Source organism: Oncorhynchus clarkii, chromosome 21, assembly GCF_045791955.1.
Source record: "Oncorhynchus clarkii lewisi isolate Uvic-CL-2024 chromosome 21, UVic_Ocla_1.0, whole genome shotgun sequence".
NCBI lineage: Eukaryota > Metazoa > Chordata > Actinopteri > Salmoniformes > Salmonidae > Oncorhynchus > Oncorhynchus clarkii.
The window spans coordinates 18,065,391-18,314,037 of record NC_092167.1 but is presented as its reverse complement, the minus strand read 5'-3'; the positions used below and the strand labels follow the sequence as shown (position 1 = coordinate 18,314,037).

Sequence of the window (248,647 nt, the reverse complement as noted above, 5' to 3'; positions counted from 1 at the left end):
ACTGTCATCACTGATAAATCCACTATAATTCAGAATTTCAATAAGCATTTTTTACGGCTGGCCATGCTTTCCACCTGGCTACCCCTACCCCGGTCAACAGCACTGCACCCCCCACAGCAACTCGCCCAAGCCTTCCCCATTTCTCCTCCCAAATCCAGTCAGCTGATGTTCTGAAACAGCTGCAAAATCTGGACCCCTACAAATCAGCCGGGCTAGACAATCTGGACCCTTTCTACAATTATCTGCCGAAATTGTTGCCACCCCTATTACTAGCCTGTTCAACCTCTCTTTTGTGTCATCTGAGATTCCCAAAGATTGGAAAGCAGCTGCGGTCATCCCCCTCTTCAAAGGGGGGGACACTCTTGACCCAAACTGCTACAGACCTATATCTATCCTACCCTGCCATTTAAGGTCTTCGAAAGCCAAGTCAACAAACAGATTACCGACCATTTCGAATCTCACCATACCCTCTCTGCTATGCAATCTGGTTTCAGAGCTGGTCATGGGTGCACCTCAGCCACGATCAAGGACCTAAACGATATCTTAACCGCCATCGATAAGAAAGATTACTGTGCAGCCGTATTCATTGATCTGGCCAAGGCTTTCGACTCTGTCAATCACCACATCCTCATCAGCAGACTTGACAGCCTTGGTTTCTCAAATGATTAACTTGCCTGGTTCACCAACTACTTCTCTGATATAATTCAGTGTGTCAAATCGGAGGGTCTGTTGTCCGGACCTCTGGCAGTCTCTATGGGGGTGCCTCAGGGTTAAATTCTTGGACCGACTCTCTTCTCTGTATACATCAATGATGTCGCTCTTGCTGCTGGTGAGTCTCTGATCCACCTCTACGCAGATGACACCATTCTGTATACTTCTGGCCCTTCTTTGGATACTGTGTTAACAACCCTCCAGGCAAGCTTCAATGCTATACAACTCTCCTTCCGTGGCCTCCAATTGCTCTTAAATACAAGTCAAACTAAATGCATGCTCTTCAACCGATCGCTGCCTGCACCTGCCCGCCTGTCCAACATCACTACTCTGGACGGCTCTGACTTAGAATATGTGGACAACTACAAATACCTAGGTGTCTGGTTAGACTAAACTCTCCTTCCAGACCCACATCAAACGTCTCCAATCCAAAGTTAAATCTATAATTGGCTTCCTATTTCGCAAAAAAGCATCCTTCACTCATGCTGCCAAACATACCCTTGTAAAACTGACCATCCTACCAATCCTCGACTTCGGCGATGTCATTTACAAAATAGCCTCCAATACCCTACTCAACAAATAGGATGCAGTCTATCACAGTGCCATCCGTTTTGTCACCAAAGCCCCATATACTACACACTATTGCGACCTGTACCCTCTCATTGGCTGGCCCTCGCTTCATACTCGTCGCCAAACCCACTGGCTCCATGTAATCTACAAGACCCTGCTAGGTAAAGTCCCCCCTTATCTCAGCTCCCTGGTCACCATAGCATCACCCACCTGTAGCATGCGCTCCAGCAGGTATACAGTGGGGCAAAAAAGTATTTAGTCAGCCACCAATTGTGCAAGTTCTCCCACTTAAAAAGATGAGGCCTGTAATTTTCATCATAAGTACACTTCAACTATGAGAGACAAAATGAAAAAGAAAAATCCAGAAATTCACATTGTAGATTTTTAATGAATTTATTTGCAAATTATGGTGGAAAATAAGTATTTGGTCACCTACAAACAAGCAAGATTTCTGGCTCTCACAGACCTGTAACTTCATCTTTAAGAGGCTCCTCTGTCCTGTATTAATGGCACCTGTTTGAACTTGTTATCAGTATAAAAGACACCTGTCCACAACCTCAAACAGTCACACTCCAAACTCCACTATGGCCAAGACCAAAGAGCTGTCAAAGGACACCGGAAACACAATTGTAGACCTGCACCAGGCTGGGAAGACTGAATCTACAATAGGTAAGCAGCTTGGTTTGAAGAAATCAACTGTGGGAGCAATTATTAGGAAATGGAAGACATACAAGATGCAAGATCTCACCCCGTGGGGTCAAAATGATCACAAGAACGGTGAGCAAAAATCTCAGAACCACACGGGGGGACCTAGTGAATGACCTGCAGAGAGCTGGGACCAAAGTAACAAAGCCTACCATCAGTAACACACTACGCCGCCAGGGACTCAATTCCTGCAGTGCCAGACGTGTCCCCCTGCTTAATCCAGTACATGTCCAGGCCCGTCTGAAGTTTGCTAGATGTTTGCTAGATGATCCAGAAGAAGATTGGGAGAATGTCATATGGTCAGATGAAACCAAAATATAACTTTTTGGTAAAAACTCAACTCATTGTGTTTGGAGGACAAAGAATGCTGAGTTGCATCCAAAGAACACCATACCTACTGTGAAGCATGGGCGTGGAAACATCATGCTTTGGGCTGTTTTTCTGCAAAGGGACCAGGACAACTGATCCGTGTGAAGGAAAGAATGAATGGGGCCATGTATCGTGAGATTTTGAGTGAAAACCTCCTTCCATCAGCAAGGTCTTTCAGCATGACAATGATCCCAAACACACCGCCCGGGCAACGAAGGAGTGGCTTCGTAAGAACCATTTCAAGGTCCTGGAGTGGCCTAGCCAGTCTCCAGATCTCAACCCCATAGAACATCTTTGGAGGGAGTTGAAAGTCTGTGTTGCCCAGCAACAGCCCCAAAACATCACTGCTCTAGAGGAGATCTGCATGGAGGAGTGGGCGAAAATACCAGCAACAGTGTGTGAAAATCTTGTGAAGACTTACAGAAAACATTTGACCTCTGTCATTGCCAACAAAGGGTATATAACAAAGTATTGAGATAAACTTTTGTTATTGACCAAATATTTATTTTCCACCATAATTTGCAAATAAATTCATTAAAAGTCCTACAATGTGATTTTCAGGATTTTTTTCTCATTTTGTCTGTCATAGTTGAAGTGTACCTATGATGAATTAATTACAGGCCTCTCATCTTTTTAAGTGGGAGAACTTGCACAATTGGTGGCTGACTAAATACTTTTTTGCCCCACTCTACCTCTTTCCCTACTGTATTTATTTTATTTTATTTATTTATTTTGCTCCTTTTGCACCCCATTATTTTTATTTCTACTTTGCACTTTCTTCCACTGCAAATCTACCATCCCAGTGTTTTACTTGCTATATTGTATTTACTTTGCCACCTTGGCCTTTTTTTGCCTGTTTGTTTTACTCCATGTGTAACTCTGTGTTGTTGTATGTGTCGAACTGCTTTGCTTTATCTTGGCCAGGTCGCAATTGTAAATGAGAACTTGTTCTCAACTTGCCTACCTGGTTAAATAAAGGTGAAAAATTCACAGTTCCAGGCCCCCAGCATTGTATGGGAATTATACCTGAGCAGTGAGCTGGGCACCCTTGGTGACAATACACTGGGAACAGAGCATGGACATATAGCAACAAGGGGATTTACTGTAGCACAGGTGGCATGGGAACAACACTGCTTAATGTGAACATGTGGACATATGCCAAAAGTCCACCACAGCCACTAAATCTGAGTACATTCATGTTTGTTGGAGGCCTGTAGAAGCGTGATGGGAGGGTTGGACCAAGTAGTGGGAAAAGACAGTATTAACAGCTGTTAACGTGGTTTCAGTGTGGCCTATGGCCCCATTTGTCTCTCAGTTCCCAGTACTCATCATGTTGGCTAAAACCACACGTGAAACTTCTAAATCGGACCGCGTCCACATGACATAACTCGTGGATTATTTGTAGTGTGTATGTAGAAGAGATTAAGCTGGAATGATTGGATAGAAGGATGGAAACAGAGTGAATGCTTTTGTTTTTGTTTTAAATTAATGAGAATACAGTTTGCCGGGCAGTGGGATTAGAAAAATAACTCCAATGACCTTTCGGTAGACACTTTCTTAAGTTATTTTACACCCTGTCATTGGCTGTGTTTACACAATCTGTACACATCTTTTTTTCTGACTATCCACACAGTTTTATATGTTACCCATGTCAGATTTGCACATTCACACTGATATGCAAAGCCTCTGAAGTAGCATACAGATGCCGTGCTCATTTCCTGGCACTAGCTAGATTTCCATCCAATTGGCGAGATATTTTCATGCGAATATTTAAAAAAAATCAGCGTAAACACAAATTATGAATTTTCCATCAAATAGACTTGTTGTGGATAAAAATCCTTGCGTGATGACATTGTGCACACAAAATGTACTCTAGCCAACAGCTCGCAGATACAATACGTGTAGACTAGTCTACATTATGGATTATAGGTAAAAACTAGAATATTTGTCAAACGGAAGTCATTCATAAATCATCATGTCACCAGAATAAGACCCTCGATTTTTATTGGAAAGGAGCATCAAGATCACCGTGCGTGCACTTTCTCCACCCTGTGAATTGTATCATAAATTATTTCATCTGTAGCCTATAACCTGCATGGTTTTGGAAATCGTAGTGAGAGGACCACACTCCATATCATCGCGTGACTCCAAGTTTATCTCGATATGATGGTTATTATATCACTATTCTTGCGCGTATAGGCTTTTCCACCGCCATTTATTTCACAATACATTTTCCCGACACAAATATCTGCATTTTATAAAATTGTACCAAAACGTCATGCTTCCATCACACCTATTGTGATTTTTTTTTAATATGGTATGACTTTACTCTCACAAAAACTGTGGATGGAAACAAGTGTTCCTGGGTAGTTTTGTGGTAACGGCTGGTCGTGTAAAAAAACAAAAACACTTCAGAGGCAAAAGAATCTGAGTCCAAACCATCGAGATCCCATTAAATTATTCTAATTCTAATTCTAATTCCAATAACCTGAGGTCGCATATGGAGCACTACAATTTTATCAGGATTGAGATCCACATATGGATGTGGTCATATCTGAACTCAAAATATCAGATTCCATGTGTTTTTTTCTTCCAGTTTACACATTAGGGAAATATACAGTACCTGATAATAATACCTGATAATACCGAAAACTGCTGAAGCTCGTTGGCTAGTGCCAGTGTTGTCTAAGTGGTGAATATTGTTTCTCTCCAAGTCAGTTCTTTAGTGGAACTGAGGTAAACCGTGTTTTTGCAGTGTTTGATGTCCTTTCCAATCCCATGTGGGAAGCTAGAATGGTTAGTCAAGGACAGTTGGTGCTGCTGCCAAAAGCATTTCAGTGTTGTGTTTGCTTTTAACAGATGTGGGGTGGATTTAGGACCATACCAGAGAACTCTTCCAAGACACACAAATGCACAGGGGAAGTATTAAGTGTTCCTCTGCTACATACACAGAGTATAAAAAAACATTAAGAACATCTGCTCTTTCAGTGACAGACTGACCAGCTGAATCCAGGTGAAAGCTTTGATCCCTTATTGATGTCACCTGTTAAATCCACTTCAGTCAGTGTAGATGAAGGGGAGGAGACAGGTTAAAGATTGATTTTTAAGAGAGACAATTGAGATGGGTTGTGTATGGTCTACCACCCAAAGGACATCCATCCAACTTGACACAACAGTGGAAAGCATCTGGGTCAACAAGGGCCAGCATCCCTGTGGAACGCTTTCGACCTTGTAGAGTCCATCCCAACGAATTGAGGCTGTTCTGAGGGCAAATGGAGGCCCTCAGAACCTTTTATACAAAAGCCTTAGGACAGTAACTTTTGAACATTACATTTTGAAGAGAATTCTTTGGACAGTCACAATACCTTTTGGACAGTAACATGGTTTAAGCAGTAATAAAACACCATCAAACTTAATTGTGTTGTTGCTTTTATCTTCATGTTTAATTCATACAGTATATTCCTCACACACCAAATACAATATTTACAATTATACAAAGGTTACCTCAGTAAACAATTTAGACAACAATTTATACATTAATCATCCCAAAAATGTAGACAACCAAATGCCTTTCTGCAAAGCATACACCGTAACTACATTTAAAATAACATGAATTTCAGATTTTCTTTACTCCAAAAGTAAAGGTGCTATTACAGTGTTAATTTCCAGTATCCTCTCTGAGGAAATTCCAGTTCAATCTGAATGTATTGTTTATGTGTCCTCAGTAGTCTCAGGGTGTTCCCTGTGTCTTCAGATCAGCTAGTCTCTTCATCAGGGACAAAGACAAACTTCCTCTGAGGAACTTCCACCTGCAATTAAAAAAAACAACACCGATTTCTGTTAAATAAAACAGGACTTTTCTTATGCTAGGTTCCTCGAAAACAAAAGACTCCATTTTGTGATTCTGCGATTGCCACATTGTTTGCAAAATCAACAACACCCTACATATTACGCAAGGGCTTGCAAATTTGATCAATCACCGTACTATTACCGCATATATCAGTCAAATCGCCTAATATTACTGCATGAAACTGTCCGATCACCACACTACAAAAAAAGGTCTCACAAAAAATTCAACCAATCACCACACTTTTACAGCATAAAGTTAAGCCACATGTCAACAAATGTTTTCCCCGTCAGTGCATTTTCGTGATAAATTGGCCAAAACTCATCACAAAATGTCAGAAATGCAGCAGCAGTAGCAAACATTTTTGCCCACAAATATCACAAAAATGACTCTGCACTTTCCTTATTTACTCTTTGTTGTCAGAGTTCGTTCTGGCACGGTGAGGCCTCTCCCGTGTCCGTTATCGTAGCAGCCGTCCAACAGTCCTATTTATAACTCTAGTTAAGTGGCAGGCATCCACAGACTCTAGACCCTAGCCTTCTGAGGGCAACCAGGATTTGCCACAGTAACAACATAACAACATAACAAGCAGCTACCACACATTAATGGGCCCACAGAAACATTAGAGACTAGACTACTCTCCCGCTCCTTTCTCCTTCTTTCTTTCTTTCTCTCTCTCTCTCTCTCTCTCTCTCTCTCTCTCTCTCTCTCTCAGCCTGTGTTAGGGACTTCAACCATGGCTTGTGTTGTGTTTGGCTTTGTTCAGACATAACACAGCGCTTGATGATGGAAAGGTGTCATATGATCAGCGTCCATCGTAAAATAACATGTCAACCACAGGAGATGACTCAGATAGCGATGTTCCTCTGTCACCTGTCTAAATCAGACTGACCTCGGCGGTATGTGTTCCCTTTGACGGTAAGAACGCACCCCAAGGTTCTCAAAGCACAACCTTATTTATCTTTGACTGTTTAGACCAGATTCTTTCTCTCAGCCATTTTATATGAGTTGTCTTTGACATTTTCCAAGATGACATAGTGTCTCAGTCTGCTGGCTATGTCACAGAAAGGAACACTTTTCCAGATGGATACATGTTAATTAGTTTCCAGGGCTATTAGGCTGGTGGTGAAGAATTGGAGCATACAGTGTCGGTCCAGGAATACCCAGCCCCGGATACAGCTGGAATAGACTCCACGTTGGTAAGGGCCAATTGTTCTCCCTGCTTCTACACCTGCATTGCTTGCTGTTTGGGGTTTTAGGCTGGGTTTCTGTACAGCACTTTGAGATATCAGCTGATGTACGAAGGGCTATATAAATACATTTGATTTGATTTGATTTGATTTGTTTTTCCTAGCCATGTGACCTGACCAGAAAATAACTCTGGGCCCAATTGATGATGTATCAGACTATTAACACTCATAGGTGGTGTCTCACCAGCTGACCATCTTTAACCCTTAAACTCTTGTTAACTCTCATTGGCTGTGCATGTACATGCACGCACATGCACACACACACAATCTCACCTTTCTGAGGGAGCGGACAGTAGCGTTGCGGATGGAGTCCATGAGCTGGTCGTGTGAGGAGCGCAGTGGAGTGGGTGGCCTGCTGTGCTCCTGGTCTCTGTTCTCTGCCACTGGCCGCAGAGCGTTCTTCAGCTCCTTCAAGATACTGTTGGTCTCTTTCAATCCTTTCTTCCCCTTCTTCCCCTTCCCTTTCCCTTGCTTCTTAACGACCTCCTCGTGGAGCCTGATCACCTCCGCTATCTTCCTAGTCGGCTTCTTCTTCTCTGCCGGGGATTGGCAGGGCAGTGGGGGGGGTGGAGGAGGAGGTGGAGGAGGCGGCGGGGGAGCAGGAGGGGTCTGTTTCTTGGGGAGTTTGGGGGATTGCCAAGGAGACACCCGCGGGGAACCATAGGGCGAAGAACCCGGAGTGGCCTTCAAGAGAGCGGTCGTACGGGGGTTAACGGCCCCCTCTGGCCCCGCCTGCTGGTTCTGTCTCTGCTCCTGCAGGCGTTTCTGTCTCTGACGGTCCATGTTACGGGTCAGGATGCCTGTCATGCTCATCCGGGGGCCTGGCAGGTGGAACTGGTAACCCAGCTTGATCAGGGTGTGGTTCTCCCTCAGAACCTTCACCATCTCCATCTCCACCTGAGAGACAGAGAGAGAAAGAGAGGGGGGGGGGGGATCGTGAGGTTGTGCTTTTACCATTGCCTGAAAATGTGTGTCGAGCAGCAGCATCAAGACTGAATACCAAGTCCAAACTGACTGACCTGTCCTCCACACATGTGTCTCTGGTTGTGGAAGCGTAGCTCAGTCAAGGTGCTATTGCTAGGCAGAGCCTGGACCATAGCCAGAACCCCTTTCCCTGTCACATAGTTGGACTCGATGTTCAGGCTGATGATGGAGGTGTTTTCGCACAGCGTCTTGGCAATGGCCAGCGCCACGGGGTCGTCGGCATGCGTGTTGGCCAGGCTAAAGACACGCACGTGTGTGTTGGAGCGCAGTGCCTCAGCGAACTGGATTAGAGTTTCCTGTGAGATGTCCTCAATGTTGTTGAGGTTGATCTCTTTGAGCTCAGGGTCGTTATTAAGGACTCTTTCCAGGGCCTCGTCGACAACTATTGGGTTACTGTCGGCGTTGGGGTCAAGTGGAGGTGGGGGCGGGGTTAGTCTCATAGGCTCCACCCTTGGGGGTCTCAGGAGGCTAGGGGAGGAGATGGCGACTGACAGCGGTGATGGAGGACCAGAATCCTTTGGGGTCGCTGCTTTAAGCCTCTTCTCTTCTGGCTCCTCTTCATCCTCCTCTTCATCCTCCTCATTCTCTGTTTCAGCTTCCTCTTCCTCACTCTCCTCCTCCTCCTCTTCTTCTTCCTCCTCTTCCTCTTCATAATCTTTATTTTCTTTCTTGTTCTCGTCATCCTTCTCCTCTGCTTCGCTGTTGGTTTCTGTCACGCATTCTTCCTCACTCTTTTCGGCATCATCATCGTCATCCTGTTTAGACATAAGGTGTAAATCTCTCATTAATCTGACTCCGACACCATGGCCATGTTCTCTTTTAACAGTATTATGTCTAAAGTTAGACCTAAACGGGATGTAAGATTTGTATTGTTTTTGTGTGAAGGTCCTAACTGGTTCTCCATTATACCAGAAAGTGATCATTATTGAATAATTAAGCTTATTAATTGGTCAAACGTAATTTAAGGTTATCCATAAAGATCTGAGAGTAGCAAGCTAGCTGAGTTCAGACTCTCTCCTGATCACTGACCTGCTTGGGGCTGCTGGCTTCCCCTCTCTCATCCTCCAGTATCCTCTTGGTCTCCTTCTCCCAGTACTTCAACAGAGAGTCTCTACTGAAGGTGCCAGTGGGGGTCTTCTCCGTCTGGTCTCTCTGTCTCAGGCCGATGGGCACGTTGGCATCAGGGTCTATGTCTGCCAGCTCCATCTCCAGCTCTGCTAGCTCCTCTGGGCTGAGAGAAGCCAGTAGTTCATCCTCATCCACATCCTCATACTTACTCAACTCCCGACGGTACCCAAAACTGTTCATTGCTGAAAATGTTGGCCTCTGGGCTGGGCTCCAGGTAGATGGGGCTATGCGTGCCGTACGAGTCCGATCAGGGTGGGATCTTTCTGGGATAGGTTTCCGGTCAGAATGGAGTCTTTCTGGAGGTGTGGGTCCTGTCAAGTTCAGTCTCGGCCTGATCTGTTTGTCCTCTACTGCTTCAGTGAGAACAGTACCAGTGGTGTGTGCAAGGGGCCAAGCTGGGGTGTCTGTGTCGGTGGTGTGTGTGTGTGAGTGTGTGTCCTGTTCTCCTCTCTTCTAATCTCTCCAGCTGCTGCAGAGGCCTTAAGAGGGGGATCAGTGGAGTGCAACAAAGCGTTGGACCATGATGCACAGTCCTTTTTTTGGGAGGCGCTGCTCAGAGAGATAGACTAGAGCCACAAAAAGCATGTGAGCTCAGAGAGCAGAGCGGCCCTGGTCAGGCCTGTCAGCGGATCCCAGCAGCGGCCACATTGTTCGTGGCCAAAAAAAAGCCCAACCGGACCCAAGAGAGACAGAGAGCGAGTCATAGAGGCACATAACAAGAAGCAGAAACACAGCGGCCAACATACAGAGACACATAGCAACATTAAACACGTATTTACACACAGAGGGACATCACATCACACACAGAGAAACACACAGACATAGAAAGACATTCAGACTCAGAGACACACACCATGACATAAATGTTGTCTCAAATAGTACACTTTTCCCTAGGTGGCTCTGTTCAAATGTGGTGCACTGCATAAGGAATAGGGTGTCATTTCAGATATGCCTCTAGTAAGGACCAGAGTGGTTGTTTATCTGATAGGCGACAGCGTGAAGTAGGCCGTATTGAAATAGTCACTTTTCAAGTGTCTATCACCACTCAACATTGCTGTGTGACACCACTGGCCATCCCGTGGGATTAACTACTAAAGATAACATGGTTTCTATGGTAACGTGTTTCTTTGGAGCAGACTAATATAGCAATAATGTGGAAGTAGAGCTGTATCTTTTAGTGGGCTTTCATTTAGTACAATGGTTCCTGAAATACTGGGAATAACAATAGACGATTGCGACCGTGGGCTTATTTAAAAGAGGGTTATGTTATCATTTTAGGCTTGTCAGGGTAGAGTGGAGGAGCTTTTCTGAGAGCTGGCAGACTAGGCAGTGGGGATGTTCTCTATCTCTCTCTGCTATACACTGCTGGCTTTGGGCTTTTAATCAGACCTCTTTATACATCACCACTCTGTCTGACTGAATGAAAATGTGTACTTAGTTGGGGAACAAAAACGGTCTGTTTATCTACGGAGCTTTATAGAAGCTCTTCCGTTCTGTCAGTCTAAATCTTCTAATGAGCCTGAGTGATAACAGTCTGGCTAACACCTAACTCTCAAAGTCCTCCTGACTTCAAAGTCAGGAATGGCTCTTTGAAGTTGTGGGCACAATGCGCCGATAATGAAGGGGGCTGTGCTTTTACTGGTTGGCTCACCTCTGTGTCATTCTCACTCAAACAACCATAGGCACAGCCACACACAGGCCCAGAGCGCCGTCCCCCTCCCATTACAACGGTTGGGTTTTCCAATCCAAACAAAGGGGTCTCAATCCCAGAGGAAAAAAACATCATTTGAGCGAACCAATCAAACCCGTCGCTCAATTTCTGAGCGAATACTGCATTGACAAACGGCCTCCTTTGCAGACTAGCATGTCACAGCTCTCCCTGCTCTGGTCACGTGGGTTGCGTCAGCCAGGCTAGGGTGATAACTCTCTTTGGGTAAAGGGCTTGTTGTTGTAGGTGGCTAATTCCAGATATCCAAAATGGGTTTGACGTGTGTAGATGCATGATGTGTGCATACTGTTTCAGACAATGGGCAGTTATGTGGAGCCTACGATACCTTTCTGTGGATCTATTTCTATATACAGCAGAATTGTGTGGTCAATGCATTTTTTTGCATTGAATTGTGTAATGACACACAGAGAGGGGCTACTGTGAGTGAGGAGGATGGAGGATGGGCTTTAGGTCAAAGTGGTGTCAGGGAAATTCATATTATTCTGTATGTAAATATGTGACACTCTGTTTAGTATGATGTGTTACGTAACATTAGGTTACAGACCATTATGAATGGAGTAGTGGTCGTACAAATCTTACAAATTAGAGGACGTATAGTGTCATCCCACTGGACACACAATGTCATTTCTGCGTGGACAATTGGGTAATATTTGATTGAGACGTTGATCAATGAGATTACAATTTATATTCACCCAATCAAAAAGACAGCCAATGTCTCCCGAGTGGTGCAGTGGTCTAAGGCAGTGCTAGCTGTGCCACTAGAGATCCTGGTTCGAGTCCAGGCTCTGTCGCAGCCGGCCGCGACCTGGAGACTCATTGGGAGACGCACAATTGACCCAGCATCGTCCGGGTTAGGGGAGGGTTTGGCCAGCAGGGATGTTCATGTCCCATTGCGCTCTAGCGGCTCCTGTGGTCAGCTGGGTGCAATGCACGCTTACAAGGTCACCAGGTGTACGGTGTTTCCTCCTGTTTCTTTTGGGTAAGCGGGCAATGTGTCAAGAAGCAGTTATAGCCCCAGACCCATTGATCGCTCTGTTTGGTACAGTTGATGGGAATAACCAGGAGGGGAAGGCTGTCTCTCGTTGTACTCTATTAGCCAAAAGACTCATATTGCAATTTTGGAAATTGGAGACTGTACCTACCTTTGAAATGTGGTTACGGGATTTAGGGAATGTAATACACATGGAAAAGATTCTATACAATACCTCCAATAGAAGTCCAATGTTTTACAAAATATGGCAGCTGATACTGGATAAATGGTCTAGTCCCGCTTCATAACTGGGTTGATGATCTGCTGCTACTCTGTGCTGTACTCCACTCAATATTTATTTTTGGCTGAACTACACTGCTTGTAATGACTATATGCTGTCTTCTTATACTGTACATGTACCACCTAATAGGATTTAGTTTGATTTTGTGTATGTGTGAGTTTTGTTTTGTCCTCTAAATGTTCCATCCCATTCAACAGTACAATGGATGTCAATGTTTGTATCGCTGTCTTTTTTTAAATGTATTTTTTATTGGAAAATAATAAACATATTATAAAATAAAAAATAAAAAAAAGAATCAGTGCGGATCGGCTGGGTTGTGTTTCGGAGGACGCGCGGCTCTCGACCTTCGCCTCTCCTGAGTCCGTACGGGAGTACAGCAGCAATGGGACAAGACTGTAACTACCAATTGGATACCACAAAATTGGAGAGACAAAAAAAAAAAGACAGCCAAAAGACAGTTTCCAATGTGTTACCACTACGCTCTCAACTGTATAAAAACACAACCAAATTCCAATGGAAAAACAATGATTGACTTTTGGTTTGGTTGTCATCCAAATGTCTATTGCTTTAAACTATTTATAAGAACAGCATAGCTCAAATGGGAATATAATGTCAGATATTTTGTTGAATTATACAACATATTAATGTGTTATCACTGTACAACATCTAATAGCAGAACCAAATGACCTGGATTGCAGTTGAAATTACATTAAAAGTACATGGTGCAAGTAATAAATGCCGCTCGAGATTCTGCACCGATTATTACAGCAGTTTTGAAGATCTTCACAGTCCTGCGACAACCTATTCATGCTACTGTATCTTGAACATGCATGCTCTTTATGATTACATAAGTAGACATTTGTAGTAACAGTAACCTCAAAATGTGGCCATGGATGTGTTACTCATTTTAAGGTTGAATGTTAGATTAGTTTGTAAGATAGTCTTAACTTTGGCTATTTACTGTATTAAAAGTAATATTGAATTGTGTTTGGTTGGCAACGCAACCAAATATCAACATTTGAAAGAGATGTTTCTGCTTGGATAGTTCCATCTGTACAACTGAAACACTGTATCAATATGGCACCGGAGAAGAAGGCAGACGTTTTACGTGCCCCCAACCGATTGTGTTTTTTGTTTGTTTATTTGCATTGTTCGTAACTTTTTTTTTAAACTTAAAACTCATTTTGTTCATAATGTTGCCGCTACCGTCTCATATGACCGAAAATAACTTCTGGACATCAGGACTGCGATTACTCACCACGGACTGGCAGAATCCTTTTTTTCCTTTAAGGAGTCTGATGAGCCCAATGTGAACGATATACTGCTTTCATGGGAACAGGCCCAGATCCCCGTGATTTGCATGAAGAGGAAGCAGAGAAAAAGGTGACCGAGGGCGGGCTGCCTTCTGAGAATTCGTAGGCGATTGAATAAACCTCCACTTCCTTCCATTCTGCTAGCAAATGTGCTATCTTTGGACAATAAAATAGATGACCTGCGTGGAAGATTAAACTTCCGATGAGACATTCAAAACTGTTATCTTGTGCTTCACGGAGTCGTGGCTGAACGACAACACTATCAACGTACAGCTGGCCGGTCAAACACTGCACCGCAGGCTAGAACAGCAGCGTTTGGTAAGACAACGGGCAGGGGACTATCTATTTTTGTAAATAACAGCTGGTGCAAGACATTTAAGGATGTCTCAAGCTATTTCTCGCCTGAGGTAGAGTATCTCATGATAAACTGCAGACCACACTATCTACCTAGAGAGTTTTAATCTGTATTTTTCGTAGCTGTTCACATACCACCACAGTCAGAAGCTGGGACTAAGACAGCATTGAATGAGCTGTCATAAGCAATAAGCAAACAAGAAAACTCTCCCCCAGAGGTGACCTTTAAACAGGGCAAAATTCATAAGGCCTCAGTGCCAGATGGATTACCAGGACTTGCACTGTGAGCATGCGCTGACCAACTGGCAAGTGTCTTCACTGACATTTTCAACCTCTCCCTGTCCGAGTGTAATACCAACATGTTTTAAGCAGACCACCATAGTGCCTGTGCCCAAGAACACTAAGGTAACCTGCCTAAATGACTACCGAACCGTAGCACTCACGTCTGTAGCCATGAAGTGCTTTGAAAGGCTGGTCATGGCTCACATCAACACCATTATCCCAGACCCACTCCAATTTGCATACCGCCCCGACAGATCCACAGATGATGCAATCTCTATTGCACTATACACTGCCCTTTCCCACCTGGACAAAAGGAACACATATGTGAGAATGCTATTCATTGACTACAGCTCAGCTTTCAACACCATGATGCCCTCAAAGCTCATCAATAAGCTAAGGACCCTGGGACTAAACACCTCCCTCTGCAACTGGATCCTGGACTTCCTGACAGGCCGCCCCCAGGTGGTAAGGGTAGGTAACAACACATCTGCCATGCTGATCATCATACAGGGGCATTGCACCTGTTGTATTCGGCGCATGTGACTAATAACACTTGATTTGACTCTGGCTTTAATTCCAGTTTGTCTACAAACTAATAAGATACATTTTGGATTCACGTCTCCACCTCAACCAAAAATCACATTTAAAGAATAGGACTAAATCAAATCATATCATGCTTTAAATGCACATTAAATATGGATTTAGTGCTATTGTTTTAGACGTGAGTCCAACATATCAATTAGTCATTTGTAAACAAACTGGAATTAAAGCCTGACTAATTTAGTGGCACAGATGAAACTATCCAATCAAAAAATACATCTCCTTCGAATGTTGATATTTGGTTGCGTTGACAGCCAAACACAATTCAATATCACTACATTTCAAATCAACCAGAGTTTGAAATGCTAGGCCTATTGAATTGTCTATTTGTTGTTGAAGTCTGGGTTGAATTGAAACAATAGCTGTTGATGACTGCAAATGCTATATAGGCCTAAATAGCTGCTAGCTACCGTTTTCTATTAGAATGTTATTTTTAAGTAACACTGCATAATCCATAATCCTTTGAAAGAAAAGTAGGGGGAAAAAACAGAATGGACTGTCTAGTTATCCTACTGTTTTGACCGAACAAATGTCAATGAAAAGCATCACTGATCTATGAGTGATAAAGTATGGTTACATTTCATTTGCTCTGTTAAACCTACCCTTTGGAATGACTTCGATAGCAGCAGTGAATCTACAGTATTTCCTTTTTAAGTGGAGCTCTTTCTACAATCACTCTCACGATAGCGCATTGGTAATAGTCAGTGACAAATAGCTACGCAGGGATCGGCTTGGTTAAAACCCTGGATGGGAGACCAAAAAGTAGCTGTAGATAGATCAATTCTCCAGTAGGAGGTGCTACCCAGCTTGTTTTTTTCTTTCTGATAGTGGATATTACATTGAAGATCTGACGTTGTTATAAAGGTACATATCAAATTCAACATATTTTATAAAAGACTATGTTGAAATTTGGTTACCATGATGGCATAATCCTGTGGTTGAAATTTCAACCCTCAAAACAACAATTGACGTTGATTACTCTTTTCAAATCCAATGTATTGTCCACGACATTCCACGTCACAATACGTCTACTATTACATTGAAACGACATTGAGTAAACCAGTTTGGGAAGTGGGATATGTCTTACCCAGTCGTACAATAATATATGAATTGGATGATAATCATTAAAGTATTATACTTCTTTCTCTGAGACCAGGTTGCTGGTTGCATCTTGTCAACAGAGGAGAATTATGGGGAGGATTTAAGTTGGTGGTTAAGTGAATTAATGACAAAGGTTAGGCAAATTTAAGTAGAAGGTTAGGTGAATTGGGTTAAGTTTAGGATAAGGGTTAGGGGAATAATTAGCTAAAATCCTACAGTTGTCTCCCCATTAGCTCGAACGCTCAACCTTTGGAATGCTAGATGGTTGCAGATTACTCTCACCTTGAACAAATTCCCTACTTTTGTTTCTGTCTCAAGTAACGAGACCATTAGTAAGTATCATACGTCTTGGAGGTGCTAAAAAATGCGTAAGTATGTTTCATATGGTTCTGAGGCCAGACTGTTTAGGTAGATGACCAAAGACTTGTAGTACTCATAGTACTCATAGTATTCTCTTTGGTGTGACCAGGGAAAATGTCTATGGCAGGGTTCTCCAACCCTGTTCCTGTTCACTTCAACCCTAATCTAGATGGCTTATTCATCACAAAACCATTTGATGTTGCCAATTATTTTAATGAGTACTTTATTGGCAAAGTGGGAAAACTTTGGCAGGAAATACCAACAACGAACAGTGAAACATCAAATTCATGCATCAAATAACGAAAGAAAATTGTAAATTAGAATTTTGTCAAGTCAGTGTGGGAGAGGTGGAAAATGTTATTTTTTTTAATGACAAACCTCCTGGCATTGACAACATAGATGGAAAGCTCCTGAGGATGATAGCTGACTCTATCGCCACTCCTATCTGTCATATCTTTCATCTGAGTCTAGAGGAAGGTGTTTGTCCTCAGGACTGGAGGAAAGCCAAGTTCATTCTGCTACCCAAGAGTGGTAACGCAGCCTTTACTGGTTCTAACAGCAGACGTATCAGCTTGATGACAGCTCTTAGCAAACAGTGTGAAAAAATGGTGTTTGACCAAATACAAGGCTATTTCTTAGTAAACAAATTTGACAACAGACTTTCAGCATATAGAGAAGAGCACTCAACATGTACTGCACTGACACAAATGACTGATGAATGGTTGAAAGAAATTAAGAAGAAGATTGTGGGAGCTGTACTGTTAGATTTCAGTGCAGCCTTTGATATTATTGACCATGAACTGTTGTTGACAAAACTGATGTTTTATGGCTTTTCAACCCCTGACATATGTTTTATTCCGAGCTATCTATCGAATAGAACTCAGAAGGTTTTCTTTAATGGAAATCTCTCTAATGTCAAACATGTAGGGTGTGGTGTACCGCAGGGCAGCTCTTTAGGCCCTCTACTGTTTTCTATTTTTACCCATGGCCTGCCACTGACATTAAACAAAGCCTGTGTGTCCGTATATGCTGATGATTCAACCATATACGTGTCAGCAACCACAGCTAATGAAGTCACTTAAAACCTTAACAAGGAGTTGCAGTCAGTTTTGGAATGGGTGGCCAGTAATAAACTGGTCCTGAACATCTTTAAAACTAAGAGCATTGTATTTGGTACAAATCAATCCCTAAGCTCTAGACCTCAGCTGGATCTGGTAATGAATTGTGTGGCTGTTGAACAAGTTGAGGAGACTAAATTACTTGGTGTTACCTTAGATTGTAAACTGTCATGGTCAAAACATATAGATTCAATGGTTGTAAAGATGGGGAGAGGTCTGTCCATAATAAAGTGCTGCTCTGCTTTTTTTGACACCACACTCCAAAAAGCAAGTCCTGCAGACTCTAGTTTTGTCTTATCTTGATTATTGTCCAGTCATGTGGTCAAATGCTGCAAAAGACCTAGTGAAGCTGTAGCTGGCCCAGAACAGAGTGGCACATCTTGCTCTTCATTGTAATCAGAGGGCTGATATAAATAGTATGTATGCCAGTCTCTATTGGCTAAGAGATGAAGAGAGACTGACTGCATCACTTATTTTTATAAGAAACATTACAGTGTTGAAACTTCAAAATTGTTTGCGTAGTCAACTTACACACATGGGTCTTTTCACAGTCCCCAAATCCATAACAAATTCAAGAAAGCGTACAATATTATATAGAACCGTTATTGCACGGAACTCCTTTCTATCTCATAGTGCTCAAATGAACAGCAAACTTAGTTTCAAAAAACAGATAAAGCAACACCTCTCCCTTATTTGACGTAGATATTTGTGTGTATGTTATGATATCTAGGCTTCAGTATGTGTGCCTTTTATTTTTTTTTTATGTAGTTCTGTCTTTGAGCTGTTTATTAATGTTCTGTATTATGTCAAGTTTTCATGTTTTGTGTGGACCCCAGGAGGAGTCGCTGCTAATGGGGATCCTAACAAAATACCAAATAACAAATCTAGCTCACATGATTCTAATAATTAGCTGGTTGATAAACTGAATCAGGTTAGATAAAACTGGGATTAGAGCAAAAGCCTACAAGAGGTCAGCTCTCCAGAAACAGGGTTGGAGATCCCTGGTGTATTGTATGACTAGTGGGTAGGAACACAGTTTCCACTCCACTGTGTCTCTGAGCGGCAGGCTGGTGTTGACAGGGCAGGAATGCTGCTGTTCAGATAACAACAATAGTCTGGCAATGCTAGAACTCTCTCAACGTAATTCTACATTGGACCATGCTACTCTTGTCTATCCTCCACTAGCTGTGCCTTCACAACAACAGAACCCACGTTTGGTTCAGTGAGTTACCTGGGGTGTTCTTCACTTGAAACATTTCACTGGGGCGGCAGATAGCCTAGTGGTTAGCGCGAGGTTGCAAGATCAAATTCCTGAGCTGACAAGGTAAAAAATATGTCATTCTGCACCTGAACAAGGCAGTTTAACCCACTGTTCCTAGGCCATCATTGAAAATAAGAATTTTTTATTAACTGACTTGCCTAGTTAAATAAAGAAACGCTATGATTTCTGAATACAGCAACTGTAAAGGCCTAAGGCTTGGTTGGAGTGGAGGATACCAGGCACTGCATAGGACTATAGTCATGTGTGTGGATGCTGATTGTAACATTACCACCAAATGGTATTTTAGGGTTACTCGACTTTGCTTTGGGAAAACGGCCAAAATCCTAACATGTATTTGGGGAATGTTACGAGATCTGGCTCATACACTCTCTGTGTGCCAGGGAGAGTTGAGCTGAGGGTTGCACTACACAGCAGGATCATTGAGTTAGCCAGCTAACTCCTAAATATTCTTAAATAACTTCTTATTTGTTTCAGAAAGATACGCTTGGAATGGTCTAATTGATTCAACTTCCTAAAACACATACAGTATCTAAGTTAAGCTTTCATAATAAACCCGAAAATGTATAGTTATTTCTGGTTGTTTATCAAAGTTAGCTGGCTAACTCATTGATTCTGCTTTGTAGTACACCCAACAGGCCTCCGTAGCCTTGTTTCTACCTGGTTCAAACATGCATCCAGTCCTGATCTTGTCAATATTCACATTTTCAGACATTCTTTCAAAATAATATGTATTTACTTATTTTAAGACTCATATTGAGTCACTTGTCAAGGATTTTAGAGTGTTGGATAATGATGATTTAAATTGTTTCACTGTCCAGATCTGTCTACACTTGCACGCCTGACTACCTCCGGAGGTTGTCAGGGAAATCTGATCACAATCGGATCACAATGCATCTTTTAATCGTCTACACATGTCTACAAATGTGGGCACAATCAGAATGTGGACAAGATCAGGACAAATAATCCATGTTAGCACCAGGTATAAACAGGGCTAGTGACAACACAGTCTCAGATCCAGAGCTCCTCAACTAACTCCCAGAACCTCGAGGGTATAATATGGATGTCTAGATCTCTCTAGATTTAAGCCCTGGTCTAATGAGTCAGGTAGGTGTCAGGGTCACTGTAAAAGTCAAGAGTCCATTGCAGCAGAGTCATTCAGACCAGTGTCCAGTGAGTGTTTAGCTCTATGTATAAACTGAATGAGCTCTGAGAGTTATTTTTAGTCCTGACCTGCTTTTCCCATGGGGAGATCTTGAGGAGTAGATCACACTACATGCACTGTACCATGATGCACAGCTGTGCTGTCTAATGTATGCAGTCTAGTAGAAGTAGATGTACTATGGTAAGGACTATTCAGACTATTCAGAGAGCATATATCAGTGTGACAATAAATGTAGTTATTACAAACATTACACAACAAGTACACTTGCCATACTTCATATAAGCATAAGTATATGAGCTAAAGCATTATGTGATAGATCAGTTATGTACAGAACAAGATAATTTTTTCTTCTAAATATGTTTTCATTGATATAGTCCTCTTATGAGTGTGTGGCTGCCAACCCACCATACTCGTCGTTCTCCCTGTAGGTGAGGTAGTGTTTGAGTGACGGGGGGAACGGTACGGCAGCCATGACCTGAGGGTCATTCAGTCTTCTAGGGGTCATCTGTCTCCTAATGACCAAACGACACTGGTGCTGCAGGGACCGCGGGTTGTCTGGGGATACACACACATGGACGGGTACACACACACACACACACACACACACACACACACACACACACACACACACACACACACACACACACACACACACACACACACACACACACACACACACACACACACACACACACACACACACACACACACACACAAAAAAAAGTATGTTTATTAAGTCTGTTAATTCTGTTCATGATGGCGAGTTGATCTGTAAGATAATTCAGTATTTGCATTCCCACAGTTTTCCCACAGTTTTTTGTCCACAATTATTGTATTTGTGATTAAAAGAGGACGTGGATTACGCTTATTAGCAATGATGCTGCCTTACCCAGAATGTCACAGATGTCTGGCCACTCTTTCTGTTTCTCCAGGACCCGTAGGAGGTTGGGGCAGATACGTGGGTGTCTGATGTAGTCCAGAAGCATCCGTACCACACTCCCCGCCAGGTTGACCACCGACGACAGGGAGATGATTTCACAGAACTGGAGCAGAGAGCGAACAGGACAGCGAGACTGACATTAGAGGGACAAACACTGGAACTGGACTTGCTGTTATGTTCTAAGTTAGACCAACACATTCTACATCAGTGGCGGCCAACCCAGGTCATAGAGGACCACATTGTGTGCAGGCTTTTGTTCCAGCCCAGAACAAAAATACAGAACCTGCCTCTCTCCAGAACCAGGACTTGTCTACTTCCTGTATTCTAAATCAAAGTTTGGGGGCCTACTCCTGTTGTACTGGAAGAGACCAGGAATAGGCCTACATGACTTACCGGAGCTCTGCAGTCCTGGTTATAAAATAAAGTTCTTCTATGGTTATTTCGGTAGTCGACCCAGGAGTCGCAGTCCATATCCTGCCCGTTGCCATGGTTACACATGAAGCACTTGTCTACGTCGTAGCCGTTGTTGAGCAGCAGACGCAGAATCATGTGATCTCTGAGACAGTACTGCAACGCGGTGGGAAACAGTGTATCACTGATCATTCTGAAGTAGCAGTTGACCTCGGCACCCCTGGACAATAGCAGATGCACCAGCTCATACCTGGGGTCGGATGGGATAGGGTTAGAAAGGTGATGTCATAGAAGAGAGACCAGGAAGTAGGCAATACATGGGAGCTAGGTTGAAGATAAAAGGTTAAGACAACATCATAATTACAAGCGGAAGCAGATTTTTTTTTTCTCATGGGACCTAGCATGGGAGCCAACAAACTGTTCCAATAGATAGAAGTTGGTGACGTCACTCCTGTGTTCCATTCAGTTTCATTTAAACAGTGCATTCGGAAAGTATTCAGACTCCTTGACTTTTTCCACATTTTGCTATGGATTAAAATTGATTAAAAAAAAAAATCCACATCAATCTACATACAATATGTGGGGATGTTTTTCAGCGGCAGGGACTAGGAAACCGGTCAGGATCGAGGGAAAGATGAATGGAGCAAAGTACAGAGAGATTCTTGATGAAAACCTGCTCCAGAACGCTCAGGACCTCAGACTGGGGAGAAGGTTCGCCTTCCAACAGGACAATGGCCCTAAGCACACAGCCAAGACAACACAGAAGTGGCTTAAGGACAAGTCTCTGAATGTCCTTGAGTGGTCCAGCCAGAGCCCGGACTTGAACCCAATCTAACATCTCTGGAGAGACCTGAAAATAGTTGTGCAGCGACGCTCCCCATTCAACCTGACAGAGCTTGAGAGGATCTGCAGAGAAGAATGGGAGAAACTCCCCAAATACAGGTGTGCCAAGCTTGTAGCATCATACCCAAGAAGACCCGAGGCTGTAATTCGCTGCCAAAGGTGCTTCAACAAAGTACTGAGTAAAGGGTCTGAATATTTATGTCAATGTCATATTTCAGTTTTTTATTTTTAATACATTTCCAGAAAAAAATCTAAAAACAAGTTTTTGATTTGTCATTATCTGGTATAGTGTGTAGATGGAGGGGGGGGGGGGAAACAATTTAATCAATTTTAGAATAAGGTTGTAACATACAAAATGTGGAAAAAGTCAAGGGGTCTGAATACTTTCCAAATACACTGTAGCTACAATGCCTTGCAAAAGTATTCATCCCCCTTGGCGTTTTTCCTATTTTGATGCATTTCAGACTATAATTTAAATAGAAAGAGAGAGGCAGAGAGGGCATTAATGAGAGAGGCAACAAAGAGACCAAAGATAACCCTGAAGGAGTTGCGATGCTCCACAGTGGAGATTGGAGTGTCTGTTCCTTAGGACCACTTTAAGCCGTACATTCCACAGAGCTGGGCTTTACAGAAGAGTGGCTAGAAAAAAAACATTGCGTAAAGAAAAAAATAAGCAAACACATTTGCTGTTCGCCAAAAGGCATGTGGGAGACTACCCAAACATATGGAAGAAGGTACTCTGGACAGATTTTTTTTTTTGGCCATCAAGGAAAATGCTCTTTCTGGTGAAAACCCAACACCTCTCATCACCCCGAGAATACCATCCACACAGTGAAGCATGGTGGTGGCAGCATCATGCCGTGGGAATGTTTTTCATTGTTCAGAAACTGGTCAGATTTGAAGGAATGATGGATGGCACTAAATACAGGGAAATTCTTGAGTCTTCCAGAGATTTGAAACTGGGACGGAGGTTCACCTTCCAACAGGACAATGTCCCTAAGCATACTGCTAAAGCAACACTTGAATGGTTTAAGGGGAAAACATTTAAATGTCTTGGAATTGCCCAGTCAAAGCCCAGGCCTCAATCCAATTGAGAATCTGTGGTATGACTTCAAGATTGCTGTTCCCCCACAGAACTCATCCAACTCGAAGGAGCTGGAGCAGTTCTGCCTTGAAAAATGGGCAAAAATCCCAGTGGCTAGATGTGCCAAGCTTATAGAGACATACCCCAAGAGACGTGCAGCTGTAATTGCTGCAACAGGTGGCTCTACAAAGTATTGACTTTGGGGGGGGTGAATAGTTATGCACTCTCAAGATTTCATTTTTTTGTCTTATTTCTTGTTTGTTTAACAATAAAAAGCATTTTGCATCTTCAAAGTGGTAGGCATGTTGTGTACATCAATTGATATGAACCCCACAAAAAATCTATTTTCATTCCAGGTTGTAAGTCAACAAATAGGAAAAATGCCAAGGGGAGTGAATACTTCCGCAAGCCACTGTATTGCAGAGGTTGTTTGTGAAACATATTAAGTAAGGAATAACTCTCAAGCAAGGAATAACTTTTCCTAAGGGAGACATAAAGACTTGCGTTATCCCAAAGTTAACACCTGCTGTAGGCTTAGTTCTAACACAGTCTTGAGGTCTTAACACGGTCTTGAGTTACCCATACAAACACGGCCTCATACCTCCCAGCGCGTACAGCCACCAGGAAGCAGCGTAGCGGGTCCAGGTCAGTTTTGGCGCCGGCAGCCAGCAGCATCTCTGTGCAGGTGAGATCACTGTTGGATACGGCGAAGTAGAGCGGACTCCGCCTCATGTCCCCGTAGTTCTCTGGTAACACAGTATTAACAACACGCTCAACTTATCCATTTCATTTCATTCTTATCCACAACATTTTACAGTTAAAACATGTATAATCAGAAGCCTGTATGCAGGTTTGGCCTCAGGCATAAGCGACATAAGCGGTTTCTTAGGGCCCCCTGCCACTAGGAACTCAGTCGGGGATGAGCATTAGAATAGTAGAATACACAATGTGCCATTTTGAAATGTGTTTGTGCATCGGCAGTTTTTCTCTTGTTATGTCAGTCACTGTCAGTCATTCAATTAGCCCATGTCAGCTAACATTTTTTAGATTGGTAAATTAGTCTAGACAGCATGAAGGGAACGTACCCAGGGGCCTTGACCTCCAGGGGGGCCCCCATTGGCCCACACAGGAATCAACCTCACAACTCTGGAGTTACAAGCACCTTCCTCTTGGACAGGTCTCCCTTATAAAAGAGATTGTGTGTCCATGTGTGTGCCCAATTGTACAACCTGGTTTGTGTGTGTCCATGGATTGTACCTGAGATGTGTGTGTCCAGCTGAGCATTGACATCGAAGCCTTTCTCTATGAGCAGCTCCAGACAGTCAACATGGCCTCCATCTGCTGCCGAGTGGACTGGGCTCTGGCCAGACAGACGGATGGCTCTCTTAGTTGTGATGGGGATGAAGGTCCTCAGAGCACTGGGACAAACCAAAACATCATAGATCAGATTGTTGATTATACCAGCACTGTTGATTATGTTGTTGAAATAAGGTCTGGACTATGAACTGAACAACTGCTTCTAGACCCAGGGATGGATCATTCCTCAGGGACAATGCTTTCTAAGAACTGGATAATCAGATAACTCTCTAGCCAAATACATATCTTGATCAATTGATTTCCACAAAGACCGGCATGCTTTCCAGTAGTTGTTCTCAACATTCTTGTTCTAGACTGTTAGTAATATATGCCATTTAGCAGACACTTTCATACAAAGCAATTTACAGTCGTATGTGAATACATTTTTACATACGGGATAGTTTACATCCTGGGAATCGAAACCCACATGCTCTACCAGCTGAGCTACAGAGGACCGCGTAGTAAGAGTCGGCCACTCACAGGATGTGTCCCTCATAGGCAGCTCTGTGTATGGGCAGCTGGCAGGCCAGACTGGCTATGTTAGGGTTGGCTCCAGCTTGCAGGAGGAGGTATATGCAGTCCAGGTTCCCTGAGCCGGCTGCATCGTACAGAACACTGTCTCCGTTATACGCCTGGGCGTTCACGTCGCCACCTGGTGGGAAAGGAGGACGATTAACCCTACTCTAGTCCTGTGTAGACTTCTGTTCAAGCCAACCATTTTTGAATGGAACGGATATTTACATTCAACTATTTTTCAGTTCCTTGTAATTGTATTTTTGGTTATTCTTCGACAATGTTAATTTTCCTTTCGGTATGACAATGAATGTAAAATGTTTACATTATTCATCAAGGAAAATCTAAGGCCTCTGATTGGCTCGTACCGTTCTTTATGAGTATATCCAGGACCTCCACGTGGGCGTACTCTGCTGCGATGCCCAGCGGGGTGACATTGTGCCCATCTACAGCTGTCACCTTGGCCCCATGTCTCAGCAGAAGCACCAGGATGGCACTGCAGCCCACCTGGCAAGATAACCCACACTTTATAAGGAGTATATAAAAAATATTGTTAATATTGTTTTTTTTAATGGCATTCCAGCACCTGGATGATAGGAGAGATGGCTGAAGAAGAAATATAAACAAGACTACAGGCGTAACTTGATCTCACCTTGGCTGCCTCGTGAATGGCCATCCACTTCTTCAGACACACCTGTTCCACGAAGGCCCCACAAATGATCAGAGTGGACACCATGTCATATGATCCCTGTCTCACCGCTAACACACATCAACACAGGACAACACATAACAAAACAGCACATGCATGCTTGATTGACAACACAGAACAGTGCTTGAATACAGTACTGTGTGTGTGTGTGTGTGTGTGTGTGTGTGTGTGTGTGTGTGTGTGTGTGTGTGTGTGTGTGTGTGTGTGTGTGTGTGTGTGTGTGTTACCGAGCAGCAGTGGGGACTCGTTCAGGCTGTTGGTTTTGTGTGGAGACGCTCCATGCTGCAGTAGAGTCCTGACGTTCTCCAGCAGACCCTCCTGAGCAGCCAGAATCAACGCTGTGTCACCGTCTGCAGTCACATCATCCACAGTCACATCACAGGAAGCTGCAGGGTCACACACACACAAAAGTAATGGGAATTAAACACATGTCTTAGGTGCTTCATTAGTATATCCCAGTAGCAGAGTGTTATAGAAGCAGTACTGTAAGTGGCTACTGATATTTAAGGTACTAGTTGTGAGGTACTGCTGGTGGTATGTGGTCCTCTCACCCAGCAGGACCTGATCCAAGACCTCTCCCTGGGACTGCACAGCGGCTCTGTGTAGGGGAAGCCACCCTCTGCTGTCCCTCTCTGTGAAAGCCTGCAACCCAGACAGCTCCTGCAGGGTACACACATCACCTAGGGAGAGACACAACACAGAACCCTACATTAGGGTTATGGCTAGCGTTATGGCTAGGGTTAGGTTTGAACCCTGATGTGGACATAAAGCTAGGGTTAGGGTTAATGGCTTAAGAGCAAGAGTTGGGCTAAGGCAGTTTGAAAGGCACGGTCGGTGAGGGGTAGTCCTACCTTGCTCGATGGCAGTCACTATCCTCAGATAGTCACCACTGACTGTTGGTATGCTGTTGAGATATGGGTAAACTAAGTCAGGGAGAGGTGACAAACTTTTTGCGGGATGTGCGAATAATACATTCATGTAAATCCTCTCCATTTTCTGAATACCTGTCTATTGATACATCTCGAATACTCTCTCGAATGGCATACTCAATAAGCTCCTCCTCACATCTATCGACGTCCTCCATTCCTACAGAGAAATAAAATAGAAACACCATGGACCTCAATACTCATGTCACTGCAGTCCGCATAGATCAACAGACACATTCCTAAACTATAGGCATACAGACAGGAATGACATTGCAATGACAAATTGAGAGGTTTTAAAGCACCTTCGTCACTATCAAATATCCCAATGAATGGGCAACTCCAGTCTTATCTGTAAAATCTTCAGTGAAAGTCCCAGTCTCCGGAGGTTTGTTGGCAGCCAAATAAATTTTACATTGGTGTTTGCAGGAGTAATGGGATATTTTTAGACCTGCTTGTAATATCAGCCCCACACGCTCTGAGAATGCCTGTCACGCTGTCACATGCAGTGCTTCACTATCACACTAAACACAGTTTATCATAATATGATTGAATTTACTATAGGATCCATACAGTATAGACAGGCTGTCTGGCTTAATGCATTATTTTTTTGATATTGCTAGTATGTGTAGTGTACCCACTTCATTTGCAATACTTATTTTTCCAATCTAATCATTGAACTTGTATTGTAGGAGACGTTAGTTAATAACATGCATTTAGGCTACTGAATAAGAGGACTCATGTCCACTTACTATCAAACATGTTGAGCTTTTATTTTGAAAAAAACGAGGACTTGTTGACGTCATTTTTATTCGACAGAAGTGACCCAGAATCCATTGCGCCCCAAATCATGGCTGGTGTTCTGAAAAAGGTACGAGTGGAGGTCATGTTATGATTATGATTTTGTGAAAATGTAATGTGCTTCGGCTAATTCAGTTAGTGCCCTTTCATTTTACAATTGATATGAGCGTTGTCGCTTTCTATTGACAAGCAACTTACATGGCTGACACGATGCGATCTCAAAGCTACACGGCGTTGTATCCATACGTTCTGTAATGTTCCGCCTTCCTTCTGAATGCCGTATGACTATTTTACTCAGGAGGTTACTAGCTAACTTGCTAGCTCATTGTGTGTAATATTTTCCCCAGACCACAGGCTTGGTGGGACTGGCCGTGTCTCACAACCCTCATGAGGTGAGTCCCCAGTAATGGCCATAATATACAGCTTTAGTAGTTGTGTAGCTGCTGTAATGACCATAAACGGCAGTACTTTTGTCTTTAAATGTAACTGTGTGTGTGTGTGTGTGTGTGTGTGTGTGTGTGTGTGTGTGTGTGTGTGTGCCCTCAGCGCCTGAGGATCCTGTACAGTAAGATCCTGGCGTCTCTCCAGATCATCCCTCAGGACGCAGCCTACAGAAAGTACACAGAACAGCTTGTCAACGACCGCTTTGAACTTATCAAAGCTGTAAGTTACACTCCAACCATGGTCATGTTCACAGCTAGACCAGGGTCAGGTTAAGTTTAACACAGTAGAAAACCCTTCCTACCAGCCCTCATTGTGACTGATTTCATGTATTAGCTTAAACTTGTATGAACCTCTGTGAGGTTATCCCCTTGTTGACTTTTATATTTGATATCATGTTACGAGATATTGTTTGGGATGGCATCTGTGTGTTTAAATCCATATAGATCATTTTATTTTCTGTCTTCATTTCAATGGAAAGGAGCCTGATGTGGAGAAACTAGAGAAGAAAATCAACTCTGGTCAGATCGAGGAGGTCATTCACCAGGTACAGAGAGGAGCCTCACACTATTTTTATTGCTTTGTATCTTCCTCCTAGAGTTGCTTTTTCTAGCCCTGTTTATACCTGGTTTCAACATGCGTCCGTTGTCCTGATCGTGTCCAAATTCGGGTTGGGCCCACATTTGTTGACAGGTGTAGACAATCAAAAGACACATTGTGATCTGATTGTGATAATTTCTTACTGACCACCTCTGGAGGTAGTCGATGATACATCTTGTGCGGATATCCTTGAAGTGGATACCTAAAAATGGTCATTAAAGATCGCATGGCACCTACTCGTAAGAGTAGGGCTGTTAACCCCCGGTGTCCTGGCTAAATTCCCAATCTGTCCCTCGGGTACCTAATCATCCCCAGTTTACAATTGTCACATTCATCCCTCCTCCTCTCCCCTGTAACTATTCCCCAGGTCGTTGCTGTAAATGAGAATATGTTCTCTGTCAACTTACCTGGTAAAATAAAAAGTGTAAACAAATCCGGACAACGAAAGCGTATAAATTTGGCTAACTAAGGTTGTCCCGGCCTCTCAAAAAAAAAAGAAAGCAAACCGACCAGTTGAATTAAGATCATGGTCTTTAGAAACCAAGTGCCAACTGGCACTGTGCGTCCAGCGCTGATTAAAATTGGAATATAGAAAAATATGTTTGACATATTGTCCCGAATGAAAGAAGAAAGGGTTCTCCCGTTCTCACATCCAATGCCAGCGCAAAATCAGATGTTTGAAAACATCATAGGCTACAGACAGGCCAAGGACTGTAATACCAAAATGTAAACGGAAGTAAAAATGTATCGGCAGGGTGGTGAATAGTCTTTCAGTTGCTATATCAGATATGAAAATAAGTCATATTATAATGCAATCCTTTTCAGATATCAATAAAGTGCAGAAGATGTTCAAACTGATGCGTAAAGGCGCATAGCTTTTTGTAGCCTAAGTATGAGCGAGGCTACTGTCCAATAGGCCAATGTAGGCTTAAATTACGATGGACTCTTCAGGCTACTGTCCAATAGGCCAATGTAGTCTTAAATTACGATGGACTCTTCAGGCTACTGTCCAATAGGCTAATGTAGGCTTAAATTACGATGGACTCTTCAGGCTACTGTCCAATAGGCTAATGTAGGCTTAAATTACGATGGACTCTTCAGGCTACTGTCCAATAGGCTAATGTAGGCTTAAATTACGATGGACTCTTCAGGCTACTGTCCAATAGGCCAATGTAGGCTTAAATTACGATGGACTCTTCAGGCTACTGTCCAATAGGCTAATGTAGGCTTAAATTACGATGGACTCTTCAGGCTACTGTCCAATAGGCTAATGTAGGCTTAAATTACGATGGACTCTTCAGGCTACTGTCCAATAGGCTAATGTAGGCTTAAATTACGATGGACTCTTCAGGCTACTGTCCAATAGGCTAATGTAGGCTTAAATTACGATGGACTCTTCAGGCTACTGTCCAATAGGCTAATGTAGGCTTAAATTACGATGGACTCTTCAGGCTACTGTCCAATAGGCTAATGTAGGCTTAAATTACGATGGACTCTTCAGGCTACTGTCCAATAGGCTAATGTAGGCTTAAATTACGATGGACTCTTCAGCTTACTTTTAGATTGACACTTTGTTCCTTTATAAAGCCATTGCTTTACATGCTTGTTCCTTTGCACTTCTTATAGATTGCTGCTTTTATCCATGCATTTTCATAATTTGACCACGCGTCTTGCTATCAAATCAATGTTATTAGTCACATGGGCCGAATACAACAACCCACAACCTTACAGTGAAATGCTTACAAGCCCCTAACCAACAATGCAGTTAAAAAAAAAAAAAAAAAATGGATAAGAAATAAGTGTAAAATAACAATAGCGAGACTATATACAGGGGGGTACCGGTTAGTTGAAGTAATATGTACATGTAGGTAGAGTTATTAAAGTGATGATAGTAGATAACAGTGTTAAAGGGGGGTGCAGGCAATGCAAATAGTCAGGAGTCTTATTGCTTGGGGGTAGACGCTGTTTAGAAGCCTCTTAGACCTAGACTTGGCGCTCTGGTACCGCTTGCTGTGCAGTAGCAGAGAGAACCGTCTATGACTAGGGTGGCTGGAGTCTAGGACACTTTTTAGAGCCTTCCTCTGACCCCGCCTGGTATAGAGGTCCTGGATGGCAGGGATCTTGGCCCCAGTGACGTAATGGGCCGTTCGCACTACCCTCTGTAGTCCCTTGCGGTCAGGATGCTCTCGATGGTGCAGCTGTAGAAACTTTTGAGGATCTGAGGACCCATGCTAAATCTTTTCAGTATCTGGAGGAGGAATAGGTTTTGTCGTGCCCTCTTCACGACTGTCTTGGTTTGCTTGCACCATGTTAGTTTGTTGGTGATGTGGACATCAAGGAACTTCAACCTGCTTCACTGCAGCCCCATCGATGAGAATGGGGGCGTGCTCGGTCCTCTTTTTCATGTAGTCTACAATCATCTCCTTTGTCTTGATCTCGTTGAGGGAGCGGTTGTTGTCCTGGCACCACATGGCCAGGTCTCTGACCTCCTCCCTATAGGCTGTCTCGTCGTTGTTGGTGATCAGGCCTACCACTGTTGTGTCATCGCCAAACTTAATGATGGTGTTGGAGTCATGCCTGGCCGTGCAGTCGTGAGTGAACAGGGAGTACAGGAGGGGACTGAACACGCAACCCTGAGGGGCCCGTGTTGAGGATCAGCGTGGCGGATGTATTGCTACCTACCCTTATCACCAGGGGGCGGCCCGTCAGGAAGTCCAGGATCCTGTTGCAGAGGGAGGTGTTTAGTCCCATGGTCCTTAGCTAATTGATGAGTTTTGAGGGCACTATAGTGTTGAACGCTGAGCTGTAGTCAATGAATAGCATTCTCAAATAGGTGTTGCTTTTGTCCAGGTGGGAAATGGCAGTTTGGAGTGCGATAGAGATTGCATCGTCTGTGGATCTGTTGTTGCGGTATGCAAATTGGAGTGGGTCTAGGATATCTGGGATAATGGAGTTGATGTGAGCCATGACCAGCCTTTCAAAGCACTTCATGGCTACAGACGTGAGTGCTACGGTTCGGTAGTCATTTAGGCAGGTTACCTTAGTGTTCTTGGGCACAGGCACTATGGTGGTCTGCTTAAAACAAACTCGGACAGGGAGGTTAAATGTCGGTGAAGACACTTGCCAGTTGGTCAGCGCATGCTCACAGTACACGTCCTGGTAATCCATCTGGCTCTGTGGCCTTGTGACCTGTTTAAAGGTCTTACTCACATCGGCTGTGGAGAGTGTGATCACACATTCTACCCGGAACATGTTGAGGTACCGTTAGTGAATTATCAGTGATTGATCAAACTAAACCATGGTAATTCTCCCAACATGTCACTTTTTTGTATTCCTTTGGTACCGTTTAGGCCTATACTAAAGGTTATTTACAATAATATAAAGATAATGGATGTAAACAATGATGCGTAAAGAACAAACCTATCCAGACCTGTTTGGATAATGCGTTGCGCCATTCAGAGATGGACTTTGTAGCCGACTCTAACTTAACCTGTTTGTTTTTACTGTGTGCATTAGGGCTTAGTCATATTTGTATTCATACTGTGCAATAATTGTATTTTGTATACGCATCCAGATTGTTTGTGGGGTGACGTTTTTAGGGATGGGAGAGATTCTCTTAATATTTATTTGTATGGCTGCTGGACAAGTCGAGGTTATCGGCACAGTAGTCCGTTACGCCCAGTCTTTAAATCGTTGGATAATAAAAGTAGGCTCTAATGATGAGTTTAAAACTATTGATTATAAAAGCGTGCTGTTTTCTGTCTTTTATACAGCTTGTGTCATAATGGGAGGTCGGATTAATATGCATACAGGAAGGGACCAGGGAATCTGGTCACAATAAGGTCGAAGTGGGCAGATAAGAATCACATTTTATTACCGTGTGTAGACAGACGCATGTCGATCTGATCACGTCAGCCATGTTAATGCAAGGTGTAACCAAGGCTACTGAGACATTGTTTTGTTTCTTAAACGATTTTGAAGCATTCAAAAACCTCCCGCATACTGTATCTCTCTTCCCCATTTATCCTACATCCCTTGCCTTATCTGACCCACTAGTTTCCTCTTCCCTCCAGGCGGAGTGTGAGTTGGCACTATCCAGGAAGATGGCGGAGTGGAAACCATGGGAACCACTGATTGAAGAGCCCCCTGTCAACCAATGGAAGTGGCCTGTTTAAAGACTACTTCCTGTATTTATCATATGTCTGTTTGTGTCAATGTGTAAGTTCTTCATGCTCCATTCACAATGAAGCATGTACAAATAAAGCAGTGGAAATATTTTCCCTATCCTTGTAAAAACTAATCTTTGACATTTTGCCTTGTGGGTGATACATTTAAAAAATGAAAATTCAGACAGTTTACACAACTCAGCCAAACCAAGGAGAATGAATGGAAGTTAAAAAGTAAGATACTATTTATTGAAAAACATGCCAGTCCTGATCTTGTCGTGATTGTGCTCATTTGTTGCAAAACGATTAGCTAACCGCATTTAATATACCTCCTTTGAGAAAGGGTGTCGTTCTATCCTAATGTACCCCATATATTTAAAGCTGTTCAGTCAAAGTTAACTTAGAAATATAATTGGGTAAGATTGGATAACAGAAGTCACAACTGGGATTCAAACTGACAACCATGTGGGTCGCAACCTGTGTGTAATGCCCCTGTGGACAAGATCAGGACACATGCTGCATATTACGAGGTATAAACGGGGCTCAAGATTACAAGCCTTCCTCGGGGAGCCCTCTTATCAGGCACAACAACTTGTTTTACTTCTCGTTTTATTATAACCACAACCATAGAGCTTTAGACCCACAGTACAGCATTAAAGACAGAACATATGAACAGTTCGACAGGGCTCTAATCAATCCATATCGCTGAAGTGTTATATTTAGCGAGCTATTAATCTAAAGGTAGTTTACGGCAAACCCAGCAGGAACATTGCATTTCAATTACGTAGAATTTCCACCATATAGATTGAATAGAGCACTTAGGTTAACTATTATTAAAGTCCTACCATCAATCATTCCTTATGATAATTATTGTTAACCAGTAAAGCCCCTACCAGTAACTAGCAAGCATTTATTTCCCCGTTCAATAGTATGAAGCACAGGTAACTTCCCCCTTGTGCTGCCCTCTGTGGCATAGTTATAGAAGTAGCAGAACAGAAATGTGTGGCGTTCCATTTGGAATGTTTGAATTGCTCCTTAACACATCCACAGAAATGGAGCAACCCTTAAGTCATATCAATAATGGAAACTCCTGTTGGGTGGACCATTAAAAAGGCTTAAGGATGTTCATAGCCATGTCTGTTCTACAAATTCTAATTCTATAGTCATAACATTCATAATATCTGGATGTGTTCTTCACGGAGCCGTTCTCCATGCCCATGTGAAACGCACAGTTGCATCATGGGAGCGGTAGTTCCCTCAGGTCCTGGAGTCCTGGGCTCCGCTGGTGGCCCTCTGCAGCAGCTGAACCATGATGGGGTAGACGGGGGCGAACTCCTTCCCCTGACGAGCCCTCACACTCTGCATGTAGGCTTCCAGAGCACCCCTAGTACACACAGAAGGAGATGGCGTTGCTAAAGACACACTAACCAATAGAACTGATGGGAATTTCATCATTTTACCACAAGAGGGTGCTCACTCACTCCTCAGTGATACCAAACAACCCCCCAGTGGTCTCAAAGGCTGTAAGGCTGTCGTTCTCCTGCAGTTACCTAATGAGTGTGAGGCGGTCTCTCTCTGAAGGGTGGTCATCTAGCCACTGGGAGTAGCGAGCGATAGACCACTCTGCTCTCTGGAAGAGGGAGAATTTGTACAAAGTTAAGATAAAGATGACAGTTGGAACCAGTACAGATAAGTGTGTATATAGCAGTTTGTAGGTACACTTTAAGACCAAAAATATGTGGACACCTGCCAGTCGAACATCTCATTCCAAAATCATGGGCATTAATATGGAGTTGGTCCCCCTTTGCTGCTATAACAGCCTCCACTCTTCTGAGAAGGCTTTCTACTAGATGTTAGAACATTGCTGCGAGGCCTTGCTTCCATTCAGCCACAAGAGCATTAGTGAGGTCGAGCCCTGATGTTGGGTGATTAGGCCTGGTTCGTGTTCCAATTCATCCTAAACGTGTTCGATGGGGTTGAGGTCACGGCTCTGTGCAGGCCAGTCAAGTTCTTTCACACCGATCTCGACAAACCATTTCTGTATGGACCTCGCTTTGTGCACGGAAGCATTGTAATGCTGAAACAGGAAAGGTCCTTCTCCAAACTGTTGCTACAAAATTGGAAGCACAGAATCGTCTAGAATGTCATTGTATGCTGTAGCGTTAATATTTCCCTTCACTGGAACTAAGGGGCCTAGCCCGAACCATGAAAAACAGCCTTGGACCACTATTCCTCCTCCACCAAACGTTCTCCTGGCATTCGCCAAACCCAGATTCGTCCGTCGGACTGCAAGATGGTGAAGAGTGATTCATCACTCCAGAGAATGTGTTTCCACTTCTCCAGAGTCCAATGGCGGCGAGCTTTACACCACTCCAGCCGACGCTTGCCATTGCACATGGTGATCTTAGGCTTGTGTGCTGCTGCTCGGCCATGGAAACCCATTTTCTAAAGCTTCAGACGAACAGGTCTTGTGCTTCAGCACTCAGCGGTCCCGTTCTGTGAGCTTGTGTGTCCTACCACTTAGCGGCTGAGCCGTTGTTGCTCCTAGACATTTCCACTTCACAATAACAGCACTTACAGTTGACCGGGACAGCTCTAGCAGGGCAGAAATTTGACAAACTGACTTGTTGGAAAGGTGGCACATTGAAAGTCACTGAGCTCTTCAGTAAGGACATTGTTTGTCTATGGAGATTGCATGGTGGTGTGCTCGATTTTATACACTTGTCAGCAATGGGTATGGCTGAAATAGCCGAATCCACAAATTTGAAGGGGTGACTAAATACTTTTGTATATATAGTGTGTCTATACCTGGTGAGGCGATTTGAGCTCAGACGGTGCTCTGGTGAACAGGAAGTGTAGCAGGGTGCTGTATGGAATCAGATCCCCCACTGCTGGACTGCTGGCTATCAGCTCACTGTTCTGGAACAGCAGGGGCCTACAAAACAAACAAACAAACACACACACACACACACAAACACACACACACACACACACACACACACACACACACACACACACACCAGCTACATTGAGGTGTCTAGCCTAAATAACGTGTTCATTGTGTTACACCATTAGCCTTTACCCATGATCTTTAAACCATTACCCTAGCGTCTAAGTAGAGGCAGACGGCAGGGAGACCGAGAGAATTACAGCTCTCTAACCCTCCAATAATGACTAACATCTTCATTAAGAGCCACTCTCACTCTGGAAACTACCGCTGCTATTGAGGCGTTCCCCATCTCATCAAAGGTTTAACAGGAATAGGTTGTGCATAATAACTGATGTAATAACTATGCATAACTAATGCGTCATACATGTGTAACAAGCAGTGATGTAATAACATACCTGAAAGATCTCAGCAGGCGGTAGGGTTTCCCCAGCTCAGACACTCTCCTACAGAGAGGGGCGACGGCCAGCTCCATCTAAAAACACAGAAGAAATAGCACAGTGAGAACACAAATATAGAGTTACTTGGTGAACTTCAAGATGCACAGAAAAACCCGAGAGACAGACAAACAGCGAAGGAGAGCTGACAGGCAGGTACGGCGAGAGATACCGATCATACCCTCACATACAACCCTCACATACAGCCCTTCTCCTCACCTGAGCGAAGTCAGCCGCCAATCTCATCTTGCCTCCCTCGCCTAGGGGGCGCAGCAGGCTGGCGTGGCGGATGAACAGTGTGATGCAGCGCTGGGCGATGCTCTCCGTGTTGTCGTATATGAAGTCGACACACTGGAAGTGGCGGAAGTAGTCCGCCATCACGCGGCCCACGAAGCCCTGTAGCTCCCGCATGTACAGAGAGCAGGGCACGTCCGGCTTCCCCGGGGTGGACATAGACCTGGACACAGAGACATATATAGAAATATCTGTCTGTGATTGCTTAGATAAGACCGCACCACAACAAACAGGGCAAATCCTTCAACGCTTATGCACACGCACACACACAGGTTAGTATAGGTCACTGACTAAAGGTCTGACTCATAACCTTGAACCTCAGGCCATTATACACTATACCTATGTGTGTGTGTGTGTGTGTATGCGTGTGCTGCGAGTCGGCTAAGTCCCAGCAGGGCCTTGTCTGTGTAAGTTCAGAGAGCGGAAAGCAGTCTAGTCTGTATTCAGAGTGCTGAATGTCAATCTGAGCTCTCGGTCTCTGTATGTATGGCCGTGACAGAATAACCAGCGGGTGCCAGGGGCCGATAACATTTAGCCAGCGGCAGGAGGCTACAGTACTGACGCAGGGACCCTTTGTGTGGCTCTGTCTAACGGGACCCTGCTAGCTGGGTGTGTGTGTGAGTCTGTGTCGTGACTGTAAAGCCCCAAGACTAACTGAGTCTACAGGTCCATTGGGAGCCTCTCAATTGTACAGAGACGAGTCTGGGTAATATGAATGGACCACGGCATGAATGGAGGGAGAATATCTGAATGCAACTGTAGAGGGTCTAGAGACGAAGGGTCCCTAAACTTTTTCACTCAGGCCCCCCTTCCAGCACTGGGAAACACCCCCCCCCCCCCCCCACCCCCCACCCCACACTGCGCGCACCACAAACTGTTCACATCCCTCTTGTTGGCCAAGAGAACACTTTGCAGGTTTAAAGCTTATTTCCTGCAATTCTACACATTTTGCCGTATCTAATATGTATTCGTGTGATATTTGAGTGACTCGAACACTACTACAAAATCTATGGGCTAGAAAACCTAGCTAGAAAACGTTAGCTGACATGGGCTAGTTGATCTGTGCACTTCTGACCAAGTTGTAAATCGCTCTCTAAGGTATGACTGACATGACAAGACGTATAGTGATGATGCACTACCCAATGGAGAAATGTCACCTTGTGCACCTAAGAGGGTGCACCCCACAGTTTGGGAACCACTGGTCTAGACCATAAAGACCCTATTCAATTAATTCCTAATTCTATGGTCTAGACTGGTTCTACCTGTGTGCGCACACATTGACAAGTGAGCTGCTGGTCTCACAGCTAGGTTCCACAGGGCATCCATGGATGCTTGCTGATTCAGACTTGACCTTCTTACAAAATGAAACCTCCCAGACTTTTTTAACACGTCAATATCGCCGCTGTGCCTCGAATCCTGCAACAGCTACTCTGCCACTGTGTCCCTATGGCTATCTGGGAGACGGTCAGTGGGGTCAATGGCTCAGGGAGACTTGGATGTAGCGTGACTAAGAGTTCACTCAGAGGACGTGTGTGTGTGAGGAACAAGGTGTGTGTGTTAGAACTAGTTTTTACGATGGTCACTGCACGGAGCTCCCTCTGCACAACACAAGAGCAAGTGTGTGTGTGTGTGTGTGTGTAAGTGTATTTGTTGGGGAGAAAGGGGGCAGGGGTGAGTTCAGCCACTTAGCCACATTGTGTTTATCTGACCATGAAAAGGTCATTTGGACAGGGGGCTGAAGAGACAACGCACACACACACAGGATTCTATATGAGAGCAGAGCGGTGTGTGTAGAACAGTAGATAGGATGTGTGTATGAGTGTGTAAATGTCAAGCTCAGGGGAAAGAGAGAAACATTTTGTAAATGTAAATTAGCAACAGATGCTGTTTGGTGCCTGGTGAAACAGAGAGACAATCAGATAATAGTATCACAGACAACGTATTGTCACATATAAAGCTCTGTAGCACTATGTCACCAAGGCCACCTGTAAACATGACCCTTTAAACAACTTAAACCCCAACCTTACTCCTAGAACGTTGCAACTAGCTTGAGGAGTGTGGTGTCTTGAAGTGTGTGTGTGTGTGTGTGTGTGTGTACTAACCCAGAGAAGTCTTCCTGATGCATAGTGATGATGATGGCTTCTATGGAGTCACTGACCGACAGCAGCAGAGGCTGTACTGCACTGGCCATCAGAGCCTGTACTCCCTACACGCACGCACACGCAAGAGAGTGCATCATTTAACAAGGCATAAGACGGGTTGTGTGTCACAACTCTGAAACAGCTCAGTCAGACAATGACATCTCAAATATCAGTGGACACACAATGATGAACTGAACAAACATGACCATAACTTTTTGCATCTGCAGGCCAGGTACATAGCTGAAGGACACAGTGCCCGCAGGGACACACCTGATTCACTTAAGTCTGCCATTGCCTAGCAACCCAAACAGTCTGGTGGTCTTGGCTGCATGAATGCGATTTGCTGATAAGTGGACGTTTGCAGTGAGCTTTAGGATAGGAGCTCTGTGCACGTGACATGTCAGACGAGAGAGGAAGAGCGTGTGTGTATGTGTGATGTTCGTATTTGTGTGTGAGACTGTGTGTGTGTTTGGGCATGTGTGTGTGTGTCGGTCACGGGGTTCGGAGTGGGGCCGCCAGTTTATCGTTCGCTCCATCTTTAGATCAATCTAAACTCAATAGACCTGACCCAGTGTGTTTGTGCGCGTTTGTGTTTGTGCCCGTCAGCTAAGCCCCTGCCAACGATAGATAACCAGATCTCTGTTCAGATCTCCTCTCTAAACTCCTTCACAACAAAGTTAACAATGTCCCCTCCGCTGTGTGTGGCGTGGGGGGATTGGCAGAACGCAGAGAGAAACAAGCCTCCGACCATTTTCCCGGTTACAACAAAATACCTTTGTGAGAAAAAGCGAGTGATTGCCAAAGAAGAGTCTACACACTCCACTCAGTGTTTACCGTTTTATCTTCCAGAATGCGATGCATCAGAAATAGCAATGTTTTGTTTGGTTTCCATAACTCAGTTCCAAGTTCCAAAAGTGCCCATTCAAACCCCATAATGAAAAACCAACAGCATAATCCACCACCAGCTGCACATCAGATAGAATGGAGAGAAAAAGAAGAGGGGAAGACTAGAGAGGAGAGGAGGAGGAAATCAGCAGAGAAGAACGATAGAGGAGGAGGAGTAGAGAGGAGAAAACTGTAGAGAGAAGTATGGGAGGAAACGAGTGTCTGTCTTACCTCTAGTGAAGCAGTGAGAGCATGTTCAGCAGCCGGAGGACATGACCCCAATCCTGATATCACCTGAGCACGCACGCACACGCACACACACACACACACACACACACACACACAAAAGGTCAAAGGTTAGGTTACAGTGAAACCTGACAAACACTATTAGTCTTTTTTCCCACATATCCCTCCCATATTCTTCTAACGGTTATTACAGCATTTATCCTCCCTCCTTGCTCTCCAATCCTCCACGTCCCTCCTTCCATTCCATCTTTCTCCCACCCTCCCTCCCTCCTAAAATAACCAGCCGTTCTTGCTGAAACGGCCTCACTGCTTTCAAATGGTTACATTTTGACAACCTCCCAGGCCACTAAATATTTGATGGCAGAGTAATCTCCTTTTATGCCACTATTAATCACACAGGCCCCAGCACCAGGACACATCATACATCTTTAATGGGCCATATGAAGGAATACGTTTCCCCATCTCTCCCTCTAACTCGCTCTATGGTTCCCACTTCCTTGCTCTCTCTTTCTCTGCCTCGCTCGACATCTGACTCCCTTCCTTATCATCCCTCTCTCTCTCTCTCTTCACTCTTCTCTCCGCTCCTCTCGTCTCTCCCTCGCTGCTCCTCTCTCCCATCCTCTCTCGCCGCTCCCCTCTCCCATCCTCTCTCGCCGCTCCCCTCTCCCACTCACTTACTGCATCTCTCTCTCCCCTTCTCTCCCTCTCTCCCCTTCTCTCCCTCCCCTGCAGCTAGTTTACTTTGGGTGATGAGATACATTAACTCTAGAAATAATTGGTTGTCAGCATTTTCCCATCAAACCCCTGTGACATCAGATGACCAGCACACACACACACACGCACGCACACACACACAGACTCTTCTGCGTGAACTCTTAGTCACGCTACCATCCCAGTCTCCCTATAATATGTAATACAACACACGTGTCAATGTCTGATAAAGATGTCATGTAAAACATAACGTAGCCGTGTAAAACATAATGTAGCCATGTAAAACATAATGTAGACATGTAAAACATAATGTAGCCATGTAAAACATAATGTAGACATGTAAAACATAATGTAGACATGTAAAACATAATGTAGCCATGTTAAACATAATGTAGACATGTAAAACACAATGTAGACGTGTAAAACATAATGTAGACATGTAAAACATAACGTAGACGTGTAAAACATAATGTAGACATGTAAAACATAATGTAGACATGTAAAACATAATGTAGACATGTAAAACATAATGTAGACATGTTAAACATAATGTAGACATGTTAAACATAATGTAGCAGTGTAAAACATAATGTAGACATGTAAAACATAACGTAGCAGTGTAAAACATAATGTAGACATGTAAAACATAATGTAGACATGTAAAACATAATGTAGCAGTGTAAAACATAATGCAGCAGTGTAAAACATAATGTAGACATGTAAAACATAATGTAGACATGTAAAACATAATGTAGACATGTAAAATAATGTAGACATGTTAAACATAATGTAGACATGTAAAACACAATGTAGACGTGTAAAACATAATGTAGACATGTAAAACATAACGTAGACGTGTAAAACATAATGTAGACATGTAAAACATAATGTAGACATGTAAAACATAATGTAGACATGTAAAACATAATGTAGACATGTTAAACATAATGTAGCAGTGTAAAACATAATGTAGACATGTAAAACATAACGTAGCAGTGTAAAACATAATGTAGACATGTAAAACATAATGTAGACATGTAAAACATAATGTAGCAGTGTAAAACATAATGCAGCAGTGTAAAACATAATGTAGACATGTAAAACATAATGTAGACATGTAAAATAATGTAGACATGTAAAACATAATGTAGACATGTAAAACATAATGTAGACATGTAAAACATAATGTAGACATGTAAAACATAATGTAGACACGTAAAACATAATGTAGACATGTAAAGCAATGTAGACATGTAAAACATAACGTAGCCATGTAAAACATAATGTAGACATGTAAAACATAATGTAGACATGTAAAACATAATGTAGAAATGTAAAACATAATGTAGAAATGTAAAACATAATGTAGACATGTAAAACATAATGTAGACATGTAAAACATAATGTAGACATGTAAAACATAATGTAGAAATGTAAAACATAATGTAGACATGTAAAACATAATGTAGACATGTAAAACACAATGTAGACACGTAAAACATAACGTAGACATGTAAAACATAATGTAGCCGTGTAAAACACAATGTAGCCGTGTAAAACACAATGTAGCCGTGTAAAACACAATGTAGACGTGTAAAACATAATGAGACGTGTAAAACATAACGTAGACATGTAAAACATAACGTAGCCGTGTAAAACACAATGTAGACGTGTAAAACATAATAAGACGTGTAAAACATAATGTAGACATGTAAAACATAATGTAGACATGTAAAACATAATGTAGCAGTGTAAAACATAATGTAGACATGTAAAACATAATGTAGACATGTAAAAAGAACACAAGTGTAATGTGGTGTGTGTGTGTGAACGTTTTAGTGTGTGTGTATGACCGTGTGTGTGTTACTTTAGCAACAGCCTGGTGTAGTCTGTAGAGGGAGTTGACCACTGCCATGTTCCTCCTCTGACCTTCTGTTAGAGGCCCTATCACCTGACTGGCATCCCCCTGGGTAGATAGCTGGAGAGAAAGAGAGAGTGAGAGAAGAAGGGAAGGATGGAGGGAGAGAAATAGAGGAAGAGAGAGAGAGAGAGAGAAATAGGTGGAGAGAAGAGAGAGAGAAAAAGTCAGGACACCTGTAGTACTCAGCAGACACACAGCAGCAGTGAGAGCAAGGGCACACCGGATCCAGCTCCCACTGCTATAGCAGAGCAAGGAGGGGCCCGGGAACAACACATACAAATGGGACAGGAGCCAGGATCCAGCTGTAGTAGCAGTTTGGGCTGCTGTCTCCTGGCCATGTTCCACAGACGGATAGGGACACCTCACCACCTCTCACCTCAGAGGTGATAACAAGCAGGTCACACACACACCTGGGGAAATTAGAGGCTCCCTATCTGAGATGGCCATCTCAGGAAGACGAATAGAGAGGAATTGGGGCCATCTCAGTAAGACGAAGAGAGAGGAATTGGGGCCATCTCAGGAAGACAGAGAGAGAGGAATTGGGGCCATCTCAGGAAGACAGAGCACGAGAAAAAGCGAGACAACATGTGCAAAGGGGTGCCATAGCAACGGTCTAAAAATGGCAAAGCAACAGTTAACTATAGCTTTAGAGTGTAGTTGTGTGGATGGCAAACACGCACACACAGAGGCGCACACACATTGACATTCATGACACATGCACGTGCCCACATACATGCACAGAGAGGTGTCAGGATACCAGCACCGAAGTAGCTTCCTGTTCACACCTGAGTATGTCTGTGTTTGTGTGAGTGAGTGTGTGAGAGTGACTGTAGATCAGGCCTGTGTATGTCGCATCTCAGTGCGTGTGTGCGTGTGTGTCCGAGTGTATATTTAGAGCTTGGGGTGTCTGTGGAGGAGGCTACAACCTACTAATAAAACTTCTAAGTTAGTCACTGTTAACTTAGAAGCATGTTTTTGTACCCTTCCCATTGATGAGTATTTTTATTTATTTAATACATTTAGAATAAGGCTGTAACATAACAAAATGTGGAAAAGGGGAAGGGGTCTGAATACTTTCCGAATGCACTGCAATTAGAGGGTTGTAGGCATAAAACAAATAATAATAATATTGAAGTAAAAAAAAAAAAGTAACCAATTCAGACCTTTACAATTAAGTTAGCAGACTTCATGAGTAAGGGTGGATGATGAAGAAAAATAAAGAAAATTAAAACAAAGATGATATGATCGCTGTAGGACCAATAGCACTTAATCCATTATCTTAATTCATTATTAGCAATATACTTTAAAAGACCTTAAACCAAAATGTGCCATCCTTTAAGTGCTCTATACTCTTTCCCAAAAAACAAGAAGAGGGCATGTGCAAAAAGCCTATACTCTTATATAATAATTCATCACTGCCTGTAGGGAAAGTCCTCCCTGGGAGATACATTCAGTAGCCTAAGCTGAGGGAGACAGGAATCAACAGGAAGAAAAACAAGCAAAAGCTAAAAAAGTTATTGTGTAGTAGCCCAAACTGGGATAGCTAACCCATATGTGTAGTTGTCCAAACTGGGATAGCTAACCCATATGTGTAGTTGTCCAAACTGGGATAGCTAACCCATATGTGTAGTTGTCCAAACTGGGATAGCTAACCCATATGTGTAGTTGTCCAAACTGGGATAGCTAACCCATATGTGTAGTTGTCCAAACTGGGATAGCTAACCCATATGTGTAGTTGTCCAAACTGGGATAGCTAACCCATATGTGTAGTTGTCCAAACTGGGATAGCTAACCCATATGTGTAGTTGTCCAAATAGATTCAATCTTTTTTTACCTCCCTTTTTCTCCATCATTTCGTCATATCCAATTACGATCTTGTCTCGTCGCTGAAACTCTCCAATGGGCTCGGCACAGGCGAAGGTCGAGTCATGTGTCCTCCGAAACATGACCCACCAAACCGCGCTCCTTCACACCTGCCCGCTTAAACCGGAAGCCAGCCGGACCAATTTGTCGGAGGAAACAGTGTTTAACTGACGACCGAAGTCATCCTGCAGGTGCCTGGCCCGCCACAAGGAGTCGCTAGAGCGTGATGAACCAAGTAAAGTCAAGCCAAGTCTTTTGGGGTATGCCTGTGTGTCCGCCAGTAGTTGAAACTGACAGCTCTGGGGCATTCAACATGTCAACCTCTCACAAATACAAGCAGTGATGAAGTCAATTGACATGCATATTATTAATGTTAGCTCTCTGTGTACATCCAAGGGCCAGCCGTGCTGCCCTGTTCGGAGACAAAACTAGGGCCTGTAGGACCTGCCTTGTTGATAGTGCTATTAAGAAGTTAGAGCTGTGCTTTATTATGGACAGACTTCTCCCCATTTTAGCTGCTGTTGTATAAATATGTTTTGACCATGGAAGTTTACAATCCAGGGTTACTCCAAGCAGCTCAATTTACACATGAGTTATTACGTAAGTAAGGTTAAGGGTTTAGTGAATGACTTGTCCCAAATACAATGTTTTTAGTAAAAAAATAAACTTATTCCTTGCCACCCACTCTGAAACTAACTGCAGATCTTAGTTAAGTGTTGCAGTCATTTCAGTCGCTGTGGTACAGTTGCTGACTTGTATAGTGTTGAGTCATCCACATACATAGACACATCTTAGTTTGGATCTGGATACTGCTTCAAGCTAATTTCTGCAGCATTAGTAAAGATGTGAATAATAAATGTTGATGATTTCATTCCTGTGCAGTTTGTAACTACCCTGGTAGGTTGACTGATAGCCTGATCCAGGTTGCTGGCACTGGTTACAGTTTGAAGCTTTTTCTTAAGTGGTCAGTTTGATGATAGCCAGTCAATATTTAAAATCACCCAGAAAATATACCTCTCTGTTTATATCACATACATTATTAAGCATTTCACACATTATCCAGATACTGACTGTTAGCACTTGGTGGTCTATAGCAGCTTCCCTCAAGAATGGGCTTTAGGTGAGGCAGATGAACCTGTAGCCATATTACTTCAACAGTATTTAACATGAGATCCTCTATAAGCTTTACAGGAATGTGGTTCTGAATATAAACAGGAACACCTCCACCACTGGCATTTCTGTATTTTCTGTAAATGTTCTAACCTTGTATTGCTACCTCTGTATCATCAAATGTATTAACTGAGTGAGTTTCAGAGTCAAAACATGAATGTCATCTTTTAACAGCAAATTATTGATTTCAGCAACCTTGCTCTTTAAAAGTGCTTTCTTCGCCATCTTAAATAAGCATGCCCCATTAACATTTTTTAGAACTAACAACAGATATAGCCCTTGGTTCACCCCAGATTTGACTGCCCTTGACCAGCACAAAAACATCCTGTGGGGTTCTGCATTAGCATCGAATAGCCCCCGCGATATGCAACTTTTCAGGGAAGCCAGGAACCAATATACTCAAGTCATAAATTTGCATCCTGTAGCACTGATTCCAAAAATGTTTTGGGACACTGTAAAGTCCATGGAGACTAAGAGCACCTCCTCCCAGCTGCCCACTGCACTGAAGCTAGGAAACACTGTCACCACTGATAAATGGGTGAGAGCCAGGGTGGACAGATGTGTCTCTACACATCTTTTATTTGTTCATGTTCAGGTCAACTCTACATTTTGAAGACTACAGTAGTAGGCAGGAGGAACCACTCACAGACACTGTGGCTGTGTCCCAAAAGACACCATATTCCCCATATATAGTACACTACTTTTGACCAGAGCCCTATGGGTCACTAACCCAGCCACTAGCCTCTTCAGTAACCCTCCTCATCTGACTAGCCAAGCAGCCCACTGATGATGACCATTGATTCATAGCAGGGAAATTCTGAATGAACATTGACGACTATGGGCTGAGAGAGACATGCTCTGACCGGTCTGTACTATTCTGCCCCCCTCGATTCTCTTCTCCTCCTCCCCTCTCATCAAATCAAGTCAAATCAAACTTTATTTGTGACATGCGCCGAATACAACAGGTGTAGACTTTACCGGGATATGCTTATTTACAAACCCTTAACCAACAAGAAGAGTTTAGGAAATATTTACCAAATAAATTAAAGTTAAGAAAATTATAAAAATCTCCCCTCATATCCTTCTCCTTGCGCCCAATGACACTCACTGCCATACAGGGCTGCCACTTAGCCACAGAACAGGGTTTGACTGATGAACAATTGGATGTTGTGGTGACCTACCAGCTGCTCAGACTTGACACAGAAGAGCTGGACGGTCTTGGCAGCGTTCTTGGCCACTGCCAGAGTCAGACTGGTGTCTACCGACGCCACGTTCAGCTCACTGAGGACACACACATAATAATATAACATGTAGGACAATGGAAAGAACAGGATCAGGGCAGGATCAGCAAAAAAAGTGAGAGGACCAACAGATGTAAGAAATAATATTTCTGCTTTTTTTCTGAGAATTTTGTCTGAGTAGGGAACAGTGTTTGTGTAGGTGTGTACCTGGTGATGGTCTTGATGATGCTGTCCAGTTCGTCGTGGGAGGGGGGGTTGCGTCCCCCCATGGGGAACACCAGGTTGATGGGGTCAAACAGACGAGACAGAGACTTGGAGAGGTACGCTGCCTCGTAGGGCTGCAGAGAGTCCTTCAAAGCCTTCTCTGGACTACAGACAGACACATGTTATTTATCTCATGAATGTGTTTACAAACTATATACAGCGATGGTTCATTATTTTCCTGGTTTTAAACAAAATTCTACATTTGGGAACATGCCTAGAGGCCAGATTCTCGGTCTATTTACACATCTCACACACACTGATCTAGACCCACAGCGAGCACACAGTGGACTGGTCTGTGGCGCTGGAGCGAGATGAAGACATCAGTAGTGACAGGCTCTGGCAGGCCTACCCTCTCTTCCAACTCTCTCTCGTTTCTCTCACACTGATGAAATGGGGAAGAGGTAGAGAAACCCAAGCTAACAGCAGCCTGTAGGGCCCTCAAGCTTGCTTGCACACACACACACACACACACACACACACACACACACACACACACACACACACACACACACACACACACACACACACACACACACACACACACACACACACACACACACACACACACACACACACACACACACACACACACACACACACAGCTGTATGCACTTCTTCAGCAGCGCTCCAATCTTTAGTTCATCTGGCCAGTCATTTTATGCACCACAATTCATCAGACAGGGCGCTTATTGATTAATGGTGCTCTCTCGTTAACTGAAATGTAGCTCAATGAGAACAATGACGACAAGTGCTTTTCGCACACGAGCAAATGTGCATTCAATGTTTGTTCTCCATCTCATCACCACTCCTCTGAATGATTTTGCTCCCTCTTATACCTCCCTGTGTCAACCAGCCGATTCATCCATCTCTTCCCACCCCGTCACTTCTCCGTCTGGGCTTCTTCACACCACCTCTATTCATCCTATTCCCTCACTTTATCCATTCGTGCAGCTGTCTATCAGCTTGTTAGTGTACCCTCTTTCCATGCACCTCTCTCCCTCCGTCCGTCCGCCCGTCCATCCATCCCCTCTCCCTCCCTTCATCCCCCTCTCTGCCCAACCACAGCAACAGACACCTTGAGTAACAGAGGCAATTTGGCCCACAGCAGCGCCCGTAATTACAAGTTTAAACACTGAGACGACACACAACACACAGGCTGACAGCTCTACATCAGAGAGCAAACAGAGAGACGAAGCGAGAAAGAGGGTATGGGGTAGAGCGAGACAGGCAGAGCAAGGAAATGAAAGAGGTAGAGAGCGGGACGGAGAGAGGGACCCAAGAGAGAAGAGAATAATAGAGAGAGGGAGAGAAAGAGATTTAATGGAGTCAGGGAGATAACCTGGGCCTGCTCCCAGTGGCTTTCATGTACCCATGGTTAATCAACACTGACTCAAATTGACTGAGTGCCAGGGGGATAACCAGCAGGGCCAGGCGCTGTAGCCTGGCACAGGATCTCCTACTGGGAAACAGGGAGCAGCAAGGGCCCCTGGCTGGGCCTGGAGCTTCACACCATTAGGTTAATGTGTGACTCATATCAGGCTCCAGCAGTTACAGACATACGCTATAGTGTACAGGAGCCATTTCCACCTGTCTGGTCACCTAGCCATCACAACGCAATTTAAACACTCAAGTTGTTGCATCTGTCCAGACATCTACCGGCAGGATAGGGATATGTCAGGCCTGAAGTTCACCCAGTAGAGAGGGCCTACGTCCCAAATAGAACCCTATTCTACGGCTGTCCCTGACAAAAAAATATATATATTGGTCGACGAGAGTAGTCTGTTCTTTAGAACCAATCGATTGTTCGAAATTTGAAAATGTGTATTTTACCATATATAAAAATCAAATCAAATGTTATTTGTCACATGCGCCGAATACAACAGGTGAAGGTAGACCTTACCATGAAATGCTTACTAACAAAGCCCTTAACCAACCATGCAGTGAAAAAAAGATTTACTAAATAAACTAGAGTAAAAAAAAAAAGAAAAAAGTAACACAATAGGGCCTCCCAAGTGGTGCAGTGGTTTAAGGCACTACATTGCAGTTGCTAGCTGTGCCACTAGAGATCTTGGTTAGAGTCCAGGCTCTGTCGCAGCCGGCACAATTAGCCCAGCGTCGTCCGGGTTAGGGGAGGGTTTGACCGGCAGGGATGTCCTTGTCCCATCGCGCTCTAGCGACTCCTGTGACAGGCCAGACGCATGCATGCTGACACGCTGAGTTGCAGCGATGAGACAAGATTGTAACTACTACCAATTGGATACTACAAAATTGGGGAGAAAAAGGGGTAAAAGTAAATAAATATTTTACCCCTTTTTCTCCCCAATTTCGTAGTATCCAATTGGTAGTAGTTACAATCTTGTCTCATCGCTGCAACTCCCGTACGGACTCGGGAAAGGCAAAGGATGAGAGCTATGCGTCCTCAGAAATATATATATAAAAAGTAACACAAAATATTGAGGCTATATACAGGGGGCACCGGTACCCACTCAATGTGCAGGGGTGCAGGTTAGTCAAGGTAATTTGTACATGTAGGTAGGGGTAATGTTACTATGCATGGACAATAAACAACGAGCAGCAGCAGTGTAAGAACAAAGGAGGCAAATAGTCCGGGTGGCCATTTGATTAATTGTTCAGCAGTCTTATGGCTTAGGGGTAGAAGCTGTTGAGGAGCTTTTTGGACTTAGACTTGGCGCTCCGGTACCACTTGTCGTGCGGTAGCAGAGACTGTTGGAAAATGACTTGGGTGACTGGAGTCTTTGACAATTTCTTTGGCTTTCCTCTGACACCACCAAGTATATAGGTCCTGGATGGCAGGAAGCTTGGCCCCAGGTATGCACTACCCTCTGTAACGCCTTATGGTCGGATGCCGAGCAGTTGGTGATGCAACTAGACGGTGATGCAACCGGTCAGGATGCTCTCGATGGTGCAGCTGTATAACTTTTTGAGGATCACGGGACCCATGCAAAATCTTTTCAGTCTCCTGAGGGGGAAAAGACATTGTCATGCCCTCTTCACAACTTTCTTAGTGTGTTTGGACCATGATAGTTTGTTGGTGGACACCAAGGAACTTGAAACTCTCGTCCCGCTCCACACAGCCCCTCGATGTAAATGGGGGTGTGTTCGGCCCTCCTTTTCCTGTAGTCCACGATAAACTCCTTTGTCTTGCTCACATTGACAGAGAGCTTGTTGTCCTGGAACCACACTGCCAGGTCTGTGACCTCCTCTCTATAGGCGGTCTCACTTGTCGGTGATCAGGCCTACCGCCGTTGTGTCGTCAGCAAACGTAATGATGGCGCTGGAGTCATACTTGGCCACACAGTCGTGAGTCAAAAGGGAGTACAGGAGGGGACTAAGCACGCACCCCTGAGGGGCTCCTGTGTTGAGGATCAGCGTGGCAGTTGTGTTGTTGCCTACCTGTCAGGAAGTCAAGGATCCAGTTGCAGAGGGAGGTGTTTGGTCCTAGGGTTCTTAGCTTAGCGATGAGCTTTGTGGGCACTATGGTGTTGAACACTGAGCTGTAGTCAATTAACAGCATTTTCATATACACTACCGGTCAAAAGTTTGAACACTTACTCATTGAAGGGTTTTTGTTTATTTGTACTATTTTATACATTGTAGAATAATAGCGAAGACATCAAAACCAAAAAATATATTTTAGATTCTTCAAAGTAGCCATCCTTTGCCTTGATGACAGCTTTGGACACTCATGGCATTCTCTCAATCAGCTTCACCTGGAATGCTTTTCCAACAGTCTTGAAGTTCCCACATATGCTGAGCACGGCTTTTTCTTCAGTCTGCGGTCCAACTCATCCCAAACCATCTCAATTAGGTTGAGGTTGGGTGATTGTGGAGGCCAGGTCACTCTCCTTCTTGGTCAAATAGCCCTTACACAGCCTGGAGGTGTGTTGGGTCATTGTCCTGTTGGCAGAAAAAAAATTATAGTCCCACTAAGTGCAAACTAGATGGGATGGCGTATCGCTGCAGAATGCATTGGTTAAGTGTGCCTTGAATTCTAAATAAATCACAGACAGGGTCACCAGCAAACCACCCCCACACCTCCTCCTCCATGCTTCATGGTGGGAACCACACATGCAGAGATCATCTGTTCACCTTCTCCATATCTCATAAAGAAACGGTGGTTGGAACCAAAAATCTCAAATTTGGACTCGGACGAAAGGACAGATTTTAGCCGGTCTAATGTCCATTGCCGTGTTTCTTGGCCCAAGCAAGTTCTTTCCTTTTATTTGTGTCCTTTAGTAGTGGTTTCTTTGCAGAAATATGACCATGAAGGCCTGATTCACACAGTCTCCTCGGAGCAGTTGATGTTGAGATGTGTCTGTTACTTGAACTCTGTGAAGCATTAATTTGGGCTGCAATCTGAGGCTGGTAACTCTAGTGAATTTATCCTCTGCAGCAGAGGTAACTCTGGGTCTTCCTTTCCTGTGGCGGTCCTCATGAGAGCCAGTTTCATCATAGTGCTTAATGGTTTTTACAACTGCACTTGAAGAAACGTTCAAAGTTCTTGAAATCTTCCAGATTGACCGACCTTCATGTCTTAAAGTAATGATGGACTGTTGTTTCTCTTTGCTTATTTGAGCTGTTCTTTCCATAATATGGACTTGGTATTTTACCAAATAGGGCTATCTTCTGTATAGCACACCTACCTTGTCACAACACAACTGATTGGCTCAAATGCATTAAGGAAAGAAATCCCACAAACAAACTTTTAACAAGGCACACCTGTTAATTGAAATCCATTCCATACCTCATGAAGCTGGTTGACAGAATGCCAAGAGTGTGCAAAGCTGTCATCAAGGCAAAGGAGAAGAATCTAAAATCTAAAATCTATTTTGATTTGTTTAACACGTTTTTGGTTATTTCATAGTTTTTATGTCTTCACTATTATTGTATAATGTATAAAATAGTAAATATAAAGAAAAACACTTGAATGAGTAGGTGTGTCCAAACTCTTGACCGGTACTGTAGGTGTAATATGTTTGAATAAAACCAACTATACTGTATGTAGGATACTTTGCCTGATGCTTTAGGCACTGAAATTAAAAATCAACACACAGAAATGACTAAAGAGTGAACAAGAGATCAATATAGCCTAACCAGAAGAAAAAAACCTCTTCCCAACCCGACCCTCTTCCTCCCTCTGGCCTTCTCAGATTCTGCCATTATGCTCCTGAAGTTGCTGATAATAGGCTACACCAGCGGTCGGAAAGTTATCATACCATTTCTACTGATCTGCGTGCCAGTTCTGATTTTCAAATGCACATGTGGTTAATCAAAATTATATCTAAATGAAAATTATACAAATTAAACTTCTATTGCCATAGCCTACATAAAGCCAACAAATAAAAACACTGTAGGCCGTAGGTAGAAAATATCCTGATAAAAATAAATATCCTATAAACCACATTTGCTATTGCATGGCCTGTCTGCAAGGAACTTGAAACATGGTATCAACTTAACTTAGGTCCAGCCTGAAGCTCACACTAGCAATCTTGTAACATTGTATAAAATACAGTTGAAGTCGGAAGTTTACATACACCTTTGCCAAACACATTTAAACTCACGTTTTTCACAATTCCTGACATTTAATTCTAGTAAAAACTCCCTGTCTTAGGTCAGTTAGGATCACCACTTTCTTTTGAGAATGTGACATGTCAGAATAATAGTAGAGAGAATGATTTATTTCAGCTTTTATTTATTTCATCACATTCCCAGTGGGTCCGAAGTTTACATACACTCAATTAGTATTTGGTAGCATTGCCTTTAAATTGTTGAACTTGGGTCAAATGTTCCGGGTAGCCTTCCACAAGCATCCCACAATAAGTTGGGTGAATTTTGGCCCATTCCTCCTGACAGAGCTGGTGTAACTGAGTCAGGTTTGTAGGCCTCCTTGCTCGCACACGCTTTTTCAGTTCTGCCCACAAATTGTCTATGGGATTGAGGTCAGGGCTTTGTGATGGCCACTCCAATACCTCGACTTTGTTGTCCTTAAGCCATTTTGCCACAACTTTGGAAGTATGCTTGGGGTCATTGTCCATTTGGAAGACCCATTTGCAACCAAGCTTTAACTTCCTGACTGATGTCTTGAGAAGTTGGTTCAATATATCCACATAATTCTCTTTCCTCATGATGCCATCGATTTTGTGAAGTGCACCAGTTCCTCTTGCAGCAAAGTACTTTTGTACTCGTTTCCTCCAGCATCTTCACAAGGTCCTTTGCTATTGTTCTGGGATTGAGTTGCACTTTTCGCAACAAAGTACTTTTATCTCTAGGAGACAGAACGTGTCTCCTTCCTGAGCGGTATGACGGCTGCGTGGTCCCATGGTGTTTATACTTGCGTAATATTGTTTGTACAGATAAACGTGGTACCTTCAGGCATTTGGAAATTGCTCCTAAGGATGAACCAGACTTGTGGAGGTCTACAATTTTTTTTCTGAGGTCTTGGCTGATTTCTTTTGATTTTCCCATGATGCCAAGCAAAGAGGCACTGAGTTTGTAGGTAGGCCTTGAAATACATCCACAGGTACACCTCCAATTGACTAAAATGGCATCAACTAGCCTATCAGAAGCTTCTAAAGCCATGACATAATTTCCTGGAATTTCCAGAGCTGTTTAAAGGCACAGTCAACTTAGTGTATGTAAATGTCTGACCCACTGGAATTGTGATAGAGTAAATTATAAGTGAAATAATCTGTCTGTAAACAATTGTTGGAAAACTTACTTGTGTCATGCACAAAGCAGATGTCCTAACTGACTTGCCAGAACTATAGTTTGTTAACAAGACATTTGTGGAGTGGTTGAAAAACGATTTTTAATGATTCCAACCTAAGTGTATGTAAACTTCCGACTTCAACTGTATGTGAGCTCTGGACAGACAGACAAAGCTGTAGGATATTTGCGCAAGGGATAAGAAGTAATCAGGTAGGTATTTTTTTTACACATTTCCACCGGATCAGAGCATGAGATTTTTTCCCCTTTCATGCTGAGTGGTTATCGAAAGAGAGAGAGAGCTGGAAATATTTTTCAAATAGGCTACGTTGAGGAACTATTGTCATTCACAACGGATGTAAAAACAGACTTTGTTTACTTGCTTTTTGAGACGAAGAAAAAAATGACTTTCAGATGTACTATTTCCAATTGTCTTAACTCATCATCACTCTGGAGATTTTCCCTCACAAGTGTAGCCTAGATTGTGCACTCCTAAAAAGACAACGGTAAGACTAATATTAATAATATATTGAATCTATTAACAGAAATGACCATAACAAAACAAACATTGTAGATTAGAAATTATAGGAATTAACTGTAAATGTACTACTGGTGTGCCATCCCCGCGGCCTCTGCAATGGATTAGTCCAATCAGACAGGTGTGAATCATACCAGTGTCTCATGTGCCATAACAGTTTTTGTTTATATTTGCCAATGCTCAACAACAAAAAAAACAGCCTATCAACCAAACAATCGACTAAATGGGGTCAGCCCTACCCTATTCCCTATTTAGTGCACTACTTTTGACCAGGGCAATGGGAGGGTGAGTCTGGTCCAGCAGGATTCTATAAAACTCTGATGTTGACGTTTCTTTATCGAATCGTTTTCTTCAACTGTCCTTCGATCGTTCTCTGTTCTCTCCACTACAAAGCCCTGTCTCTCCTCAGAGAGGTGCCATATAGCTTGCTCCCGTCAGATAGCTACTGCCCTCCGTGACTTCATTCAACTACTTCTTATACACTCACACTGGAAGCCTTTGGAAAAGCTTTATCTCTCCCCCTTCTTTCACTCTTTCTGGCACTCTGCCCACACACATACACACTTTATCTCTAACTCGCCCCCTCCTCCCCCATCACTGAGCACTCTAAAATATAGTAGGTTTAATGGACGTTTACTTTCTGATCCATCCATGCATACCAATCAGTGTGCTGGCTGTGACCGGTTCTGTGGTTTGTTTTAATTGCTAGTGGTCTCCCATATTTAAACTCTCCTACAGCTTTAGTACTCTGTATAAAGAGATAGAGACTTTACATTCTGAGATTCACCACGTATCACGGAATGTGTGTGTGAGAGAGAATCTTCATATTGAAATTATTTCTGTCAATCACAGCAAGCTGGGTCAAATCCCACACTGGTTAGTCAAGGTAAGGCTGTGTGTGTGTGTGTGTGTGTGTGTGTGTGTGTGTGTGTGTGTGTGTGTGTGAGAGAGAGAGAGAGACTCATCCCGAACCGGTCGATCATTGAGTAGGATGTGAAGAGGCAGACTGCATACTGTAACAAAGCCGAGAGTGTGCGTGTGTGTGTGTGTGTATATATGTTCACTTCAGACTCACTCGTAGTCGTGTTTGGTTTGTGTGAAAAGGTCCTGGTTGTCCATCTCTGTGGTGGGCAGGTCCATGGCGGTGTCCAGCCCTGCGCTGCTCGATATCACCCCCTGGATGCTGGAGCTGTACTGCTGCAGCCGACGCCACAGGTCGTTATAGAGACGGAGAAGCTTAGGGTACTCTCCCTCTAATGCCTGCTTGAGGAAGGATGAGGCTGGAGAGGGATAGAGAGAACGAGAGAGAGAGAGAACGGGGTAGGGGTGAGGAGGAGGTCACAAAAAGATAAGGATTGGAAGGCAGACGAGAAGAAGAGTAGAGCCGTAAAATGTCACCTTCTATGTTTTAATGACTGCAAAGGTAAACATCTGCTTTGATGCACACTAACAGTCTTTCTGCTCCCGTGAACTAGAAACATCACATTATCCCTGATTACCAGACTAGAACATGGATGAAGGGATGAGACTGAAACAGAAAGACTATCCTGATAAAAATAAAGCAAAATAAAATAAATGGTGACATTTTCCCGCTCATTATTATGTTAATTACCTGACTTTGCGAGTGATTTGTTGCTCGTTAAGGGATGATATGCAGATTGTTTTAATGTTGATTGATTTGGTGAATGCATAATATAGTGTTTTATAATGATTCATACAGGTTTGAACTGAAGTACTTTCAGGCTCTTGTATATTTCCATATGCTAATTGAACCAAAAGGTTATTTCACCATAAGAGAAAGAATAAGAGAAAAAAATGGAAAACATATTTGGAGGAGTGCGGGGCACTGGTACAGAGACAGATGGATAGAGAGAGCCAGCGAGACAAAGACAGAGAGAGAGCGAGGAAGGAGAGATATACTGGGCCTGTGCGGATTAACTCCGTATTGACCAGTGAGAGTGAATGAGGAGCATCATTAACAGGTGATAACACTGTACTGTGTTAGAGCAGGGATCAATAGACACGGATTCGTCCAAGGCAGGCTGCTGTGGGCTTCACGACATGGCAAAGACGCACGTAATGATTAGGGTGATGGTGACTGGATCATAGCTTGACTTCGCTCTTTCTTTACCCTGCCAAGAGAACACTTTGTATAGGTTGTGTTGTGGACATTTTCCCTTCGTATCCTTTTCATGTCATCCGCTATCAGTCAATGTTCTCGAGTCTCTCTCACCACCAGGGCATTAGATACAGATCTCGGCAGGAGAAACGGCAACGGCGTCTATAAGAGTTTTTAGAAACAGCTCCATACGCAGTCAACAGATCCTGTAGGTAGGCAGCCGACAGATCGTTGTGTGAAAATAGAGTTAACAGCACCACAGGAACCAAACGCGCCGCTCTTTTACTCACATCTAAATCTACTGACATTTATCCCTTCTGCTGAAATGGCACACTTACTGTATGATAAGGAGGGGGCGGAAACTTTTCTCTGCGGTGTGTGTGGATGGATGCTGTTGGGTTGTCTCTCCACCTTTTATAGGGCCTGTCCCATGGCGGGGTATAAATGAAAGAAGGGGTGTGCGAGTGTGTCTGTATGTGTTTATAGACCCTGTCCCGTCTGAAAAGGGGGTATATATCACCAGAGAGGTGTAATCATACCCCACAGTGGTTGGGACGGGACATGGAGGGGCATTTAGGGTTTATAGGCGAAGGGAAGAGTGATGGCCCACTGTTTGTGCTGTACCGCTGACACACACACCACACAAATGCAGGGAAACGCAGGTACAGCATTATTTGCAGGTGGCATAACGCTATGGCTAACAGAGAGAAAATGAAGAGAAACGTAAGAGGGAGAGAGAGAGAGAGAGTGAGACGCAGAGAGAGAGTAAGCACACACACACACACTGCTACTAGGGTGCATCAGCGTTACTCTGTGAAACAGACATTGCTCTGTAGCCTCACCAGCCGTAGCTCTCTGGAACTCCACCGAGAGAGTGTGTGTGACATCACTCCAAAACGTGTAGAGGATATCAGGCTGGCCGTCCTGCCGAGAGAAGAGAGAAACAACTGAACAGAGAGTCACACAAGGAGACACACACGCACAGGGCTGTGATGAGTGTAGTCTGCGCCCAACAGGCAGAAGGGCAGGGTGACTTCCATTATCATCATTATCTACCAGTGTGATCCTCAGCCACACCAGATGCTGCTATCGCCGCACACATTTATCACACTACAAATCAGCTAGAAACACACACACACACGCGACCACCGTGCTGTGCCATAACCATCACCGTGGACAACAATGACAGCTCATCACCATAATGACAAGTCATAGCAGGGCGTCTTACGATGGGCTGAGGAGGTTTGTCCACTAATGAGGGTCCACTCCTCTGAAGCATGCAGAGCTAGTACACACATCTGACTCAAATAAGAGTCTTTTAACACAGGGAATACACACTGACTAGATAGGGTGGTGAGGACAGAGGAGTGCCATTTTTAAACACACACACAAACGTAAATGCAAACACTGACACACACACACGCATGAACACTCAAAAACACACACACACACAGTTTACTAAACACACACATACACACGACAGAAGTGAAAGTAGAGAGGGAGGGGAAAGTCTAATCAAAACAAAGACATATGAAGGGGGAGTGTGTGTCACCACATCCCTCCATCAACGTGGCCCTCCTCGCCTCCTAATATAATCACTGCTAATCAGTGGAGAAGGACACACAGGCATGCACACACACACACATACGGTGTTTCCTCCGACACATTGGTGCGGCTGGGTACCGGTTTAAGTGGGCATTGTGTCAAGAAGCAGTGTGGGGCCTGGCTGGGTCGTGTTTCGGAGGATGCACGGCTCTCGACCTTCGCCTCTCCTGAGTCCGTACGGGAGTTGAAGTGATGGAACAAGACTAACTACCAATTGGGTATCACAAAATTGGGGAGAAACCCCCCCTGTTTTACGCTGTCCTGTGGCCCAACACAAAGAGAATGGATACACACAGTCCATCAATGTTACCCTGCTAATGTTCAACACAAAACAGACCAGACCATGTGTATGTCCTACTTCTAAACATACGCACACAGGCATGCGCACACACACTAGATCTTAATTGGTGCAAGCTGCTAATAGGTCGACTGCTGTCCTGAATATAAAAGGACAATTATAGGACTGTGGACTATTATAGAGGACAAAGAGAGATGGAGAGACAGATGGAGAGAGCGTGACAACGGCGGGAACGAGAGGGTGAGGGAATAGAAGCAGAGCGAGGGAGGAAGGGAGAGAAAGCGAGGAGCGGGAGCAAATTAAGAGGTCTATGCTCCTGTAAGAAAGAAAATCGGCACAGCTGAATCTCTTTCAGCTTGCATTAGATAACTAAGCTGTTCTGCTTAACAGCCCAGCATTCTGCTGATGCAAGCAAGAGTCAATAAAGCCTGGGTAGGTCTGGTTCAGGACAGGCCCAAGTAACAGACCGATCAGGATGGAGAGAAGGGAATGGGAGAGGGACAGAGGAGGGGAAAGAGGTAGGCAAAAGAGAAGAGAATGATATGCCAAGAGTTTTTTTTAATTGATTTTACCTTTATTTAACTAGGCAAGTCAGTTAAGAACATATTCTTATTTTCAAATGACGGCCTAGGAACAGTGAGTTAACTGCCTTGTTCAGTGGCAGAATGACAGATTTTTACCTTGTCAGCTCGGGGATTCGATCTTGCAACCTTTCAGTTACAAGTCCAACGCTCTAACCACTAGGCGACCTGCCGCCCCGGTAGTAGAGGAATAGATGTTGTGGAAGGGTGTGCTGATGACAGTTCAGGGGCAAGAACACACAGGCCTTTTATGAGGACATGGCGTCTCACCTTAATGATCTCACTGATGAAGCAGACGTGAGTGACAGGGTCTCTCTTCTTCGTCAGGACCTTCTGGAGGTGTTGCACCTAAACACAGAGAGATTACAGGTTAACTCCGTACTCCCTGACTAGGTACATTACTCTACTTCAGCAGGTAAAAATGTGCACATTTACTTTTAAAATATATGCAAAGGTAAAGGCATACCTGTCCGCAAGCGGCACAGATCTGGTCCATGAGTTTCTCTAGGTTGGTCCAGAGAGCAGCTCGGAACGCTGCCGTGTTACCTGGGGTTGGCATCACCGCTCTGCCTGGCGCACCTGACACACACACACAAATGAAATGACACGGGTGAAAAAGTTACACAGGACAAGAGTTCCAAAACTGAAACACTATTTTCCTCACCCCCTAACTCTCACCCCCGCCTACCTCTGTTGCCAGTGGGCTGGGTGAGTCCCTTGATGTCCAGGGCAGTGGTGACGTTGTCCTGTATGGTGGTCCGGTAGCCCTCCACCACCCCACTGATGGTCTCCCTCAGACTGCCCAGGTTATAGAACACCTGGAGGGCCGTGCCCACCTGGGTCGGGTTCTACATGGGGACACAGTGGAGAGGAGACAGTTGGTGTGTGCGTGTGTGTCAGGTTCAGTCATTCAACTCCAACCCTATCTAGTCTGAGACAGTCAGTCTTGGAGCACAGTGGAGTCCAAACAACCAACTAAATATATGTCAGACATACTTCTACTGACTGGACAGACACACAGAATGGAGTGTACCTCACACTCTGGAAAAGCAGAGAAACACACGTACCGACACACACCGACACACACACACACACACCGACACACACCGACACACACACACACACACACATCTCCAAGTTCAGACGATTGACGTCACTATACGCAAGGGAGGGGGTGGTCTAAAAAATGGGTCATATTCAACAATTCTCCTCAGCTAACGGGAAAAGATCAGGATACGCAAGTACTCGGACATTTCTCGGTGTGAGTGTGTGTGCGTGCATGGTTGTGTGTGAGTAATTACTAGTAGGGTCTGATAGCAGCTCTTATTAAGGAACCAGCACTCAGGACTAATAGGAGCTTTGTTCACCATCATCCAGAAACCGCTCACACCCTCCCCATCTCTCCCTCCCCTCTCTCCTCGCTGTTGCACACATGAAACAGAGATTGAGGTCAGACCCCAGTCTTCTAGCTCCCTCCCTCTCCATCTCATTTCTCTGGCCTAACGAGTTCTTGGAAACACAGTTTCAACTCTCTCCATTCCTAACTCAGGGCCATTTAGGAAACTGCCCCTAAAGTCAGCTCCAGCTGGGTCATAATCAGGAAGCCAGCGCCAGAGCTCACGGCCCAGTGAGGTGTCAGCTGGTGGATGTGATAATGTCAAGACCCTGTCATAGAGCCTCGACCCCAGCCGTCTGGAAGGCGTGACACTATATGTCTCATGTCTGCAGTCCATGGATTGGTCAATAGGGTGACACAGGTGTTGAGTAAACCATGCTGTTATCATGTCCAAAGCCATGACGCAGTATTTGTAATGCCAAAGAGTTTGCTGTGGATAAAAAGGATGCGTCCGTGCATGACACACACAGAAATACACTAACTGACGAGGGGCGATATTTGATCAGTTCTTTGTGAGCTTGAGCTCTGCAGTGTCCGTCCGGGTCAGGTGGGTAGGTGTGTGTGTGTGTGTATATATATATACAGGGCTCTGTGCAGGCCAGTCAAGTTATTCCACACCGATCTCAACAAACCATTTCCATATGGACCTCGCTTTGTGCATGGGGGGCATTGTCATGCTGAAACAGGAAAGGGCCTTCTCAAAACTATTGGAAGTTGGAAGCACAGAAACGTCTACAATGTCATTGTGTGCTGTTGCGTTAAGATTTCCCTTCACTGGAACTAAGGGGACTAGCCCGAACCATGAAAAACAGCCCCAGAGCATTATTCCTCCTCCACCAACCTTCACAGTTTACACTATGCATTGATGCAGGTAGCCTTCTCCTGGCATCCACCAAAGCCAGATTCGTCCATCTGACTGCCAGAAGGTGAAGTGCGATTCATCACTCCAGAGAACGAGTTTTCACTGCTATAGAGTCCAATGGTGGCAAGCTTTACACCACTCCAGCCAACGGTTGGCGTTGCGCATGGTAATCTTAGGCTTGTGTGCTCAGCCATGGAAACGCTTGGCTGCTCGGCCATGGAAACCCATTTAACGAAGCTCCCGACAAACAGTTATTGTGCTGAAGTTGCTTCCAGAGGCAGTTTGGAACCCAGTAGTGAGTGTTGCAACCAAGGACAGATCATTTTTAGCACGTCAGCACTCGGCAGTGCCGTTCTGTGAGCTTGTGTAGCCTGCCACTGAGCGGCTGAGCCGTTGTTGCGCCTAGATGTTTCCACTTCACAATAACAGCAGCTCTGTCCGCAAACGGGTGTGGCTGAAATAGCCAAATTCACAAATTAGAAGGCATGCCCACATACTTTTGGCCATGATGGATACACATAAATATATATATATCAGTGCTGTGAAAAAGTATTTGCCCCCTTCCTGATTTCTTATTTTTTTGCACATTTGTCACACCTAAATGTTTCAAATCATCAAACAAATTTAAATATTACACAAAGATAACCAAAGTAAACACAAAATGCAGTTTTTAAGTGATGATTATAAGGTAAAAAAGCTATCCGAACCTTCATGGCCCTATGTGAAAAGGTAATTGCCCCCTAAACCTAATAACTGGTTGTGCCACCCTCAGCAGCAACAACTGCAATCAAGCGTTTGCGATAACTGGCAATGAGTCTTTCACATCGCTGTGGAGGAATTTTGGCCCACTCTTCTTTGCAGAATTGTTTTAATTCAGCCACATTGGAGGGTTTTTGAGCATGAACCGCCTTTTAAGGTCACGCCACAGCATCTCAATCGGCCACTCCAAAAGGCCACTCCAAAACCTTCATTTTCTTTTTAAGCCATTCAGAGCTCGACTTGCTGGTGTGTTTTGGATCATTGTCCTGCTGCAGAACCCAAGGGCGCTTCAGCTTGAGGTCATGAACTGGTGGCCGCAAATTCTCCTTCAGGATTTTTTGGTAGAGAGCAGAATGGTTCATGGTTCCATCAATCACATCAAGTGGTCCAGGTCCTGAAGCAGCAAAGCAGCCCCAGACCATCACACTGCCACCACCATATTTGACTGTTGGTATGATGTTCTTTTTCTGAAATGCTGTGTTACTTTTACGCCAGATGTAACGGGACGCACACCTTCCAAAAAGTTCAACTTTTGTCTCGTCAGTCCACAGAATATTTTCCCAAAAGTCTTGGGGATCATCAAGATGTTTTGCAAAGGTGGGACAAGCCTTTATGTTATTTTGGGTCAGCAGTGGTTTTCGCCTTGGAACTCTGCCATGGATGCCATTTTTCCCAGTCTCTTACTTATGGTTGGGTCATGAACACTGACCTTAACTGAGGCAAGTGAGGCCTGCAGTTCTTTAGATGTTGTTGTGGGTTCTTTTGTGACCTCTTGGATGAGTCGTCGTTGCGCTCTTGGGGTAATATTGGTAGGCCGGCCACTCCTGGGAAGGTTCACCACTGTTCCAAATTTTCTCCATTTGTGGATATAGGCTCTCACCATGGTTCGCTGGAGTCCCAAAGCTTAAGAAATGGCTTTGTCACCCTTTCAAGACTGATAGATGTCAATTACTTTGATACTTTGATAATTACTTTGTCTTGCTTTTTGAGATCTTTTGGCCTACTTCACTTTGTCAGACAGGTTCTATTTAAGTGATTTCTTGATTCAACAGATCTGGCAGGAATCAGGCCTGGTGGTGGCTAGTGAAAATAAACTCAGCTTTCCCCAAAAAATGTGATTAACCACAGTATATTCATGATTTAACAAGGGGGGGGGGGGCAATTACTTTGTCACATAGGGCCATGAAGGTTCAGATCATTTTATTTATTAAGGGATAAAAGCTATCACTTAAAATCTGCATTTTGTGTTTACCTGGGTTATCTTTGTGTAATATAAACATTTGTTTGAAGAACCGAAACATTTAAGTGTGACAAATGTGCAAAAAAATAAGAAATCAGGAATATATATTATGCTGTGAGAAAGTATTTGCCCCCTTCCTGATTTTTTAAATGTTTTATATATGTGTGTGTATACACATATATACATATATATACACACACACACACACACACACACACACACACACACACACACACACACACACACACACACACACACACACACACACACACACACACACACACACACACACACACACACACACACACACACACACACACACACACGAAAGTTTACATACACCTTAGCCAACTACATTTAAACTCACTTTTTCACAATTCTTGACATTTATTCCTAGTAAATAACTCCCTGTCTTAGGTCAGTTAGGATCACCACATTATTTTAAGAAGGTAAAATGTCAGAATAATAGCTGAGATAATTATTTATTTCAGCTTTTATTTCTTTCATCACATTCCCAGTGGGTCAGAAGTTTACATATACTCGATTAGTATTGGTAGCATTGCCTTTAAATTGTTGAACTTGGGTCAAATGTTTTGGGTAGCCTTCCACAAGCTTCCCACAATAAGTTGGGTGAATTTTGGCCCATTCCTCCGGACAGAGTCAGGTTTGTAGGCATCCTTGCTCGCACACACTTTTTCAGTTCTGCCCACACATTTTCTATAGGCTTGAGGTCAGGGCTTTGTGATGGCCACTCTAATACCTTGACTTTGTTGTCCTTAAGCCATTTTGCCACAACTTTGGAAGTATGCTTGGGGTAATTGTCCATTTGTGACCAAGCTTTATAAGTCTTGAGAGGTTTCCTCAATATAATTATCTTTCCTCATGATGCAATCTATTTTGTGAAGTGCACCAGTCCCTCCTGCAGCAAAGCACCCCTACAACATCATGCTGCCACCCCCGTGCTTCACGGTTGGGATGGTGTTCTTCGGCTTGCAAGCCTCCCCCTTTTTCCTCCAAACATAATGATGGTCATTATGGCCAAACAGTTCTATTTTTGTTTCATCAGACCAGAGGACATTTCTCCAAAAAGTACGATCTTTGTCCCCATGTGCAGTTGCAAACCGTAGTATGGCTTTTTTATGGCGGTTTTGGAGCAGTGGCATCTTCCTTGCTGAGCCGCCTTTCAGGTTATGTTTCAGGTTATGTCGATATAGGACTCGTTTTACTGTGGATATAGATAATTTTGTACCCGTTTCCTCCAGCATCTTTACAAGGTCCTTTGCTGTTGTTCTGGGATTAAGTTGCACTTTTTGCACCAAAGTACGTTCATCTCTAGGAGACAGAACACGTCTCCTTCCTGAGCGGTATGACGGCTGTGTGGTCCCATGGTGTTTATACTTGCGACTATTGTTTGTACAGATGAGCGTGGTACCTTCAGGCGTTTGGAAATTGCTCCCAAGGATGAACCAGACTTGAGGAGGTCTTGGCTGATTTCTTTTGATTTTCCCATGATGTCAAGCAAAGAGGTACTGAGTTTGAATGTAGACCTTGAAATACATCCACAGGTACACCTCCAAAACTATGAAATAACACATATGGAATCACGTAGTAACCAAAAAAGTGTTAAACAAATGCAAATATATTTGAGATTTTGTAAAGTAGCCACCCTTTGCCTTGATGACAGCTTTGCACACTCTTGGCATTCTCTCAACCAGCTTCATGAGGTAGTCACCTGGAATGCATTTCAGGTGAGCCTTGTTAAAAGTTAATTTGTGAAATTTGTCCTTCTTAATGCGTTTGAGCCAATCAGTTGTGTTGTGACAAGGTAGGCGTGGTATACAATATCTCCAAGATGGCATAGCCGTCAGACGTCCTTTGTCCTCGTCTTGTCGTGTCCCGTATATATATATATATATATTTACATGTTTCTTCGCATATCTTTTCTGTATTTTCTTATCCAAAAACTCAACTTCAAAACACTCTCCTGCAACCCGCCTCATCAATTAAAAAAAATATATAATTTACTTCAAATCTGAAATCCACAATAGAAGCTAGCCAGAAGCTAGCCAGAAGCTAACCAGAAGCTAGCCAGAAGCTAACCAGAAGCTAGCCAGTTTACTGGCTAATGTTAGTATTCAGCTAACCACGGTTGATGGTCATCAGCTATCCTTTAGCTCGAAAAGCTATCGCCAGTTTTGTACAACGCGACTCAGACCAGAACATACCGGACCTATTTTTCTCTCCATATCCCCGGATTTCAACCGAAAGCTCTGGACATTTACACCTGGATCTCGCAGCTAGCTAGCTGCTATCTGTGTGACTATTGGCTTACGTCCATCCCGGAGCAAACATCAATTATTCCGGAGCTAGCCAGCTGAAGAGTTCCATCAGCCACTCCTGGGTCACAATCCCCTATCCGGACCCGTTTTACTGCCGACGCGGCGCCCCCCCGGGCCTTCACGACTGGACTACCGATGTTATCTGCCGAGGGAGTTATCCAACTGGCCCGTCCGTCGAGACGTTACCTGAACGCCCATCTGCGGCCCGCTAATCGTTAGCTGTCTTATCAGCTGCTATCTGAATAGATCTATCAAACAATTTTTCTTGGGCCACTATAACTATATCTATTTTGCCAATTGGATTGATCCCCTCTACCACACAGAACCCCACTAATTGACCGACGGAAACGCACGAGGTGGTTAAAAACAGACCTCCATCCTATGCTAGCTTGCTACCGATGGCCCGGCTAGCTGTCTGAATCGCCGTTACACCAACCAACCTTACTACTAACTGGACCCTTATGACAACTCGACTAAGCATGCCTCTCCTTAATGTATATGTGCCTTGTCCATTACTTTTCTGGTTAGTGTTTATTGGCTTAATTCACTGTAGAGACTCTAGCCCTGCTCATTATACCTTATCCAACCTTTCAGTTCCACCACCCATACATGTGATGACATCACCTGGTTTCAATGATGTTTCTAGAGACAATATCTCTCTCATCATCACTCAATACCTAGGTTTACCTCCACTGTATTCACATCCTACCATACCTTTGTCTGTACATTATACCTTTAAGCTATTTTATCGCCCCCAGAAACCTCCTTTTACTCTCTGTTCTCATAGCTTTTAGCCGTACCCTTATCCTACTCCTCCTCTGTTCCTTTGGTGATGTAGAGGTGAATCCAGGCCCTGCAGTGCCTAGCTCCACTCCTATTCCTCAGGCGCTCTCTTTTGATAACTTCTGTAACCGTAAAAGCCTTCGTTTCATGCATGTTAACATTAGAAGCCTCCTCCCTAAGTTTGTTTTATTCACTGCTTTAGCACACTCTGCCAAACCGGATGTTCTAGCCATGTCTGAATCCAGGCTTAGGAAGACCACCAAAAATTCTGAAATCTTCATCCCTAACTACAACATTTTCAGACAAAATAGAACGGCCAAAGGGGGCGGTGTTGCAATCTACTGCAGAGATAGCCTGCAGAGTTCTGTCCTACTATCCAGGTCTGTACCCAAACAATTTGAACTTCTACTTTTAAAAATCCACCTCTCTAAAAACAAGTCTCTCACCGTTGCCGCCTGCTATAGACCACCCTCTGCCCCCAGCTGTGCTCTGGACACCATATGTGAACTGATTTCCCCCCATCTATCTTCAGATCTCGTGCTGCTAGGCGACCTAAACTGGAACATGCTTAACACCCCAGCCATCCTACAATCTAAGCTTGATGCCCTCAATCTCACTCAAATGATCAATTAACCTACCAGGTACCACCCCAAAGCCGTAAACACGGGCACCCTCATAGATATCATCCTAACCAACTTGCCCTCTAAATACACCTCTGCTGTTTTCAAACAAGATCTCAGCGATCAATGCCTCATTGCCTGCATCCGTAATGGGTCAGCGGTCAAACGACCTCCACTCATCACTATCAAACGCTCCCTGAAACACTTCAGCGAGCAGGCCTTTCTAATCGACCTGGCCGGGGTATCCTGGAAGGATATTGACCTCATCTCGTCAGTAGAGGATGCCTGGTTATTTAAAAAAAATGCCTTCCTCACCATCTTAAATAAGCATGCCCCATTCAAGAAATTTAGAACCAGGAACAGATATAGCCCTTGGTTCTCCCCAGACCTGACTTCCCTTAACCAACACAAAAAACATCCTATGACGTTCTGCATTAGCATCGAACAGCCCCCGTGATATGCAACTTTTCAGGGAAGCTAGAAACCAATATACACAGGCAGTTAGAAAAGCCAAGGCTAGCTTTTTCAAGCAGAAATTTGCTTCCTGCAACACAAACTCAAAAAAGTTCTGGGACACTGTAAAGTCCATGGAGAATAAGAACACCTCCTCCCAGCTGCCCACTGCACTGAGGATAGGAAACACTGTCACCACCAATAAATCCACTATAATTGAGATTTTCAATAATCTTTTTTCTACGGCTGGCCATGCTTTCCACCTGGCTACCCCTACCCCAGTCAACAGCACTGCACCCTCCACAGCAACTCGCCCAAGCCTTCCTCATTTCTCTTTCTCCAAAATCCAGTCAGCTGATTTTCTGAAAGAGCTGCAAAATCTGGACCCCTACAAATCAGCCGGGCTAGACAATCTGGACCCTTTCTTTCTAAAATGATCTGCCCAAATTGTTGCAACCCATATTACTAGCCTGTTCAACCTCTCTTTCGTGTCGTCTGAGATTCCCAAAGATTGGAAAGCAGCTGCGGTCATCCCCCTCTTTAAAGGGGGGGACACTCTTGACCCAAACTGCTACAGACCTATATCGATCTTACCCTGCCTTTCTAAGGTCTTTGAAAGCCAAGTCAACAAACAGATTACCAACCTTTTCGAATCCCACCATACCTTCTCCGCTATACAATCTGGTTTTAGTGTTGGTCATGGGTGCACCTCAGCCACGCTCAAGGTCCTAAACGATATCTTAACCGCCATCGATAAGAAACAATACTGTGCAGCCGTATTCATTGATCTGGCCAAGGCTTTCGACTCTGTCAACCACCACATCCTCATCGGCAGACTCGATAGCCTTGGTTTCTCAAATGATTGCCTCGCCTGGTTCACCAACTACTTCTCTGATAGAGTTCAGTGTGTCAAATCGGAGGGCCACTACTCTGGACGGTTCTGACTTAGAATATAAGGACAACGACAAATACCAAGGTGTCTGACTCACATCAAACATCTCCAAACCAAAGTTAAATCTAGAATTGGTTTCCTATTTCGCAACAAAGCATCCTTCACTCATGCTGCCAAACATACCCTTGTAAAACTGACCATCCTACCGATCCTCGACTTCGGCGATGTCATTTACAAAATAGCCTCCAATACCCTACTCAATAAATTGGATGCAGTCTTCACAGTGCCATCCGTTTTGTCACCAAAGCCAAAATATACTACCCACCACTGCGACCTGTACGCTCTCGTTGGCTGGCCCTCACTTCATACTCGTCGCCAAACCCACTGGCTCCATGTCATCTACAAGACCCTGCTAGGTAAAGTCCCCCCTTATCTCAGCTTGCTGGTCACCATAGCAGCACCCACCTGTAGCACGGGCTCCAGCAGGTATATCTCTCTGGTCATGCCCAAAACCAATTCTTCCTTTGGCCGCCTCTCCTTCCAGTTCTCTGCTGCCAATGACTGGAACGAACTACAAAAATCTCTGAAACTGGAAACACCTATCTCCCTCATTAGCTTTAAGCACCAGCTGTCAGAGCAGCTCACAGATTACTGCACCTGTACATAGCCCATCTATAATTTAGCCCAAACAACTACCTCTCCCCCTGCTGTATTTATTTATTTTGCTCCTTTGCACCCCATTATTAATCTCTCTACTTTGCACATTCTTCAACTGCAAATCTACCATTCCAGTGTTTTACTTGCTATATTGTATTTACTTCGACACCATGGCCTTTTTTTGCCTTTACCTCCCTTATCTCACCTCATTTGCTCACATTGTATATAGACTTATTTTTCTACTGTATTATTGACTGTATGTTTATTTTACTCCATGTGTAACTCTGTGTTGTTGTATGTGTCGAACTGCTTTGCTTTATCTTGGCCAGGTTGCAATTGTAAATGAGAACTTGTTCTCAACTTGCCTACCTGGTTAAATAAAGGTGAAATTAAAAACAATATTTAAAAAAAAACAGAAGAAAGCCATATTTGGTAAAATACCAAACCCATATTATGGCAAGAACAGCTCCAATAAGCAAAGAGAAATGACAGTCCATCATTCCTTTAATATGACATGAAGGTCAGTCAATCCGGAAAATGTCAACAACTTCAACTTCAAGTGCTGTCGCAAAAACCATCAAGAGCTATGATGAAACTGGCTCTCATGAGGACCGCCACAGGAAAGGAAGACCCAGAGTTACCTCTGCTGTAGAGGATAAGCTCATTAGAGTTAACTGCAACTCAGGTTGCAGCATAAATAAATGCTTCACAGAGTTCAAGTAACAGACACATCTCAAAGTCAACTGTTTAGAGGATATTGTGTGAATCAGGCATTTGTGGGCGAATTGCTGCAAAGAAACCACTACTAAAGGACACCAATAAGAAGAAGAGACATGCTTGAGACAAGAAGCACGAGCAATGGACATTAGACAGGTGGAAATCTGTCCTTTGTTCTGATGAGTCCAATTTGAGATTTTTGGTTCCAAGGGCCATGTCTTTGCGACACGTATGATCTCTGCATGTGTGGTTCCCACCGTGAAGCAAGGAGGAGGAGGTGTAATGGTGCTTTGCTGGTGATTTATTTAGAATTCAAGGCACACTTAACCAGCACGGCTACCACAGCATTCTGCAGCGATACACCATCCCACCTGGTTTGCGCTTTGTGGGACTATCATTTCTTTTTTAAAAGGACAATGACCCAAAACACACCTCCAGGCTGTGTAAGGGCTATTTGACCAAGAAGTAGAGTGATGGTACTGCATCAGATGACCTGGCCTCCACAATTACCTAACCTCAACCCAATTGAGATGGTTTGGGTTAAATTGAACAGCAGATTGAAGGAAAAATATGCCAACAAATGCTCAGCATATGTGGGAACTCCTTCAAGGCTGTTGGAAAAGCATTCCTCGTGATACTGGTTGAGAGAATGGCAAAATATATTTTGATTTGTAGAACACTTTTGGATTACTATATGATTCCATATGTTATTTCACAGTTTTGATGTCTTCACTGAAATTCTACAATGTAGAAAATAGTAAATAATGTAGAAAAACCATTGAATAAGTAGGTATATATATATATATATATATATACACAGTGCCTTGCGAAAGTATTCGGCCCCCTTGAACTTTGCAACCTTTTGCCACATTTCAGGCTTCAAACATGAAGATATATAACTGTATTTTTTTGTGAAGAATCAACAACAAGTGGGACACAATCATGAAGTGGAACGACATTTATTGGATATTTCAAACTTTTTTAACAAATCAAAAACTGAACAATTGGGCGTGCAAAATTATTCAGCCCCTTTACTTTCAGTGCAGCAAACTCTCTCCAGAAGTTCAGTGAGGATCTCTGAATGATCCAATGTTGACCTAAATGCCTAATGATGATAAATACAATCCACCTGTGTGTAATCAAGTCTCCGTATAAATGCACCTGCACTGTGATAGTCTCAGAGGTCCGTTAAAAGCGCAGAGAGCATCATGAAGAACAAGGAACACACCAGGCAGGTCCGAGATACTGTTGTGAAGAAGTTTAAAGCCGGATTTGGATACAAAAAGATTTCCCAAGCTTTAAACATCCCAAGGAGCACTGTGCAAGCGATAATATTGAAATGGAAGGAGTATCAGACCACTGCAAATCTACCAAGACCTGGCCGTCACTCTAAACTTTCAGCTCATACAAGGAGAAGACTGATCAGAGATGCAGCCAAGAGGCCCATGATCACTCTGGATGAACTGCAGAGATCTACAGCTGAGGGGGGAGACTCTGTCCATAGGACAACAATCAGTTGTATATTGCACAAATCTGGCCTTTATGGAAGAGTGGCAAGAAGAAAGCCATTTCTTAAAGATATCCATAAAAAGTGTTGTTTAAAGTTTGCCACAAGCCACCTGGGAGACACACCAAACATGTGGAAGAAGGTGCTCTGGTCAGATGAAACCAAAATTGAACTTTTTGGCAACAATGCAAAACGTTATGTTTGGCGTAAAAGCAACACAGCTGAACACACCATCCCCACTGTCAAACATGGTGGTGGCAGCATCATGGTTTGGGCCTGCTTTTCTTCAGCAGGGACAGGGAAGATGGTTCAAATTGATGGGAAGATGGATGGAGCCAAATACAGGACCATTCTGGAAGAAAACCTGATGGAGTCTGCAAAAGACCTGAGACTGGGACGGAGATTTGTCTTCCAACAAGACAATGATCCAAAACATAAAGCAAAATCTACAATGGAATGGTTCAAAAATAAACATATCCAGGTGTTAGAATGGCCAAGTCAAAGTCCAGACCTGAATCCAATTGAGAATCTGTGGAAAGAACTGAAAACTGCTGTTCACAAATGCTCTTCATCCAACCTCACTGAGCTCGAGCTGTTTTGCAAGGAGGAATGGGAAAAAATTTCAGTCTCTCGATGTGCAAAACTGATAGACATACCCCAAGCGACTTACAGCTGTAATCGCAGCAAAAGGTGGCGCTACAAAGTATTAACTTAAGGGGGCTGAATAATTTTGCACGCCCAATTTTTCAGTTTTTGATTTGTTAAAAAAGTTTGAAATATCCAATAAATGTCGTTCCACTTCATGATTGTGTCCAACTTGTTGTTGATTCTTCACAAAAAAATACAGTTTTATATATTTATGTTTGAAGCCTGAAATGTGGCAAAAGGTCGCAAAGTTCAAGGGGGCCGAATACTTTCGCAAGCCACTGTATGTATGTATGTGTGTATATATATATATATATATATATATATATATATATATATATATATATATACACCTAGGTAAGGAGTGGAGAACAGGGCTTCTCAAAGAAAAACTAACAGGTCTGTGAGAGCCGGAATTCTTACTGGTTGGTAGGTGATCAAATACTTATGTCATGCAATAAAATGCAAAATAATTACTTAAAAATCATACACATGTGATTTTCTGGATTTTTGTTTTAGATTCCGTCTCTCACAGTTGAAGTGTACCTATGATAAAAATTACAGACCTCTACATGCTTTGTAAGTAGGAAAACCTGCAAAATCGGCAGTGTATCAAATACTTGTTCTCCCCACTGTATATATAAATAAATACATAGTATATGCCCTGTTGGGGCTCTGTGGCAGCTCAGTGCCAGTGTGAGATGTTTTCACGTTGCCTCGCCCCAGGGTAATACACAAACACCTTTTGTTCCCAGTGTAGCAGGTGCCGAGGGGGATCTTTCTCTTTCGGCATAACAAAAATCAGGCTAATTGGTTTGGCTTGATTGGGCGCACGCACGCACGCGCACACACACACACACACACACACACACACACACACACACACACACACACACACACACACACACACACACACACACACACACACACACACACACACACACACACACACACACCAGGAGTAGTGAGACCTTCGCTGTCGACCGGGAGGTGAGAGGAGCAGGCTAAAAATAGCCCCACTCAGTCTTAATGAGCATGTGGCAGCATACACGGGCTGCTTCCCAAATGGCACCTTATTTTCTACATAGTGCACTACGGGCCCTGGTCAAAAGTAGTGATCTATGTAGGGAGTAGTGTGCCGTTTTTGGAATTTACATGAACCCCCCATTCCATTTGGTTTGTACACTGCTGCTACTCACTGTGTATTATCTATGCAGTCACTTCACCCCTACCTACATGTACAAATGACCTCTACTAACTTGTACCCCCGTACATAGACTCGGTACTGGTACCCCCTGTATATAGCCTCGTTATTGTTATTTTATTGTGTTACTTTTTATTTTGGTTTATTTGGTAAATATTTTCTTAACTCTCTTGAACTGCACTGTTGGTTAAGGGCTTGCAAGTAGGCATTTCACGGTAAGGTCTACACTTGTATTCATCGCATGTGACAAATAAAGTTTGATTTGATTTGAGACACAGCCACACAGTACAGGGGAAGAACCCACCCTTCACAGACCATTACTGTATTGTTGTCGTCAGGCAGGCAGCTGCATCCTTATAGACACCATGTCAGATAACATCATTAAACCAGACAGGGACTGTAATATTCACAGTGCTGAGTAAACACAAACACCTGGCTAGGTTATTGGCTTCCTCCACTGCTAGGCCTACTCCTTGACATGAAAGTGATGCACTGACCGTGAGGCTGCTGTCATGGCTTCGACATTTCTCATTTCAAGAGACATCCCGGTAAAATAAAAAATTATTCTGAACATATGAACGTAGCCAAGGTCATAGTGTTACATATTCAGCCGGCAGAGCCTGCCTCTTTACAGATGGCCTGGGTCCGCAGTATTAAATTATATATCTCTATGGCTGAGCCTGCTGCTAGTACAAGGTTGGTGTGAACTGGATCCCACACACTCAGGGAAGACATCCAAAAAGGTACATCATCACACAGAAAACAACCATTTCTCATTATAAGTGAGGAGGATAGCAGGCCATATGTGCAGGCATATTCACATTCACAGGAGTGAGAAAGGCTTATTTTGGTGGTTACAAGATTAGATGCGTTTCTCTAGAAGAAGGTGGGCAACCATGGAGAAGAGGCTTTGCATGCTGTGTCTCGATTTTGTTTCGGAGAGAGGCATGCTTTAATGTTTGTGGTTTTGTTCTTTCTAAAACATTACAGGCAGGTTTAATGTTTGTTTTTTGGTGTGCACGCGCGTGTGTGTGTGTGTGTGTTGTGGAGGAGGGTCTCTAAAAATCATTGAAATTTCTCTAATAAAGACACATTTCATGTTTGGTGGGTTGTGTGTGTTTGATGGTGGACTGGGGGGGTGTCACTTCCTGATAGGAAGGTTTACTGTTTGACTGGTATTTGAGTGAAAGCAGCTTACAGGAGCTGTAATGTGAGCTACAGGGGGCCTAGCCATCAACAGTATGAAGCATTGTAACCAGACACATACATTCACACACACAGCTTTTCTTTGAATAAGGAATTCATTATACAGAATGCATACCAAGGACGACGACTGACTCAACCTCAGAAACATTCCTCTTTCATTTACCTCTGCTAGAATGAATAATTGAATGCAAGTCATCTCTTGTGATCTCGTTTATTTTCCCCAGAGGATTTGAGGTCAGTGGTGTTAAGGCACTTCTGGGAGTAGTTGCAGCCAGCTTCGAGGTAGCTCCCCCTGTTAGAGAGACTGAGGCAGTGATGTGAATGACAACCCTCTGCTTTGCACTTCCTTCCTAGAGACACCTGTTGGCCTGAATCATTACCCACTGTCCATACACCCTATTAGCTTTTACCACTGAGTGGACATTCACTTTCACTCATTCACACACACTCACTCACACTCAGAGGGTATGACAAGAAATTGGTCAAACAAACCAATCGCTGATAAGAGGATGGGTGAGATGGTTTCCACACATGCTGGTGGGTTATGTACCATCTGACGTTTGCTTTCCTGTGTGTGTGTCTCTCTCTCTCAGTTTTATGACAAATATGTGTTTTGAGGTAACAATATCAAACAACGCCTATGACAAATATTTATGCCATGACTGGGCATATGTCTGTCTGGGGTAGACGTCCACCCATGGAGTAGGTGTCTGTCCTGAATGGGGTTCATGACTGGGCATATGTCTGTTTTAGGGTCATCTATAAAAATGCTGGGCAGGCCCAGTTGCCCATTATTTTGCCTACCATGACTATGTCCCCATAGAATGACAATGCTCCCATTCACAGGGCACGAGTGGTCACTGAATGGTTTGATGAGCATTAAAACGATGTAAACCATATGCCGTGGCCGTCTCAGTCACCAGATCTCAACTCAATTTAACACTTATGGGAGGTTCTGGAGCGGCGACTGAGACACCACCATCAACAAAACACCAAGTGATGGAATTTCTTGTGGAAGAACGGTGTAGAATCCCTCCAATAGAGTTCCAGTCATTTGTAGAATATATCCCACAGTGCATTGAAGCTGTTTGGCTGTGGTGGCCCAAAGCCCCTTTAAGAAACTTTATATTGGTGTTTCCTATATTTTGTCAATTACCTGTATGTTGGACATTTTCACTTAGGTGTGTACTCACTTTTGTTGCCAGCGGTTTAGACATTAATGGCTGTGTGTTGAGTTATTTTGAGGGGACAGCAAATTTACACTGTTATACAAGCTGTACACTCACTACTTTACATTGTAGCAAAGTGTCATTTCTTCAGTGTTGTCACATGAAAAGATATACTCAAATATTTACAAAAATGTGAGGGTTGTACTATCTTTTGTGATATACTGTATGTATATACAGTGGGTCAAAAAAGTATTTAGTCAGCCACCAATTGTGCAAGTCCTCCCACTTAAAAAGATGAGGCCTGTAATTTTCATCATAGGTACACTTCAACCATGACAGACAAAATGAGAAAAGAAATCCAGAAAATCACATTGTATGATTTTTAATGAATTTATTTGCAAATTATGGTGGAAAATAAACTTTTGTTATTGACCAAATACTTATCTCAATACTTTGTTAAATACCCTTTGTGTGGTGTGTTTGGGATCATTGTCATGCTGAAAGACCCAGCCACGTTTCATCTTCAATGCCCTTGCTGATGGAAGGAGGTTTTCACTCAAAATCTCACGATACATGACCCCATTCATTCTTTCCTTTACACGGATCAGTCGTCCTGGTCTCTTTGCAGAAAAACAGCCCCAAAGCATGATGTTTACACCCCCATGCTTCACAGTAGGTATGGTGTTCTTTGGATGCAACTCAGCATTCTTTGTCCTCCAAACACGACGAGTTGAGTTTTTACCAAAAAGTTATATTTTGGTTTCATCTGAACATATGACATTCTCCCAATCTTCTTCTGGATCATCCAAATGCTCTCTAGCAAACTTCAGACGGACCTGGACATGTACTGGCTTAAGCAGGGGGACACTTCTGGCACTGCAGGATTTGAGTCCCTGGCGGCGTAGTGTGTTACTGATGGCAGGCTTTGTTACTTTGGTCCCAGCTCTCTGCAGTTTATTCACTAGGTCCCCCCCGTGTGGTTCTGGGATTTTTGCTCACCGTTCTTGTGATCATTTTGACCCTACTGGGTGAGATCTTGTGTGGAGCCCCAGATCGAGGGAGATTATCAGTGGTCTTGTATGTCTTCCATTTCCTAATAATTGCTCCCACAGTTGATTTCTTCAAACCAAGCTGCTTACCTATTGCAGATTCAGTCTTCCCAGCCTGGTGCAGGTCTACAATTTAGTTTCTGGTGTCCTTTGACAGCTCTTTGGTCTTGGCCATAGTGGAGTTTGGAGTGTGACTGTTTGAGGTTGTGGACAGGTGTCTTTTATACTGATAACAAGTTCAAACAGGTGCCATTAATACAAGTAACGAGTGGAGGACAGAGGAGCCTCTTAAAGAAGAAGTTACAGGTCTGTGAGAGCCAGAAATCTTGCTTGTTTGTAGGTGACCAAATACTTATTTTCCACCATAATTTTTAAATAAATTCATTAAAAATCCTACAATGTGATTTTCTGGATTTTTTTCCCCTCATTTTGTCTGTCATAGTTGAAGTGTACCTATGATGAAAATTACAGGCCTCTCTCATCTTTTTAAATGGGAGAACTTGCACAATTGGTGGCTGACTAACTACTTTTTTGCCCCATTGTGTGTGTGTGTGTGTATATGTGTGTGTATATATATATACATACACACACACACACACACACACACACAATGGGGCAAAAAAGTAGTTAGTCAGCCACCAATTGTGCAAGTTCTATATATATATATATATATATATATATATATATATATATATATATATATATATATATATACACACACACACATACACACACTGCTCAAAAAAATAAAGGGAACACTAAAATAACACATCCTAGATCTGAATGAATGAAATATTCTTATTAAATACTTTTTTCTTTACATAGTTGAATGTGCTGACAACAAAATCACACAAAAATTATCAATGGAAATCAAATTTATCAACCCATGGATGTCTGGATTTGGAGTCACACTCAAAATTAAAGTGGAAAACCACACTACAGGCTGATCCAACTTTGATGTAATGTCCTTAAAACAAGTCAAAATGAGGCTCAGTAGTGTGTGTGGCCTCCACGTGCCTGTATGACCTCCCTACAACGCCTGGGCATGCTCCTGATTAGGTGGTGGATGGTCTCTTGAGGGATCTCCTCCCAGACCTGGACTAAAGCATCCGCCAACTCCTGGACAGTCTGTGGTGCAACGTGGTGGATGGAGTGAGACATGATGTCCCAGATGTGCTCAATTGCATTCAGGTCTGGGGAACAGGCGGGCCAGTCCATAGCATCAATGCCTTCCTCTTGCAGGAACTGCTGACACACTCCAGCCACATGAGGTCTAGCATTGTCTTGCTTTAGGAGGAACCCAGGGCCAACCGCACCAGCATATGGTCTCACAGGGGGTCTGAGGATCTCATCTCAGTACCTAATGGCAGTCAGGCTACCTCTGGCGAGCACATGGAGGGCTGTGCGGCCCCCCAAAGAAATGCCAACCCACACCATGACTGACCCACCGCCAAACCGGTCATGCTGGAGGATGTTGCAGGCAGCAGTACGTTCTCCACGGCGTCTCCAGACTGTCACGTCTGTCACATGTGCTCAGTGTGAACCTGCTTTCATCTGTGAAGAGCACAGGGCGCCAGTGGCGAATTTGCCAATCTTGGGTTCTCTGCCAAATGCCAAACGTCCTGCACGGTGTTGGGCTGTAAGCACAACCCCCACCTGTGGACGTCGGGCCCTCATACCACCCTCATGGAGTCTGTTTCTGACCGTTTGAGCAAACACATGCACATTTGTGGCCTGCTGGAGGTCATTTTGCAGGGCTCTGGCAGTGCTCCTCCTGCTCCTCCTTGCACAAAGGCGGAGGTAGCGGTCCTGCTGCTGGGTTGTTGCCCTCCTACGGCCTCCTCCACGTCTCCTGATGTACTGGCCTGTCTCCTGGTAGCGCCTCTATGCTCTGGACACTACGCTGACAGACACAGCAAACCTTCTTGCCACAGCTCGCATTGATGTTCCATCCTGGATGAGCTGCACTACCTGAGCCACTTGTGTGGGTTGTAGACTCCGTCTCATGCTACCACTAGAGTGAAAGCACCGCCAGCATTCAAAAGTGACCAAAACATCAGCCAGGAAGCATAGGAACTGAGAAGTGGTCTGTGGTTATCACCTGCTGAACCACTCCTTTATTGGGGGTGTCTCGCTAATTGCCTATAATTTCCACCTGTTGTCTATTCCATTTGCACAACAGCATGTGAAATTTATTGTCAATCAGTGTTGCTTCCTAAGTGGACAGTTTGATTTCACAGAAGTGTGATTGACTTGGAGTTACATTGTGTTGTTTAAGTGTTCCCTTTATTTTTAGAGCAGTATATATATATATATATGTATATATATATATATATATATATATATATATATATATATATATATATATATATATATATATATATATATGCGGGTGTGTCTATGTGTGTTCTGGGAGTAGTTCCAGCTACAGCAGCTTCCAGGTAACGAGACTGGTCAAAGAGACTGAGGCAGCGATGCAAATGATAACCCTCTGCTTTCCACTTCATTGGTTCCTTCCTACAGACACCTGTTGGCCTGAACCATTACCCACTGTCCATAACTTTTACCAGGGAGTGGACATTTACACACACACATGCACACACTCGGTGTGTATTTGTCAAACAAACCAATCGCTGATAAGAGGATGGGTGAGAATGTTCAGACACATGTAGGTGGGTTATGTACACTCTGACATTTGCTTTCCTGTAAGTTTGTGTGTGTGTGTCTGTTTGATGACAAAGGTCCAATCTGCTTTGATGTAACAATATCAAACAACACAATAACGAGCTTATGATTTTACTTGACTTAATCTACAGCTGTCGGAGTTCCTCACAAAGTTGTATTCCTAAATTGCTGAGATTGAGGTTAGTTAAAACAGAGGTTAAATGCGCTAAATCATTCAGGAGGAAAGGAGATTAAAAAAAAAGGTATGAAAGTACAGCTTTTAAAAGAGATAATAGAGAAAATAGAGGGTGTGTTAAGCAGAAGAGCCAGAAATAAGTGAGAAATAATGTCTGCTGCATAACCAAGGCAACCCCATAACAAACATCAGGAAGGCCTACTCAAGTCTTTTAGGGCTGGTTGTGTACAATTAAGACAGATACAAAATGCACACACGACAAACGACCAGGAGACAGAATGCGCTTTTTAGGAGAGGAGGATGGGAAGAAGACAGAGGGTGGGAAAATGACAGAGGAGTGAAAAGCTGACAAACAAGCGCATGTAGAGAGGCATCACAAGTGAGTCAATGAGAGAGGAAATGTTGGAGAAGTGTAAGAAACAAAAATCACTTGACAAACAATCCATGTGGTATCTATTTGGACATCACAGTACAGGATCAAACTCTACTCAGAAGACTTAGATAATTGGCTCATTTCTTCAAGGCTGGGGGGAGACGTGGTATCGTCAAATATTAATATAAAATGAGGACTTCATCAATGTGCACGCACGCACGCACGCACGCACGCACACTCCTGCTGGAGTAATTAATAGCAAATAAATAGACTAATGAATATGAGGAGACGATAGCACAGTACTGTCATATTCATGGTATCGTAAACTGCTTCAATTGTTGTTCGATGACAAACCTCTTGCCGTCTGCTAATGACTTGAGCATAAGATGACTTATGTTTCCCCCAACATCACTGGCAATTAGTTTCCCTTGATTTGACATTCAAACTAAAAAAAGGTCAACGTTTGAATAGATGCTAAAACGCTATTCAATATTCAAGACGTGTACAATAGCAAATTATGCCCATTAATTATCATACATTTACCACCAAACAGACACAAATCAGTGTCTTTCTGCTAGATGAACCAGAACCAAAATAACAGGAAGTGGTCTTGTGCTGCTCAGTTGGAAGAGCATGGTGCTTGCAACACCAAGATCGTGAGTCGATTCCCACTGGGGCCACCCATATGAAAATTAACGCACATATGACTAAGTTGCTTTGGATAAAAGCACCTGCTAAATAGCATATATCATATTCTGTGTCATAGGAGGAAGAAGTGTCCGACTCAGTACATCTGACCACAAAACAAGTGTAAAGTGGTAGAAAAATCCCACATTTTCTTGTGGACCAGTATATATCTCCATAGAGAAATCACCAGGTAGGCACAATGATTTGTTCTGCTCTCTTTCCACCCAGAGCTCTAACTATAAACACATTTTAACTAGTGGGCCTGGTAATGTAAAACAGCGAGGGAAAGTGTTTTTTCCAGCACAGAGCACTCACCTCCCTGCTGGTACACAGAATAAACACATGCTGAAAAATTGGTCTTCACAGAACACTGAGCTACACTGAGGACACAATATCACTTTGTTTAAGCCAACTCCTCTCTCTCCTCATTTACTGACAGGCCACACCAGGAGCTGTGGACAGCTCTGCTCTGTCTCTGTATGTATGAGGAACAATCCCAAAGTCTCAACAATTAAAATGAAGGGACTGTAGCATGTTGGTAGGAGGACGGACTCCTCAACTTTCTGAACACTAGCGAAGAGACTACAGTATGTAGTAATACCTTGGCAACATGTTCCATAAACAAATAAACAGATCCTCCCTGATCAGCCCTGCTGAGGCAATCGTTATTAACACATACACCGCCAGTCTCTCCTTTGTGGTACCTCAAAGGTCAGCTCACAATAATAATGAAACCGTCACTACCATGCCATAAATAACCTGTCAAATGAAGTGTGATAAAGATTATTCCCATCCATACGCGATTATCGTCACTCACGTTTTCATTGTTGTCGTTTCGATCAGTGACAAGGCTATACTTTCGACCTGAACTTTCTCTCGCGTGTTCTTTGTGCCTTCAAACAATACAAAGTAGGCCTAATACAGACATTATCTCTTGTCCTGTCTCTACTTAACCAATCAGCTGGGTGTAGCACCCAATCAGATTGAGCAACTTGTCACCTAAACACCATCAGATATAATTCATAGCAAGCAGTGTACGGGAATGACATTCAGATGAACTGGAATGACATTCAGACGAACTGGAATGACATTCCCTCTCATGGGATGCAAGAAAAAAAAAAAAAAAAAAAAACTAACTGAAAGCCACACTTCCATTGTTACCACATAGAGGCATATGTCACTGTGCTTCTATGGCGCTATATATATATATATATATATATATATATATATATACACACACCCACACACACACACACACGACAGCTCATAATCCAGTATCGTTATCACAGTCAACACACCTATATTTGAGGTTTAATTAGATTTAAAAATGAAAACATCGCTCTCAGTATCACGGCAAAATATGTTGAATAGCATCAGATTCGCTAAAAAAACGGTAATTTTGCTCCACGGCTAAGGCCTGTATCCAGGCACTCTGCGTTGCGTCGTGCTTAATAACAGCCCTTAGCCGTGGTATATTAACCATATACCACACCCCCCTCGTGCCTTATTGCTTAAATATATCCTGGTTGTGATTGCAGGACGGGGTGTTAGGTGAGTGTTCTGTTGATCTAGCTGTAGGACAATCAGAGCGGTGTATGTGACCAATAAAATGTGATTTGATTTGATTTTTGCTATTAGAGAGGAGAACGTTGTACCATCACAGAACAGTTCTCCTGTTCATCCATCCAGATATATGAGAGAGAGAGAGAGAGAGAGAGAGAGAGAGAGAGGACATAGTTGCAAAAGAAGGAGGTAATTATGCAGAGTGAGTGAGGGAAGGAACAAGAGAGATTGTGTGAAAATAAGAGAGAGAGAGAAAGATACAGACAGCGTGCACTGTAGAAAACCACCTTTTCACACATTCTGTCTGTTCCTCTCAACTTTTCTAACCCTCCCTCCCTGCCTTGCTCCCTCATTCTCTCTCTCTGCATGTCCTCATGTCTCCTGTGGTTCTCATGACACACACAGACACAGGTGGTCAGACAGACTCGCACAGACTGACACACAGGCACACACTCACTCCCAGGCTGAGGGGCCATCTGCTCCTGAGTCACCTCTGATCTGGTCTATCCCACTCTCCATCCTTTATTTTCTCCATCGATTCCCTTCTCATCTTCCCTCCATCCTCCTCTCGTGTCTCCAGATCCTCTCATCTGCTCTCTCTATCTCTCTCTCTCAGAGTTCAGATCAGTCAGAGACAGGTCTAGGAATGATGCTAGTAATGGCTGGCTGACATTTCATGACTGTGATTCTAGATGACTAATAGGCTCTGGGTGTGGATATAAGCTCATTAACTTCTTCGGTATCGGTGCCCCGTCCGCGGGACGGTTGAGCTAACGTAGGCTAATGCAATTAGTATGAGGCTGTAAGTAACAAGAAAACTTCCCAGGACATAGACATGTCTGATATTGGCAGAAACCTTAAATTCTTGTTAATCTAACTGCACTGTCCAATTTACAGTAGATATTAAAGTGAAATAAAACCATGCTATGGTTTCAGGAGAGTGCACAATTTTGAACATGATAGGTTATTAATAAACAAATTAGGCACATGTGGGCAGTCTTGATAAAAAGTTTTGAACAGAAATCCAATGGTTCATTGGATCAGGCTAAAACTTTGCACATACACTGCTGACATCTAGTGGTCACAATCTAAATTGCATCTGGGCTGGATTAATACATTATGGCCTTTCTCTTGCATTTCAAAGATGATGGTACAAAAAAATATATTTGTATTATCTTTTACCAGACTACACTTGTGTTAGATTCTCCTACATGCCTTTCACATTTCCACAAACTTCAAAGTGTTTCCTTTCAAATGGTACCAAGAATATGCATATCATTGCTTCATGTCCTGAGCTACAGGCAGTTAGATTTGGGTATGTCATTTTAGGTGAAAATTTAAAAAACGGGGTGGATCCTTAGGTTTTAAGTGACAATTTCTTGATTGTGTTGATGAACTCCGATGAAGATACAACTGTATCTACAGGGACTACGGAAGAGGGCTGCAAGCACATTTCTTCCTGATGTGCTGACAGTGTACTTTTTTATGCCTTTTAATACAGAGACAAGGTGCCTTTTAATACAGAGACAAGGTTCCTTTTAATACAGAGACAAGGTGCCTTTTAATACAGAGACAAGGTGCCTTTTAATACAGAGACAAGGTGCCTTTTAATACAGAGACAAGGTGCCTTTTAATACAAAGACAAGATGCCTTTTAATACAGAGACAAGGTGCCTTTTAATACAAAGACAAGGTGCCTTTTAATACAAAGACAAGGTGCCTTTTAATACAGAGACAAGGTGCCTTTTAATACAGAGACATGGTGCCTTTTAATACAGAGACATGGTGCCTTTTAATACAAAGACAAGGTGCCTTTTAATACAGAGAAAAGGTGCCTTTTAATACAGAGACATTGTGCCTTTTAATACAGAGACAAGGTGCCGTCAGCGTGAAACTAGCTTTCATCTTCTCCAATCTTCTCTGTTTCTGGTGATAATATAACAACTATAAATAAGTCTAGTGTGCAGAGACACAGGCAATTAAACAGACTCATAATAATAAATGTGGAGGGATGACTGAAAATAAACGGTTCTTCCAACCTATTTCCCTCCATGTTTACCCATGGCAACAGAGGCACAATAGCACTTTCTTAGCATTTTCTGAGTAAGAGCTAAGTGAGAAAAACAAGTTGACACTGATTTCCTTCTGTTTAGCTGGAGGGATACACAGTCAAAGCCCATTTGTAGCAGCAGACACAACACTTAAGTAACATCAGAATCGATTTAGATTAGGGCTATTCAACTGGGCCTCCAGGACCACAGCTCTGCTGTTTTTCAACTGGCCCCTGTAATCAGGGACTGATTCAGACCTGGGAAACCAGGTGAGTTGGCCTCTCTGGGCAATCAATGATAACACATCTATGGGGATTTAACAATAATACATCTATATAATAGCATGTAGGATGATTAGGCTAGACAATACACTACTAAATGCGTACGTAGGTAATCGTGTGCGGGAGATATCTTTCATAAGGAATTGAACTCTGGGTCCTGTATTTCCCCGTTCCGCAAATGAGACTCGGCGTGGTGGTGTTCATGCCAGGAGTCATGCACACAGCCACACACAGCCACACACACATACCACTAATCAAGGGGAATTACAACCTACACAGATACATGCTAACATGGAAAACATGCATGACCTGGAAAGTGCACATCAGTAGTCTAGGCCAGATGAGCTCTAATGAAGGAGAGGTGGTTACTCGTCTATACAGATTAGCCTTTATAGAGACCTGAGATAATGTGTATAGCCTCAACCTACACACCCACACATCTATCTTTATCATCACAGTGAGCTGAACAGAATGTGGCCCATTACAGACTATGGAGAACAGACACAGGCCCAGATTATCCTGTTCTGTTCTCACCAGAGTTCTTTTTATGGTCAAAATCATTCCATTATGGTCCCAGGGTGAGACTGAGCAGGCTGCCTGTATGCATCCCTCCTCATCTCTTCTCTCCTGACCTCCTCCCATCCCGCTCTCCCCTCCCCCCAGAGTCTCTGAAACAGGACACTGTCCCCCTGAGAATACAGCTTTCTGGGTCACGGTGACAACGGCCAGGGTTTACACACTCTCCTGTGTGTGTGTGTGTGTGTGTGTGTGTCTGTATGCGCGCGTGCGTGAGAGAGAGAGGGGAAGAGAGAGTGAGCGAGAGAATGAGGTAGTGAGACACACTAATGCTCAGAGAAACAGAGCAGTTTGTAATGAAGAAGAAACACTTCAGATTAAAAAATGAGATTAAGCATTTACCTCTCTCCCTCCCTCCCTCCCTCCCTCCCTCCCTCCCTCCCTCCCTCCCTCCCTCCCTCCCTCCCTCCCTCTCCTTCCCGCCCACACTTTCGCCGTCTCTCCTCCTCTCCCTTTCGGCCTCTTTCTCTCTGCCCGTCTCCCTCTCTTGTCTGAGTTGCAGTTTTGAGAAGTCTGTCTGTCAGCCTGCCTGTCTGCTGAGCTGCATAAGTGAATATCTCACGGAGGGAGAACGGGAGGCATGCTGCTTGTCTGATAGCAATTAGACCTTGACACGTTCACCTTGAATCCCCCTCTCAAAAAAAACCTCCGCCCTCCCGTGAGCTACTCTTCCCTCTCATCTGGTGCATAACAAGTAGATAACGTCACTACATTCCCAACATCAAACCACAATAAGGCTTGATGAATTTAACAAATCACCATGTGCAGGGAATGTAAACTAAAAACTGGAAGACGAGTTTGACTGTTTCAAGGGCACCCACACACTGCACACGCACGTTCCTAACTTCCTACTCCTTCAGAATAATACCTCTGTAGATGTATATCAGACACCTACACACAGGTACAGGTACTCAAGCAGTAGACAGTTGGAGGTGTGGCCGTTCTCCATTCCTGTCAGCATCGGCCTACTGTAACCGCTATATAGTGCACTACTTTTGACCATATATAGGGAATAGAGTGACATTTGGGATGCAGGATTAGTCTTTCATCTGAGCTGCCTGATAAGAAGCAGGGACTACACACTATAGCGTGCCACAGTGATGCTCTGACCAAGCCCTGAGTATACAGACACACATCTGTGTGCATCACTCTCCAATTGCCAAGCCAGGCCTGAAATCGCAGTCAATAATAAATACTAGATGATTTATTAAGCAGTAGAAACAAAAAGACAAACAGAAAGTCCTTGAGGGTTTGACTATTCTCCAGAAGAGTTTTCATCTCTAGTGCAGTCAAGAGGGACGGAGGGATGAATGGATGGGTGGAGGAACAGGGTCAACATTTATCAGGCAAAAAGCGGTGTCCCCTTCGGGAGGTATAGTGGAATAAAAATGAAAAGAACAAACCTTTTTACATTTCCATATGTACTAGGAAGCTAAGTGTTTGTTTCTTGGGCTTCAGGAATGTGACTGAAAAAGTTCCACAGGTCTTCATTTTTGTTCACTGATTGAAAGTATAAGGGGGACAACGAACAAATGCCACAGTCAAGGCTACGACGGTGCCAGTGCAATGACTGGAGCTTACGGAGGTGCTCAAAAGCGCATGTAGTTCTTTATGAGTTTTAGTTTAGAAAACGATCTCTTTGCAGATGTGACAGTTACAGGGATGGTAAAAACAGCTTAATTTCCGTAGCAACATCAGGGAAACTGGGCAGAAGGGAGGAGTGCTTCAAATACAGCAGTTCTGCAACATCATTCATTTTAGCCTCTCAATTCTCCTTAATTGCCAGCCCCAACACATTACGGAAAGAGATGAACTGTATAGGAAGCTCTGGGGACAGGTCTTCTGGATACTGGACAGTCAATAAATTGGCAGATGCAAACAGATGATCATCTTTAGGAGACAACAGTTCTTGAGGGCTTGAACAGAAAAAGAAAAAGTGGTTTGCGATTTTCGTTCATACTGGTGAAACCGGTGTTTGAGTTGTGTGGTTGCAATATCAACAGTCCCCAATCTCTGGAATATCTTGGCATGCATCAAAATGTGTTTAAATTGTGTGAAGCGCAATGGACATGTAAAGCACAATGTCTCAGGAAAGACTGTCTGAGTTGGCAACTCAGTAATAGTATGGACCTACAGGCCGCGGTGAAAACATTTGCACACAAAATAGGAGGACTTCAGGAGACCTGGGGAGTCTCTCAAGTTGGATTTCATTTGATTTAGGCCTAAATTAATTTACCTCGAATATTACAGCACATTTGTGTAGGGTATTAGCCAGACAAAACCCGCTGAGCAAAACCCGCTCAACAATACCGTCTGAATTTATCCTCAAGCTAACTACTTTTTTTCTTCATTGTTAGGCTATCTGATGTGTCATTTTCATAAAAGGTTTATAAATAGCACCTAAATCGCAGCAAAAAAACAAACAGTATACAGCTATAGATAGTACACTTCATAATGAAACAATCTCTAGTGAGTTAGCGTTGAGGGTGGATGGACTATTATTGGCATTAATGCAGAGAAACTGCGTTTACCGCCAGTGTTTCAGGTATGATAGAAATACAGGGCTGAGGCCAATCGAGGTCGGACCAGGCGAGGACAGTGTTACTTTAGCTGCCGAGCGGTGCTGTGAGGGTCAGTATCAGAGATATATTACATTCAGAGCCTTGACCGGCTGCAGGGCGTGTTTCCCCGATAGCCGTACAGGGGGGTGGACCCTGGCCTCCAACTCAAGGCTTCCTGTCTAATATACTGTGAGTTTCTTATTAATAGTACTGTAGCCAACCTGCTCGCTGGGGTATGGGGCTGACAAATTATACACTTAACCTTGGAGAACTCCTAACATTTCCAGTAAACATTTTCAATAGAAGGTTCATATTGATTCAGCTCTATTTAAAAAAGCATTCTCTCCAGTATCCGTTCAGTGAATCTAAAAGTAGATTTTAAATCTGAAACTGTACACTGACCAACGGAATGAGAGAAGTACAGATACATAGAGAGGTAGAGAGAGAGAAGGGGTAGAGAGAGGTAGAGAGAGAGTGGGAAGAGAGGTAGAGAGAGGGAAGAGAGATTGAGAGAGAGGAGAAGAGAGAGAGAGAGAGGGAAGAGAGAGAGAGGTAGAGACAGATCAGTGATGACCATCTGGTCCTCACAGTGAGGTATGCTGAAGGCAAAGCCATCTCAGTGGGCGTCGGTGCCGGAACTCAGCGTCAGCTGGGCCCCACCGGGTCATATATTACCTGACTGAAACCCATCTCTGGCCTGCTTGTTTGAGCCTACAGTGAATTCTCGGTTTGGCCAAATTGCAAAAAAAATGTGTGAGTCACCTTTCAGGAAATGTGTACGAGTGATAACTAGGAACAAACTTTTCCACATTTTCTTTGTAGACTGTGTGTGTGTGTCCTACCTGTATCTCCATGCCCTGCTCCAGCAGTCTCTTGGCCTGGTTCTCCACCTCCAGTCTGGCTCTGCTGATCAGCAGCAGGTCATTCTCTATCACGTCTATACCAGACAGATCCACCCCCTGGGACAGATAGTCTGGAGAGAGGGAGAAGAGGGTGTTAGAGAGTGTGTGTGTGTGTGTGTTTGCATATGTTCACCTTCAGATATTTTCCTGAGATCTAGAAAGACACCCTCCAACATTTGACAATATAACATTTGGCATTCAGTGTGATTTATTTTCATTTCGATAGAAAACCAGACTCCCACAATACAGACTCCGAACAATACAGCCTCCTACAATACAGCCTCCTACAACACAGCCTCCTACAACACAGCCTCCTACAGTATTGGAGAGTGAAGGTTAAAGGGAAAACGTGACAAGCACACAGCTGTAGACATAGAAAACAGGTGGAACTGCAGTCAATAGGAAAGGTAGCAGTATATGTTGACTTTTAAACTGCGTGTGTGTGTGTGTGTGTGTGTGTGTGTGTCAGCCAGATGTTCTATGCAGATGGGTTGATCCAATTAACCCCTTGCTAACATTCATTAAGACCTTCCCATGACTCACTCACTCACACACACAATCTTCAGTCCCCTCTACAACCTATTGTGTTAAAAACAATACATAGTTGAATCTTTAAAAACCCTGTCACAAAAAGAAATGTGAACCAGCGACACAGGTAGGGAAAGCTAAGCTACCATTTCAGCGCAATCCAAAGGAGAGAGCAGGCAGGCAGATAAATAATCTGAAATAGCTTTAATGTCTTTGTCTAGACTCCCTGCTCTGCGCAGAGCGCTGTGCTCCCCAGTGAGAGAAGTCAATCAGCAGACTGGCCAGGGAGAAGAGATTGGACAGCAGAATATCTAATCCAAAGACAATCCACTCACAGACAACTAAAATTCACATCCCTAGTATGCTGTTCCCTGTGTGTGTGTGTGTGTGTGTGTGTGTGTGTGTGTGTGTGTGTGTGTGTGTGTGTGTGTGTGTGTGTGTGTGTGTGTGTGGGGCAGCCCCCAGGGACGGCCCTGGGCATTAGTATATTTTTGGGGGGGTGGCTAAGTCAAGGTTTCAATTTACTGTTGAGCATTAGAATAATAGAATACACAAGGTGCAATTTCGAAATTTGGTTGTGCATCAGCGATTTCTCTCTTGTTATGTCAGTCACTAAATTAGCTGGGTAGACAAACTTCCCAAAGGACTTGTTTATTTTGGTACTGTCCATATGCAGCTTGTTTTTGGTCCCAGGTCCAGGAATGACTGAAGAATTGCAACATTTACCTAGAGCTACCTCTGCAGATAGCACTACTGGGTGATTTGAAAAGTCTTAGTCAATTGATCAATAATATAATAAAACTTTTAGCAACAATAAAACATTTCACAATCTGTAGAAACTATGGGAATAGAACGTTTCAGAACGTTTGTGAAACATCACAGCACAGTTGAAAAATATATGGCAAATAGAAATCCAATATGGATGGTGTTGAGAGACAGATGGGAGGGGTTGAATGGAGCTGAAGGGTGGGACCAATAACAACAAGATAACAAGATAAATATACTGAGTCTGTAAAATGTATATAGGTTCAGAACTTTTGTGAAACATCACAAAAAAAAAGATATGGCAAATGAAATAAAACTGGATGGACAGAATCAGAAATAGAGGGGAGAGGTTGAGGGTAGAAGGAGGACAGGACCAAAAACAAACTAAATATAACTATTGTAAAATATACTGTGTCCGTAAAATGTATATAGTAGGTATAATCTGGAAGTAGAAGCCTAGGTGTTGTTGTCCATTAGTTTACTCCAATTAAGGGAAGTAGGGTTAGTAGAAAATAATAAAGGAAAATATCTTTTTTTTAAGATGTATGTATGTATTTTTCCTATGCTCTACATTGTAGAATAATAGTGAAGATATCAAAACTATGAAATAACATATATGGAATCATGTAGTAACCAAAAAAAAGTGTTAAACAAATCAAAATATATTTTATATTTGAGGTTCTTCAAAGTAGCTACCCTTTGTCTTGACAGTTTTGCACACACTTGGCATTCTCTCAACAGCTCAAATAAGCAAAGAGAAACGACAGTCCATCATTACTTTAAAACCATGAAGGTCAGTCAATCCGGAAAATGTAAAGAACTTTGAAAGTTTCTTCAAGTGCAGTTGCAAAAACCACCAAGCGCTATGATGAAACTGGCTCTCATGAGGACCGTCAGAGGAAAGGAAGGATGGGGGGGGAACCTCACTGGCAAAACATTTATGTATGCCAACCCCCCCACCCCACAACCAAATATCGCCTAGGGCCCCCAAAATGCTAGGGTCGGCCCAGGCAGCCCCTCAGATAACCATACCCTTCCGAGGGGCTAAGGGTATGGTTAAGAATTCTCATTTGTTGTAGAGAAATGCTGGTTAGAAAAACACTGTACTTCAATCCTTTCTAGCTTGGCCACTGGCCAGGTAGTGACGGCTAGCAAGGTCCTCTTTGGCATTGGCATGGCACTGCTGGCACCATGATGTGCATGTTGGTGGCTTCTTGCGGTGCCTCTACACTGGGCCCTCGGTCTGTGTTGTGCCATTGCGCTGGGAATCGGTTACTGATTCAACATCAATCAGCCTGCCTCATCGTCGGCCATATTTATCTGCACTGAGCAGACCCGTCTAAACCACAGCCTGGGAAACGGGAGGCATTACACTGAAAACAACTCCAACTGTGACCTTGGAAACACAATTTAGTCATTACAAGGTACAAGGGAAGAAAGGGACTTCTGATGAGAAACATTAGCCATGACTCAATATGGGCGACTGGAAGCTCTCTAGGACGGGAGAGGACGCTGAAATTATTTCACAAAACATGCAATTCACTTCACAGCTGATAAGGAGGAGGAGGCAACAAATAGAGAGAGAGATTGTTATTGTCCAGAGGGCCAAGCCTCCGTCTTAAAATTAGAAAGGAGAGATGAGAACGAGAGAAAGCGAGAGAGAGAGGGGGGGGGGGGGGGCAATTTCTTGGGATAGCCTTCCAAATAAGCTTTCTAAATTCCCTATATGTGCCTCAGCTCTCTGGCTCCATCAATATGTGAACCTCTTAAAAGGTCTTCACAGGAACACAATACAGCTAGAGCCATGGTGAATCCGCGTTTCACTTTCAAAAGGAGAAAGGTGAAAGCCTGCGAGTAACATCCATCGCAACGACGGCGAATTCTGCAGAGATTGTGTGAAATTACATTTGAACGGTCCACATTTCCAGAGTAAATGCAACCATCTAGGACACCATAGTGTCACAGTGAATGTATAAGCTACTACTAAAGTACTACAGGTGTGAAAGCCATTTAGAGAGTCAATGTTACGATAAAGCATCCAGTAAAATGTTAGTGTGGATGGCCGGTAAAGACAATCACAGCACACAGTTTTTAGTGAGTACATAAAGCTGAAGAGAATCGCTCGAACCCTGGCGCAGTCAGAGTCATTATTGTGACAATGACATACCTCACTCAGACAGGAGCACTATTGAATAAAAAAACAACATTTTTCCTTATGTAACCCAGAGGCGGGGTTAAAACTAGTGCACTGTTCAGGGACCAGAGACGTATTATCATTGTTGTCTCAGCCTGCGATTGGACAGACTGTAACAACTGTACCATGAGTTCTCATTGGTTCCATACACCGAGCTTCCCTTCTATTGTCTGTCTGTCAGATGGACGAGAGGATAGAGAATGTGTTTGTAAGTCATTGGGCCGGGAGCGCCAAAAATCCACACACAAGGGGACACGAGGATTAGCGGAGAGAATGAGCAGAGAGAGACTAGACAGGGACTGGGTACAGTAGGAGTCAGCCTCTCTCCTAATGTTTATTTTTTTAACCCATGTTTCTGAGAACCAGTTTCAGAGTGGAGGGCTAAAATAGCTCTGTAGTCATTATATCTGGACACCAGGGACACAGGGGCGACATAGGACCCGTTTCCACACTTGTTTGTGTGTAACTGCTAATATAAACCTGTGAATTTGCTGCCAAAGTCGAGATGTGAAATAAACAAAGAGGAATCAGATAAGCTCGAGAGATGTTAAAATGTTTATTTGCCAAGCAGAGCACGTGTTTGTTTGTGTGTGTGTGTGTACAGTGTGTGTGTGTAACCTCCGCGCTGCTTGAAGGTCACCCCTAGTGTTTATTGGCACTCAGTCCTTTCCCAGGCCTTTCCAACGCCTCTCATACAGCAACACATAAGCATATGCTCCTTCCACAGCAACAAGGAGTGTGTGTGTGTGTGTGTGTGTGTGTGTGTGTGTGTGTGTGTGTGTGTGTGTGTGTGTGTGTGTGTGTGTGAGAGAGAGAGTGAGAGAGGGGTGGCTTGCACACCCTCCCAGTGGGACAGTGAACAACAGAAAGAGACGAGCTCCAGCTCCATGGTCCACAGAGGGGCCTAGTGCACAAAATACAACCCCAGGAGAGAACACTGTATGGGGGAGACAGGGCTGACCTTCCTCCCTAGAGACTAGATGGTGTTTACATTAATGATGGCTCTGGAATTATCATCAAATCTCATCAGCCAGTTTATCACACTGTCCCCATGTTTTATTAAGAGGGAAATAAACAGCTATGTTTCATAGGTCTTTCAGTGAAGAAACGTCAACTGTGTTCACCTTGGCCAAATATATGCACGTACGGAGACATAGCCAGCCAGCTGCAGTTCTTCCTGGGTTGCACTCAGCCTGCTACAGGATGATCCCTGACCGCACGCAGAATACACTAAAATCATCTCTCTCAGTATAGGGCTATGAGTGAGGGGGAGAAGAGAGGGATGAAATGGAGGAGAGAAAAGACACTCAAGAGGTCAAAGGGACATGAGGTACTGTGATTAACACATAGTGACATAATCTAAGAACACTCTGCTATCCTGTCTGTCATCACTAAACAGGCAGACTGGGTGAGGTCATCAAAGAGGGTCAGTCAATGATGTCATCACAGAGAGCCCAGAAGGTCATCCGTGTTGTTATCAGTGATGTGACCTCAGTGAGGTTTAATGATTCAGAATGGAGTAACGCTGGTGTGTGTGTGTGTGTGTGTGTGTGTGTGTGTCTGTCAAAAAGGAAGGCGTAGCAGGTGGCGTGGTGGTAATGGGGTGGTTTTTAAGCCAATTTCCTGCAATTCCACAAATTTGAGCTGAGAGACATTTCTGCAGTTTCAGAGCAAATTTCCTGCAATTCTACACATTTTGTCATGGCCCTGAGATAAATATATTCTGCCATGGAGCTGAGAGAAAATGTTGCCGTTTTAAAACAAATTATCCTACAATACTATGTATTTTGCCATGGCTAATGTGTTATTTTTCTCAAACATTATAACAAAATCAATACTGCTGAATTCATTGTTTTTGGAATTTTAAATGATCCCAGATTGCCTAGCCTAGCTTGTATTTTGGTGATTGTTAGTTCTCAAAGATTATACTATTAAAAAAAGATATATAGGTCAATTATCTTTTCTACATACATTTTATCTGCTTTTAGTTGTTGAAGTTTACACTGAAAGCATTTTGATTATGATAATTGTTTTACCGTTTGTTCCCGCCCAAGTATTTTCTATGCAGAAAAATCCCTGACTGTCTGAAATCTTGTGTCAGTTACAGGAGTTTGATCAGGTTCCAGCCACTGTCTGCTCAGTCACCTCATCCCTCCCTCGCTCTCTCTTTCTCCTCCAGTTGCAGACTACACAATCAGCCCTGACAGGCTGTTTCTGCCCCATTAGCTCTTGCCATGGGGCACTGATCTACAGCCACAACACAGATAGTCAATATGGCTGGAGCTGGGCAGACACCCACAGCGAGTGCAGTGGACTCGTCAGCAGTGACAGGCTCTGGCACGGCGACTCTTTCATCCCACTCGCTCTCTCTTCCCTCTCGCTCTTCCCACTCGCTCTCTCTTCCCTCTCCCTTTCCAACGCACGCACACTCTTCGCACACACACACACACACAAAGTTGAAATGGGGAAAAGGTAGAGAAACCCAAGCAAACAGCAACCTGTAGGGGCATCAGGGGACAGGGTTGGATATGGGATTGCAATATTAATACCAGCATCAAACATTTATGGGCATTCTCTCCTCCAAGCAGAGAAGTAGAAAATGATTTGTGTGTGCGCGTGTGTGTGTGTTAGGGCTGCACAATTAATCGAATTCACATAAAGATCGCAAGAGATCCATGATGCATGTTATATTTTGAAACGTCACTCAGAACACTCATGCAATGTCCGCTTTTATAGTTTACTCCGTTTGTCAGTTTGCATGCTGCTCTGTTAGGACAAATGCAGTCAACAGATTGTACCAAACAGGAACGATGCTGCTTTTCACTTTGTTTCTTAATATACACTTAGAAATGTCATTGTTGTTTTTTAAAATTTTGTCCATTAAAATAACATCAAATTGATCAGAAATACAGTGTAGACACTGTTAATGTCACTCCTGTGTTCCAATGATCATTGAGCCTTTTAAAATTATAAACTTGGATTAGATAACACAACGTGCCATTGGAACACAGGAGTGATGTTTGCTTATAATGGGCCTCTGTACGCCTATGTAGATATTCCATTAAAAATCAGCCGTTTCCAGCAACAATAGTCATTTACAACATTAACATTGTCTATACTGTATTTCTGATCAATTTGATGTTATTTTAATGAACCAAAAAAACATGTTTTTCTTTTAAAAAATAACGACATTTCTAAGTGACCTCAAACTTTTGAACAGTAATTTTTTATGATTCCAACAGTTGTCCAAGTGTTTTGATCTATATTGCAAAAACAATATTTGGCAAAAAAACTATTTGCAATTAGATTTTTTTGCGCATATCGTGCAGCTCTAGCGTGTGTGTTTGCATTGTACAGTTTACCAGTTCTACAGGAATGACTATGACTCCCTCTAAAGCAAAGCATAGCAACAAAATATGCCTATTGAGAACTGCTCTGTATTTACAGTGCATTCGGAAAGCATTCAACTCCTGAACTCTTTCCACATTTTGTTATTCTAAAATTGATTATATTAAATTGTCAAACACAATGACAAAGCAAAAACAGTTTTTTAGAAATGTTTGCTAATTAATATATATATATTTTTAAACGCAAATATCACAAGTATTCAGACCCTTTACTCTACTTTGTTGAAGCACCATTGGCAGCGATTACAGCCTCGAGTCTTCTTGGGTATGACGCTACAAGCTTGGCACACCTGTATTTGGGGAGTTTCTCCCATTCTTCTCTGCAGATCCTCTCAAGCTCTATCAGGTTGGATGGGGAGCGTCGCTGCACAGCTATTTTCAGGTCTCTGATGTTAGATCAGGTTCAAGTCCGGGCTCTAGCTGGGCCACTGAAGGACATTCAGAGACTTGTCCCGAAGCCACTCTTGTGTTGTCCTGGCTGTGTGCTTAGGGTCGTTTTCTTGTTGAAAGGTGAACCGGAGGTCCTGAGCGCTCTGGAGCAGGTTTTCATCAAGGATCTCTCTGTACTTTGCTCTGTTCATCTTTCCCTCGATCCTGACTAGTCTCCTAGTCCCTGCCACTGAAAAACATCCCCACAGCATGCTGCTGCTGTCACCACGCTTCACCGTAGGGATGACGGCAGGTTTCTTCCAGATGTGACATCGGCTGTTACTGTGACCGTATTACCGCCAGACCAGCAGTCACTAGTCATGATGGCAGTCAAATTCCACGTGACCGTTTATTCACTGTAATTAGGCTTCTATCAAGCTCTGATGCTGCTGATGGTCATTAGTAACCTACAAAACTTGCTAATTGCCTGGTACTCAACACTATATTGTCCCTCTAATCACTCTGACATTAATGCGCAAATGTAATCAGAAATCTAATCAAACACTTCATGAGAGCCCATGAGCTCATGTTGCTAGAGGTTGTATTAATTTGGGATCTATCCCATCCCAGAACTGTCCCAGACTATGTTTGGAATATTTCCTTCTCGCACAGAATATAATAGGTTGACTTTTATACTATGGGGGATAGTAGATTGACAAAGGCTAGAGCTTTTGCTGTTCGTTAGGCAAACACATCTTGTTGGCTGATGAAAAGTAAAATGTGGACAGTTCTTCCAATATCTTCCATATGCACCTCGGAATTGGATAAGGCGCGTGCAGATGCGTCCCCGATGTGTCTGTCTTCACTTGTAGCCTGTAAGAAAGACCAGATCACGTGACGGAGAGCCATTTCAGTGAGAGGTGTCGTGTCTTTGGCTATGCCGGATTAAGTGATATGACATGCTATTCTATAAAATAATTTCTCTTTAATTAATATTACCTGATTAAGCTAATCAGGTAAATGTAATTAACTAGAAAGTCGGGGCGCCACAAAATAATGTTTATAGAGCTGTTATCTTCCAAATAAACTCAAAGACCTGGTAATCTTTTACCTCAATAGCAGTCAATTTTTAATCGTCACTTTATTTAGTCTCATCTGAAAGTTGTAAATTCTTGGTTCACAAACCCTGGCTAACAAGTTGAATCAGCAATACAAAATTTGGTTTAATTATTTATTTACTAAATAATCACACAGATTTACATCTACACAGAATGGATCATACATTGATTATAAAATGTCAAATGAAAACGTCCCTAGCGGACGGAACAGATGCTACTTAATATAATGTTTACATACCCTACATTATCCATCTCATATGGATATGTATATACTGTACTCTATATCATCAACTGCATCTTTATGTAATACGTGTATCACTAGCCACTTTAAACTATGCCACTTTGTTTACATACCCTACACTACTCATCTCATATGCATATACTGTACTCGATACCATCTACTGCATCTTGCCGATGCCATTCTGTACCATCACTCATTCATATCTTTATGTACATATTCTTTATCCCTTTACACTTGTGTGTACAAGGTAGTAGTTTTGGAATTGTTAGGTTAGATTACTCATTGGTTATTACTGCATTGTCGGAAATAGAAGCACAAGCATTTCGCTACACTCGCATTAACATCTGCTAACCATGTGTATGTGACAAATACATTTGATTTGATTTGACGGCTGGTTACACAAAGAAAGGGGGTTGGGTTTTGAATGAAAGAGCAGGAAGACTGAGGAACAAAAATATTTTGTCTATCTATCGGGCCGTAGGCAGCTATGCTATCGTAAATACAGTATCTTATGCAGTCTAAATAACCGCCCATTTAAAAAAGGAAAATGCAATAAATATTTACTCTGAAGAATGTCTAGTGGTGAACTGGAGCGTGGTAGAATGGATACTCTGTCCGTCCTCTCCTAGCCCACGTTTAGCGGGTGGAGAGGGTATCACTTCTTTAGTGAATAAAAGTTCAAAGTTCATACCAAGTTGCCATACTTTTATGCTCATGCTATATTCTGGTTGGTATCGGCGAAATTCATCCTGCCAGCGTGTAGGTTGTCACCTTCACGTTGCGATTCAATGCTAATTCGGTTGCGATTCATTTAAGAAGCTAAAATTACATTGAATCTTCACAGTTTCATATTTAAACATTTAAATTGCTCAACAATTCCATGTGAATCTGATAACTAGAATGAGTCGACTTTCCAAGATACTACTAATGACAGGATGACAAACTGTAATGTCTCAGACAACAACTGATCTGAGATCATATTCATTAAGTACCCATGCATATATTCAACTGGTGGATTACCAAAATATGGTTCCGTTTCCCACCTTTCGATGTTACCAGACTCTCTATGTTACAAAAGGCTTTACAAGAGTCAACTCCATAAAGTAGAGAGAGAAACGGGGAAAGGTATTTATGGGGGTCATAAATCTCCCCCAACAGGCCAACATCATGACAGTGGTGCTTTGGGGCATGCAGCCGGGAGAGTAGAATAGTAATGATAATATTCAGCCCAAGGGCACAACGGTCACTGGCCGCAAGAGGCATGGTTTTTTTTAGGGGGGCATTACGGCCACACAAAGGGATGCCGCGGGGAAATTGGAAGCATTATCAAGTGCTTGTCAAATTGCGATTGAGAAACTAATGCAGTGTGTACAGCCTGCGCAAAAAAAACTAAGCAGAGCTCACACCTTTCATGCAACTTTTTTCAAATCATCATTAGAGTCACATCAAGCAGCCTTACAATGTATTAAAAATCAAAACATATATCCGAACTTTTTTTTTAGAACAACTAAAGCTACTTTAATAACTCTAAATTAAGAATATAGGAATAGCTATTTTTTTGTTAACTGCTCAACACAGATATGGATGTATGTATGTGCGCACTCAAATCTTTTGGAGAAAATATCCTTCCTATTTTATTCAGCTATGTTCAATTATATTCTTCATACTATAAAATAATGTCATGAAATAGTTAAGCAAATCTTGTCTGCAAAATTAACTAGTGTAGCCCACAGCCAGATGGCATAGCCAGATCAGGACCTAACATAAGGACAACTCAGAGTATGCTATTCTGTTCTTCTGAAATAGACCATATTTTCTTCATATAATGTTTCTTAGGACCTGTCTAAAATAAATCATGGATTTATTGTGATGGTGTAAGCTATACTAAATGGATTTATTAGACTTTTTAAAATGTAGATGTTCCAAAGGTCTGCATCAGTGGCTTGTAGGCTATGTGTGGAAGCCAGGAGATGCTACATGTGTTTGTTAATTAACAGTCAATTACCATGACAGTTATTTGCTTGACAATCACCGGCTGACTACATTTCATGACCACCACAGCCCTAGATGTGATGCTTGGCATTCAGGCCAAAGAGTTTAATCTTGGTTTCATCAGACCATCAGAGAATCTTGTTTCTCATGGTCTGAGAGTCTTTTTGGAAGCCTTTTGGCAAACTCTGTCATGTGCCTTGTGGCATCCCTCTGGCCACTCTACCATAAAGGCCTGATTGGTGGAGTGCTGCAGAGATGGTTGTCCTTCTAGAGGGTTCTCCCATCTCCACAGAAGAACTCTGGAGCTCTGTCAGAGTCACCATCAGGTTCTTGGTCACCTCCCTGACCAAGGCTCTTCTGCCCCAATTGCTCAGTTTGTTATTTAATACTTTTTGGAATAAGGCTGTAACGTGGCAAAATGTGGAAAAAGTCAAGGGGTCTGAATACTTTGTGAATGCACTGTAAATTCCCTACAGGCTGCATCTAAACTAACCTGGTCATGTTGCCAGATATTCTTCATAAATGAGCAAACTCTTTTGTCATTCAAAGTGTCATTAAAATCAACAAAAGATAAAACAAGCAAATCTGGCAACCAGGCTAGTGTGACTAATGAATTGAAGGCAATTATGTCTGTCCTATCAGACAGGTGTATAATACCTGATGATTGGCCAAAATCCCCAAGGGTTCACCTACCATTACCATAGGCACAGTTGCGGAGCCCGGTCTTCAAGAGAGTGCAAACACACAGACTGGCATGGTGACAAAGAGAGGGAGAAATACACAAAAAGGGAGAGTGTGTGTGTGAGTGAGAGAGAGGGCAACAGAGAGAATTTTGAATTTAAAAATCGACCTTTGGCACAATTCCGAGATGTCTTCCATCAATGCAGTGACACTGGCACCAGCGGAAAACACCCTCCGAAGAAAACCATATGTGCTCTGATGCCTCGGAGTTGAGAGAGACAGCTCCTCTTTCATTTTGCCATTTCCTGGCAAAATATAACATCATTATCCTCTGCCTGACATTGACATCCCAATTTCAGTACTGAAATCTAGCCAATCTGTGGAATGTGAATCCTAATGACTGTGTTCCAGAGCTTATGTGGAGGAAATAGGAAATAGCCATTACTGAACACAGGCTTGAAAGCTGCATCTTGATGGTGTCATGTCGATCTGTGGAGCTAGTGCCACTTAGGCTACAGACACACTAGAGCAGTGGGCTACAGGCCTACCAAAACCGGCCCGCGAGTGATTTTTGGGGGGGTAAAAAAAAAAGAAAGAAAATACTGCAAAATCACCAGGAATTCAGCAAAAAAAATAAAAAATACTGAAAGAATAAACATTTTGTTTTCGAAATTATAGTTTCCGGATTTGACCATATTAATGACCCAAGGCTCGTATTTCTGTGTGTTATTATAATTAAGTCTATGATTTGATAGAGCAGTCTGACTGAGCGGTGGTAGGCAGCAGCAGGCTCGTAAGCATTCATTCAAACAGCACTTTACTGCGTTTGCCAGCAGCTCTTCGCAATGCTTCAAGCATTGCGCTGTTTATGACTTCAAACCTATCAACTCTCCTCTCGAGATTAGGCTGGCAATACTAAAGTATCTATTAGAACATCCAATAGTCAAAGGTATATGAAATACAAATGGTATAGCGAGAAATAGTCTTCTTACCTGGAAATATTGAAGACTCATGTTAAAAGGAACCACCAGCTTTCAAATGTTATCATGTTCTGAGCAAGGAACTGAAACGTTAGCTTTCTTACATGGCACATATTGCACTTTTACTTTCTTCTCCAACACTTTGTTTTTGCATTATTTAAACCAAATTGAACATGTTTCATTATTTATTTGAGCCAAATTTGATTTTATTGATGTATTATATTAAGTTAAAATAAAAGTGTTCATTGTTCATTCAGTATTGTTGTAATTGGCATTATTACAAATATATATATATATATATAAAAATCTGCCGATTAATTGGTATTGGCTTTTTTTGGTCCTCCAATAATTGGTATCGGTGTCGGAAAATCTTAATCGGTCAACCTCTAAAAGAGAGGGGTTGATAGAGAGAATGTTGAGAGAGAAAGGTGGATACAGAGAGAAATAGAAAGTGTTAGAGCCATGCAGCCAGAGAAGAGGGAGGGAGGGTGGGCGAGGTGAGTAGGAAGGGCTATTAGTGCTCAGAGACGGAGCGAGTGAGAGTGGGAGAGGGAAAGAGGCGAGAGAGCGCAGCACAGCCAGAGAGCAGAACAGTGGTCTCTCTACTCCAGCCTGGATCCTTACACACTTCTCATTGAGACCAGTCCCGGGAAACAGACCCTGAGGACTTAACTACACCATCTTACCCATCACACACAGCCAGAGACCGACTCAGCAGCTTCTGGTCCTTTCCTCTCTCTATCTCTTCCTCCGTCACTCTACCTGGGAGAGAGTGTTCCACCTGGCTATCTATGCTGACAGTGCTATGAGGTAGAGGACGGACACACGACTACCTCAGAGGACAAGGTAAACATCTATCACTGCACTGATTCCTCCATTCTCTGTTACAATTGCACGCTTGATATCGAATGTCAGTCTGTACACTGACGCAAATAAATGCATTTCAGATGCGTTCAAAAACAAACTCAAAATGACAACAGTAATGACTTAATTTCTTGACAAAACCACTCTCATTTTCTACCTCTGCTTAACCGTGAGGAACGGCTGTCAAAACGCCACCATACTGTACAGTATGTGCACACTAATCAGCAGAGTTCAAAAGAACAACTGGAGCAAAAAGCCTGCAGTCTTCTCACTTGCATTGTACCAACAGACAAAGAACCACCAGCCGTGTGCGCTCACTGCATGTACAGTTCCATAGCGCTCTAGCACAGTCTCTGCCTGTCTGCTCCTCCAGCCTACAGTCACACAGTAGAGAGATAACTTGACCAACAGAGCACAGTCTCATCCAAAGGGATTATATTTCCGCTCCCTCTCCTGCCTGCCCACTTACTCAACGCTCTGCTGCTAATGTTAAGCATCACTTATGAGCGCGGCGTCTCTGAAGCCTTGCTCTTAGCGCGGTGCAAACACACCGCTCTCATAACAGCCTGAGCCTTCCACTCATCTCCCACACGTAGAGAGACACACACGTAGACACACACACCAAATACACCTTCTCAGAGTGCTCTGTGAGCTGTCATGCGTGCAAGTGAATAACTGAAAGCCAGGGGCTTAACCTCTGTGTGCAGTGCCACGGTGTGAAATTACAGAAACCAAACCACATGCTCGGTGTCATACGGATCCCACACTGTCGTGTTCCGTGTCATACGGATCCCACACTGTCATGTTCCGTGTCATAACGATCCTACACTGTCATGTTCCGTGTCATAACGATCACACACTGTCATGTTCCGTGTCATACGGATCCCACACTGTCATGTTCCGTGTCATAACGATCCTACACTGTCATGTTCCGTGTCATACGGCTCATGCAGTGTTATATAGCACTACCACACTCTGGCCCTCTCGAGCTTCTGTTCACACACAGCCAAACAGCCACAGCAAGAGATGAAGACAGAGATGAAGACAGAGAGATGAAGAGCAAGAGGGAGAGAGCGAGCAAGAGGGAGAGAGCGAGCAAGAGGGAGAGAGCGAGCAAGAGGGAGAGAGCGAGCAAGAGGGAGAGAGCGAGCAAGAGAGAGAGAGCGAGCAAGAGAGAGAGAGCAGGCAAGTGAGTGAGATGACAGAAGAGGGAGGGAGCCTGCACAAAGGACCAGTTCAAAGACTGAGGGCTCATTTGTCAAACAAACGCATGACAGAGACTTCAGTATCAAGAACAGCAGATGGCCTTGAATAGCCAACGGTATAATAAGTAAGACATCCACTATGAATCAAACAAGAGATAGAACACCTCTCTCTTTATGTCTCTTCATCCCTCTCCATCCCCTTTTCTTGGGGGGAGGATAATTTATTCAATAAAAACCTGATTAGAAGTTATTAACAAAACACACTATAACAGACAGGCAGATCTATCACTGGGTTAACTTAACGTACAGTTACTGTTACTGATACAGCTCAACAGACTGTCTGGATAATGATCATTTGGGTCTGATATGTCATGACACACTTTCTTCTCATTCATTATCCTCCTATCATTTACGTCTCTTCCTCTCTCCATCTTTTCTTTTTGTTCTCCAGGGCGACGATTGAGGGAGGAAAAATAAACAGAAGGATGATGACGTCGTCCCCTGATTTGTCCCCCTCTCTGACTATGATAGAAAGAGAGAGAGAACGCACCAAATGCCACATAGGTGGCGGCCCAGTGTTCTAATATATTCTCCTCTCTCTCTCCAAAGTAGCTAATGACCTTCCTCCCAGCCTGGTCTGAATTTGTACAAGGTGCCACAGCACTGAGGTGATCCTGCCTCACTCCAGTGGAATTACAAGGTGTGAGGAGAAGGAAAAGGCCATTGACCTTTGCTCCGCTCTCTGGAAGGTGATGGAGGGGTGTTTCTGAAGGGTGGGGGGGATACGTACAGAAGGAAAAGGGGAGGACAGTTGAGTATCAGCCAGGCACTGCTCTGGCTCTGTTAAGATCCAAGGAGGACTACAGATCAAATAACAAAGAACAACGAGCAGCTGCCTAAAAGAAACCATTCATTTAGTAAAACACGTGGATGGACACTACAATGCACATCCTCTCCCTACCCACTGCGGACGATCAGTGAATGTGTTTCTGCGTTTAATGAATCCTCAGTGCTTCTCTCTAACCGGAATACAGTGTTTTTATTGGATGTACGAGAGCACAGACCAGTCCTCTGTGATCCATCACTGTTGTTTGCAGCCTCTGGGGTAAAACAAAATCGAGAAATGTTTTGAAGGTGGACTGCTTTTTCTCTCTCATGGTGGAGCTGAATTTGAAATAGAAAAAGGAAGGATTCAAGAAACACAGTTTCAGCTTGCTCCAACTGCACTCATCGGCACCATAATCTCTCCGTTATTTTGACAAAGGGCTGCATCGTTAGGATTAAACCTGTGCCAAGTGGAGATTCCTGCTGCTACTACATAGGTATTATGATTACCACTACAGAACTATGGTTGGAGCTTTATGATTTCCTATTGAGGCCTCAGCAAGTCGGCTCTGGCTGGTTCATTGACTCTTGAAGGGGAGACGGCACACGAGGGAGGGGTGAGTACAGTGCGTCTGCAATATGATTGCTTACGGAGCCACAAAAGGACAGTCTTTTTCGACAGTCCTTCTCTGGACAGAAAACGGTTATATCTAGACATAAAAGCAAAGCAAGGACATGAATTACTGAAATACCTAAGGACATGGACACATTTGATCAAAGTAGCCACAAAACACAACTCTAAACCTAATGTAACAACAAAACACTGACATGACTATTAGTTCCAGTCAGCAAAGAATTTAACACTTGATAAAGGTGTCAGCAATGAAGGAATAAAGGCAGAATAAAGAGTACTCATTTGTCATTCTCTTTCCACAAAGAGAAAAACTTATCATGCACAGCAGAAAAACATTTTTTTTAAAAGCACAACGGAAAGCTGCGGAAGTTGGCTCTTTGACTTATAATTGACACCTTTTGAAAGATTCCATCAAGATGACAAAACGAGTTTGTGATTGAAACTTCCACACTCGAAAAGGTTCACACGTCGGCCACATTTCACACTGAATGGAATCGCAGTGAGGTAAAAATACACTCAGACGAAGTCCCAGACACCAAAACAGACAGACAGATGGACAGTTAAAAAGAATAGAAATAGCCTATTCTTCACTGTTGTATGCTCCCATATAACCTAGTTTCAACTTCCTGAAGATACAGGAGATGACAATGAGACACATAAGACATAGATGAGAGGAAGTCAAGAGTCATGTATGCTATACACTTTTGTGGTGAAACACAACACCTTTATCCCCCCCATATATATGTTAATGCAATCAGTCCCGGTTCTGATCTCTCTCCTTTCCCTCCTCTCTCTGTGTCACCACGTCTCTCTAGGATAATGCATACCCCTCCTGTGCTGAACTCAGAAGCCGCCATGAGCAACGTTACTGTCCTCGACACCTCGGAACCCTCTGACCTTGATATGACCCAGTCTGCCGCCCCCTACCCCGTCAGCTTCCAGGTACACGCTCACATCACGTCTATTTTCTTTACAACTTAGTTCCACGTCAGTTATCGTGATTAAAGCAGTTAACACAGAAAATCTATTTTCACGATAAAAGCAGATTTCACGATTAAAGCCTACAGTTGAAGTGGGAAGTTTACATACACCTTAGCCAAATACATTTAATCTCAGTTTCACAATTCCTGACATATAATCCTAGTAAAAATTCAATTTTAGGTAAGTTAGGATCACCACTTTATTTTAAGAATGTGAAATGTCAGAATAATAGTAGAGAGAATGATTTATTTCAGCTTGTATTTCTTTCATCACATTCCCAGTGGGTCAGAAGTTTACATACACTCAATTAGTATTTGGTAGCATTGCCTTTATATTGTTTAACTTCAAACTTTTCAGGTAGCCTTCCACAAGCTTCCCACAATAAATTGGGTGAATTTTGGCCCATTCCTCCTGACAGAGCTGGTGTAACCGAGTCAGGTTTGTAGGCCTCCTTGCTTGCACACACTTTTTCCAGTTCTGCCCACAAATTATCTATGGGATTGAGGTCAGGGCTTTGTGATGGCCACTCCAATACCTCGACTTTGTTGTCCTTAAGCCATTTTGCCACAACTTTGGAAGTATGCTTGGGGCTATTGTCCATTTGGAAGACCCATTTGAGACCAAGCTTTAACTTCCTGACTGATGTCTTGAGATGTTGTTCAATATATCCACATAATTCTCTTTCCTCATGATGCCATCTATTTTGTGAAGTGTTCCAGTCCCTCTTGCAGCAAAGCACCCCCACAACATGATGCTGCCACCCCCGTGCTTCACGGTTCGGATGGTGTTCTTCAGCTTGCAAATTCTTCCTTCAAACATAACGATGGTCATAATGGCCAAACAGTTCTATTTTTGTTTCATCAGAGGACATTTCTCCAAAAAGTACCATCTTTGTCACCATGTGCAGTTGCAAACCGTAGTCTGGCTTTTTTTATGGCGGTTTTGGAGCAGTGGCTTCTTCCTTGCTGAGCGGCCTTTCAGGTTATGTCGGTATAGGACTTGTTTTACTGTGGATATAGATACTTTTGTACCTGTTTCCTCCAGCATCTTCACAAGGTCCTTTGCTGTTGTTCTGGGATTAAGTTGCACTTTTCGCAACAAAGTACGTTAATCTCGAAGAGACAGAATGCGTTTTCTTTTTGAGAGGTATGACAGCTGCGTGGTCCCATGGTGTTTATACTTGCGTAATATTGTTTGTACAGATGAACGTGGTATCTTCAGGCGCTTGGAAATTGCTCCCAAGGATGAACCAGACTAGTGGAGGTCTACAATTGTTTTTCTGAGGTCTTGGCTGATTTCTTTTGATTTTCCCATGATGTCAAGCCAAGAGGCACTGAGTTTGAAGGTAAGCCTTGAAATACATCCACAGGTACACCTCCAATTTACTCAAATGATGTCAATAAGCCTATCAGAAGCTTCTAAAGCCATTACATCATTTTCTGGAATTTTCCAAGCTGTTTAAAGGCACAGTCAACTTAGCGTATGTAAACCCCTGACACACTGAAATTATAAGTGAAATAATCGGTCTGTAAACAATTGTTGGAAAAATGACTTTTGTCATTCAAAGTAGATGTCCTAACCGACTTGCCAAAACTCTAGTTTGTTAACAAGAAATTTGTGGAGTGGTTGAAAAACGAGTTTCAATGACTCCAACTTAAGTGTATGTAAACTTCCGACTTAACCAATTTCATTGCGATATACAGTTTATCATGATACAAGCAGATATTACAATACTATTATTGTGATAGCATTTAGTTTTACGATAATGATACTATTATCCTCCAGGTGTCGCTGACAGGGTTCCTGCTGCTGGAGATCGTGCTGGGCCTAAGCAGTAACCTGACAGTGCTGGTCCTCTACTGCATGAAGCAGAACCTCATCACCTCCGTGTCCAACATCGTCACCATGAATCTCCACGTCCTAGACGTACTAGTGAGTGTCAGTATTTGATGTTTCCATTAGGCACGGGCCTCGGATCAGTGAAAATACAAACTTTAACCATTGGGAGGGAGAACACAAAACTGACCTGAGATCAATGGGTGGGGAAAATTCCAGTGAGTGTCTAAGATGAGATGATTGCAGTGCAATTGGTCTGTGACAAATTTCAAGATCATTCAGGAAGCAGGCCACTATATCTTCTGTAGAAGGAGACAAATTGAACTAATAATAATAATAATCTTTATCCGTATTTATCTCTCTGGTTCCAGGTGTGTGTGTCTTGCATCCCTCTGACTGCCGTGGTAATACTCCTCCCCCTAGAGGCTGATACAGCGCTGGTCTGCTGCTTCCACGAGGCCTGTGTCTCCTTCGCTAGCGTAGCCACTGCCTCGAACGTGCTAGCCATCACTGTCGACCGCTACGACATCTCAGTGCGTCCAGCCAACCGCATGCTAACCATGGGCCGCGCCGTGGCTCTGCTGGGCTTCATTTGGGCTATGTCCTTCTTCAGTTTCCTGGTCCCCTTCATGGAGGTGGGCTTCTTCAGCGATTTTGGCTCCGAGTTCGTCAACCAGACTGCAGTTGCCTCTGTGGTCCATACTAATGAGTACTACACAGAGCTGGGGCTGTACTATCACCTCTTGGCTCAGATCCCCATCTTCTTCTTCACAGCCGTAGTCATGCTGGTGACCTACTACAAGATACTCCAGGCACTGAACATCCGCATCGGGACGCGCTTCCAACACAACCAGCCCAAGAAGAAGCAGCGCAAGAAGAAGACCATCTCCTTGACCACCGCAACGCAGGTGGAATCTACAGATGCGTCCCAGGGCAGCGGGGCGGTCAGAGGGGGCGGAAACCCACCTGCTGTCCTGTCCATGCGGACCTCCGTCTCTGTCCTCATGGCTCTGCGCAGGGCCGTTAAACGCCACCGGGAACGGCGGGAGAGGCAGAAACGCGTCTTCAGGATGTCCCTACTCATCATCTCCACCTTCCTGCTCTGCTGGACTCCCATCACAGTCCTCAACACGGTCATCCTCAGCGCAGGGCCCTCAGACTTCACGGTCAAGTTGCGGTTGGGTTTCCTGGTCATGGCCTACGGGACGACCATCTTCCACCCGCTGCTCTACGCCTTCACCAGGCAGAAGTTCCAGAAGGTGTTGAAGAGCAAGATGAAGAGGGTGGTGTCCGTGGTGGAGGCTGAGCCCATGCCCAACAACGTGGTCATTCACAACTCCTGGATCGACCCCAAGAGGAACAACAAGAAAGTCACCTTCGAGGAGACTGAGGTCAGGCAGAAGTGTCTATCTTCCCAGGATCTGGAATCAAACAACATCGTCTGTCTTCCATGATAAGGCTATAGTGCATCGTGAAGATTGGCGCGGCTAGGGGGCAGTTAAGTCGAAAGACATACCTCTCAACAGAGGTGGCAGAGTGGGATAACTTGGAATAAGCTATTGTCCATCTTCAGAGAAAGTGGAATAAAGAGAACTTCTGAGAAGCCATTGAATATCTGCATGGCTAGAGGGAGTTGGTAGACATGAGTCTGAGCCAAGGTCAAGATAGAAAAGCTTCGGTTCAGAAGATGCAGAATAAGACAATGTGGATTATGAGGACGTGAAATAAGAATAAAATGGAATAAGCAACGGACACATACAGGGTGACAAAACATTATCAGGAACCGACTCATTTTAAAAAGGGAAACCACTTATCCAAAGCAGCAATGTAAATGAAAGTGTTTCACCTGTATAGTTACCCTAAAGGGGATAATTTATTACTATTTATTGGAAGAGGTTGATGCGGTGTCAAGGACAATTTAAACAAAGTACTGTACCTACTGCATGGTGTTGTTATAGCCCGTAACATAATTATTGTGTATAGTCATGTACAGTGTATAGAATAAATATATGTTTACAACACAAAGGAAAGATTCACCCATTTTGAATGTTATATCGTATTGTGCATCTCTGAGCTATGAACAATGATGCAAAATGCGTCATACTGTATTTCTGCCTGCTTGAATAGCCTTTTAGCTCAGATACACATGAAAACACATGACCCCTGGAATCGATAGAACATAGCTCAGAGATAGACAAATATGATATAACATTTAAAATAGGTGACTTTTTCTTTTAAGCACTAAGTATTTGTCCTTTTATAATAAATAACGTGAAAAAAAGTTTAGAGGCCATTCTGTTGGGTATTCTGGTTAAAGGGCCTTCTGTCACATATTCCCCACTTCACTATGCTTTTGTAAACTTGGCCACTAAGGCACAGATGACATGAAGTCAGTGTAGCGCCACAAATATTTACAGGTGAAATTCCACTTCCCCCTTTCCTGTCCTCTGAGAGTCTCTTTCCATGTGCCTGTTATATGTGTGATTTAGTGGAAGATGGAGGGATAGAAACAGAGGCAAGCAGCACTTTACAACCTAAGCGAGAGGCTGCAATCTGAATCACAATCACAGCATTACTAAGACATGACCTTATGATTTCAACACATAATCAGCGCCTGTAGCCTAACCATCCTGAGATGACTCCAGCTGCTCTACCGGCCGTAACACAGCTGTTATGCTACTTCTCTTATTATCTAGCCACAGGCCGGGGTGAAGAGAACAGCATGGCTGCCAAAACTGAAGCCTGCTTCCTTTCATAATCACACTGAGGCCAACTGGCAAATCAATCTGTATTTTCTGGTTGGAGTTGGAGGACACAGAGTGAGCGAGTGACTGAGGACTCGGACCTACTGCAGTCCATAGCGCTTAGCAAGGCTGGGGCAAGTGGGCGGGGAGAATTCTGAAGTGGTCTAGTCACGGGCTATGTGGTGTTGATACAACACTCGCCACAACACTTGCCCTTGCCTCTCTCCCACGCTTGATGCCTTGTGATTACCAAGGCTAGGACTGCTAGCTAGATCATAAAGGCTGACTGTGGCAGGCGATGCATCACAATCAATCTCCCTCCCCGCCGCCATCATGACACGGGAAGGTCAAGGTGGTTTACCCTATTCTATTCTGTGTCAGAGATACGGTCACGCACGCACGCACACACACGCACGCACACACACAATACCAATGCACTGTACCTAGCAATCTGTTCAGCTGAGAGAGGGCATCTAGATGCTAGGAAGGCGAGGGGATGTGAGCGAGGGGAGAAATGTCTGGACACTTAAAGAATGACTCATATTCTGTAATGCATTCAAGGTTAAAAACATTTAGTCTAAACTGCCATTCAAGATGTCCTTGCAATGTTTGTATTGGGCAAGTGTGTGTAAAATGTACATCCCTCTCATATCTCTCGGCCGATGAGATAATAGGGTACATTTCCTTTGAGGAATTATTTTTTTGACCTACAGTGTGTGGGGTGTGGTCATATGCCATATCAGTCAAGGCACCATGTGAGGTCAGGAAGAGAAAGGCGTAAAAAAAACTTTTAAAAAATAATTTTAAAAACTCTGTGGAACATTTTGGCTGGGCGTCAACCGCCCCACTCTGTAGAGGTCAGAGTGGCTCTATGCTTTGGGTATGTTATGCAGCCAAGCTTTCTGTTTTAGAACCCTCATCGAATGGCCCTCTGAGTCTCCTAAAAATCACTGTCTCCATGAGCATTTTAAGAGCTGGGGCACTTTGCTGGCTGTTTGCCAGCAAGCAGCACTAAAGACAGGTTGGCGAAGTTGATTGAAGATCCATCTAACTGTTCATTACAGGTTGGCTCGCTCTTCAGGCGCCATTACCAAATGAACGCAAGAACCACTTGTCTACATGAAGTAAATGAGTAATGCATAGACAAACCAACACTTTAACACAATCTTCACAACTTGACTGATTGACTATGCCTACATAGAGGATGTGCACACTGCACAGGTTCACGAAAGTTAGATTCCAGGCTACATTTCATTGGTCGAAAACATCAAGCCTATTCTTTATATAGGCCTCGGCTATCGGTCTCTACATGAGTAGAGTGCCGAGGAGGATACATTGAACCGCTGTCCTCTCTGAAGTAGCAGAGTAATCTCGCCTGTCTAAGCGTTCAGTCTCACAGAACTCTGAGTCATCAGACCGGAGTGGAGCAGAAATCTATTCTAGAACGAAATGAAGAAAGATGAGCCTAGACAGAGGATGTCAAAACCACCAAACATTCTTCAGGAAATATAGACCTATCAGCATTGCCAGCTGGGGAGCCAAATGGAACTTACTGATAAGATTGGAACAGTTGGTTCAACCTCTCATGAATACTTCCTAGGGTGTTTGGTGACATCATCTTAATCCTGTATGTCATCCCGGGCGCTACCTGGAAAACTACTCAGAGTAGGCCTATCTGACTGAAATATCCGCCTCTGGTCCTCTGGACCACACCATTCCCCACCCTCTTAGCTCACTTACTGCACACCAGGCCCCCCTCTCTCTCTTCCATCTCTCACTCTCTCTCCTTACCTTTCCATCTATACAGTATCTCTCTCCTCTGTTCCCTCTAACAACACTCAGCCCAGGGTCGCACGTGGCTGATAAGAGGAGTGCTTTTGATCCCGGAGGCCCTGCGTTTTCTAGTGTTCTGGAGTGTTCTGTGTGACAGGGTTGTTATGTAAAAGGTTGTTGTGCATTTGTTATGTATGACCAAAAAAGGTCTAGCTCATATGAGGAGAGGTGTTTTGTGGTGCTGGGCCTCTCAATGGCTTAGCCAACTGCCAACTATACTTTGTCAATAAATTGAACACAATGAATTGCATTTCCATCCTTGTCCCCCTTTCTTCAATCTTCCCTCTCTTCTCTGTTATCCCTCCTTCCTTTCCTCCACTCCCATGTGAGTAGCCTCTGTCTGACTGACAGTCAGGACCATTGTGTCATTATAGCTGGTCTCTGGGGCTGGCTGCTGTGACTGACGGTTACCACAGTGACTGACACTTCATCCGCTCTGACTGACAGCCAGGGCTGTGGTCCCACAGCAGCGGAAACCAATAAAGCCGAGATATTAGAGGAAGACGACAGACACGACTGGATTAAAATTTGCCAAAGATAGAGTCAAATGAGACAATGCAATACCACCAAATTATTGCTCGATGACGTCATATGCAGTCACACTGAAAATACAATGAACACACATATAAACACAACATGTAAAGTGTTGGTCCCATGTTTCATGAGCTGAAATAAAAGATCCCTGAAATGTTTCATACGCACAAAAAGCTTTTCTCTCAAATGTTGTGCAAACATTTGTTTACATCCCTGTTGGTGAGCATGTCTCCTTTGCCAAGATAATTAATCCACCTGACAGGTGTGGCATATCAAGAAGCTGACTAAACAGCATGATCACTACACATGTGCACCTTGTGCTGGGGACAATAAAAGGCCACTCTAAAATGGTCAGTTTTGTCACACAACACAATGCCATAGATGTCTTAAGTTTTGAGGGGGCGTGCAATAGGCATGCTGACAGCAGGAATGTCCACCAGAGCTGTTGCCAGATAATTTAATGTTAATTTCTCTACCATAAGCAACCTCAAACTTCGTTTTTAGAATTTGGCAGTACGTCCAACCGGCCTCACAACCGCAGACCACATGTATAACGTCGTGTGGGCCAGCAGTTTGCTGATGTCAACGTTGGTGGCGGTGGGGTTATGGTATGGGCAGGCATAAGCTACGGACAACAAACACAACTGCATTTTATCGATGGCAATTTGAATGCACAGAGATACCTTGACAGAAACCTTGAGGTCCATTCATCTGCCACCATCACTTAATGCTTCAGCATGATAATGCACGGCCAAATGTCGCAAGGATCTGTACACAATTCCTGGAAGCTGAAAATGTCCCAGTTCTTCCATGGCCTGCATACTCACCAGACACGTCACCCATTGAGCATGTTTGGGATGCTCTGGATCGACATGTATGACAGAGTGTCCAGTTCCTGCCAATATCCAGCAACTTCGCACAGCCATTGAAGAGGATTAGGACAACATTCCACAGGCCACAATCAATAGCCTGATCAACTCGAAGCGAAGGAGATGTGTCATACTGCATGAGGCAAAAGGTGGTCACACCAGATACTGACTGGTTGTCTGATCCACACCCCTACTTTTTTTTTAAAGGTATCTGTGACTAATAGATGAATATCTGTATTCCCAGTCGTGAAATCCATAGAATTGGCGCTAATTCATTTATTTCAATTTATTGACTTCCTTCCTTATAGGATCTGTAACTCAGCCAAATCTTTGAAATTGTTGCATGTTGCGTTTACATTTTTGTTCAGTATAGTTTGTTTTCTATTATAAGTAGCAGATATCGAACGTTGTAGTAAATTTGGTCCAAGCCAAAGCCAATCCTACAACAGACGGCTACGCTACGCAGTCCAACATCAGTGCAAATAAAGGGAATAGGGATGTGGCTTTTGATTCCCTCCTCAACAACAGCAGGCTGCTCTCTCTGTGTCCCCTCCATCCAGCCACAGCATCCACTTCAATCACTTTATTACATTCGGCAGGTGGCTCTCCCCCCAGTCACCCCCCTTCTGCAGCCATCCATCCCTTGTTTACTCACTCTTGTTCTTTCTCCACCACCCATCCCCCATCGGATCACCTCGCCCTCTCCTCCTATTCAGTCTCTCCCTCTCCTCCCTCTCTCCTACCTGTTCAGTGTTCTCATCCCTGCCCAATGCTACAGGCTGACAGAAGAAAGCACTCCAAATCACATTAGGCTGGCTGTGCTGTGTGATTGTATTAGGCCAGCAGCAGTATCAAGCCTGTAATTCAGGCCTATTATAATGTCCTGGCAGTTGAAGAAAGGGGGCTGAGAGTGGATTGAAGACCGAACGGCCGGTGCGGAAAATTACTGGCTTGGAGATTGATTTCTGGCTCCGTTGAAAAGCTTGCTAAAAACAGGGAAAACAACCAGGGAGGTGTCTTGAGAGTCAAGAAAGAGAGGGAGAGGAGGAGGTTGAGAGGAGGAGAGACAGCATTATGCCAACGAGAGAGCTTTCGTGTTCCATTCAGGCGGCAGTTCGAGCCGAGGTGGCCATTCGTTGTGTTTTGCCAGTCTCATTGTACCTACAGTAGATAATTGTCTAGTTCAACAGGTAGGCCTAAAGTTAGCCTACCGCCATCTCTCACCCTTAAAAACAATTGTATAGTTGTAACCAGATTGGACAGGATTGGTCCTGAAACTCTCCACAATAACAATTTCTGGTATTGGCGGAGTTGGGAAATTCACACCAACATGATCATGTGAAACCCCACATGAAGTGAACTCAACACTGAACACACTGTGTGTGTGTGTGTGTGTGTGTGTGTGTGTGTGTGTGTGTGTGTGTGTGTGTGTGCTGGCACAATTACCGTATAAGTGAGGGTGATAGATGAAGACCATCATGAAAATTAAAAACCTGTCATAACCGTAAAAATAAACACAAATAATCTGGAACGAACAGCTGACTGAAGACAGGACAGCCGTGCATTCGTAACATGACAAAACTTTGTTGCTCCTTGCTGGAAAAAACAATGGGTTGTAGCAAACAAGGCAACACCCCTGACAATGCAGCAGTATCACCTCTAACCTTGGCAATTTGACTGGTATACTCATGGGTACACTCGCAATGGCTGCCTGTTATTGTGATGCAATCAGTTCCATGGTAATGTAGAATGCTAATGCAAATTATGTTAACTGATGTGGTTCATACAATGGAATGTATATTTTGTGTGTCCAAAAAAAATCACAGCACATATTGATGGTTAGACTCCTTGATTTGGCTTCCTGCTTCGCTCCTAAGGGTACACTCACAATGTTGTTGTTTTGTTGTTGCTGTCATTTAGCAGACACTCTTATCCAGAGTGACTTACAGTTGTGAGCATAAGTTTTCATACTTTTTTCACTCATATTGGTCCCCCGTCGTAATCAAACTCACAACCCATGCAGTCATGGGTGGAGGAGAGGAGAAAATGGGCATAAAATGAACTTTTTATTTATTTTTGCTATTCAAAAAGTTTTACAGAGACCGCGGTCATTTGGCTGACCAATTACCGTCAGCCAAAATTCCATGACCGTCACAGCCCTAGTGTGTGTGTGTGTACTAGCTCTTATAAAAGCCACATGATCCACATGCATGGAGAAACAGGATAAACTAATAAAAAACGAATAAATATGTACAAAGTGATTTCTGAAGAGGACATTGATTTTCTCTACCACCTCTCTTTCCCTGCATTGGTTAAATGCAAAATGCAATGAGACTCTTTCTGAGAAATTCACTGGAACCCCTGTCATGGTACTGCAGTATAATGAAGACTACTGTTAATGTTAAAAGTCCCTCCAAACACAGCATATAAATACATTTGCATCATACTTTTCTCTGCACTTGGCAGACAGAGTACTAGATTCAGCGTTCAGTCACCAGCACAGAGTGCAGAAAACAGGGACCGAATGCATCATTGTTCTCTGTTAGCCTACTTGGCTTGCGTTTGGTACAATCTGTGAGGAATGATAATGGAGGCTACATTCCAAATGGCACCCTATTCCCTATGTAGTGCACAACTTTTGACAAGGGCCCATAGGGAGCTGGTCAAATGTGGTGTGCTATAGGGAATAGGGTGCCATTTGGGAGACGGACAGAGATCATCACACTGCTCAACATTAAAAAACAAGATCTTATTTTGTGGTTCATTGCATACCATTCAATAGCAATCTATACATAGACTATACAATGGCCTGGTGTTCCTACTATACACAATCCCTTATCCATACATTGAATGGTAAATTGCATCCCTGAATGACTTTATAGCTCACTAGCTAAATGTAGAATATTGAGCACAACAACATCAACCCTAAGCTCTCGAAAACCCTTCTTCTCCGTATGTAAGGTTTTCAGCCATTACATTTGTCCGCATTTGAAATATCCAATAAATGTCGTTCCACTTCATGATTGTGTCCCACTTGTTGTTGATTCTTCACAAAAAAATACAGTTTTATATCTTTATGTTTGAAGCCTGAAATGTGGCAAAAGGTTGCAAAGTTCAAGGGGGCCGAATACTTTCGCAAGGCACTGTATTACCTCAACTAACCAGTGCCCCCGCACATTGACTCTGTACTGGTACCCCCCCTTATATAGTGTCACTATTGTTACTTTACTGCTGCTCTTTAATTACTTGTTACTTTCATTTATTATCCATATTTTTTTAATTATTTTTTTTAACTGCATTGTTGGTTAGGGGCTCGTAAGTAAGCATTTCACTGTAACGTCTACACCTGTTGTATTCGGCGCATGTGACTAATACAATTTGATTTGATTATTAGTAGTTAAAATGTGCTGTTTCTTTATATAATCAAGGACATTTGATTTGAACTCTGTCTGCCAATCATTGGTTTGATTGAAGCCAAATCCAACCGGAGTGACCTTACATACAGTGACCTTCAAGTGACTACACCAATCAGTGAAGAGTACGCCAGCATTTACCAACCTAGCGTGTTAGCAGAGGCTATAGTGGGACGTAAGCAGTGTCCGAGTCAAATCAGACAGTTCTCAAAAAACAAGGACGACCCAGGCACTATTCATATAATTAAAATGCCTTTATTACAAAACAACATGTTCAATAGAACAAAATCTTTCCAAAAATATCAAGATAAAGGCATTTTAATTATATGAAGAGCACTAATTTTTTGATTACCCTTAACCAAAAAGCTCTTTCCACCTACAGAACAAACATCTACTCACTAGTGTGTCCTTGCAGTGCTTCCTACTCTCCCTTTTCTTCTATAAGTCACTCACCCAGCTCTTTGAGGCTCTGAGTGATCTCAACACAACCTACACCTTCTACAGTAGGCCTAAATGAGGGGAGTTTCACCTTAGTGGCAGTAGAATTATAGTGAATGAGCAGGGTCACTCACCCAGTTTGTTGAGGCTGATCTGGGCAGCCTTGGGGATCTCATCACCATCGACACCAGGGGTAGGCAACCCTGTTCCTGGAGTGCCGCATGTACTGGAGGATTTTGTTCCAACTACCCCTGATCAACTGAGCGAACTGATCAGTTCAATGATTGCCTAAATACAACACACCTGGCCTTCCAGGTCAGCTAAATCAAAAACATGAAGTGCCTGCGGCACTCCAGGACCAGCGTTGCCTATCCCTGATCTACACTCTCTTTACAGTAGGCCCAAATGAGGGGAGTTAACCATGTCAGTGCTACAGTACCCAGTTCGTTGAGGCTTTGAGCAGCCTTGTCAGTAGTACAGTGTATAGGTGAACAGGCAGTGGTCACTCACCCAGTTCGTTGAGGCTCTGTGCAGCCTTGGTGATCTCCCTGCTTCCTCCCTGGAGCTGGCCCTGCAGACGCTTGGACAGGTACAGGATCCTGATGATCCTTCGCAGCAGATCACACGCCACCTGGGAAAAATAGGAAAATATATAACCAAACAAAATATAACCCCATCTGAACCAGTCTTTCTGAATCTCTATGAGAAGATGTGAGTGAACGTCAAAACTAATATGGAAGGACCCTCTTTTTTCGTCATAATTGATTGAAGATCACTTATTGAAAATGATCTCGAATCAATCACTGTCGACATTTCCAAGTATTTATTTTCCTATTGTAGCCTATACTGTAACAATAACACCAACCATGGGCATATCAATAGTGGTAATAATAACAGTGTGTCTAGCAGCATTGTGGAGCTGTGTCTGGGGCTGAAGGACACAGAGGTCAGCAGTGTGTTTGGGCTTAGTAGTGTGTTGGATGCAGCTGAGAGCTGGGGGTCTGTCCCTTCAGCCTCTGTGTGTCTGTGTCTGTGATGTCTGTGTGTCCATCCCAAGTGTCTGTGTGTCAGACTGATTGCTTTATCTGTGGGTGGCTGAGAAGCTTCCATTTTGTGAGCGAACACTAGACTAAAAGATAAACAAAGCACTCTCCTATTCCCCCTGGATTTATAGTCTGATCATTACCGGTCTCCTTCAGACCCACCTCACCCCAGTCCCACAGAGACGGACAGAATATACACACACACACCCTAACACCAAGGACATGACAGTCCCTGGGAGTGAAAAGTGAAAAAAGAGGAGGCTCAGATATTGGTCCCACAGCACCACTGTCTGTCTGTCTGTATAAAATAATCTAAAACATTGCAACTATTCTATTCAGAAATCACAGCACCCTCTCCTTTCACAAACCAGGCCCGTGTTAAGATCCTACCAGCCTGGCATGCCTGCCTGCTAGTAGTATCTTCTCTGCAGGATGAATGTCTGAGGTGTAGTTAACAACAATAACACTCCACACACACACGACAAAGCTGAGACAGACAGGGCATCAGAAGACAGACAGAGCGAACAAAGAGACAGAGCCATGTCAGAGGAAAGAGCCAGTTAGAATCACAGTAACCTTTCTGACTGAAGCCATATTCCATCAATATTTAATAAGCCTTCCCCTCGATTCCACAGACAACGGAGCTGCAGTGTGTGGGCAGTGTGCGTAAGTTGACAGAGCCTGTAAACGCAGAGAGTCTCTATTTCGCTCTCTAATCAGGCCACGGTTACCCAGCCTCGGACAGGACTGGGTCAGGTTGATCACAAGAACAGGTCTTATTTTAAATCACCTGGTTGCTTTTTACTGATTAAAAACCACAACAGTGATGTCACGGGTTAAGATAGCATCTGCAAATCGGAGAACAGGATCAAAGTAATGCTGTTTGAAAGGTTGAGATAACGTTGTAAACCTTTAACATGGCCTTTATGTATTAAAATAGTGGAGGATTTACCAAGAAAAACAGATGAATTTTACATAACAGCTAGGATTCCTGGTTTGAAGATCGCTCAGCCTCCATAAGCACAGTTCTATAAATCATCTATATAAATATACCTTTCTCCAAAGTGGTGGCGAGTGATTCCATAATGGCAGGCATGTGCAACAAGAGTAAAAGGGGTCATATACAGTGCCTTGCAAAAGTATTCACCCCCTTCGCTACGAAGCCCCTAAATAAGATATTGTGCAACCAATTACCTTCAGAAGTCAAATAATTACTGAAATAAAATCCAACAAAATATATATATATATATATATATATATGGACTTTCAACTCCCTCCAAATACTTTTTTTCCCACATAATTTGCAAATAAATTCATTAAAAAAGCTACAATGTGATTTTCTGGATTTTTCCCCCCTCATTTTGTCTGTCATAGTTGAAGTGTACCTATGATGAAAATTACAGGCCTCTCATCTTTTTAAGTGGGAGAACTTGCACAATTGGTGGCTGACTAAATACTTTTTTGCCCCACTGTATGTATGTATGTATGTATGTATGTATGTATGTATGTATGTATGTATGTATGTATGTATGTATGTATATATACACATACATACATACATACATGCCTATACACATTCCCATATAAAAATAAAATAAACAAAAAAATTAAAGAATATGGCACCACAACAAACCTGCCAAGAGAGGGCAACCCACAAAAACTCACAGACCAGGCAAGGAGGGCATTAATCAGAGAGGCAACAAAGAGACCAAAGATAACCCTGGAGGAGCTGCAATGCTCCACAGTGGAGGTTGGAGTATCTGTCCATAGAACCACTAAGCCATACACTCCACAGAGCTGGGCTTTACAGAAGAGTGGCCAGAAAAAAGCCATTGCTTAAAGAAAAAAATAAGCAAACATGTTTGGTGTTCGCCAAAAGGCATGTGGGAGACTCCCCAAACATATGGAAGAAGGCATCTGACCAGATGAGACTAACATTTAGCTGTTTTGGCCATCAAGGAAAACGCTACGTCTGGCACAAACCCAACCACTCTCACATGACCCCGAGAACACCATCCCCACAGTGAAGCATGGTGGTGGCAGCATCATGCTATGGGGGTGTTTTTCATCTGCAAGGACTGGGAAACTGATCAGAATTGAAGGAATGATGGATGGCGCTAAATACAGGGAAATTCTTGAGAGAAACCTGTTTCAGTCTTCCAGAGATTTGAGACTGGGATGGAGGTTCACCTTCCAGCAGGACAATGACCCAAGCATACTGCTAAAGCAACACTCGAGTGGTTTAAGGGGAAACATGTAAATGTCTTGGAATGGCCTAGTCAAAGCCAAGACCTCAATCAAATTGAGAATCTGTGGTGTGACTTAAAGATTGCTGTAAACCAGCAGAACCCATCCAACTTGAAGGAGCTGGAGCAGGTTTTCCTTGAAGAATGGGCAAAAATCCCAGTGGCTAAATGTGCCAAGCTTATAGAGACATACCCCAAGAGACTTGCAGCTGTAATTGTTGCAAAGGTGGCTCTACAAAGTATTGACTTGGGGGGGTGAATAGTTATGCACGTTTTAGTTTTCTGTTTTTTTGTCTTAGTTCTTGTTTGTTTCACAATAAAAAATGTGTTGCATCTTCAAAGTGGTATGTTGTGTAAATCAAATGATACAAACCCCACAAAAACCCATTTTATTTCCAGGTTGCAAGGCAACAAAATAGGAAAAATGCCCAAGGGGGTGAATACTTTCGCAAGCCACTGTAATATTTGTGGTATTTAACGGTCAAATAAATGTCAATGGGTAGATCGATGCTTGCATAAAAACATATCATTGTTGTAAACCATTGAGTACAGGGCACTCATATCATTACAGCATGATAGACACTGACACCGGCTATAGCTACATTGTATTGACAGGTTAGAAGAGGACATCCCCAGAGCCATATACAGCTATATAGATCTCTATATGGCTCTGGGTTATTGTCATCTTTACAATTTAAAACAGGAGGATCCTGGAAACTGTCCAAGATGCATTAGGCGACCTTGACAATATGTACAGCACCTAACTTGACGTACCTATCTTGAAAATGGGGAGTGAGACAATAAAAACCCAAGCAAATACTGTCTATACATTTCACTACCTCAGAAACATGGAAATCAAGTCCAGTGCAGAAGTAGAGATAATGCCAGAGTGCTGATAACAATAGAGAGGAAATCTTCCCCCTGCTATTGAGCCTCAGTCCACAGCCATACAACAATACAAAACCCATCAACACAACAGATAGTATTATGCCTCTCAAACACAAGGAGAAGGATGGATACCTGCAATCTGGCGAGCTGGGCAGTCCTGGCTACAATCTTATTGTAGGGGTCAACGATCTTTGTCCTTATCCTACGAGAGAAAACAAATAGAAGGTTGAGTGCTGTTATTAGAGGTCTGATTTTTGAGGGTCTCTGAACACAAGGGTCATATTTTGCCTTGATCATTCCCTGTGATGATGTGTTATGGTCTGTTATAGGCTTGGAGTAGGTAGATAATGCACCTAACCACTAGGTAAAATGTTGCTTCATCACCATAATGGTTGAGATTGGGGTTATGTTAATCTGGTCCGAGATCAGTTGTTAACCTACCTGTCCACAGCACCCTGCAGAGCAGCAATCCTGGTCTGCATCATCTGCAGGACCCCTGAGAAACAACACACAAACATCTCACTCAATTTATTGACATAAAAATTATATGATTGGCTTTTATGTAATGATGGAAGAGTATAAGATGCTTTGTGAACTTTCTAAATGTATGCACTCAGCTGACTGTATCCTTGGTATTAAACACTTGAAACTTCTCTTGAGCTTTTGGTCTCAATTCCTTATTGCAAAGAGGTTGCAATAGCATTTTTCTTTTTAACAATAATACAACATTATTCTCTGTTCAAATAAAACACAATCACTTCAAAACTGAGACACTCGCTGACATTTTTTACAATCGTGTGACAGCAGCGCCCCTTATGGAATGTCAACAGCACTACAATGACAGCATATATTCCAGCATAGGGGTTCTCAAACCTTTTGGGGCTGGGGACCCCTTTTGTGATAGCAAATTGATCAGGAACCCCCTCATAATCAGAAAACAAAAAAATGGTCTACACGGAGTTTAACTGTGACATCTGCAGTGCATAGCCAGACTAATCTAGTCTTGTGCCAGGGGAAAGAACATTTAAAAGGGCCGCCATGGGGCAGATATTTTTTGTTGCAGCTTTCAAGCTAAATACTGCAATTCTACACATTATGCCACAAACTTTAAATTACATTTTCGTAAAAAATCTATATACAGTACCAGTCAAAAGTTAGGGTTTTCTTTACTTTAACTATTTTCTACATTGTAGAACAACAGTGAAGACATCAAAACTATGAAATAACACATATGGAATCATGTATTAACCAAATAAGTGTTAAGCAAATCAAAATATATTTTATATTTCATATTCTTCAAATTAGCGACCCATTGCATTGATGGCAGCTTTGCACACTCTTGGCATTCTCTCAACCAGCTTCATGAGGTAGTCACCTGGAATGGTTTTCAATTAACAGGTGTGCCTTATTAAAAGTTTGTTTGTGGAATTTCTTTCCTTAATGCGTTTGAGCCAATCAGTTGTTTTGTGACAAGGATAGACCACAATCAGAAGATAGCCCTAATTTGGTAAAAGGCCAAGTCCATATTATGGCAAGAACAGCTCAAATAAGAGAAACGACAGCTCATCATTACTTTAAGACATGGAGGTCAGTCAATACGAAAAATGTCAGGAACTTTGAACGTTTCTTGAAGTGCAGTTGCAAAAACCATCAAGCGCTATGATGAAACTGGCTCTCACAAGGACCGCCACAGGAAAGGAAGACCCAGAGTTACATCTGCTGCAGAGGATACATTAATTAGAGTTACCAGCCTCAGAAATTGCAGCCCAAATAAATGCTTCACAGAGTTCAAGTAACAGACACATCTCAACATCAACTGTTCAGAGGAGACTGTGTGAATCAGGCCTTCATGGTTGAATTTCTGCAAAGAAACCACTACTAAAGGACACCATTAAGAAGAAGAGACTTGCTTGGGCCAAGAAGCATGAGCAATGGACATTAGACTGATGGAAATCTGTCCTTTGGTCTGATAAGTCAAAATTTGAGATTTTTGGTTCCAACCGCTGTGGCTTTGTGAAACACAGAGTAGGTGAAAGGATGATCTCCGCATGTGTGGTTCGCACCGTGAAGCATGCTGGAGGTGTTTTGCTGGTGACACTGTCTGTGATTTATTTAGAGTTCAAGGTATTACTTAACAAGCATGGCTACCACAGCATTCCGAAGCGATACGCCATCCCATCTGGTTTGCTCTTAGTGGGACTATCATTTGTTTTTCAACAGGACAATAATCCAGCTATTTGAACAAGAAGGAGAGTGATGGAGTGCTGCATCAGATGACCTGGCCTTCACAATCACCCAACCTCAACCTAATTGAGATGGTTTGGGATGAGTTGGACCGCAGAGTGAAGGAAAAGCAGCCAACAAGTGCTCAGCATATGTGGGAACTCCTTCAAGACTGTTGGAAAAGCATTCCAGGTGAAGCTGGTTGAGAGAATGGTTCAGAGAATGCCAAAGCTGCCATCAAGGCAGCATACCACCCTGCATCCCACTGCTGGCTTACTTCTGAAGATAAGCAGGGTTGGTCCTGGGCAGTCCCTGGATGGGAGACCAGATGTTGTTGGAAGTGGTGTTGGAGGGCCAGTAGGAGGCACCCTTTCCTCTGGGCTAAAAAAATATGGCAGTGATTGGGGACATAACCCTGTGTAGGGTGCTGTCTTTCAGATGGGACGTTAAACGAGTGTCCTGACTCTCTGTGGTCACTAAAGATTCCCAATCTGTCCCTCGTATGGTTACCTAATCATCCCTAGTTTACAATTGGCTCATTCCTCTCCCCAGGTCGTTGCTGTAAATGAGAATGTGTTCTCAGTCAACTTACCTGGTAAAATAAGGGTTAATAAATAAAAGACAAAGGGTGGCTTCTTTGATGAATATAAAATATATTTTGATTTGTTTAACACTTTTTTGTTACTACACGATTCCATGTGTTATTTCATTGTTTTGATGTTTTCACTATTATTCTACAATGTAGTAAATCTTTTTTTTTATAAAAAAAATTGAATGAGTAGGTTTGTCCAAACTTTTGACTGGTACTGTATATACTTGGTGGAGTACTGTGGATATCAATATCCCTGTGAGCCTCCCAGGCCCATGTTGTCCAGGATTACATTTTAGATGAATAATATTATATTTTATCCACAGTACTTGTATTGTATTACACAGGGATCCGTGGCTTTTGGACATGGATCCCTTGGCCAAAAGCCCCTAGGGGCCCGCAGACCCCAGTTGAAAACCCCTGTTCCAAAAAGTCAGAAGTGCCATGATGATGACAAAAACAAATATGTGCTAAAGGTGTGTTACCTTCCAAAGACTCAATCCCAGTAGCTTGAGCAAGTAACTCCTCATGCCTGGCTACAACCTGACAGGAGAAATAAATACCACAGTCAGGAAGTCATTCAACACATAAAGGAAAAGTGTCTTTCCTACAGAAAATGTATACATACCAGCCATCAGTATATAACAAACTGACTGGCTGATTAAACTAATAATCTATATAGATATGTCACTATGGGTCTCACATGTGTGAGATACAGTTGTGTGTGACAGATGATAGGTGTCACGTATACCTGGCTGTGGAGCTCCTTGTCCAGCTGACTGATGCCCTGAGCCAGCTTGGCCAGCTGTTCTGCGATGACAGCATGGTGGATGGCCTGGGCTGTGTACGTCTTCACGTCAAAGTCCTCTATGAGAAAATCAGCATAGCATTCTGGAGAAGAGGTGGATAAAAAGGAACAATTTATTAGCCATCCACTTCCTGGATTATGTATTACCCATGGTAAAGCAATAATATGGCCACACACATTAAACTCCAAACGTATTTCCAAAGACACTTTTGTTTTTTATCACAAGTAAAGAATATTGAAAAACATAAACGATTATGACGCCTTGATGTCAGTCAATGATGGACTGCCCCGTCAACTCGGTAGCTCTCATTCCTAAATGACTACGGAGCTGATACACCTAGCTGAATAAAACAAAACATACACCTACGTGACGTAGAACTGATTGACAGAAAAGTATTGAAAATAAATGTTAAAATACAGAATTTTACCATCACTTAGCAGCAAATTCGTTGAAGCTCCTCCACTACCCTCCATGTTTTCCACGTCATCACACGATGACGTATAATTTCAGCGACAGGAAATTAACCAAACCAAACATTTTATTCTTCACAAGAAAATATAAAACGATCTGTATTTGGTACCAACGTTCATTGTGATAACGTTATTTATTTATACTTATTAGGTTCAAAGTTCAAAAATGAAAAGTTGTTCGGTGGACACGCCCACTAACGATACTGCGTGTTATTGTTTGCATTCGGGTGTTTGTGAACTTTATCTTGCTATCTTAATTACATAAAATATGAACGTTATCGAGTCACATCAACGTTAGAATAGGCCATGAACTGTATGCACCAAACTATTTCGACTGTGGAAAGAAAAGCATTGCCATGGCTAACAAGCTAGCCAACTGGTTAGCTAACTTCAGTGATTAAAAACATATGGTCTATGAAAAGGATGACCACCAACATGATGGACATGTTTGAGTAAGGGAAGTTCTGAAAATCTGTGCTCCTATGGTCCGGTAATCAAAGTAAGATGATCTGATCTTTGGACATTTTCAATTACTTGTTCAGCGGTTGGGATTTGTGCGGATAGCTGAAGTAGGTTGAGCAATAGCTATATCTCATCGTTTATTTTCCTGCTTTTCCAGGTTGGCATTCTGGTCACTGGTGAGGAAATTTGACTGTGACATTTGCTTCACTCCAATGATAGTTGCTCTTGACTTTATGTGTTCTGTCAAAGCCAGAGACAGTGAATTTACAAACAATGAAGGTAATATGAGATCACTTTTTTTCTAAAAGGAAATATTAGATGCCTCTCAAAATATAGGGACTTGGTGTCTGCAGTCATTGGATGTGTGAAGACTGTCAATTTGGCGTCAATTAAATCCAACTGTATTGCTCAATGTATCTCTCAGCTGACCATCCTATGATCGTGCAGTTTGCTGCCAGTGGTGCCCAGACCCTGGCTGATGCAGCCTGTGTGGTCTCACCCTTCTCTGATGGAGTGGACCTCAACTGTGGCTGTCCCCAGCGGTGGGCCATGTCGGAAGGCTACGGTGCATGCCTTCTCAACAAACCTGAGCCTGTCAAAGACATGGTTTGACATGTCAGGAACCAAGTAGACAATCCTAACTACACAGCCTCCATCAAAATAAGGTAAGAGTGATCATATCACCAAATATAATTGTTTCACTTTTGCTTCCAAGACAAAAGAGCCTGTAACAGCTGTATTTTGCAAGCAACCTAAGTGTCATCAGAAGTTCCTTTTCCAGTCGTTGTTTCCGCTCTCTTTTCCCAGAATTCACAAGGACCTGTGATGTACGGTGGACCTGTGTCAGAAGGCAGAGGCGGCAGGGGTGTCCTGGATAACGGTCCATAGCCTGTCAGTCCCTGTCATCGCCAACAGAGATATAAAGACCCACTGAGATGTGGAGACCACACATCAGTTCACTTGAGTTGATGGTCAGTTCAATTAGTGCAAATTTCAATTGATCCCTATTCCCAATGTTGTGCACTACTTTTGACCAGACTCCAAAGGCAGTCACACAGGGCTCTGGTCAAAAGTAGTGCACTGTGTATGGGAATAGGGTGTCATATGAGAGTTATTTCCTTGGGAAAGATGCTCTTGAAATGGCTTCATATTAAATCCATTTATATAGGCCAAAGTGATCCACAATGACAGGCTGTGCAGTTCTATGAAAATAAACCACAACATGGGGGGGGGGGGGGGGGGGGGGGGGGGGGGGGGGGGGGTTCTGGGAGGCACTATCATGGCTTATTTTTATAGAACTGCATAGCCCACTGTTTACTCCTTATCATAAACACTATCTTCTTTTCATCTGCATTTATTATGTAACCTCTCATTCCCTCCAGGGAAATCATTCTCTGTTGTGTCATCTTAACAGATATTAATGGTAAATAATTAGAAGGGTAGCTAGAGGTTCCATGCAAATAAATAATTAGAGAAAATATAGAATATCTCTATACAGGATCTGTATAGTTATATGGCTCACTCAAGGCACTTCCCCTCCCACCCCACATGTCCTGTCTTGTAGGTGTGATGGCAGGCAGGGGGGTTGTTGTCCAACCCGGCCATGTTCACTGGCTACAATGAGACCCCTCTTGAGTGTGTGTGGGACTGGGTGGACCTCACCACAAACCAGGGGACCCCCTTCACCTGCTTCCACCAGCACCTCATCTACATGCTGGAGAGGGTCAGCTCCCAGCCCGAGAGGAAGGTGATCAACTCCCTGCAAAGCAGCGCCGCAGTCATAGACTACCTCCACAACACATATGGCTCCAAAGACAGAAGGCCTATCATAAACACAGGCTAGGTATATTTTAATGTGTATGTTATTAATTTTATTTTCTATGGAATAAAATATTTTATTTACTATATTACCTTTTTTTTATTTTTTTTATTCTGATAGTCCAGGTGTGCAGTGTGCATGCACATAATGTGTCCCTCTACCTGCAAAAAAAAAATGAAGGTCACATCAGATTCACTTCAACATGTCCAGTCAGACACGACTAGAAGGTACAAACAAAACCAAACACATTACACCTAATTTCATCATATTTGAACTGTCCATGATGTGTACAGTATGGTATTTACAACATATGGCAGAACCTTATTGGTTCTCCTCAGTAGAGAATAAGCCAGTAAGCGAACAGATAAAACCTTCTGTATAACGTCATTCAAATGGGACCCAAAAAAAGTGACAGCAAAAAAAGAAGCGTAAAACAACTGTCTCCAAATTTAAGTTTGCCTTTCATCCTCCAGTTTCTTTGTTCGGGTGCCGTAAAGTAAGTTACATACTTTGCATAATTATTAAGAGACTGAACTTGGCTCCTCGTATGTGTAGTTACTTACTATGTATTTCACAAAAGTGCTAACGTTAGCTAGTAACGTTACCAGTTAACGTTAGCTAAATAGCTATCGTGTCCTGCCTTAAAATATTGCCAGCTACCTGGCTGATGTCACCGCATGAGGCAAAGTCTTTAGCAATACCGTTAAACTTAGCTAGCTACTATTTCTATGATATAAGGACATGTTACACACTGAATGGAACAGCATACACTTAGTACTGCTGGGTGTTATTAACCAAGCATGTGAACATAGTAACGTTACGTATCTTGCTAGGATAAGAGGCTTATCACTGAAACAGGAACTACATTGTTGTTCTTAATACATTTGCATTGGTGGTTTCACAGTTAGCTGAAATATGTCCAGAGGAAACTAGCTAGCTACGTAGCAAGTTTAATCTTTCTCTTGTTGACATCAACAATTACACCAGTCCTTTTCCATTCTGGCAAAACAACCTAACGTTACTGCCAGACTGTGAAAAGAACCTTCGTTGCTTAAAATGTTTCATATTTTACAGACTGTATTGTTAGAGATGACGTTGCAATGGACTGCAGTTGCCCTCTTCCTCTATGTGGAAATAGGTGTACTCCTCATCCTCTGTCTACCCTTCGTCTCAGCCACCAGGTAGGAATGAGCCCTAACCAATCCTGATACTGCAACAACCCAGTAAGATAAATTATGTTGAAATTTTGTCTAAAATACGTATTTTCCAGACATTGAAGTCGGGTTGATTTTCAGTTCTGAATGAAAGTTGAAAATAAGTAATTTGCAGATGTTAAAAATACATGTTTTTTGGTCACGGTCGGATTCATACTCGGAGCATGCGCTGACCAGCTGGCAAGTGTCAAACTGACATTTTCAACCATACCCACATGTTTCAAGCAGACCACCATAGTCCCTGTGCCCATGAACGCCAAGGTAACCTGCCTAAATGACTTCCACCACAGTAGCACTCACATCTGTAGCCAATGTTAGGTTCTAGTTATTAGAGTAAGAACCAGACGGACACTGTGAAAGCTTAAACCAAGTTTATTCCTGCCAAAGGATCTAACAGCTGAATTGACAGAAACATGTTTACAATAGTGGTGATATTTGTACAACCGTTTGGGTGGAGTCTCCTTCTCGCAAAACATAGTTTCCTGCCTAGCAATAAAGATACAAAGTGAAATGGGCAATAAATGGTTCCTCTTCCCTTAACATGACCTGACCCCCTTCACCACTAATCCATGGCTCGCTCCCCTTATTAATGTTGCCACATGTGATCGTTTTCCCTGCACTCAGCACATTCCAAGCTTAATTGCACACACCATACACCTTCCTCCTACAGATAACCATTAACTTCTGGTGTAGACCCTCTAAACCTAAGCACTCGATATTTCAATAGGATACCTGATAATTAACCCTATCCCAAGTTAAGGAGTTAGAAGCCAGAATCCATCACCATGAAAATCTTGAAAAAGCTGGTCATGGCTCAAATCAACACCATCATCCCAGAAACCTTGGACCCACTCTAATTTGCATACCGCCCCAACAGATCCACAGGTGATGCAATCTCTATTGAACTCCACACTGCCCTTTCCCACCTGGACAAAAGGAACACCTAGGTGAGAATACAACAGGTGTAAACCTTACAGTGTAATGCTTATTTACGAGCCCCTGACCAACAGTTCAGTTTTAAAAAATACGGATAAGAATAAGAGAAGTTTAAAAATAAAAAAAGTAATTAAAGAACAGCAGTAAAAAATAACAATATATACAGGAGTGCCAGTACAGAGTCAATGTGCAAGGACACCGGTTAGTTGAGGTAGTTTGTACATGTAGGTAGAGTTAATTAAAGTGACTATGCATAGATGACAACAGAGAGTGGCCGAGGGGGGGGGGGGGCAATGCAAATAGTCTGGCTAGCTATTTGACTAGATGTTCAGGAGTCTTATGGCTTGGGGGTAGAAGCTGTTTAGAAGCCTCTTGGACCTAGACTTAGCGCTCCGGTACTGCTTGCCGTGTGGTAGCAGAGAGAACCGTCTACGACTAGGGTGTCTGGAGTCTTTGACAATTTTTAGGGCCTTCCTCTGACACCGCCTGGTATAAAGGTCCTGGATGGCAGGGAGCTTGGCCCCAGTGATGTACTGCGCCGTACGCACTACCCTCTATAGTGTCTTGCGGTCGGATCCGAGCAGTTGCCATACCAGGCAGTGAGATAACCAGTGCTCTCATGCTCTCGATGGCGCAGCTGTAGAACCTTTTGAGGATCTGAGGACCCATGCCAAATCTTTTCAGTCTCCTGAGGGGGAATAGGTTTTGTCGTGCCTGCTTCACGACTCTCATGGTGTGCTTGGATCATGTTAGTTCGTTGGCGATGTGGACACCAAGGAAGTTGAAGTTTTCAACCTTCTCCACTGCAGCCCTGTCGATGAGAATGGGGGCGTGCTCGCTCATCTTGATCACGTTGAGGGAGAGGTCGTTGTCCTGGCACCACACGGCCAGGTCTCTGACCACCTCCCTATAAGCTGTCTTGTTGTCGGTGATCAGGCCGACCGACCAGTGCTATGGGTCGGTAGTCATTTAGGCAGGTTACCTTAGTGTTCTTGGGCACAGGCACTATGCTAGTCTGCTTATTACAGACTCGGACAGGGAGATGTTGTAAATGTCAGTGAAGATACTTGCTAGTTGGTCAGCACATTCTCGCCGTACACGTCCTGGTAATCTGTCTGGCCCTGCGGCCTTGTGAATGTATTTTATTACCCCTTTTTTTTCTCCTCAATTTCGTGGTATCCAAGCTTCCGGGCTAGTAGTTGGAGTCTTGTCTCATCGCTGCAACTTCCATACGGACTCGGGAGAGGCGACGGTTAAGAGCCTACAAAACACAACCAAGCCTAGCTGCCAGTACACCGTACACCTTCTTGACACAACGCACATCCAACCCAGAAGCCAGCCGCACCAATGTGTCGGAGGAAACACCGTACACCTGGCGACCTGGTCAGTGTGCACTGCGCCCAGCCCGCCACAGAAGTCGCTAGTGCGCGATGAGACAAGGATATCCCTGCCGGCCAAACCCTCCCTAACCCGGAAGATGCTGGGCCAATTGTGCGTCGCTGGCTGTGACAGAGCCTGGGCTCGAACCCAGAGTCTCTGGTGGCACAGCTAGCACTGCGATGCAGTGCCTTAGACCACTGCGCCACCCAGGAGGCATTGTTCTTGTGAATGTTGACCTGTTAAAGGGTCTTACATCGGCTGCGGAGAGCGTGATCAGACAGTCTTCCGGTACAGCTGGTGCTCTCATGCATGTTTCAGTGTTATTTGCCTCAAAGTGAGCATAGAAGTAGTTTAGCTCATCTGGTAGGCTCGTGTCACTGGGCAGCTCTCGGCTGTGCTTCCCTTTGTAGTCTGTAATGGTTTGCAGGCCCTGCCACATCCGACGAGCGTCAGAGCCGGTGTAGTACATCTTGATCTTAGTCCTGTATTGACGCTTTGCCTGTTTGACGGTTTGTAGGGATTTCTTATAAGCTTCCGGGCTAGAGTCCCGCTCCTTGAAAGCGGCAGCTCTAGCCTTTAGTTCAGTGTGGATGCTGCCTGTAAGCCATGGTTTCTGGCTGGGGTATGGTCACTGTGGGGACGACGTCATCGATGCACTTATTGATGAAGCCAATGACAGATGTGGTGTACTCCTCAATGCCATTGGAGGAATCCCGGAACATAGTCCAGTCTGTGCTAGCAAAACATTCCTGTAGTTTAGCATCTGCTTCATCTGACTACTTTTTTATTGATCTAGTCACTGGTGCTTCCTGCTTTAGTTTTTGCTTCTAAGCAGGAATCAGGAGGATGGATTTATGGTCAGATTTGCCAAATGGAGGGCGAGGGAGATTTTTGTATGCGTGTCTGTGTGTGGAGTATAGGTGGTCCAGAGTTCTTTTCCCTCTGGTTGCACATTTAACATGCTGATAGAAATTTGGTAAAACTAATTTAAATTTCCCTGCATTAAAGTCCCCGGCTACTAGGAGCGCCACCTCTGGGTGAGCGTTTTCTTGTTTGCTTATGGCGGAATACAGCTCATTCAATGCTATCTTAGTGCTAGCCTCTGACTGTGGTGGTATGTAAACGGCTACAAATAATACAGATAAAAACTCTCTCTGTAGGTAGTGTGGTCTACAGCTTATCATGAGAAACTCTACCTCAGGCGAGCAATAGCTCGAGACTTCCTTAGATATTGTGCACCAGCTGTTGTTTACAAAAATACAAAGGCCGCTGTTCTATCCTGCTGGTACATCGTATAACTAGCCAGCTGTATGTTGACGTTGTTCAGCCACAACTCTGTGAAGTATAAGATGTGACAGTTTTTAATGTCCCGTTGGTAGTTTAATTTTAAGCGTAACTTGTTGATTATATTGTCCAAAGATTGCACATTTGCTAGCAGAATTGAGGAAAATGGGGGTTTATTCGATCGCCATCGACTTCTCAGCAGGCAGCTCGCTCTCTGGCTTCTCTTTCTCAGCCTCCTCTTCACGCATATCACGGGGCTCGGGCCTGTTCCCCAGGGAGCTGTATATCCTCGGGCTCATCAGAGTCGTGAAAGGAAAAAAAGGATTCTGCTAGTCTGTGGTGAGTAATCGCAGTCCTGATGTCTAGAAGTAATTTTCGGTCATAAGAGACGGTAGCGGCAACATTATGTACCCTCTGCAACTGGATCCTGGACTTCTTGACGGGCTGCCCCTCAACACAGGGGCCCCTCAGGAGTGTGTGCTTATTCCCCTCCTGTACTCCCTGTTAACCTACAACTGCGTGGCCACGACTCCGACATCGAGTTTGCAGACGGCACGACGGTGGTAGGCCTGATCAACAACGACAATGAGACCACCTATAGGGAGGAGGTCAGAGACCTGGCAGTGTGTTGCCAGGACAACAACCTCTTCCTCAAGGTGAGCAAGACAAAGGAGATGATCGTGGACTATAGGATAATGAGGGCCAAGCACGCCCCCATTCAACGCTGTAGTGGAACGGGTCGAGAACTTCAAGTTCCTTGGTATCTACAACACTTAAGAACCTATCATGGTCCAAACACACCAACACAGTCGTGAAGAAGGTACGACAACATCTCTTCCCCCTCAGGAGGCTGAAAAGATTTGGCATGGGTCCCTCAGATCCTCAAAGTTCTACAGCTGCACCATTGAGAGCATCCTGACTTGTTGCATCACCGCTTGGTATGGCAACAGCTCTGCATCCGACCGCAAGGTGCTACAAAAGGTAGTGCGTACAGCACTTCACTGGGGCCAAGCTTTCTGCCATCCAGGACCTATATACCAGGTGGTGTCGGAGGAAGGCCCTAAAAATTGTTAAAGACGCCAGCCACCCAAGTCAGACTGTCCTCTATGCTACCGCACGGCAAGTGGTACGGTAAGTCTGGGACCAAAAGGCTCCTTAACAGGTTCTACCCCAAAGCCACAAGACTGCTGAACAGTTAATCAAATGCCAACCTGACTATTTGCACTGACCCCCGTATTTTATTCTTATTTGTGCTTTTTGCTAGGACTCTCTTGCACAGGCTCAATGCACACTCACTGGACTCTAACCACACACTCACACATGCTACACTGACACCCCAACACGGACACACAGACAAAACATACACATGCATATTACAACACACACACACACATTCATATTCCTTCACACTCTTCACATACGCTGCTGCTACTCTCTGTTTATTATCTATGCATAGTCACTTTACCCCTACCTACATGTACATATTACTTCGACTAATCCGTACCCCTGCACATTGACTCGGTACCGGTACCCCTTGTATTTAGCCTCGTTATTGTTATTTTGTTACTTTTTTTCATTTAGTTTATTTAGCAAATGTCTTACTTTTTAAAACTCTGCATTGTTGGTTAAGCATTTCACGGTAAGGTCTACCTACACCTGTTCATCCCAAATGTGTTTGATGGGGTTGAGGTCAGGGCTCTGCGCAGGCCAGTCAAATTATTCCACACCAATCGCGACAAACAATTTATGTTTGTACCTCGCTTTGTGCATTGGGGCATTGTCATGCTGAAACAGGAAAGGGCCTTCCCCAAACTGTTGCCACAGAGTTGGAAGCACAGATTGTCATTGTATGCTGTAGCGTTAAGATTTAACAAGAATAGACTGACGAGTTTCAGGAGGAAGGTCTTTGTTTCTGGCCATTTTGAGCCAGTAATCGAACTCACAAATACTGATGCTCCAGATACTCAACTAGTCTAAAGAGGGACAGTTTTATTGCTTCTTTAATTAGAACACAGTTTTTAGCTGTGCTAACATAATTGCAAAAGGGTTTTCTAATGATCAATTAGACTTTTAAAATGATAAACTTGGATTAGCTAACACAACGTGCCATTGGAACACAGTGATGGTTGCTGATAATGGGCCTCTGTAGAAATTCCATAAAAAACCTGCCACAATAGTCATTTACAACATTAGCAATGTCTACACTGTATTTCTGATCAATTTGATGATATTTTAATGGACAAAAAATGTCCTTTAAAAAAAACAAGGACATTTCGAAGTGACCCCAAACTTTTGAACGGTAGTGTAGAACATTTACTGTTAATTCCTATCATTTCTAATCTATAATGTTTGTTTGGTAATGGTAATTTCTGTTAATTCATTCAATCTATTATTGTTCTAGTTTTACCGTTCTCACTGTCAAAGTGGACACGTTTGCAGAGCGCACAACCTATGCTACTATTGTGATAACTCATAATAAACTCATTTGTTTTTGTCAATTTAAGGCGTTGTCTTTTGTTTGGAGTGCTACTGTCAATGTTGAGTAAGGACGGTCACGCGTCATGAAGGCAGTCAAATTCCACTTGACCATTTAGTCACGGTAATTAGGCTACTCCAAGCTCTGATGCTGCTGATGGTCATTCGTAGTCTAACAAACTTGCGAACTGTTTCAAAACAGGTGCATAATAATGTTTCACTCTAAATGAAAACAAATTGCACACATTATTTTGTATATGTAAAGACAAGATTAAATAAAAAATACTACAATTTTAGCTGCTTATCACTTGTGAATTATAAATGATCACTTGTGAATGATGCCCAACAGGTTAAGGCAAGAAAAAAATACCTTTTTTATTTATTTTTTTATCATAGTTGCAAATCTCATGTAGCCTTGGCCATAGCACTATATGTTCGGATAAGGTTTGTATCACAACTAAAGGGGCCAAATAATTTTAAATCAAGCACATTAATCTGCTTCACAAGGGGTGCAGAGTCTAACTGCCATACATAAGCAGCGCTTGAGTTTCAAGTTTGGGGAAGATAATTTCCACCATAAAAAAACAACAACTACCCAAACCCGTACAACGCTAGACAAATTGTGCGCCGCCCTATGGGACTCCCGGTCACGGCCGGTTGTGATAAAGCCCGGGATTGAACCTGGGTCTGTAGTAATGCTCCTAACACTGCAATGCAGTGCCTTAGACCGCTGCACCACTCGGGAGCCAATGCCACAGAGTTCTTAGCAAATCTTGTCTGCTAAATGAACTAGTGTCAGGACCTAACATAAGGACAAGTATGCTATTCTTTTCTTCTGAAAGACTGCATTTTCTTCATATCATCTTTCTTTAGATCTGTCTAAAATAAATAATGTATTTATTGGAGTCTATATTACATGGATTTATTATAAAAAAATTTAAATGTAGATGTTCCAAAATTCTGCATCAGTGGCTTGTAGGCTGTGTGTGGAAGCCAGGAGATGCTAAATGTGTTTGTTAATTAACGGCCAATTACCGTGAGACAGACAGTTATTTGCTTGACAATTCCATGACCGCCACAGCGCTAGTAAGGAGCACGTGCACCTGATTACACATAGAAGTAGGCCTAAAGGTTACCTGGCCTGCTCGCAAATGTAGGCATATAAATATGCCCATTTGGGGATCTGATAGTATTTGTGAATGGCTTAACACACCACCACTAATGAACTGTGGAGCATCTCAAAGTAATGTTTTCTTCACCTCAAACACAAAGAAAACAAAGTCTGTTTTACATCCATTGAGATTTTGAGAATGATAATGGTTCCCCAATGTATTTGAAAAATCTTTCCAGCTCTCTCCCTTTTGATAACCACGCAGCGTGAAGGGAAAATGTCATGCTTTGATCGAGTGGAAACGTCATAAAGTAGGCCTACCTGGTGAGCTCTTATCCTTTGCTCAAATAGTCTACAGATGTCTGTCACGAGCTCACTGGCGTGGCGAACTCTAAGAATATTTTAGTTTGCTAGTGTGAGAACTTCTGGTTGAACCCACAAATTGATAGTTGATATAATGTTTCAAGTTCGTTGCAGACAGGCCATGTGTAGCCAATGTGATTTATAGGATATTTATTTTTGTCAGGATATTTTCTACCTACAGGCTGCCATGTTTTATTTTTGGAGGCTAATTTTACAAAGTTGGCAATGGCAATAAAGTTACTTTTTAGGTTTGTATCATTTTCGTTTAGATTTTGATCGAATTTTGATTCACCACATGTCAATGATTGCGATACGAAGACATTATTATAAATTAAATAAAACCGTTCAACTAAAATGTGCGGATTAAAACCACAACCGGCACACAGATCAGTTCCACTCGTGTAGCATATTACCGGCAACTTCAGGAAAGTAGAAAGCCAGCAGGAGCAGGAGGAGGATGGTCGGGTCACGTTAATAAGTTTTAGTTATCTTGATCTCTGGCTCCCTCTTGAGTCATTTGTGTCTTATTTAATTAAATAGTTTGCTTGAAGCGTCAGACAAGCATCTAGATTATTTTATTAAAACACATAGGGTGTGTCTATAAATGGAAAATACAGGTTTTAAAATTTCTACCAATTGATTGGTAGAAAGAACAGAGGACTTTCGGTGGGTGGACAAGTTGTTTTCATTTTTGTCGGGGACAGCCCTAAACTGCATCCAGGGATTTTTTATTAGACATTGATTTGCTTTTGCAGTGTTCTGAGTCTCAGCATTATGTTTTTGTGCTCTTTTGCAGATGGCAGAGTATCTTCCAGCTGAGAATATGGAACAAAATGGCCAGGTTTTGGAATAAATTCTTCCTCGCCATGATCATAATCCTTATAGTCCTCTTCCTCGGTAAGCTGATGCCAGAAAGTGTCATGGTATCATAGTCACTCACAATAATGACAATCTCATACAATGCTTTTGCAATCTCCATGTCTTACCATGTTTAATCATGTCGTACCACACCCTCCTGTCCTCCTATAGATGCTGTGCGTGAGGTGAGGAAGTATTCGGGGGCGGGAAACAGCAAGGATGCTAATCTGCATCCCAACATGTTTGACAACCTCCACATGAAGCTGTTCAGAGCCCAGAGGAACCTCTACATCTCTGGCTTTTCCCTCTTTCTCTGGCTGTAAGTCCTGGATCTGTCTGTCCATAACTCACCCATTGACATACTGAATCTTCACTGTGTCGTCTTCACATTGGGATGGATACTGGTGAAAACCAGCCAGTGCATGGATTGTCATAATCTTAGAGATTTCTTTATTCATTACAATGACCATAACACCCTGGTCGTATTCAGGAGGGCACATCGTAGCAAAATGTTTAAGCAACGGAAATCAAAAAAATATATTGATGGACAAGTTCAGGTGGCAGCTCTGTTGAATTTATTTTTTTTTAATCAGTATTGAACACAATCTGTCTGTTGTTTCCCTACAGAGTGCTGAGGCGGGTGATCACTCTGATCAACCAGCTGGCGATGGCGTCAAGCACCACGGCCTCTCTGCAGACCAAGGCAGAGAGTGATAACCAAACTGCCAAGAAATACATGGAGGACAACGAGCTACTGAAACAGGTGAAGTCATACCCAGTATCACTGCCCTTTCTGCACCTGAGCCCATATTTAAAAGGGTCTCAAAAAGAAGAGGAGCGCTGATCTAGGATAAGGCTCCCCTTGTCCACAGAAACAAATTCATTTAGATGTAAGGCGAAATGGATGTTATATCAGAACTACTACTCAGAGATATGAGTCTTCATCCACACTAACAGTAACTAAAATAATTGTGGTATTACATAAGGTTGAGAGGTGTGATTAATGGTTAATGTGTTTTCTTTCAGACTCTAATGGATGGGAAGGGGAACAAGGCCACAGCAGAGGGAAACGAGCTGCTGAAAAAAGAGATGGAGAAACTGAGAGGAGAACTGAAGGGCTCAGGGGAAGGTGAGGAAGATACACAGACAATACTTTTGTGACAGACTGAATAATAGAATCAAAAATCCAATAATACTGAAATCAATTGAAAATGTACAACTACAATACAATAACCAACCAAATGAAATCAGACCATAATGACAGTAAAACAAACATGGGCTTCAATTACTGTTCAAGAATGTGCACTTTGACCCATAGCATGTCACCGTTTAGAGAGATTGGATGATATGCATGGGAATTGGATGATAATGGGAATGCTTTGGGGTTAATGTTTTACCTAGCCTTGAAAAAGTCCCAATCCGAGATGGAAGCTATGAAGAAACAATCCGATGGACTGACCAAAGAATACGACCGACTGCTGAAAGAACACCAGGTAACCCCAGACCAGCTCACATACAGTATCTACAATTAGCCTACAGTGCCTTCAGAAAGTATTCACACCCCTTGACTTTTTCCAAATGTTGTTGTGTTACATTTTGCCAATGGCCTACACACAATATCCCATAATGTCAAAGTGGAAACATGTTTTTTTGAAATTTGTACAAATTAATGAAAAATAAAAAGCTGAAATGTCTTGCGTCAATATGTATTCAACCCCTAATAAGTTCAGGCATGAACATTTGCTTAACAAATCGCATAATAAGTTGCATGGACTCTGTGCAATAAGTGTTTAACATGATTTTGAAGGACTACCTCCTCCCTGTACCGCACAAATACAAATAATTGTAAGATCCCTCCGTTGAGCAGTGAATTTCTAACACAGATTCAACCACAAAAACCAGGAAGGTTTTCCAATGCCTTGCAAAGAAGGGCACCTATTGGTAGATAGGTAAAATTACAATAAAAAAAGCAGACATTGAATATCCCTTTGAGCATGGTGAAGTTATTAATTACACTTTGGATGGTTTATCAATACACCGTCACTACAAAGGTTCAGGCGTCCTTCCTAGCTCCGTTGCCAGAGAGTGAGGAAACTGCTCTGGGACCGCCATGAGGCCAATAGTGACTTTAAAACAGTTTAAGTTTAATGGCTGTGACAGGGTAACTGAGGATGGATCATTAACATTCTAGTTACTCCACAATATTAACCTAATTGACATAGTGAAAAGATGGAAGCATGAACATATTTTTTTTTCAATATCCCAAAACATGCATCCTGTTTGCAATAAGGCACTAAAGTAATACTGCAAAAAATGTGGCAAAGCAAATATATTTTTGTCCTGGATGCAAAGTGTTATGTTTGGGGGAAATCCAATGCAACACATGACTGAGTACCACTCTCCATATTTTTGGGCATTGTGGTGGCTGCATGTTATGGGTATGCTGGTAGTTTTTAAAGACTGGAGTTTTTCATCATAAAAAATAAATGGGATGGAGCTAAGCACTGGCAAAATATTACAGGAAAACCTAGTTCAGTCTCCTTTCCACCAGATACTGGGAGAATTCACCTTTCAGCAGGACAATAACCTAAAACAAAAGGCCACATCTTCACTGGAGTTGTTTACCAAGACGATAGTGAATGTTCCTAAGTGGCCGAGTTACAGTTTTGACTTAAATCTACTTGAAAATCTATGGCAAGACCTGAAAATTGTCTAGCAATGATCAACAAAATTTGACAGAGCTTTAAGAGTTTTGAAAAGCATAATGGGCAAATACTTCTCAATCCAGGTGTGGAAAGCTCTTAGATTCACCCATAGACTCACAGCTGTAATCTCTACCAAAGGCTCTTACTGTATTTCATTTTGTGCAATTTTTTTTTTTTTATTATTATAAATTTTAATTGTGCAAAAAAAATCTAAAAACACGTTTTCACTTTGTCGGAATCGTGTATAGATAAGTGAGACTTTTATTTAATCCATTTTGAATTCAGGCTGTGACAACATGTAGAATAAATCAAGAGGGATGAATAATTTCTGAAGACACTGTACATGTTTGATTTGATATTACTGCTCACCCTGCCTTGTTCAAAGCTGTCAGCACTTAGATACTGTATATTACTACCCTGCTCAAATGTAGACGAAATATTTCAGCTCTGACTTTAGTACTACTACTGTACATTTAACTCTACCACTTCACATATATACTGTATATATTATACTGTATATATTGTTTTTTCCAGAATCTTCAAGAGTGTGGAGACAAAAAGGATGATTGATCGGGGTTATGACTACAGCGGTCAGAACGTTTACAGATTGTACCAAGAAACCAGAAAAAAAACACTGTCATGCACGCTATCATTTTCCTTTGACATACTGAAGCACTCTGCATGACGTCACCAAAATACTCCTCCAAAGCACCACTGAGCTAGATAGATAAAAAGCACCTGAGCACGTTTGTAATAGAATAGCTACTACACCAGCATAGAAATAGTATTTGCTGACATTTGGAGAATTTCACAGTTGTGAATGAATGCCTGCATGCATGGCTGTACAAGCTTCAGATTACAGTGGTCTTCTACTGTGAATGTATTTTTGATGTAATGGGCTTGCTATGCTGTTTTTTCCCTGTATATGGCAAGAGTACCACCGTTGCGTTCATATCCATTTTTTTCACCTTAGCAGTTAGGCGTATTACAGATTGAGTTGTATGTGTTTTGTAAAACAAAATTAGCATTGAATTAGTGGTAGAGAAGCTATTTTGAGTTATTTTTGTTATTGAATATTTGATATCAATGGTGATGTTCTGTTTTCATTCCTCTTAGATGTGAAGGGTTTGTGAATATTACACAGGGTCATGATTTTCTGTTTTGTAATAAGGATACTGAAACGGAAAAGTCTGAGCAAATTCGTCTTTCCTCTTCTCACTCAGACTCTCTGTATTGACTGTCCCAGCCCAGGGGTTGGGTTGGGTAGACCGGGTCAGCACTTGGAGTGGGTAATTGACCAACAAACTTCCTCCAGCCCCCATCCCCTAAGTACTTATCTCCTATAGGGTCCCAGTACTGTATATCCCCCTGTACTGACTGAAAAAGTGCCTTTCAGACCACTGTAGAGATTTTCTCATTGCGAGTACAAAAATCTGCTTTGAGTAAGAAAGTGTTGCAATATTCCAGTATTGCTCACTATTAGTTGTTTTTGTTGCGAAATACATTTTTTTAGTTTGGAAAAATTGTCTCCACATACCAACATGTTATCCCATATTAAAAATGTTTTACTGTTGTGTTACATTTACAAGTTATTCTCTGTTTAATCGAAGAAATGCAACTATTTTTTTAAGCGAGTGAGAAATGCCATCCATTTCATTAGCTTCACAAAACAAAGTGATTCATATACGTTTTTTCCTTGGTATCGCTTGCAAAATCAACAAACTCAGCAAAAAAAGAAACGTCCTCTTTGTCAACTGTTTATATTTTCAGCAAACTTAACATGTGTAAGTACTTGAATGAACAAAAAGATTCAACAACTGAGACATAAACTGAACAAGTTCCACAGACATGTGACTAACGGAAATTGAATAATGTGTCCCTGAACAAAGGGGGGGTCAAAATCAAAGGTTAGTCCGTATCGGGTGTGGCCACCAGCTGCATTAAGTACTGCAGTGCATCTCCTCATGGACTGCACCAGATTTGCCAGTTCTTGCTGTGAGATGTTACCCTACTCTTCCACCAAGACGTCTGCAAGTTCCCGGACATTTCTTGGGGGGAATGGGCCTAGCCCACCCTCTGATCCAACAGGTCCCAGACGTGCTCAATGGGATTGAGATCCGGGCTCTTCGCTGGCCATGGCAGAACACTGACATTCCTGTCTTGCAGGAAATCACGGACAGAATGAGCAGTATGGCTGGTGGCATTGTCATGCTGGAGGGTCATGTCAGGATGAGCTTGCAGGAAGGGAACCACATGAGGGAGGAGGATGTCTTCCCTGTAACGCACAGGGTTGAGATTGCCTGCAATGACAACAAGCTCAGTCTGATGATGCTGTGAAACATCGCCCCAGACCATGATAGACCCTCCAAATCAATCCCGCTCCAGAGTACAGTTCTCGGTGTAACACTCATTCGACGATAAACGCAAAACCGACGATCTCCCCTGGTGAGACAAAACCACAACTCTCCAGTGAAGAGCACTTTTTAACCAGTTCTGTCTGGTCCAGCGACGGTGGGTTTGTGGCCATAGGTGACGTTGTTGCCAGTGAGGTTCTGCCTTACAACAGGCCTACAAGCCCTCAGTCCATCCTCTCAGCCTATTGCGGACAGTCTGAGTACTGATGGAGGGATTGTGCGTTCCTAGTGTAACTCAGGCAGTTGTTGCCATCCTGTACCTGTCCTTCGGATGTACCGATCCTGTGCAGGTGTTACACGTGGTCTGCCGCTGCGAGGACGATCAGCTGTCCGTCCTGTCTTCCCTGTAGCGCTGTCTTAGGCGTCTCACAGTACGGCCATTGCAATTTATTGTCCTGGCCACATCTGCAGACCTCATGCCTCCTTGCAGCATGCCTAAAGCACGTTCACGCAGATAAGCAGGGACCCTGGGCATCTTTCTTTTGGTGTCAGTAGAAAGGCCTCTTTAGTGTCCTGAGTTTTCATAACTGTGAACTTAATTGCCTTCAGGTGCATATTCATGAATTGTTTATGGTTCATTGAACACGCATGAGAAACAGTGTTTAAACCCTTTACAATGATCTGTGAAGTTATTTAGATTTTTATGAATTATATTTGAAAGACGGTCGTGAAAAATATGTTTCTTTTTTTGCTGAGTTTATAAATTTGGCCCACCAACCCCAGTGATTGAAATTGGATTTATTACCAGTATGCAATACTGCCACCTATTGGATTTGATCAGAACTGAAATAAGAAAGCTCCTGCTACACTCCAAAGGCAGAGAACAGCTATGATAAGCTGGCACAGTGGCATCTCCTGTGGCACAACAGTCACACAGACATGAACAGTAGCCCCGTTTATACCTGCTGCCAACATGTCCTTTGCCCTGATCTTATTCTGATTGTGCCCTTAGTTTTAGACAGGTTTAAGCGATTAAAAGGCGCATTATGATCAGATCTTACACAGCGAATTCTCCAGTGTTAAATCAACACAGTGTTAACTGTAACAATGGACAAATCAAATTGTATTTGTCACATGCACCGAATACAACAGGTGTAGTAGACCTTACCGTGAAATGCTTACTTACAAGCCCTTAACCAACAATGCAGTTCAAGAAATAGTTAAGAAAATATTGACTAAATAAATTAAAGTAAAAAATAAAATCAAAGTTAACACAATAACGAGGCTATATACTGGGGGTACCAGTACTGAGTCAATGTACAGGGGTGCAGGTTAGTCAAGGTCATTTGTACATGTAGGTAGGGATAAAGTGACAATGCATAGATAATAACCGCAAGTAGCAGCAGTGTAAAAACAGAGGGAGGTTGGCCATTTGTAGTCCATGTGGCCATTTGATTAATTGTTCAGCACTCTTATGGCTTGGAGTAGAAGCTGTTAAGGAGCCTTTTGGACCTAGACTTGGTGCTCCGATACCGCTTACAGTGCGGTCGCAGAGAGAACAGTATGACTTGGGTGACTGGAGTCTTTGACAATTTTTCGGGCATTCCTGACACCGTCTAGTATATAGGTCCTGGATGGCAGGAAGCTTGGTCCCAGTAATGTACTGAGCCGTACACACTACTAGAGGTCGACCGATTCTGATTTTTCAACGCCGATACAGGTTATTGGAGGACCAAAAAAAGCTGATACCGATTAATCGGCCGATTTTCTCTTATTTTTTTCCCCTTTTTTTTTTGTTGTAATAGTGACAATTACAACAATACTGAATGAACACTTATTTTAACTTAATATAATACATCAATAAAATCAATTTAGCCTCAAATAAATAATGAAACATGTTCAATTTGGTTTAAATAATGCAAAAACAAAGTGTTGGAGAAGAAAGTAAAAGTGCAATGTGTGCCATGTAAGAAAGCTAAAGTCTAAGTTCCTTGCTCAGAACATGAGAAAGCTGGTGGTTCCTTTTAACATGAGTCTTCAATATTCCCAGGTAAGAAGTTTTAGGCTGTAGTTATTATAGGAATTGTAGGACTATTTCTCTCTACCATTTGTATTTCATTAACCTTTGACTATTGGATGTTCTTATAGGCACTTTAGTATTGCCAGTGTAAGTATAGCTTCCGTCCCTCTCCTCGCTCCTACCTGGGCTCGAACCAGGAACACAATGACAACAGCCACCCTCGAAGCAGCATTACCCATGTAGAGCAAGGGGAACAACTACTCCAAGTCTCAGAGCGAGTGATTATGAGTCTGCTGCTGCCTACCATTGCTCAGTTAGACTGCTCTATCAAATCATAGACTTAGTTATAACATGATAACACACAGAAATACGAGCCTTAGGTCATTAATATGGTCAGATCTGGAAACTATCATCTCGAAAACAAGACGTTTATTCTTTCAGTGAAATACCGAACCGTTCCGTATTTTAACTAACAGGTGGCATCCATAAGTCTAAATATTCCTGTTACATTGCAGAACCTTCAATGTTATGACATAATTACGTAAAATTCTGGCAAATTAGGCGGCCCAAACTGTTGCATATACACTGACTCTGCGTGCTATGAACGCAAGAGAAGTGACACAATTTCACCTGGTTAAGATTGCCTGCTAACCTGGATTTATTTTAGCGATTAATCGGTCGACCTCCGCCTTACGGTTGGATGCCGAGCGATTTCCATACCAGGCGGTGATGCAACCGGTCAGAATGCTCTCGCTGGTGCAGCTGTTGAACTTTTTGAGGATCTGGGGGACCCATGCCAAATCTTTTCAGTCTCCTCTTCACAATTGTCTTGGTGTGTTTGGACCATGATAGTTTGTTGGTGATGTGGAAACCAAGGAACTTGAATCTCTCGACCCGCTCCGCTGCAGCCCCATCGATGTTAATGGGGGCCTGTTTGGCCCTCCTTTTCCTGTAGTCCACGATCAGCTCCTTTGTCTTGCTAACATTGAGGGAGAGGTTGTTGTCCTGGCACCATACTGCTAGGTCTCTGACCTCCTCCCTATAGGCTATCTCATCGTTGCCGCTGATCAGGCCTACCACTGTCAAACTTAATGAGAGTGTTGGAGTCGTGCTTGGCCACACAGTCGTGGATGAACAGAAAGTATAGGAGAGGACTAAGCATGCACCCCTGAGTGGCCCCAGTGTTCAGCGTGGCAGATGTGTTGTTGCCTACCCTTACCACCTGGGGGGGCGGCCCGTTAGGAAGTCCAGGCTCCAGTTGCAGAGGGAGGTGTTTAGACCCAGGGTCCTTAGCTTAGTGATGAGCTTTGTGGGCACTATGGTGTTGAACGCTGAGCTGTAGTCAATGAACAGCATTCTCACATAGGTGTTCCTTTTGTCCAGGTGGGAAAGGGCAGTGTGGAGTGCAATAGAGATTGCATCATCTGTGGATCTGTTGGGGCGGTATGCGAATTGGAATGGGTCTAGGGTTTCTGGGATGATGGTGTTGATATGAGCCATGACCACCCTTTCAAAGCACTTCATGGCTACCGACGTGAGTGCTACGGAGTGGTAGTCATTTAGGAAGGTTACCTTCGCTTTCTTGGGCACAGGGACTATGGTGATCTGATTGAAACATGTAGGTATTACAGACTCGGTCAGAGAAAGGTTGAAAATGTCAGTGAAGACACTTGCCAGTTGATCAGCGCATGCTCTGAGTACACATCCTGGTAATCCGTCTGGCCCCGCGGCCTTGTGAATGTTGACCTGTTTAGTCTTGCTTACATCGGCTACGGAGAGCGTGACCACACAGTCGTCCGGAACAGCTGGTGCTCTAATGCATGCTTCATTGTTGTTTGCCTCGAAGCGAGCATGAAATGCATTTAGCTTGTCTGGTAGGCTCTTGTCACTGGGCAGCTCGCGGCTTGGTTTCCCTTTGTAGTCTAATGGTTTGCAAGCCCTGCCGCATCTGACGAACTATACGGGTCCACACTTTTCAATGTTAAATTAACACACTGCTTAGTGTAAAGCCTTATTTGCATATTTCCCAGAGTGCCTTGCCTTGAGTGAATTGTAGCGTTACCACCCATGACTGTATTTGTTAGTGACAGAGATGTGGTTGTTGTATTCGTCCATTTTCAGTCCTGTAGTCTTTCAAAGTGAGATCCTAAGTGTATAAAAGTTAGGACAGTACAAGACAATTCTTAAGGCTTTATTTTGGGGGCCTAGTTTTAACCCTAATACAATGGCTGGGACTCATGGTTTAAAGGCAAAATCAGGCCCGCAGGTCACATTATGCTGGCTTGCAAAATTCTGTGTAATTCCAATTGGAATCTAGCCAGGTGATAACGGTCCATGGTCGGACTGCAGAAGAGCGCCACCAGCCGATCATTGCCAACTGAGACATAAAGACCATCCGAGATGTGGAAACCACTCACCAGCTCACTGGAGTTAATTTTCAGTTACATTTGTGCAAATCACAATTGATTCCTTTTCCCAATATTGTGTACGGCTTGTGACCACAGACTCCAAAGGCAGTCACACAGGACTCAAAAATAGTGCACTCTGTATGGGAATAGGGTGTCATATGAGACAGATAATTAGTAACTAGAGATGTGTAGTTATTTCCTTGGGAAAGATGCTCTTGAAATGGCTTCATATTTAATTCCTTTATATAGGCCAAAGTGATCAACAATGACCAGCTGTGCAGTTCTATGAAAATAAACTACAACATGGGGGGTTTCCTGGGAGCCACTGTCATTATTCATTTTCACAGAACTTCATAGCCGTCTTTATTATAAACACTTCTGCATTTAGTCTGTAACCTCTCATTCCCTCCAGGGAACTCATTCTGTTTGTGTAATCTTAACAGATATGAATTGTAAATACTTAAAAGGGTAGCTAGAGGTTCCATGCGCATGAATAATTTGAGAAAATATAGAATATACAGGATCTTTATTGTTAAATGGCTCACTTAAGGCACTTCCTCTCCCACCTCACATGCCCTGTCTTGTAGGTGTGATGGCAGGCCGGGGGCTGTTGTCCAACCCGGCCATGTTAAGCTGGCTACAATGAGACCCCTCTTGAGTGTGTGTGGGATTGGGTGGACCTCGCCACAAACCAGGGGACCCCCTTCACCTGCTTCCACCAGCACCTCATCTACATGCTGGAGAGGGTCAGCTCCCAGCCCGAGAGGAAGGTGATCAACTCCCTGCAAAGCAGCGCCGCAGTCATAGACTACCTCCACAACACATATGGCTCCCCAGACAGATTGTATTTTTAAAACCAAATACTTCTACTCAAGTAGTATTTTACTGGGTGGCTTTCATTTTTACTTCAGTCATTTTCTATTGTATCTTTACTTTTACTCATGTCACGAACCGGCTCAAAGTTAGTAACAAAAAGGGACACATGGAGATAAGGAATAACAAAATATATTTATTAATTAAAGTAAACTAAATATAATTAACAATGGTGTGTGTAGTCAGTGGCAAGGTGCTCCATCATGCTGGAAAAGGCATTGTTCGTCACCAAACTGTTCCTGGATGGTTGGGAGAAGTTGCTCTTGGAGGATGTGTTGGTACCATTCTTTATTCATGGCTGTGATCTTAGGCAAAATTGTGAGTGAGCCACTCCCTTGGCTGAGAAGCAACTTCACACATGAATGGTCTCAGGATGCTTTACTGTTGCCATGACATAGGACTGATGGTAGCGCTCACCTTGTCTTCACCAGACAAGCATTTTTCCGGATGCCCCAAACAATCGGAAAGGGGATTCATCAGAGAAAATTACTTTACCCCAGTACTCAACAGTCCAATCCCTGTACCCTTTGCAGAATATAAGTCTGTCCCTGATGTTTTTCCTGGAGAGAAGTGGCTTCGTTGCTGCCCTTCTTGACACCAGGCCATCCTCCAAAAGTATTCGCCTCACTGTGCGTACACCTGCCTGCTGCCATTCCTGAGCAAGCTCTGTACTGGTGGTGCCCTGATCCCGCAGCTGAATCAACTTTAGGAGATGGTCCTGGCGCTTGCTGGACTTTCTTGGGCGCCCTGAAGCCTTCTTCACAACAATTGAACCGCTCTCCTTGAAGTTCTTCATGATCCGATAAATGGTTGATTTACAGTGCCTTGCGAAAGTATTCGGCCCCCTTGAACTTTGCGACCTTTTGCCACATTTCAAATTATTCAGCCCCCTTAAGTTAATACTTTGTAGCGCCACCTTTTGCTGCGATTACAGCTGTAAGTCGCTTGGGGTATGTCTCTATCAGTTTTGCACATCGAGAGACTGACATTTTTTCCATTCCTCCTTGCAAAACAGCTCGAGCTCAGTGAAGTTGGATGGAGAGCATTTGTGAACAGCAGTTTTCAGTTCTTTCCACAGATTCTCGATTGGATTCAGGTCTGGACTTTGACTTGGCCATTCTAACACCTGGATATGTTTATTTTTGAACCATTCCATTGTAGATTTTGCTTTATGTTTTGGATCATTGTCTTGTTGGAAGACAAATCTCCGTCCCAGTCTCAGGTCTTTTGCAGACTCCATCAGGTTTTCTTCCAGAATGGTCCTGTATTTGGCTCCATCCATCTTCCCATCAATTTGAACCATCTTCCCTGTCCCTGCTGAAGAAAAGCAGGCCCAAACCATGATGCTGCCACCACCATGTTTGACAGTGGAGATTGTGTGTTCAGGGTGATGAGCTGTGTTGCTTTTACGCCAAACATAACGTTTTGCATTGTTGCCAAAAAGTTCAATTTTGGTTTCATCTGACCAGAGCACCTTCTTCCACATGTTTGGTGTGTCTCCCAGGTGGCTTGTGGCAAACTTTAAACGACACTTTTTATGGATATCTTTAAGAAATGGCTTTCTTCTTGCCACTCTTCCATAAAGGCCAGATTTGTGCAATATACGACTGATTGTTGTCCTATGGACAGAGTCTCCCACCTCAGCTGTAGATCTCTGCAGTTCATCCAGAGTGATCATGGGCCTCTTGGCTGCATCTCTGATCAGTCTACTCCTTGTATGAGCTGAAAGTTTAGCATCTAGCTGGCTTTAAACTTCTTCACAACAGTATCTCGGACCTGCCTGGTGTGTTCCTTGTTCTTCATGATGCTCTCTGCACTTTTAACGGACCTCTGAGACTATCACAGTGCAGGTGCATTTATACGGAGACTTGATTACACACAGGTGGATTGTATTTATCATCATTAGTCATTTAGGTCAACATTGGATCATTCAGAGATCCTCACTGAACTTCTGGAGAGTTTGCTGCACTGAAAGTAAAGGGGCTGAATAATTTTGCACGCCCAATTTTTCAGTTTTTGATTTGTTAAAAAAGTTTGAAATATCCAATAAATGTCGTTCCACTTGATGATTGTGTCCCACTTGTTGTTGATTCTTCACAAAAAAATACAGTTTTATATCTTTATGTTTGAAGCCTGAAATGTGGCAAAACGTCGCAAAGTTCAAGGGGGCCGAATACTTTCGCAAGGCACTGTGTATACATATATACACACACACAGCAGAAAAATAAATATCCCTTTTTCAGAACCCTGTCTTTCAAAGATGATTTGTAAAATTCCAAATAACTTCACAGACTTTAATTGTAAAGGGTTTAAACACTGTTTCCCATGCTTGTTCAATGAACCATAAACAATTAATGAACATGCACCTGCGGAACGGTCGTTAAGACACTAACAGCTTACAGACGGTAGGCAATTAAGGTCACAGTTATGAAAACCTAGGACACTAAAGAGGCCTTTCTACTGACTCTGAAAAACACCAAAAGAAAGACGCCCAGGGTCCCTGCCCATGAACGTGCCTTAGGCATGCTGCAAGGAGGCATGGAGACTGCAGATGTGGCCAGGGCAATAAATTGCAATGTCCGTACTGTGAGAAGCCTAAGACAGCACTACAGGGAGACAGGACGGACAGCTGATCGGCCTCGCAGTGGCAGACCACGTGTAACAACACCTGTACAAGATCGGTACATCCGAACATCACACCTGCAGGACAGGTACAGGATGGCAACAACAACTGCCCGAGTTACACCAGGAACGTACAATCTCTCCACCAGTGTTCAGACTGCCCGCAATAGGCTGAGAGAGGCTGGAAATAGTAGGCCTGTTGTAAGGCAGTTCCTCACCAGACATCACTGGCAACAAAGTCACCTATGGCCACAAATCCACCGTCGCTGGACCAGACAGGACTGGCAAAAAGTGCTCTTCACTGACGAGTTGCGGTTTTGTCTCACCGGGGGTGATCATCGGATTTGCGTTTATCGTCGAAGGAATGAGCGTTACACCGAGGCCTGTACTCTGGAGCAGGATCGATTTGGAGGTGGAGGGTCCGTCATGGTCTGGGGCAGTGTGTCACAGCATCATCGGACTGAGCTTGTTGTCATTGTAGGCAATCTCAATGCTGTGCGTTACAGGGAAGACATCCTCCTCCCTCATGTGGTACCCGTCCTGCAGGCTCATCCTGACATTACCCTCCAGCATGACAATGCCACAAGCCATACTGCTCCTTCTGTGCGTGATTTCCTGCAAGACAGGAATGTCCGCGTTCTGCCATGGCCAGCGAAGAGCCCGGATCTCAATCCCATTGAGCACGTCTGGGACCTGTTGGATCGGAGGGTGAGGGCTAGGGCCATTCACCCAAGAAATGTCTGGGAACTTGCACGGTGCCTTGGTGGAATAGTGGGGTAACATCTCACAGCAAGAACAGGAAAATCTGGTGCAGTCCATGAGGAGATGCACTTCAATGCTTAATGCAGCTGGTGGCCACACCAGATGCTGACTGTTACTTTCGATTTTGAACCTCCCCTTTGTTCAAGGACACATTATTCAATTTCTGTTAGTCACATGTCTGTGGAACTTCTTCAGTTTATGTCTCAGTTTTTCAATCTTGTTATATTTATACAAATATTAAACATATGTTAACTTTGCTGAAAATAAACGCAGTTGACAGTGAGAGGACGTTTCTTTTTTTGCAGAGTTTATATATTCTATGACTGATGTAAAAGTCACCCAGTAAAATACTACTTCAGTAAAACTATTTGATTTTAAAGATATTTTTAGTATCAATAGTATGGGCTCCCGAGTGGTGCAGCGGTCTAACACCGTACACAAACAGGCTGTGCGCATGCGCCATCGAGCGCAAATTGATCTTGTCCACCAACACCAAACTTGATCACAACACACAGTTTGAAATATCAAAACAAACTCTGAACCAATTATATTAATTTGGGAACAGGTCGAAAAGCATTAAACATTTAGCGCAATATAGCTAGCTAGCTTGCTGTTGCTAGCTAATTTGTCCTGGGATATAAACGTTGGGTTGTTATTTTACCTGAAATGCACAAGGTCCTCTACTCCGACAATTAATCCACACATAAAACGGTCAACCGAATCGTTTCTAGTCATCTCTCCTCCTTCCAGGCTTTTTCTTCTTTGGACTTTATATGGCGATTGTCATAGTTACCACTACGGCCGACTGAACTCAACTCAATCACCCATGTGGGTATAACCAATGAGGAGATGGCACGTGGATATCTGCTTCTATAAACCAATGAGGAGATGGGATAGGCAGGACTTGCACAGCGTTCAGTTTCACAAATAGAACAGACTTCTATTTTAGCACTTGGCAATGCAGACGCTTGTTGGCGCGCGCGAGCAGTGTGGGTGCAATAATTGAATAACATCTATGTTTACATTTATTTTGCAACTGTGTGGTCAGCATGTTAGGCACTGCATCTCAGTGCAAGATACTTTATCATATGGGTACCAAATTCGAATCCAGGCTGTATCACATCCGGCCGTGATTGGGAGTCCCATAGGGCGGGGCACAATTGGCCCAGCGTCGTCCGTCATTGTAAATAAGAATTTGTTCTTAACTGATTTGCCTAGTTAAATAAAAGGCTAAAAATGATAATATGCACATGCACATCTGAGCTATCTTTGTTGCAGGTGCATGGTAACAGTTGAATAAGATGATAAAAAAAACAACTAAAGAGCGGTACACTGCTCTTTAGTAAACCTTATGTGTCGGCCTCAAGGCCTTCGTCAGAGTTTTTGTGAATGTCTATAATTTGCACCCTTATGTAGATTTTGCTCCACCCACATCCACTCAATGCATCGAATGGGGTTGGAGTCAAGGTAAAAATAAGCAAGTGTTACCAAATATAACAATGTGTATTTCATAAGTATTCTAATAAAGAGTGTACAAAACACGTATTAAACACGTCTGTAAAACCACAATGAGGACATCGACCGATCAAGTCAGTTTTCATAAATCATTGGGTATAGTGCAAGAACAAACGTCAGAGTAATCTGAAGTGGTGGCATTCAGTAATGTTCACATTTACAACATAACGTGCATGGGCATTTCATCATTAAGACCTTTTGGGAATAATGTCTGGAGGGTGAAAATCCCAAAACATTCTCTTTTGCTCAGAATATTATTTATATCACCTCCCCTGTCTGATATCTTAACTTTCGCTATGCCACAAAATCTAAAAAGGTAGAAATGTCATGTTTTTGGTCATTACAATGTACTGCGACTGGATAATCCCTGTCGTTTCTCCTGATTTAATTTATGTTCACTAATTCTCTGTTTGAGAGAAACGAGACGTTTTACCTACAGCCCACATGGAATTTAATCATGTCGATCACTGGTTCTCAACGCTGGTCCTGAGAACCCAAAAGGGGTGCACATTTCTGTTTTTGCCCTAGCACTACACAGCTGATTCAAATCATCAATTCACCAAAAGGCTTTGATGATTTGAATCAGGTGTGTAGTGCTAAGGCAAAAACATAAATGTGCACCGCTTTGGGTCCCCAGGACCAGGATTGAGAACCACTGATAGATAACATGGGTGGTGGAGCATTATTTGGAACCGTTTTCCTGTGTGGGGTGGCAGAAATATTCACAATTCATCATATTGTTGCACTGTGCGGAAACTCTGCATTTATAGCTACCATTCGGAAGAGGGCGTAAAAGAGCCTGGCAAAAGAAAATTGTGGCTGGTAGTTGGCATGGACCAATTTGTCACGTAAATTGCAACCTCTCCTATATAAAATAAGTGGTGGGTTCTTAAATTAAGCTGGCACGGCTGGGTCCGATAATATGAAAATAAAAGAGAGCCGCACACTCTAGGAGCTCAGAAGCAAAAATGTAATTACCAACGTTTCGACAGCCAAGCTGTCTTCATCAGGGTATGGTTTGGCTGTCGAAACGTTGGTAATTACATTTTTGCTTCTGAGCTCCTAGAGTGTGCGGCTCTCTATTATTTTCAAGTTTTCCACTCCGCTAGCCAGCACCTCGCCTAAATAGGTGTGCGTTTCTTTTTCTTCTAGATGGGTCCGATAATATAACATCTCCCACAGCATCTCCCACTTTGCACGAGTTCGAAGTATATGTGGCAGTGAACATTAGTGTTCTTTAACTCTAGTGGGTCTTTTTTGTAGCAGTTCACCTCGTGTTTTCCCTAATGCCAAATTTAGAACTCTATCCACACATTGTGGAGAGTAGTCTCTTAGAAACCTATTGCTTTTTCACGATAGTCCTCTGTGGAGTGGCATATACGGTGCAGTCTGAAACACTGGCTTCTTAGAAGTCCTGTTTTAATGGCTCAGGGAGGAAGCTGTCCCCCTGTAATAGGATATTCCTGTCTGTTTCTTTTCTGTACAGAGTTATAAACAGGGTTCCATTTTGATTGCTCAATCCACATAGATGTAATGAACACGTTTAGTGTGACATTCAATAGTGAATTTGAGATTGGGGTATATGTCATTGAGTAATGCCATAAAGTCTGATGGCTCTTCTCCTGTTCCTCCCCCTCCTCTCCTTCCGTGGCCTACAACTGCTCTTAAATGCAAGTAAAACCAAATGCATGCTCTTTAACGGATCGCTGCCTGCACCTGCCCGCCCGTCCAGCATCACTACTCTGGACGGTTCTGACTTAGAATATGTGGACAACTACAAATACCTAGGTGTCTGGTTAGACTGTAAACTCTCCTTCCAGACCCACATTAAGCATCTCCAATCCAAAATTAAATCTAGAATTGGCTTTCTATTTCGCAAACAAAGCATCCTTCACTCATGCTGCCAAACATACCCTTGTAAAACTGACCATCCTACCGATCCTCGACTTCTGCGATGTAATTTACAAAATAGCCTCCAATACCCTGCTCAATAAATTGGATGCAGTCTATCACAGTGCCATCCGTTTTGTCACCAAAGCCCCATATTACTACCCACCACTGCGACCTGTACACTCTCGTTGGCTGACCCATGCTTCATACTCATTGCCAAACCCACTGGTTCCAGGTCATCTGCAAGACCCTGCTAGGTAAAGTCCCCCCTTATCTCAGCTTGCTGGTCACCATAGCAGCACCCACCTGTAGCACACACTCCAGCAGGTGTGTGGTCATCCCCAAAACCAATTCTTCCTTTGGCCGCCCCTCCTTCCAGTTCTCTGCTGCCAATGACTGGAACGAACTACAAAAATCTCTGAAACTGGAAACACGTATCTCCCTCACTAGCTTTAAGCACCAGCTGTCAGAGCAGCTCACAGATTACTGCACCTGTACATAGCCCATCTATAATTTAGCCCAAACAACTACCTCTCCCCCTACTGTATTTATTTATTTTGCTCCTTTGCATCCCATTATTTCTCTCTCTACTTTGCACATTCTTCCACTTCAAATCTACCATTCCATGTTTTACTTGCTATATTGTATTTACTTCGCCACCATGGCCTTTGTTTTTTGCCTTTACCTCCCTTATCTCACCTCATTTGCTCACATTGTATATAGACTTATTTTCTACTGTGTTATTGACTGTATGTTTATTTTACTCCATGTGTAACTCTGTGTTGTTGTATGTGTCGAACTGCTTTGCTTTATCTTGGCCAGGTTGCAATTGTAAATGAGAACTTGTTCTCAACTTGCCTACCTGGTTAAATAAATAAAGGTGAAATTAAAAACAATATTTAAAAAAATAGGTGATTCTTTTTTAAAATTTGTATAAATACAGAAGAAAGCCATATTTGGTAAAATACCAAACCCATATTATGGCAAGAACAGCTCCAATAAGCAAAGAGAAATGACAGTCCATCATTCCTTTAATATGACATGAAGGTCAGTCAATCCGGAAAATGTCAAGAACTTTGAAAGTTTCTTCAAGTGCTGTCGCAAAAACCATCAAGCGCTATGATGAAACTGGCTCTCATGAAGACCGCCACAGGAAAGGAAGACCCAGAGTTACCTCTGCTGTAGAGGATAAGCTCATTAGAATTAACTGCAACTCAGATTGCAGCATAAATAAATGCTTCACAGAGTTCAAGTAACAGACACATCTCAAAGTCAACTGTTCGGAGGATATTGTGTGAATCAGGCATTCGTGGGCGAATTGCTGCAAAGAAACCACTACTAAAGGACACCAATAAGAAGAAGAGACTTGCTTGGGACAAGAAGCACGAGCAATGGACATTAGACAGGTGGAAATCTGTCCTTTGGTCTGATGAGTCCAATTTGAGATTTTTGGTTCCAAGGGCCATGTCTTTGTGACACGGATGATCTCTGCATGTGTGGTTCCCACCGTGAAGCAAGGAAGAGGAGGTGTAATGGTGCTTTGCTGGTGACACTGTTGGTGATTTATTTAGAATTCAAGGCACACTTAACCAGCACGGCTACCACAGCATTCTGCAGCGATACACCATCCCATCTGGTTTGCGCTTTGTGAGGCTATCATTTGGTTTTTAAAGGACAATGACCCAAAACACACCTCCAGGCTGTGTAAGGGCTATTTGACCAAGAAGGAGAGTGATGGTACTGCATCAGATGACCTGGCCTCCACAATCACCCAACCTCAACCCAATTGAGATGGTTTGGGTTAAGTTGGACAGCAGATTGAAGGAAAAATATGCCAACAAATGCTCAGCATATGTGGGAACTCCTTCAAGACTGTTGGAAAAGCATTCCTCGTGAAGCTGGTTGAGAGAATGCCAAAATATATTTTGATTTGTATAACACTTTTTGGATTACTATGTGATTTCACAGTTTTGATGTCTTCACTGAAATTCTACAATGTAGAAAATTGTAAATAATGTAGAAAAACCATTGAATAAGTAGGTATATATCTGGGTAATGAGTGGAGAACAGGAGGGCTTCTTAAAGAAAAACTAACAGGTCTGTGAGAGCCGGAATTCTTACTGGTTGGTAGGTGATCAAATACTTATGTCATGCAAAAAAATGCAAATTAATTACTTAAAAATCATACAATGTGATTTTCTGGATTTTTGTTTTAGATTCCGTCTCTCACAGTTGATAAAAATTACAGACCTCTACATGCTTTGTAAGTAGGAAAACCTGCAAAATCGGCAGTGTATCAAATACTTGTTCTCCCCACTGTATATATTTTACCTTAGCAGCTAGGCATATTACAGATTTGAGTTTTTCATGTTTTGTTAAACAAAATTAGAATTGAGTTGATATGGGTAGAGAAGCTATATTGAGTGATTTTTGTTGTTGAATATTTGATATCAATGCCGATGTTCTGTTTTCAGTCCTCTGAAGATATTCTATGTATTTAGATGTTAAGGGATTTGTGAATATTACACAGGGTCGGTCTAGGTTGAAAATCCAATGTGGGGTCATGATTTTCTGTTTTGTAATAAGGCTCCCGAGTGGCGCACCGGTCTATGGTACTGCATCTCAGTGCTTGAGGCGTCACTACAGACCCTGGTTTGAATCCAGGCTGTATCACAACCAGCCGTGATTGGGAGTACCATAGGGCGGCGCATAATTGCCCTGCGTCGTCTGGGTCTGGCCGGTGTAGGCCGTCATTGTAAATAAGAATTTGTTCTTAACTGACTTGCCTAGTTATATAAAGTTTAAATTAATAAAATAAGGATTTTCAAACAGTTACAAGTGGGAGAAGATTCCTATTCCCTCTTCTCACTCTCAGACCCCCTGTAGTGTGTCACATACAACTGTGAAGATTGTATAGACTAATACAACCAGAGAGTATGACTGTCTCAGCCCTGGGGTTTGGTTGGGTGGACTGGGTCTGCACTTGAAGTGGGATTGACCAACAAGTCTTACTCTAGCCCCCATGCCTTAAGCACTTATCTCCCCCAAGTACTGTACATTCAATTCCAATACTAGGGGACAGAAGCTTCCCTGACAGTATAAGTGCCTTTCAGACAACTGTAGATACATTTTCTCATTGCGAGTACAAAAATATGCTTTGAGTAAGAAAGTGTTGCAATATTTCAGTATGGCTCACTATTAATGTAATTATTATTATTTATTTATTTTTGTCGGGGGGGTTCTCCACCTTCAATCATGTTATCCCATATTAAAAATGTTTTATTATTGTATAACATTTACAAGATATTCTCTTTGTTTAATCGAAGAAATACCCCCCAAAAAATTAAGCGAGTGAGAAATGACATCCATTTAATTTAATTTGCTTCACAAAACAAAGCGATTGAAAATAAAAGTTTCTTGGTATCTCTTGCCAAATCAACATATATTTGGTCCACCAACCCAAGTGATTGAAATATTCACCGGTATAATATAAAGACATGTTTATTCACTAATTTAGGAACAACCTGAGAATTGACCATGGTGTTTTTGTTCAGAGATTTTGGCACATTAAGGGCTCTATTCAATCAGTATTGCGGAAATTCAGCGTCAGTGTGTTTAAAATATAAAGGCAATATTCCAACTGTAGTGGCGACTGCATACATGGTAAACGCTGCTCAATCGGAAATGACCTTTACATTTCTCTCGCGCAATTGTAAAGCTTCAGCGCTACCGATTAAATAGAGCCCTAAAACTTTCAAACATACGTACACAACTTATACACACTCAGACAGACTGACCAATAAATTATGCAAATGTGCTTAACTTCTCATAATGAATATGGCACCTACAGTGGATAGTCACTGATGGTAGACAGTGTAGTGGTCCAGTGGATGTGCATTTTATATCTATAATGATCTTTGAGTTGTTAATTGTATCACAATTCATTGTAATAATACTGACATTTTCAAGTCCGATATGGATTTACTACCAGTATGCAATACTGCCACCTAGTGGATTTGATCAGAACTGAAATAGGAACACTCCTGCTACACATCTTAGGCAGAGAACAGCTACGGTAAACTGGCACAGTGGCATCTCCTGTAGCATAACAGTCACACAGACATGATGAACAGTAGCCCTGTTTATACCTGGTGCTAATGTGTCCTTTGTCCTGATTTTGTCGACATTCTGATGGTGCCCACATTTTTAGACCGGTGTAGACAATTAAAAGGTGTATTGTGTTCAGATCTTACACAGCAAATTCTCCAGTGTTAAATCAACACTGAGAATGTTACATTTAACACTGGTGCAATGTCTATACCGGTCCACACTTTTCAGTGTTAAATTAACACACTGCTGATGTGTAAAGCATTATTTGCATATTTCCCAGAGTGCCTTGCCTTTCAAGTGAATTGCAGAGATACCAACTATGACTATTTCTTAGTGACAGAGAGATGGTTGTTGCATCTGTTTTCAGTCCTGTAGCCTTCACAAAGTGAGATCTTAAATTAATTATGTTATCATTTAAATTTAATTATTTAACCATAAATCAAATGCCATACACTTGTGATTTACACAGAAAATCAGGCCTGCAGGTCACATAATGCTGTGATGTGTAATTCCTATTGGCTATCCCCACTCTGGCTGGATTACAACATTTTTTGTTCACCGATTACTGGTTTGGGAAGGATAAGAGATGAGACAACCTAAAGAATTGAAACTGGAACAACCATTTCAGTGCCGGGTACAATAAGTCCAAGTAACATATTTGATTAGTTTAGAAAAATGCATGTTATATTTGAGTTGAATAAAACTATTTAATCAATAAATGTACATGCAAAAACAGAGATATCGAAACAAACAATTCCAACAAATCTACCTGCAGTAGAGCATGCTGGGAAATATGATACTGATGGGTGTGGTTTTGGTTTACCACTGGTTATTAATTAATACCAACAGCGGGTTTCTTTTAAACCACTGAGTGTTAATTTACCACCTGAATCAACACTACAAATGTTAAACAGAAATATCAACACTAGGTAACACTAACCAATTTGCTTTGTATAAGTGTAAACAGACAAGATCAGGACAATATCAGCACGAAGGGTGCATGTTAGAACCAGGTATAAACAGGGCTATTGAGATCACAATTTGGCAATGTTACAGTAGAGAAACGCAGAATGTCTGACATTCTCTTTCAACAGATTGAAGCTGTCTAACAATATTATAATGTAGACTACCTTGAGAGTTGTTACAAAAATACTCAGTGACTGAAACTGGACTCCTGCTGCAGTAAAAACAATTAACCAATGGTTAACAAATCCAATGAAATACTTTCTTTGTACCAACAACAAAGATGACATTCTATGTAATTACATTTGTGGTTTTGTAAAATACAGCAGGTACATCTATGAAATACTTCAGTTATATCAAAAACATATACAGCTGAAGTCAGAAGTTTACATACACTTAGGTCGGAGTCATTAAAACTAGTTTTTCAACCAATCCACAAATTTCTTGTTAACAAACTATAGGTTTGGCAAGTCGTTTAGAACATCTGCTTTGTGCATGACACAAATAATCTTTCCAGCAATTGTTTACAGACAGATTATTTCACTTTTAATTCACTGTGTCACAATTCCAGTGGGTCAGAAGTGTACATACACTAAGTTGACTGTGCCTTTAAACAGCTCGGGAAATTCCAGAAAATGATGTCATGGTTTTAGAAGCTTCTGATAGGCTAATTGGCATCATTTGAGTCAATTGGAGGTGTACCTGTGGATGTATTTCAAGGCCTACCTTCAAACTCAGTGCCTCTTGGCTTGACATCATGGGAAAATCAAAAGAAATCAGCCAAGACCTCAGAAAAACAATTGTAGACCTCCACAAGTCTGGTTCATCCTTGGGAGCAATTTCCAAACGCCTAATCCAAAACCACCATAAGAAGCCACTGCTCCAAAACCACCTTAAAAAAGCCAGACTATGGTTTACAACTGCACATGGGGACAAAGATCATACTTTTCGGTCTGATGAAACAAAAATAGAACTGTTTGGCCATAGTGACCATCGTTATGTTTGGAGGAAAAAGGGGGAGGCTTGGAAGCCGGAGAACACCATCCCAACCGTGAAGCACGGGGGTGGCAGCATCATGTTGTGGGGGTGCTTTGCTGCAGGAAGGACTGGTGCACTTCACAAAATAGATGGAAAATGATGTGTCTGGAAAAATGTGGATATATTGAAGCAACATCTCAAGACATCATACAGGAAGTTAAAGCTTGGTCGCAAATGGGTCTTCCAAGTGGACAATGACCCCAAGCATACTTACAAAGTTGTGGCAAAATGGCTTAAGGACAACAAAGTCAAGGTACTGGAGTGGCCATCACAAAGCCCTGACCTCAATCCTATAGAAAAGTTGTGGGCAGAACCTGACTCAGTTACACCAGCTCTGTCAGGAGGAATGGGACAAAGTTCACTCAACTTATTGTGGGAAGCTTGTGGAAGGCTACCCAAAATGTTTGACCCAAGTTAAACAATTTAAAGGCAATGCTACCAAATAATAATTGAGTGTATGTAAACTTCTGACCCACTAGGAATGTGATGAAATAAATAAAAGCTGAAATAAATCATTCTACTATTATTCTGACATTTCACATTCTTAAAATAAAGTGCTGACCTAAGACAGGGAATTTTTACTAGGATTACATGTCAGGAATTGTGAAAAACTGAGTTTAAATGTATTTGGCTAAGGTGTATGTAAACTTCCGACTTCAACTGTATATTTTAAAATATACATAACCTAGACAGGTCCAGTACAAATACATAATTTATGTTCTATGAGATGAGATGGTCAGGCACAGCCCGTTGTTGGTTCCTGCAAATCTAGTGTTTGTGTGTGTCTGTGTGTAACGTGAGGGATCAGGGGAGATTGTCTCAAACTGTCACAGCCGTGTCTCTCTCTCTGTGTTGATGTAGTCTGTTGTGGAAGTCTGTAGCGATTGGTCCGAGTTGGAGGCTAGGACCTCCTCTTTCCTGAGTGCCTCCAGTTCTGCTCCGCCATTGGCCACTTGGTGGGCGCGGCATTCCTCTCTCCGCAGGTGTTGTTTGAGCAGTACGAATCCCAGTATACACAGCAGAAAAGAAACTGTCCTCAGGCCCATAGTCAGACCCAGGTAAGCAATCCTGAGGAGAGAGAGACCAAGGGATACACACACTCAGAGACTTGACATTACACTGGTGCTTCCAAATGGCAAGTCTACTGGGTTGCCTTCAATATTGGCTTGAAAATCAATGTTCAGCATCTGATGTTATAGAGGGTACGCCTCTCCAACATTATCACTTTGAAGTAAGTGTGTTTGTTGTCTGTGTGCATTTGTGTTGTGTATCAGGCTTGACCAGGGCCCTGTTTCAGAAAGCAGGTTTAGTGAAAACTCAGTTAGTTGACTCAGAGTTGAAGGAAACTCTGCGTTTACGGTTTCACAAAGCCAGTTCAGCTTAACTCTGAGTCAGTTACTATGGCAACATACTCCGTGAAGCTAACCTGCTCACTGGCAGGTTTTCTTCAACTAACCCAGAGTTTCTCCTCTTTAGCTGAAGCCTGCAGACTGAAGGAGGTGTCAGACATGGCGAGTCCTTTTCTTGAAGAGCCAGTTGTTATTGAAGCACAAACACTCTGCAGAAATCTCCGTCAGGAGAGGGTGATCAGACCCCGCTTGGATGTTTTATCATTCCCTGATGATTATCTGTGGGCTTTTCCATTTTTCTGCACAATCGATCATTCATCTGAACAATATTCTCAGCCCTCATATCGTTCATATGACACATCGTGGACATGCTCTCAGTTCGGAACAAATTCTTTGTGTTGCACTTTGCCAACGGGAGTTTTCTATATAACATCGGTGACGCTGAGCATATTTCCAAGGCAACCGTCTGTCAGGCTGTCAGAAATGTGACTCTTGCAGTGAAACGTTTACTGTACACATTTGTGGTGTTCCCAAGCCACAGACCCACAAGACTCATCAAAGAAGAATTCTGCAGAATTGCCGGTATCAGTCTAAGCAATTATTTATTTAGTTAGTATGAAGCTTTGAGACTTGAAGCACTAATCAGTTAAGTTTATATATTTTAGGGTTTCCAGGTGTGATTGGCTGCATAGATGACACTCATTCCTATCACAGCTCCTTCAGTAAAATGAAGGAGATTATGTGAATAGGAAGTTTTACAGCAGCATTAAATGGGCAGGTTGGCCTAAATAGTAGCCTTTAGCATTCCAAATGAAAGATACCTCACAATACAGCTACTGCAGCTAATTACTGTTCCGCACTGTGAAGATCACATGTGATGCAGCCCACATCATCAGCAACGTAGAAGCAAAGTGGCCTGGGTCTGTGTATGACTCGCAATTTTTTTTGTGGGTGTACATTGAGCGCTAGATTTGCCCATGGGGAGTCATATAAAGCTATATCCTATTATAATCTATATTTTGCTTACTCCTATTGCAACTGAAAATGTAAACTGTATCCTCGTATTATCATAGGAGAATTCAATGGTTACCTGCTCGGTGACAGACGATACCCCTGCCAACCCTATTTTCTGACCCCTTACCCCGATCCTGAGCCCGGCTCGGAGCAACGTTATAACTTGGCTCACTGCAGGACACGAGCCAGGGTAGAGATGACCATTGGGATGCTCAAGGCCCGGTTCCAGTTCCTTCGTAGGCTCAGGGTCACCCCATAAAGGGAAATGGACATTATTGTGACATGGGTGATTCTCCACAACATTGCCACAATTAGAAGAAATCAATGTCCAACTCAACCAGTGAACGATCCTGACCACCCCGCTGACGCACGAGATGGAAGAGCAGTATTCTATCATCATTTCTGATTGACCCGTCGTCACCTCCCCAGTGTCAAATAAAGACTATATGTCTTTCTTTTTTATCAAGTCTTCTTTATTTCCTGCAAGTACAAATGCAGTACAGTAGTTCATATGTGTTATGTTGTTCAAACAAGTAAAATTCTCCACCTGTGGGCAGCTCACCCACCTTTAACTGATGTTCTACCTGTGGGCACCTCACCACCTTTAACTGATGTTCTACCTGTGGGCACCTCACCACCTTTAACTGATGTTCTACCTGTGGGCACCTCACCACCTTTAACTGATGTTCTACCTGTGGGCACCTCACCACCTTTAACTGATGTTCTACCTGTGGGAACCTCTCCACCTTTAACTGATGTTCTACCTGTGGGCACCTCACCACCTTTAACTGATGTTCTACCTGTGGGCACCTCACCACCTTTAACTGATGTTCTACCTGTGGGCACCTCACCACCTTTAACTGATGTTCTACCTGTGGGCACCTCACCACCTTTAACTGATGTTCTACCTGTGGGCACCTCTCCACCTTTAACTGATGTTCTACCTGTGGGCACCTCTCCACCTTTAACTGATGTTCAACCTGTGGGCACAACACCCACCTTTAACTGATGTTCTACCTGTGGGCACCTCACCACCTTTAACTGATGTTCTACCTGTGGGCACCTCTCCACCTTTAACTGATGTTCTACCTGTGGGCACCTCTCCACCTTTAACTGATGTTCTACCTGTGGGCACCTCTCCACCTTTAACTGATGTTCTACTTGTGGGCACCTCTCCACCTTTAACTGATGTTCTACCTGTGGGCACCTCATTCACCTTTAACTGGTGTTCTACCTGTGGGCACCTCACCACCTTTAACTGATGTTCTACCTGTGGGCACCTCACCACCTTTAACTGATGTTCTACCTGTGGGCACCTCACCCACCTTTAACTGATGTTCTACCTGTGGGCACCTCTCCACCTTTAACTGATGTTCTACCTGTGGGCACCTCACCACCTTTAACTGATGTTCTACCTGTGGGCACCTCTCCACCTTTAACTGATGTTCAACCTGTGGGCACCTCACCACCTTTAACTGATGTTCTACCTGTGGGCACCTCTACACCTTTAACTGATGTTCTACCTGTGGGCACCTCACCACCTTTAACTGATGCTCCAGCAGTTGTATTTCAATTTTTTTTTAAATCTGCAGCCTTGTGGTCAATTTCTAAATGACATTTTTCCATTTGTTTCTCTAAGTGCACCTTGTACCGCTGTTTCACAGAGAGGTATAGGAACAGGAGGCTCGAGCCCTTTTTTCTCCTGTTGCCATGATGAATCATGTTATCTGCGTTCCATTGAGGGCTTTTTATATCCTTGTGTTTTTACTCAGGGTTAACTTAACTCAGAGTTGATTGAACTAATTGTTTTCACCTGTTCTGAAACCGAAAACTATTGACAGCTCAGAGTTAGTCAACCCAGAGTTCAGGTTTAAACTCAGAGTTTGTTTAACCTGCTTTCTGAATCAGGGCCCAGTAGTGTGTATGTGTGTATTACCTGTATGCTGTAGTGTTGTATATCCGACAGGCTCCTCTCCCTCCGCATCTCTTCTGGCCCCACTTCAGACACGTGGTGTCGATGACCGCCCCAAAGTAGATGGGCGCTGGGATGCCCGCTGTTATAACACAAATACACACCAAATGATCTACCAGTAATACGGAGGTGGCTAATCTTGGTCATGGAAAAGGGCAGTTTGTGCAGAATTGTGTTCCAACCCAGAGCAAACACACCTGATTCACAAGTAATACTTTTGGATTTTGTTCAGGCTTTTAATCCTAATAGAAGCTGATTAGTGGAGAAATGTGTGACTTGGAAACAAACTGGCTGCAGCTAGTTTTATATCAGTGTTGCTAAGCTGCAGAGCGCTGGCTGTGGGACTGGTATGGCTTGATCAGACAGGAGTAGGAGGAAGTTGCCCCTAGACGCTGATCTAAGGTCAGTTTTAGTGCCCCCCATCTGTTAACATTTTGGGTAGTAAACTGATCCTAGATCTGACAGTATTGACTCACCAAGTGTACGTGTGGACAGAGTATGGAACCCCAGAGCTAAGGACTTCAGTTGAGGCTTGATACACCTGCATGGGAGAACACCATCATCAACTTGAACTTGAACATAACTATGAATACAGATAATAGACATAGATCTGAAGATATTATACATGAAATGAAAGCATCCACAATTGAGTTATGGTTCATTATTAAGTTTGCATACTCAAGACAGCTTTAAAGGTCAACTCAAAAGACTATTGTTGTTGACATACAGTTAGCTGACTTATGACGTTCTCTGACGTAGCCAGTGAGTACCAAAGAGTGAGTACTACTGGCTTCCGTTGGTAGAGCAAGGTAGTTCACCATCAGAACGGTCTGCCCTTACTACCTTGCTATTCAGCTGTTCTCTCAAGACCCAGAGCAAAAACAGAAGAAGCAGACCCAACTCAGACAACTAAGACGCTCTAAAAATATCAAAACAAAAAGCAAATAGGGCACTGCCAGTAACTTAATTTCTTCCAGTAAGGGTAACACATTTCATCGGGGTCAGCTGATCGAGCTTTGGGCAGATCTGCTGGATTTTTGGTGTGTGTGCGTGTGTGTGTATGATTTTGTCTGTGTGTGTGTACATTTGCTAATTAAGGACTAGTTTTAGCCAGTAACAGTATTGCTCCAAATCACATTCTACTTTTCTGATATTCAGTGAAATCCTCTATTGCTGACTTTACTGTAACCTCTGTGAAGTATGCCGTGGGATAAAGGTTTAAATAAAATGTACATAAAGTGTACTGAATCTGTTAACTACTATAGCCCTGAATAGACACACAGGGAGAGAGCAGGAAGAACAATGAGCTGACTCATAAAAACTTCTCTCTCAGTCCAGTCAGACCACGAATCTAGAGGACGTAATTCAATCATCTGAAAACGCTATTTGACCGTCTCCTCGCCCTCTATAAAGTCTGTTGCAACCTTATTTATAATGACGGCCCAGGAACAGTGGGTTAACTGCCTTGTTCAGGGGCAGAACGACAGATTTTTACTTTGTCAGCTTAGGGATTCGTTCTAGCAACCTTTCGGTTAACGGCCCAACGCGCTAACTGCTAGACTACCTGCCACCCTGCCGTCATAATACCCATAAAACCTAGCGGTCAAACAGGGAAATGGTTCCAATCGTTTTTCCCCATTGGGGATTTTAGAAACACTTAAAATGAAGGCTGTGTTTCGTGTAGGCTTACCCTGGCGTTTTGTTTTGATAACTGTAAATCTCTCTAAGACAAGGTGACTTTTATCGATATATTTGCCTGTATTTACCTCCCAAAAAGGAAATGCTAATTAGCTGTTAATGGTGGGAAAACGATTGGAACCAATTCCCTGTTCGACGAATATTATGACTCTATAGAGGCTCTCTCTATTTACATTTTCTTCTTCTCAATTGGCAGATCCCTCCTGATGACCCGGTTGGACATTCCAGCCAATAAAGTTGGAAGTCCCACACAGTTGACTACATTAAAATGGTGGAAGTCCTCAATGGCACTGCCCATGCTAATATGGCCTTTTGACCACTAGAGGCCTCTATCATTCTTTATTGTTGCAACACGGTCCTTTAAGGCCGGATTTCAATCTGATCGCGATTTGTCTGCTATGCAGATTTTAAAGGCAATGTTTTCGCGTTCGTCGTAAACACTGCATATGTCAGCTCAATCAAAAATGCTCACGAAATGGTGCATTGTAGACAAAGCGCAGTTGAATTGAATCCCGGCCTAAGTCTGATACACAGACCACATTCAACTTCTGTCAGCCACTCTGTCACCCATTGTGAGCCCATTTCACTACAGTGTTACCCATGGTGTACCACTGTACAGTAGTAGCCAAGTATTTGTGAGAACTTTCTGGGTGAGATCATTCATCACAAGGTGGTGCAGATAAATGTAGTAGATCTTATGTAAAGTACTTAAGTGAAAATACTTTAAAGTACTACTTAAGTCATTTTTGGGGGAAATGGTACTTTACTATTAATATTTTGACTACTTTTACTTCACTACATTCGTAAAGAAAATAATGTACTTCTTACTCCATACATTTTCCCTGACAATTAAAGGACAGGAAAATGGTCAAATTCAAGCACAGGCCTCCCGGGTGGCGCAGTGGTCCCGAGTGGCGCAGTGCTAGCTGTGCCACCAGAGACTCTGAGTTCGAGCCCAGGCTCTGTCGCAGCCGGCCGCGACCGGGAGGTCCATGGGGCGACGCACAATTGGCCTAGCGCCGTCCGGGTTAGGGAGGATTTGGCCGGTAGGGATATCCTTGTCTCATCGTGCACTAGCGACTCCTGTGGCATGCCGGGCGCAGTACACGGTGTTTCCTCCGACACATTGGTGGACGCATGGCTCTCAACCTTCGTCTCTCCCGAGCCCGTACGGGAGTTGTAGCGATGAGAAAGACAGTAACTACTACTAATTGGATACTACGAGAAAGGGGGGTAAAAAAATAAATAAAATTAAAGCACCTATCAAGAAATTAAAGCACCTATCAAGAGAACACGTGGTCATCCCTTCTGGCCTGGCGGACTCACTAAACACAAATGTATTGTTTTGTAAATAATGTCTGAGTGTTTGAGTGTGCCCCTGGCTATCCATATTTTAAAAACAAGAAAATGGTGTCGTCTGCTTTGCTTAATATAAGGAATTTTTAATTATTTATACTTTTACTTTGGATGCTTATATTTTAGCAATTACAATTACTTTTGATACTTAACTATATTTCAAACCAAATACTTTTAGATTTTTACTCAAGTAGTATTTTACTGGCTGACTTTGACCTTTACTTGATTAATTGTCTATTAAGGTATCTATACTTTTACTCAAGTATGACAATTGGGTACTTTTTCCACCACTGGTTTCTCAGTAGCCATGGTTACACCTTGCATTAACATGTGGTTGTCATCATCCGATCAAGATGATCCGATCACTATCTGTGTTGCGTCTACACATGGTAATATCTGTCTCTTATCTGCCCACTTCGTCCCTACTGTGATCAGATTCCCTGGTCCCTCCCTGTATGCAAATTAATCCAACCTGCCTTGGACCTCCCATTATGACAAAAGCTGTATTAAATCTACAGAAAACAGCACGCTTTTATAGTCAATAGTTTTAGACTCTCATCATTACAGCCTACTTTGGTTACACAACGATTTAAGGCATAATAGACTTACTGTCCCGATAACTATTCAGAGAATCTCTCCAATCCCTAAAAACGTCACCACACAAACAAGCTGAGTGTCTGGATGTATGTACAAAATACAATTATCGCACAGTATAAATAAAAATGACACTTAGGCACTAATGCACACAGTAAAAACAGAAACAGGTTAAGTTACAAGGTAAGCTACAAAGTGCATCTCTGAATTCCTTGGCCTTTCTGTTGCCTAAGATGCTTTCAAATATTAGAACCCTTTTTCTCTTATTCAGGATAATATCCCTTCATAAATATCTTTATTTCTATATGCCATTTTAATCAGAGCTGGACGCGGTATTGGACTGTGGTGTGCCAGTTGGCACTTGGTTTCTAAAGACTGGCTGGTGTGGTTTTTTTAAGAGGCCGGGGCAACCGTGACGTTGGCCAAATTTATACACTTTCATTGTTCGAATTCATTTACACCAAGGATATTCGTACAAGATGCGTCTTCGACTACCTCCGGAGGCAGTCGAAGATGCAATCACAACCAGATCATAATGCGTATTTTGATTGTCAACACCTGTCGACCAATGTGGGCACAATCAGGACAACGGACGCATGTTAGAACCAGGTACAAACGGGGCTTCTGATTATTTCCCCTTTAAGGTGCCTTGTCGTAGTCCCAGATTTCTTTGTGCTTTCTTGCCAACTGCTATGACCATCCTTTCTTGTTTGAGTGTATGTGTGGGTGTATGTGTGTGTGTCACTGACCTGATGAGGACCATGTAGCCTGGCGTGCCACCCAGGGAGATGATAAAGGAAGTGATGACAGAAAGAGCCAGGAAGTAAGGGAAGACACGGTCACAGTCGTCTCTGTGAGGACAGTGGCCTACACTGGCTGTCAGATTACCACTGCTCAGCCCTGCTGCCACCACACAGCTACAGTTAGAGAACACCTGCAGAGGCACACACACACAGAGACATGCACAGAGACACGCACACACACAAAAGTTATCCATAAACCCACCAGGGTGCGAGTCAATTCCGACTGCAATCGTAATGAAATTAAAATGGAATTGACCCCACCCTGTTGCTCACAAGTTTATGAATCAATAATATGATATATCAGTTTGCATCTCAAATGGCACCTTATTCCCTATATAGTGTACTACTTTTAAACAGAGCCCAAAAGTAGTACACTATATAGGGAAGGGGGTGCCATTTTGGGATGCAGCCTCAGTGCTGGCAATGATCCTCATCTCACCGTGTTCTTCCCTGATCCTGTGGAGGTCTGGCAGCCAGCCAGGCAGGGAGAGACGTACGTGATGCCGTTTTCTCCACAGACAGGGTCCCAGTCTCTGCCTGAACAAACACAGTCGGAGTTACAGGCTGAGATTACTGAGCGCTCCTCATACGATACACCACCCGCCCTGAGAGAGAGAAAGAAAGAGGGAGAGAAATAAAGAGAACGAGAGAGAGAAAGAGAGAAAGGGAAAAATGGGGTTGCTATTACAGTTTTTTTCAATTGCTAACATGCATTGGTCAAAACCGAAGTCACATTGTCAAAACTCTTCACACAGTCAGCGAAACAGAAGTGTATGTGGACCAAACTGTGAATCATTTTTCATTGTTTTCACACAAAATGCATTCAATGACCACATTCTCCGTAAACCAAGAACTCTTTTCTCATACTCCACCACCTGCAAAACTACATATTTGCAGCACATGTTTTCAAATGCTAACATACTGTTTCCAAAACTGTTACAAACACATTCAAAACAGAAGGATGAAAAATGTTGTGCATTTCTGCAGTAACCAGATTGAAACATATAGAAAATCTCAGAAGACTATTTCATAATTCCAAACACAGCTGATTGCAATTTCAGCCTGAAGCCTACCCAAGTGTCCTGTTTTTAGTCTCGTTACCAAACAGACAAAAGAGGGCGGCTTTGGAATTATTTAGTTCGGAAACATGGCTCAAGGAAGACAGGTTGGTGGGGAAAGAAGAGTGGCAGGGAGACGGAGAATGTGTGGAGGACAAAGGAGAGGAAGACCAAGAGCGGTGGTCTCTGATGAGATAAGGGCCACAATTATTGACCATGTTGTAAACAATGGTCTCTCTTTGAGAGAGGCAACCAAGTCTGCAACCAAATCTGCAGCGTTCAACAGTTCAATAGTACGAATTTTCCGGCAAAACAACAGGTGTGTCGTGCATCTTTCAATAATAATTTAACTACATATTACAGTAGAATACAGTGTTCACATTTTTACATGTATTGACATTTTGAAATATTTGGATTATTTTGTGTTGCTGGCAGACAATATCACTTTTGGGAATGTGAATACGGTCAGCACAACGACAATTGCCAGAGTCCTAGAGAAACATAAAATAAGGATGAAGCTCTGTACCCTTTGAGAGAAACGGTGAACGTGTGAAAGAACTCCGGTATCAATATGTCCAGGTAAGATGTCTGTTCAATAACCAAACAGCGTACATACACAACTAAGCATAATGTAAAGTACTGTAAAACTGTGGCTTTACTGTATTTTAGATAGTAATGGAGATGGAAGCCAGGCAAACAGCACATACATCCATCTATGTGGATAAAGCTGGATTCAACCTGGCAAAAACACACCCCAGGGGAAGAAATGTGATTGGACACAGAGCAACCCTGGATGTCCCTGGACAGAGAGGAGCTAACATCACAATGTGTGCAGCACTGTCCAATGATGGTTTGCTATTACACAAACCACTCATTGGCCCCTACAATACAGAGGATCATTTATTTTCTGGATGACCTGCGTAATCAACTTGTGCCAGCGGTGGAGAGAGGGGCCAGAAACTCCCCTACCTTCGTTGTTGTGTGGGATAATGCAGCATTCCACCACTCTGCTGCAGTCAGGCTGGTTTGCTGCACATCTGAGGATGTCAGTACTATTCCTGCCTCCATACTCCCCCTTCCTAAACCCCATAGAGGAGTTTTTCTCTGCGTGGAGGTGGAAGGTTTATAACCACCATCCACATCACCAGATGTCCTTACTGGATGCCATGAATGTGGGGTGTGGAGACAATTCTCCTGAAGACTGCCAGGGTGTGGAGACACTTCTCCTGACGACTGCCAGGGTTGGATTAAACATTCCAGAAGATACTTCCCAAGATGCATCGCTAGAGAAGACATAAGATGTGATGTTGATGAGAACTTGTGGCCAAATGCAGGAGGGAGAACTAGAACCCGCACAGTACTGTACAGTATGAGTGAATTTACTATATATGTTTTTTTTTGTGTAATTATTTTTGCAGCCCTGAAATTTCAGGAATTTCTTTTTTTGTTTCAACTTATTTTTCACAAGTAAACTACTACATGCAAAGATACAGACAAAATAAAGGCTATTGCAGCAATTTTCTGCATCTGATTCATTCTTGTTACATTGACTGTCCTAAAGTATAAGTGAAAAGGTGTTATTTATGTTATAAAAATCATTCAAACTTCAAAGAGAAGTTAATTTATGTAATGCTCCCTGTTAGTGTTTTTTTTAGGTCAGTGTGTTATGAGTGACAATATATGCTTTCTGAGTGAGAATTATTGCCAGTTATGGTCAAACAAGCTTATTTTGAGACATGAATGAAGTGATTTGAGTGAGTTTGAGGTAAGCTTAACTGTTCGGCTAAAATGCATGTTGGTAATGCAGACTGTGAGGAGTTTTGAAAAAGTGGCTTCAGCATTGACCGATGCTTGTTAGCAATTTTTAAAAAACGACTAGATTTTAATTTATAGTGCTTTTCTTTATACAGAATCTAATGGACACAGACATGACTTGACCTCTGCCTGCTCAGATACAGAAGGTGTGATGTGTATTTAATCAAATGCATAATACATAATATAAATGCAACAAGTGTTGGTCCCATGTTTCATGACCTGAAATAAAAGATCTCAGAAATGTTCCATCTGCACAAAAAGCATATTTCTCAAATGCTGTGCACAAATTTGTAAGCATTTTATCATTTGTCAAGATAGTCCACCCCCCTGACAGGTGTGGCATATCAAGAAGCTGATTAAACCGCATTATCATTACACAGATGCACTTTGTGCTAGGGATAATAAAAGGCCACTCTAAAATTTGCAGTTTTGTCACCCAACACAATGCCACAGATGACCTCAAGTTTTGAGGGGGCATGCTGACTGCAGGAATGTCCACCAAAGATGTTGCCAGAGATCTAATATAGAGATCTAATGTTAATTTCTCTACCACATCCTCGGTGCGGCAGGTAGCCTAGTGGTTAGAGTGTTGGACTAGTAACCAAAATGTTGCAAGATCGAATCCATGAGCTGACGAGAAAAAAATATGTTGTTCTACCCCTGAACAAGGCAGTTAACCCACTGCTCCTAGGCTGTCATTGAAAATAAGAATTTGTTCTTAACGGTCTTGCCTAGTTAAATAAATGAGAGAATTTGGCAGTATGTCCAACTCGCCTCATCACCGCAGGCCATGTGTAACCACGCCAGCCCAAGAACTCCACATCTGGCTTCTTCACCTGTGGGATCGTCTGAGACCAGCCACTCGGACAGCTGATGAAACAGGAGTATTTCTGTCTGTAATAAATCCCTTTTGTGGGGGAAAACCCATTCTGATTGGGTGGGCCTATGGCTGCGCCCCTGCCCAGTCATGTGAAATCCATAGATTAGGGCCTAATGAATTTATTTCAATTGACTGATTTTCATATATGAACTGTAACTCAGCAAAATCGCTTAAATTGTTGCATGTTACGTTTACCGATTCAATGAATGTTATCAACCAAATTCAGTGCCGGTTCTGATATTGACATTAGCAGCAAACAGCCTTGACAGAACCAGGGGGGGGAAATCCCTGATTTGCTATTCTAGACCACATCTCTCCAGTGTTAGAGGTATGCTGTCCTCTAGGAGCAATTATTAGCATACACACTCCAACATGTTACCTGTTTGTGGTGCTGGGAATAGAGCATTTACAGAGGGTAAATACTGTATGTACTTAAGGGCAACTTCTACCCAGAGCTGTGTGTGTGTGTATCCCCCACCTGTTGTAGGGCAGCGTGATCCCAGCCACTTTGACGTTCTCGCAGCTCATGACGAAGAAGAAGAGGGATAGGAAGTAGCCTATCAGAGAGGTGCCGAACGCAAACTTTGCTGCTCCCATGATGCTCAGCTTCAGCCTCTTCATGAGCAGGCCGCCAGTGAAAATTCCCAACGCCACGGCAGGGATGTTGATTGTACCTGGAACAAACACACAAACAACACACACACACTAAACATTAAGACATGGGTCTCATTCTTTAGAAATATTCTTAGTTCCCAGTCATGGAGGATTTAGGCCAGCACTAAGGTCTTGACGATAGGTTCAATGGGACTGAAACACCATGTAAACCAGGCATAGACTTTCACACAATACCATACTGTAGCTTTTGCTACCTTTCATATCACAGTAGCTAAAAGTCGACCTTTTATGCCAGTGCTATTCCACCACCCAATACAGCCCCATACATACAGTACAGCAGAGTAGAACCAGGCCATACCGCCTGAGACTCAGCCTTTGATATAGTTGACAGTAGAGAGAACACACAGTAGCGCTGTCCAACTCCCACTCAAAGACCAAAGCTCTTGGTCTATTTCATACATCAATGTGCAGATATCATATTCTATCTGTCCCTTCTATTACTGTAGTTATGCTAGATATTGCATTACCTTTCATACACAACATGCAATGGTCAGGTCAATAGTGTAACATGAGGCCTATTTAGATCAGCATTCACATTTGAGAGTTGAATCATAACACATTGTATAGCTCAATAAAACAGCGCATTTGATCTCCTGCTGCTTGATCTAGTATTAACAATACTGTATGCATGTGCTTTTCTATGCATGTGCTTTTCTATGCATAAAGCGAGTCCTTTTAAGTTTCACATGAAAATTGAACAAGCTCATGCAGGAGATGAATCAAGGCCAGTGTTGGGGGTAAGGCATTACAAAGTTATGGGTTAGAGCACTCCGATTACTTTTCTGTGGTAACGAGTTACTTAAAAGGTAGATTTTTCTATTTAATTAAATCAGTTACTTAATTACGTTTTCAAATAAGCAAGTCATTATTTTTACAATATTATTTCCTTTTTTTGTTTTGTTTCTAGCTAGTGAGATGGCAGAGACAATTATAGCCTTTACATCGTGGAAGAATTCACATTACATTGAATTGGTAGGGGAAAAGGACAGGAACGTCACAGTAAAATGCTAACTCTGCCTCGGGGTTAAGAGCCTGTCAGCTGCAAAGAACTTCACTTTACATATCAAGAAGCACCTTCAGACTTTTTCCTTGTGCGTTATAACGTTAAATCGATACTTTGGAGGAAAGCAGTGAAATATATCAACAAGGTGTGATTGAAGGTCAGCTGTTTTATTTTGACTTTGAGTCATGAATGTTGTAATGTGCAAAACCATGAATGTTGTAAAACCTTTTGAAAAGGCAACGCTCCTGTAACTTCTATGAAAATAATTCAACTAGTTGGTATCTAGACAATCTGGTTGTTGTGGTTCATAAATTGCATGTTTGGAAAGGGCTATTGCTCGTGTAACTTGTGTGTTTTCATATCGCTCTGCCAAGTTTGTATCTGTGTATAAAACAGCCAGTTATACTTGTATTGGAGCTCTCCTTTTATTTATATTTGGCCTTTATTTAACTAGGCAAGTCAGTTAAGAACAAATTCTTATTTACAATGACGGCCTAGGAACAGTGGGTTAACTGCCTGTTCAGGGGCTGTGCCCAGTTAGTTTTATACAGTGCCTTCGCAAAGAATTCATACCCCTTGACTTTTTACACATTTCGTTGTGTTACAGCCTGAATCGTAGAAGGATTCAATTGAGATTGTGTAATTGACACACACACACACACACACACACACACACACACACACACAAACACACAAACACACAAAACCCCATCATTTCAAAGAAGGTGTTTTTTTTAGAAACTAATTCAAATCAAAAGCAGAAATGTCTTGACTCAATAAGTATTCAACACCTTTGTTATGGCAAGCCTAAATAAGTTAAGGAGAAATGCACCTAGTCACTACAATGCACCTGTATCAATGCACCTAGTCACTACAAAGATACAGGTGTCTTTCCTAACTCAGCTGCCGGAGAGGAAGGAAACCGCTCAGGGATTTTACCATGATGCCAATGTTGACTTTAAAACAGTTAGAGTTTAATGGCTGTGATAGGAGAAAAGTGAGGATGGATCAACAACATTGTAGCTAATTCACAATACTAACCTAAATTACAGAATGAAAAGAAGGAAGCCTGTACAGAATTAAAATGTTCAAATAATCAAATCGCTAAATAATGTGGCAACGAAATGAACTTTATGTTCTGAATACAAAGTGTTATGTTTGGGGCAAATCACATCACTGAGTATCACTCTTCATATTTTTAAGCATGGTGGTGGTTGCATCATGTTGTGGGTACCGTACGCATGTCATCAGCAAGGACTAGGGAGTTTTTTAGGATTAAAAGAAATGGACTAAAGCTAAGCACAGGCAAAATCCTAGAGGAAAACCTGGTTCAGTCTGTTTTCCAACAGACACTGGCAGACAAATTCACCTTTCAGCAGGACAATAACCTAAAACACAAGGCCAAATGTACACTGGAGATGCTTACTAAAACGACATTGAAGGTTCCTGAGTGGTCTAGTTACAGTTTTGACTTAAATCGTCTTGAAAATCTTTGGTAAGACTTGAAAATGGCTGTCTAGCAATGATCAACAACCAACTTAAAAGATCTTGAAACATTTTTTAAAGAATAATGTGCAAATATTCTACAATCCAGATGTGCAAAGCTCTTAGAGACGTACCCAGAAAGACTCACAACTGTAATCACTGCCAAAGGTGATGCTAACATGTATTGACTGAGTGATGTGAATAATTACAGTATGTAGGTTAGATATTTCTCTATTACATTTCAATACATTTGAAACATTTTCTAAAAACATGTTTTCACTTTGTCATTATGGGGTATTGTGTGTAGATGGGTGAGAAATGTTTTTATTGAATCACTTTGAATTTCGGCTGTAATACATCAACATGTGGAAACCAGTGGAGGCTGCTGAGGAGAGGACAGCTCATAATAATGGATGTAAATGGCATGGCATCAAACACATAGAAAACATTTTTGACGGTAGCCAATGGGCCAGGATGCCAGGGATCGGCAACATGTGGTCCGCAGGCCTAAACCTTACAGTGAGTGATTTTCTGGGGGTAAAAAAACACTGTCAAATCCCAAGGAATTCAGATAAAACAGAGTTTAATTTAATCTGTTCTTAAGTACCCCCCCCCCCCCCCCAAAAAAAGTGATTGTCTCACCTTTTCACCTGTTTCACCTTTATTTAACCAGGTAAGCTAGTTGAGAACAAGTTCTCATTTACAACTGAGACATGGCCAAGATAAAGCATGGCAGTGCGACACAAACAACAACACAGAGTTACACATGGAATAAACAAGTGTACAGTCAATAACACGATAGAAAAAAGAAAGTCTATATACAGTGTGTGCAAATGGCGTGAGGAGGTAAGGCAATACGTAGGCCATAGTAGCAAAGTAATTACAATTTAGCAGATTAACACTGGAGTGATAGATGAGCAGATGATATGCAAGTAGTGATACTGGTGTGCAAAAGAGCAGAAAAGTAAAAAAACAGTATGGGGATGAGGTAGGTAGATTGGATGGGCTATTTACATATGGACTATATACAGCTGCAGCGATCGGTTAACTTCTCAGATAGCTGATGTTTAAAGTTAGTGAGGGAAATATAAGTCTCCAGCTTCAGCGATTTTTGCAATTCCTTCCAGTCAGTGGCAGCAGAGAACTGTAAGGAAAGGCGGCCAAAGTATGTGTTGGCTTTGTGGATGACCAGTGAGATATACCTGCTGGAGCGCGTGCTATAGGTGGGTGTTGTTATCGTGACCAGTGAGCTGAGATAAGGTGGAGCTTTACCTAGCATAGACTTATAGATGACCTGGCCCTGGAACCAGTGGGTCTGGCGACGAATATGTAGCGAGGGCCAGCCGACTAGAGCTGTCATTGTAAATACAAATTTGTTCTTTACTGACTTGCCTAGTTAAATAAAGTTGACATTTTTTTATTAAAATGTTCCCCCGATCATCCATTCCTGCAAAAATAGTCCCGTGGCTTAGTTGCCTACCCTTGCACTAGGCCTATCAGTCGTCAGAGTCAAGCCATTCTAAAGTAGTGTGCATAAAGCTAATTCTGATAGACCATTAAAGGTCCAACGCATATATTTTATCTCAATATCAAATCATGTCTGGGTAACAATTAAGTACCTTACTCTGATAGTTTTGTTTCTTTTTGACTATTTTAATTAAAAACAATCTTAGCAAAGACCAATTTCTCAAGCAAGAATTTACCTAAGACTGTCTGGGCGTGGTCTGAGCGGGGAGGGGAAAACTGAAAACGATTTGTTTTGGCAGAGGTTTGGAACTCTCTTTCTTATTGGTCTATTAACTATTTTACCGCCTGGTGATGTCACCAGGCAGGCCAAAACTCCATCCCACCAAAACAGGCAGAAATTTCAGGTGTTCTTTTCAAACAGCTCTTACACTAAAATGGCATTATCATAATTTTCACAATTTCACAGTATTATTCCAACCTCAGTGTGAAAACATATATAAAACACAGGAAAAACATGTTCTTGACTGCACTGGGCCTATAAGAATGACCAAGGCATCTTCAGAGGTCCTTTTGTTTTTGGTAACGCAGAAGTTACTTTTAAAAGTAACGTTCCCCAACACTGATCAAGCCATATAAGCTATATGATTGGCCAACGTTACGTACCCATCAGGAAATTGGCTTTTGATGCGGACTGTCCGTAATGTTGCTCTATGTACTTGGGCTTGTAGGTTACCATGCCGATGAGAGAGTTCAGCTGAACGATGGTCACACACAGGTAGATGAAGTACACTGGGTTCCCCAGGAGGGTTTTCAACGTTGGTATGAAATCTAGATTAAAAACCATCAACAAAACATCATCAGTTGTCATGGGCATTTTTGTCTACCTTTTTCCATACTATGGTCATTTCATCCAAAGCAACCTGAATTTAATATACAATTTTACCTGAACAGACTTTGAAAAACCTTTTTAAACTCCAATCACAATCTAAACCAGAAAATATTTTAACTTTATCCCCATTCAACAAAATACCTTTGGCCATCTCCAGAAAGCCAGCTGGCTCGTCGGCTTGGTACTTATGCTCCAGGAGAGGGGGGTCTTTGATGAAGCTAGTACACTCCGGGGTGCACTGGGCTGGGCCTCGGTCTGACGGGATGGGCAGGGAACGGGGCAGGAACCAAAAGGGGATGGCTGAAAGCAGGGTGATTACCCCAGCAATAAGGTAACCTAACCACCAGGCCCCCACCCAGCGAGCATCACCGGGGCTTATGGTGATACTCTCTATACAGCGAAGGGAGACACAGAATTTGATTTATTACAATCCCCATTAGCCGATGCCAAGGGTGACAGCTAGTCTTACTGGGGTTCGAAATAACGAAAAATACATTACAGACAAAAGACTTTACAATTTACATACATTTAAAAACATTAACATGTAGTGTGTGTGTCCATCTATCAGTTACAAATACATGTCAGTACATACATATAACAAGAGAACTCTCTATACAGGGAGGACAAGCACAGAGAGAGCGCTGTGACTGTTGGGGACAAAATACATTATGAGAATAACTGAGTACACTAGTAACGTTCCTAGCAACAAGTCTTACTGGAGAGAATAACAAGCACAGCACAGCTGCTTTTTGTGCATATCTTAACCATCTCTCCTGCTTCAAATTGGTTACTCAAATTAGGTAGCTGACGTCACTGAGCAGTGTTCTGGAGCACACTAGTTAATTTAGCCCGATAACCTAGAATCTAGAAGCATGCGCATATATAACACTTATTGAACACAGTCAGTGAGTGCACTCTAGGAACGACAATGAACTTAACTCAGAGCCCTGTTTGTTAGTCTAGTAGTAACAGAACAGAGGTGAATGCCCTGTCGCTGTCTAAACTGGAGAACTGACTAGTCCGAAAGTGTGTAGGCGGCCTAGACAGAATACTCGGTAGATTCCGGTTACTCACCCATGTTGACAAATCCAATGTCCACATATATTTTGGCACACAGGGATCCCAGTAAATAGCCAAACACAGGACCAATGACTGCTATGGTCTGAACGCAGCCTGAAATATGAAAGACGCACACGCATGCACGAACACACACAGCAATTGATTTATTATACTAACCAGAGACAGTTCCATAAGTCAACAATAAGACAGTTGTTGTGTGATTTTTAAAAAGGTCAAAGAGATGCTTCCGCTTATATGGACCGTTCGTCCATTCATGCTATCACAACAAGGTAGATTCAATCAGATCCAGCGTTAACCGGTGATAGCAGATACCCGCATAGAGGATGTTATGGCGGTGTGGTTAGAGCCGTCAAATCAGTGATTAGCTGCTCTTGCGCTCATTGTCAAAGCCACACCCACTCCACTTGTGTTAGAAGTTCAGAAGGAGAAAATGTAGGCTATATAGAAATAACTACGCTCAAATTGAAAAATCATTCAATGAAATAATGACAATTTTTTATTATCCTAATCGAGATCACATTCCAGTGTTTCAAAAAATGTCTGCATAGCATTTCTGTTAATGCAAGCGTGTAGCGCCCAACGCAGGAGATGAGAAGCAGGTACAAGGAGTGAATCATTTATTATAGACTGACATACAACGGAACAAGAACAGCGTCTGGACATGAACACGACACAACAAACGAGGCTACTACAGGGAACAACACAGAGGAGCAGACATATAGAGCGTTGGATCGGAAGGTCCTGTGTGGTAATATAGACCGTCATGGTTGCTAGCTACCATGACAAAGACCAAATCTGCCGCAAGTACCGTTGAGGACAGTGCCAGTGGTGTCTCTCTATCACACGTGAAGGATATTTTAAACAAACAAAAAAGAGACCTATTAGCAGTTGTTACAACAACAAGAAAATAGTTTCAAGTGTTTCGTCCAAATACTTGTGGATTCTACTAATAAAAGAATGGACGACCTGACCAGAGAGGTCCAGGACCTAAAGAAGAGTTTGCAGTTCTCCCAGGGTCAGCTCGACGAGTTGAAAACAGGAGAATGGCAAGATGACAGCAATCTGTAAGTCATTGAGAGAAGACATCAGTTCTGTGTGTGAATCCATGATAACAACTACAGATAAATCAGACTATCTCGAGGGGCAATCAAGGCTAAACAACATGGTTGTGGACGGAATTGCAGAATCTCCACATGAGACCTGGATGAAGCCTGAGGACAAAGTGAGGGAAATGATCTTTGAGAAATTGAAGATGGACCACAGGACGATTGAGGTGGAGTGCGCCCACAGGACTGGAAAACCCACCACCGGCCCAGGTGATAGGCCCAGGCCGATAGTGGTCAAGTTCCTGAGGTTCAAGGACAAGGTAGCTGTTCTGGAAAGAGCCAAGAACTTGAGAGGAACGTATATCTTCCTCAACGAGGACTATCCTGAAACTGTGCGCCAGAAGAGGAAAGAACTGAACCCAGCCATGAAAGCTTCCAGAGTGCGTCGGGACATTGCGTACATCCGCTACGACAGGCTCATTGTCCACCCTCCCTCCCAGAAGCCTGGAAGGGATGAGAGAGCCAAGCCTATGGCTTTGTAGCCTCAACCCCGTAGCACACACAAACCGATTGATTAATGGACTGCTGAATGCATTTTTTTTCTCTTGCTTTGTCCGCTCTGTTCAATATTATGTCTACCTCTGATAAGCTACCCAGGAAACGGCTGAAAATAGCCCATATTAATATATGTAGCCTTAGAAATAAGGTTCATGAAATCAATAACTTGCTAACATCAGATAACAACCATATATAAGCCATTTCTCAGAGCCATATCCCTGTCATGCTTAGAGAAGATCTTACGTCAAGTGTTATTGAAGTGTTGTGGTTTCAGGTTCAGTTGGCACATCTAAAGCCTTTTCTTTTGGGGTGTTGCTATAGGCCACCAAGTTCTAGCAGTTAGTTCCTAAATAATATGTGTGAAACACTTGATAGTGTATGTGAAGTAAACAGAGAGGTCTACTTTCTTGGAGACCTGCATATTGACTGGTTTTCATCAAGCTGTCCGCTCAAGAGGAAGCTTCTTAGTATAACCAGTGCCTGTAATCTGGTTCAGGTTATTAATCAACCTACCAGGGTGTTTACAAACACTACAGGAACAAGATCATCCACATGTATCGATCCCATTTTTACTAATGCTACAGATCTTTGTTCTAAAGCTGTATCCGACCCATTGGATGCAGTGATCACAATATAGTGGCTATATCCAGGAAAGCCAAGGTTCCAACAACTGGACCTAAAATAGTGTATAAGAGATCATGCAAAAGATTTTGCTGTGACTCTTAAGTGGATGATGTAAAAAATAGTTGTTGGTCTAATGTGATTAATGAGGAACATCCAGGCGCTGTTAAGGCTCCAGGAATTGATGAGGAATTGAAACACTGTATGGTTGAAAGAGACGGGGCAAAAGGAGTAGCTAATAAGTCTAGCTGTATATCTGACTGGCTTACTTACTGCAAATTGAGAAGTGATGTGACTAAACTCAACAAAAAGAAGAAACTGTATTATGAAGCCGAAATCAATTATATAAAGAATTATATAAAAAAAACTTTGGAGTACTTTAAATGAAATTATGGGCAGAAAGACAAATTCAACTCCATCTTTCATCGAATCAGATGGCTTATTCTTCACAAAACCAATTGATGTGGCCAATTATTTTAATTATTATTTCATTTACAAAGTGGGCAAACTTAGGCAGGAAATGCCCACAACAAACAGTGAGCAATTATATTCATGTATGAAAAAACTAATAATGAAAGAAAAGCAGTGCAAGTTTGAATTTTGTTAAGTTAGTATGAGAGAGGTGGAAAGATTTACCAATCAATAATGACAAACCTCCTGACATTGACAATTTAAGAGAGAAAGCTACTGAGGATGCTAGCTGACTCTATAGCCACTCCTATCTGTTATATTTTTAATCTGAGTTTAGAGGAAAGTCTTTGTCCTCAGGTATGGAAGGAAGCCAAAGTAATTCTGCTATCCAAAATAGGTAAAGCGGACTGGTTCAAACAGCAGACCTATAAGCCTGCTGCCAGCTCTTAGCAAACTGTTGGGAAAAAATTGTGTTTCACCAAATACAATGCTATTTCTCTGTAAACAAATCAACAACAGACTTTCAGCATGCTTTTAGAGAAGGGCACTCAACGTGTACTGCACTGACACAAATGACTGATGATTGGTTGAAAGAAATTGATAATAAGAAGATTGTGGGAGCTGATTTCAGTGCAGCCTTTGATATTATTGACCATAACCTGTTGTTGAAAAAAAACTTAGGGCTAGGCCCCTTTAAAAAAAAAAAAAAATTCCACATGAATGACGTGCCCAAAGTAAACTGCCTGTTGCTCAGGCAATGAAGCCAGGATATGCATATAATTGGTACCATTGGAAAGAAAATATGTTGGAGTTAGTTTGTAGGAATGTTAAAATAATGTAGGAGAATATAACACAATAGATATGGTAGGAGAAAATCCAAAGAAAAACCAACCAGATTCTTTTTTGAGAGACCATCCTCTAAGAAAGGCAAGTAAAATACTGTAAATGAGCTCCCTGGATGCAATTCCTATGGCTTCCACAGGGTGTTAGCAGTCTATGTTCAAGGTTTCAGGCTTGTAACTTCAAAAACTAACAAGAAATATCAGGGACACAGTCTTGGAAATTCATGTTTGCGCGCGCCATGAAGACAGGACGCACCTGCTAAAATCAGTTTCCTATTGAACATACTTCCTTCCGTAAAAAAATATTATAGTTTGATTACATTTTAGGGTATCTGAGGAGTAAATAGAAATGTATTTTGACTTGTTGAAACAAAGTTTAGGGGGAGATTTTTGGATTCCTTTCGCTACATGTTGAACGAGTGGATTACTTAAATCGATGGCGCCAGCTAAACAGACTTTTTGGGATATAAAGAAGGATTTTATCTAACAAAACAACACTACATGTTATAGCTGGGACGCTTTGGATAACAAATCAGAGGAAGATTTTCAAAAAGTGAGTGAATATTTAATCTCTATTTGTGAATTTATGAAACCTGTGACGTTAGAAAAATATTTTGATATGGGGCGCCGTCCTCAAACAATTGCATGTTTTCGTTGTAATAGCTACTGTAAATCGGACAGTGCAGTTAGATTAACACAAATTTAAGCTTTCAACCGATATATCACACTTATATGTACCTAAATGTTTAATATCCATCATGTTCATGATTATTTATATGAATTGCGCACCCCCCAGTTTCACAGGAAGTTGCCCCGCTAGCGAGATGCCTAGCCCTAAATTAAGTGCTATGGCTTTTCAACCTCTGCCATATCGTGGATCCAGAGATATCTATCTAATAGGTTATCTCTAATGTCAAATATGTAAAGTGTGGTGTACCGCAGAGCAGCTCTCTAGGCACTCTACTCTTTTCTATTTTTACCAATGACCTGCCACTGGCATTAAACAAAGCATGTGTGTCAATGTATGATGATGATTCAACCATATACACATCAGCATCCACAGCTAATGAAGCCACTAAAACACATAACAAAGAGTTGCAGTCTGTTTTGGAATGGGTGGCCAGTAATAAACTGGTTCTGAACATCTCTAAAACTAAGAGCATTTTATTTGCTACAAATCATTCCTTAAGTGCCAGACCTCAGCTGAATCTGGTAATGAATGGTGTGGCTGTTGAACAAGTTGAGGAGACTAAATTACTTGGCGTTACCTTAGATTGTAAACTGTCATGGTCAAAACATATAAATTCAATGGTTGTAAAGATGGGGAGAGGTCTGGCCGTAATAAAGAGATGCTCTGCTTTTTTGACACCACACTCCAAAAAGCAAGTTCTGCAGGCTGTAGTTTTGTCTAATCTTGATTAATGTCCAGTCCGTGTGGTCCAGTGCTGCAAGGAAAGACCTAGTTAAGCTGCAGTTGGCCCAGAACAGAGCGGAACGTTTTGCTCTTAATTGTAATTAGAGGGCTAATATCAATACTATGCATGCCAGTCTCTGTAGACTAAGAGTTGAGGAGAGACTGACTGCATCACTTCTTCTTTTTTATAAGAAACATTCATGTGTTGAAAATCCAAAATTTTTGCATAGTCAAATTACACACAGCTCTGACACACACACTTATCCCACCAGACATGCCACCAGGGGTATTTTCATAGTCCCCAGATCCAGAACAAATTCAAGGAAATGTACAGTATTATACAGAGCCCTTATTGCATGAAACTTCCTTCTATCTCATATTACTCAAATAAACAGCAAACCTGGTTTCAAAAAACAGATAAAGCAACACCTTGTGGCACAACGCCTCACCTCTATTTGACCTAGATAGTTTGTGTGTATGCATTGATATGTAGGCTGTGTGGCTTTTTTTATGTATGTAGTTCTGTCTTTGACCTGTTCTTGTCTAACGATGTTCTGTATTATGTTTCATGTTTTGTATACCCCAGGAAGAGGAGCTGCTGCTTTTGCAACAGCTAATGGGGATCCTTATAAAATACAAAATACATACAGTTGAAGTCGGAGGTTTACATACACCTTAGCCAAATACATTTAAACTCAGTTTTTCACCATTCCTGACATTTAATCCTAGTAAAAAAATTCCCTGTCTTAGGTCAGTTAGGATCACCACTTTATTTTAAGAATGTGAAATGTCAGAATAATAGTAGAGAGAATTATTTATATCAGCTTTGATTTCTTTCATCACATTCCCAGTGGGTCAAAAATTGACATACACTCAATTAGTATTTGGTATCATTGCCATTAAATTGTTGAACTTGGGTCAAACAATTTGTGTAGCCTTCCACAAGCATCCCACAATAAGTTGGGTGAATTTTGGCCCATTCCTTCTGACAGAGCTGGTGTAACCGAGTCAGGTTTGTAGGCCTCCTTGCTCACACACGCTTTTTCAGGTCACCTCACTAATGTTCTATAGGATTGATGTCAGGGCTTTGTGATGGCCACACCAATACCTTGACTTTGTTGTCCTTAAGCCATTTTTCCACAAATGGCTTGCAAGCCTCCCACTTTTTCCTCCAAACACTACAATGGTCATTATGGCCAAACAGTTAGATTTTGTTTCATCAGACCAGAGAACATTTCTCCAAAAAGTACGATCTTTGTCTCCATGTGCAGTTGCAAACTGTAGTCTGGCTTTTTTATGGTGGTTTTGGAGCAGTGGCTTCTTCCTTGCGGAGTGGCCTTTCAGGTTATGTCGATATAGGACTCGTTTTACTGTGAATATAGATATTTTTGTACAGGTTTCCTCCAGCATCTTCACAAGGTTCTTCGCTGTTGTTCTGGGCTTGATTTGCACTTTTCGCACCAAAGTACGTTCATCTCTAGGAGACAGAACACGTCTCCTTCCTGAGCAGTATGACGGCTGAGTGGTCCCATGGAGTTTATACTTGCGTACTACTATTTGTACAGATTAATGTGATACCTTCAGGCGTTTGGAAATTGCTCCCAAGGATGAACCAGACTTGTGGAGGTCTACAACTATTTTTCTGAGGTCTTGGCTGATTTCTTTAGATTTTCCCGTGATGTCAAGCAAAGAGGCACTGAGTTTGAAGGTAGGCCTTGAAATACATCCACAGATACACCTCCAATTGACTCAAATTATGTCAATTAGCCTATCAGAAGCTTCTAAAGCCATGACATCATTTTCTGAAATTTTCCAAGCTGTTTAAAGGCACAGTCAACTTAGTGTATGTAAACTTCTGACCCACTGGAATTGTGATACAGTGAATTTCAGTGAAATAATCTGTCTGTAAACAATTGTTGCAAAAATTACTTGTGTCATGCACAAAGTAGATGTCCTAACCGACTTGCCAAAACTATAGTTGGTTAACAAGAAATTTGTGGATTGGTTGAAAAATGAGTTTTAATGACTCCAATCTAAGTGTACGTAAAGTTCGGACTTCAACTGTATATGCAGGGGCAATCAACAAAGAGAGGGAGTCCAGGTCCAATGAGTGCAGCAGCGCATAATGACGGTAAGAGCAGCGCGTAATGACGGTAACAGCAGCGCGTAATGACGGTAACAGCAGCGCGTAATGACGGTAACAGCAGCGCATAATGACGGTAACAGCAGCGTGTAATGACGGTAACAGCAGCGCGTAATGACGGTAACAGCAGAGCGTAATGACGGTAACAGCAGCGCGTAATTACGGTAACAGCAGCGCATAATGACGGTAACAGCAGCGTGTAATGACGGTAACAGCAGCGCGTAATGACGGTAACAGCAGCGCGTAATGACGGTAACAGCAGCGCGTAATGACAGTAACAGATGTGTGTAATGATGGTAACAGATGCGTATAATGATGGGTAGCATGGAGCTAGGGGGAGCGGGAGCAGGCGTGACAGAGCGACTCTGTGCAGCCAATGACAATGCCTGCTTTACGTGTTAAGCTGGGAGCCACTTGTGGATTTGACAGCTCTAATGGAGTTCCACCTCCCACACAGTATTAAGCATCAGCTATCCGGATGTTGGCTAAAGCGTATCTGATTGAATCGGGCCCTTAGTGTATGAATCAGAATGAAAGGCAGTTTATTCAGACCGTCGGATCGACTTAACATATTGTACTTCAAATCATGCATAGTGACATTATCTAAAATGTGTTTGCATTTCCAATGGGTCTATTACCAATGTAAAATGCAGCATTTTCCTCCCTGGCGAAATCATCTATATACGAGATCCCAAGGGGCTGCACTGGAGTCTCCCCGATCCCTCGTAAGACGTTCCCCAGGAACACATAGATCCACATGGAGAGGTTGGACTCTCCTTCACAACCTACTGGGAAGGGGGAGAGAGAGAATAGATACAGCACTGTGTCTGTGTGTGTGTGTGTGTGTGTGTGTGTGTGTGTGTGTGTGTGTGTGTGTGTGTGTGTGTGTGTGTGTGTGTGTGTGTGTGAGCACGTGAATGCGCGTGTCCATGAGTACATGTGTGTGTGCGTTGGTTTGTGTTTGCATGGTTGAATGCATGTATGCACATGAGCTTGTCTGTGTCTGTGTGTGTGTGTGTGTGTGTGTGTGTGTGTGTGTGTGTGTGTGTGTGTGTGTGTGTGTGTGAGACACACCTGTCCCTGTGCTTGGTGCCTCAGAAAGCGGGTCACCCGAAGCTTGCGAGGAGGGTGACAACAGGCGCGCTGGACATGGAGAGAGGTTATTGGTTGAATTCACTGACGATCGGATTGACGTTTCGAACTTATAGCTGCGTACAAAACACCAATGCGACTGTTTAGCGAAGGGAGGGGAGAAAGCACCACGTTATACAGTTAGAGAGGACAGAGACAAAGCAGAACATGAGTGCTTTGGATATGCAATGAAACATTTAGGAAACACCGTTTTATACATTCAAGCGCATCATGTTACACACAATACTTAACGAAGAAGCTTTCTTGGCTTCACCTGTAAAATACAAACAATTGACGACTGAGGTGTTTTTCAGAAAAACATCCCACAGCTGTAAAATTGCATATAGTAAAACTTCTCTTGGCATTCAGTAAAAAGAGACTCCATACAGTGCAGCATATATTCTTTAAGATTCCACATGTTCCCATCTTGTGGGAGGGATAAATCTGATAAAACTGATCAAACGTTCATGACCAAGCCAAGCTAATGAGAACGCATGATAACACACAGCAATGCTTCATCTCACAAACGATGATACACAATATATAAGATATGTGCAAAATTCAGTATATTAACATATCACTACAGAGTCACAGTGATATCTGTCCTTTACCAGACTTTGTCCAAACACACAGAAATACAGTGCATTCAGAAAGTATTTAGACCCCTTGACTTTTCCCAAATGTGGTTATTTTACAGCCTTGTATATCAATCTACACACATTATCCCATAATGACAAAGCAAAAACAGGTTTTTAGAAATCTTTGCAAATGTAAATATTTTTTGGGACTGAAATAACACATTTACATAGTATTCAGACCTTTTGCTATGAGACTCGAAACTGAGCTCAGGTGTATCCTGAATACTTGCGTCTGAATACTTTCCGAATGCACTGAACAGAATACACACACACACACGCGCACAGGCACAGGCACAGGCCCGCACTTACACACATATCCAGATAAGCTTTAGCTTACTGTATCAGTGCATTCAAAAAAGCAAATCGCTACACCTGCAATAACATCTGCTAAATTTGGATTTGAAAAGGAAGCTGGAAACCCAAGCATTGTAAGTTAATCCTCCTTCAAATTAAAAGTCAGTAAAACCTCACCGTCCGATGAGGAAGTGTGGCAGAGCGATGATGAATGTTCCCACTGCCATCAGTACACAGCCCATGGCTATGATCTTGGGCCGATGCAGCTTTGCACCAAAGTAACTCACGAATGCTATCACCAACAGGTTACCTGGTAGGGGGACAGACAGACACAGAATTAGTGTGTTCTAAGTTGCCATTTCAATTCTCAAATTGACAAATCTGATGAATCGAGATTCAATTCACAAATTGGAAAAGTAAAATGCATTTTCACATAAGAGTTTTTCTGTTTACAACTCTATTTCGATTCCATTCCTGAATGGATTCTTGAATTGTCGAGTTGACATGGAACTGACCCCAGCTCTGACACAATGGTCTGCTTGAATTTATTCTCAATCACAATGCCTAATTCCTCTCATTGATGTAAGTGTGTTGTCATGGTGAGTTTCAACATAGTGGCACCGTTGGTTTCCTAATTCCCACTATAGAGTGATTACTCATGAAACCGAGACAAAAAAAAGGACATTGTTGACATATATTTGACATTTGTATCTAAAAGCATAATTTAGAAATAATTAATCAAAGTTGGTATATTTCTGACATTTTAGCCTCCCTTAAGACTGTAGATGTTACAAAGCAAAAATTGGTGCCATGTGAAGCTTTACCGCTTGCTCTGTAATATGAGTAGTATTCTGATTTCAATATACAAAAATGTATTCGGCAAATGTTCCAATATATTGTTGAAAATAATATACAGTGCATTTGGAAAGAATTCAGATCCATTGACTTTTCCCACATTTTGTTAGGTTACAGCCTTATTCTAAAATGTATTAAATTGTCTTTTTCCTTATCAAACTACACACAATACCCCATAATAACAAAGCAAAAACTATTTTTTACTCAGTACTTTGTTGACACACCTTTGGCAGCGATTACAGAATTGATTCTTCTTGGGTATGACACTACAAGCTTGGCACGCCTGTATTTGGGGAGTTTCTCCCATTCTTCTCTGCATATCCTCTCAAGTTCTTTCAGGTTGAATGGGGAGCATTGCTGCACAGCTATTTTCAGGTCTCTCCAGAGATGTTCAATCAGGTTCAAGTCAGGGCTCTGGCTGGGCCACTCAAGGACATTCAGAGACTTGTCCAGAAGCCACTCCTGCATTGTCTTGACTGTGTGCTTAGGGTCATTGTCCTGTTGGAAGGTGAACCTTCGCCCCAGTCTGAGGTCCTGAGCAGGTTTTCATCAAGGATCTCTCTGTACTTTGCTCAGTTCACCTTTGCCTCGATCCTGACTAATCTTTTTTCTATTTAATCAATTTTAGAATAAGGCTGTAATATAACAAAATGCGGAAAATGTCAAGGGGTCTGTACTCTACGGGCATATCAAAGTTCCAGAGTTGGATCTCTGCTAGTTTTAAAGTTATGGCCCATTTAATAAAGAGAAAATGGCAAAGTAGGCAATGTAACCAACACAGCCCTCCTTTTACTTATAGGGTGACTACTTGGAATCCATTTTCACATTCACTCTGTTGGTAATGCTTACAAATTGAATCATAAGAAAAGAAGAACCCTCCAAATCGAATGACCAAGGGCCAATTGAATGACTGTGCCGTGGCCTGGATAGAGAGAGAGGAGGGTTGGGGGTTGAGTGTAGAGTGAGGGGGAGGGGGTGAGTGAGTGAGTGAGTGAGTGAGTGAGAAAGGGGGGGAAGTTGAGAGAGGGAAACAGAGGGGGAGAGAGAGAGAGAGAGAGAGAGAGAGAGAGAGAGAGAGAGAGAGAGAGAGAGAGAGAGAGAGAGAGAGAGAGAGAGAGAGAGAGAGAGAGAAAATGTGGGTAGTGGAGGAGAGTGGTGGGCAATAAAAACTTTAATGAGGTAAACAAAAAGCAGCCATTTCATGATGGAACCAATTGTTGTTTTTCAAGGATGGATGGATGACGTCCATTCCTTAAGGACCTCCAGCCGCTCTCATTATTAAGAGGAGTGAGTAGGCTATTCTCCAAGGGTGCTGGATTTGGGAAGTACCACTTCAGAAACCTGCTGTAGAATGCCTAAACTTCTGAACTCCAGAAATAACTGTTCTCTGACTAAGGCAAACCTAGCACTTGGAAATGCCAGATAGTTGAAGTGTCATTGTGCCCCTTCGTTAGTTTAAAATACTGCTTAAGGAAAATAACTGTTTTGATTGTGCTATTATGCTGAAAACACCTGAACTGATGATCTCTGACTGTAAATGTGTTGATTTTTTCCTTCATCCATTTAGAATACTGTGTGGACTAGAATAACTGCTTTGTTTGTTGCTCAGAGTACATCCTGCTATTAGAGAGTGGTTAAATACAGAAAGGACTTTGAGGCTAGTCTATGGAGCTCTCCTGAGATGCTTCAGCACTTTTCTCTCTCCCTGTGGTTGGGGGCATTGGAGCCATTGGCAAGAGGCACACAGCGAATCCTACAGCAGGCTTCTCCTGGTTTCCATCTACTCTACACAGAAAGGCTCGAGGCGAGCGGAAGAGTGGGAAAAGATAACGAATGTAAAATATACTTTGTCCGTAAAATGTACATAGGTTCCGAACTTTTGTGAAACGGCACAGTTGGAAAATATATGGCAAATAGAAATCAAAACTGGATGGTCTTCTGAGATAGATTGAGGGTGAAGGATGGGACTAAAAATGAACTAAAGACAACTATTGTAAAATATAGTGTTTTTCTTTAGAATAATAGTGAAGGCATCAAAACTATGACATAACACATATGGAATCATGTAGTAACCAAAAAAGTGTTGAACAATACAAATATATTTTAGATGTTAGATTCTTCAAAGTAACCATCCTTTGGTTTGATGACAGCTTTGCACACTCTTGGCATTCTCTCTTGAAGGAGTTCCCACATATGCTGAGAACTTGTTGGCTGCTTTTCCTTCACTCTGCAGTCCAACTCATCCCAAAACATCTCAATTGGGTTGAGGTCAGGTGATTGTGCACCACTCCATCACTCTCCTTCTTGGTCAAATATCCCTTACACAGCCTGGAGGTGTGTTTTGGGTCATTGTCCTGTCAAAAAATAAATGATAGTCCCACTAAGCGCAAACCAGATGGGATGGCTGCAGAATGCTGTGGTAGCCATGCTGATTAAGTGTGCCTTGAATTCTAAATAAATCACTGAGTGTCACCAGCAAAGCACCCTCCACACCATCACACCCCCTCCTCCATGCTTCATGTTGGGAATCACACATGCGGAGATCATCTGTTCACCTACTCTGCATCTCAGAAAGACACGGCGGTTGGAACCAAAAATCTCCAATTTGGACTCATCAGACCAAAGGACAGATTTCCACCAGTCTAATGTCCATTGCTCATGTTTCTTGTCCCAATCAAGTCTCTTCTTATTATTGGTGTCTTTTAGTAGTGGTTTCTTTGCAGCAATTCGACCATGAAGGGCCTGATTCACACAGTTGAAGTTGAGATGTGAATGATACTTGAACTCTGTGAAGCATTTATTTCGGCTGCAATTTCTGAGGCTGGTAACTCGAATGAACGTATCTTCTGCAGCAGAGGTAACTCTAGGTCTTCCTTTCCTGTGGCGGTCCTCATGAGAGCCAGTTTCATCATAGCCGCTTGATGGTTTTTGCGACTGACATTTTCCGGATTGACTGACCTTCATGTCTTAAAGTAATGATGGATTGTCGTTTCTCTTTCCTTATTTGAGCTGTTCTTGCCATAATATGGACTTGGTCTTTTACCAAATAGGGCTATTTTCTGTATACCACCCTACCTTGTCACAACACAACTGATTGGCTCAAGAAGAAGGAAAGAAATTCCACAAATTAACTTTTAACAAGGGGCACCTGTTAATTGAAATGCATTCCAGGTGATTACCTCATGAAGCTGGATGAGAGAATGCCAAGAGTGTGCAAAGCTGTCATCAAGCCAAAGGATGGTTACTTTGAAGAATCTCAAATATAAAATATATTTGTATTTGTTCAACACTTTTTTGGTTACTACATGATTCCATATGTGTTATTTCATAGTTTTGATGTCTTCACTATTATTTTAAATAGTAAAAATAAGGAAAAACCCTGGAGTGAGTAGGTGTGTCCAAACTTTTGACTGGTACTGTATTTAAAAAAATATATATTTTATATAGATTACCCAAACAATATATGGGGGATTGGAAATTAGGCAGACAATTACATTGATGGAAGCCACAAGCTGATCTTATTGTTTTTGTTGCCAAGCTGAGTGTAGGGCAGCATGGTAAAAAAAAAAATGCAGTACTTATTGCTCATCTGATATTTCTTAATTTCTAGTTTTTTGGGGGCTAGAAACATAAGCATTTCACTGCACATGCGATAACATCTGCAAATATGTGTACGCAACCAATACACTTTGATTTGACAGTTTCTCAAAGAAGGCACAATGGTAAGTTTGATAAGATTTCTGTAGAGGTGTAGGCAGAATGTGTTTCAGTGACTTTCAAACCAAAAAAAATGCATGCCGCCTATAGCGAGTGCCAAACACTGGCCGCACATTCTGCAAGATTGATTGTCTATTCAAACAATTTAAAAGTACATTCTTCAGCCAACACTTCTAATCAAAAGACAAATTGTTGTTCGATATCTTGTTTATCAGTAAATTATGGTGTTTAGATCTCTTGCCTTAGAATAGACTCTGAGATTAAATAGACTATGATGTCGCCCTCTTACCTCACAGCATTACTGTGGCCTACACATAATGTCAAATATTTTAAGTAGGCTACCGTTCTATATACCCTTTTGAGCATGGTGCGCTATTGAATGAACGATAGATAAATGGTAGTCTAATATTTGTTCTGTAGCGGGAATAAACCAGTCATGTCAGAAAAGGAGAGACGCCCTACAATATGATGATGATTTAGGCTTATATAATAAAAGTAAAATAATTATATTAAGCTACATGCTGCTATGCGATCTTCTTACCAACAGCAAATGCATCTGTTTTATCATTAGGCCCATATGATAATGTTTTTATTATTCCCATGCATCAAACACCCTTTCCCCCATAAGAACAATATTTGCTTGCAATACAACTGATCAACCACTAGAAGTTGTGCGTACAAACGGTCTGAGCTGTACTTGGAGATACGCACACTTTCCCGCAAGATGGATAAATACCAACCTTTGTGGGAAATCTGGAGCATACAAGGTTTAGAGTTTTTTTGTGCACACACACACACACACACACACATTTGATAAATGAGGCCCTGATGACTTCCTAGAAGGCCTTGCTGACCCATTCATTCATTCACATCTCTTCTCTTTCACAACAACATGGATAGAATGGAAGCCCAAAATAGCCCTGGGGATGAGGACGAGGTGAGGACATGGGGGATGGGGACCTGTGACGCAGACACTTACTTACCTATCTCAAAGCTCCCGTCGATGACGCCTGTTAGGTAACTGGGGATGTCAAAGCGCCTCTCCAGCTGGGTTATTGTGCTCTTCATGTAGCTGCCAGACAAGGCCTTGGCAAAGTAGGCAAATGATAGGGCCACAAGGAACATCTGAAGAGCACGAGGGGAGGAAGAAAGGAGGGAGGTGGCAGAAAGTGAGAGATAAATGAAAGGGGATGGGGGGGGGGAAGAGATATTGCTTATTAATAATTAATACATATCAGATTGTACTCGGATTGTATCCAGAGTTTCATTGTCAGAGAGAGGGAGAGTTACCCTTGTGTTGCTCTGATGTACACCATGGCTGTACTTTTCATTGGCTCATTAGCCTATTTTAGCTCCTGCTATCACATTTCCTATTTAATATTCTAACTAGGCCTACATCATAGAAGCACAGAGAGGAGGATAGAAGAGGGAAAGGAAAAGGGGGGATGGAGGCTGATAGGGAAGGCAAAGTGTATCTGTAACTACAGGGTATTGAGGAAGACAGGGACAAAGAGAGGATTAAGAGTCTACGTCAGACTTAAGACGGCTCCTTATGTGAGAAAACGGTGACTCAACCCTAGCAACTGATGAAAAAGGGATTGGTTTTGACTAGGAGAAGGAACTTCTACATTATGGATTGGCCTTCAATCTTAGGGGGGAAAAGGTGCTATATAGAACCTAAAACAGGATCTTCGGCTGTCCCCATACGATAACCTACACGGATCCCAAAACGTTTTTTCCTAGAACCCCAAAGGGTTCTACCTGGAACGAACACGGGTTCTTTATGGAACCCAAAATGGTTCTACCTGGAACCCAAAAGGCTTTTACCTGGAACCAAAAAGAGTGAAGAACCCAGTGTAGGTCTCAGTCTGTTTCTGTTCTCCTTATGGAACTGTCGTGCCAAACATGTTTGTCGTGACAATTAGTGACAAGGTGTTGGCAAGATAGCACAGACAGATTGGGGTCTAGGCTAGGAAAGATGAGCTCTAGCATTCATTGCATCAGCCTTCCCATTCTGGGCCACTCACGACTAGCAACACCTAATCTCTCACAATGAGTAGGTTTGTCTTCTCACAGCGGCACGTCCACATTCCCATGGGCTTTTCCACATCAAAGACTCGCCCGGGAAACTACACGGTACACAAATATAAACGCAACATGTTGGTCCATTGTTTATTAGCTGAAATAAAATCTCTTAGAAATTGTCCATACGCACAAAAAGCTTATTTTTCTCAAATTCTGTGCATAAATCTGTTTACATTCGTGAGCATTTCTCCTTTGTCAAGATAATCCATCCACCTGACAGGTGTGGCATATCAAGAAGCTGATTAAACATCATGATAATTACACAGATGCACCTTGTGTTGGGGACAATAAAAGGCCACTCTAAAATGTTCAGTTTGGTCACACAACACAATGCCAGAGATGTCTAAAGTTTTGAGTGAGCGTGCAAATCGGCATGCTGACTGCAGGAATGTCCACCAGAGCTGTTGCTAGAGAATGTAATGTTCATTTAGAGAATTTGGCAGTATGTTCCACCGGCCTCACAACCCCAGACCATGTGTATGGCGTCGTGTGAGGGAGCGTTTTTTCTGCTGTCAATATTGTGAACAGAGTGCCCCATGGTGGCTGTGGAGTTATGGTATGGGCAGGTATAAGTTATGGACAATGATCAAAATTGCATTTTAGCAATGGCAATTTGAATGCACAAAAATACCGTGACGATATCCTGAGGCCCATTGTGTACCAGAAAGTACTCATTCGAGTCACATACTCTCCTGTTAAATAGTCTACCAATACCAGTGGAAACAGTATGACGATATGCTAACGAGTAGAATATTGTGATATTTATTTATCATAGCATTACAGTTCAAACCAACACCATAGAACCGTGAGCCAGACCGGCAGGCTAACTAACAATCCTGAGAAACTGACCTTTTTCAACTTTGAACATACTTTAACAAACAGTCTTATTTTAAGAGGCTTAGACACCATTGTTTCATGTAGCTTTAATCCTGAAGAATAACAAGCTGCTACTCTCTGATCTCTGGATACAAATCCTTTGTGTCAGGGGAAAGGACGTTTTTAGGCGATTACAAGGCCCACTCCTTGATTTAAAAAAACAACAAATTGCTACCCCTGGCTGCCAATTGGTTTGCTATAAAGCTGTGGGATGGGGTTTCAAAATCGGTTGAAGACTCAGTGTTAATTTCATCAACTAAAATAGTGACTAAAATATTCATCAAACACCTTTTTTTCAGTGCCAGTTGACGAGACAATAACTGACTAAATAGAGCCAGAAAAACTAGAAGTAAAATCATTTTAGTTTTCATTTCAGTTTACTAAAACGAGACGAGACAAAATTATCTCTGTGACTAACATCTGGCTACTAAGTGTGGACTGGATAAGAGTTTTTGGAGAGATTGAGAGCTTTTCAATAATAATCACAATTAATATTAGCAGCACAGATGCTCAGTTCTGTTAAGCAGTGGGAAGGATGTGTCACACCCAGCCAACATCAAGCTGGTGAGCTGCTGGGGAGAAAGCGATGAGAGTGGGCAGAAGTGCAGACAGGCAAAGCTCCGGCTCCATGTATACACAAGGCGCAGGTGACTCTCTAGCTAACCAGTCACCACCAGCCTTCTATTTAGCTACCCTTTGCCTGGTTAAGAAACACACACTGCTTTATGAAATAAAAAAATCAATAGCAGCATTGAGTTTAATAGTAAAACAACAGTAAACAACAGCTATATTTTCTCTAACTTGAGCAGGCTATAGAGAACTAGGCTCTTTGAATTTGTAGTATTGCTCAACCCTCCCACTTTCACAATGCATTTCATATACAGGTTCTGTAGCCAAATGTAGTCTCCCTCTTTTTCCTGAGAGAAAATGGCTTGATTCTAGCCCTTAGGCTACTGTTCAAAGGACATGACCCATAATTGTTTTATTTTACTAGGCAAGTCAGTTAAGAACAAATTCTTATTTTCAATGACAGCGGGTTAACTGCCTGTTCAGGGGCAGAAAGACAGATTTGTACCTTGTCAGCTCGGGGATTTGAACTTGCAACCTTCCGGTTACTAGTTCAACGCTCTAACCACTAGGCTACCCTGCCGACCCACTGCTACATTTCTTCTGTCCACTACGCTATATCTGACTGGGTAAATAACTTTATTTTGAGTTCATATGGAGCCAGTGGCTCAGACTTGAACACTTGGACCAGGACTCAGACTTCAGCCATAGGGACTCATGACTCGGACTTGATCCGTAGCTTATGCCTGCCCATACCATAACCCCACACCACCACAATGGCGCACTCTGTTCACAACATTAACATCAGAAAACCACCCGCCCACACAATGCCATACACGTGGTCTGCGGTTGTGAGGCCGGTTGGACATACTGCTAAATTCTCTAAAATGACATTGGAGGTGGCTTATGGTAGAGAAATTAACATTCAATTCTCTGGCGGACATTCCTGCAGTCACCATGCCAATTGCACGCTCCCTCAAAACTTGAGACATCTGTCGCATTCTGTTGTGTGACAAAACTGCACATTTTAGAGTAGCCTTTTATTGTCCCCAGCACTAATATGAGTCGAATATATTAGTATTTGTTGCCTACTCCATACATTTTTACGAAACAGTATGTTCTAAATTGTATGTAGTATGATAAGTACACAGTGTGCAGTTTTAGTAATAGTAATAGGCAAGACAGATTTCGTACACGGCTATGGACGGTCAGCCTTTGCATCCACTGTGTCTATGAATTTGAGAGTGGCTCCAACATTTCCCCAGGCCCATTCCCTCAGCTTGCCTATCAAAATGGCAGTTTTTATCAAAGAGATCCAGAAAGAACCATCTGACTTGTTCCTAATGTGCTCTGTTGAGAGAGCAACGTCAGTCACTTTTCCTGTTTCACTATGGCAACAATGTTCGTTGGCAGGTATTGGATTGAGTGACATACTTTCCAGAGTGCTTCAGGAGAAAACAACAGAAATCCATCACCCGAGAGGGTAGAACTGAACTAATATCCTTGGGATATGGACCACTACATTGGCTCTCTCCGGATATATTGTCCCCGTCCATACAGTCAGCGGGGTTCTCCGTTCATCGTGGGGACAGGAAGAAGGAACTTTCCGGTAAACACAGAGGTGGAGGAGTATGATGAACAACATGGTGTGATTGTGGTAACGTACAGGAATACCCAATCTGGAATACCTCATCATCAAATTCCGACCACATCAGCTCCCAAGATAATTTTTGGGGGTTATATTCACTGCCTTGTATATTCCTCCCCCTGAAACAGCAGGGAGCAGGTCTCGAACCCTCCACCTTCTAGCCCGAGGTCCGGCGCGCTATCGACTGTGCCGCAAAAGCATGCTCGAGCGGCAGAGTCGATTTTCGCGCTTATAAACCCAGGGTCGTTACACTACTCCCTCCTTTCAAAGAGCGCGTCCTTGAGCTAGCTTGCGACTCTACGTCTTACAGGAACGCGCTCACCGGCCAAGCACACGCACTGTCGTGGATGCAAGGTCAGATCCCACTTCTGACACCAATGTTATGAAACAGCGGGTAGCAGGTCTCGAACCCTCCACCTTCTAGCCCGAGGTCCGGCGCGCTATCGACTGTGCTGCAAAAGCAAGCTCGAGCGGCAGAGTCGATTTCCGCGCTTATAAACCCAGGGTCGTTACAATGGCTAGCTAGCCAGGCAAAAGAGAGGGCTGCTGCATGACTGTTGTTTTACCAGTAACACTTATGATTCCCATATACCTTTATTTGCAAATAAATTCATTAAAAATCCTACAATGTGATTTTCTGGATTTGTTTTTCTCATTTTGTCTGTCATAGTTGAAATGTACCTATGATGAAAATTACAGGCCTCTCTCGTCTTTTTAAGTGGGAGAACTTGCACAACTGGTGGCTGACTAAATACTTTTTTGCCCCACTGTAGCTAGGTAGCTACAATAATTATTAGCTCGCTAACTAGCTCCATAGCTAGATATGTAGATATATTATGTTTTTTTTATTTATCTGTGATAGCTACGATTCCTAAAAATAGTATGCCTGCTGGCTGTTGATTGCACCCTGAAGCCTTGTACAATTTCCTTCCATTCATGATTCCTTTTTTTGCGCTGAAGGGTAATCGTTACTTGGGGAAGACGAGGACGAAGAGGATGAGATTGAAATGGAGGAGCCGGAGGAAGTTGAGAAGCCACCACATGATGCTGATGCCTCTCAGCCAAGCTTTTGGAAGGTAAATGTCAGGTAAATGGAAGGTAAATGTCAATGATGTATTATTATTATTATGTACTATTAGGCAGGGGTGAAAGTAAATGTAACTTATTCCCGGTATGGGACCTCCTAGTTGCACATGCACTTCTTTAGAATCCCCATTCATTTAATTAGATTTCAATGGGTCTAACAGTCAAGATTTGTCATTTAAGTTTTATCATGTATTAGGCTACCTTTTAATGTGGCATAAACACAACCAGTCATGATGTTTACATTGGATTGTCATTACTTCAAGAGGCTCATGTAGGCTACCTGCGCACAGTACTCAGCGAAAATGATTCTTAAGCCTCATTTAGATATTTTTCTGCTTCTAATTTCTGACATTTGGTAGGCTATTTGTCAGTCAAATTGTCTATAATTAGATACATGTTGCTTCTCTTCTGTCAATACTTGATGCTCATCTAGAATACTACATAAAGCCCTGTTCACCAGAATGATGTCATAAATCGATAGAATGATCAATGCATCATCAACAATCTAGTTGACATCGGTAAAGTCTTCCCTTTCATTTCTGATTCTCTCACAGAGCAAGGACATTCAGGGACCAGGGGACCAAATTACATCACTTGGACCAGTTTTAAGAAAATGAAAAGCTGTGAAAACGATCCAACATGTTTCTGATATTATTTCAGTTTGTCTTGGATGCATACTGTTAGCTTTTATGTCGCTGAAAGAAACTGCACGTTTTGGATACACAACAGGTCCCTAAGTGTGCATTCGCATTCTCTCAAGATGCTGAAAGAAAGAAATCATATTTACTGTCAGTAACACTAAAATCTACAGTTGTGAATATTATAATAGGCTACATGTGAGGCCTACAGTTAGTGTCCAGACTTAAGTTACTATTCCGACTATTAGGCTATTCCAAATATTAGGCTAATCATTCTTGCATCTATACAGTGCAATTTGATAAGCGCAAAAGAAACATCACTTACAAAACACCAAAAAGCGTTATGAATGACATTCATTAGGCCCAAACAAGTCTTATAACCTATATTGATGCGTAGACTGCTGTCAGCGCACGTCTCAGGCTCGACCACTCATCTCTGCCTTGGCAAAAATGGCTCTTTATCATCAAACCACACCGCATTTTGGAGAGCATTCCACAAGTTTTCAAGTCTATTCGCAAATGTTTCATGCAACTGACATGCAGTAATAACAAATAGTGTAATAGCCTACAGTTGTCTTCTAATCTATGTTTTAATTATTGTGATAGGCTCATGTTCTACCTGTACAGCGTACCCGCACTATTTATTTTGACGATACGCCGTATTGGACCATTGCGGCTAACTTTCACCCCTGCCTATACATAAATTAGGTATATATTTTTGTAAATACTCTCTTCTCTCTCACCTCTCTCTCTCCAGGACACTGTGGTGGACTGTCAGCTCTCAGACCTTTGTGAGGAGGACGACACTATAGACATGTCACCTGAGCTCCAGAGTGACAAGGATAGGCAGGGGCTGGAGAGATTGAACAATATGCTACTGAGGCTGTAAACAGGGCTGAGGGACAATCACACCCTTACAGGACACATGCATAGATATACATGCCATACATAGCTAGGTACTAGTAAAGTGTATGCTAGTCTTCACCCAGCTCAGATTGTCACTGGTCATTTCCCCGATCTTGAATGATTTTAATTCTGACTCTTCGAGTATTAGGCTATAGGCCTAGAGGAACTTATGTAAGAAGAAACTGTTAAAGACCATCATTGTTATTTTAGTGTATTCCTTATTCTCATAATATTTTGTAATTCCAGTTCAATTTTGATGACAATATCCCTGAGATGAATGTTGTATAAAATGCCATGGTTATGAAAGGATGATGTAACTTGCACCTTGTTTTCAGGTTTGAATAAAACAATGTACCCCTTTATCCTTATTCTTTCAATAAAGTTAGGTTTATTAATATCATATTATTTGTGTATGTCTTTATCAAATGGCATATAATCTTACATTTGTAATATGTTTTAATGCATATACAGTGGATGCGGAAAGTATTCAGACCCATTGACTTTTTGGGTCTGTTACGTTACAACCTTATTTTACAATTTATTAAAATGTTGTTTTTTCTCTCTCATCAATCTACACACAATACTCCATAACGACAAAGCAAAAACAGGTTTTGCTGCACAGCTACTTTCAAGTCTCTCCAGAGATGTTCGATTGGATTTAAATCCGGGCTCTGGCTGGGCCTCTGAAGGACATTCAGAGACTTGTCCAGGAGCCAATACTGCATTGTCTTGGCTGTATGCTTACGGTCGTTGTCCTGTTGGAAGGTGAACCTTCACCCCAGTCTGAGGTCCTGAGTGCTCTGGAACAGGTTTTCATCAAGGATCTCTGTACTTTGCTCGGTTCATCTTTCCCTCGATCCTAATTAGTCTTCCAGTCCCCGCCGCTGAGAAACATTCCCACAGCATGATGCTGCCAATACCAACCATCCTTCACAGTTGGGATTGTACCAGGTTTCCTCCAGACGTCACGCTTGGCATTCAGGCCAGAGTTCAATCTTGGTTTCATCAGACCAGATAATCTTGTTTCTCAAGGTCTGAGACTCTTTAAGTGCCTTTTGGCAAACTCCAAGCGGGCTGTCATGTGCCTTTCACTGAGGAGTGGCTTCCGTCTGGCAACTCTATCATAAAGGCCTGATTGGTGGAGTGCTGCAGAGATGGTTGTCTTTCTGCAAGGTTCTCCCATCTCCACAGAGGAACTAGAGCTCTGTCAGAGTGACCATCGGGTTCTTGGTCACCTCACTGACCAAGGCCCTTCTCCCCCGATTGCTCATTTTGGCCGGGAAGCCAGCTCTAGGAAGAGTTCCAAACTTATTCCATTTAAGAATGATGGAGGCCACCGTGTTCTTGGGGACCTTCAATACAGCTGACATTTTTTGGTACCCTTCCCCAGATCTGTGCCTCGACGCAATCCTGTCTCGCAATTCTACAGACAATTCCTTCGACCTCATGGCTTGGTTTTTGCTCTGACATGCACTGTCAACAGTGGGACCTTCTATAGACAGGTGTGTGCCTTTCCAAATCCTGTTCAATCAATTGAATTTACCAGAGGTGGACTCCAATCAAGTTGAAGAAACATCTCAATGGAAACAAGAGCTAAATCTTTCGTCTCATAGCAAAAGGTCTGAATACTTACAGTACCAGTCAAAAGTTTGGACACACCTACTCATTCAAGGGGTTTTCTTTATATTTACTATTTTCTACATTGTAGAATAATAGTGAAGACATCAAAACTATTAAATAACAGATATGGAATCATGTTGTAACCAAACAAGTGTTAAACAAATCAAAATATATTTCATATTTGAGATTCTTTGCCTTGATGACAGCTTTGCACACTTGACATTCTCTCAACCAGCTTCACCTGGAATGATTTTCCAACAGTCTTGAAGGATTTCCCACATATGCTGAGCACTTGTTGGCTGCTTTTCCTTCACTCTGCGGTCGAACTCATCTCAATTTGTTGGAGGTTGGGTGATTGTGGAGGCCAGGTCATCTGATGCAGCATTCCATCACTCTCCTTCGTGGTCAAATAGCCCTTACACAGCATGGAGGTGCGTTGGGCCATTGTCCTGTTGAAACACAAATTATAATCCCACTAAGCACAAACCAGATGGAATGGCGTATCATTGCGTTAAACGTGCCTTGAATTCTAAATATATCACATACAGTGTCACCAGCAAAGCACCCCCACACCATCACACCTCCTCCTCCATGCTTCATGGTGGGAACCACACATGCAGAGATCATCTGTTCACCTACTCTGCATCTCACAAAGACATGGCGGTTGGAACCAAAAATCTAAAATTTGGACTCATCAGACCAAAGGACAGATTTCCACCAGTCTAATGTCCATTGCTCGTGTTTCTTGGCCCAAGAAAGTCTCTTCTTATTATTGGTGTCCTTTAGTTGTGGTTTCTTTGCAGCAATTTGACCATGACGGCCTGATTCATGCAGCTCCTCTGAACAGTTGATGTTGAGATGTGTCTGTTACTTGAAGTCTGTGAAGCATTTATTTGTATCGCAAATTCCGAGGCTGGTATCTATAATGAACTTATCCTCTACAGCAGAGGTAACTCTGGATCTTCCTTCCCTGTGGTGGTCCTCATGAGAGCCAGTTTTATCATAGTGCTTGATGGTTTCTGTGACAGCACTTGAAGAAACGTTCAAAGTTCTTGACATTTTCCGGATCGACTGACCTTCATGTCTTCAAGTATTGATAGACTGTCGTTTCTATTTGCTTATTTGAGCTGTTCTTGCCATAATATGGACTTTGTCTTTTACCACCCCTACCTTGTCACAACACAACTGATTGACTCAAACGCATTAAGAAGGAAAGAAAATCTACAAATGGACTTTCAACAAGGCGCACCTGTTAATTGAAATGCATTCCAGGTGACTACCTTATGAAGCTGGTTGAGAGAATGCCAAGAGACGGATTACCAGGATGTGCACTCAGACCATGCACGGACCAACTGGCAAATGTCTTCATGGACATTTTCAACCTCTCCCTGACTGAGTCTGTAATACCTACATGTTTCCAGCAGACCACTGTGCCCAAGAAAGCGAAGGTAACCTGCCTAGATGACTACCCCCCGTAGCACTCGGTAGCCATGAAGTGCTTTATAAGGCTGGTCATTGCTCACATCAACACCATCATCCCAGAAACGCTAGACCCAATTCGAAGGGTCGTTCGGGTTAGTAAGGGTTTGGCCAGCTGGAATGTCCTTGTCCCATTGCGCTCTAGTGACTCCTTGTGGCGGCCGGGCGCATGCACGCTGACTTCGGTCGCCACCTGTACGTTGTTTCCTCCGACACATTGGTGCGGCTGGCTTCTGGATTAAGCTAGCAGTGTGTCAAGAAGCAGTGTGGCTTGGCAGGGTCGTGGTTCAGAGGACGCATGGCTCTTGACCTTCGCCTCTTCTGAGTCCGTATGGGAGTTGCAGCGATGGGACAAGACTAACTACCAATTGGATATCATGAATTTGGGGAGAAAAAGACGTAAAAAGTAACCAATTATTATTATTAAAAAAGGAAAAAGGCTGCTCTCGCTGCTACCGCACAGCAAGCAGTAAGGCAGGTAGCCTAGTGGTTAGAGCATTAGGCCAGTAACCGAAAGGTTGCTGGATCAAATCCCTAAGCTGACAAGGTAAAAATCTGTCATTCTGCCCCTGAACAAGGCAGTTAACCCATTGTTCCGAGGCTGTCGTTGTAAATAAGAATTTGTTTTTAACTGACTTGCCTAGTTAATTAAAGGTTACATTTTAAAAAATTGCCAAATCTAGGTCCAATAGGCTCCTTAACGGCTTCTAGCCATAAGACTGCTGAACAATTAATCAAATGGCCAGCTGGACTATTTGCATTGACCCCCCCCACTCCTTTGTTTTTGTTTTTACACTGCTGCTACTTGCTGTTTTATCTATGCATAGTCACTTTGCCCCTAACTACATGTACAAACTACCTTAACTAACCTGTAGCCCCGCACATTGACTCGGCACCCCCTCTATATAGCCCCGTTATTGTTATTTTATTGTGTTACTTTTTTATTTTATATATTTTTTTGTTTATTTAGTCAAACATTTCTTAACTCTATTTTCTTAACTTCATTGTTGGTAGGGATAGGCGTCCCGTCAACGGGACAGTTGTAAATCATGCAGCGCCGTGTGTCACGGTCGCAGATTTTAGAGAAACAACAAATGTTGGTATATATATATATATATATGTGTCTTATATCGGCTGAAAGCTTAAATTCTTGTTAATATAACTGCACTGTCCAATTTACAAAAGCTATTACTGCGAAAAAATGCCAAGGGGTTGTTTGAGGAGAGCTCCTAACAAAACACTTTTTTCACCACGATAGGTTGGGTAAATTCACCTCTAAAGGTGAAATGTGTACTTATATTCTGAAATCTTGCTCTGATTTATCTTCCAAAGGGTCCCAGAGATAACATGAAGTGTCGTTTTGTTAGATAAAAATGTAATACCCTTAAAAGTTCCAAATAGCATGCACGATCGATTTTGTATTTCCACTCGTTCAATTTGCAAAGAAAGGAATCTGTGAAAATATAACCCTAAACGTTGTTTCGACCAGTCAAATTACGTCCGTATTTATTCCTCTCAGAGATCCTAGAACGTAACCAGACTTCACTATATCATTAGGAGTGTATTATATCCTATAGGACACCAAAGTTGGTCAGAGAGCGATGCCTTCATGGCGTGCCGATGATGCGGGCAGTCTTCACTTGATTGACTGTAACTTTGTCAAATAAGCACTAATCGGAGAAATCCCTTATCTGTCGCACAATTTTGCTGCTAACCTTGTGCAACGGCAAGCCTTTTCCTTTTGGACAAAAATGGCAAGAATATGGAGAGTTATGAAGTTATGAAAACTGGATGTTTTGCAAATGTTGAACTTACAATATGGCTACTAATACTATAAAAGCTAAATCAAAGTCCAAGTATACAGATTTGACGATATTCTTGTAGAAAAATGTAATTTCAATGTGAATGCGTCCTTCACGATTTGCCCAAATTACCTGGGTGACTTCACACTAAATGTCATGTAACTTGCTCATACTTCAAGTTATCAGTCTGAAATGTTGCACATACACTGCTGCTCTCTTGTGGACACCATCAGAATTACAGATGGTGCTACCAGATCTATTGTGTTATATTCTCCTACATTCAATTCACATTTCCACAAATTTCAAAGTGTTTCCATTAAAATGGTACCAAGATTATGCATATCCTTGCTTCAGGGCCTGAGCTACAGGCAGTTAGATTTGGGTATGTCATTTTAGGCAAAAATTGAAAAAAAGGGGGCTATCCTTAATACCCTGACTACACCACTCGCGTAGTCTGCGCGAGCGTTGCAAAATAAATGTAGAAATCTATATTATTCTATTATTGCACCCACACTGCTCGTGCTCGTCAACGAGCGTCTGCGTTGCCAAGGGCTAAAGTAGAAGTCAGTTCTATTTGTGACGCAGATTGCGACGCAGATCGCGGTGCCTCACCCATCTCCTCATTGGTTTATAGAAGGAGATACCCACATGCCATCTCCTCATTGGTTATACCCACGTGGGTGAATGAAAGAAGAACTCTGTTGTTGGTCGTTGTGGTAATACTATGAAGGTTTAGGTGCCAATCACCATATAAGTTCAAAGAAGAAAAAGCCTAGAATGAGGAGAGATGACTAGAAACGATTCGGTTGACCGTTTTATGTGTGGATTAATTGTCGGAGTAGGGGACCTTGGGCATTTCTGGTAAAATAACAACTCAATGTTTATATCCCAGGACAAATTAGCTAGCAACAACAAGCTATCTAAATAGGACAAATAAGCTATCTAGCTAAATTGCCATAAATGTCTAATGCTTTTCGACCTGTCAGAGTTTGTTTTGATATTTTAACCTGCATGTTGTGATCGCATTTGGTGTGGGGGGACAAAACAAATTTATGCACGATGGCGCACGTGCGCAGCCGGTTTGGGTTCCGTGTAAGAGTTTATTAAGAGCTTGTTAGTAAGCACTTCATGGTAAGGTAATACCTGTTGTTTATCTTTATTAAGAGCTTGTTAGTATGCACTTCATGGTATGGTAATACCTGTTGTATTCGGCACGTGACCAATAACATTTGATTTGATCATGGACCAGCAAGCTGCCTGCTTTAACAATCTTTTCTCTCCGCCAAGCTGGCCAGCTCCGCAGCCCATTCCCAGTGTGCTCTCCCGAGCACATTTTCCAAACATCCACGGTCCTGCTTTTCCAAACATACCAGCGCATCTCCCAGCCACATGCCCCACTCCTTGGTAGATCCGTGAGGCCGTGCCGCCAACCACCGATTCCTGGCTATTCAACCATCGCTCGTACAGTAATTCACTTTCAATTGTATACATTCTTAATTTCCATTCACCTTAAGAGTATTTGATAAAAGCTGCTTGCCAATCTTTATTGTGCCACAGTCCATGTGACGGCAGGCCACACAGTATCATATTGCAACAGTTCGTTGCAAATTCACCATATTGGCCACATCTTATCATCGTCCAGACCGGCCTTCTCACTCTAGAAATGTTATTGCATGGTGTCCGTCCAGCCATGATTGTTCGGACTTATGTTGCTTTCTCCCTCGTGCCCCCACAACCACCTCCACCCATGTTGCTACCACATGATGACACCACGCACCCGAGGGCCACCATGATGACATCCCCAAGATCACCAACTAGGCTTCCAAGCCTCAGATCAGGCCTCAAAGACTTCGACCTAAGCCCCCAAACCAGCTCCGGACCTGGCTTCTCTCCCAGCCTCAGATTATGACTTGACATCCGACACAACCTGCTCTCTGCCACCACCAGTGTCTCCTCCCCCAAGAACCTCACATTCCCACCTACTCAGCCAGTTTTGTGCTCACCACCACCACAGTGGTTTGGCGCCTGGACATCCCAGCTGCGACGCTGTCGCAGTTAGTGAACCGACTGTCTCACGGTTCCAGTCTACACTGCCGACCGCTCTGGCCTCCCGGCTACAGCCACTATTAGCTCTCCCCCTCTCAGGTCCAGCTGGCCCCTTTTCCACTGCTACAGCAGTGGCTCACTCTCTGTCAGTGACGACCTCTCTCCACCTCAGGACCAGCCAGTGCATGACTGTTTCTCCCACAGTGACACACCCTCCCTCTCCACCAGTGACAAACTCCATCTTCGCCTCTGGTCCCACTCGTTCTGTTACCGCTACCCTTGCAGTGCCTCACCTTCTCTGCCAGCGACGACTGCTCAGCCAGCTATATGTGCCTTCTGCTCCTGCTCCTCCAGCTGTGGCATTTGCCCCTATTCCTCACAGCTGTGACCTCTCAGTTCAGTGAGCCGATTGCCTCAATGTTCCAGTTTACACTGCTGTCCGCAGCCCAGCCCTACCCTCTTGCTCTCCATTCCCTCTTGACGGCAGACCTGGTTCTTCCTCCACCCAACACCCTCCATTCAATTCAATTTGCATCCAGTCTTTTCCTCACTTCGCCAGTAGATCCTACCGGCAGAGTCTCTCCCCCTCTCTCTACAAGTGAGGACCTCTCCTCAGCTCAGGTCCGTTCAGCCCTATGAATGCTGCTCCAGCAAAGGCTCACCCCCTCTCTGCCGACCACTCCCCACTTAAGGTCCCTCCGACTGCCTCCCTGGCCTTCTTGTAATTACAAAGGCATCATCTGCTCAGCTCACCCTTCTCGCCGCTAGGATTTGGATCACTACTCCATTGTTATGGATCTGGCCATTCGTTTTGGTGGCGCAACAATCTACGAATTCCATTGCCTGCTTTAGATTGCTACTGCCTCCAGGCTCCTGCAGTGATATGTCAGCACATACTCGGGGACTCTTGACAGGTCTGCGGGCGCCTCTTCACCACAGGTGTCCATCGCTGCGATCTCCGCGGTTGTGCATCCCACCCTGCCGGTATCCCGTCTGCCCCGACACCAGAGGCCCCTGACACATTCTGCGCACTGTCTCTGCTCCACTCCACCCCCTCTTCCTTCCTCTGGACAATGCTCGGCCTTGGCTTCCTCCTCTGTGGTGAGGGGAAAGCAGTCATCCCCCATGCTCCAACGACCTGGTTACTAAGTTTGCCTTCAGCACTCCAGTGGTGGCTCACCCCCTCTGCCCATGACAACTTCTCTTCAACGCTGGTCCCGTGACTGCCACCCCAGCAGTGCCTCACTTTCCCGCCATGAACTCCCACATCTCAGCCAGTTGCGTGCCAACTGATCTTGCAGCGATTCGCCCCCCGGTTTTACCAGCTGAGACCCTCTACTAGATGTGAACCAATTGCCTCTGTTCAATTATTCAGGTGCCGGCCACCGCCCGCCCTCATCACCAGCCAATCACTATTGACATCCTGTCTGACTGCATCCAGATGATGAGATTAAGTTCCGTCTCTTTCGCAGTCTCTCTACGCTGGGATTGAGGTTTATTTTTCACTTCCTGCGACGTTAGGAGTTTACATCCTACATTTCCTACCTACATCCCTTCTCAGCATGTCAGACATCCCCGTCCTTGACAAATATACCTTTAACATCAAACACAATAAACCAATCATTTTGACAGAACCACAACAGTGTACCTGATCCGGCTAACATCTACCCTCAGCCCTTACCAACCACTCACTTACTTCCAACAGCTCAGACAATCTCAACATGCCTCTCCCTCCGATTCACTGTTCATCACCAAATCTGGTTCCATTCCCATCTGAGACAAATACTATCACTGTATGGCTATCCGGCCGATCAATTCTCAGGACTTATCCTTCCATGTCGGAGCTGCATCCATGGCAACTTCGACATAGCATCCCAGACCATACAACTCCTTGCACGCTGGTCCTCTCAAGCCTCTCATTCCTACATCTGCTCTGACATCAACATCAGGAGAGCACACAACATGCTCATCTCTCAGAACATGCATTAACTCAAGCACTATTTTCCCAAACAGCCAACCAGCCAAAAAATAGTTTTTTTGCCTTGCCAAAGTTGCTTCTGGTTGCTCTTCTGGGGTCTAAGGTTGGGTCATTCCGTGGACATCTCGTCCAAACGCTGTACTACCTCAAATATATTGCCAACCATTCAGCACCTGCAGTCCAGAACAACTCACTTCCTGTCCAGGGTCTGACTCATTTGGAGTGCTTGTTTTGGGGATTGCATCACTACAGCAGGCTAAATACCATGGCCTGTTGTCTACAATCCAACCTTTACAGAGCCCCCCCCCCCCCCCCCCCCCCCCGGATTTTTTTTTTTTTTAATGTCATTTCAATGTCTGGTCCTTAAACTCGTGCAACCCCTCTCTTTTTCACCTGGTTCTGCATGCCATGGAAAAGTCCCATCCCAAATCGGAAAGAAAGGCTATCGAGGCCTAATGACATTAAACAACATGGTTAGCTAACAGGGTAGGAGAAACATGTAACATCCACACATGGTCTCACTGACTCACTTGGTCAAATGAGCTGGAACATCCCTTGTCAGGTGACAGAGTTCAGTGTGGCTGCTCTTCCTGCCACAATAGATATAGTATACCTAGGGAAAGTTCCAGGTAGAAGTTGCCCTATAGGATCAGCTTTAGCCCCCCACTAAATGCTAACCTTAACAGGAGCGGAGGCATGCAGAGAGGAGAGGTGGAGAGGGGGAAGGAGGCAGAGAGTAGAGGAGAGATAGGACTCCATTCAATCTGTATGGCTGAAGTGGTGCCAATTGCGTGATTAAAATGTAAAGGATATTTCCAATTGCGCCGACATGAATGCAGTCTCGGCTAATGCGGGAACATGGCCTTTATATTTATATCACGCTGTAACACTGAACTTCCGTAATACGGATTGAATAGAGCCCTTAAGCGAGTCAGAGAAAGTCAGAGGCAAAGAGAATCAGAGCGCAGCAGAGGGAGGCCTAGAGATTCTGATCGTACCTTGAGGCTGGAGCAGGAGGAGCGTTGCTCCCTCGTAGAGGAGCTGCCTCCATTCTCTGTTGTCCCTCTCTCCTTGGCCACCGGCTCCATCCTACACAGATGGCTCTCGTTTTCCTTGGGCAAAGTTCCCCTAATGAAATTTCTTGGCATTGATGCATGCAACCCTGCAAATAGATAATTCAAGCATGTGACCCAGATCTCTTCCTATCCAGAAAATAAGTGTGTTTGCAGCAGCATTGCTCCAGTCCGAAGGCTAGGAAGGCCAGTGGATTAAATTAGTTTGAAGAGTTTTTAGGACTGCAGTCCACGGGCAATAAATAAATAAAACAGTATTTTATTAGAAAAACAAGTGGTTTTAGTAGCATATCATAGATTAAGACTACATATTTTCAGATTTGACACACTTTGGGCAACAACAACCAAAAAATCTAAAAGGGGAGACTGCCTAAGTCCTAGAATCGTGCTCCTACTTCCAGGAATGTATTGATGAATCATTCATTCAACCAAAGAGCCTTATACATGAGAACTATGTGATCTAGACGCAACCTGTCCAGAACACCCACCCACCTCTCTCTCTAACACTCACTCACTTGCGCAGACGCTCTCTTTATCTTATCCATTTCCCCCTCTTTCTCTCTCCCGCACTCTCCCCTCCTTCTCCCCCTTCCCTGTCTCTCAGGCAGCCTACAACCTTATGAATAGTAAATAGCTTACCCTCATCACACTCAAATGATCCAATCCAGATAGAAATATACTGTAGCTGCAAGCAGCCATGCTGGGGATCAAGCTTTAGCCCTGCAGTGTAACCATCAGAACAAATTGGACACATCATTCTTGGATGAGCTACAATATACAGTGGGGAGAACAAGTATTTGATAACCTGCAAAATCGGCAGTGTTTCCTACTTACAAAGCATGTAGAGGTCTGTAATTTTTATCATAGGTACACTAACTGTGAGAGACGGAATCTAAAACAAATATCCAGAAAATCACATTGTATGATTAAGTAATTAATTTGCATTTTATTGCATGACATAAGTATTTGATCATCAACCAACCAGTAAGAATTCCGGATCTCACAGACCTGTTAGTTTTTCTTTAAGAAGCCCTCTTGTTCTCCACTCATTACCTGTATTAACTGCACCTGTTTGAACTTGTTACCTGTATAAAAGACACCTGTCCACACACTCAATCAAACAGACTCCAACCTCTCCACAATGGCCAAGAGAGCTGTGTCAGGGGTATATCAGGGGTACAATTGTAGACCTGCACAAGGCTTGGATGGGCTACAGGACAATAGGCAAGCAGCTTGGTGAGAAGGCAACAACTGTTGGCGCAATTATTAGAAAATGGAAGAAGTTCAAGATGACGTTCAATCACCCTCGGTCTGGGGCTCCATGCAAGACCTCACCTCGTGGGGTATCAATTAATCATGAGGAAGGTGAGGAATCAGCCCAGAACTACACAGCAGGACCTGGTCAATGACCTGAAAAGAGCTGGGACCACAGTCTCAAAGAAAACCATTAATAACACACTACGCCGTCATTGATTAAAATCCCGCAGCGCACGCAAGGTCCCCTTGCTCAAGTCAGCATACAGTGCCTTGCGAAAGTATTCGGCCCCCTTGAACTTTGCGACCTTTTTCCACATTTCAGGCTTCAAACATAAAGATATAAAACTGTATTTTTTTGTGAAGAATCAACAACAAGTTGGACACAATCATGAAGTGGAACGACATTTATTAGATATTTCAAACTTTTTTAACAAATCAAAAACTGAAAAATTGGGCGTGCAAAATTATTCAGCCCCCTTAAGTTAATACTTTGTAGCGCCACCTTTTGCTGCGATTACAGCTGTAAGTCGCTTGGGGTATGTCTCTATCAGTTTTGCACATCGAGAGACTGAAATTTTTTCCCATTCCTCCTTGCAAAACAGCTCGAGCTCAGTGAGGTTGGATGGAGAGCATTTGTGAACAGCAGTTTTCAGTTCTTTCCACAGATTCTCGATTGGATTCAGGTCTGGACTTTGACTTGGCCATTCTAACACCTGGATATGTTTATTTTTGAACCATTCCATTGTAGATTTTGCTTTATGTTTTGGATCATTGTCTTGTTGGAAGACAAATCTCCGTCCCAGTCTCAGGTCTTTTGCAGACTCCATCAGGTTTTCTTCCAGAATGGTCCTGTATTTGGCTCCATCCATCTTCCCATCAATTTTAACCATCTTCCCTGTCCCTGCTGAAGAAAAGCAGGCCCAAACCATGATGCTGCCACCACCATGTTTGACTCTGGGGATGGTGTGTTCAGCTGTGTTGCTTTTACGCCAAACATAACGTTTTGCATGGTTGCCAAAAAGTTCAATTTTGGTTTCATCTGACCAGAGCACCTTCTTCCACATGTTTGGTGTGTCTCCCAGGTGGCTTGTGGCAAACTTTAAACAACACTTTTTATGGATATCTTTCAGAAATGGCTTTCTTCTTGCCACTCTTCCATAAAGGCCAGATTTGTGCAATATACGACTGATTGTTGTCCTACGGACAGAGTCTCCCACCTCAGCTGTAGATCTCTGCAGTTCATCCAGAGTGATCATGGGCCTCTTGGCTGCATCTCTGATCAGTCTTCTCCTTGTATGAGCTGAAAGGTTAGAGGGACGGCCAGGTCTTGGTAGATTTGCAGTGGTCTGATACTCCTTCCATTTCAATATTATCGCTTGCACAGTGCTCCTTGGGATGTTTAAAGCTTGGGAAATCTTTTTGTATCCAAATCCGGCTTTAAACTTCTTCACAACAGTATCTCGGACCTGCCTGGTGTGTTCCTTGTTCTTCATGATGCTCTCTGCGCTTTTAACGGACCTCTGAGACTATCACAGTGCAGGTGCATTTATACGGAGACTTGATTACACACAGGTGGATTGTATTTATCATCATTAGTCATTTAGGTCAACATTGGATCATTCAGAGATCCTCACTGAACTTCTGGAGAGAGTTTGTTGCACTGAAAGTAAAGGGGCTGAATAATTTTGCACGCCCAATTTTTCAGTTTTTGATTTGTTAAAAAAGTTTGAAATATCCAATAAATGTCGTTCCACTTCATGATTGTGTCCCACTTGTTGTTGATTCTTCACAAAAAAATACAGTTTTATATCTTTATGTTTGAAGCCTGAAATGTGGCTAAAGGTCGCAAAGTTCAAGGGGGCCGAATACTTTCGCAAGGCACTGTATGTCCAGGCCCGTCTGAAGTTTGTCAATGACCATCTGGATGATCCAGAGGAGGAATGGGAGAAGGTCATGTGGTCCGATAAGACAAAAATAGAGCTTTTTGGACTAAACTCCACTCGCCGTGTTTGGAGGAAGAAGGATGAGTACAACCACAAGAACACCATCCCAACTGTGAAGCATGGAGGTGGAGACATCATTTGGCAAGGTAGCCAAGTGGTTAGAGCATTGGACTAGTAACTGGAAGGTTGCAAGTTCAAACCCCCGAGCTGACAAGGTACAAATCTGTCGTTCTGCCCCTGAACAGGCAGGATTTGTTCTTAACTGACTTGCCTAGGTAAATAAAGGTTAAAATATATATATATATATTTGGGGATGCTTTTCTGCAAAGGGGACAGGACAACTGCACCGTATTGAGGGGAGGATGGATGGGGCCATGTATCGCGAGATCTTGGCCAACAACCTCCTTCCCTCAGTAAGAGCATTGAAGATGGGTCGTGGCTGGATCTTCAAGCATGACAACGACCCGAAACACACAGCCAGGGCAACTAAGGAGTGGCTCCGTAAGAAGCATCTCAAAGGTTTCTGTACCAAATATTAAGTTCTGCTTTTCTGATGTATCAAATACTTATGTCATGCAACAAAATGCTAATTAATTATTTAAAAATCATACAATGTGATTTTCTGGATTTTTGTTTTAGATTCCGTCTCTCACAGTTGAAGTGTACCTATGATAAAAAATTACAGACCTTTACATGCTTTGTAAGTAGGAAAACCTGCAAAATCGGCAGTGTATCAAGTACTTGTTCACCACACTCTGTCTGTCTGTGTGTGTGTGTGTGTGTGTGTATGTATGTATGTATGTATGTATGTATGTATGTATGTATGTATGTATGTATGTATGTATGTATGTATGTATGTATGTATGTATGTATGTATATATACACATATACACATATACACATATACATACACACAAAAGTATGTGGGCACCCCTTCAAATTAGTGGATTCAGCTATTTCAGTCACACCCGTTGCTGACAGGTGTATAACATCGAGCACACAGCCATGCAATCTCCATAGACAAACATCTGGCAGTAGAATGGCCTTACTCAGTGACTTCCAGCATTGCACCGTCATGGGATGCCACCTTTCCAACAAGTCAGTTCGTCAAATTTCTGCCCTGCTAGAGCTACCCCGGGCAACTGTAAGTGCTGTTATTGTGAAGTGGAAACGTCTAGGAGCAGGTCAACCGCAAAGTGGTAGGCCACACAAGCTCACAAAGAGTAAAAATCATCTGTCCTCATTGCTACACTCACTACCGAGTTCCAAACTGGAAGCAATGTCAGCACAATAACTGTTCATCAGGAGCTTCATGAAATGGGTTTCCATGGCCGAGCAGCCTCACACAAGATCCTCATGTGCAATGCCAAGTGTTGGCTGGAGTGGTGTAAAGCTCGCCGCCATTGGACTCTGGAGCAGTGGAAACGTGTTCTCTGGAGTGATGAATAATACTTAACCATTTGGCAGTCCAACGGACTAAGCTGGGTTTTGCAGATGCCAGGAGAATGGTCATGTAGTGTACTTCTGTACTTCTTACCACGTTTCCCAAATAACAGAACTCAAAATCAAGCAAGATCATCTAATATGCTTTTGATATATTTTGGACCATTTAGTCTTCTACTCGAGAACCGCTTGACCGATCAGCACCAATATATTCCAAGACTATAGTCCAAACAAATCAAATCCAAGTTTATTTGTCACGTGCGCCGAATCCAAACAACATAGGCGTTTTAAGCCACCAACACCACCATGAGGCCAAACAGAACCAAACTCTACAGACTCACATCGCTGAGCATGTGTGCCAAAAATGTGTGCCAAATTCCATGACTTTGTCAAACAAATCAAGAGATATAAATATATGGTGGATCAGATTGTTCTTGCATATGTTGAGTCTTGACAGTGTTGGGTACATGTGTATCACGTTTTATTTCAATACGAATAACCATGTCTGATTTATATGCATGTATGTGTCAGGTCACACCCACTTGAATGTTTACTGGTCAGTACCTGCCATGTTGTTTGAGATGCTAGCCTGGGAACACATGCGTTGTGAGACCTTGGTCCATAGATGCCATGTGTCAAGCTGAATGTAGATTGGTCATTCGGTGCCAGAGGAGTAGCGTTTCAAGTGTATTTAATCAAAATCCAAATGGCGGAAAATTCTTCATGGCGGACCTTCTGGGCAAATTTGTTATTTGTGAGTAGAGGGACCTATGCACATCATTTCAGGAGTCTAGCTCAAACGGGTTGAGGGGCGTGAGCTTTCAAAGTTTGCATTTTAAAATGCTTGTTATAACGCCACCATGTGGCCAATTGGCCTGGCATTGCATGAGAGGGTGTGACCCTTACACATCATGCAAGGTTGCAACCTCCTGGGCCTGACGATCTCACAGGAATCTGCTTTTTATTCACAAATTCATCAGAAGAAGGGAGTTTATAATCAACGCAACAAATACAGTAATGTTTCACCCAGCTTCGCTGCTTGAACCCCTAATTAGAGTGGACCAAGTAATAACCCACCCTACCTCAGAGGAAAAGCACAATGCTGAAAGACTGATAACCAATTACTGTTGGGTCACTACAGCCATCCCACCTCACTCTGTGACCAAATACCACACATATTGCATCCTTAATGAAATCAAATAAGGCTTTCTATCATTATGTCTCATTATCTTGTCCATTATCTGGGATGTAACATGGTCATTATCTGATATTTACATTAGCTGATGAAAATTGACATGGGGCCGGGGAGCGAGAGCGAGACCTCCCCATTAGTCATGTGAGAGCGCTGTGCTGCATACAGCAGGGTAAGTAGCTGCAGGGTGTCACTCAGCAGGCGATCAGAGCCGAGTGTTGATTGCAAAAGGCTTGTCGCTCTCTGACTCACCTAGAGAACAAAACATTAACACAATAACAACAGCCGATAAGAAAACTAATTCACTGGTAAGGCCTACAGTGCTTACTTACTGTTCCTGATACAGACGTGGATAAACTGTCTGTATTTGAAGCCGTGGCCCACATTGAGTGAATTACTCAGGTTAGTCATGAAATGAAATCTTTCCAGCAGGGCTTTAATAAAGACAAACAATATTCTACTTGTTGAGCAGGAGGGAGAAGAGACGCCAGCACACCACGAGTGCAATGCTGGCTAGCCTGGAAGGTCATTCTCAAAGGAGGAAGATCATAGAGACAAACATAAATTGATTCACACCATGGTAACCTGTTACAGCTACCCTCCAATCCAATCTCTATCTGACTAACTACAGACCACAGAACTCCATAGACTGGAGCTCATGACTGCTTTACCAGATGGGCAGTTCCAGAACACTCCTGTCTCCAAGGATAAGCTTATTATATTCACCAATTTACTAGAGCCACAGTGTTGTTACAATATGATACATTAAGTCTGATTCCCGTTGAATGAAATCTTATTGAGTTATAGGAACTTGGACCTTTTTGACAATATTTCCGCATGGATCTCTGCATGCATAACACTGAGTCAGGATAAAACGCTGCGGATTATTCCCTTATCGACAAAGGAATCAGAATTAAACAGGATTAGTAGCCTAAATTCTTTAATCATGTTTGAGAAACCAGAACAGAAATGCTGCGGTTACTTATTTTCTTCACTGTAACTGGTACGGGGATTAATCAGTAACCTAGCTGTCATTATTACTCTCCTTGGGAAATAATCACATTGACCACCTATTGATTTTTTCCTGCAGATGAACAAACCTGCTATGTAAACCAAAAAGATGTAAGCACAACGTGTAGGGCACAACATGCGCTCATAAATCTTTCCATTTTATATATTTTTTTTTTATGCTGTTATAGGTCTTCCTTGTACAAGCATGGACATGGCAACGACTTTGTGTGCATTTGCTCACAACAAATTGGCCAGTGTTACCTAGTGTTGATTTTTCAGTAACATTTCTAGTGTTGATTCAGGAGTTAAATTAACTGTAAGAGTGTTATTTTACAGTAGTGTAAAATAACTCCAGTGTTGGTGTTAATAACTAGTGTTGAGTGTGAGAGTGTGATTGTGTCAGTTTTACTCTGTGGAGAGAAAAACGGTCTCATCAAAACCAAGCCCATCATCAGATTTTCCAGCACGCTATACTGCAGCTACACATTTTTGGGATTTTTTTTAGTATCTCGATTTTTGCATTTACAGTGATTGATTGATTGATTGGATTAATCTTATGCTACACAAAGATATCACATTTTTCTAAACTAATCCAATCAGATAGTTAGATTTATTGCTCCCATTACTGAAACAGTTGTTCCAGTTTCAATGTTTTAGGTAGTCTCATCACAATGTCCCTAAACTTAAGTCATTCTGAATGCAGGTTGTGGGAGAATAAAAATACCGACTGTTGGATGGCCTAACACGCTGACCAAACCAGACGAAAGCGTGCGCCGTCGCGCGCATGTTGATTTTGTAACTCCACACCAGACACGATAAGGACACGCAGGCTCAAATATCCAAACAAACTCTGAACCAATTATATTCATTTGGTGTTGCTAGCTAATTTGTCCTGTGATATAAACATTGGGTTGTTATTTTACCTGAAATGCACAGTTCACTCGAAAAGGCAAGGCACACTGGAAAATTATATTGGAGGCGTGGTTTAGTGGGGGTGTGGCTTTCAATTCTTTGTTTTTAGCCACCTGCGAATGGAAGTGTCGTACCAGTTTAAGTGGTCTATGGTTATGTTAATTGAAAGTTTGAGCATGTCCACCGCCAGTCCTAAAGTCTTTGTAAATGCTAACATAACAGCTTTTGGCATTAAAGATTTTTAAATATTATTGTAACGTCCTTAATCCAAAACTAGTGATCTTGCCAAGAGGTACGGACGGACCTCTTCATGTAACGGTTATAAATACTGCATAATGTACCCTCATTAATGCAAACTATATTCACTTCCTACTGTTAAAAAGACATATTGAGGTGTTATTGCTTTACACTAACAGTGTTAATTCCCTAACTGAGAAAGTGTAACAGCACTAAGCACAGTGTTAATTTAACACTGTAAAGTGTGGACTCGTACGGACATTTACCAATGTCAGTGTTGATTTAACACTGGGGAATTTGCTGAGCTGTAATGTCAGGGAAGCCCTGGCCATTACCATAAACTACTGTATTTAAACTCTTCCGAACGCATAATTTAGAAATCTCAGCAACAGCTCTACCGGTGCCGGTTATGTAACAGGTTCGTAATACCGATTTTACAAACTGAACATTTTGGACAGCAGAATAGTTTAAAGAGCAATTGGGAAAGAAGAAGATTGAGATTATGAGAAATTATGCCCAAACATATAGTGGTCCCTATAAGCTTGGGGCTGCTATTAATTTGACAGTATCTTACAGGCAAAATATTTAGGGATTTTCATATTACAGTACACATAATATAAATACAGTATCAAAACAAGTACTGTGTGATGACACACGGTACAATACTGTAAAATTGTCTGTATTATACAGTAAAAAAGTAAATGCTACCATAATTGGAATGAATGAATGGATGAATTAATAAAATGAATTGAGGGGAGAGGTTTGTATTTTACTGTAATTACAAGGGATTGGTGCAAGCAGGTTGGCTGCTTGATAAAGTGTTTACACATTACAACATATTAATGAATATTAGTTTTTTTAATATCACTTGCACTTGTAGATGCTTAAACTGGCACTGACTACACTGCAAAACAGACCAAAAGAACAAGGAAAAATGCTCAACCATTTATGGTTTAAGACTAAGACTTGCTGCCACTCTAATCTGCCCCCTATACAGTGCTTTGGAAAGCATTCACGCCCCTTGACTTTTTCCACATTGTGCTGTGTTACAGGCTGAATTTAAAATAAATTCCATTTAGATTTGTCACTGGCCTATACACAATAAATCAAATCGTATTTGTGAAATGCGCTGAATAAAACTGGTGTAGACCTTACCGTGAAATGCTTACTTACAAGCCCTTAACGAACAAAGCAAGTAAGAAAAATAGTAACACAATAAAATAACAATAACATGGCTACATAAAAGGAGTACTGGTACCGAGTCAATATGCAGGGGTTTGGGTTAGTCGAGCTAATTGAGGTAATATGTACAGTGCATTAAATTATTTTTTTTACTCTTCAATCTACAATCAATACCCCATACTGACATTTTTGCAAATGTATTAAAAATGTTCAACTGAATCACATCACATCACATTTGCATAAGTATTCAGACGCTTTACTCAGTACTTTGTTGAAGCACCTTTGGCAGTGATTACAGCCTCGATTCTTCTTGTGTATAACGCTACAAGCTTGGCACACTTGTATTTGGGGACTTTCTCCCATTCTTCTCTGCAGATCCTCTCAACTTCTGTCAGGTTGGATGGGGAGCGTCACTGCACGACTATTTTCTGGTCTCTCCAGAGATGTTCGATTGGTTCAAGTCTGGGCTCTGGCTGGGCCACTCAAGGACATTCAGAGACTTGTCCCGAAACCACTCCTGCGTTGTCTTGGCTGTGTGCTTAGGGTAGCTTAGCATCCGATTCATCGGACCACTTCCATATTGAGCTTCCACTTCCATACTGGTACTTCCTGATTGAGTTTTTGCTCGTAAGTAGGAATCAGGAGGATAAAGTTATGGTCAGATTTGCTAAATGGGCGATGGAGAGGAGAGCTTTGTACACATCTCTGTGTGTGGAGTAAAGGTGATCTAGTGTTCGTTTTCCTCAGTTGCACATGTGACATGCTGGTAGAAATTCAGAATTAAAGTGCATTAAAGTCCCCGGCCACAAGAACCGCCACCTTTGGATAAGCATTTTCTTGTTTGCTTATGGCCTTATACAGCTCGTTGAGTGGGGTCTTAGTGCCAGCATCGATTTGTGGTGGTAAATAGACAACTACGAAGAATATAGATGAAAACTCTTTTGGTAAATAGTGTGGTCTACAGATTATCGTGAGGTACTCGAACGCAGGAGAGAAAAACCTTTAGACCTAGAGATTGCGCACCAGCTGTTGTTGATAAAGAGACACACACCACCACCCCCCTGATCTTACACCTGATCTGCTATTCTGTCTAGCTGATCCACAGAAAACCCAGCTAACTGTATATTATCAATGTCCTTGCTCAGCCACAACTCGTGAAATATAGGATATTACAGTTTTTAATGTCCTGCTGATAGGATAGTCTCAAATGAGCTCATCCAGTTTATTCTCCAGTGATTGCACGTTTGCCAGTAGAACGGAGGTAAAGGCGAATAATCCACTCCCCGACGCAGTCAGCTCTTCATACGATTGACGGGGATTTGAGCCTGGTCCCGGGAAGAGCCGTATATCCTTCGCATCAGACTCATTAAAGAAAAAAAATCATTGTCCAATTCAAAAATGTTTTCTTTCTTTCTTCTTTCTTTTTTACCCCTTTTTCTCCCCAATTTCGTGGTATCCAATTGTTGTAGTAGCTACTATCTTGTCTCATCGCTACAACTCCCGTACGGGCTCGGGAGAGACGAAGGTTGAATGTCCTCCGATACACAACCCAACCAGCCGCACTGCTTCTTAACACAGCGCACATCCAACCCGGAAGCCAGCCCCAATGTGTCGGAGGCTACACCGTGCACTGCGCCCGGCCCGCCACAGGAGTCGCTGGTGCGCGATGAGACAAGGACATCCCTACCGACCAAGCCCTCCCTAACCCGGACGACGCTAGGCCAATTGTGCGTCGCCCCACGGACCTCCCGGTCGCGGCCGGTTACGACAGAGCCTGGGCGCGAACCCAGGGACTCTGATGGCACAGCTGGCGCTGTACTGCAGCCCTTAACCACTGCGCCACCCGGGAGGCCCCATTGTCCAATTCTAAGTGAGTAATCACTGTTCTGATGTAGTAAACAAATGGCGGAAACATTATGTACCAAAAAAAAAGTTCAAAACAGTGCCAAAAAAAATAAAAATTGAACACACAAAATAGCACAATTGGTCAGGAGCCCATAAAATGGTGGCCATCCCCTCCGGCACCAATGTTAACTGACACCAGTTTTGACTTAAAGTGGCTTGAAAATCTATGGCAAGACTTGAAAATGGCTGTTTAGCAATGATCAACAACCAACTTGACAGAGCTTGAAGAATATTAAAAAAAATGAAAATATTGTACAATCTAGGTGTGCAAAGTTTAGAGATTTACCCAGTAAGACTCACAGCTGTAATTGCTGCCAAAAGTGATTCTAACATGCATTGAATACTTATGTAAGCAATATATTAGTGTTTTATTTTTAATACATTTTTTACAAATGTTAGCATTTTTTTTCCACTTTGAAATGACAGAATATTTGGTGTGGATCATTGACCAAAAAAAATAAAAAATCACAATTAAATACATTTCTAAGGGTGTGAATCTAAGGGTGTGAATACTTTCTGAAGGCACTGTACATTTTGAATTGATAAAGCACTTTAAATACATAAGAGTTAAATTGTTGCAGCATCCTCACCCAAGAGTGCAACAAATATAGTCTTACAAAGCACACCTCAAAATATGTTAATGAGCCAAGCGCTCTAACCACTAGGCTACCTGCTGCCATATATGGTAGGGCACTGTATTCGGTGGGGTGTAATTACAGTACCATTCGAAATACAGCAATCTCCCACAATGCACCATCATTTACAGTATGCTGCACAGTGAAAAATATCAGATTTTTTTACTGTTGATAATACCTCAAATTACTGTATAAATGATAGTTTTCTGTTACAGTGTAGGTAGGCAGGTTCCTCACTTAAATTCACTGTGAATCTTTGATGCATAAAAAGCTAAAATTACATGATTTGTGATGGGTACGAGTCATAGCTTTCCAAACACTGAATTCAAAAAACACTCAGACTGCAAGTAGCCTAAATAAATAAACGCTAACTAAAATATAGTTGTCTTCCTGGTCGACCTATCTGACAGCTTCGGTCTAGTCCAGCTGTGATGCTCAGTATAAGTAAAGCGTTACTACAAAAGCTATCAAACACTTGTGTAGGAGAAAAAAAATGTTGAGTCACTTACCAAGTCGACCATGAAACAATCGCCCTATATTTCCCAATGTGGTAATACAACAACCTATGACAAAAAACGCGCGTAATATTCCCGGTGGCAGAGAGTTTGGACAGCGCAGTGCGCGGCAGATGTCTCGAGCTCAGGGGAAACTTATCATATGAATGAAGGGCAGTAAAGCCACCGGTTATTAAAGGTCATAGAATAAGGTATTTCTCAAAAGTTCTTCTTCCCGCCTCTTGTCATCATCACAGTGCCAATTATCTCAATATTTGACCTCTATCAGACCGAGTTTTCACAACATTCTCGCTGAGAAATTAAACAGTTTGGAACCTAAATCTGTTTGTGCAACCCTACACTGATTGTAGAATTTAGCTCACGCACGTGATAACACTTGAAAGAGAGAGGAGAGCGCGGCATGGTGATATATGTTTCCTAGTTCCAGAATTGATTCGCTCCAACGCAAAGCTTCTCGATGGACAAAAAGGCTAACGAAAATAAAACACCGTGCCGGGGTTATGTTGTTTTGAATTTGTTAACCGTTATTAGGTTGTGATTGAAAAGAGGTAAAGTCGTTCATTTTCAAAGGGGCGTTGCGGTGTTGGGCATGATCTTTTCACACAAATGTAATACCAAAACATGTTCTAAGAATCCTAAATCATGTCAGACACTATTTAGCATGTGACGTCTGCAATGCAAGTTTGATGTCAGTGAGAGAAACAATAAGGCAAACAGATGTTATTGTGTGTAGAATTGTTACATAGAATTGTGACATAACAAGGCATAATACACCATAACAATTCTACTTATTATAATCTGGGTGGTTTGAGCCCTGAATGCTGATTGGCTGACAGCCATGGTATATTTAAGCAATAAGGCACAGGGGTGTGGTATATGGCCAATATACCATGGCTAAGGGCTGTTCTTAGGCATGATGCTTTGGCCATATACCACAAACCCCTGAGGTTGTAATCAGTAATGTAACTTTTGGATTACCCAAACTCAAGTAACGCAATCTGATTACTTTGTTAGTTTTGGATTACTTTCCCATTAAGAATCAGTATCACCTTTATTCGCCAAGTACATTTACATACACTCAGAATTTTACTTGGTGACATGGTGCTGCTAGTGATAGACAACATTTAGAGACATACAATTGTCCGGTATATGTCTCATCCCAAATCCTGATATTACCAGCTTCTGACCACTAGATGATGCTGTTCCTGCTATTATCCCCCAACGTTAAAGGGATAGTTCCCCCACATTATGAAATGACATTGGTTTCCTTGCCATGTAAGCAGTCTATTGACAAGTGTATGGCAACAACCCATGCTTTGGTTTTGTTGGCCACTATTTCAAATGCTAACGTTTTAGCATTTGTGGCACAAATCCAATACAAGTCAATGGTACCTACAGTGCCTTCGGGAAGTATTCAGACCTCATGACCTTTTCCACATTTTATTAGGTTACAGCCTTATTGTAAAATGTATAAAATACCCCCCCCTCATTGATCTACAGACAACACCCCATAATGACAAAGCCAAAAACAAGTTTTTAGACATTTTTGCTCATTCATAAAAAATTAAAACTGAAATATCATATTTAGATAAGTATTCAGACCCTTTACTCAGTACCTTGTTGAAGCACCTTTGGCAGCGATTACTGCTGTGAGGCTTCTTGGGTATGACTCTACAAGCTTGGCACACCTGTATTTGGGGAGTTTCTCCCATTCTTCTCTGCAGATCCTCTCAAGCTCTGTCAGGTTGGATGGGGAGCGTTGCTGCACAGCTATTTTCAGGACTCTCCAGAAATGTTTGATCAGGTTCAAGGCCGGGCTCTGGCTGGGCCACTCAAGGACATTCAGAGACTTGTCCCGAAGCCACTCCTGTGTTGTCTTGGCTGTGTGTTTAGGTTAGTTGTCCTGTTGGAAGGTGAACCTTTGCCCCCAGTGTGTGGTCCTGAGCACTCTGGATGAGGTTTTCATTAAGGATCTCTCTGTACTTTGCTCTGTTAATCTTTCCCTCGATCCTGACTAGTCTCCCAGTCCGCTGAAAACATCCCCACAGCATGATGCTGCCACCACTATGCTTCACCGTAGAGATGGTGCCAGGTTTCCTCCAGACGTGACGCTTAGCATTCAGGCCAAAGAGTTCAATCTTGGTTTCAATCTTGTTTTGCATGGTCTGAGAATATTTAGGTGCTTTTTGGCAAACTCCAAGCGGACTGTCATGTGCCTTTTACTGAGGAGTGGCTTCCGTCTGGCCACTCTACCATAAAGGCCTGATTGGTGGAGTGCTGCAGAGATTGTTGTCCTTTTGGAAGGTTCTCCCATCTCCACAGAGGAACTCTAGAGCTCTGTCAGAGTGACCATCGGGTTCTTGGTCACCTCCCTAACCAAGGCCCTTCTCCCCCGATTGCTCAGTTTGTGTCTTGATGGTTCCATTTAAGAATGATGGAGGCAACTGTGTTCTTGGGGACCTTCAATGCTGCAGAAATGTTTTGGTACCCTTCCCCAGATCTGTGCCTCGACACAATCCTTTGTTGGAGCTCTAAGGACAATTCCTTTGACCTCATGGCTTGGTTTTTGCTCTGACAGGCACTGTCAACAGTGGGACCTTATATAGACAGGTGTGTGCCTTTCCAAATCATGTCCAATCAATTTAATTTACCACAGTTGGACTCTAATCAAGTTGTAGAATCATCTCAAGAATGGTCAATGGAAACAGGATGCACCTGAGCTCAATTTAGAGTCTCATAGCAAAGGGTCTGAATACTTATGTAAATAAAGTGTTTCTGTTTTTTATTTTTAATAAATGTGCACACGTTTCTAAAACCTGTTTTTGCTTTGTCATTATTGGGTATTGTGTGTAGATTGCTGAGGAAATATTTGTACTTAATCCTTTTTAGAATAAGGCTGTGATGTAACAAAATGTGGCACTGTATATTAGCATTTTCAAGCTTCATGTTCAAATCATCATGAAAGTATCTAAAAAATTGATTGTGTAACTCAATCATGTTACTCATAGATGATTTGGAAATGAAGCAAAACAATGCTAATAAAGGTATCATTGACTTGCATTGGACAAAGTGGCCAGAGAAAACCAAAGCATGGGTTGCTGTCATACCTTGTCCATAGACTGCTTACAGGGTAAGGAAACCAATATGTAATTTTGTAATTTGGGTGAACAATCCCTAATAGCAGGAACAGCACCAATCTGACATGGTGGGTGTCATGGCTTGCTGAAATGACATGGAACGACCCAGTAGCTTACAGACAGCATGGTATATTAGAAGTTGGATGTGTGTCATTATGTAATGTGTGCCATTATGTAATGATAGACAGTAAAATACAGTAAAATTGACTGTATTATACTGTAAAAATAAAAATAAAAGTAGATGCAACCATAATCAGAATGAATTAATTAATGGCCATTTATTGAGGGGAGGGGTTTATTTTTCACAGTATTTTACTGTAATTAGAAGGGATTGGTGCACACAGGTTGGCTGCTAGGTGTAAACCTGTGTTTACACATTACAGTATATGAATGAATATTTGCTGATTTATATCACTTGCACTTCTAGAGGTCATAACAAAGGATTCCAAACTGGCAGCTACTACAGGGCAAAAACAGACCAAAAGGACATGGAAAAATGCTCAATCATTTAAGATTTAAGACTTGCTGCCACTCCAATCTGTCCCCTACACAAATTGATGGGGGGGCGCTATAATCACATACGAGTTAAATTGGTACAGCATTCTCACTCATGGGTGCAACAAATAAGACACTCCTCAATACAAGACACTCCTCAAAATATGTTAATGAGCCAGAAACAACAACACCATGCACCTAGTGGTCAAAAGGTTTTTGGTGCTCTAAAGATACAGTACTGTATTCTGTGGGGTGCTATTACAGTACCATTGCAAATATAGCAATTCTTTCCCCGCCCACACCTTTTCCCACAACGCACCAACATTTACAGAATGCTGCAGTAAAATGTTTCAGGATATTTTACTGTTGATAATACCCCAAATTACCATATCAGTTACAGTTATCCATTACATTGTAATCAGATTACATGTAATCAGTTACTCCCCAATCCACACACATCTTTGTTTTACTATCCTTGTGGGGACCAAAAAATCCTATTTTCCCTAACCCTAATTGTAACCCTAAACCTAACCCTTTAAAGGTGTGTATCAATTTAACCTTTTTATTTCTTGCTGATGTGAAAGATAAGGTCCTTATTCTTCCAAAACCGTACCGCAAGCGTTGCATGTTAATGTTCAGACCTTGTGTTGGGGCTTTAACAAAACTTTGTACAAAAGACTTTGTCCAATATAATGGAACGGAGACTCACGATCAAGGGCCAATTAAAAATTAGCTAGCAACAGCAAGCTAGGTAAATGTCCATGAATGTTTCAACCTGGCCCAAATTAATAGCTGGTTCACAATTATTTTTTGTATTTTAACCTGCGTGTCATGAGAACATCTGGAGGGGATAGGCAAAAATCAACATGCGCACGATTTGGTCAGAGACGGTTTGGTCAAGGTGTAAGCCTAAAGTAGTTGTTTTCCTCAAGGGAACCATGAAATGTCCTCACTTGTCAGAATTGTCCTTGCGAAGACTTCTGGTCCCCACAATGATAGTAAAACCACACACACACACACACACACACGCACATGCACACGCACACACACACGCACACACACACACACACACACACACACACACACACACACACACACGGGTCAAATGGTGTTTCCTGTGTTGTCGATATGTTATGCCTTATCATTAAACTGATTTGCAATGCACTGCACATTCATGGATTGACCCTAAATGTAATTCACCCCAGTATTCTAAAGGACATGTAGGGCTTACTCATGCTGGAGATAAATGACATTCCTAAATTTTGACTCAATGAGACGTGTCTGGAAAATGTGTCCACAAAGCAACTCTGACGTCAATGGGACCAAGCTGTAGAAAATGTGAAATAGATAAAGGTTCTAAATAGGCCTAGATATTTTTTTCAGCGCGAACAGAAGCAGTATTCATCTCCTGGTCATTAATCTGCAGTCATCTGCATCAGATCTAGCCATGTCTTGAAAATATCCCCTACATGGTTCTATTTCTACCAACACTGTACCAAAAGACTCTGTCTCTGAATTGTGCTGAAGGGTGCTATACCAGATGCTCTATAGGCTTAGTATTTACACCTCAATCACACCTACAGAGTCATTGTATTTTGGTACATCAGAAAACTCTTCATCAGAAAAGTTTTAGCCAATCAGTTGTGTTGAGACAAGGTATGGATGGTATAGAGAAGACGGCCCTGTTTGGTAAAATACCAAGTCCATATTATGGCAGGAAACAGCTCAGATAAGTAAATAGAAACAACCGTCCATCATTACTTTAAGACATGGTCACTCAATGCAGAACATTTGAAGTACTTTGAAATGTTCTTCAAATGCAGTCGCAGAAACCATCAAGCGTTGTGATGAAACTGGGTCTCGTGAGGACCACCACAGGAAAAGAAGATCCAGAGTTACCTCTGCTGCCGAAGATAAGTTAATTAGAGTTATCAGCCTCAGAAATTGCAGCCCAAATAAATGCTTCACAGAGTTCAAGTAACAGACACATCTCAACATCAACTGTTCAGAAGAGACTGCGTGAATCAGGCCTTCATGGTCGAATTGCTGCAAAGAAACCACTACCAAAGGACACCAATAAGAAGAAGATATTTACTTGGGCCAAGAAACACGAGCTATGGACATTAGACTGGTGGAAATCTGTTCTTTGGTCTGATGAGTCCAAATTTTAGATTTTTGGTTCCAACCGCCATGTCTTTGTGAGATGCAGAGTAGGTGAACAGATGATCTCTGCATGTGTGGTTCCCACCATGAAGCATGGAGGAGGAGGTGTGATGGTGTGGGGGTGCTTTGCTGGTGACACTGTCAGTGATTTATTTAGAATTTTATTTATTTAGATTTATTTAGCACACTTAACCAGCATGTCTACCACAGCATTCTGCAGCGATACGCCAGTGGCATCGTCATTTGTTTTTCTAAAGGACAATGACCAAAAACACACCTTCAGGCTGTGTAAGGGCTATTTGACCAAGAAGATGAGTGATGGAGTGCTGCATTAGATGACCTGGCCTCCACAATCACCCGACCTCAACCCAATGGTGATGGTTTGGGATGAGTTGGACTGCATAATGAAGGAAAAGCAGCCAACATGTATGGGAACTCCTTCAAGACTGTTGGAAAATAATTATTTTTGAAGCTGGTTGAGAGAATGCCAAGCGTGTGCAAAGCTGTCATCAAGGCAAAGGATGGCTACTTTGAAGAAAATACAAATATAAAATATATTATATTGTTTAACACTTTTTTGGTTACTACATGATTCCATATGTGTTGTTTCATAGTGTTGATGCCTCCACTATTATTCTACAATGTAGAAAATAGTAAAAACTAAAGAAAAACCCTTGAATGAGTAGGTGTGTCCAAACTTTAGATTGGGACTGTATTTCCAGATGATGCTGCGTACCATTTTGCGCAATAACGCTGTAGGTGTGATGCAGGCATTAGGCCATGTCTCTGAGGCACAGGTCACTCGACCCAGATTAAACCTACTGTACCTGGACACAGAGGTATTCCCAGAGGAGAGGTGGCTTTTTCAAATCTACATCCAAGAAACCAAATGAGTGTGTTTTGCCATCAAGTTGCTTTAAATCAACTCATCAAATTGCAGAATTTTATAGTGCAAGATCCCTAAGTGTGGCTCAAACCTTGGTCACCATGAGCGAGGGCAGGAGTCGTGACTGCTGCTCCAAGAAACCTAACTTGTTTGGTGGAACGGTTATCGGTTTTATAAACACTAGGCTTGCTACCCCTAAAAAAGCTACCTTCCCCCAACAAACTTTCTTTCAAGTCCCTTCATATGTCTGACATGACAAGGTCATCTTACCAGGTTCTCTTCACTTCTGACACCATTGTAGCGTGTCAGCGGGAGTGTGTCCTCAAGCGCGGCGTGAACCGGGTTGCTTTGTCCCAGGGCAGCGGCTTTTGACACCTGGACCTGCTCCAAGAAAGCTAGTTCCCTTGGGGGAGCGATTATTGGTCTTATCAACTCTAGGTTTGTTAAAATACTTCCCTCACATGTGACACTGACCCCTCAGTGACATCTATAAAATAAAATGAGTGAGGAATAAGTAGGAACAAATAGCCTTGGATATTACACACACACTACTCAACTCTTGAAGTGTTTATTTGTGTTTGTATATATATGTGTATATATAGCCTGTGTTTGCATCGATTGCTTCTAATCTAATCTATCATACACACTAAAAACAAATGGTTCTATATAGCGCCAAATAAAAGTTCTTACGATGGCGGATCTGTTTATGGAATTATAAAGAACCCTTTCCGAAGGTTCTATAAAGAACCACTAAAAAAGGTTAGAGCATCAAAAAGGGTTCTGGTATCATTACGACCCTTTTTGGTGCCACAGAGAACCCTTTTTAAATAATCTTTATAAATCCTTAATGGAGAATTGTTCTATTAAGAACCTATCTCAACATCAAAGGTTCTACAAATAACCTTTTAAAGAACCATACAGTGGCTCTTATTCTGGTTAGCCACACAGTAAAAAAATGTAACATACTGGCAAACAGTTCCCTTTAAGATACTGTAAGAAAAAAAGTACAGTATGTTACGGTAAAGAAACTTTGGTTTAACAGTAGATTACTGTAAAGAAGTGCTGTCTCCCTGGAACAATTGTTTATTTATTTTTTTAAACGTCCAGGAGAATCAGACATCCTCCCCAGACCTAGTGATGTTGCTCTAGGTCTGCGATTTCAGAGACCACTATCTATCACTAGCTAACAGGGAAGAAGTACAACCTACAATACATAAATAGCTCCTAGCTTCCCATACATTGGCTACTTTCTGCCTCTACACTGTAAAAAAATTCCTGTAAAATGTACAGTAATTTACTGGCAGCAATTAGCCAGTAAGTAACAGTAATTTATTTTACAGCTACTGTAATCCATTTTACGGTAATCCATGTTAATGTACAAACATTTTAACTGTAATCAAATGTACAGTCTATTACTGGAATTACTGAATGCAGCTGTTGCTGTAGTTAAGAATACATTGGTCAACAAAATAATTGTATTTACAACAAGATATCTTATTATATATCTCTGACCATCTCTGGATAGTGCCAATACAATACTGAGATATTCATGGTAACTTGATACCAGAGCAATGAAACACAGTATAATACAGTGTGTAAACTGAAAGAAAAATAATTATACAGTATTTTACTGCAATTACAAGTGATTAGAGCAAGCAGGTTGGCATTTGCATTTTACAGCATATTAACGATTACTAGGTGTTTTATATCACTTATACTTCTAGAGGCCTAAACAAAGGCTTCCAAACTGGCCATGATTACAGGGCAAAACAGATCGAATGGACATGGGTAAATATTCAACCATTGAAAGTTGTAAGACCCGCTATCAATGTGATCTGTTCTCTATATGTACTGAACAAAAATATAAACACAACATGTAAAGTGTTGGTCCCATATTTCATGAGCTGAAATATATTATCTCAGAAATGTTCCATATGCACAAAAAGGTTATTTCTCTCGATTTTTGTGCAGAAATTTGTTTACATCCCTGTTAGTGTGCATTTCTCATTTGCCAAGATAATTCATCCACCTGACAGGTGTAGCATATCAAGAAGCTTATTAAACAGCATTATCATTACATAGATTCACCTTGTGCTGGGGACATTAAAAAGGCCACTCTAAAATGTGCAGTTTTGTCACACAACAAAATGCCACAGATGTCTCAAGTTTTGAGGGAGGGTGCAATTGGCATGCCGACTGCAGGAATGGCCAACATAGCTGCCAAAGAATGTAATGTTTCTGTCTACCATAAATCGCCTCCAACGTCATTTTACAGAATTTGGCAGTACGTCCAACCAGCCTCAAAACTGCATACCACGTGTAACCACACTAGCTCAGGACCTCTAGGTCCGGTTTCTTCACCTGCGGGATCGTCTGGGGAGGGGGCGTTCTGAGGAGTATTTCTATCTGAAATAAAGCCCTTGTGAGGAAAGACATTCTGATTCTGATTGGCTCCCCAGTGGGTGAGCCTATGCCCTCTCAAGCCCACCCATGGCTGCATCCCTGCCCAGTCATGTGAAATCCATAGATTAGGGCCTAATGAATTTATTTACATTTACTGATTTCCTTCAATGAACTGTAACTAAGTAAAATCTTTTAAATTGTTGCATGTTGCATTTATAGTTTTTGTTCAGTATACATTTCATTGTTAGGGAACTACAAACACATATCAATTAAATTGTTACAGCACTCTTACTAACGGGTGCAACAAATATAACCACTTAGAAGGCACGCCTTAAAATATGTTTATGAGTCAGCGATTCTTTCTCCTCCCACAATATTTCCCACAATATTTCATCATTTACAGTATGCTGCAGTAAATATATAGCAAAACAACTATACAGAACTTTATTGTTTAATTGTATTCAAAATGAAATCAGCAATTGCTAAAAGTGAATATTTAACTGTATATTACAGCATACCAAGTGATATTGCAAATTAGGCCTTAACAAAGGCTTCTAAACTGTCAGTGACTAAGGTATGGTTTGCTTAAAGGTTTGAGACTTGCTGCCTCTCTGATCTTCTTCTACATAAATGTAATTGCTAGGGAACCACTACCACATATCACTTTAATTGGTACAGCACTGAAGTGTACAACAAATATAGCCTCTTACAAGACGTCTCAAAATATGTTAATAAGTGAGAAACAACAATACCACGCACCCCCTACTGTTCAAAAGGCACACAAAAAAATGCGGTATGGTACTGTATTCTGATTTACAGTAAATCACTGGCAGCAATTGGCCAGTAACTTACTGTAGAGTTACAGGACAATATATGTAGATCTCCTAAAATACAGTATATTACCGTATTCTGTGGGGGTACAGCATTCTCACTCACGGGTGGAACAAATATAGCCTCTTACAAGGCACACCTTCAAATATTTTAATGAGTACTGTTGATTAATACTGTAAAACCCATTTACAGTATTTTACTGTGCATTCTACAGTGTTTTACTGTTAAAGTGCCGGAAGGTCTTACAATGTGCTGTAAAACAAATGTATGCTATTTTTCTGTGTATTCTACAGTAATATACTATATTCAGTTTTAACAGCATTATACTGTTGATTAATACAGCAAGTTACTGATAAAATTACAAAAATGTCTAACAGTGTAATACTAAAACTGAAACTAAATAATACAAAAATGAAATAGGAATGTTTTTATCAAACTAAAACTGAACAAAAAAATAGTAAATCAAGTCGGAAAACTAACTGAAACTAAATCGAAATTAAATAAAAAAATCTAAAAACAAATGGAAATAAAAGCTTGATAATAAAAGCTTATATTAGAAATATTGGGTAAAGAAATGTACCATTATACCAGGGGCCCTATTCAATCTGTATCACCGAAGCAATAGAAATGTATAGAGAACATTGCCTTTAAATTCCAATCACACTGTAATGCTGAACCTCAGCGATATGTATTGAATAGAGCCCTAGATTATCCACACATCTACCCTAAAAGGTACCGAATAATACAATCTGAGATGTGTACCTCTGAAAGTACATTATGTACGTGCATTTCGATCTTTTTGTATACCTGCGAACAATACTCTACACTAACCGTACCTTTTTTTTCTGAGAGTGTATGTTGTTATGTATCTTACACAACCCAACCAGTCACCACATATGAAGTTAACTCTTAGGAAATAAAAATTATTTATATTGAATCACATAGGGCTCACCACCTCCTAATAATTTATCAGCATATTATTATATATATTTTTTACCTTTATTGAACTAGGCAAGTCAGTTAAGAACAAATTCTTATTTACAATGACGGCCTACCCCGGCGACACTAGGCCAAGACAGCACAAACATATCTGGGACCACCATCCCATGCTACTGTAGGCAGTCCTATAGGCATTACACTCAAATACTTGTGATTTATTGTTTTGAACCAGAGCTGTTTACAGAACTCTCAAGGATCACATAGATGTGGTAAAGATGGGTAGCCTAGTGGTGAGAGTGTTGGGCCAGTAACTGAAAGGTTGCTAGATCAAATCCCTGAGCTGACAAGGTAAACATCTGTCATTCTGCCCCTGAACAAGGCAGTCAACCCACTGTTCTTAGGCTGTCATTGTAAATAAGAATTTGTTCTAAACTGACTTGCCTAGTTAAATAAAGGTTCAATTAAAAGAGGTCAATGGAAACTTGTAGGGGAAAGATCCTGACTATCCTCACTTCCCCCCAGCAAATTTAGGCTATTGTATATATGTGTATTTCATACTATGTTCAGGTAAAAATAGGACCAGCTGCATTACAGTTAAAAACGACTGACTACCACCACCGATTTCGCTAAGCTACAGGCTTAATCAAATGGGACTACTTCTACATGTTACGCATCGAAAACAGCCAAATATATAAAAATCTGACTTTAGTAACCATATTGGGCCTGTTACAATAAATCAATCATGATGGATTTGACAGATATATCAGTTTGTTGAATGTGCGCCAACCCGGCATCCTTCTATCCACCATGGTCTGCGATCTCTTCACCGCATCTGTGGAGTTGCAATTGTGTCCTGTGTTTCTCTGCTGCCATGGCGACCATCTGTAGCAGTAGTAAGGAATGAGTGAGAATTTGGTGGGTTGGAATAAGTGCATCAGATCATTTCTGTTCCTGCCAATCCATGATCACCACCCTTAATGTATTCACTGACTCTTATCCATGTTGGCCTATCTTTACGATGCCAGATTCAGAGGGGATAAGCATGATATGCAAAGCTGTATTCAGGGCGTGCACCGGTGTGGCTATAGTTGTGTGGTTATCAAGGCGCCCTGCTGTGCATTAAGCAGGGATCCCTAGAGAGGGATTTGAGCAGAGATTAAACCTGTCAAGCCTCTCTCTTCTACAATACACTGGAGGAATAACCTCCCCTCAGCCAGCAGCCATACAGAAGAAAGCTAATTTCCCACCCTCCTCCGCTCCCCTCTGTGCTTTCACTCAACCTTGAATTCTGACAAGGATGTAAGTCATTGTCTCCTACTGACAACACTACTAATTGTGGGTTATTTAACTGATTGCTGAAATCCGATAAGGATCTTTCTATATACTGTAGTGTAATTTGTCTCCTAGAGATATAGCCTATTCTTCATACCTTGCAGACAAATCCAAATTATTAGATAGGTACAGGTTTCAGCACATACTGACTGAATACAAACTCTATGTTAAGTGAATCACCCCTGATCAAGCTGCAAATTGTCATTTTGTGGCCAAATACTCCCATTCACCATACGTGGGTCCAATAGATAAATCATGTGGACCCCAAGTTTTTGAAATTAATTGTATATGACCAAGTTCTATTATTCATATAGCATGATAATCTCAATATGTTCGGAGTCCCAATTCACTCCCACTTCCTCCACATATGTTGCAAGAAAAGAGAAGCATCTTGGGCCCCTTGTGTTTTACAGTATAATGACTTTCTGTGGGGACAATGACGCTCTGTTCCAGACAAGTCAACAACCACCTTCTGTCAGCTCCGTGGTTTTTCTTTCTTTTTTTTAACCCACCGCCCCCACTGCCCTTTTCCAGACCACAACTTAATTAGTAAATGCTTAGTATCTCGTAACAGAGTGAACAGGAGGATCTGGCAAGCGCACGTGACATTTAGTACACATCTGGAGATTACTATAGGCCTATGCTCAATCAGGTGCGTTGTTAGATGAATTTAGTTCATATGTGTTCATTAATCAATTAAATTAAAACACTCTGTCCGTTTCTAAGAATTTGTAAGGTTCTTATTTGCCTAAAAGGGACAGAGACCAGCCATCAAAATGAATCAATAGCGTTTATTCTCGAGAGCTCTGAACATAATCACATGTACATTAGTTTATATATCACACATAGCGTCATGTCGTACGAAATGTCCCTCCTCCTCTTGGACAATGACAAAGCTGCTTTTCAATTCAATTCCAACACATACATATTGCTTATCTTATGCTACCATATGTTACACAATCTACTGCACTCCCAATGGTTTCTCCCCTCCCTGGTTGGGGACCAGACATATTTCCTGTTGTTAGTTTCACTGTGATCACAAGTTGTCTGTTAAACCTTCCTTTTGGCCTATGTACAAACATATTCTTCAACAGACAGCAGATAACTTCTGTTAGTTATAACTCAACGCCAAATGTATGCATTATTTAGTCATTATTGATAAAAATCCTTCAACATGCGTCTAGATTATTATGAGATGGAAACCACAGGCGCGGTACCTTACTTGGGAAGGATGGCCTCATAGTAATGGCTGGAATGGAATGAATGGAATGGCATCAACACATCGTTTTCATGTGTTTGATAGCATTCCATTAAGTTCATTCCAGTCATTATTATGAGCCGTCCTCCTGTGGTGGAAACCAAATACCTTTTTGACCCAGATCTGAACAAAAACTTAAATTGCAAGTCAGTTATTAAGAACAAATTCCTATGTACAATGACGGCCTACCCCGGACGATGCTGGGCCAATTGTGCACCACCCTGTAGGACTCCCAATCCCGGCCAGATGTGATAGAGCCTGGATTCAAACCAGGGACTGTAGTAACGCCTCTTGCCCTGAGATGCAGTGCCTTAGACCGCTGAGCCACTCAGGAGAAACTTCTAAATTTGACAGTTGGAGAATGTGGATGAAAGTCTACTTCTGCAGCGAGACAAATCTTGTTGGCATAGGTGGGTGCAAGTGTGTGCGCGGCCATACACGTACATGTGTGGCTGTGCACATGTGCTTTCCTCCGTACATGAGTGTACACAGTGCCTACGGAAAGTATTCAGACCACTTTACTATTTTCCACATTTAGTTATGTTACAGCCTCATTCTAAAATTGATGAAAGAAATGTTTTCCCCCTCATCAATCTACACACAACACCCCATAATGACAAAGCAAAAACAAGTTTTTATACATTTTTGCAAATGTATAACAAATAAAAAACTGAAATATCACATTTATATAAGCATTTACTCAGTAATTTGTTTGTATTTGGTATTTTATTAGGATCCCCCATAAGCTGTTGCAAAAGCAGCAGCTACTCTTCCTGGGGTCCACACAAAACTGTCATGTACTGTCATGTTGTGTCTTGTCTCTGTCCTTTCCCTTCACCCTGTCTCCCTCTGCTGGTCGTTGTTAGGTTACCTTTTCTCCCCCTCTTTCCCCCAGCTGTGCCTTGTCTCCTCCTAACCACCTCGTCACCCCTTTTCCCACCTGTTCCCTTTTTCCCTCTGATTAGGTCCCTATATCTCTCTCTGTTTCTGCTCCTGTCTTTGTCGGATTCTTGTTTGTTGTGTTTCATGCCTGAACCAGACTGTCGTCATGTTTGCTGTAACCTTGTCTTGTCCTGTCGGAATCTGCCGGTCCGTCTGAGCCTACCTATGTTTGGTAATTAAAGAAGCTCTGTTTAAGTTAATTCGCTTTTGGGTCCTCATTCACGCACCGTAACAGAAGAATCCGACCAAGAATGGACCCAGCGACTTCGGATCCTCTCCACTCAGCCGTCGGGATCCAGGGAGCGATGCTAGGCAGACACGAGCAGGAAGTGTCTGCTGCTCGACATGCCGTTGAGACCCTGGCCACCCAAGTCTCCAACCTCACAGAACAGGTTCACCATCTCCGCCTCGATCCACCGGCCACTTCCAGGGCTTTCGAATCTCCGGAGCCCAGAATCAATAACCCGCCGTGTTACTCTGGGGAGCCCACTGAATGCCGCTCGTTCCTCACCCAGTGTGATATTGTGTTTTCTCTCCAGCCCAACACTTACTCCAGGAGCACTGCTCGTGTCGCCTACGTCATATCTCTCCTTATTGGACGGGCTCGTGAGTGGGGCACGGCAATCTGGGAGGCAAGGGCTGAGTGTACTAACCAGTATCAGGACTTTAAGGAGGAGATGATACGGGTTTTTGATCGATCTGTTTTTGGGGAGGAGGCTTCCAGGGCCCTGTCTTCCCTATGTCAAGGCAATCGATCCATAACAGACTACTCTATTGAGTTTCGCACTCTTGCTGTCTCCAGTGGCTGGAACGAGCCGGCCTTGCTCGCTCGTCTTCTGGAGGGTCTCCGCGCAGAGGTAAAGGATGAGATTCTCTCCCGGGAGGTTCCTTCCAGCGTGGATTCCTTGATTGAACTCGCTATTCGCATTGAGCGACGGGTTGATCTTCGTCACCGAGCTCGTGGAAAGGAGCTCGCGCTCTCCGTCGCTCCCCTCTCCGCATCACTACCATCTTCCTCTGCCGGCTCGGGTGCTGAGCCCATGCAGCTGGGAGGTATCCGCATCTCGACTAAGGAGAGGGAACGGAGAATCACCAACCGCCTCTGTCTCTATTGCGGTTCCGCTGGTCATTTTGTCACTTCATGTCCAGTAAAAGGCCAGAGCTCGTCAGTAAGCGGAGGGCTACTGGTGAGCGCTACTACTCCTGTCTCTCCTTCAAGATCCTGCACTACCTTGTCGGTCCATCTACGCTGGACCGGTTCGTCAGCTTCCTGCAGTGCCTTAATAGACTCTGGGGCGGAGGGCTGTTTTATGGACGAGACCTGGGCTCGGGAACATGACATTCCTCTCAGACAGTTAAAGGAGCCCACGGCCTTGTTCGCCCTGGATGGTAGTCCTCTCCCCAGGATTCAGCGTGAGACGCTACCTTTAACCCTCACTGTTTCTGGTAATCATAGTGAAACCATTTCTTTTTTAATTTTTCGTTCACCTTTTACACCTGTTGTTTTGGGCCATCCCTGGCTAGTTTGTCATAATCCTTCCATTAATTGGTCTAGTAATTCTATCCTCTCCTGGAACGTCTCTTGTCATGTGAAATGTTTAATGTCTGCTATCCCTCCTGTTTCCTCTGTCTCTTCTTCACAGGAGGAGCCTGGTGATTTGACAGGGGTGCCGGAGGAATATCACGATCTGCGCACGGTGTTCAGTCGGTCCAGGGCCACCTCTCTTCCTCCACACCGGTCGTATGATTGTAGTATTGATCTCCTTCCGGGAACCACCCCCCCCCCCGGGGTAGACTATACTCTCTGTCGGCTCCCGAACGTAAGGCTCTCGAAGATTATTTGTCTGTAGCTCTTGACGCCGGTACCATAGTCCCCTCCTCCTCTCCCGCCGGAGCGGGGTTTTTTTTTGTCAAGAAGAAGGACGGGTCTCTGCGCCCCTGCATAGATTATCGAGGGCTGAATGACATAACAGTGAAGAATCGTTATCCGCTTCCTCTTATGTCTTCAGCCTTCGAGATCCTGCAGGGAGCCAGGTTTTTCACTAAGTTGGACCTTCGTAACGCTTACCATCTCGTGCGCATCAGGGAGGGGGACGAGTGGAAGACGGCGTTTAACACTCCGTTAGGGCACTTTGAATACCGGGTCCTTCCTTTCGGCCTCGCTAACGCTCCAGCTGTCTTTCAGGCATTAGTCAATGATGTCCTGAGAGACATGCTGAACATCTTTGTTTTCGTTTACCTTGACGATATCCTGATTTTTTCACCGTCACTCCAGATTCATGTTCAGCACGTTCGACGTGTCCTCCAGCGCCTTTTAGAGAATTGTCTTTTTGTGAAGGCTGAGAAGTGCACTTTTCATGCCTCCTCCGTCACATTTCTCGGTTCTGTTATTTCCGCTGAAGGCATTAAGATGGATCCCGCTAAGGTCCAAGCTGTCATTGATTGGCCCGTCCCTAAGTCACGCGTCGAGCTGCAGCGCTTTCTCGGCTTCGCGAACTTCTATCGTCGTTTCATCCGTAATTTCGGTCAGGTGGCAGCTCCTCTCACAGCCCTTACTTCTGTCAAGACGTGCTTTAAGTGGTCCGTTTCCGCCCAGGGAGCTTTTGATCTCCTCAAGAATCGTTTTACATCCGCTCCTATCCTTGTTACACCTGACGTCTCTAGACAGTTCGTTGTCGAGGTTGACGCGTCAGAGGTGGGCGTGGGAGCCATTCTTTCTCAGCGCTCCCTCTCTGACGACAAGGTCCACCCATGCGCGTATTTTTCTCATCGCCTGTCGCCGTCGGAACGTAACTATGATGTGGGTAACCGCGAACTGCTCGCCATCCGGTTAGCCCTAGGCGAATGGTGACAGTGGTTGGAGGGGGCGACCGTTCCTTTTGTCGTTTGGACTGACCATAGGAACCTTGAGTACATCCGTTCTGCCAAACGACTTAATGCGCGTCAGGCGCGTTGGGCGCTGTTTTTCGCTCGTTTCGAGTTCGTGATTTCTTATCGTCCGGGCTCTAAGAACACCAAGCCTGATGCTTTGTCTCGTCTCTTCAGTTCTTCAGTAGCCTCCACTGACCCCGAGGGGATTCTCCCTGAGGGGCGTGTTGTCGGGTTGACTGTCTGGGGAATTGAGAGGCAGGTAAAACAAGCGCTCACTCACACTCCGTCGCCGCGCGCTTGTCCTAGGAACCTTCTTTTCGTTCCCGTTCCTACTCGTCTGGCCGTTCTTCAGTGGGCTCACTCTGCCAAGTTAGCCGGCCACCCTGGCGTTCGGGGTACGCTTGCTTCCATTCGCCAGCGTTTTTGGTGGCCCACCCGGGAGCATGACACGCGTCGTTTCGTGGCTGCTTGTTTGGTCTGCGCGCAGACTAAGTCCGGTAACTCTCCTCCTGCCGGCCGTCTCAGGCCGCTTCCTATTCCCTCTCGACCGTGGTCTCACATCGCCTTAGATTTTGTCACCGGACTGCCTTCGTCAGCGGGGAAGACTGTTATTCTTACGGTTGTCGATAGGTTCTCTAAGGCGGCTCATTTCATTCCCCTTGCTAAGCTTCCTTCTGCTAAAGAGACGGCACAAATCATCATCGAGAATGTTTTCAGAATTCATGGCCTTCCGTCAGACGTCGTTTCGGACAGAGGTCCGCAATTCACGTCTCAATTTTGGAGGGAGTTTTGCCGTTTGATTGGGGCTTCCGTCAGTCTCTCTTCCGGCTTTCACCCCCAGTCTAACGGTCAAGCAGAACGGGCCAATCAGACTATTGGTCGCATCTTACGCAGTCTTTCTTTTCGCAACCCTGCGTCTTGGTCAGAACAGCTCCCCTGGGCAGAATACGCCCACAACTCGCTTCCTTCGTCTGCGACCGGGCTATCTCCTTTTCAGAGTAGCCTCGGGTACCAGCCTCCGCTGTTCTCATCTCAGTTCGCCGAGTCCAGCGTCCCCTCCGCTCAGGCTTTTGTCCAACGTTGCGAGCGCACCTGGAAGAGGGTCAGGTCTGCACTTTGCCATTATAGGACGCAGACTGTGAGGGCTGCTAATAAGCGTAGAACTAAGAGTCCTAGATATTGTCGCGGTCAGAGAGTTTGGCTCTCCACTCAGAACCTTCCCCTTAAGACGGCTTCTCGCAAGTTGACCCCGCGGTTCATTGGTCCGTTCCGTATTTCTCGGGTCATTAATCCTGTCGCAGTTCGACTTCTTCTTCCGCGATACCTTCGTCGCGTCCACCCGGTCTTCCATGTCTCCTGCATCAAGCCCGTCCTTCGCGCCCCCGCTCGTCTTCCCCCCCCCCCCCCCCCCATCCTTGTCGAGGGCGCACCCATCTACAGGGTCCGTAGAATTTTGGACATGCGTCCTCGGGGCCGTGGTCACCAGTACCTCGTAGATTGGGAGGGGTACGGTCCTGAGGAGAGGAGTTGGGTTCCCTCTCGGGACGTGCTGGACCGTGCGCTGATCGAGGATTTCCTCCGTTGCCGCCAGGTTTCCTCCTCGAGTGCGCCAGGAGGCGCTCGGTGAGTGGGGGGGTACTGTCATGTACTGTCATGTTGTGTCTTGTCTCTGTCCTTTCCCTTCACCCTGTCTCCCTCTGCTGGTCGTTGTTAGGTTACCTTTTCTCCCCCTCTTTCCCCCAGCTGTGCCTTGTCTCCTCCTAACCACCTCGTCACCCCTTTTCCCACCTGTTCCCTTTTTCCCTCTGATTAGGTCCCTATATCTCTCTCTGTTTCTGCTCCTGTCTTTGTCGGATTCTTGTTTGTTGTGTTTCATGCCTGAACCAGACTGTCGTCATGTTTGCTGTAACCTTGTCTTGTCCTGTCGGAATCTGCCGGTCCGTCTGAGCCTACCTATGTTTGGTAATTAAAGAAGCTCTGTTTAAGTTAATTCGCTTTTGGGTCCTCATTCACGCACCGTAACACAAAACATGAAACATAATACAGAATGACATAATACAGAACATCATTAGACAAGAACAGCTCAAGGACAGAACTACATACATTTTTAAAAAGTCACACGTAGCCTACATATCAATGCATAAACACAAACTATCTAGGTCAAATAGGGGAGAGGCGTTGTGCCGCGAGGTGTTGCTTTATCTGTTTTTGGAAACCAGGTCTGCTGTTTATTTGAGCAATATGAGATGGAAGGAAGTTCCATGCAATAAGGGCTCTATATAATACTGTACGTTTTCTTGAATTTGTTCTGGATTTGGGGACTATGAAAAGACCCCTGGTGGCATGTCTAGTGGGATAAATGTGTGTGTCAGAGCTGTGTGTAAATTGACTATGCAAACAATTTGGGATGTTCAACACATTGTTTCTTATAAAAAGAAGTGATGCAGTCAGTCTCAACTCTTAGCCAAGAGAGACTTGCATGCATAGTATTTATATCAGCCCTCTGATTACAATTAAGAGCAAAACGTGTCACTCTGTTCTGGACCTGCTGCAGATTAACTAGGTCTTTTGCAGCACTGGACCACACGACTGGACAATAATCAAGATTATACAAAACTAGAGCCTGCAGAACTTGCTTTTTGGAGTGTGGTGTCAAAAAAGCAGAGCACCTCTTAATTACGACTAGACCTCTCCCCATCTTTACAACCACTGAATCTACAGACGAAGTCACAAGTTTACATACACTTAGCTTGGAGACATTAAAACTAGTTTTCAACCACTCCATAAATGTCTTGTTAACAAACTATAGTTTTGGTAAGTCGGTTAGGACATCTACTTTGTGCATGACATAAGTAATATTTCCAACAATTGTTTACAGAGAGATTATTTCACTTATAATTCACTGTATCACAATTGCAGTGGGTCAGAAGTTTATATACACTAAGTTGACTGTGCCTTTAAACAGCTTGGAAAATTCCAGAAAATGTCATGGCTTTAGAAGCTTCTGAAAGGCTAATTGACATAATTTGAGTCAAATGGAGGTGTACCTGTGGATGTATTTCAAGGCCTACCTTCAAACTTAGTGCAAACGTGACTCAGTTACACCAGCTCTGTCAGAAGGAATAGGCCTAAATTCACCCAACTTATTGTGGGAAGCTTGTGGAAGGCTACCCAACACGTTTGACCCAAGTTAAACAATTTAAAGGCAATGCTACAAAATACTAATTGAGTGTACGTAAACTTCTGACCCACTGGAAATGTGATGAAAGAAATAAAAGCTGAATTAAATCATTCTCTCTACTATTATTCTGACATTTCACATTCTTCAAATAAAGTGGTGATACTAACTGACCTAAGAGGGAATTTTTACTAGGATGAAATGTCAGGAATTGTGAAAAACTTAGTTTAAATGTATCTGGCTAAGGTATATGTAAACTTCCGACGTCAACTGTATATGTTTTGACCATGACAGTTTACAATCTAAGGTAACTTCAAGTAATTTAGTCTCCTCAACTTGTTCAACCGCCACACCATTCATTACCAGATTCAGCTGAGGTCTAGCACTTAAGGAATGATTTGTACCAAATACAATGCTCTTAGTTTTAGAGATGTTCAGGACCAGTTTATTACTGGCCACCCATTCCAAAACAGACGGTAACTCTTTGTTAAGGGTTTCAGTGACTTCATTAGCTGTGGTTGCTGATGAGTATATGGTTGAATCATCGGCATACATTGACACACATGCTTTGTTTAATGTACAGCACCAAGGCGTCTTGGGTATGACGCTACAAGTTTGGCACACCTGTATTTAAATCAAATCCAATTTTATTGGTCGCATACACATTGTTAGCAGACATTTATGCGAGTGTAACGAATTTGGGGAGTTTCTCCCATTCTTCTCTGCAGATCCTCCCAAGCTCTGTCAGTTTGGATGGGGAGCATTGCTGCACAACTATTTTCAGATGTCTCCAGAGATGTTCGATCTGGACCACTCAAGGACATTCAGAGACTTGTCCCGAAGCCACTCCTGTGTTGTCTTAGCTGTGTGCTCAGGGTCGTTGCCCCAGTCTGAGGTCCTGAGTACTCTGGAGCAGGTTTTCATCAAGGATCTCTCTGGACTTTGCTCAATTCATCTTTGAGATGGTTGTCCTTCTAGAAGTTTCTCCGATCTCCACAGAGGAAATCTAGAGCTCTGTCAGAGTGACCATCGGGTTCTTGGTCACCTCCCTGACCAAGGCCCTTTTCCCCTGATTGCCCATTTTGGCCGGGCGGCCAACTCTAGAAAGAGTCTTGGTGGTTCCAAACTTATTCCATTTAAGAATGATGGAGGCCACTGTGTTCTTGGGGAACTTCAGTGCTGCAGAAATGTTTTGGTTGAATTTACCACAGGTGGACTCCAATCAAGTTGTAGAAACATCTCAAGGATGATCAATGGAAACATTGATGCACCTGAGCTCAATTTTGAGTCTCATAGCAAAGGGTCTGAGTACTTATGTAAATAAGGTATTTCGGTTTAAAACTGTTTTTGCTTTGTCATTATGGGGTATTGTGTGTAGATTGATAAGGATTTAAAAAAAATCATTTTTAAAATAAATATTAAATAAATACATGAACACTTTTCTAAAATGTGAAAAAATATGAATATTTTCCAAAGGCACTGTATGTGTGAGTCCTTAATTACCAGGCATATGTGATCTCGTGACTGATGCTCCCATCTCTCAGTCTCTCTACATCTCTTGCCGGGCCCATTCCCATGGTCATTAACAGTACTTCTGCTAGATCTCAAGAGGGGAAGAGATTAGAGCAGAGGATGAAGGGAGGAACACAAACTATCTGAGAGCGAGAGAGAATGGGGTAAGAGAGGAAGGGAAAGAGAGCAGTGGGCTACAGAGTGAGAGGGAAAGGGTGGCAGAAGGGTGAGAAAAAAACATGGAGAGAGAAAAAGAAAGACAGAGAGAGAAGAGAGTGCGAGAGGGCAGGGAGAGCAGACCAGAGAGACAGAGAGAGAAGAGAGAGAGCTAGGGAGAGAGTGGTAGACAGAGAGTCATGTGATGTCTCACTGCAGACTAAATTTGATCTTCAGACACAGCTTTCATTATTCCACGTTCTTCAATAATAATTACGTTAACCCTAGAAGCTAATCTTAGGTCAGTTTTGCTCACCCCCACCCTAATGGTTAGGGTTAGTAATTGGGGATTGTAAACTGATCCTAGATCTGTGCCAGCTGCCTAAGGGCTTTACCTAACCTCTGGAAAGTCCTCCAGTGAGTGTCAGGCAGGGCAGCACGGCCAGTAACATGTCTCGGCAATTACTTTTTAGTTACCAAAGTAATTACAGAGCAATTACAGTACCAGTCAAAGGTTTGGAAACACCTACTCATTTCAGGGTTTTTATTTATTTGTACTATTTTTTACATTGTACAATAATAGTGAAGACATTAAAACTATGAAATAACACAAATGGAATCATGTAGTAAAATATTTCAGATTCTTCAAAGTATCAACCCTTTGCCTTGATGACAGCTTTGCACCCTCTTGGCATTCTCTCAACCAGCTTCATGAGGTTGTCATCTAGAATGCATTTCAATTAACAAACAGATCATCGACCATTTCGAATCCCCCCTCTCCTTCCAGACTCACATTAAGCATCTCCAATCCAAAATTAAATCTAGAATCGTCTTCCTATTTTGCAACCAGCCTCTTTGCCTCATGCTGCCAAACATACCCTCGTAAAGTTGACTATCCTACCAATCCTTGACCTCGGCGATGTCATTTACAAAATAACCTCCAACACTATACTCAGCAAACTGGATGTAGTCTATCACAGTGCCATCCGTTTTGTCACCAAAGCCCCATATACTACCCACCACTGTGACCTGTATGCTCACGTTGGCTGGCCCTCGCTACATATTCGTCTCCAAACCCACTGGCTTCAGGTCATCTATAAGTCTGTGCTAGGTAAAGCCCCGCCTTATCTCAGCTCACTGGTCACCATAGCAACACCCACCCGTAGCACGCGCTCCAGCAGGTATTTTTCATGGGTCATCCCCAAAGCCAACACCTCCTTTGGCCGCCTTTCCTTCCAGTTCTCTGATGCCAATGACTGGAACGAATTGCAAAAATCACTGAAGCTGGAGACTTATATCTCCCTTACTAACTTTAAGCATCAGCTGTCAGAGCAGCTTACTGATAACTGTACCTGTACACAGCCCATCTGTAAATAGCACACCGAACTACCTCATCCCCATATTGTTATTTGTGTTGTTGTTGCTCTTTTGCACCCCAGTATCTCTACTTGCACATCATCATCTGCACATCTATCACTCCCGTGTTTAATTGCTAAATTGTAATTACTTCGCCACTATGGCGTATTTATTGCCTTACCTCCCTAACCTTACTACATTTGCACACACTTTACATAGATTTTTCTATTGTGTTATTGATTGTACATTTGTTTTATCCCATGTGTAACTCTGTGTTGTTGTTTTTGTCGCATTGCTTTGCTTTATCTTGGCCAGGTCGCAGTTGTAAAAACTGGCCTACCTGGTTAAATAAAGGTGAAATAAAAAAATAATGAACTTATCTTCTGCAACAGAGGTAACTCTGGGTCTTCCTTTACTGTGGCAGTCCTCATGAGAGCCAGTTTCATCAGAGCGCTTGATGGTTTTTACGACTGACAAAGATCTTGGAATTTACCGGATTGATTGACCTTCATGTCTCAAAGTAATGATGGACTGTCATTTCTCTTTGCTTATTTGAGCTGTTCTTGCCATAATATGTACTTGGTATTTTACCAAACAGGGTATACCAACCCTACCTTGTCACAACACAACTGATTGACTCAAACGCATTAAGAAGGAAAGAAAATCTACAAATAACATTTAACAAGGGACACCTGTTTAACTTGGCTTTCAAAGACTTTAGAAAGGCAGGGCAGGATGGATATAGGTCTATAACAGTTTGGGTCTAGAGTGTTTCCCCCTTTGAAGAGGGGGATGACCGTGGCAACTTTCCAATCTTTAGGGATCTCAGACGATAAGAAGGAGAGGTTAGTAATAGGGGTTGCAACAATTTCGGCTGATAATTTTAGAAAGAGAGGGTACAGCGCAGCTGATTTGTAGGAATCCAGATTTTGCAGCTCTTTCAGAACATCAGCTATCTGGATTTGGGAAAGTTGCTGCGGGGGGTGTAGAGCTGTTGGCTGGGGTAGGGGTAGCCAGGTGGAAAGCATGGCCAGTCGTAGAAAAATGCTTACTGAAATTCTCGATTATCGTAGATTTATCGGTGGTGACAGTATTTCCTAGCCTCAGTGCAGTGGGCAGCTGGGAGGAGGAGCTCTTATTCCCCATGGACTTTACGATGTCCCAAAACCTTTTGGAATTAGTGCGACAGGATGTACATTTCTGTTTGAAAAAGCTAACCTTAGCTTTCCTAAATGACTGTGTATATTCCTGATTTCCCTGAAAAGTTGCATATCGCGGGGAGCTATCCGATGCTAATGCAGTACGCCACAGGATGTTTTTATGCTGGTCAAGGGCAGTCAAGTCTGGGGTGAACCAAGGGCTATATCTGTTCTACGTTTTTTGAATGGGGCATGCTTATTTAAGATGGTGAGGAAAGCAGTTTTAAAATTCCAACCAGGCATCCTTTACTGACGGGATGAGGTCAATATCCTTCCAGGATACAATTAGAAAGGTCCGCTCGCTGAAATGTTTTCGAGAGCGTTTGACAGTGATGAGGGGTGGTTGTTTGACCGCGGGCCCATTACGGACGCAGGGAATGAGGCAGTGACCGCTGAGATCCTGGTTGAAGACAGCAGAGGTGTATTTAGAGGGCAAGTTGGTCAGGATGATATCTATGAGGGTGCCCATGTTAAGGGATTTAGGGTTGTACCTGGTAGGTTCCTTGATAATTTGTGTGAGATTGAGGGCATCTACCTTAGATTGTAGGACGGCTGGGGTACTAAACATAACCCAGTTTAGGTCACCTAACAGTACAAACTCTGAAGATAGATGGGGGCAATCAATTCACATATGGTGTCCAGGGCACAGCTAGGGGCTGAGGGGGGTCTATAACAAATGGCAACAGTGAGAGACTTATTTCTGCAAAGGTGGATTTTTAAAGGTAGAAGCTTGAACTGTTTGGGCACAGACCTGGATAGTATGACAGAACTCTGCAGGCTATCTCTGCAGTAGATTGCAACTCCACCCCCTTTGGCAGTTCTATCTTGACGGAAAATGTTGTAGTTGGAGATAGAAATTTCAGAATTTTTGGTGGCCTTCCTAAGCCAGGATTCAGACACGGCTAGGACATCAGGGTTGGCGGAGTGTGCTAAAGCAGTGAATATAACACATTTATGGAGGAGGCTTCTGGTGTTAACATGCATGAAACCAAGGCTTTTACAG

At 42.8% G+C, this 248,647-nt stretch overlaps 6 protein-coding genes and 1 pseudogene across 6 annotated transcripts; 3 read left to right on the top strand and 4 right to left on the bottom strand.

Annotated features, from left to right (window-relative positions):
* Window positions 1-5,771: 5,771 nt before the first annotated feature.
* LOC139378686 (leiomodin-2-like) lies at window positions 5,772-11,756 on the bottom strand. The gene is made up of 4 exons (XM_071121098.1): window positions 9,466-11,756; window positions 8,472-9,191; window positions 7,726-8,349; window positions 5,772-6,164 (listed from the first exon to the last, which is right to left on the bottom strand). The coding sequence occupies exons 1-4, from the start codon at window positions 9,742-9,744 to the stop codon at window positions 6,111-6,113; spliced, it is 1,677 nt and encodes a 558-aa protein (XP_070977199.1). The 5' UTR covers window positions 9,745-11,756; the 3' UTR covers window positions 5,772-6,110.
* Window positions 11,757-16,780: 5,024 nt separating this feature from the next.
* On the bottom strand, window positions 16,781-27,348 carry LOC139378685 (ankyrin repeat and SOCS box protein 15-like). Its single transcript, XM_071121097.1, has 13 exons — window positions 27,221-27,348; window positions 26,997-27,078; window positions 26,844-26,896; window positions 26,544-26,672; window positions 26,220-26,378; window positions 25,936-26,042; window positions 25,652-25,790; window positions 25,251-25,422; window positions 24,672-24,832; window positions 24,016-24,160; window positions 21,470-21,737; window positions 21,026-21,179; window positions 16,781-20,691 (listed from the first exon to the last, which is right to left on the bottom strand). Exons 2-13 carry the CDS (start codon window positions 27,074-27,076, stop codon window positions 20,516-20,518), a joined length of 1,743 nt encoding a protein of 580 aa, XP_070977198.1. The 5' UTR covers window positions 27,077-27,078; window positions 27,221-27,348; the 3' UTR covers window positions 16,781-20,515.
* Window positions 27,349-27,652: 304 nt separating this feature from the next.
* LOC139378684 (NADH dehydrogenase [ubiquinone] 1 alpha subcomplex subunit 5-like) lies at window positions 27,653-33,041 on the top strand. Its single transcript, XM_071121096.1, has 5 exons — window positions 27,653-27,786; window positions 28,064-28,108; window positions 28,263-28,379; window positions 28,639-28,704; window positions 32,831-33,041. The coding sequence occupies exons 1-5, from the start codon at window positions 27,676-27,678 to the stop codon at window positions 32,930-32,932; spliced, it is 441 nt and encodes a 146-aa protein (XP_070977197.1). The 5' UTR covers window positions 27,653-27,675; the 3' UTR covers window positions 32,933-33,041.
* Window positions 33,042-33,518: 477 nt separating this feature from the next.
* Window positions 33,519-125,028, bottom strand: LOC139378683 (component of oligomeric golgi complex 5). The gene is made up of 22 exons (XM_071121095.1): window positions 124,938-125,028; window positions 124,453-124,592; window positions 124,187-124,244; window positions 121,331-121,385; window positions 121,022-121,091; window positions 117,223-117,343; window positions 88,202-88,332; window positions 59,599-59,758; window positions 59,377-59,489; window positions 59,181-59,258; window positions 57,269-57,350; window positions 55,383-55,587; window positions 46,987-47,148; window positions 46,720-46,819; window positions 42,452-42,562; window positions 39,859-39,921; window positions 38,704-38,807; window positions 36,527-36,764; window positions 36,269-36,345; window positions 35,732-35,858; window positions 34,474-34,553; window positions 33,519-34,307 (listed from the first exon to the last, which is right to left on the bottom strand). Exons 1-22 carry the CDS (start codon window positions 124,981-124,983, stop codon window positions 34,181-34,183), a joined length of 2,448 nt encoding a protein of 815 aa, XP_070977196.1. The 5' UTR covers window positions 124,984-125,028; the 3' UTR covers window positions 33,519-34,180.
* On the top strand, window positions 100,955-112,165 carry LOC139378682 (G-protein coupled receptor 22-like). The gene is made up of 5 exons (XM_071121093.1): window positions 100,955-101,382; window positions 103,057-104,047; window positions 104,880-105,006; window positions 106,831-106,977; window positions 107,253-112,165. The coding sequence occupies exons 3-5, from the start codon at window positions 104,884-104,886 to the stop codon at window positions 108,333-108,335; spliced, it is 1,353 nt and encodes a 450-aa protein (XP_070977194.1). The 5' UTR covers window positions 100,955-101,382; window positions 103,057-104,047; window positions 104,880-104,883; the 3' UTR covers window positions 108,336-112,165.
* Window positions 125,029-125,292: 264 nt separating the features above from the next.
* On the top strand, window positions 125,293-141,168 carry LOC139379158 (tRNA-dihydrouridine(20a/20b) synthase [NAD(P)+]-like; annotated as a pseudogene).
* A 19,537-nt stretch (window positions 141,169-160,705) lies between these two features.
* LOC139379348 (solute carrier organic anion transporter family member 1C1-like) lies at window positions 160,706-223,208 on the bottom strand. Its single transcript, XM_071122156.1, has 15 exons — window positions 222,981-223,208; window positions 210,680-210,843; window positions 193,934-194,075; window positions 188,556-188,688; window positions 187,390-187,523; window positions 186,954-187,100; window positions 179,275-179,373; window positions 178,342-178,590; window positions 177,975-178,139; window positions 173,160-173,355; window positions 169,368-169,533; window positions 168,875-169,059; window positions 164,954-165,018; window positions 164,442-164,559; window positions 160,706-161,210 (listed from the first exon to the last, which is right to left on the bottom strand). The coding sequence occupies exons 2-15, from the start codon at window positions 210,827-210,829 to the stop codon at window positions 160,970-160,972; spliced, it is 2,190 nt and encodes a 729-aa protein (XP_070978257.1). The 5' UTR covers window positions 210,830-210,843; window positions 222,981-223,208; the 3' UTR covers window positions 160,706-160,969.
* Between the last annotated feature and the right edge of the window lie 25,439 nt (window positions 223,209-248,647).

Coding starts and splice junctions, on each gene's coding strand:
- LOC139378684 (XM_071121096.1), top strand. CDS start 27,676: ATGTTGAGCTTTTATTTTGAAAAAAACGAGGACTTGTTGACGTCATTT. Junction 27,787..28,063: donor TGGCTGGTGTTCTGAAAAAG/GTACGAGTGGAG, acceptor TATTTTCCCCAG/ACCACAGGCTTGGTGGGACT. Junction 28,380..28,638: donor GCTTTGAACTTATCAAAGCT/GTAAGTTACACT, acceptor TTCAATGGAAAG/GAGCCTGATGTGGAGAAACT.
- LOC139378686 (XM_071121098.1), bottom strand. CDS start 9,744: ATGAACAGTTTTGGGTACCGTCGGGAGTTGAGTAAGTATGAGGATGTG. Junction 9,192..9,465: donor AAGCCAGCAGCCCCAAGCAG/GTCAGTGATCAG, acceptor ATGTCTAAACAG/GATGACGATGATGATGCCGA. Junction 8,350..8,471: donor GACACATGTGTGGAGGACAG/GTCAGTCAGTTT, acceptor TCTGTCTCTCAG/GTGGAGATGGAGATGGTGAA.
- LOC139379348 (XM_071122156.1), bottom strand. CDS start 210,829: ATGCCAAGAAATTTCATTAGGGGAACTTTGCCCAAGGAAAACGAGAGC. Junction 194,076..210,679: donor CCTCCTGCTCCAGCCTCAAG/GTACGATCAGAA, acceptor CGTGCTCTTCAG/ATGTTCCTTGTGGCCCTATC. Junction 188,689..193,933: donor CGACGGGAGCTTTGAGATAG/GTAAGTAAGTGT, acceptor TCCCCCTACCAG/GTAACCTGTTGGTGATAGCA.
- LOC139378683 (XM_071121095.1), bottom strand. CDS start 124,983: ATGGAGGGTAGTGGAGGAGCTTCAACGAATTTGCTGCTAAGTGATG. Junction 36,346..36,526: donor TGGCGGCTGACTTCGCTCAG/GTGAGGAGAAGG, acceptor CTGTGTTTTTAG/ATGGAGCTGGCCGTCGCCCC. Junction 34,554..35,731: donor AGCTCAAATCGCCTCACCAG/GTATAGACACAC, acceptor TCCCTCTTCCAG/AGAGCAGAGTGGTCTATCGC.
- LOC139378685 (XM_071121097.1), bottom strand. CDS start 27,076: ATGGAGGACGTCGATAGATGTGAGGAGGAGCTTATTGAGTATGCCATT. Junction 26,043..26,219: donor CGAGTCCCCACTGCTGCTCG/GTAACACACACA, acceptor GATGTGTGTTAG/CGGTGAGACAGGGATCATAT. Junction 20,692..21,025: donor AGACATCTGTGACATTCTGG/GTAAGGCAGCAT, acceptor GTGTATCCCCAG/ACAACCCGCGGTCCCTGCAG.
- LOC139378682 (XM_071121093.1), top strand. CDS start 104,884: ATGCATACCCCTCCTGTGCTGAACTCAGAAGCCGCCATGAGCAACGTT. Junction 105,007..106,830: donor CCTACCCCGTCAGCTTCCAG/GTACACGCTCAC, acceptor ATTATCCTCCAG/GTGTCGCTGACAGGGTTCCT. Junction 106,978..107,252: donor TCCACGTCCTAGACGTACTA/GTGAGTGTCAGT, acceptor CTCTGGTTCCAG/GTGTGTGTGTCTTGCATCCC.